Source organism: Poecilia formosa, unplaced genomic scaffold (assembly GCF_000485575.1).
Source record: "Poecilia formosa unplaced genomic scaffold, Poecilia_formosa-5.1.2 Scaffold89, whole genome shotgun sequence".
NCBI classification, from domain to species: Eukaryota; Metazoa; Chordata; class Actinopteri; order Cyprinodontiformes; family Poeciliidae; genus Poecilia; species Poecilia formosa.
In genome coordinates, this window is record NW_006800028.1 from 230,530 (window position 1) to 495,025 (window position 264,496).

Here is a 264,496-nt window from a genome sequence, read left to right on the forward strand (position 1 = left end):
AAGTGTTGATTTTATTTTTGAACCCTTATTTATGTTGATTGTCTGAAAGACCTTAGACATGAATTGACCATACGGGGTTTGAACCGACGACCTCAGCATTACCAGCACGGTGCTCTAACCTGCTGAGCTAACTCACCTACCTTACAAACTGTTCAGTTTCCATGGATTTAAGAACTTACATGATCTTACCACAATGAAGATTTGATAAAGTGCTTATATTCTAATGTTTTTCAAAACAACATACATAATATTTTATTTTCCAGAGATTTTGTATTTTGAAGTGTTGATATTATTTTTGAACCATTTTTAATTTTCAAGTGTTGATTGTATTTCAGATATATTTTCTATTTTAATGTGTTAATTTTATTTTATTTGTAAGTATTGATTTTATTTTTTAGCCATTTAGCCAAGTCTCTGCAAAACCATTTGTCTCTGCTAATGACATTTTCAATGCAATTGTTTGATCCCAGGCTTAGTTTATGGACTGTAATGTGAAATTAGGCACAAGTATAAGTCTGGCAGTTTGTTCACCAAGTTACTGTGCTCTCTGAGAGGATCTGTAAGTATTTGACATTGTTCCATGCCCATTGTTGACATTAGTCTCTAAGAAAATGTGGATCATCTACCAGGAACACTGTGAAGAGCATGAGTTTCTGTAGTGTAGTGGTTATCACGTTGGCTTTACACGCAAAAGGTTTCTGGTTCAAAACCAGTCAGAAATGGCTTTTGTATGTTCTATTCATCACAGGTGTTTACTAAAGGTCAACAAGGGTTCTGTGGTGTCATGGTCTGTACTCTGAATCCAGGCATCTGAGTGCAAACCTCAGTTGAAATTTTCATGCCTTGCATCTCACATCATCAACTTTGGAACCTCAAACTGAAACAAAGCAGAGAAGTTCAGTTCCTGTAGTGTAGTGGTTATCATGTTTGCTTTACACGCAAAAGGTCTCTGGTTCAAAACCAGACCGAAAACAGGTTATGCATCTCTTGGGGTGCAGTGAGACAACAAGAGCCTTCCTCTTTTGTGATGGTTTGGAATCAAAGCTACTTTACTTCAATTACCAATTGGCAGTTCTATGGCGTACTGCTCAAGGCCCGCGGGCTACATGTGGCCCCCCAGCATTTTATAGGCCAATGATTGACTTAAAATAGGTTTTGAGCACGAATTGACTACAAACTACATTTCAACCAAAGGTTTGCAATGCGCTTCCTAACCAGACGCTCCAAAGCGTCCGGTCCATAACTCTTCAACACGCTGTCAGCTCCCGGTCAGAAAGACGCATTTAGTTCAGAGACCATGAGATGATATTCAGAAAGGATTTTAAAAATTGATTTCAGTTGCCTCTGAGACTAAATCTTTGCGTAAAGTCTATAATGTCTGCCCATGTGACTTGTTTCTATTATTTGTTTGCTTACCTTTAAACACTGATTTAAATATTGTAATTTTTAAACTGAGCAGTAATTTTACATCCATGGAAACTCAAATGTAATATTTAAAACGTAAATACATAAAATCAGTTATTTAACAATATGAGGTGGTGTTTAATTTATTTTTAACATTGTATTTTTATACATTTATACTAGGGGTGCCCAAGTCTAGTTTTCCAGAGCTACCATCTGCAACTTTAGATGCATTCCTTCTCTAACACACCTGGACCATTGACTCATTATAAGCCTCTACAGAACTGAATGAGGGAAGTCAACCTTTTGTCTGGGGTGTTTTAGCAGGGATGCCCTCCTGATTTGTACCGTCAATGAGGCCCGTTGAGGGGGGCCAATATGCTGAAGTGGCCCTCTGTGAAATTGAGTTTGACACCCCTCCAATAATCTATTACATTAATAACTGTGTCATAATTTATCCAACATGTGCAACTGTAAAAACGCTTAAAGAACTTATCTCACAACAGAGACTCTGTCTGCTCCTTTGGTTAACTTTTCCTTTTGTTCTTCATTGTTCTTGTGTTTTCTGATGACCCAGCCACAACGTAATGAGGTACCGTCTTTAATTCTGATGTGTTCATTTTTTCATAGAGCTGATCTGGTGTAGATTCATCTAATCCCCCCTTTTTTTTTGCACTTATAACTTTAAGTTAAGAGGAATCTTTTCAAAGCTAGTTTAAAACTAACAGAAATGTGTGGCTAATAGTGACTAATTAGCTTCCTAACACTACCCTTTTTCCATCCCAAACTAACATAACATTTACCCGAATGAGAAATGCAAATAGTTGCTTTGTTGTAACTCTGTAACGGCTTTCAGATGTTGTGAATCACACAGGCTTCTCTGTGTCTCTCTCAGGACCAAGCGCGTGCTCAGGCGGAGCTGCTGAGAAGGCAGGAGGAGCTGGAGAAGAAAGCTGCAGAGCTTGATCGCCGGGAGAGAGAGTTGCAGTCCCACGGAGTAACAGGAGGTCATTCAGATTTCTGTCACTCGTCCGCTTCCTTTTGTTTAAACCGGAACGTTTGCAATGGAGAGAGACAAAAGCTGCTGTTAATGTGTTTCTGCTATCCGTATTGTTTTGAAAGTATGTTGCTGTATACTGAATAAAAACCAGCTACAGCAAAAATTGTTTGTGTTGTAGGACTGCGATCATTCTGTTTTACATAAAAGCCCCATGACAAGTCTGCCTTGTAAATATTAGTCACATCTCTTGCATTAATTTTTTCTTTTACATTTTTAACAAGTGATTTGGTCTGACTCTTTCACTGTGAATTAGCATCCATATGCCACATGAAAATAAACAATATTTCATATGAAATATGATTAATTATCGAGACACTGTTTGTTTTGCTCATGCAGGCCGCAAGAACAACTGGCCTCCGCTACCAGAGAAGTTTCCCGTCGGTCCGTGTTTCTATCATGATATTGCTGTAGACATTCCCATTGAGTTCCAGAAGACCGTCAAGATCATGTACAACCTTTGGATGTGTAAGTCGACACGTCTCTTAACTCCTTTCTGATCGCTGTAAGTCTACTGTCCTGCTCTGTCACTAAGTTTGACCCGGAGCTGTTCGATGTGATGTACCAGTTCATGCAGGCACGCTCTTTGTGAACATGTTTGGCTGTCTGGCGTGGTTCATCGTGGATGCCACTCGCGGGGTGGATTTTGGCCTGTCCATGCTCTGGTTTCTGCTCTTCACCCCGTGCTCCTTCGTCTGCTGGTACAGACCGCTCTATGGGGCCTTCAGGTCAGCAAGAGGACAGATTATGCCGCCCGACTTTGGAGCAGTAGATGGCAAATCAATGACCGTTTTCTCCCAACTCTTATCTTCTCGTTTCAGGAGCGACAGCTCATTCCGCTTCTTCGTCTTCTTCTTTGTCTACATTTGTCAGTTTGGAGTCCATGTTCTACAGTCTATTGGCATCACCAGCTGGGGAACATGGTGAGTATCTCGTGCTGCCGCTGGATCCATCACTCTGTGATCGTTTGGTTCCTTAAAGCTGTCTCCGCTTTTCTTGTTTTGCCAGTGGCTGGATTGCAGCGTTAACTGGTCTGAACACCAGCATCCCAGTCGGTATCATCATGTTACTGATTGCGGCTCTGTTCACCGCGCTGTCCGTGGGCTCGCTCATAATGTTTAAAAAGGTAACAGATTGTTTGACACGTTGTTAAAAGGGAAACTTGTGTAAAAGTTATTGTTTGTAACATGTAAAATATCAGGATAGTGATGAAAAATATAAACCATTTTCATGTCATTTTACGTTATATATTTAATTCATTCTGTCATAAATCTCAATACTTCATGGAACAACTAAAATAATTCATTAATAAAAAGGAGCAGAAAGCATAAACTTATAAAAAGTTCCTAATTTATCCATAATGGGGATTGTATATGGCTTCCATCACTTAAAAATACTTCTTAAATGTACATCCTTACTTCCACCAGGTAAGACGAGTGACCCTACACATGCAACTGAGATTTTAAAAGCTTAAATTGAAAGTGATTTGAAATCTGTGGAGAAGAAACGAGGAATTTTAAACTGTTGTTGTCCAAAGTGTGGCCTGCAGCCGTCAGAATGATTTTGCGCAGCCCGTGACCACAATTCAAGAATACTGCAAATTGACCCACCTGCACAGTCAGTAGATGAAAAAGACCCTTTATTATTATTTAGATCAAAGTTTTTATTAATGTAAGGCTTTTAAAAAAAACACACACATAATCTAAATACTCTCAAAATGAAAAATCGTAGACACAACACACGTTTATCATCACCTTTGTTGCTCTCAGATTCATTTTATAACAGGCGGCACGACAAACATCTGATAATCGAGCTGAATCGAATTGTCCTTTCTGCCTTTTCCAGGTGCATGCGTTGTACCGAACCACTGGTGCCAGTTTTGAGAAGGCTCAGCAGGAGTTTGCGACTGGCGTCATGTCAAACAAGACGGTCCAGACCGCAGCCGCCAACGCTGCCGCCAACGCTGCGACCAACGCCGCCCGCGGCGCCTTCAAGCCTCATCCATAAGCGAAAACGCGTTCAAGGCCACACACACACGTTCTCACACATCTGACTAAACACACACAACAACAAGATGGAGATGCTCAACTCTGGTCCTGCTGCCTCTCAGATTCAACAGAGTATATTTATGAATGTTTCCCCTGCACATTTATCTCCTAAAGTGTGAAGTTAAATAACAGACGATTTACTAGAGTTGTTTATCTTCACCTAAAGCCTGACATCAGTGAAGACACTACAAAATTCACCCCATCTGCTTTACAGTCAGGTGACTGTCTCAAGGTGGGCTCTGTGTGCGTGTGTGTGGGGGGTGACGTCATCTTGCACACTTACCCACTTCTGTGCTCCCCTCATCCTGCTGTCCCCTGTGAGCTGATCCCAGACCAGGCAGAAGTCACATCTCTTGCATAGTTAGCGATGGCGATGACCTCCGAACAGCTTCCTGCCTGATGAATTCAGTGTAGAAGTTAAGAGTCTGTTTGCACATAGTTTAGTTTTTGTTTTTTGGTTGTTGTTGTTTTTTAATAACAGGACGTCGGTGCGATGCAGTGATACATTAATCGCTTTTCTTTCATCCTTTTTTTTTGTAACATTTAGGACTTAAAGGTACAGTTTACTCCGTCTCGTATCTGTGCTAAATGTAGCAAGATGATAACGTTCTCATTATGGAAAAATGGGTTCATATTCTTATAATAATTGAACAATCCCCCAGGTATACGTCTCATCTCTGTCCTGTTCTGTGTGCTCTTTTTCTTGGGCTGATTCAGCAGCTTAAGATTATCCAGCATGATAGCAACAAGCGTGCTTGGCACACACTTTAACTTCGTTGCCTTTTTTCAGGCTTCACATGTTGCTGGTTTGGAGGAGGGGGTGGCGAGTGACTCAAGTCCCGACTTTAACAGCCTGGTGTATTCAAAGTGGGGAGAAAACGTAACAAAAACCGATGTTCCCTTTCATTTATGAATGGCATTAACTCATTAGCACACTATGTGACTCCCTCTCAGTTGTTTTTGTAGCTGTTCTCACTTGTTGGAAAAACTAACGCTGCTATTAACCTCAGAGCCGCTTGATGTTGGGCTCTCGCTGTCCTGTTTCCTGTTCGAAAAGAAACAAAATACACACGTGGAGAGAACTGAAATGCCTTTTCTCTCAGGAGACTTTTTTTAATTATTATTTCTTGAGACTAACCTGCACATATGTTAAAAAGGAAAAAAAAAACCTTGAAACTGTGTACATGTACACTACATGGGCTAACAGCGGCTGTCATTTCAACTGGTTTTCCTCTGGCTGTAGGGAATTACTGGCTCCAGGAAATGTGTACCCAAAATAAATACCGAAGGAACCGGGGACTGAACTGGACGCACACTCAGTGCTATCACCAACACACGTTAATTTATTCACACTAAAGTTGTACAGACTACTGTCACTGAAGTGAAATATGGATGTGTTTGGGTTTTTTTCTTTTTTTGTTGTGCCGAAGCACTTCACGTAGTGAACATGATTGTCTGACGATGTGCATGATACATGAATGATAAAACTGCTGTGCTAAACATTAAATACTCCCAAAAGTAAATGTTAGAAAGTAAAGGATACTTCCTGAAATAATAAGCTTAAATCTTGGTGGTATTGCTTTTATTTGGAGTTGTTTGTTTTTTTATTTTAATACGTTACACATTTCTTGTTTTTACATCAACGTTAGTGAAAATCATGTTTGTATTTATTTTATTTAAGTTGTTTGCAATTTTGTCTGCGTGTGTTTTGGTTTTTTGTAATGACATGGTTAACGCGACGACTAGGCTGCAGAAAGCTCTGAAAACACGTGTGTGATTATGAGAGGGAGTGTAAATGACTTTGTATGGAAGAATTAAAATCCCTCAAGTGTTATTTTATGTCCTGAAAAGCTGTGAGAAACTACCAAATGTGCATAGAAATGTTTTTCCAAATCCTGCTTTGTGATGTGCACCCTTCAGTTTTACCTTAAGTTATTACACTACTCTGCTGCATACACCCACATGATGACCATGTATTTATACTTTTGAAGTCGTTCTACGAAGCCTTGCCACAGTGGGTAGATTTTTTTGATGTATTTGGCGAGCTGGTTCTGCTGTACAGAACTGTGTGTTTTTGAAGTCTGCTGACACAAAACAGTGTTTTCTGGCCTGTGGTAGTGTTATTCGACAGAATCAGAGGGGAAAAGGGACACCTGTATATTTTGTAAAGTTTAATCCTCATTATCGATCACGTGTAAAAAAGGAAAAAAAAAAACCCGTTAATGCACTCCTGTCTGGCTTTTGTCGCATGTGAAATAGTTTCAGTTTTGTATATTTATGGTATTAACATGAAATAAAATTTGAAAGAAGTCACGTTTTGATGTCATTTTAGTGTAATATGAGTTTAATAATGCACACAGACACACACACCTTGGATTTTATCTTCACTCATTAGTTAATCTTTTTTCCAAATCAATTGGTGTTTTCTGTCCCTCCTCGTTTTTGTCCTGTGGTTTATTCCTCAAGCTGCTTACAGATGTGAAAAGTTTGATTTAGTTTTGCTTGAAAATTAAGCGAAACTAAAATACTTGGTTGATTCTAAATCTGAATACTGATTACATGTCAAACTATAAAAGCAAACCTGACTTGAAATGTATTCAGTGAATGCACACTGATATTTGTATTAACGCTTTAATAAGAGAACAGAAGACGGACTGAGATCCTGATATAAAAACTGTCTGTGGTCTTGTAGTAACCATTTTCTGTCACTAGGTGTCCGTGTCTTCTCAGAAAAATATGAGTAGGAGACAAATCGGAGCTTACAAGCTTTCAATTTTTATTTTACAAAATAAACAAAATGTAGGAACAAATGATATCTTTTCATACACCACTCTGTTACGTCACACTTTCTGCTTTTCTTTTGTTAATGTAACAAAATAGAAACCATGAGAAACACTAGAGATCCTCTTTGAAGCAAGTTAATTTCACTTTTAATTTCATTCAGCCCAATCAGTCAGTAACATACTTTTATTGCACATCAGACACACATTGGATTTATAAAAGCACAGCAAAAGATTAATTACTAGAATTACAGTAAAATCTGGAGTGTGGAACAAATCTAAAAACACTTAAATGAAGTCTGCAGCTTTATGTAATGAGCTAAAGATTAAGTGCAAAATGCAGTAAAAGGTGCTATTTGATACAGGAGTACTCTGAAAATACCAAGACGTGAAAGAGGCATCCACTCCAAGCAAAGGAGACTGAAAGGTGACCAAAATGATGCATATATGTGTCAAAAGCTGAATCAACAGTAGCAAACATTTGGTGAGTGAAGCTTATTCTGCAGAAACTATCAGTTGCCATTCTGCTGAGAATTCATACATACAAATTAACATGTAAAACAAGTCAACATGTCAAATCCTCACAAATTAAACACACAGATCATTTGCCAGCTGTTGTTAAGTATCGTTTTCCTAATAATCTAAACCATGACTTCCTGCCAGAAGAGACTTGGGATCTCAGTTAAACATCCCTGTTTAAGAAAAATAAAGTGATTTTTTTAATAGCTAATAATAATCATAATCTGCTTGTGGTTTGTTATTTTATATGAACATCCATTACACTTGCCTTTAGAGTAACACAACCGTTCTTTAATTTTCTCCTTTTCCATTCTAGTGGTCTCTTGTAGGTAAGATTTTCTATAAAAAAAATTTAAAAGTATTTTTGTACAAAAAAAAAAGAGATCCGTTACCTCCTGCACTAGAAAACATTTAAAAATGTAACCTAAGAATATAGAAAAATATAAATTTCCCCACTTTTCACAGGCTGCTTTCCTTTTAACGCTCTTTTTATCTGGACCATCCAGAAAGGAAAACCCCTCAGGGAAGTCCTTGTCTTCCTTTCATTCATTTGTACAAGTGTGCACATCCTAAAAATTTGACCAAAGCCGATTTCCTGCTCTTCCTGGAGCTTCCTTGAGGCTCACAACAGGCAGATAAGGCTTTTCCCCTCCTCGATCTCCTCCTGAACCTTATCGCTGGAAGTGGCGATCTCGGCCTGCGCGGACAGGACAGAGCACAGGAAAGTCCCCAGCGTTCCTCCTATCGCTGTGTAGAACGCCCAGCCGAGGGAGCAACCCGCCGGCCTGAAGGCCGAGGCCTCCGAGCCGCAGAACGTCGACACCTTCTCTGACCCCCAGCCTGTGGGATACAGCATCAGCCCCACTATTAGCAGCAGACCTGTGGGGACAAAGCAGACAGTGAGATGACTGGCTTCGTTCATTCCTTAGATGACTGTCATGATTAAAAAAGTGCAGATTGGAACATGTTGCCTCAACTCTAGTTGCGATAGCATCTATTCCATGGCCGGCAAATGTTTGATTTGTGATAACAAAAACTAAGTTTAATCCCACCTTTCATTGCTGTGCAAATCTTTTACAGCACAGACGCATGTAGAAATTCATTTTTGCTTACAAAGAGGTGTGAAGAGATTCTAATATTAGACTTCCCCCCTCTGAGAAGTGCAGTGCAACTGGGTTGTGAAATCAAATATTACAGCTTGCAGAGTTACAGCAGCGAAACTTCCTGCCAGCTCGATGCACAGAGTGCAACAGAGAGGCTACATGGTCTCTGCTGAAAAGCCGCATTTATGACATTTAGCATCTCTGCTTCTTCAGTTTCTCTTTACAATCTTGAAACTTTGCACAGATGAATCCAGAACATACGAATCACTGAAAAGATTAAATGTTTGATATGTTTCTGATTCTGGTCAGTTGAGTGTGAGTCTTGCTATAATGACACATTATTGAACAAAACATTACTTCACACAAAAGTGATATAGAGATAAATGTTTTTATTTTCTATTTAAGTCAATCTGACTTTTTTATGATTATAGTGTTTTTTATTATTGTGTTATATTATTATATATTATATTATATTATAGTCATGCTTTGTTAAAAAAAATTACATTTTGGAATTTTATACTAAAACTATTCAGCACCTTAAAGTGATCAATTGATCAATTCTGGGCAAAGTCTGAAATCCGTGAACTGAATAATATCACAAGTAAACATTACAAAATGAAACCTGGCAGAGATTGTGGTTGTGTTGTTTCCATGACTCAAAAAACATTTTTATTATTCATAAGAAACTGTGTCTTTGCTTTGCAGAGGACTCCACTGGGAGTCAGAAATCAACAGAAATCAAAGTTAATAACAAAAATATATTTTTTCATATACTATTAATCTGCAAATAATCTGTTATTCAGTTGAAGCCATTTGAGTTTACGCTATATCTGATTGGTTTACCAGACATAAAGTTGGAAGTTACATTTTTTGGAAACCACTGTTCCAGTTGCTCATGAATAGTTAAAATGGAGGATTTCCTTGTGTGAATAATACCAGAACAGAAAATAAAACACACAACAACAGAAAAAAGAAACATTATTGGTCAAAAATGAAAAATAGGGTTTTGTTGTTGTATGCTTGGGTCAAGTATTTATATAATAAAAAATCTATATCTTCATAGAATACTGCAGTTGTGATCATCAATATATTATGTAGCAGTAGCAGGACAATTTTTGATTAGATTGTAGATCATGATTTTCATTTTTGTTTTAAAACTTCTCATTATACTGAAGTATTTTTTTTTTCTAACCAACATTTTCTATTTACATCTTACAATATGCTAAATTCATCCAGGGCACAGTTTGTGTGGAATATTTAGACAAACGGCTAAATTTAAAAGAACCAACACATCTTCTTTACCTCCAATGGCCTGGAGCAGCCCACAGATGTTGAATATGCTCTTCTTCTTGATGCTCTGAAAGCACAGCGTGAAGACGGAGATGCAGGCCACACACCCGAGCACCAGCATCCCGGCTGCCAGAAACAACATGGCGGCCTGCCAGAATTTACTGCCCACTTCCCCGAATGTCCCTGCGTAATTCCCGCAGCTGATCTCTCCCCCGATACGTTTGCAGCGGCTGTAGAGGCCGAGGGACTCCCTGTCATTCGCTTTTGTCTGTGTCACATCATTATCAGTCAGAAGGGGTTTCACCAGCCAATCAGGGCTCATGAAGGCGACCAGCTCCGCAAAGGCCACCACGATGCTGAGCAGGGTCCACAGCATGGAGCGGCACGTTACAATGACATGACACATGGCTTCAGCTCTGAGTCCAAAGCTGAAATGAGGTCTTTAGGTTTCCAAAGAAATCCTCTCCGTCTCCACAGAAAGTTAAGAGAAGTTCCTGGTTTAAATCCAGATGGACTGCAGATCTTATCCTCTCGGAGCAGATGTTGGTCCCCCCGGTCACTTCTCCTTTTCAGTGTGTTCCTCCTCTCTGAAGCGAGCCAACACGCTGGTCATCCCCAAAAGCAACAAAGCTCTGACGCAGCTTCCTTTAGTCGTGGCTCTGGAGAAAAAAGAAGCAGAGAAACATCAAAAGGTCACTCAGTTATTTTCCCGTTCACTATGAATCATCGAGTGTTTAATCATTGGTCCCCAGGACGTCCAGTTCGTCTCCCTGCTACCAGCTCAGACTCATCCTACTTCAGATTCTGTCAGCCAGCTGTGAGCGTAACATGAGCATCACTCCCAGATGGTTCACAGTCATAATGAATCACACACACACACACACACACACATAACGTCGGGAGATGGCAGAGTTTACACTATCATAATTTATTCTTAGACCTCAGTGAGCTGGATTTGAACTGAGAAACAACAGGAGCCTTGTGTGAGCAGCTGTCAGCACCAATCAGCGCAGAGCTCTGCAGCAACACGCCATCTGACTGCAACAGAAAAACAGGCCCGATCCATCCTGCAATGGCAGATGCAACGTAAGTAGAGCCGAGTGTTTAAGTTACATCTAATAAATGCTATAAATGATGAGTTTTGTTCACCTGAGTCTTCCTGTGTGACAACAGCTTGTGTTTATTTACAGATGAGTCACTGGATCACAGAAAGTACTTGTTCTGCTGCCGTTATGATTTAGCTGCTGTGGCCTCGCCACAGTCATCGTCCTGCGGGAGTCGAATAGTTTCTCTGATTTCACAGATTCGTCATGATGACATAAACATAAAAATGTTTAATGTCTGGTTTACAAACTGCCTGGTTGTCTTTGCCTAATTTCGCTGGTCGGGAGTCAGGAGACATCTCAGTAAATATCAATTCCTAAAGCTGCAGTTGGTCCGCATTGCTAAACTTATCTTATTTGCATATTATATTATGGGCATAATGCATATCACAAAAAAAACTGGAAAAGTTTTAGCAAGGTCTTATGCTTGCTAAAAGGATAAGGATGGTTGGTGAATTAAAACTTAGGCTTACTTTGTGAAAGATTGGTGTTTGTGCAGCATTGAGGGCTTCAGTTGTAGCCACACTAAATCCACAAACGATGTGCCTTTATAATGTTGATTTGCACCACAACCCAAGATGCCTTAGACAGTTGGGCACGTTATTGGTTCAGTATTTTGTTTTTTCTTCACACTGTCCTGTTAGCTGCAGTTTCTCCTAGGATAGCCTCCTTCCACAGCCCCACAGTGCATTTAAAAACCTAGGCTTTCTTCTACATAGGCCAATGTTCACACTAGACTGTTACAGCAAAGCATGTTTCTCTTTATTCTTTCTCTTTATATTATTCTCTCTGAGAATAATATAAAGGTCAGATGAACGTTTTCCGGCAACAAGGAAGTAATCTGGACTTCTGGAACAAAATTCTTTGAACAGATGAGTCTAAAACTGAATTATCAGAACAGAGGACATAAACCTAATGTCGCATTCAAGGAAAGGAACATCATAGTATGGCTTTCTGCAACGGGGACTAATTAGCTCGACATCGTAGAATCCACCTTGACGTTTGAGGAAAATATAAGATCTGAGACATGACAACATGACTCTTTCAAAGAGTCCAAAACTCTCCAAATAGAGAGGAATAATCTTATTAATGTCATTCTTATCCCTTACTTAATGTCTCATCCTTCTTTTGGTAAAAGTTTCAGCAGAAAAACTTTCACCAGAATTTAGAGATCTCTCTTTCTGCCTTGCCAGAGGTTTCAGATAACAACACCACAAGCAAAATTCCAGTTTAAGATGGTAAATCTCTCAACCGCGCTAGGAATGAACAGCGCTGCTTTATATTTCTTGATAAGCTCTGAGTCACTTGTAGAGAATCCGCCTCAGAAATTTCACGGGTCACAAAATGATAGTGTTATCGCTTGTATGTTGAAAAGGAGACTTGATGATTCATCTAAACACAGGACTGACTAGAAAGCAAAAATACAAAACAAACAACAAAACAAGCACAAATGAGGTCACAATGGCGAAGTCAGTCAGCATCAGAGATCCAGGTATGGAGCTTCAGGTGTGGTTGTGATTCACATCATCAGGATTCGGCTTTGTCCACAGTTTCTACGCTTTGTCTTAAGCTGAATATCACGGACTTCACGGCGCTTCACATTCAACTTGTTTTCCCACTCCTAATTAGAGATTATATGAAACCCCAGCTAAAATACACCGTCTAGTGTCTACATATAATTACCCAGCCAGCTTGGCGATAAACAGCGGGAGTACGTTTAAGCGAAGACCAGCTACAGCTACAGGATACGTGAGAAGCAGCTTCGTCAACGTACATCGTTTGTCATGACGGAAACAGCAGGAATAAACAGGAAGCAACCAGGAAGCATCAGTGTCTCCCCCTCTGAGGACGAATCGGCTCTTAAACCGATTCTGATCTAAACCGTCATTCCTCCAGTCAGCTCTCTACAGTCTACAGGAGGATTCAACAAGGCATACAGTTATAGTCCACAATAAAAAGCTGGAGTGACAGTATAATCGGGCATCCGAGCTGTGTTTATGTGGTTCGGAACAATTTCGGGAGTGCTCCTTACTGCTACTGTTTATTTTAGGCCTTTCCACGCTCTGTGGCTGTTCTAATTCTTGTCCGTTTCCCCTTTACAATACTGGTTTCACACAACAGCAAAAACACAGTCCAGGCTAGCAATGAGAAATCGGTAAATCGCTTTTTTTTTTCTTTGTGAACCTGAATTTCAATGGGATTATGAGTTTACCTTGTGCAGCTTGAGTTTTTAGTTTGCTGCTGATTATAGTTTATTCAAACAGAGCTCAGTGCTCTCTGTTAAGTCTACAGTGCCCACAAATTAGCGGCTCCTCCACTTCCAACTACACAGATGGAGCCATAAAATACATTTTTGGAAGGCAATTAGCAGGCTCCTTTGGTGTAGATATTACAGGAAATTGTCTCATTCGTATCCCATTGTGGCTCTCATTTAAAGAAAACATTCAAAGGTTAACGAAACCTTTAATCCACCTGAAAGGGGTGTTACAAAGAAATATGTGCAAAAGTTTATTTTGTGTTTTTGGAACGAGGATTGAGAACAAAGCCAGGCAGATTCATCTGAAACCTAAACTTGTTGTCACACTTTGTTATTCTGCTGGAGTTTATAAAAACACTTTTTTACTGAAGGAAATAAGGGCACCATCCTGTCCTGCATAACCTCAACACCCATGATAACTAAGTGAATTATTTTCATTCCAACACATCCCAAAGGTGTTTTATTGGAACAAGGTGTTCTTTGCACCTTTGTGTGGTTAGTAAGTGTATGTTACTATTTGGAAGAAGGGCATAAAACTTACAGTACCAGTAAATTTATTGTTTGTTTTTTTTCCTTCGCTTAATTCATTACAATTACAGACAATCTTTGAAGACACATTTCTGTCATTAAAGAACTGTAAGAAGGTCTCTTATTGTGAACTTGAATCAATAGTTTGTGGTTATTATGTGTCATGGGCATCAACCAAAATTTCCAGAGTTTCTTTGGCGATAGTCATGCAGGAACAGACACCTGCTCAAGCCATTTCTCCATTTTAGATGTCCATCTATTGACTCTGATTCAGCTCCAGCGGTCGAGACTTCTGGCATCTTCTGTCTCGCAGTATGAACAGATTTCAAGACTGTATCATATTGAACATGCTGCAGTGTGACACTTTCGAGTCCCTTGCGATTTTTGAAACGGCAGTATGTGCCGGGCTTGAGCCGCAGTAAATTTGGACGTGATTCATTTATTTTGAACATGTCCATTATCCTGATGCTGGAACCGTGTTTACTTAACGAGATGCAAATATTGTCATAAAAGCCATAAAACCACTTGAGGAACTGATCCATGTTAAAGCTTACTTAGCGTTGTGTACAAGTTGTTACAGAGTCGTATGAGTAATGTGCAGGAGTTTGTTTAAGTGCGCAGAAAAGGTCACGACATCCTGAGACGGATGAAAAATTTCCGCTTGTTTGCCGGCTGTTGAGAAAACTTCTGGAGAACATGCAGTTCACTGATGAAGGTTAGTTTCTCTTTGTGTTTACTGAAGAGGGATTTTACACTTCACAGTAAAACAGACTCTTGAAGTTATGATCCATTTCAAACACGCAGTTGTGGTTGCGTTCTGTGTCTGTATCCTCAAACTGCTTGATCTTTCTTACTGGATGTGCTGCTTGTGTTGTAGATATGTACCACCTCAAACAGTGACAGGTTCTGGCGTCTTGCATGCATTGAAATGATCCTCCATGATGCTGAGTTTGGCTGATGTTACAGGAGATGCACTTCCAGATAGAAGCTAGTTTTCCATCTGATATGGTCCTGCTGCCGTCAGACACCAAGTCTGCCACGCAGAATAATATCCAAGCAGCACAAGACTGAAAACAAACTCACACGGTTTTCTCAAAAGTCTTTTAGCAAGCGGAAATTAACAACACACACACACACACACACACACACACACACAACCCGATATACCGACAGCCAACCGTGTGGCCAGAAAGTCTGCGTTGCTGTAAAAATTCCTTCAGCTAAACCAAAACATCAGTTTCAGCAAAAGCCTGAGACAAAACAGAAAAGCCGAAGGCCTGTTTGTGTCTATCAGCCGGCTGTTAGCTTGAGGAAGCAGGTGAAGAGTTAATCAGGAGTAATTGGTGTGAGATATCAGAAACAGGGCTGATAGCATGCCAAGGTGCTGAGGTAATGATAGGAGGCCACTTATTATGGCGCTGAAAGCAAAGGACAACTTAAAGGCTGGTGGCTGAGGGGGATAAAGCACTGCAGAGTCAGACTGTTCAACGAAGGAGACATTCATGAGGAGCCGGAGAAAAACAACTCTATTCATGGACAAAAAATGTTTCCAGTTCACAGCGTCTGTTAGGACGCGGCGCCCTGCATCCGCTTGGACTCGTCCGCGCTCCTTCACTTTACAACAACAAACTTCAGTCTGTTTATTAGGATTTAAGGTTATTGAAGTAAGAAAACCATACTTGGTTTTAATGGGGTTTTTAAACAAATGCAAATTTAAATTTTGATAAGTTATCTATCTCAAAAGACTGGTCTAGGAGGTTTTGCATGTCTACATCTTACTAAGTAGATTCTAGGGCAAACTGGTTCTTTTAGTTGTAAAGGTTGCTGACCCTTTATTCATCCTAATTAAACATTCTGATGTTTGTGGTTGCTACTTCACAAAATAATGAAAATATTAAGAGATATGACTTCCTGTTAAAGGAATTGTACCTTTTTCATCCAGATCCATTTCCATTATATAGTCTACGGAGACTGTGTCCTGTATTTCCCTCTTCAAGCTGCAGGTCCTGAACCAGAAACCTCAAACCAAAGCAATCCGTTCCCTGAGCTGCTGCAGCTACGGTCTGGTCAAGCATCTGGACCAGCCTAAAGAAAAACCCCTCAGACCAAAACTAACATAAAAAATCTGTTCCTCCTTCTGCAACTCGAACGACATGTCGGGGGACAGTCAGCAAATCACAGGCCACTAATGAGGGCCTATCTTCATCATCTTTCCAAGAACCATAAAAACACCACATGACATAACACCAGTAGGACAGGATCAGACAGGACAGAGCGAGTTCCTCCCTTATGAAGGGATGCAAACAGCTGAGCTCCACATGAAGTGAGGGAAACTAAAGAAACAAAACTCAATCAGCGGCCACACTTTGGGAACACCTAAACTTCTAGTTAACATCTGAAGACAGGCTTCCTTCCCATGACCTCATCAGGACTCTGTTCTGACAGAGCAGGAACGTAAAACCCAGAAGAACAGAGAGACTCAAGTCCTGCAGAGTTGACTTGTACATTCATCACATCTCGTACAGCTCTGGGAAAAATTAAGAGACCACTTAAAGTGATCAGTTTCTCTCATCTTACTCTTTATAGATTATATGTTTGAGTAAAATGAACATTGTTCTTTTATTCTATGAAATAATGATAACATACCTCCGAAATTCCAAGCAAAAATTTAGTATTTATTTGCAGAGGAATAATCAAAATAATGAAAAAGATGCAGAGCTTTCAGACCTCAAATAATGCAAAGAAAACAAGTTCATATTCATTTAGGAACAATACTAATGTTTTAACTCAGGAAGAGTTCAGAAATCAATATTTGGTGGAATATAACCAGGAGGTTTTCAACGGGGTTCACTGCAGTGGGTTCTTCATTTGTATGTATGTTGTATGAAACAAAATACAGATAGAAATTACACCCAGGGCTAATAAACACCACACTTAATCATCTACCCTCAGGGAGCACCTACTTTTGGTTTTGCTGACTTTGAACCTAAGAACAAATGTAAGGGAAAGCGCAAACGAGTTACAGTAAAGCTGGAGAATAAACAAAACAACGAGTTATTGCTCGTTGGTCGTGCCATATGCAATGAAATTCAAGAAGACTCTCTGGCAAACCATAACCATGTGAGTCGCCTCTTTTGTTGCTTTTCATAAACATGAAATGAAAGAATTGCAACAGCAGAAGATTTTCCCATGAATGGGCTTCTAGCACATGCTGCTTCTCAGAACGTCGGCCTGCAAGTGATGAGCTTATTAAATACTTTTCCAGTGCTCCTGACATTAGTTAGATTTATTTTGCGTACCCTGATTTAAACTCTGTGAAACAGCTCAGGCTGTGAATAGCCAATAAACATTATTCCCAGACTGCTAAAGTAAAGTAATCTCAGCAGCTCTGACTCTCCTACGAATGAAGAGCCGTGTTTGTTTACCCAATCTGACGCCGCAAAGAACACCAAAACACGTAAGCAACTATAATGAGACGAATTCACAAACATAAACTGTGAAAGGTGCCATGTGTGCTAACCCATCCGACACAAGATTACATCCAAACGCACGACTTCCCCAGAGAACACTGTCGGCCAGCCTCATTTATGTGTTTATTTGTGTGCATGTGCCAGTAAATCGCTGTTCGTCTGCTGAGATCCTGGCCTTCTGCAACTGTTTACCCAGGATCCACGCCATCATTTCACATCCCAACCCTTCAGCTCCCACCCAAACTTTGTGTCAGTCCCACTATTTCCAAAACACCTTTGTAAGTTTTGAAACTTTTTTCTAAAAAAAGAAAAAGAAAAGTTAATACTTTCTGTTTATTTTTTATGAAATAAACTCTCTTATCCAAGAATCAACTTGATGCAGATGTTTCATCTGCCATAAATCTGGAGCCGAAGCTGCCAATAGGCACCGTTTAAACAAGTCGGCTAGGCAGACAAATCCCAACACACCGCTCATCGAGAAAAGGAAAAAATTAATTCTGAATTTTTGATCAATGCATTTTTTTTTTTTTTGCAAACTTACCTCCCAATGTCTCTTATTGGCCTTTTTGTCAGATTTTATTTTCAGTAATGTCCCCAGGAAGTCATGTGGAGGAGTTGTGCTGCTCACATATTAACCGGCCAACAACAAAGATTCACGTTTAACATGCATCCTCAGCCAGTTAATTGGTTTTTAGATGATGACACTAATCCAGAATCATTCTGTCACAGAGGTCAACGGTTGAGATTATGCTGACACTTTAAAAAGATTCAGCCAAAAATAACATCGCCAACAGAAACTTCCTTTTAACTCAGAAACTCTCAAATAACCAAACGTGTTTTGAACGTTTCCTTCTTTTCAAAACAATGACATCATGTGAGCTGTGGTATTTTTTCCCTAGATTCCTAAAGTCTTCATTGCTTCAAACAAGAGATAAGTTGTTGTGCGACATCCTAAACAGATTATCTGTATCAGATTCTGCAGAGCAGCGTATTTTTCAGATTAGACACACACATCATCAGCTAACTCTGTCATATTGAAGTCATAATAACTTTGCAGCTTCCACTTGACATGGATCCGAGTTGGGAAAACTTTGACCCCCTTTTTTTGATGAGTTGTTTCAAGATTGTATATATATATATATTTTTTTTTAATTACAGTGACTATAATCCAGAGCTTTAACTTAAATTTGGGATGTAGGTTCAAGAACATATTTTGAGCAAACTTCCACTGCTCCATCCCACCTCGCCTGCTCTCACTTTCCAGCCACACACTTCTCATAAAACGAAGACCTGCTGCTATGACACACTTCAGGAACATTTTCCCCTACCTATCTTATCTTTAAAGGTGTTTTGACTGCAAAGGAAAAATTACTACCAAGGAATCAGAGGAGCTTGAAAGACTCTCCTGAGCAAAAAGAACCACATACTTTAAAAATACAAGCCTCATTTTTAAGCATATTTTATTTTTTGACATAGGAAAAATATCCTACTTACATGTTTCTAGACCTCTTCTAATGTGTTAATGTCTGTTTGAAGCTGTTTCTAAACCCAGCTGCAGAACAATAGTTGAAGTAGTTTTTTTTTATTTTGTTGAACTTGTTCTGAGGTGCAGCCAAAGTGACGCACTTACAAGTTCCTGAAGCTCTTTTGTTGGAGTCTTGCTCTTCAATGCAGAACAAGCGGTTTACCAAAACCTCGCAATCATTCTCAAGGTAAAAATTAGGATTGATCAGTGGGCATACTTTAATATATTCATAGTCTTACAACATTGTTAAAAAGCTTTGCACATTTTTTCACTGTGTGGACTAGTCAGTCCCGGTTCTGCTCCTGTCAAAACTAATTTTGGGAAAAGCTCGACGTGTCAGGGCAGTCACTAAAGTAATCAACAACATGACTGCAACCTAAGACAAGTCCTGGAATCCACTGATGATGTATAGCTGTTAATGCACTTTTAAACGTAGCTTAACTATTTGATCATCTCTTTCATTAGAGGAAGGATGAAAATCTGTCATCATTTTTGCTGAAGTTTGCCCTTGTATAAACACTGCAGAGGTTTCTGGCTCTGTTTAAGCTTGTGAAGTAGTACCACTTCCCTCCTCAGCTAGCACAGTACGCACACAGCATGTTGGGTGGCTGCAGCGTAGCTGGACCTCCTCCCTGCACTTCAAGGACATGAGGTTGTGGTTGCAGAGAGAGGGGCTGCTGTGTTGAGGACAGATTAAGATGTAAAAACAGTCCAGTTGTTTTCCTGTGAACCTAGCGGCACGGTGATGAGACGTCTGACTGCTTCCACATGTTGAATCTAAACTAAGTGACAGCAGTCATCTGTACACACAGTTACCTCACTTTTAACCACTTTTTTTTTTTATTTCTCCTGCTAAATAGCAACGTCGTTCTCATTGAGGAAGGATGAAATGAAGCATAAAGACTTCAGTGAACCTTGTTCCTGGAAATGAAAGCATGATTTGAATGAAGATAAAGTCTGAGAGATGAGCTCTTCAACTCCAGTTTCATTCATAAAAATCCACAGGATTCCTCTGTGAGAGTTGAAATATTTCCTCGTTACATTGTTTTCTACTTACATGAATCCAGGACTCATTGCAGGCAAAAAGGAGTTCTAACGGTGCGGGTCCGTTTCCTGGAGGCGGCCCAGCTTTCTCAAACATTCATTCAGTGCCTCTCCTTTCTTCAGGACTGTTCTCTTTCCTTCTCATTTTCAAAAAGACATCCCACAGCTTTCTGACGTCGTTTTGTTACTCCCCTCCTTCCTCCTGTTACCTTCGCCCATCCCCCACCTCGTCCGACAGAGAAAAAGAAGAAGAAATGTTTCTGTGCAGCTGCAGATACGTATAGGGGTTTGAAAAAAGAACTAAAACATCAGAACTGAGCGTAAAATAGGGGTAAATTAAGTAAACTTTGCTTGCATTCAGCCGTCTTTAAGTCACAATTTGGATGGAGGAGATCAAACATGTAATAGCAGCAAGAGATTTGAATTTCTGTAAAGGAATTCCACTTCAAAATACTGATAGTCCTTTGAAAGAGCAAAAAAACAAACAAAAAAAATAGTGTTAGAATTTAGCAGAACAATTGTTTTACAATGGTTTCTAAAAAAAATTCAGACAAAATTCTTAAATAATTTCAGCTTGAAATCCTTATAACAGTGTAACATATTTTATTAACGTTATATTCATACACTTAAGGGATTCTCATCAAAACTGAGTTGTTGTTGTTGTTGGTAATGCGGCGATTTAAATGTATTTTTTCAACATCTTATGGCCTTATGGCTCACAAAAGATCTGGTGTTAAAAAGATCTGGTGAGAGTGCAATACCTCTTGCATATAAATAAATTTCTTCTAGTAATAAAGTAGTTAAGTATTTTTAAAGAATTACAGTTTTCAAACAGCATCTATTAATCTTAAATTAAATTTGTTTTGAGTATTATTACTTGAATATTTAATGTTATGATATTATTCTTGATTGTGGCTCTGATCCTTTTGTCGACACTCATGAAATCAGATGAAGATGAAGCCAAAAGTGAGAGATTATGATCATCTCTTGCTGGTGGAAAATATTTATTATGGTCACTAACTGGTGTCACTGTTGCTTAGCAACAACAAGGTCCTGGGTTTGTGTCCTGGCCTGTCGTCCTTCTGCATGAAGTTTGCATGTACAAAGTTGGCACAGACGATGACTGGATGAAGTCACATAACTACATTTTCTTTAACTACACCATACGTAGATTAAAGATAATTACTTCAAATGATTTTGTTTTTTTATTTTTTGTCATAGCAGGTACAAAACGTCCCCAAGGCAACAAAGAACAGGCGCATGGCTGGAATGTCATCCCCTGTGGTAGATTACCATCAATCCAGCTTTATGAGCTTTGGCAAAGGTGTGCTCTGTTCTTAGACTTCTTCTGCTTTCAATTTGCCATTCTGACCAGGGTGATAAATTTCACTGCGCACATGCTGTTTTATTTTTTTCCATAAAAACTTTAGAGCCATTTGTTGTTGAGCTGCAAACTCAGTTGTTTTTGATGTACTTTTAAGCCATAAAACACATGTAAGCACTTTCTTCTCCCTCCACTGGCACATTTGATGACTGTGATGTTATGAGTCTTTCTCCAGACACTCATTTGATTCCTCAGTTTATAGGTGAGACACTGATAGTCAGGAGGTTGAGTATAAAGAACCGAATCAGTGATAGCCATGACAAGGTGTGTTAAGAAGCTACATCACCTATGATGCAAAGGACATAATCTCACAAATAGTAAACGGAAAAACCAAGCCTGCTGATATATTGCAAGATAATTTTATTTTAGACATTTAAGATGTAATTAGGAATAAAACACGAAATATTCAAAGCGTTTTCCTGTTGACTGGCAACAGTCAACAGGAAAATGTTCAAATGTTTCCAAAAAAAGAAATTAAACTATCATCTGTAGGAGGCTGATCAAGTATCAATAACGTTTGAACTCGTTTTCAAATGTGGGATTAGAAAAGTATAATTTATTTCAAACATCTGTACCTTATTTCAGTTTAGTTTAGCTCAGTGCACTTCCAGATTAGTTTCTGCTACTCTGAAAAAACAAATGCAAGTTTCAGTGCTTCGCTCAGCTCCTTTAAGCTTTCTGTGCATTTCTCATTTTAATTATAATGCACTATTTCTTCTTTGCTCTCCCCGCATTTTGGTTTGTGTTTGCGACTTTGCCACTCAAACACAACCACACTGCCATTTGGCTGCATTCCTGCTGCACACTCTTTGCATTATTTAGCAAGCGCACAACCTACAAATAAAGCCCAATGGCTGCTCTTCCCAGTCTGTTCGCGCCAGCTCCCCGTTTCCGGTTAGAGTGGGAGTTGTTTTAAACGCAGACCAACGACCTCCACGCATTCTTCCAGGCTGAAACCAACACCTCCCGTCACTCAGATGATGCCTCAGTAGTGTGTTGCCTCTGTGGCACTGTATCATTTAGCTGGCCTCTTTTCCAGGACATCGTCTCTCCACGCCGCCGCTATCTCTGAGTGACTTGTTGGTGAGAACACTGTGGGAGAAAGCGCATTCTGTAAATAGTAAAGTGCGGTCATGGCAGCATTCTGAGACATGAAGATGCTCTCGGCTGCAGGGCAACTCCATGGGAAATGCAGACAGAGCTTGTGAGACACTGGGAGAGACAACTTGGTTTGATGGTTAGCGGCTGCAGGAGGAAGTCCCACTTTTCCTGGAGTGTGAGTTAATGCAATTAGATGTGTGTGTGTGTGTGTGTGTGTGTGTGTGTGTGTGTGTGTGTGTGTGTGTGTGTGGAAAGAAGGGCTGGTGCAATTTTTTTGTTTGTTTGTTTTTTTTGTACCTTGTAATTGTATTATTATAAAGCTTTTGAAAGGTTAAAGGTTCTGTCCAGTTCACAGAAGTGAAAGCTTGAGGTCTGCAGGTCTACTTCATGCCCAATGACTGCTGGAAACGGGTACCAACCCTGCTGCGACTCTGCAAAGATAAGCAGGTACAGTGGATGGATGTGTTTTGTCAAGGTCTTTAAACATTTTTCTTTGTACTTTGGCAGTTATTTTTATATATAAAGTTTCAAACAAGTTTCTTGATCTTGTACAGAGTTTTAAAAGAATCAGGTTTTGACCTGACACAAGACATGATGCATATCGATATCATATATCCTCTGCTTACTGTTAAGGTGGGGAACACAAATTGGGGCAGAGTCAAACTGGTAGCACTGTTACCATGCAGGACTTCGTCTTACCTGGGTGTTTAAATCACTCTGATTTGAAGTATATGTGGCCTTTGTGAAGGGAAAAAAATCCACTCCAAATTTGTTTGGGAACATTTCCAACCACTTCACAACTCTGTACTGAAATAGGGGTCAGAAATAAGGATGCAAAATAGGAACGACATAGAAGAATTTGATCTGAATCTGACTCATAAAGTCTCTCATGCGGAAACATAAACTTACATGTAATTTTGAAAAGTATTTAAACATTCTGACATCTTGAACAACCTCTGCTCTATGACTCAACCTACAGACATGAAGCATGACTTTAAACACTAGAAGTGTTCTCATAACATCATGTAAGGCTTTCAGACATGAGAGGCATCAGTAATGTCTCACTGCTGTTTGCTTTGCCAAAATATATACAACTTTTGGATGGAAGCAACTTCACGAGTCTTATTTGGAAAACTCACCCATGGTTGCTAACAAACAGAAGAAAAACTCATTCCCAGGAAAAAGAAAGAACATTAAGTCAGCAACACAGATTTTCATAATCGTGCTCCAAAAGTTCATAATGTTATTTAAGGTTAACGTTTATGCTTCTGATGCTGAAAACTGATTTACCATTTTTGGTCACTTTCAGTAAGAATTGGTCAAACAAAAGCTAAAACCTCTATTTCCAAGACAGTTTGACTTTGTTTCACTTTGGGGCAACTTTTTTTTTTCTCAAACATCCAACTACAAAATGGATTTAGATTCCTGCATGTAAAATGTTCAGATTTATTTTATTTCAATTTAAAAAAAATAAAAAATGTGGTACACTGCAAAAATATGAAATCTAACTTGTCCAGTTTCTAGTGCAACTATTTTAGGACACTTGAAATAAGACAAAACTAACAAGTAGATTTTCAGCAAGATACGGGAGCTTGTTTTAAGTTAAAAATGTCTTAATATTAATAAAAACTAAGTATTAATTCCTCTAGTTGATTATTTACTTAGACATTTTTCCATGTCATACGTGATTTTAGTTATCTTCACACCAGGTAGTTTGTCTTTTGATGTTGATTTTAAGCTTTATGATTTTTACAGGCGCACAAAAAAAAAAAAAAATCCACACCACCTTGGAAGAAAGCTCCTAACAGCATAAATGAGTCGGCCCTGTTTAACCTTTCATTTTCCTGCAGATATTCCTGTATACTTCAAGTGATGACAAGTCACGTGTCATGAATTGTGGTTTGTGGGAGGTGGTGAGGAATGAACGCAGAGACCCAGGTCGTGAAGGAAATGATGATTTTAATGATGAAAAGCTGTAAACAGTCCAACACAGGCAGCACTGCAGAGAGTTTAGCGCACAGCAGAGAGAGTTTAGCGCACGGCAGAGAGAGTTTAGCGCACGGCAGAGAGTTTAGCGCACAGCTAATTACCGGTAGCTAATTACCGGACGCTAACCAGGACTTAACAGTTCGACCGGAGAGCAGAATGTGAGACAACAACTGACTTCCGACGTAAACACGACGAGGATCCGACAAGAGACAAAGACAACAGGTGGGACTAAATACACCGGGAGGGAAATCAAAGAAACGAGACACAGCTGGGATCAAACAGGGAAGACAGAGACTCACAGGGGAACAGGCTAATGAACACAGAAAAACCTCAAAATAAATGCACAGAAACACAGATCATGACATCATGCCAGCTAAGCCTTTTGCTGAGCCACGCAGCTTAATGGTGAAGTTAAAGGGAGGGTTTAAAGCATGTTTTGGCAAAACGCAGATTAAGTGTATATTTTACATCAATGGTGTCCTTTCACTATAGAGGGATGAAAAGCTGCACGGTTGCTTTGTTACAATGAAAAGCAACTTTTAGATTGTTTAGGTGATGTTAAATATACAGTTAAATCTAGATATTTAACACACTATAAAAAGATTATTCCCTCTCAATGTCTAACATTAAGCCAAACTAAAGTTTTTTCTGCTTTAGGTCAGTTTCATAACCAAAATTGTTTTTATTTGGTGTAACAAACACAAACATTTTACAATATGTACTTTACAAAATGCTCATAGTGTGGCTCAAAATTACTCAAATACTTTCAAACACCGTCATATGCCATTTGGGCTAAATGGCAAAAAATAAACTTTTTGGTCTTTTTCACATTTTTTCTCACGCTATGACAAAAATTTTAATTACATCTTAAGATCATAAAATATAAAGCAATATCTTAAGCTTTATATTCAACAATTTACAGAGAACTCACCCATGAATGTAAATACAAAAGCATAACAGCAAACTTCTTAGAGCTTGACTGAGAAACCACAGAGCAATAATGAGAGAGAGAGGCAAAAGACTCAAGGTAAGTGTGGAATAAAGGTGAAGAACAACAGTTTGGCGTAAATCTGGCCTTTGTGGACAAAAAGTAAAAAGAAAGCACCTGTTGAAACTCAGTCATAATAAATCCTGTCTGCAGTTTGTCATAGGTCATGTGGGAGACACAGTAAACATGTAGAAGATGATGATCTTTTATTTTGAACCCTAATCCAAAACTCTCTGTGGGGAGAAACGATGAATCAGTGAAATATGGTGGTGGCAGCATGATGCTTTTCTTCAGCAGGGTCAGAGAAGCTTAACACTGACTTGAGGTTTTGCAAATACCCTGAACATATACAGCCAGAATTAAAATAAATTAGTCTCCATCAAATCATATTAAAGCTTGGCAGAGAGTTCAGACCTAAATCCAGTTAACAATCTTTGATTAGGCTTGATTATTGATTTTCTCAGATGTACTCTGTCCTAACGGACTGGGCATGAACTTCTAGGATTTTAGAAAGAAAAATATTTCAAATGTATATATTTTAATCCGCGTATGCAAAGCTGGGAGACATACCTCAAATGACTTGTAGGTTCCAGTAAGTAAAACACAGGAGTTTGAATACAAATACCGTATTCTTCGGACTATAAGCTGCTACTTTTTCCCCATGCTGTGAACCATGTGGCTTATATATGTACAGCTTATATATGTACGTTTCCAGTTTTTTTTTTTGTAGGTGCGGCTTATAGTAAGGTGCGCACTATAGTCCGGAAAGTACGGTACATACTGCACTTTGAAAAATTTTCTTCTTTCTATTTTAACTCTTTATCGGTTTTCTTCCACTTCACAATCATGCTGCACTGTCAAGTGATCCAAAGTGTAAAAAGGTTCAATTAATTAATTGACTTTTGCATTAAGGCTGCACAGTGGCGCAGTTGGTAGGGCTGTTGCCTTGCAGCAAGAAGGTTCTGGGTTCAATTCCCAGTCTTTCTGCATGGAGTTTGCATGTTCTCCCTGTGCATGAGTGGGTTTTCTCCAGTACTCCAGTTTCCTCCCACAGTCCAAAAACATGACTGTCAGGTTAATTGGCCTCTCCAAATTGCCCCTAGGTGCAATAAGGGACAAGGGTGTAAAGAAAATGTTTGGACTTTTGCATTATGTGCAAAAAGGAAATGCTTTCTGACATCTACACTTTTTTTTTTTTACATTTCTTATAATTTTTATGGTTTTAACAATGATATTTCTCTGAAGGCTGGAGATAAAGAAACATGTAAACAGCTAAAATCATCATTCACATTTATTAACAATGGTCAGGTCAATGATTTTACAATTTGACCAGGAGGACAGTGTTGATCCTCATCTTTGTATGAAAGTGTGTTGTGGGTCCCTCCTGTGTCCAAAGGTGGAATTGCACTTCAATATGTTCCACTTTTAATTTAATAGAAATATTTTCTAACAACATTGGGGAGATATGACACACGTCTGAATCGCTGCAGTAACTTCACCCTGTCACATAGTGTTTTTTTTTCAGTGATTTAACCTTATGTGTTACTATGAACCCTATACTGTTATCCATATATGTTACAATGTTAGATGGAGTTCTAAAACTTGAGCCACGATTGGACCAGAGAATGAGGTGGAGTTTCAGAGAGAGGAGCTGTGCCTCTGGAGACCATGAGGTGGTAGTCACAGCTCTGTAGGACTCAACACGTTTTCATTTTACTTCTTATGTGTTTTATTTCATTTCAGTCAAGAACATAAAAAATATGCAGGAAATAAATATGTCTAAGTGTTGGCTTATGTTATAATTGCAGTACCAAGATGTTGAATCATGTATCACACTGTAAAATGGAGATCAAAGTTGGCATTGCAACTTTTTTTTGTTTTGTTTTACCATTACAGTTATGTTGCCACCCCACCAGAGGAACATGAGATCAGTCCAACTCTTGATCAGTTCATGAGGAGTCAATAGTTAACCAAAATGATCTCTTCTGCAACTTGCAAACCGTCGGTTTTGTTCTCTGTTTTCTTCCAGCTTAATGCCACCCAAAGTGTTTGTTTTTCCTCCAGCTAGCTTCCCTCCCTTCTGTCTTTCTTCACATCACAAGCCCTCCACTTGTTACCCAATGTCAGGATTTACTCCCCCAAGTCAATCACCTGTTCCTCTCCTTTCCTGCCTCCCCTTCAGCCTTTGGCCACCGAAATTACGCAGACGGCCACAGTTCCAGTCTCAACCTGCAGCAGCTGGTCATAGCAACACGAGGAAAACGTAAGTCAGCACAGGCCGGCGCTGCAACAGCAGGAATAACTCAAAAAGAAATAGGATATAGAAGGCATGCACTCTGTAGATACATTTCTGAGAACAGAGCTGAAGATACCCTGTAATATACAACTTCTGTACAATTTGTAACATAGGATGAGGGGAAGAGGTGAAGGAGCTGAGGGGCAACGATGGGTTAATCAGTCCCATGAGGGGGGGAGAGAAAGCTCAGTCAATCTAAACTTTATCATATGTTGCATCAAGTCACTGGGACGTAATGTGGACAAGCTGTCCACATTGTTATACCTGGAGCTGGGGTCTCTTCCACCATGGAGGTAAATCTGCACCAAAGTAGCAACCTTTATGTAACCAGGATGTAAAAACTCCTTGAGATTAGAAATCGCTTTTAGTAGAGTGTCCTTGACACACACATGAACTATTTCTGCTCTTAAATACAAACACTAAGCCAGACAAACAGTCAATCAAAGGGAACTTGCTGAGGCTGGAGTTGGGAGAGTTTAGTGTTGTCTTTGTATGTAAAAATACTACAACTTTCTGTAAACACGACACTCCTTCGTGAATGAAGTGACAATATATTTACAGCAACTGGTTTATGGGCAGCGCCTTGCACAGGTGTTTACACATTTTATCATATTTAAGGACCCAAAATTCAAAGTATTTCATCAGGATTTTATGTCAGTCAGAATATAAATGTTCTTTATATTTTCAGAAATAGATTCTGAATTCAGTAGTGATCAGATAAAAGAAGCCTGAGCTTGAAATGAGAGTTGCTTTAAACTTTAATCTAAACCCCACATCTCTCTCCCGGACATGTCTGCTGTGTTCTTTGGTCACAGTGATGTCCCTTTTCTGGCAAATTAAAATAAAAAGGAACAGAAAAACATTTTCCTTCCATCTCCAAACAACAATAACTTTATTATTTATCTCAATATTCTCAAATTAGTCCCAGAATCTGTCCCTACATTGCAACACATTTCTGTCTGGCTGCACTTGTTCCACACTCCAACAAACTTTTGCATAAATCTTGCAATGAACTGGAGTTTAAAGGCAGTTTCCTGAACTTTGACTCTGTTGATAAACACAAGAAGAAGGCCTGACTGTAACGTTCCCCCTGAAACTGGATCAACCCAGAACTGCACACACTAAACCGCTCCGCCGAAGGTCATTGATCAGCCGTATCTCATAGTGTGAGTGTGTGTGTGTGTGTGTGTGTGTGTGTGTGTGTGTGTGTGTGTGTGCATATGTGTGGGTTTTGTGAGCTGTGTATAAAGCAAATATGACAGGCATGAAAGACAGTGGCAAAAAAAAATAAGGTGTTAATGGTTAATCTGGAGAGATGTAATAATCCACATGCAGCTGAGGTCTTCAATCTGAAATAAACCTAATCTGAGGTCGGAGGTTCTTCTAGCAACTACAAAAAAGCAGAATATTTTTATGCAATCATCTAAATGTTTAAAGTTTTTTAGGCATGTCTTTATTTTGACTGCAGTTGAAGTTTGCAGTCAAAAGACTGGCTGATTTCTGCATGAATTAAAATAAAAGTTAACTATCATCACTTAGCACTCCATTCAAAAAGTGTGTATGGAGACTTAAATCTTCAATATTGTTTGTTTTTTTGTTTGTTTTTTGTTTTGTTTTTTTTTTAGATTTAAAATCATAATAAGGAACAAGGCAACAAATTAAAATAAAATATTAATGCAAAGGAATGAAAACAATCAATTATTTCTACTTGGGAAATTGGAGGGGGAAACTGTAATACATAAAAAAAATAAAATAAAAACACAAAGAAAAACAGATTTATTCTTTTTGTTTTTCTTACCTTTTTTTGCTTTTCAGGGTTTTGCAGCACAGTGCACACACACACACACACACACACACACACTGCCAAACATTTCCAAAGGACTGCAGCTGAGAAGCAGCGCAACCCTGAAACAACACAGACTGTTCTTTCCCCGGGGAACACGGATGAAAGGAACCTGCTTTAATATTCTTGGGTTTTTTAAATAGATTACAAACATATATGCTGGAGATTTTACATGGAGCGACTTCATTCTCTTAGCTTTGTGTAAATGAGAATCATTAATGCAGGTGGTTGCATAATAAGGATTTCATGTTCTGTTAAGCAGAACCTGGAACATCCTTTTATCCCTTACACATGAACACAGAATCACTTTTTGGGTTTTCAAAGCTCAGCTGGACTCAGTGGAAATCCTAAACCAGCAATATTATTTTTCTGGACTGACCACTGCACAGGCTCACCTGTCTTTCTATCATAGATCCTTTCTCTGCTGCCTCAGTGAACTAATTCAACCTAAACCATCTCCATTGATCAGTGGGCTTGGCCGCGTTGCACAACGTTCAAACAGACATGTTTGAACGTAAATTTGACGTAAATTTAGCACCGGGCTGAAATCCTCCCATTCATCCTGCTGGTATATAAAAGAGGAGAGGAGCAGCTTCTGGTACTCATCAGGTCAGCTGAGGGGTTCGCTGTTACCAAGTGCTTTGTGCTGCGACCGAGACGGGACGAAGATGGCACCAACCAAGAAGGTAACACACACTCTGCAGAGATTTCCCTGATGCATCACACAGATTGAAAATGGGTTCATGTACAGAAACTGCTGGAGGTGGATTTTCATTCGTCTGTGCTGTTACTGGGAAGGTGTTCATGCAGCTTTTTTTTTTAAATATTGAACTGTGTCCATCTGTTTTGTTGAAAATGGCAAAAGAAAAAAACAGCCTTATCTTTGCACCTTTGTACCCCAGAGGCATATCTGGTTACATTTTTGCGATTGCACAATGATTTTTGATCAATTCTCAACCAATTCATGCAAAGCATCAATTTCTGTTCTTTCTGCTTTTGAAAGAACATATTTTATTCTGTCCTGAATAAAATATGTTTTTTTTAATGGTTTTTTTCATTGAGATGTAAGAAAGGAGACCAATGCATTTTTCTAAAGTATTAAACCCAGATTAAATAGATCTTTCTTCTCATGTAGGGCGTCCTGGAGCGTCTGAATGCCGGAGACATTGTCATCGGCGATGGAGGTTTTGTGTTTGCTCTGGAGAAACGGGGCTACGTCAAAGCTGGGCCTTGGACTCCCGAGGCTACTGTCACTCACCCCGAAGCTGGTATGACAGTCTTACATTTAATCCAAATTTAATCTCACATGTTCACATTAAGGTGACAGGACATGCTTTTTGTATCAGTGCGACAGCTGCACAGGGAGTTCCTCAGGGCAGGAGCCAACGTCATGCAGGCCTTCACCTTCTACGCCAGCGATGACAAACTGGAGAACAGGGGTCAGGCACTGAAAATCACGGTAGGTGTCCAAGGACAGCAACTCAATGCTCCAAATACATCTTTTCAGCAAGCAGTAAAGGTGATAATCTGTTTCCTTTTTTCCAGGGAGCACAAATCAACGAGGCTGCTTGTGACCTGGCAAGGGAAGTTGCCAACGAAGGGGACGCGCTGGTAGCTGGAGGCGTGTCCCAGACTCCGTCCTACCTGAGCTGCAAGAGCGAGACGGAAGTGAAAGCCATCTTTAAGAAACAGCTGGACGTGTTTGTCAAAAAGAATGTGGATTTCCTGATTGCCGAGGTGAATTCATGCAGCTCTTAACTCGATAGCGTCAAATCATTGATCGCCCTGGCTGTAGAAATGACTGCTTTTTTCAAAAACCTGCATGTTGATTGTTGTGCTTAATATATTCTGTATCAAAAGCAAAAAAAACAGGAAAAATCTAATTTTAGAACTGTTTGCAAAATTATAACCTGATGANGAGAGGGGCTTCCTCCCTGCTGCATCAGAGAAACATGGAATGTGGGGTGCTGGTCTGGAGATGCACACCAAACCCTGGGTCAGAGCCAGGTAAAAATTCTGCAAACATCAAAAGCTCTGCAATCCACCTCTTTGTTTTTTTTTTTGTTGATTATTTTGTGACAAAACAAAAAGTCATTTCTTTTGTGACCATCTTTAACAGATCCCGACGCGAATACTGGGAAAACATCCGACCTGCATCTGGTCGTCCCAAGTGCCCGTCATTATCCACGCCGGAGAGCTGGGGAGTGACCAAGGGCCACAGTGACCTGCTGCAGCACAAAGAGGCAACGAGCACCCAGGAAATGAAGCAAGTCCTGGAGAAGCAGAAGAAGGCCAAATCTTCTGCATGAGCATCATGCAGTGAATAAATAGAAATGCCTCTGTCTCTTACGTCAACTTGACAGAGTTTCTCTGTTTAGTCCAGAAGTTCATAGAAGCACTTGTAACAGCAACGCTCCAGTAGAGTAGTCTTAAAATGACCCCTAAAACAATAAAATCTGAGTTTGTCACGAAATCTGAGAGCTCTGGGTCTGTGTTTCAATGGGTGCTCACGGATCAGTGCAACAAATGCGAGTCGTTTATTACTTCTAACGTATTTCACACATTTACTGATTCAGAAATTGACTCAATAACTTTCTAATACAAACTGAATTTATATATAATAAACACACAGAAAAACTCAAATCCTCACAGTTACAAGAGAATAACTTAACTCAATGCATAATGGGTCAAAGTCCAGATTTAACTTAGAATTTAAAGACCTCCATCAAATCTGACTAAACTGGAACTATTTTGCAAAGTAAAACTGCAGAGTAGAGTTTTTAGACTCTAGTTATGTCAAACTGGCTCAGATACTAACTAAAAGACACTGATATAAACTAGTGGCAGGTGGTTCTGCAAAGAATTGCCTCAAAGATGGTGGTTACGAATATAATTATAAGATTTGTATTTTTGTCAGAATGCACTGCTTTGCTTATCACATTAAACCCCAATAAAAAACGTTTTTTTTTGGTTGAATTGGGCGGCCTTGCTTTTGTCAAAAGTTATTTTAAAAAAATCTAACAAACAGAAAACCACAAGCCAGCAGCAGAGAAGTGCACAGAAAACACGGAGAACCGTAATTAATCCGGACCAAACTAGACGCAGAAACGCATTCACATTGCTCTCATTCAGTTAAAAAGGGGAGGTGTTCAGTAACTTGTCTTTTACCAATCAGAGTGGCTCCTGCACAGACCCCTCCCCTGCTTCAGGGGGATTTAACGAGGCCCTCTGCAACTCTGGTGTCACTTCAGCTTCTCAAAGTCTGAGCAGTCAGGGGTCCACACAGCAGCTGGAGAATGGCACCAACAAAGAAGGTATGTGTGAAAAACAGGAATGCTTTCTGGGAAAGAACCCTGCTGTAGACTGAAGACGCAGAGTTTATTATTATTTTTGATTTAAGACTGATTAACCCAAACGACAGTTGGTATTTTACTAAGATGCTTCGTTTCAAGGAGGGTTTTATTTTTTCTTTTGCAACACGTGGGGGTCCGGATGGTTGTAGAGTCCTAATAAATCTTCTGCACAGCTGGCATACCAGGGTCACATTTCTCCAAAATGCCAACTGCTGCTGCAGAAATGAAATACCAGTGCAACTAATAAAAGTTTTATAAAGCCTTATAAACTTTATAAAGTTGCAGAGCTTCTGTCCTGGAAATGATTTATTTATTTATTTTTTTTTACTTTTTCTAAACAGTAGAATGGTTGGAATGAATATTTTTAAAGTGTCGAAAGCATTTGCTTTCTATTTTATTTTATTATTTTTTTAATTTAAGCCTGGCCTAAATTCTGTTCCTCATGAAGAGTCAATTTCTTGAGTCTGGTCTAGGAAGAGATAATCTTACATTAAACAGCAGGAATGACCAATGGCGAATCACTCCTGCGAGGAAGGGATAACATTAGACATTTTATTCGCTCTGCAGATTGCACTTCTTGACCTACTTGGATGCAGATTAATTTTGCAGAATCTAGATGTTGATAAAGTCTAACGTCCACGTCTCGATAAAAGCTTCTGGAGTCAGCGGGTACAAACTTATTTCACAAGCAGCTGTTTTCATGACTGATTGCGACTGTGACAAAGCGGAATGGATCAAAAGATTTCAGGACACAGGTTGTGCAACACATACTGGATTGTTGGAGATTAAAATCAGACGGTGTCCATAAAATTGTCCTGGAATGAGAACAGAAGTTATTTTTGGCTCCGCTGATTTATTTGCAGCCTGACTGATCCAATGTTTTACTGAAATCACTGAATTATTACAGGGTATCTTGGAGCGTCTTAATGCTGGGGAGATTGTGATCGGAGATGGAGGGTTCGTGTTTGCCCTGGAGAAGAGAGGATACGTCAAGGCTGGGCCCTGGACCCCTGAGGCTGCTGCAGAGCACCCAGAAGCTGGTGAGATTAAACTCTGCTAAAAAAAAAAAATATTATTGCTGCATCTTGAATTATAAACTCCGCACCAAATTAAGGTACTTTCTACAAAATGTTGAACTGTTACATTTTCTTCAGTTGGCATGCAGAACAGGAATCTGATCAGCTCTCCTGAAACAATGTGCAATTTCATTAAGACTTTTCAAACGTTGAAATTCTTAAAGTAAACGCTAAAGTTAAAAACTCAGTCAAGAAACACAAAGAAATCAAGAAGGCTCCTCAAATCAGTGGATTACTAAATCCTAACTAGGCACAATTGGGAGAACGCTCAACATTTTCTACAGTTTTATGAAATGGCATTAAAACAAATCCTTATATGCTTCCTGCATTTTTATTTTTCATTGCATCGTCTCTGGTTGACTTCCAGTGCGTCAGCTGCACAGGGAGTTTCTGCGGGCTGGAGCCAACGTCATGCAGACCTTCACCTTCTATGCCAGTGATGACAAGCTGGAGAACAGAGGCAACAAGCTCGCCCTCACTGTAAGGCAAAAGATTATAACTCTTTGTGACACTTTATGGATTTGCATTTCATTTTTTATTTTTTTTTTTTAAATTGCCCTACAGGGAGCTCAGATCAACGAGGCCGCCTGCGATCTGGCCCGGGAGGTCGCCAACGAGGGCGACGCTCTGGTGGCCGGAGGAGTGTCCCAGACTCCATCCTACCTGAGCTGTAAGAGCGACAAGGAGGTGAAGGCCATCTTCAAGAAACAACTGGATGTGTTCACTAAGAAGAACGTTGACTTCCTCATCGCTGAGGTAGAGATCAAGCTATTGAGGAGGCAAAATATTTCTTGAATGTGGAAGTAGCGTCTGCTGGATAGATGCTGACGACCATGCTCTGACTGAGAGCTTTGTGCTGCAGTACTTTGAGCATGTTGAAGAGGCCGTGTGGGCGGTGGAGGTCCTGAAGGGGTCGGGAAAGCCTGTGGCGGCCACTCTGTGCATCGGACCTGAGGGAGACATGCACGGCAACTCACCTGGAGAGTGTGCCGTCAAGCTCGTCAAAGCCGGTACGTAACGGAGTCTCTAACGAACCCCAGAATAATCGTTAAGTTTAAGTCTTAACACACATACACAGCTGGACTTAAAGCTTTAGGTCAATTAGGATTACCAAAATTATTTCACTTTACCAAGTGCCAGAATGATGAATGAGAGGATTTTAAATTGATTTTTTATTTTTGACATTTTGGAATAATGAAGTGTATATCTTAATTCATTTCATTGAATTAAACGATTTAGTAATCATTGATGATCTCATGCAGCAGAAAGAGGAAGTGAAAAATCTCACAAAATTGATAACACCACGAGACAATATTGAAGAAACGGATCAAAACACCAACCAGAAAATAAAACTTTAGCGGCAAATGGGTTTTCTAAACGGACACTTCCAAATTCATTTCAAAGTGGCTTAACAAAGCCATTGTTTTTGATTGGCCATACAAAAGCCCTGACCTCAGGCAGATAGAAAATTTGTGGTCAGAGCTGAGAAGGTGTGTTAAAAGCCAGACTCAGGAAAATCAGTTCTGTCAGGAAGAGTGGGTCAAAATTCTAGAAAACTAATGTGAGAAATGTGTTAAATTATGCCCAGAAGATCTGAGTAAAGCTATACAGTTGGAAGCAGCTCTATCAAATATTAAGGGGATGCATGCAAACTTTGACTTGGTTAGAACATTATTTAAAAAAATAACTCTCTCTCCCTTTTTTTTTCCTGGCATTTAGTAAGCAGAAATAATTTAAGCAATCCTAACTGACAGAAAATAGGAAAAGCATGGACAAATGTACAATATTTATTTGTCTGTTTTCAGCTGTATTAGAAGAGCAAAAGGTGTAAAACAAATGTGAAATTCAAGTAGTGTCAGAAATGTGGATCTGTTGTGGCTAAAGGTATAGCAGTAGGAACTTTGTTTTATTAAATGTGGGTTATAAACATATTAAGGACTTGAAGCATTTGGTAATAGCACAATATCTTGTGACCAGAATAAACTTTTAATGGCATTTCTACCTAAAAGTAATGGCAAGGTTTTAGTTCACAGCATCGTTGTGTACTAGAATAAGGGTTTTCCTCTAACTTCTGCATGCTGTCCAGGGGCCCAGATTGTGGGAGTCAACTGCCACTTTGACCCCCTGACCTGTGTGAAGACTGTCAAGTTGATGAAGGAGGGAGTGGAGAAGGCTGGGCTGAAGGCTCACTACATGGTGCAGCCGCTGGCGTTCCATACTCCCGACTGCAACTGTCAGGGATTCATCGATCTGCCTGAATTCCCCTTTGGTAACGACAACCTGCTTCCACATGGGAAAAAGTGGAGAAAAGCGACTGTTGTAATTTAGCGTCTTATGTTTTCCCGTCTGTGTTTTCTTGTTTCTTAGCCCTGGAGCCCAGAATCCTGACCCGCTGGGACATGCACCAGTACGCCAGGGAGGCCTACAATGCTGGCATCCGCTACATCGGAGGCTGCTGTGGCTACGAGCCTTATCACATCAGGGCTGTGTCAGAGGAGCTGGCCCCGGAGAGGGGCTTCCTCCCTGCTGCATCAGAGAAACATGGAATGTGGGGTGCTGGTCTGGAGATGCACACCAAACCCTGGGTCAGAGCCAGGTAAGGAGCAACCATCCGTCTTTTATTACCTTGGAAATGAACGCATTATGACTTCTAATCACCAGTGTGATCCAGCTAATCTCCTCACTGTCCTTCAGAGCCCGCCGTGATTACTGGCAGAACCTGAAGCCAGCCTCTGGCCGCCCCCTGTGTCCATCCATGTCGACCCCAGCCTCCTGGGGTGTTACCAGGGGCCATGCTGATCTCATGCAGCAAAAAGAGGCCACCTCCAAGGACCAACTCAAACAGCTGTTTGACAGGTCAAAGAACCACTGAGTGTTTCCCACCTGAAAGCAGATGCGAGTGAAGCAGCTGCACGAAGCAGCCAAGCACAATGTGGTGGACAGTTTTGTATAAATCAAGCAGCAATTTCTAACTTGAGACTGCTCTGCTCTGTACATCGATTTCTTGGAGAAATTTGGCCAGTGACTCAGGTTAGGAGTTGGCCACGTGTTGAAAAATGGACCTGTTTGTTTTACATTATCCTGGACCAGTTTGTCAAATGAAATAATATCTAATAAAACACAAATTGGTTACTTGTCTGTGTTGAATGAAGTTTTTGCTGTCTTACTACTTCCACCAGCTATACTAGAAAAAAGATTTGCATACTTCAGACTGTAAGCATTAAAAATATTAAAACTCTGTTTAAGTATGATCAGATTAAATGTATTCTTGCACTTTAGAAAGAGGAAACAAATTCATATGAATAAATATAATATTTTCCACCAGATAAATAATACTGTATTATTACAGGTTTTGGGTTGTTAAAGGTCTTACTAGATTTCAGTCCTCTGTAGTTCACATCTATCAGTCATACATTTTCAGATTAACTCCAAATCAACCTAAGCTTTCTGAAAAGAATTTTCTTAAATATGGAACAGCTAAAAATTAACACTTTTCCGCTGCTGAAAAAATAACATAACTCAAACTAGTCAACCCTCACACAAAAGTAACTTCAGTAAATATAACATTGAATGAGCTAATACATTGATGGAGAATAACTTTAGCTAATAAAGAAAATTATTTTAAATCAAGATTTTCACTTCCAGTTTGCCTGATATTAACATCTTATCTGGAATATTTTAATGTACTATAAGTAAAAATTAAAAAGAGTGAGGGGGAGAGAGATGTAGTTGGCGCACTAAACATGTACAAGTTCTTGAGTATTCATGCAGTGATGCATCTTGACCTATAAAGGATCTCTGATACGGTCCTTGTTACTGATAGGACAGGTTCGGCTGGTCGTATGACAACGTTATATTTTCTTCAAAGGTAGGTTGAAATGAAAGCTTCTCTTTTTTCTAACTTGTCTTAACGTTTAACATTATAAAAAGACTCAGTAATCTTTTTTTTTTCTTTTTTTTTAGTATAAATCTTAGCGGCCTTACTGAAGCTTGTCTGGTTTTACCTCATTCTGGATGTCGGTCTTGTATTCGTCTGGGATATTCTTCCATGATATGAAGGCTGCATTATTATGGGCTGGCTGTTTGACCAAGCAGGACAGCCCCTGACAACAACGGCTATCTAAACGGTACAAATGTAGCTAACGTTTATTCAATTTATTTGTTTAAAATTTGATCATTTCTGAACTGTGCTACGCAGCCGTCTCGCATCATTACCTCCTTAATCTTCATATTTTCTTTTCTTTGAACAAATGATAGACCACTCGTTTTAGTCTAGAAAGTACATGCTTTTTTTGTCAAGAACAACAGTGCCCTCTTGTGGTGGGTTTTTGTTGCTACAGGAGACGTTTTACACCCGGAAGTAAACCTTGAGGTCGTCATGGGGAGCAAAGTCAGCTCCAAAATGGCAGCTCCCACTGCTAGAGTAATTCAGGTAAAGTTGCTGAAGAAATTTGAGTCGTTCAACCTCTCGTTTGGTTTGTTGCAGTTTTAGTATATGGTCAAGTGGTCAAAAATAATTCGGGATGTTTTTGACTTATTTTAGTGAGGGCTATTGGCTGAAATACCTCTCGTACCCTTGTTGATGTCCTTGTTAAACCGAACAACTCGTAGTCGTGTCTTGTGTTTTGCTCTGCTGCAACAGTATATTTCCAGTAATTAAAATGTGTTTCAGGTCAACTGATAATTTAGTTGTTTTTTTTTTGCTATATTATGGCCTGTTACAAGTTAGATAGGATTGAATAGTTGCACCTCAACGCTTTGCAACAGTGGCGCCCCCAGAAAATGTGCATAGGGGTGACCAAATTTATCTTCCATTTGGTAACTCAGGTGGAGTTCAGCCTGCGGCTGTGTATTGCATGCTCCTTCACGCTTTTTTATTATTAAAATGACTATGCATACAACATATTTACCTCAGTTTGGAGAAACACAAAGGTTTTAGAAAACAGATATTTCATACTCTTATTTCAGTTATCTTTAATTTGCCTGTTGATATGTCTTAGCAAAAATATCCACGAAACCTATAAAGACTGATTCCATTTGCTCAGTTTGATTCAAGACAACCAAGTTAATTAGGACCTCGTTACTCTGTGTCTTTAAAGTGTATATTGATTAACTTGAGGTGGTTGCAGTTGTATAGTTTGGTAAATACAGACTATTTTTCTCACAAAACACCATGCTTTTTATTTTAAAGCATGGTGTGGAAGCCTGTCTTACATTATAACAAATGTTCCCTTGAGAAAATCTCAATGCATATTAATGACTGGAATGATTGATTCCTTATGAAATGACTCCTTATCTGTGTTTTGATGTTTTTGTACAATTGTATTAGAAATTTAATATTCTGTAGGCTAACCAGATATCCAAACTTCAGTTACAGATGTAACTGATCTTCAGTTACAGATCAATTACAGATGTATCCATTAAGCATTTCCTGGCTTATTTTGTTTGTTGTTGTTGCTTTTTCTTAGTGCCATAACACACACAAAAGGGGAAAAAGGGACGAAAATGATCATTATTTTAGTTTTTAAAACCAATTCATTTAATGATATACATCATTTGAATATATGCATCTAAATCAGCTGTGAAAACTCAAGAAATATCTTTATTTTCATTTTTAGCCATACAGGTGAGCTTGATACTAAAAGGCCTCAAAATGATTTTTTTAAAGCAATAAATGATTTGGGTTATTATGTGTGTCTTTGCTCAGGCTGTTCGGCCGCATGCTCCTTTGATCAAGTTCCCAAACAGACAGGACATACCAAGGCCTAATGGTAAGCCTGTTTATAAAAAATGTGTGAGATTTAAACAGAATCAACCGGCAGAGTATGTGCCAAAAGCTTATGTCTTTAGTGATTAAAACCAGTAAGAAATCAGATCTGGTTTATTTTAGCAGCATGAGTTTTTGTGGGAAGCTGGAGAAAACACTCCCAACTTTCCTGCAGTTGTTAAAATTTAGGATAGTTTTGCACGAGATTTTCTATTCATGCAGAGAATGAGAAAAGATAAGGACATTTATTTAACAAAAACTGAGTTCAGTATGTGGCTTTCTTTGAAAAAAGCTTCAGCACAGGGGCAGATGCAAACAAAACTCAGCCCTGCAGAAGATGTTCACCAACACCAGCTGTCATATGCGTACTTTAAGAACAGGTTTGTAACACTAAGGAATAGTTTTGGCTGTAAAGTTCAGACAAATGAAGGTGTAGTTGTAGTATTGATGTCAAAATGACATGGAACCAGCTCTAAAGTTGTTGGGAAGAGGCTTCCTTCCCTTCAGGCCACCCGTCCTTGACTTCAGGAGCTAAACTATTACAAGAGCAAAATCTATGGCAAATTGTTTAGCTCTTTGTTTAACTGCGCCTTATCTGATAAAAGGCTGATCCAGTTGTCACAATCTTGACCTTCGGCACACTCAACTTAAAAAAAAACCCAACAGAAATGTCTCCAGGCACACTTGTATTTGGTTCTGAGGAAATGTTTCCTGATAATTCTACGTGCTCCGATGTATTTAACTCAATGTAGTCATTTACTGGCAGCATTAAATGAAATGATTTCCTGCTGTACTCTGTCTTTCGCCCTTGTGTTTGTTCTAGTCCAAGAGGCATTGAAACTGCTAGGTCTTAACGTTCCACAACACAACGCCCCCAGTTCAGCCTCAACGTCGTCTAGACCTCAAGTACCTTTGACTCCCAGCCTGGGAACGCCGGACTCACTGGCCTCTGTTCAGCAGCTGCCCGCCAGGTACCGCAGGAGACCGTTAACTCTGGATGAAATGGACTACATCCAGGTGAGGGGCGCAGCCTACCATAGAAGTATGGCAAATTGCTTCTTTTTTTTCTTCTTCTCTTTTTAAACACTGAATTGTAATTTCTCTTTGCCTCAGCGTGGTGGACCGGAGTGATCCGAAACAATTCATTCTCTGCAGCCAAAGGAAGACGAGTCTTTTTATCTCATCAGCACAACCCCAATGCTGTGAGATTCATAGGATATATTGCATAAATCCTGTTGCAATGTACATAATGTTTATGTTAAACGATTACAATGTATTTTAAGTTCACACTAAAGGATAGTTTCATTGCAATGCACAAAAAAAAAAGCCATAATTATTTTTCTTCAATAAAATTGAACCATAACGGCAGTAGGGAACTGCCGTTATGGTTTTAAATGATCATTTAAATTTGATGGAGCTACACATGAACCGTAACTATCCTCAAATCCAAGTCAACAGAATAAAATGACATCTGGTTTTATTTTAAAGCAGGGAAAAAAAAAAAAGTGGTTATAAAAGTTCTTGAAACTGTTTTGTTGTGAACCACTGGATTAAACTGATTATGATGATTTGGTTTGTTGTGACAATTTCTTTTTAAACAACACGGGCATCCGAGAAATATACGAAGCATTAGTTGAAAGAAGAGGCCATTGCTGCTGATCAGATGAACAACATTTAATTTGCTCCTCGGGTATTTTATTGTTGATACCGTTGCTGGCATGCTTTAAATGTTAAAAACATTCACAACACTAATATTCCTATGTCAGTGCTTAACACTGGCCACCATTAATGTTCTCCAAAATAGAGTCCAGTGAGTTGCTCATTACCCAGATGAATGTTGGCACAATGTAGTACAGACATGACAGGTGAGAAGACGCTCCGCCTACGGTCTCCGCTTTATTTTCTGCCAGAGCTGCACGATTTCACCTCGAAGTGACACTCAGCCAGACAGATCAGAGGAAATTATTCTGCATTCACAAAACAATACCAGCTCCTAAACGCATGAACTAAGAGTAATTCATGGATTTACAAAAATAACTTTGAATGTTCAAAACCCTAATATCAAATACTACCAATGGACTTGATTAACAAAGTGCAGTATATCCATTAAACACAGCAACAACAAAACGCTCAGTCACAAATGGCCACAACACTAGAAGAAACACAGGAATGCGCGGGTTAATCATCATTTTCAGATATTCGTCCTACGTGTGTTGCTCTTGATATAAGCAGCGCTCCCCCTTCTCATCCCCCCTTTTTCCCATAAACTGGAACCTTTTTTGTGCAAACGTGAGACTCGACACTGCACTCATCACGAAAGCGATCTGTGCTGCGGACGAAATCGTTCGTCAATCGTTCTGCTCTTCTATTTCCTCAAAAGCCGGGAGGAAGTCGGCGATGGTGTCCACCACGTAGTCAGGCACGTAGCTGTGGTTGGTGGTCAGGTCACTGCTCCTGTATTCCTGGGCCTCCTCGATCTGAGACACGCCGGTGAGGGTGAGCATGGTGTCCAGGCCGCAGTTGGACCCGAACAGCATATCGGTCTCCAGTCGGTCCCCGACCATCAGGCACTGGGCGGGATCTATGCCGCTGAACTGGCTGGAGATGCACTCGAACATGAAGCGGCTCGGCTTGCCGATCACAGTCGCTTTACGGCCCGACGCCACTTCCAGGGCTGCAGTGAGGGAACCAGAACCTACAGGGAGCAAAACATCGAAAGCAGAAAGAGGCTCCAAGTGTTACCACACAGATTTACACAAGTGTTCATATCACTGATGTTAAATGTGTGTTATGCATTTGTATTACATCTAAAAAAAAAAGAATTGACATATAAAGTCAAGTAATTCATAAAATTAATCCGTGTGTAATTTAAATAATCCGCATGGGAATAAATGTCAGATACAATTGTACTTTTGACTCTCAAGCAAAACACTGATAGAAAATTAACGCTGCACGTCAACGGGAATGCACTATTCCTAAGGTGGCAGCATGATGCTGTGGTCATCCGGTCTGACTGAGATTTACGGCTATTGGGTAAAAAAAATGCATGCGTGTGTAAGCCTGTCACATTAAGCAATAAATCAGTCACATGATAAATTAAAATGAGTGCCATAATTTCCATTTGGACAGCAGTCGTCAAAGAGGGAGTTTGGACTATGTTTTTGTAAATACTGGGCAATCTTGGGAGAAAAACTTTTAAAAGCTGCAAAAGACTTTAGGTTGGGACTGAGCTTCACCTTCCAGCAGCATGATGACCCTAAACAAACAGCCAGGATCTCAATGGAAAGGTAAAGAATGAAGCATCTGCATGTGAAGGAATGCCACAGTCAATGTCCAGACCTAAAACTAAAGGAGAATTTGCAATAAGATGATGGTCAAAGGTCACTCTCCTGACCCTAAATATTCAAACCAGGCAGTCTATAATGCTGTTAGAACAGTTAAATCAGAATCAGCCTAGCTGTTTCCAAACCAAAGGTGAGTTTTAATGGTGATTATCTGACATTATGTAGTCAGTTCAAGTTCTATTCACACATTCATATTCTATTCTGCATTCACCGAGACAGAAACATCATCTTCACAAGGATGTCATTTCTGTTCGACTGCACACTAAAACGAGACTTCGATGATCAGGTGTTTAGACGGCTAGAAAAGCAATGAACAGAGAAGAGCAACAATAACATTTGTAGTATTTGAAACAAAAGCTGGGATGAATTACAGCAAAGATTCACCAAAGCTTTAGGTTTTTAGGTTTGAACAGAGCTCAAGAATATTATATTAGACATAAGAGGGGAAAACTGTCTGCTTGAATGAGCTGATTGTAACTAGGTCAAGCTTCATTACGGGAAGCATCATCATCATCATCATACCTGGCAGGATCCGTCCACCTGACAGCGGGTGCCACGGGTCGTTGTCGGTGGCCAGGAACAGACACTCAGGGTCCCGCAGGTAGCACGAAGCTTTGGCCAGTTTCAGAAAAGTCAGTTTGTCGTCGTGTCCCACCAGAACCGCTTTCACGTCCGGAGCCAGGGCGCAGTTGTAGATGGTGGCGTCCGGGTCGTCGTCCTCCTCCACGCAGGGGATCCCCGCCTCCAGCAGCTCCAAGCGGAGCCCCTCGCAGCCGATGACGAACACCTGGCCGCGGACCTTCACGACGTCCCTCAGGTAGAGGGCCGAGCAGTAGGAGGAGCTGAAGATCTGGTCCAGCATCACGTCGGTGAAGCCCAGCCGCGTGAACTTGTTCACGTAATTCTCCCGGGGCCTGGTGGAGTTGTTGGTGACGAACACCACGTTTTTCCCGCGGCGGATCAGAGCGTTCACCACCTTGGCCGCTCCCGTGATCGCATTCTCTCCGTGCCAGATGACCCCGTCGCAGTCGAAGAGGAAGAAGTCCTTCGCTTCGAGCAGAACCCTGATTTGCGCACCGCGAATTTTCTGGCAGCCTTTGAAGGCAAAGGCGCCTGCCATTCCGGCGTTTTCCTCCGTCTCTTCCGTCTTTTACCGGCTAGTGGTGCCCCATGTCAGAGGCTGCGACATAACGTGACGGGAAACGACGAGCTTTTGCGGGACGACAACAAATCAGCGTCAGGAAATCACATTGCAGCAGAGACCTTGATGCTGTTGCACAAACCCGACATAGAGGAGCCACATAAACATTGACGTCCAGCCACGCTCTCTTGTCCAGATCGACCAATCAAAACGCAGCAGTGCAGCCAATCACAGTTGAATGTGTCAGAAGGCTAAATCCTTGGGAAATAAAATTGCGCCCTCATGGCTTAATATGAATGATATAAAAAAAAAAAACAATAATGACAATAAATAAAGAGTAAAAAAATTCAAAATGTAATATGCTCTTTAAACTTCACATATTAAATTACACGACTGGATACTTAAGTTCCGACAGTAGGATGTGACATTAATTATGGTAATTATGACAGTTATGCTAAATTTTATAGAGACAAGTGAATAAAAACGACAATATAACAGCAACAATGCAAATAAAAATGAATAAAAGAAATACTACTTAAAACTAACAGCAGCATACCTAACTAGCAACATTTTCCTCATTTTATTCCTCATCCTTTTGTTTTTAGTGAATATTATTGACACAGGATATCATATGCATAACAATAGGAGCTAAAAAGTTAAAGCCGCTCTTCTAAGGTATACGATTAATGAATTAACTGACACGAACTTGTATTTTTATTTGGCCACTAGATGGGGTTGTAACCGACCACCATCAGAGCACAGAGGTAAGAGCTGGTGCCAGTGAAAATAATTTATCTATTTTTGTCATTAGGCTGGACAGTGTATTTTTTTATTTTTTTATTTATTTTTTTTACATTATTTCCATAAATATTAACATCCCACAGAATATGTAAATCATCTTTTTACAAAGGCTTTATGCTTTTCTCTATTTTAACACCAAAAAGATTAAATAAAATGTTGGTTACAAGAAACTTTCCATTAGATCTTTATGAAAGTTTTAGCTGGACTGAGGCCCAAAATGGCTCTGTGGATGGTAAAGGCTGCGTACCACCGCTATAGCCCAACACTAGCTTTTATTATATTATATATGCTTCAAATACGACTGCCTACAGTGTGCAGTGAGTCAGCTATTGTGATTATATCATTTCTAACTTTATTTAGAACACATATTTGCAAAAAATAAAAAAAATAAAAAAATCCAACCAATGAAAATGACTATCTGCTTTTCTGTTGCACAAAATGACCGTTAAAAATGAGACACTAGATGAAATGAGTAAAACCAGGTCGACAACCAAAGCAGTAGACAACCATCTATCCTACCATTAATTTGTTTTTCCCTCCCTCCCTTTCTTAATCTGTCCATCCAGATTAAAGTTGGTTAAAAAGACCTGAGAACACTGGAAAATGCAGTCTGGAAAGATGCAAAATGGAATACTGACATTGAAAAATATGTAGAAATATATGTGGTAAAACATATGCAGACTTCTGGATTGCCTAAATAACTTCTGTTGCTCTGGTTTTTGCGCTTTGAGAGTTTCCCTCCACCCAACATTTGTTCTGTCCTACTTTGACTCCTTCTCCCCGTCTGTTTGGGATTGGGTGCGAGACAGCGGAAGACTCACTGGAACCATCAAGTCCCAGACAAACGAAACACAGGACAGGAGTGAAGGAGTGGACAGCTGAGTGGACAGAGACAAGTGGTCCTAATTGGTCATTATTTGCCCACTAATCTATATTTTCTTCACTGCTAAACCCCAATGTAGATGTGAGTCTTGCCCCTGAGGGCAGGAACAGAGGAGGGGGGGGGGAATCCTCAGAGCCTGATTAATCATGACTCAAGTTCTGTGCTTTTGTGTCTTGTGGAGATGGAGACTTTGGGGGAAACCAGCAAATGAGGGAGTGAGGTCAAAGTTGAGTCTTGCAGGTGGTGCTGTTGGTTTGGAGCCAGCAGACCGTGACGGTTCTTTCTCACGCAACATCATCCATACAGACTTCAAGAATTCAAGCGTCCATTATTACTCCCAGAAAACTTTGTTTAAAATAACAGATTAAAACCAAAAAAAACAGGAAAGCAAAAATATTTACCAACCTAAACATGAGTTTTTGCTGCTTAGAAATACTATCAGCTGCCCCTGCATGTGGTGCCGTCAGGTCAGAGCGACACGGCTCAGCACTGCCACACAAAACACATCTGGCAGACTTGATGACACTCAAAACATTGCTAAGAACTAATGTAGGACTTCTAAAGTTTACTTTTATAGTTAAAATAAATGTAGAATGAATAAAGGGCACAGGAAATGGAACAATACAGCTTTTAAGTTAAAGACGAGAAACAATTGGTGCAGCAACTATGGTTTATTAAGCATAATCTGAGCAACATGAACAGAGGAAGGTGTTTTTACTAAAATAGAACAGAGATGTGGAACCAAAGTGTTCAGGACAACAACTTTGACACCTCTATTGTTCTTTTTTGTGTTTTTTCTTGTTGTTTTTGTTCCTGCACAAAACCCAGCCGAGAATTAGAGGTGCAAGGAATCCCAAACAGAGGAGAACCATCAAATCTAACATGTATCTCTGGTACCATGGCTGTGTTAGTGAAGCTGGCCTTAGGTGAGCGCCACCCCAGCTGTTCACAATGTGCTCCACCCACTGTTACAAAGTTACACAAGTTACAAAGTTTAAAAGTAATGAAAAGTTCTTGATTATTCTGACCTTTGGGAAATTGAAATAATTCTTGTAATCAACTGACCCAAAACAGGAAAAGTTTGGTTCAATTTAATATTAAATATTGAGATGAAATATTTAATATTAAAACCAATATCTGGCTTAAACTGCATGCTTTAACACTTTGATTACAATACATGATTAAGTAATAGAAACAAGTGAATTACAGAGTCTGCATGCCAGGATGAAGGAACATGGGTTAAAAGCATCACAGATGGCAACATCATAACGCTCCCACTGGAGGAAATGTATTACCTTTTCCTCCTCCAACAGCATTTCACACTGGAAGGACAGATGAGCCATTAAGTTTAGAAAGTCATTAAAGTTCTCCCTGAAAGACAGAGACAAAAACAAAGCATTTCTATAAACGAGCTAAAAAGGTCCAGAAGTCTAGAGCTGCATAAATCCTCAGAATCATTACAAGATACCTTTCAAGTAAAAACTGTGTCGCTCCAGAAACCAGTCGTTATATTCTTTTATGTACTTTTCTCCTAATGACCATGTGCTTCTCTTGTAACTATCTACACGAGCAGCGTAGGAAAAGTCTGCAGGGAACCGAAATATGGATTTATTGATCATGAAATTATTACTTAAATCTACTGGGGATTTTTTCTGTATGTCTAAATGTAAATACCTGTGATAACTGGGTTACCAAGTTGCAAGAACATGCGAACCTCCTGACCTTGCTGATGCAAGGTATGAGGAATTTCATCCAACAACAAGAAGTGACTTCCTCCTACAGGGCAGAAAATAAAAAAATGTGCATCTAATATTTTTACAAGCTACCTTGACAAATTATGTCAGTGCGATATCAAAAGATTGCCAACAAGCGATATAAAATTGTTTAAAGAGAACTTAAGTTGTACTCACCAATCAGACAGACCGTCAGGATGTTGGCAGAGTGAAGCAGAGGAAGAGCCAGAAGAAAGATCGTCCAAAAAGCAATCCCCATGCTGTTATTAGCAGCATGTGATGGTCTGGAGCGCAAGTCTTTTTGTCAAACTCCAAAATAAATCAATGAAAACAGCTCAAACGGAAAACAAAAGAGGCTAAGCTAAAAAATAATAAATTGCACCTGTTAAACTTGTAATCCGTATTTCTTTTCATAGAATGAATGAATCCAAGATGGGGGTTTTACTTGCAGAAACATGGAAAAAGTCCAACTCTGAGTAACTTTTATTTTCCCCAAGAAATTTTCAAGAACTCCTCTGTGTGTACTTGTCCCATGCGAGTTGCTCCGTATTGTTGAAAACCAGACAATGAGAAGACCAGGGAGAAACAGAGACAAGGGCAGGAAAGAGGTAATGGGTGTAGCGAAAGGGGGGGAGAAGGGTTCCCAAAGCCCTCATTGTATGACTATTAGAAATTTTGCAAAAAATTATTTTTTTTTCCTCTACCTTTTATGTCAGTCAGGTCTTTCAGAGCAAATAGTTTTCACTATCAGAAACAGATTATGAGTCAACACAAAATATGTTTATTAAGAGAACCAGGAGAAATCCACATCAACTTGTGGAAAATTAAAGAGGCATGTTTCCTGCCAGACAATATGAAATAGGTTAAAACCTCTTACAAACACATCCTGCATTGATGCAAAGTCATTGACATATTTGTCATGATGCAAGTTTAAAGGAGGACCCAAGTGCAGAGAGCTGGAGGAAATACTTTCTTTAAAAAAAAAAATGAATTTACAAAACTGAACTGAGAACCAGTGGGCAACTAGAGATATGGCTGAAAGGCAAGAAGGTGCAACAGAAAGAAGCAGATTAATGGGGGAACCAGTGGAGAGCAATGAGTCTGGAAGGTAAATATACAGAGGAGGGAGTCATTAGGGAAACTTGCTGCAGCTGGGAAGGCGGCGGGGATGAGGTAAATAACCAGCAGCTGGAGAAGTGGAGTGAACAGGAGACTGAGGGAAATAAGGATGACACAAGAGGGAAAAGGAAATCCTAACAAGATAAATCCTATGCCTAAAATAAGAATGAAAAATAAATGAAAATAAAATAACTTTCTACAAAAATCAAAAACCAAAGAAATCTGTAAGGGATCGCATAATTTCACACAGCTCTGTTTTCAGCAGCACAGAGCGGCGTTGCTGCTTTTGCAGGCATGTAAATGTAATGAACACATTAAAGAAGAGGACAAAAAAAATGAAAATGGAACCAGAGACAAGCCGTTAAAGTTATAGTGAATGTTTAAACAAACACAGTGACTTGCTGATGTTTTTTGTTCGACAGATAAATGCACAAAGCTAAATAAATGTTAGAAAATACATTAAACCTCAAGCATGCAGTTTTTTTCTCAGTTGATTTAGACACAGAACTGGATCATCACTGGAGTTTAGAAGACTTTTTCAAATAGACACAAAATACCTTCAAAAAGCCTACAAACATATTCTTTACTACCTTCTTAAAAAACCTACAAAGTCCTTCTCCTTGGGAGTAAACCATAAACAAATAGGTAAATGTCCTTTTTCTAAACCAATAAGAAGTTCTGCAGAATGAACTCTGTTAGGAGTTGAATGTGCTTTGGCCGGTCGTAGCCAGAGAAGCTTGGCATGCAGGTTATCCTGGACAATGCTCTCATTGTAAGCACAAAGGATGCTGCTTCTGTTAGGCAGGCCATTAGAAAAACAAGTCGCTCAGAAGAACTGCAGGAGTGCGTGACGGAGAGAAAGGGCAAGCTAAGGAGGTCATTCCTGCCGTCACTGAGGTGATTGCCGTTTCAAACATGACGTAATCCCAAATTTCAGTTCAGTTTAAACCACTTCAGTCAGCGAAGGTATGGTTGCATTTTCTGTTTATTTAACAACAAAGTAAAGATTAAACAAAAACGGCTCGAATTCCCTTTCATCGTGATGGGACAGTAGTATTCAGAATATTCTGAAGGAAAAACATAAAGTTAATGCATTAGTATTTGGTATTATTTGCATATATGGTGTCTAGAAATAAGAAGATAAATGAGCATACTGAAAAATTTGCAAAAACTTACAATGAGCTGGAAGTTTGTTGAAGTCTCCATCAGCATTTGGGTGTATGGATGCTTACAAATAACAGAGAATGGGACCGACTCATTGCATTCGTATCCCATCTCAGTGTACACATTCTCAAGATTCTTAACAGACGGCAGAGACAAAAAGACTAATTAGCAGGTCAGGAAACTTCAGTAATAAAAATAAAGACAATTCCTAGTGACCATTTTTGCATTGAAAACTTGCCAAAATGGACAGTAAAAGTAATCAGTATCTTCTCAATGTGTCTGATTCTAACCAAAAATCCAAGCCTGTTGGATAAGCATTTTACAGGATGTGGGAATAGAATTGGAGTATTCCTTAAATTTAACCTTTTACCTCTGGTTTTGTTACACAGAATTCAAGAAATTATTGTTGAAGTCAGCCTGAAGAGACTCTGATATTATCATGCTGCAGGGCAAAGCATTTTTATGTTTCAGATTGATGACAAACCTACTAAAGCAGCCTGGCTCAAAAGACCTGCCTGCTTCATTAACAATTCATTCTCTCTCCGTTGTTGCCTTCTAAATTAGGATTAGGCTAAATTTTGTACGTTAATTTTACAACCACAATATTTATATTTAGTTATTAAATCCAATCTGGTGTTATGTGTGTTGTGAAAGTCTTCTGAAGAACTTTGGTTAAGTGAAGCTTGAATTGAACTGGAGATGCTAAACGAGGTCTACCGTTGCTCTCTGGGTAATTCGTCATTATTACAGATGTGACATGAATTGTGATCAAAATTCACATAACAGTGGAACACAGTTTCTTCCAAAACCTAAATATTAGTAATTTGCTATATTGAAATTCCTGAATACCTGTCTGTGTTGTTCGTAAGTCATGCTCCCTGCAGGAAGGGCGATGCCCCCCATCTTGGTGAGTTTGTGGCAGGCGACATTAAGCAGAGCAGAAATGGGAACTTCCTCGTCCTTAAAAAAACTGCAAGACGAAAACAGAGCATCCTCCTCTTTGTAGTCTTCGGTGAACCTGAAGGTTGTGGGCTCTACGGTTTCTTCCGTGCCCGGCAGAGACTGTATTAAGAAACATTTATGTCGATTTAAGAAACGTGCGCGTCTCTGTAATTATTTTTGGCTTATATAAAATAATCTAACAAATGCAGAAATATAGCACAACGGCACATCTGGGTTTGATTTGACTCACTTTGCTTTTCATATACTCACATTTACGAGAAGGCTCAGTAGAGGCTGCTGGAGATGTTTCCCCAACACTACACTAAGTGCTCTGATAAAACCCTGTTTGGGGATTGGGCTGGCTGCAAAGTACTGCAGCATGGACAGATAATCCAGCAGAGGAGGAGAGAAGGAATGGTCTGCAAACATCTGGAAAAAGAACTACAACAGAAACAAATTGATACTCGTATCAATTAATAATTATTTCAGTCTTTCGCAGGTGTGTTAATTTGAAATGTAAACGTAAGACAAAACAAAAGTTCCACCATCCTTGTGTAATCGCCAATAGTAGATTATTAAAAACTGCAAAGGTTTAATTATTTAAATGTATCCGTACCCCTAGAACATTTTCACATTTTCATTGAGACTGGATGGAGAACACCTGTGAAAAATCAACACTGATAATGATGCTGCCGCCATCATGGCCACATTTCTACTATAGATTATGTTTGGCTAAAAGGTTTTATTCCGGTTTCATCTGACCGGCACACCTTTTTCCACGTTTTCTGTGTGCTCCGACATGGAGTCTGATGTAAGCAGCACATTTTTTGGCTTTTATTCAACAAACATTTACAAACATTTACCAATCTTTTATAAATGAAGTAAGATTACACACAGGTGAAATACATCTACTAATTGAGGAACTTCTGAGGGAAATTAGCTGTACTGGATTTTTCGTGACACACTTTTGATATTGTTCATTTGAAATTAGAATCACGCATTTTGTTTTTATCCCTTTCACAGTTATATGTTGGTCTGTCACGTAAAATTCAGCTGAAAAGACATTTAGGTTTATGGTGTGGACAAATCAAATTTCTTTTTAGATTAGAAATAAAGAAGTTGAACTCTGGCCTGTTACCTTCTGCAGGTTGCGTGAACGGTCGTAGGGGAGAGGCTCTAAAGGGTCCTCAGGGACCTTCTGGACGCTCTGACCAGAAAACCACAACTTTATCTGTCCAGAAGGAAAACGAAAAGCTGATCAACCAATCTATGAAACTCATTTCTGTGACAGCTTCTATTTACACATTAAAGGTTTATTTTTCTCACAAACAAACAGAACAGGGTTGGACATGTTATAAATCACACACACAAACACACACACGCACACGCGCGCGCACGCACACACACACACACACACACACACACACACACATACACACACACACATCAAATTAGTGTGAAATCTGCATTCTGGACAGATCCTAACCTGTAGGTACTGTTCCTCGCTTATATATCCAGTGTCATCAATATCTGTTTCCTTATATTGTTTCAGCAAATACAGCAGCTGTGACAGAGAGGGAAGCGGCCACGGCAGAGTAGCGCTGAGCAGAAAGCGCCGCCAGTCGATCAGCTCACATTCATCAGTTAGCAAAAAATTGATCTCTAACAGCTGAAAGCAAGAGACAGGACATGGCAGTTATTGCTCATTCAAAAATAAAAAATAAAACATTACGCTGTACTCACTGTTACACTTAAAAACTACCAAAAATAAAACATTACAAATGAGCAGAGATCAGAAACAGAAAATTCAAGGAGAAAGACCACCTCTGCTCTGGTCACTGAGAGCCTTGAACCTGCTGAATACCTGCATTTCAATCATATCTGTCCAGGCCTCAGGCACGATGCTCCTGCCTGAGCTGTTAGAGACCAAATCTTGGAAAAAATAAAAGAAGTCAGAGCTGGACATAAAGCCTAAAAGACAGAAAGAAGGGAAAAGGAATTATGGGTCGATGAGTGGGAAGAATAATAAACTTAGTAACAGTCCAATTAGTCTCTGGTGTACACATGAACCTGATGGAGCCATGTTGAACAGATGATTGAAGAGTGATTCCAACTGAGCAACCGTCAGTATGGACCGATTTGGTCTCTCCACAGGAGGTGGACGCGGGGGGAGAACCACACCCGGAACCAACAGACAATCTCCGTTCAAATAGAAGTCACGGTCTTCCTAAAATACAGAACAAAAAAAAAAAAAAACGCTCTCAGATTTTACAATAACAGCACCCGAGCGTACTAAAAAGATTCAATGAAAGGCTTTACAAACCATCACCAGCTCGTACTGCAGCTTACTGGAAGCCTCTATGTGGTGGCGAACCACTTCTCCAAGCTGGTCAATACTGGAAACAGAAAAATTAAAACATTCTGTGCACAATACATGTTTAAAACACCGTGTGGCATTTAAGACCCCTAAATATTTTTCACATTTTATTACAACCACAATACTCATCTTAATGGGACTTTATGGAATAGACAAACACAAAGTAGTGAATTGTGGTGTGCATTTATGCTCACTCGGAATTGCTGCAGGTCTTTTGGGTCTATCTCTACCTGCTGCTCTGAAGAGGTCGAGCATTACATCTTTTGCCCGTCCTCCACTGCACGATAGTTAAGGCTGAGTCAGATTGGATGGAGACCATCTCTGAACATCAATTTTCAAATCATGCCATATATACCGCATCTTACTGTATCTAGGTCAGGACTCTGACTGGACCTTGTCTGAGTCAGGTTTTATCTATATCTACAGCGTGCCAACACGGTTTGATCAACAAACAATCCAGTTTCTATGAAGATACATGTTCAACATAAACAGATTTAACCAAAATTATTTTCTAAATGTCCATGAACTAGTGACAGACATTTGTTAAGCATAGTTGGGCATTATGAGTTACATCAAACAGCTAAAAAAAACCCCAAAAAACTACAGTTTCTCTAACAGGTCAAATACAGAAGTTCAAACCCTCTTTACACTGTTTAAGAATACAAATATGTTTCAGTACAACCAAAAATATTCAAATTAGGTTTACAGTACTGACTGTAATCTACTGTGCTACTGAAGTTTGTGGTTGTAATGTAACAAAATAGGGAGAATTTTAAGAGATACGAATGCATTAGTAAATCACACGATGTGTAGGGCTGTTGTACACACACATATGATCAAACCACACCAAACATAAGGGGAACAGATGTTTATGTAATCATACCACTCCATTTCCGACAGATAGAATGATTCAAACTGCTTCTCCATTTTGTTAAAAGTCTCATGCACTTTGTTTTCCAGGGAGTTGACCATCGCCAGGCCGCGGTCTTTCACCAGCTCAAGACGAACCTTGATTGAATTTTCTACAAAACACACAGAAACAGGACGAATACCCAGCTAAACACTGACTAACAGAGTACTAAATACAATGTTATCTTGGTGCATAAAAGTAGCTGCATACAGGAACAGACGTTAACGCAACCCACTGCATGATAATATAAACACTTGGCTATATGTTGGTGGGACAGATAGTGTAGATGTACATACCCTCATGAGTCACAGCAGCTGTAAATTCTTTATATATTTTCTCTCTCATTTCTTGTTCTTGAGTTTTTTCTGGAGGTTTTGGGGGTGGAATCTCCACTACTGGTGGAGGTAATGCTATGGAAAGCAAAAGATTATAAAGAAGGGCTGATTAAAAAAAAAAAATAAAAAAAATAGACAATTACAGCGCATATATGTCCTAAAGGTTGTTAAGTATCATGCCTGCTTGCTTTTTTTGTGACTGCTTTTCCTTTTTAGAACTTTTTGGACTTGTCTTCTTTGACACGGTCTCTTTTTCTTCTGCGACCTCTTCCGGCACTTCTGCCTCTCTCTGCTGGAATTCTACTGACACCTACACAATTGAAAGACCAGCAAGAGCCACTACAGCAAAAAGGTAGGTAATGTAATAATACTCCTCAAGCTAACAAAAAACAACATTACCATGTCCTTGATAGTTTGAATAGCTTGAAGAGCCTCTTCATAGTCTCTTAAAAGTTTCCCCCGAAATAACTTGAAGAAACAACAAAAAGAATCAGTAGCTGCTGTGCTTATGGATCAGAATAAAGTACAACACTAAAAGTGACATTTACATTCTCTATCAGCTTAGAGGAAGACTTCGTGGGGTCAGGGGGTCTAATAAAAGTAGAGAACAATCAGGTGTACATAACGTTTAATAATTTATCACAAGTGTTTAGGTGAGCATCAACAGGCTTTTCAGAGGACAACTTATGTTCTTCTACTTACAGTTTTTTATCGCTCGCCTGGTCCTTCACACCAGTGCTCACTGGCTCCATACTAACAAAACACATTTTTAAGCAACTTTCATTAGCCTTTAGTAACTTTCCATCACATTTACCGACTTGTGTTCATTTCAATAACTAGACTAATATCAATGCAGTACAAAAGTATCGATACTCTTTAAATGTTTTTTTAGACTTTGTGTTGTGACAGCTTCAATATTCAATGCATTTTAAAGAGATTTTATGGGACAGATCAGGACAAAAACACATATAATAATGAGTTGAAGCCTTTGAACAGAGAGTGTCTGTAAAAAGCTATTTTGGTCTCACCACAGATTTTCAATAACATTTTGGTCTAAGGATTTGTGATATGGAATGAAACTCATATCTGTTGTGATGGGTGGCAGTAACAACATATATCACCATATGTTTTTGGTATAAAACGTACAATAGGAATGAAAAGAATCTCAATCGGAAGAAATTAAACAATCACATTTTGTCTGTAAATACGTTCTACCCAGAACTTCTAAGTTTTAGCAGTTTTAAGCCTCACCTCTTATAAATATAAATGTGTATTTATGGAATTTGTGTGTGCTGTTTGCAAATGTTTTGTTTTATGCTGCCTCCTGTTATTGCCAGGTCTCCCTTAAAATAAGATTCTTAATCTAAATGATAATGACTACCAGGGTAAATCAAGGTTAAATAAATAATAGATATATCTCTATCGAGAAACATAATTTACTTCATAATTATACATTACTTAGTGCTGGTCAATGACATGACATCCTAATAAAATCCAGTGAAGTTTCTGGTTATAACTTGGAAAATTTGGAAAAGCTCCAGAGGAATGGATGCTGTTTTACTGTATTAATAAGGTTCTTACGTGTTGTCCTGATCTTCAGCTCCAGTTTCTTTCAGCAGTGTGATAGTGAAATCTTTGGGAGATATCCTAAGTGGTATTTGTCTGTTCATGCCCCAGTAGTAGACCTCCAGGGTACAGAGTGTTTCACGGAAACGGTTCATTTCTGTCTGTAGGACACAACCAAGGAAATGCTGGGATTTCAGCGTTTCTGTAACATCAAACCATAAGCTGAACAGGTTTAGCAAGTTACCTGTATTATCATAGAGTAGTGGTTGATGAGCAACGCTGATTGCTCCTCCAGCCATCCATCATACATGAAAGCCGACCTCTCCTGCTTGTCTTCTTCTTTACGCTTGTCGGTAATGTCCCACAGGCGTTCCTGCAGCTCCTGAATATACATCGGATCCATTCAGTTTGTTATTTTTATCCTTTTTTTAAATGACGGGCACATAATCTGTTTGTTCCTTTTGCATCACAGTACAGCATATTCTAATGTAGTCTTACATCCAGCCTCAGATGAAGCTCCGCTTTGGTCTCCTCGTCTTCTCTCATGTCGTCTGGTACGCTGTTGAAGACCTTCTGCCACTGAGAAACTAACTCCTGCTTCAAGTCAGGGCAAGTCAGAAAGTGGTTGTATCTTTCTCTGAAGAAGTGTCACAGTTTTACAATACAATTAGAGAAATTTACATTAACTGCAAAATGCTTTGGAGAAAAACTCACCCATAAACACTTTCAAAGCCCTTTCCTGTGCACCCACATTAGAACACATAACATTTATGCCTATTCTGACATGAAACAACCAGGAGATCGTGTTTTAAAAGTGCAAAACAAATCTAGAAACTGAAGAATTAGAACTGAAATGATTATCGTGTTAATCATGATGAATTGATTATTGCAAAAATCGTCAACTAATTTAGCAATTAATTCGTAGTTAACTGGTGCCTAGTCTTGAAAAAGGGCCATATTCTGAAAGAACATATTCAGCGCAGTGTATAAGCCAAAACTGTAGTGAAATACTATATATAGTTATGCATTTGAATTATTTATTTATTTGCATTTATTAATGTATTTTTTAAATACTGGCTTAGAAGAAAAATCTGCAGAATGTGTCCGTTTGTTATCCAAATAATCAATTAATCATCAGAATAATCAGCAGATTAATTAATAACTAAAACTAAAATCATTAGTTGCATCTCTAAAAGGAATAAAACTATTCTACAAGCTGTTGCTGGCTGAACTTGGATCCAGATGTGTTTGGTTTAACTGAACAATCGATTCTTATTAGCTTGGAAAATGGAAAATTTCACACAAAGGGCAGTAGGTGCTTCGAGTTGAAACCTAGAAACCAAAAGGCTGAACGTGATACCTGATTTTGAAGAGGTGGCGATCAATAAGAGTGAGCTGTAAACGCAGCTGCTGCATTACATGCTTTATGCCGTTTACATAAGACTGACAGACATCTTTCCAGTGTGAACACAGGTACTCAGGTACTTGCTGGAGAAACATAATAAGGGGAAAATATGAACTAAATCAACAGCAGTGAAGGAGGATAGTAATAGCAAAACAGGTAAAAGATGAATATCAGTTATAATACATATAGGAGACTAGAAGTCTATCAAAGAAGTCAATAAAATACCCAGAAGTTTGTGGCTGTAACCAGACAAAAAGTCTGTAAAGAGCTTTGCAAGGTACTACAGATGTTACAAGGTGGCTAAAATGAATCCATTTTCTGTAATATATGCAGTAGACACAACTAAATGTTGAAGAGAATAAACAGTTTTGCAGGTATTCAAAAACCCCATAAGCAAATAAAGCATGTAAATAAAAACAGCATATCTTACTGGAGACAAAGGCTCATTTACGTAGAGCGGATTTAATGCGAATGATCCTGGCGGTTGGGTGCTGTCGTTGAGTCCGTCAATAGACCCAGTGGACGATAACACAGTGTCAGAAAACCCTTTTCATCACACAGAAATGTACAAGTTAACTTTAAAACAAGGTATGATTCAAAAGCAGCTGATCAATTCATGTCTTAATGAATGGTTTTAGATCAAGAGTACAATCTGACTTGTGTCTTTTCCCCTCCTGAGGCTGGAGAGGGACCTTGTAGAACCCCTTCTCTCTATGCTTCTTGTGCTGTCCGACATATCTTCACCAAGATCAACGGCGACTAATGAGGGAATTAAGTGCAACAACTGAATTAGTATTGTATTTATGCTTGACAAGTATAAATTCACTTTAAAATAACTGTATAAGGCGTGATTAAAGAACAGCTGATCAAATCATGTCTTAATACTTTTAGATCAAGAGCAAAAACTCATTTGAATCTCTTCCCCTCTTTCTATCCATATTCACACTAAATAAAATCCTTGTGGAGTTCCCCAGGGTTATATACTGGGTACTCTCCTCTTCAATATCAACATAATTTTATCCTTTGAAATTTTGCAGAATAAAAATGTTAATCATGCTGATGAAACACAACTATATATTAGCCTACTACCAGAAGACTCTAGTCTAGTTTAAAAATAATATCCTCTTTGCTGATGCCTACTCTTAAACCAATTTTTATTTATTTTTTTTTATCTTACTGATTTGATGTGTTGTACTACATTTTTGTTTTTATATTAGCATTTTGAATTGATTTTGGCTGATAGGTGCTATATATAAATAAAGCTGCCTTGCCTTGCTTTGCCTTAAAGATGGAGCTGGATCTCCTTCTTGGTAGGTAATCTAACACACCATCTTCAGCAGAATGAAACCCAGCACCTAATAAGGGGACCAATCACAAGATTTGAGTAAATATTGTATTCCTGCACATTGTGACAAACACAAATTAACTTTAAAATAACTGCATGAGGTGATCAAATCATGTCTTAAGAAAGAAATCTCACTGGAGTCTCTTCCCCGCCTCATGGCTCTAGAACTCCTTCTTGTTTCCAGACCTTTTGGGATTTCCTCTTCAGCCGGAGCTACTGAGGGAATTAATTGCAAGGTTTCAGTAAATGCTACGTATATGTGCGGCTCAGTAAAACATGATGACAAATTCATATACAAATGTCTCTGTACTTAAGCAGTGAAAACCTTATCAGTGTTTAAAAGCAAGGAGGTTTCTTTGAATTATAGTATTCTAATTGTTTAATTATTTGGAATAACTGACAAATTACCTTACTTTAACAGCTAAACATCAAAATGGCAAAAAAAAAAAAGTCACCTTCTTCTTGCTCTTTCATAACCTCACACAGGGCAGACTCCACTTTGCTATAAAGTTCCCCCTCGTCCACATCAGCGTTGACATTAATCAAAATGTTTTGCTTCTCACCATACCACTTCTCTAGCTCTGGCCAGGTTTCCTGAAAAGCTGCAATCCTTCCATAAAAAAAATACAAAATAAAATCAAGTTCAAACCTTGAGATTACAGTCATGCAGGACAAAAAATTCAATCCAGCGGTATTCCTGCCTGATCACGTTGTGCTACCTGAACAAAACATTGTACTACCTGTGTGTAATGTGTGGAGACCACCTGATGGTGGCTGCTGGCTGGGAGGGTGCGGCGGCGGCAGCAGCAGCATCTTTAGATATTTTGGGACGAAAATGACCACATGAGCACCAAAGAACATTTAGCTTGTTCTTGTTCATAACACAGAGCAAAATGCCCCAGTCACAGCATTATACCTTTATCAGAGGATGCCCTTCTAATCACACACTCATCAGATATATCCAGCAGAAGAGCCACGTCCAGCACAGGCAGAGTAGGTGTTGGTGGTTTGAGGAGCTCTGGATTAGGAACAAGTTCAAATGTGTTGACTTCAGTGCTCTGTTCTTCTTCCACAAACCCACCCAAAGCTTTCTCCAGCAATTGGGCTTGAGTGATGTTACTTGGAAAGCCATCCAGGATCCAACCTGTCTGAGCTGGAACCTGACTGATAGGAAGAAATCAGTAGTTTTAGTGTTTGTTGTTAATCTACGTCAATAGAAACCAACCATTTAGTTCAGTACAACAAATGACCAATTGATAAAATATGGTACAATTAAATCAACTGAACTTGTACAGTCATTTTCCAGTCATACTGATCGCTCAAAGTGCTTTATACTAGAGCCACTTTCATCCATATATATATATATGCAGATCGGTGCCTCACCCAGACGCACATGTGACAAGAGAAACCTGGAACTGAAAACCTGTCAATTGCAAGACAACTACCCACTGAACCACAGTCAACCTACTTAGGACAGCTGACCTGCCTAAACCATGCAAAACAGTATTCGTCATCATTACCTGATTGCTTCAACTAAAATGTCCACTATCAGCTCATTTGGAATGGCATTTCCTTTCCTCAGCTCCCTTTCTACTGACGCTGCAATCGAGGCCATCTGCATAAACACATAACAGAAAGTGAAAATAGACATGTTTCATTACAAACAGATGTTAGGTCTGGAATAATTATGCCTAAAATGTATTCATTTGAATATTATGATTCTCAAAGTCTCTTTGTTATGTTACTAGTTAAAAAAAAAAAAAAAATCTCGGTAATACCAGTGAGTTCAATGTAATGTGTGATGCATAAAGGAATACAAAATTAAGACAGTGTACTAAAATTTCATTATGAGCACCCCTGAACACTCACTTTGTTAACACATTCTCTTTTTTCTTCTAGTTTGCTAGAATCTGAGGAAGGAAGAAAGAAAGAAAGAAAGATTTGATTTTAACAACACATTTATTTTTCAATAAAAAATACATTTTAGTATGGTTTACTTCAACATTCACGCAAACATTGAATTGAAAACTAGCTTTCTATCAACCACAGAGCACACGACATTTTTAAAGCACCACAAAGATAAAAATTCAGTTAAGTTATTCAACATTGAAAAAAAAACATGCACTCTGCCTTTACTCAGTTTTTTACCATCAGAATAAGCATCCTGTCGACTTTTCCCCCCAAAATACAATTTAATTTATTTCTTCTGTTAATATAAATGGAAAATGTTGCCTGTCCAACAGGAAAATTCAATAAATTGCACCTACTGGCTTTCTTTTTTGTATAACCTGCACCAAATATGAAAGCCACCTCAGACCAATAAACACCACATTTTTAAAAAACATCTTCCAACAACAACAAAAAAAAACAATAGTGAAAGTCATGTACATTCAAGAAACATGTGAAAAGTAGTTTCTATTTCTTCACAAAAAGGACATAATTCTTTTGTATCTTTTCTAAATTTAGAGACAAAAGTGTTAACACTCACACCACCGTGAAATATCGTCCAGTGAAAGTCGGCCGCCCTCTTTACTCAAAGGCAAAGAAAGAGAGAAAGAGACAAACAAAGCAAAATAAAGGTAAATAAGCAGCTTCAGTAAAAATAATACCAATTTTACTTAGTCCCAGGGAAAAGCATTTTTATACATCTTCAACTTTTTTTATATGAAGGAGAACGTGAATAGTAAATAGTAAATAGTAAAACTAGTAAATAGTAAAACTGAACTTCCTTCCACTTCACAATTATGCTCTACTTGATAGTGGTCTATCACATAAATGCCAATGAGATGCACTAAATTTGACTCTGCAGCATGCCAAAATTGTGAAAATGTTCCAGGGGTATGAATAGTTTTGCAAGAGACTATGCAGAAAAAAAACAGCTTCAATAAACACCTGACGGAACTGGTGTGGGGGATTTAGAAAACGGCTCGCTCTCCTTCTCCTCCTGCTGATCTGCAGCCTATATAGTTGGGTAAAAAAAAAAACAACAACAAAAACATCTGCTTTAAACTTTGAACTAAGATCGACAACTAAGATTAAATGGTAAATCAGTTGCAGGTTAAAAAGCCTTGAGACAGAAATTCCAGCACTATAATTTACCTTCTCTCCTTCTCTAACAGACCTCAGCGCCTCTTCAACCAGTGTGTCAGGCGACAACACAGTGACGCCATGCGCTGTGCAGGAAACATTAACTTTATATATTTCAACAGTTTTAGCAAAGCAGAAATTACAAGGGCTAAACACTTTTAATGTGTGGACTTTAAAATACATTATTTTATATCTATATATATATCTATATATATAATTTTATACCTTCAGCAATCTTGGCCATACATTTGCTCTTGCATTGGCAAACCTTGCCCTGGATGCAGGACTTGATAGAAAATAGAGGAGTGGTCGTGGCCGGTTCCACAACGGTTGGATGAGCAATATTTTTAATTCGATGGATAGCATATGCGAGAATGTCGTTGGAGCTCGGTGGTAACTTTGTTTCTTCTATATCCTTTGACCACATCCACACACCAACCATATTCTTAAAAATAAAACAGAATAAAAAAATTAAAAAAAAACAGCCATGAGTTATCTTCGGCAAAGCACACCGGCTGAATTTAAAAGTAGTGAAGTAAAGGTTCATACTCACAGTGTATTCATCATAATCCAGGTTGTTGAGTACCTCTTCTTTCTTAACCTCCGAGGGGCTTAATGCTGCCAAGAATCCAATCTCTGGCTCAATGTCTTCCTGTGGCTCGTAGAAGGGAACACCCTGAATGAACAGTTCCTTCCACTCTTTATACTTCTTCTCTGGAACAAGACTGGAAATGACGGCATGAAAAATGTCAAGAAGCAAATGTAGACTTTCAGTTGTGGATACAATTAGACCACAGATCTGAAAAATGGCTTCAGGGTCACACATCACTGTACAATATCAAAACAGAATTTAAGTGTTTCATAAATAGATTTATTGATTAAACAGTTTAAAAATATATATTTTAAGTTAAATATTAACACAAAGTACCTAGAAGGATAATTGTTGAGCTGGCCGCTATGAGACTCTCATACAATAATCAGCTATTATGGGATTTAGATCAAAATTCTAAACAAATTATAAAATGACCAAATTCCCCTTATTGCAAATGTTATTTTAACTGCTAATAAAATAATAATTGCAGTCATAAGCATGTTAGCGCTTATGAATAGATCTCTTTTTTTGATACATTGGCTGAATCCAAATACAAAATAAACCTCCTACGTTTAGCAGCAATTTTTGGCCTGACAAGCTCATTGAACAGAATATTATTGCATTTTGCTGCTCCAGAAGTATTTCCAAAAAGCTGAATTAGACTTTTTTGTAAACGGGGGAAAAGTTGAGTAAAGCTTTTTTCGGCCTGCGGACCGATAGTGTGCAGCAACAGATGCATTACTCGAACAGACTCTTGTTAATTTTCCAAACATGCTGTATTTTATTAAATGAACAAACACCATAATGGCATCACTACGAATCATGCTGAAGTCAATAAGAATATCTGTAGGATTTGAACTTTTACTTACTCAGTTGCATCTTTCAGATCATTAAGTTGCGAAAGCAGAAACATGTATTCAACTTAGGGTCCTTTTCACAAAAAAGCAATTTTGTTTTGTCTATCATCAGACTGAGAGATCAACTTGAAAATAAGTATCCTACTGACAGCTAGGGGTGCACTGATGCATCGGCCCCGATTTTCTTAATTTTGGGAGATTGGTGATCGCCCGATACTTAAATATGAAGCCAATCTTATCTAATAATCTAAAACTCAGCCACCATCCTCTACTGCTCTGCTGTGAGAGGGTTGACTGACAGCCCGGCCCACCAGGATATGTCTGCATATTCACAGTTAACAATAGTTACTCCACTGTTGCCAACTCAGCAACAACAAAATTGGTATTGGCCAAAATCGGAATCGGAAAGTTAGGTTTTTTTAAAGATCGTTGATCTCCGGTCAGCCATAAAACTGCAATTAGTGCACGCCTACTGACAATACTCTGCTTCTTCCATATTTCTAAAAGCGAGGATGTCACGTACTTCTCTGTGATATGGCGATATTCTCCGGCTGTGATTGCCATGTCCACCATCTGTCCCAAAATCTCTGAGCAAATGCCGTAGTGCTTCAAGTGTTTTTCGAGAGCACGCTCTGCAGCTACCATCTTGCAAAATTCAATCTCCTTTTCGATCTCTTCTGCTCGAGCCAATTTGGCATGCTCAGCCAGAACCTGCACCAGGTCCAGGCAAAAGCAAGGATTTAGTAGAGATAGTATGGCAAAAATCTTTATGTTGCTGTTGGAACTAATTAAGACAATAATGAATTCTTACCTAAATATTGTAATCTGTCAACGCCATTCTTTACTTTAATAATTATTGCTTACCCACGCTTGTAAAAAATATCTATCTTACCAGATTCTTTTGTTCATAACACCAAACAACACAACCACACTTTAACTCAAAGCAACCAAAACCATACCTTTCCTTGAAATCCCTATGGAAACACTGCATAAACACAAAATCTCACTTATTTTTTGTTGGGTTTTGAGTGCAAATATCTTTGTACGCTTGAAATAACACAAAGCTAACTTACAAGTCACTTTATTCTAAGCAAGCTACAGAAGCTTGTTTAAAGCTAATAATTTGCTAACATTGTTGACAAAGTACTAGTTCCACTGGCAGATTATTTCACTTATATTAACACATTTTTCCCATGTTATCAGGGAAATAGTCTGCCAGTGAAACTATAGTACTTTTTAATCTGTGGTCAAGAAGTCTTTATTTAAAGCAAGCCCATATATCTTGATGAAAACTTACTTTTAAGTTAGCTTTGTCTTTTTTCAAGTGCATACAGATATTTGCTCTAGAAACCAATACAAAAGCACTTGGAAAGATTTTGCTTTTGCAGTGATCACCCAAAGAATGACTGAATATGCTTCTCACCGCCTCCTTGTCCAGAGCTTCCCTAAAATCCTTTTCTCTCTGACGCCTGTACTGCTCCTCTCTGAACAGGCGATTCTCCAAAATCACCTCTTTCTGCCTCCGTATCTGCATCAGTTGTTCAGCCAAACGCTGCTCCTGCTGCGTCTGGCGAGTCAGACGACGCACCATTTGCTCTTCAAGCTGCGCCTCCTGAAACAGAGGTTTAAAACCATAGTACAGGACAACATGATTGAGGATATCTACTTTCCTCAAACAAATTGGCTGATATGCGAAATTCCTACGCCACAGAAACGGAGGCCACTGTGAGTATTTGTTCCTGTTGGGAATACATAACTTCACAAAGTTTTACCTGCTGAGATTCACGCGCTTTATACTGCTCCATCAGAAATCTGTCTACTCGTTTTTGTCTCTCCTCTCGAGCCACAGCGCTCTCCTTCAGCTGCTGCCGGATGCCCTGTATGTACTTGGTATTGGACTGTAATGCCACTTTATCTGGTTTATCTGCAGGGACTTCGGTCTCCTGTATGACGGCACTAAGGGAAGAGTCTACAGGGATGGATTGGTCACTGGGGCTGAAAATAATAAATATAAAAGATAAGTAGACAACTCTACAAACAGAACCATTTGAATAAAATAGTGTCAAATGAATGTAATATTGTTTTCATTAACTTTTCCACTTTCTCTTACCTTGACAAGGTCACATAACTAGATTTAGCAAGTTTGTGCTGTTTTTCCTCAAATATGGCTATTTCAGCCTGGACCATCTGCACAAGCAAAGCAGTTGGAAAAGCAGAACAATTATCCCAGAAACCTATTCTCAAAAACAACAATAACCGTCCTTTTGCAAAATGAAAAGATTCACATAAATGCTTGTATCTTGATCAAACCTGAACTTCTTTTTCTCTGAGCTGCTCCTGCTTCCTTTTTTTCCTGAGATCTGCATTTGAGTGCAGTGGCTTTAGCAGCTTCGTATTGGTCAGAATCAAGTCATCGAACTTCTGAAGACCACCCTGCAACTCACAAATTTCCTCACATATTGATGATTGCATTATCAGGGGTCTGAGGACCATGTGTATGTTTTCCACAAACCCAGGTATATTTAGGTTAAACTGAATAGAAGAGTACAAATTTTGTACTTTATTTTCCATATTTTTTTACCTTCTCGCTCTTTTCTAGTTTTCTCTCATCTTGGATTTTGGGTAGCTTCGTTTGTTGAAGAGGTGGGATCTCCTTAGACAAATCATCCGGTTGGTGGTCTTTACCTTCATTATCCTGAGTAATTTCCGGAAGACCCTGGTCTGCTTTGGCTGACACCGCCGGAGGACGTTGCTGTATAAAAGAAAAGATACTTTTTACATTTTTTGTCACAATATCAACTATCAATCTACTAATTTTGAATTCAAATGGAAAGGTAAAAGTCAGCTGAGTGCTGGTAAAGAGCATATTAACCACAGACACTAGCCTCTAACCTCTGGTACTGCAAAATACCTTACACATTTATTTAATGTTCTTACATTGGAGTGGATTTCAGACTCCCTTTTCTGCAGGGTGGGCAGCTTCACCACCCGGCTGATTCCTGCAGGCTTCTTCTCTTCTAGTGCGACGTAGAGCTGGTAAAGAAGGTTTGTGGCGACACCGTGCTTCTCCTTCATCAGATCTTGGGCTGTGCTCTTATTGAAGCTGACCCCCAGAAGCTTAAAACTTGGCTCAAGCCGAGAAAAGTTATTGGCTTTGGCGTTGGAGGAACTAAAATAAAAAAAATGTGATTTAATGATTGCTGAACACTTTAAATTTGTTGGCAAACAGTATGACGTTGAATTTGGTATTTGATTAGAAACCTTCAGTTCAGTACTGGGGCTAAGGTTTATTTCATTGCTTTTGAAGAATCTGGACTTCATTTTACCACCTACTTTAAAATCTAACATGGTCAAACTGGGGCTGAATGATTCTACATCAAGCTGTGTTGTGATTTCATGTGAGAGACCAACACAAAACAGCACAAAGTTGTGAAGTTACTCTTTTAAACAGCAATGTGTAAAGTTTAGTGTTCTTCTATGTTCCTCCCCTTTTACTTTGACATTCTTAAATAAAATCCAGTTCAACCAGAAGTTGCCTAATAAAGTAAATAAGAGCACACCTGTATATAATTTTATCCCAGTATAATTCCGGTTGCTCTATGAAGGCCTCAGAGGTTGAGTTAATGAATAAACAGCATCATTAAGACCAAGGAGCCCAACAGACAAGTCCGTGGTAAAGTAGTGGAGGCATTCACAGCAGGGTTAGGTTATAAAACAATCTCGTAAGTTTGACCATCTCACAAAGTACACTTTCATGCATCATCTTTGAACTGGAAAGAGTAGGACAGAGTATGGTATGGCAGCTGCACTGTTGCAGATAGGGAGAGGCTCCAGACAGGGCATAAAGGCAGCTCAGAGGGTTGTTGTCTCCCCCTCTTCCCTCTCTGATGGACATTTACACCTTCAGCTCCCCCACTAGAGCTAATAAGCATGTGAGTTGGCCTACCACATATAATTACAATTAAGTAAAGTTTACATTGAACTTTTGAAAGGTGCTATATAATCACTAGTTTCACAATATGGAACTTACTCGCTTTTCAGAAACATATGAAAATCCTCCTGCATCTGATATTTATGAAGTATCTCTCCGAATAGATAGCCATTTGAGAAATCCTTGGAAACGTTCCTGGCGTCTAAGAACAGTCAGCAATCATGGTGTCATAAACTTTGATAAATTATGAAGTTCAGAAAGTTCTGTGCTCAGATATTCACAATTCAAATCTAAGACATCAAAACCAAAGACACAGTTGTGCCATGTCTTTAAAACTTAAAACTTTTTTAAACAAAATGCTAAAAATGTACGAAGCACTTTCACCGCACAACTCCATTGAGGTATTTATTGCGTTAGCGTTAGCCTAATGAAGCTAGCTCTGGGAGGATTGTGTTAATTTACACTTACCTACGGTTTCAGAGAGCCTTAGTTCACGGTTCAGCCACGAGCACAAAATATCTGACATTGTCTCTGATGAATAAATATCACCTCATAAGGAACTAAATGAGAAGTGTCTCCTTTTTAGATAATATAATCGTTGCAAAATTCAACACCGAAGGAAACTTCAGTTTCACCTTGTTGCCATGGTGATATGTAAACAGCGTTACCAGGAGGTCTATGACGATGACGTTGATAAAATATATTGAAGAAATGCGGAAAAAGTTGAAGGGGAATTAATACTTTCGCAATGTAATGCATACGTAAATAACATTTTATTTTAAGAGTACTTTCATGTCACAAATCTAATTTCTAGCAGGTCCAGGTTTTGTGGGAAATTCTGTTCCCCTGTAAAAAAAAAAAAAATCTGTTCCCCCTGTGTCGGGAGCGCGCACTGCAGCCAAAGAGGTGGTCCTGTGCGAAAAGATTAAAAAATAAATTTTAGTAAATTATTGAAAATGTTCCCTGTTTTGACAAACAGAAATAAGACTGACTTGATCTAATCTGGTGAAATAGAAAATAAAACTAAAGTTGGGCCAATCTACAGGTACAGCTAAAGAAATTGAATATTGCAAAAATATTTGTCAATTTTAGAAAAAGAAAATCATATATTGTACAGATTAATTATACTCAAATTGAAATACTTCCAGCCTTTATTTCTTGTTATTTTGATGATATTGGTTCATTGAAACAGATAAAGTTAAGCGTTTACATAAAGCTTGACAGAAGAAGAAACAAAGGAATGCTCTGAAATTTCCAACCAGATGGCTGTGGACTTCAATAAACACAGTGGACCTGCACCAACTGGTCCCCAAATCTTCACTAAGTTTGAAACTTACACTGGACTTCACATGAAGTGAATTCTGTGCATCTCCACTCTTCCTCTATACTGTGGTACCTTGATTTCCAAATGAAAAGTAATTTTACCTTCATCTAAAAACCTACCACACTTTTTCCTCCCACCTAACTTTCAGTAAATAAGCTTAAACAACCAGATCTTTAGCAATAACCTTTTGTATTGACTGTCTTCTGGACGTTTGTCTCCTCAGCAGCCTACTGGTCCAGCCTGAAACCATTGGAGGCTCAGAGAAGCTTTGCAAATGTTTTGAGTTAATTAGCTAATCGAGGTGTGTCGCATACATATATTCATACACACATTCAGATTAACATTTTATACTCAAAACTAATGAGGGAAGTAGTAAACTCTCTGAAGAGTAAATTAACTCACCAAGCACAGAAATTAAATCAACACTGACAAAGTGGCAAGTGTTCAGACAAAAAGCAATTTATTGCATTTAAACAAGAATGATAGCGATCTGTGGTATTGATTCTTACATTTACACATTCACTCAGAAGCAACTTCTACACTAATCAGGCCCTTAATAAAATATTCTGCAATATGCTCTCTACATTTTACAGAAATCCAGGGGGGGGGGGACATTTGTTTAACAGATAACATTTAAGTCACGTTATCATGCAATGTGTTAGTCAGTGTTTTAAGCCAAAGATGACAAAAAGGTTAACAATTTTAAAGGTTCACAAAGCCACCGTTTTGTATTTACAGTTTGTGTAGCATGCATCAAGTTCACAAAACTATTGAGCTAATATTGAGATGTTAGACAGCAAGTGAACCCTGCATATCCGTTTCCCCAGAGATGGCAATTTCTAGCAAACAAAAAAAAAATATGATTGAAAGAAAAATGATATGCACACATCAAGGATGACTTGTCTGGTCACATCTACACCGATTAAAAATTAGTTTGTGATATGATAAAGAGAAAGTTCAGCTACACAGTATTAAGTTGGTTTACAATTTTTTTTTTTTTTAGAAAAACTTCACATTTTATTACATGAAAAAAAGATTTCAATTAATCTCCAATATATCTGATAACATTTTGTCATGACAAGGAAAGAAATCAGTTACTTCCATATAAACATTTTTTTTAAAAAGGTGCCATTTAAATAAAATTCTGTAACAATCAATAATGACACTTTGAAAGTAATCAGCCATCTTTGCACACTCATAACTTTTTAATCAGTTTTAATAGCTAAAGAAAAAGTTTGCAAGTGTCAAAAAAACTTTGTTGATTGCCCCTTACCAGTATCCCAACTTTAAAAACATCCTTTAATAGTGTTTCCATGTCACAGTCATTTTTGTTAAAGCTTGTTGGCTGGAGGCACTAAAGTAATTTACAACCGTCAGTCGAAAAAAAAAAAAAAACATTCTGACTTTAAAAAAAAAAGAGAAACAATAGGGAATCCAGAGAATTTAAGAAGTATTACCCAAAGGATAAACATTCCCTACAAATACTTTAGCAAAGCCTCACCAATAGTGCATTTTTACCAAATACAGACTCTCTTTAAAGGGCAAATATATTTTTGAGCCAGGAAACCTAAAATCCCAAAAGCTTAGAATACAAATCTTGATAGGCCTTCCAGTTGTTCTAAGCAGATAAGAACTTTTAAAAATGCACAACCTGAAACTGAAAGTCTTTAAAAAAACATGAAAACATGGAGGCACTTCCATATGTATGACAACAATGTTTTCATTGACGCCATCTTGAAGCCTGTCATGTAAACAGAAAAGATTTCCCTTGCAGATAACAATAATATTAATAAAAAAAACCAGCTATCTGAAATATCCTAACCATATCTGTGAACGGAAAAGAATGGTCATAATATTGTCTGTTAGTGGCAAACAATTTTTGGCCCAGGATTATTTAACAATTAAACATTTCAAATTTAAGTAAAACGTCAACACAAACCTGAGGGAAAAGACCCAACTTTTCTTGTAGCTACATGAGGGAAGTTTACAGCAAGATTATCAAGATAAAAGCAGATGTAGTTTGTGATGGACAGATTGTTTGCTAGGAAAAGAATTGCTTTTGCTAAGATTTTAGTTTGACGTTTTCTGCATCAGTACAAACACCTGCTAATAGCTGCAGATCAAACTAAAACAACACTTTCTCCAAATGTTTCCTCTTTATGTCTAACCAGAAAAAGTAAACCAAGCATTTTGTCGTTGTGTCTGAGCCAAATGAAGGATAATTGATTTAGTAATATTCAAATTCATGAACTCAAATTTGGACCTGCAAAGTTAGTGTCGATATTGTCTTGATTATTGGTTATTTATTATTATTGGTCACTTAAACTGATATACACATCTGAGTTAGTTTCCAAACTACAATCACTTTCAGTTGCCTTGTGTACACTGGCTTTCCATTCAGAAACTTTCAATTTCTGAAGATACAAATTATAGTTACCTGGAGCTACAAGTCAGAACAAAACTGAAAAGGCATGACTGGAAAATCTATATTTGCCCCTTAATTCAGACGTCATGTCCAAACAAAATTTTCCGACTGTTTAAATTTTGATAAACAAAAGAGTCCAACAACAATTTAGGCCCTCACGATATACACTGTAGTTTCCCCAACCATAAAAAAATAGAAAGTGGCTGTATGCATTTCAAAGAGAACGTAAAATGTAGTGTAGTTCACATAAAGAAAAAAAGTAAAATAATAAAATTTTCAACATTAACACTCCAGTAGGATTTATAACTCCATACAGTGCATTTTGGATCAGTTGTAAATTGCATACCTGCAGAACATTTTAAATACTTCGGGGTAAGGCAGTGAAAGGTGAAATGGTGCAAATTCTTGGAAGCATAACAGCTTTGAAGACAATTTATGCGTTGTACATGGAAATAATCATTTAATACCCATAATAATCTCAATAATGCTCAGCATAGCTGTAAAAGAAGACACTGGCCTGAAGTTAAATGTGTTCAACAAAATAAACTTCACTGGATATGGAAGACAAAACAAAAATTCTCAATAGTAACAGTTTGCTCAATAAATGACATAAATTTATAATATTCTAGCTTATTGTAGTGTATATCTGAAAGGTTCAACCCCCCACACGTCCAGACTGCATTAGAAAGCACCACTTCTTCATAAGTGCATCTTTCAGAACAGCAATTTAAAAAAAAAATCTATAAAAAAAAATGGAAGCTACTTTAGTACTATTTTTTTGTTTTGTTGTTAAAGTGACTTGACATTGTCTTTCAGTAACTCATCAGCAGAAAAGACGGCAGCTTTGCTTCTGTCAGACTGCCACAGGGCAGCAGTGGCTACAATGTAGTAGCTAGCCACCATCAGTGTGCAAATGTGTTGTGAATGTAGTGTGAAGCGTCTAGTAGTGTTAAGTTCCTCTGGACTTGATAAAGCGCTCTACAAGCCATTTAATATTTTTAATTTGTTCAGTTTTTAGAAATTTACTAAATGTCAAGCTAAAATAAGTCTGATGCATTGTGTTCAGAATAAACACCAGACTTTAATTTAAATGTATATATTGTAGAATATGCACAAATAGAACTCTAAACACTGCATTAACCCCATGTTTCTAGTGTTTAAGACTTCTATTTTTTTTTAGTGCTCTCAGGAAAACTTATTTTTGCTCCCAGTTTTTTATAGAGAACTCCAGATATTTACATAACAAAAACTAACCTGCAAATGCAAGATGATTGGCCATCACAGCATCTCGTACAAATAAGCTTTTAAAATCATTTAACAACTTTCAGGCTTTCCGGGGGGGCATTAACCGTCGTATGAGCAGAGACATGACTGCAAATCTGTAGATGTCTGTTGACAAAATACATTTTCTCATGTACATTTTAATGTATATCCCATTAAAAAGAAGAGGGAAAAATAACATGTATATTTGTTGATTTTTTGGTAAAGACACCTTGAACGGCATTTACTCAGTCAAGATGCAAGTTTTAACAACGCAGTGCTACAGTGAGAGAGGATTCTTCCTTGCATGTAGATATGAGACAATGGTGACAGAAAAGACGAGGGATTCACCCAACTAAGCCAAAATGAGATGATGTCACGGTTTTGCAGATGACAGCAGGTTGGTGAACCAGCTTGTTGCTGATGATGGTTGTTGTCTCTTTTCTTCGTGTCTTTCTCCATCAGGAAGGAGGAACTGAGTAGAAGCTACAGAGGTGGGTGATCCCAGCGAGGGGGCCGGGCTATTTTCATCTCCCTCAGTGGGAGAGTCTAAAAGCCAGGAGTTCTGGGGCTTGTAGCCTCCAGAACCAACATCATGAGGCTGCACAATGGGCTCAGGAGAAGCTAGGTTTCCACCCAGGGCTACTGAGTGCATCTGTGGGTGGTAACCCTGTCCTCTATCCCCGCTGCTTAAAGAGAGACCACTGTGTGGTTGGAAGCCCTCAGAGAATCCCTGAGACTCTGAAGGGAAGACCAAAGAAGAGTGGGATGTCTGGATACCTGTGTACGTCACATCAGTGTTGGCTGAATCTACAGAAGATGAGGAGGAAACTGAGGAGTCTGGAAACCGCGGCCTAATGGGGCGCTCATCCACCACCTGGTTGTAGTAACGCAACAGCTGCGGCTCATCCATGTCTACCGGCTCGTCTCCAATTCCCTCTCCATCATAATCCTCTTCCTCAGGAATGATAACGAGGGTGTCCTTACTAAAATCCCGCTCGGGTTTTTCTATGATGTGGACCATACTGTGGGGAAACGGCTTCACATCCAAAGGTCCCTGAAAGGCACAAATTAGAGACTACAGGGTAGTTTCGCCTGGATGATGATTGGTCATTTGTAGATGCGAGTGCAGAAGAGTTGGACTCCTTTAATAAGGTGGTACTGTACCTGTGTCCTGGACCAATCACCAGGCAGCTTGGGCTCAGGGATGTCCGGGTAGAATGCCATTTTTACCCTGAAACAATTAAACGTCACTTGTTACACTGTGTGACATTTATGGTCATAGATTTAACAGTGTAGAAAATATTAAGATACTAAGAAATGTAGATTTTCACAGTCAACACATTCTTTTCAAGAACACAAAGAACCATGAAAACATTCTTACCATCTTCTTTTCTTGTAGCAAAAACAACTAACAATGGTCAGTAGTAGAGTCACAATTCCCAAAGCAGCCAAAATCTCCAGAATCAGCCCATCCGCTGTTAGGAAAAAAACAAAACAAAAAATAAATAAATAAAACCACAAAAGTGGTCACAAAGAATAAAGATTTTCTGATGAGGGCACTGTTGGAAATATTATGTGTTATCATTCTTGTATGTGTATAGATTATTGATCTTACCATAGCAGTCTTATATTACTATAATTATTATGATTTTCATTTAGAAGTGTTGGCCTTTCACTGTCTGTGTTAAAACTTTTGACTGCTGTGTTGAAGACTCTCACACTGACAACAGCCCTCCGCCCTCAGGAGAAATCGCTCCCCAGGGAAAAGACGAGATGACCTTGTGTGTGTAGAACTAGCTGATAACTTGTCTCTTCTGTCTATCCCTCCCTTCTCTGAAAATAAAAGACGAGCTCTAACTGGAAGTTATCAGAACGCGCTGTGGGCAGCTCGCTGGAGCAGTCCGCTGCGTCTTGTCCTTTCATAAAAGCTTGGTAAAAACTCACATAAGTTGTCTGTGCTTCATTTTACGTAGGTTGTCGAAAAATACCTATAATTTTGGTGCCATGACCTGGATTCCTACATACTTTTCTGCTGGCAGGCAGAGAGGACGCACTGAAAACCTTGCATGGCCAGAGTCAACAAGACCTGGAAACAAAGACCTGGGAGGCAAAATTCTTCGCTGGGCCAGCGCCTATGTCCGACTTTGTCTGCTAACGGCAGATTGACGAGATCCGACCGGACGATACGAACCGACAGAAACGTAAGTGAGAAAAGTGCTATAATTAGAGGTTGGAGTCCTTGTCAAACAGCATTTTGACTAAAGTCCCAGAGGGTTAGAGTCCCAGTTGACAGAGTTTAACTAATGCCCTTGTTGACAGCATTTTGAATAAAGTTCTACAGAAGGAAAGGTTTCATCTCTTGATGAGGACACCCCATAAGTGAAGATCCTCGCATTGAGAGGAAATTCTTTATTGTTGCAGTTTTTTTGCTTTGTCATTGCTGCTTTGTTGGTTGTGTGTATGTGCATGCAAGTATGAGTGGTGCTTAATTCTCTGAAAGTAAAACTTTCTGTTCTCGGAACTCTTCAGGAGACACAAAGTGCTCATCTGATCAAAATACCAAGTCATATTAAGTTAAAAATCACATAGTACTAAAATTATGGGAAGATTGTGGTGTTTTTGTTCTTTTTTTCTCACCTAAAGAAACAAAGTAACTATCTAAGGGAAGATAGTGGGTGTTTTGTTTGTTTGTTTTTTTTGCATTTCTACACTTTCAAAGAAAGAAAACAGTTGAGAGATTTCTCACTGAAGTAAAAAACATGGGAACAACGTTTTGCATGCTCAAAAGGGAAATATGCCTTTCCTGAAGGAGGAGAAGCTGAAATATGGTAAAACTAAATAATAAACATTCTCCTCAGAGAACAATGTTTTAATGTATTGTGTCATAATTAGATTATAACATCAACTTGGTGAAATGATCCTTTGGCTGTAAACCTGGAGGGGTCAGCGGTCATAGTAAGGTACCGACCTGGACATTATCCAGCCTCATATCTCTCTTAGGCCTTGAGAGGAGGGCTGCCCGCTGTCTCCACACCTTTCAGCACTGAGATCAACAAATTTAGAGTAATCCATTGTTCTCTGGTGAGATGTGACTCAGACAACATAAACTTACATTCTACACTTTAAAATGTAATATTGTAAAGGATAAAAGAGACTACAGACTTTAACATGTTTCATGTCTATATGTGTTTGAATAAGGAAATGATTTATGACTTCTAAAATGTTGGGTAATAAGTGGCTAAAAACTATACGATCACAAGAAGGAAAAGAGATATAGAAAAATACTTATATAAAAACACAGAAAGACAAACAAACCCTAGCTTACTCCTATTTGCTCCTTCCCTTTTCCGCTGTCTGAACCTCGCTGCGGTCCGTCTGACCTCTGACCTCAACTCAGACCTGTCCTGCCGTGGATCAAATGACGCCCCTCCCTCCTCACCAGCCAATCACAGTGATAAAGAAACGGAAAAGTAGAAGGAAGATTTCTACCACCTGGGCACTGAAGGCACTGAAGTGTCCACTGATCCTAATTCCTTGACATCAGGGAACTTCATAGATCATGAAGTATTTGTCTGCATTTAACTCAAACATTCAATTTAGAATTTAATTCTTTAAAGAATCTACAGATTGATTGAAATTGGTTTTGTGTTTCTGTTATTGTCACTTTTCATGTTGGTATGAATGAATATTATTATGAGAACAGACAAACTGTACTCAAGAATTGAGTAACGGATAAGATTATTAACCATTTAATTTTAAAACTCACATTGTCAGCTCGTCTGAAATGCAAGGTTAAATGAAATTCTGATATTTTCAGCAACCCTAGTAGATGTAAATAGTTACTCAAAACTGATGATTGTAAATAAAAGCAACATCTTCTAGACTTCAGTAAAACCTGTAATCTAGATTTGATTGATTGATGATCATTAAATTCATAAAGAAATATTGAATTAGAGGTTTTGAGAGACCACTCCCATCGAGCCAGCTGACTGGGTCTACATTAAAGTCATCAAACGAAAGAACTGGGCCAGTCCACGGTGGGAAGGACCGTTCCAGGTGCTGATGACCACACCAACAGCTGTAAAGATTGCTGAAAAACCCAGCTGAATACATCTCAGTCACTACAAGCTACAGAGAGTGTTGGAGCACTAATTCAATGTAGCGGGGAAGAGCTACAAAGGGCTTCCAAACCAATAGGGTGGTTCGTCTCAACGCTCGTGAAGAAACCGACAGATCCCTCCCTTCAGTGAAGATCCCTTTAACAGGAACTGGTGGAACTATTTCTGACGCTCCACATGAGCTGGAGGAACTTAAACATTACGTGGAAAGTGGAACGCATGGATCACATCCTTTTGACTTTTTTTCTTGGCTCAGTTCTGGAAACTGGTGGAACCTACTGTTGAAATTTGGAACACCTATTCTGGGTGTTCTGATCCTTTTTTGCCCGTTTACAAGTTGCATTATTCCATGCCTTTGAGGCATGATGCAAAAGACATTCAACACCGCTGTGATCAGCAATCAGCTGGTGAGAACAACCTCTGACACACATGAGTTCAACTTGTTCGATATGGATGAAGACGCGCTGAAAAGTGGATTATATGACGATGTTCTGTAATCAGTAAACAGACTAAATAATTTGCTGAATGATTCCTACGCTGAGAATGTGAAAACAAGTGGTGTTAGTGATGATAAAAATAACTGCATTTGGTTTTCTGCTATTTCTTATATCTTTTATTTTTCTATTATACATTACATTTCTTTTATGGCATTTTTGTTTCTTGGACTAGGAAAAAAAAAAATATATATATATATATATATATATATATATATATATGTATATATGTATATATATATTGCATTCTTATTGTTCCTTTTCTTTTCTTTCCTTTTCTATTTTTTCTTAGATTTCAAATAGTTCACACGAGTAAAAATGATAAATTGGAGGGAATGTTGGAAATATTATGTGTTATCATTCTTAAATGTGTATAGATTATCGATCTTACCATAGCAGTCTTATATTACTATAGATTATTGTGATTTTCATTTAGAAGTGTTGGCCTCTCACTGTCTGTGTTAAAACTTTTGAAGACTCTCACACTGATAACAGTCCTCCGCCCTCAGGAGAAATCGCTCCCCAGGGAAAAGACGAGGTGACCTTGTGTGTGTAGAACTAGCTGGTAACTTGTCTCTTCTGTCTATCCCTCCCTTCTCTGAAAATAAAAGACGAGCTCTAACCGGAAGTTATCAGAATGCGTGGTGGGCAGCTCGCTGGAGCGGTCTGCTGCGTCTTCTCCTTTCATGAAAGCTTGGTAAAAACTCACATAAGCTGTCTGTGGTTCATTTTACGAAGGTTGTCGAAAAATACCTATCAGGCACACATTATACTTGGACTACACCAAAGCATATTTNTCCCTTTAACAGGAACTGGTGGAACTATTTCTGACGCTCCACATGAGCTGGAGGAACTTAAACATTACGTGGAAAGTGGAACGCATGGATCACATTCTTTTGACTTTTGCATTCTTATTGTTCCTTTTCTTTTCTTTCCTTTTCTACTCTTTTCTTAGATTTCAAATAGTTCACACATAAGTAAAAATGATAAATTGGAGGGAATGTTTGAAATATTATGTGTTATCATTCTTGCATGTGTATAGATTATTGATCTTACCATAGCAGTCTTATATTACTATAGATTATTGTGATTTTCATTTAGAAGTGTTGGCCTCTCACTGTCTGTGTTAAAACTTTTGACTGCTGTGTTGAAGACTCTCACAAACTTGCTGGTAACTTGTCTCTTCTGTCTATCCCTCCCTTCTCTGGAAATAAAAGACAAGCTCTAACCGGAAGTTATCAGGACGCGCGGTGGGCAGCTCGCTGGAGCGGTCCGCTGCGTCTTCTCCTTTCATGAAAGCTTGGTAAAAACTCACATAAGCTGTCTGTGGTTCACTTTACGAAGGTGGTCGAAAAATACCTATCGGACACACATTATACTTGGACTACACCAAAGCATATTTTCAGTAAAAAAAAAAACAAACATTTATATTTATACATGTTTATTTTATTTGAGCATACATTAACTCAATTTCATTCGGAATTCACATACCACATTGCTTCAGCCTGATGGTAGCAGTGCTGACAGTATCCTGGCCGGCGGATCCGTAAGCCTTGACAATGAATTCATAGGTGCTGGTAGGGAGATCCTTCACAGTGAACGTCCTTATTTTGGGGCTCAGATCAGCTACGAAAATGGTAGGTTGGAAAAGAAGCAGAAAAGAAAACGAATCATCAAAAAATTCTACTTTATTGAGTGAAATTACCATCTTCATGTACCATCTGATTTGTTTACTTAAATGGCAAAAATAACAAGAGAAAGAGAGAAAACATTTTTCCCCTTTATGAAACACTTTACTGTGGCAGTAAACAGGTAAACTTACCAAGTAGTGTGAAATTGGAGAAGTTATTGATGTAAACTTTGTAGCCTCGGAGAAAGCCTCCTCTGCCAGCCAGTGGAATCTCCTCCCAGCTGAGGACGACGTCACAGTACTGCTGATTGATCTCCAGATTGACAGAAGTAAACCGGGCTGCAGAGGTCACAGCAGACAGATGTAAATGAAACAGAACAGTACATAAAATCACCAAAGGAGATTTCATTTTCTGGATATTGCACAATCCTTACGCAGCTCCTGAATATATCCTTGCCAGCGCTGTATTAGTACTGGGGAAGTTGATGGGCACTCATAGAGGGAGAAGTTGTATCTCACACCTGGCTGGAATTTAACTGATGACCAAAAACATAAAAAGATATAAATTCAATATTATACATTGTGCAGCATATTATACAATAAAATCTGAAATATTTTACCCTAAATTTACAGTAAAAAAAAAAAAAAAAAATCCTAATAATGGCTTTTAAATTTGACCTGGAAGAGTCATTCATAAGCCTGAATACCGATAGAATCTTTAATGGAGACATGAGTGCTTCCAGCGTCCAGTCTGATCCAGTCCACAGTGCAGTCTGGCGTGCACACGGCCTCACACCACTCAACCAAATAACTGCATGTTCTGTTGTCATTGTGCTGCCAGCTCAAAGAGAAACCACTGCTGGTGTAAGTCGTCTGAGCCAAAGGAGCGGACTTGTCATCTGAAAATGAGAAGTAAAGCTTTCAGTAAAGCAGCAGACGTCTCTTCTTTTCCTGCATGTCTTTGTTTTCACGGCCCACAAAACACAGGCTTATTAAAACGCACAGGCATGTTTGGCGAAATAACCCACATATTCACCCCCTCTCCACACATACCTATTACACCTAACATTATGCTTGAAGGTTGAGACATCCCCTTCGCATTCTTTGCCTTTACTGTTGCAATGGCTTTCTTATCACCGGTGATTGAAGCCCAACCTGTGAGGTTCAAAGAATTATCTTTTGGAGATAAATTACTGGTTTGTTTTTCATTTTCTTCAAGGTTCCAGAGAGTAACTTGGTATCCAGTGAGCACACCGTGGCTCTGCCATTGCGTCAGAGGCTAAAAAAAAGAAACGAGAGCAAAATGAAGAAAGATTATTTTCATGTTGAAGTTTGAAAATAAGAAACTTCTGTATGTGAAAGAAGACTAATGTAGAGAGTTAGGGTAATACTTGTTACCTAAATGTAAATGCTGCATATTGTAATAAGAAAAAATGAAAGATTTTGAAGAAAAGGACTTCACCTTCCACATAACCCGTACAGTGTTGTCTCTGTTCATCCACATCCACACATCGGGGGCTTCAGGAGCTAAAAACAGAAGGGGAAAAAAAAAGGTAAATAATTACACTATTCCTGAAACTCAAATTTCTGCCAAAAACAAATGAATGGAACAGAACCCTTTATTAATAACAATAATGGTCTTTATGCCTTTATAAAGACCCTTAAATAAATACATAAACTACAATCAGATCAGGTGCCTTCCCTTACGATAACATTCATTCACAAACACCAATGAAAATTAAAACTCTTACCAGATGATCTGGTTGTGAAGTTAAATTCTTTGCTCCAGTTGCCCCACTTAAAGAAGTGATTCTGGGATGCACAGCGGACTCGAACCCTGTACTTGGTGTTGGGGTGGAGGTGAGGCAGGAAAACAGAACGGACACCCACACCTGAGACATTAAGCTACAGGAAATACAAAAAAATACGATTATCAAAACTATATTTTATTACTCAAGAAAAATAATTTAAATGAGGTTTTCTATTTATGAACTTAAGCTAGTTCAGAACTAGGCCTGTCACGATAACAAATTTTGCCGAGCGATTAATTGTCTAAAAAAATTTGTACAATAAACGATAATATTGTTCCAAGACCTTTTGACACCGATTTAAAATTATGAAGGGAATCCCAAACAGCTGACACGGCGCAACCCGAAGTCCAGCGGACATCGGAGATGATATGTGGAAACAACATAAATGTTTATTCAACATTTTGTGCAAAGAATATAGAAATGACAAGGAGAGGAGGTGGAGCCAAATTGCAACCGCAGTTGATAAACCCGGTAAATTTTCAGCTGTTCTGAGTTAAAGTGACATAAATAGGTTATAATGATTTTCATTCAGTCAGGACTTTACGCTGACTCTATGCATTGCAGGTAGATTCTAGTAAAGCATTGATTAATGCCTGATATTAAAATCAGTTAACTGGACTTGCAGCCATTATTTTGTGCCCATTGTTGGACACGGCACGATCGAACCCGATCGAACAGTTGTACCTAGGATTTCTGTCGACTAATGTGTCTCTCAGGTTTTGAAAATGGGCCGACAATCGGCCGACAACTCATGTAGTGTGCGCTGGACATTACACTAAGGAAATAGGAAGGGAGCGTCAGTGGAGAGCACTGGAGTTGAACCTTTTTTCATTCATTGTCATCAATAGAATGAAAAGAGGCAGGAAGAGACGACAAAGCTGATAATTACAATGAGGTAGATGGGTTTAATTTGTCGTGCGATCAATTGATTTATCGTTAATCGTGACAGGCCTACTCAGAACTCTACCACCTTGCCCAATCCCACTCAAGTGCACCAAGATAATATTAGCCATAAATATTTTTGTAATGAGCATTTCAGTGGAAAATCAATAGCTCAAATCGTAGTGATGCTTTGGCAGGAAAACATTAAACATTTCCAACTGCTTTGAACGATTTAGAGATAGAAGTAATGTTGGGCATCCACTTTATGAATGATGAGTATTTATTCAGATTTTGCAGAGGAAGGAAAGAATAAGTCATGTTAAAGTCAAGTTTATTTGTATAGCACATTTCAGCAAAAAGGCATTTCAAAGTGCTTTCATCATAAAAACATCATAGTCACCAAATATGGTGTCATACAAATGGCATCAAGCTGTTTGTGCTATAAGATTTAAAATTAATAAAGATCTGTTTGAGAATTTCTAGTGCACTACATAGGGTTTCCTTCCCACGTTTTTTCATTACAATAACTATTCCCTGATAAAGACTGAATACATGCAGAACATTCTTCCATGATAATGAAGCTGGCAGGATAATATTTTGATTTAAAAGTTTTAAAAATTTGTTGAGTTTCCCCTGTAAAGGGTCGTTCAGTTTTGTCCTGGTGCCTTTCTCAGGAGAAAATAAATAAATGAAGAACAAAATTATTGATGCAACTAAATGCAATTTAAAACGTAATATAGGAAATCTGGATGTATTTAAGGGTTTAAACCCTAAAAAATTATATTTTCAAGTTTTGGATTGTTAAAAAAAACAACAACAAAAAAACTTTTAGAAATAACTTACCAATATATTGCGGCTGGCTAGTCGCACCTGGCAGACAAGAGCCAGGGTGGAATAGCTATCGTATGGCCACTGCCACTGCACAGTGGCATTCCAGGCATGGGTAGTGCCAGCCAGCTTATCCGGTGCTACTGGCACCACTGCGGGCAACAGAGAAACAATACATGAGCTGATGAGTAGCAGAAGTTTTTATGAAAAATACAGATTCTGCGTCTTCACCAATCTTATTGCGGGAACTAGATCAACGGAAGTGTATACCAGACGTACTGGTGAAGAGTAAGGTCGAGTCACCTACCTCTGTGAAGAAGTTCAGCTGAGTAAGTCAGACTGTACTGGCCAAGGGGATTAACAGCCACCAGAGTCCAGTTACCGTCCCACTGAGGCAGCACACACTTGCTGACCTCACAGTCCCTACAGAGATAATGACACAACAACAACAGTATTTAATTAAAAGCAGATCAGACAAGTTTCCTATACATTTTTAAAAATCCGTTATCTCACCAGACTTTTAGAAATTTTTTGTGACATTCACGAAACAATTTATTTGGGATTTACGATTTTGGCATCTAAACTTGTACACCATTTCAAAATTCATAACACCTGGGCGGGATTCTCATTTTAGTTTGTTTGCAAATATTCATGAACAAAACAGCAGACAGAATGTTTTGTTCGACACATTTAAACCAAATGTTTTTTTTAAGATCCAGAGGTTCCAGTTTAAAACCCTGATCTGGTCCATGGGCCAAAAATGTAATGAAATAATCTTTTTTTTTTTGTTTTTTGTTTGTTGTTTTTTTGTTTGTTGTTGTTTTTTAAAGCATTGTGCATCTATCTACATAAGCAGCTCAAAAAGCAAAAATAAGCAAAGACTTATGAAGTGATGTGGTAGATCAAAAATAAAGGACATTTTGGCCAGCTTTCAAAAGATTTCTGCAGAATGTCTGGATGAGAGCCAACCCACCATTAGGCAGACATGGGGTAGTAAGTTGTTACTTAGCCTAAGTGCTTTATAGTTTTTATCTCCCTTTTTTTGTTATTTCTTTCTAGAGAAAAATATTTTTTGGAGAAGATTCAACTATTAACAGCTCAGAATTATTATCTCGGATGGTAAGCGACAGAATAAAAAACAAAGACACTGCCTGGAAATCATCATTAATGACTTCCTGACATATTGATGTATCAATCAGCATTAATGCCTTTTGCAAAAAAAAAAAAACTGATGCTAGAGCCTAAATTGTTTTGCTCTTTAAGCTCTTTTCGATGTTGATTCCATGAAGGCAATTACAGAAAAGACGACAGATGGTTTCTGTAATGTTTATTATTGTCACTTTTCTTGCCCCTGTGGAGTAGTAAGGGAGACGACACAGGAGCCAACTTGAATCCTCTCGTTCACTCAACTCCATCTTAGAACAACAGTGCAAAAAAGGTCCAAACACGCATATCTATAAACCTTAACATCCTGTAGTCTGGGTGTGAGCAGAGCCCTGTAGTGGTCCACCACACCCTCAAAATGAATACTACATATTGTGACAAAATAATAAATCTTCTCATATCCAACAGAACTGGATGACTAATATGATTTTCCCATCTTAGAAATGTAACCCTTAAAGTAAAAAAAAAAAATAAAAAAGTCCCGGGTTTTTTCTGTATGCGATTTTTATTTAGATTTGTAGATTGCTCAGTATATTTATTTATTATGTTCACGACTGGACTGTTTTTTGTTTTACTTTTTATTGTGTTCTCAGTGGCCTATTTTATTTCTTTTTATGCAAGTGCAGATAAGAAAACTTTCGAGCTAAAGAATGTCTCTCAACAGATTACATCAAATTAAAACCCTGAATTATGCCAAAAAATTATAACCATCTTCTTTCTGAGAGACAGGGAGCTGCAGAGCTCTTAATGGCCGCCATCTGTGAACTGATAAGTAATCTGTAAATTGATGTTTAATCTTTTCTAAGTCAGTACCTGGTAAATGTTCACCCATTTAAGTCCTTACTTGCTGACGTTAGACTTTATTGTTCTTCTATACATTTCAGACAAATGCTGATTTTCCATCTTGATTTTTTTAATCCATCTGTGCAAACACTCATTCTAAGAAAATAAAAATTGCTTCTTCTTTTAAGTACAATTTTTACCATAACTCTGTAGAGGAGTAAATATCTCATCCTTCAGATTGTTTGGTAGATTATGATCGATTGTGAGATTCACATATTTATGTTATTTAAGAATATTCTGCTATATAAAGGCTGAAGCGATGCTCTCCAAATTATTCTTGCCACGTTGTGCAGGAATTATGTTGAATTTTGCAACTGGTTAAGTTTCCATTTGGTAATGGTGAAAGTTTCGTCCTCTAAGTGTGTGCAGCTGTGCTATGCAGTAGTTTATGGCCAAATGGAAATCTTTTTGCAAGTATTTACTTTGCTAGGGTGACTACATACCTCTTATTTATGGAGTATTTGGTTTTTCTCTTGCCATACAGGTTGGTGTCTCGTCCTCTATCCCAGGAACACACAGCTGAGGTCAAGTCATGAGTTATGCACTCAAAGTTGGTGGGTAGAGGTGGATCTGGAAATGGGGACAGCATTAAAAACTGAGATGCTGTATTACAACCATCATAAGCATTATTATTATGCAAACATCATTAGAACTACTCCAAAGCTTTCTTATGAAAAACAAATCAAACAGACATATGAGACCATCACAAGAACTGGGGGCTCTATTAAAGGTGCATAAAAACAAATCCTTGGAATCAATTGTGTTTGTTGCAGTGACACATTCACTTTAAAAACTCTAAAAAGTAAATTTAGATTGGAAAATGGTGGTAGGCATTTCCAGATTTATGAAGATTAACACCGATCTACTTATATTGGATAGCATCATGGATGTGCGATATGGCATAAAATTCATATCCCAATATCTAGTTGGCAGTAACAAGCATTTCATTACATGTATTTGGTATGAAACTTGAAATGAGCATAAAAAGATCACATACTAATTTAGTGCAATGTATGTTTTTTTTTTTGTGGATGCTATTTGTATATGTTTGTAAACGTTTTGTTTTATGCTGCTGCCCATTATTACCAGGTCTCCCTTAAAATGAGATTCTTAATGTCTGTGTCAAATCCTGCTTTTTCTTCGGCTGCATTGATTGGCATTGTTGGTATTAAAGCACATACTTTGTTCTAAGGTTGTAAAACAAATTAACTGCATTTCCTCCCTTTGCAATAACTGTCGCACCACACATTTGCAGATTACGTTTATCTGTTCCTGGTCTGACTGTTCAACCCTCTCACGGTCTTAAAAGACGGGGTCACACAGACCCGGCCTGTGCTTTTACAAGTTTTTAATTTGCATGTGATTTCAGGAACTGACAGGCTGACGGGAACAACTCCACCTCCACCCAGCCGATGGTGACGCCGCTGCGCTCTTCCTGAGTGTCGCGCCAGAACCATGGGAGGTTAAAACCAAACCAGGTCTAACACACTACGGTATAAATTTAGGATCCAGTTCCCATCATGCTCAAAGCTTTCAAATAATCCCACTTTCCAACTATTTATGCAATAAGTTAAATTATTCATCAACCATTCATCCACACATCTTACATCCGACAAAGACGACCGATCCTGCCAGTTTGTCCAGGTCCTTGAAAAGGCAAATAACATTCGTCCCAGTTCTTCCAGATAAGTTCTGGTTAACAGCGGTGGTGGCATAACTTCGTCGACTCAAACGTTTCACGTTCATTTTTGTCGAGCCGTAGAGAAGTTCTCTAAACTCCTTTCCCTCCTCCACAATACAACAGAAGGTTGTGTTGGCCCCTACAGGCACGACTCTGTCTTGAGGATACATCTGATGACCACTGTTGCTCGGGAGATCCCTTCCTGCAAAGCAAAAGAGATGAAGAAATGACAACAACGGATTAGGACAAAAGACAGGATTGAGTTGTTGCCAAATTTATGGTAAAACTAAACAACCAGATAAGAAAGCAGTCCAAAGGTTCTCCAATAAGGAATTATATTTGAGAAAAATACATTTCCAACTGACCTTCCAGGATCTGAGGTTCACTCCATTCACTTTTTGTTATTCCATCTCTTGAGCGGATTTTGACTGATAAAGATGTGCACTCCAGAGGTTCAACTGAAGTCCAGGTCCATTGGTGCCGACCGCCATCCTGGTTCACTACTGCTGGGACTGTGTTCTACAGAAACACAGAGAAAGCAGAGTGAATAAGACAACATCCTGGAAATGGTGTGAGATTCCAGGCGAATGTTGCAGCTCAAGCAGAAATTTAAGCAAACTTTGAAATATTGCTCATGCGTTCTAAAAAGATTTTCCATTTAAACCCTTCCTATTTTTCTAAACTGAAAATTTCAGGATATTTTCCTGTAGCTTGTACACAAGTTGAGACAGTTACACACAAATATAATTAAACGTTTAGATTTTATACTCAACAATGACAAAGTTAGGTTCTAATTCATCAATGAAAAGAAAATAAGCTTTGTGCATTTTATTTTGCCTTTTTTTTTTGTCAAGTTCCATTACATCTAGACTTCTTGACTCTAAGTCTACATATAATCGATTACGTTTAAGTTTAAAAAAAAAAAAAGGTTTTGGTTTATGAATTTGAAGAAAGAAATATCCTTACATAAAAGACAGTTTCGTTGAATTCGGTTCTCAAAATGATGAGGTCAAAGGTCGTGGCCTCTCCTCCAAACCAGGAAATAGTTAGTTGTTGAGTGGAAAAGTTGGCCGAAAGCCTCACTTGCTGTGGTACAGTTAGGACTAGGAAGGAAAATAAAACAAAACATAATTAAAACAAGTATTTCCTTTTTTTTTTTGTTTTTGTTTTGTTTTTGTTTTTTGTGAAGAAAGACTCATTAACAAGAACTTCGAAGCTGGCGGCGATTGGTATTGCACATACCAATTTTAGCTTGAGTGTTTAGAGCCGAGATGCCAAGCAGAACAAAGGCGACCCAGACCGAGCCACAGTTGGGCTTTGAGGTGGGGATGTTGAGTAAGCGCGGCATAATTGTCCACCGTCTGTTTATGTTGATGTGATGTCTTCTGCACTATGGTGACAACAAGCTAAACATCCTCAGAGGGAAGGGCGAGATGGCGGCGATCTGTAGGAGAGGAAAACAGCAGAGACATCAGTGTTAATGCAATCCTGAGATAAAGAAAATGTTACCCAAAGAATGCATAATTATGAAAAGATGGTGAGAAAGTTATTTTTTTAGATTTTTTTTTTTTTAATCTGAAAAAAGTGCTGTGTTGTTTTTAATTACAGCCAAGACATGTGGGCTCTATTTGCAAACTAGTTGTTTTTTCTCAGGGTGTCTGAGTAAAAGGAGCAGAATACAAATGCATGCCACACTGATCAGATCTTAATTTGCAAAAATATTTTAATATCGTGTGTTCGTTCCCTTTCACTGCATAGATTTGCATTTCTTTGCATTGGCGTATTGCGATAACGGTCAAAAACATAAACTCTAGTTTTCTGTTTGCAAACAGGATAAACATGAAAAGTATTTAAAAAAAAGAAAGACAAATAAATACTTTTGCCAGCCACTGCTGAAGTCATCATAATTTAAAACGTAAAGTGGTGGAAGAGGCAGAGTTAATGGCTTTAAAAAGCAAAAGCAGTACTCGGGTAACCTGATTAAAATGAATATATACACAAAAAGCATCACTTCTGTTCCTAAGAAATGTTCTTGCACATACAGGTTACACAGGTTTGTTTCCTCTTAGGTTTAATTTAAGGAGTAGGCTGCAGTCTATTCAACCGCTTTCCATTCCTTACGAAGCTCCGTCTCTATGCACGCCAAACCCCCACGCTGGTCTGCCAGGAAAAGGCTTAAATCAGACATGGGGAAAAAAAAAAAAAAAGAAAAGAAAAAAAAACACACTGACAGTTGACGGAGAAAATGATGAAACACACAAGCCTAAGAACACCATTTAAAATGCTTAAATGTTTCAAAAATTCAATGGAATGAGTTATTAAAAACAAAATTTGTTTAAAGTGAGTGCTGCAATGCATGAATACAAGACTAATGGACTTCCTTTCTTTGTTCTTGCAGTCTTTTGACCGATGGGAAGCTATTCGCTTACCAACTGTACATGTTGAGACATTTGCACTTTGATGTTTACTGAGAAATCACCTGCAAAGCCAACCTCATCCAGTAAGTTTCCTGTCCGGTCAACATGTGAGAAGCTTCAGGAACGTCCTGACGGCCATGAACGCCTCTAGAGGAAAATTTGAGCTCATGTCTGTCGTAAGAGCGGCGCTCGTGATCACCTTTTCTGCTTCATGAATGTTTCATTCCTAGCACAAACACTGATAAAGGTCTTTATTCTGAAAGTTTTCTGCAATTCTTTGGGGTCCGAGAATGATTTGGATTTGGTTGTTTTTATTTTTTTACAAAGATGAACAACAGATTCTTTGATAGATGTAGCCATTTTGAATCCAACTGAATTAATTGAATTTATCCGTATTATGCCTCCCTAACCTTTATCTGATTTTTAATCAAAGTCAAATAGGAATTCACTAGGATAAAACTACATAGTATTTGCCAGATTACTGTTCTGTGACAGACAGGTGATATTTATTTTTATATTATTTCTTCGTCTTTAGATCACTGTAATGTACTTTTTACCTGTGATGCAGATTCCACATGGTAAAAACTTATTCAGCAAGACTCCTGACTGGACCCAACAGACAAACACACGTCTCCTATGTCACTATGTCGGTTGAGGATTATTTTTAGGTTTCATCTTAAAGCCATCTTGTTATTATATCCGACTTTGCTAAAGATTTAATTATCTTTTGTTCCCCAACCTCAAACAGTATTTCAATCCAGGACTGCCCTGTGTTTGGCTCAATTCTTCAAGAAACTAAAATAAGCATCATCACAGAATAATGCTGCCACCACCATGCTTTAAATGTCATTTTACCAGAGACTACCTAATTGTGGGATTCACTTCTTTTCCCATTGTTTTAAAGAGAGATGCTCTTTAAAACTAAGCTGAGAACTTTGTAAATCAAATTTTAATTAAAATAATGAACATTTAAATAAGATTTAAATTATTTTTAAAATATTTTTTTAAATTATATTCAACTTCCATAAATTTATCTTAGCTTATTTTTAAAATTATTTTTTATTGAATTGTTCATATTTTGAAGTGCTTTTCATATGTAAATAATGACCTAACCTAGATTAAAACGAAGAGCAGATCAGTCCCTCTCATCTTTAAAATGCTTTCAGTTATTTTTTAAAAATCTAAATTGTTTCAAATAAATGTTATATTATTTTACCAAAAACTCTTCTGCATAGTTTGCCTCCATGCTCTTGAGAATGAGCAAACGTTTGTGCCAAACTGATAAGACCTTCATTTGCAAAATAATTTTAATACCGTCTGTCCGTTTCCTTTTACTGTCTAGATTTGCATTTCTTTGCATTGGCGCATTGTGATAACGGCCAAAAAAAATAAACTTTAATTTTCTGTTTGCACGTGAAAAGTGTAAAAAAAAAAAAAAAAGGTAAATAAATACTTTTGCCAGGCACTGTTGAATTAAAACTGTCATCATTTAAAACAGCTGTCCTTAGTGACATAAATTGATTACATTTTTCACTAACAAAACATTTGCAATCACAAACAACTTTTGACAACAGAAGAATCATGAAAACTCGTTAGAGGTTGGAGGCAATGCAATAGTGTTATAATGCATAATTCCCAACAACACAACCAATGATCCCAGCTGTACAGCATCTCCCCTTTAGTTTGTGCAGAAATGCGTTTTTATTTTGGTTCACTGAGCGTCCTGGTCGACCTCCACAATGTAGTCAAAACAGAAAACCGACTGAAAAGCTTCCATCTGAAGGCCTTGGTGCACATCTGTGATCACACTGAGGAAGCAGCATCAGTCATGGCCTAGATGGAACGCGTGCTCTGGGATTTCACTCTGGTAAACTGAGAGCTTGCAATACGAGAAAGCACTGAAATTGTGCTGGTAACACAATCTGCAGAGAGGCATGCCGTAAACTGGGAGCTTGAAATAAAATTGAAAACAGGCATGTAAAGCCATCATTCTCATCACAGCGGGTCCCAGATGATTTCCCAGGGAGCCCCACCTTCTGGCACTAACAGAAAAGCTGCCCATTAACTTTTAACCCCATCTTCCTTAGGCCAGAACCTACAGAGATGAATGCGCAGAAGACAAAGGAAAGATTTGCTAATTAATTCACGAGTAATACATTCACCAGATACTTTTAGGTACATCTGCAAAATAGTTTGTAACCACAAACAGCCAATTAGTCAATCACATGACAATAATTTATGGTTGCTGGCGCCAAATGGGCGCCAGCAATCATTCATCTGGGTATTTTTGAAACTGCTGAACTGTTGGGATTTTCTCAAACTGCCAAACTGGTTTGAAAGACGGATAGCTCAAATATCCACTTGTTCCAACCAGTCTGTGTAGATCATCATCTCTGAACACACAACAGCAACATGCTCAAAAAAACTACGCAAGAGATGGTTGGAAAAATGTTGCCTGAGCCATGAGTATGGGGATCTGCAGCAACATTCAGTTGGTTAGATCAGAATTAGGTGGAATCACAATGAAAACAAAAATCCTGCTTTGTATCAACGGCTCAGGCTGCCAGTTGTGAGGTCATGGTATCGGAGATAATATATTTTCTTACACAGTTTTTGGCCCCTTAAGGCAGGCTGAGTGTAACTACAGCATTTCAGCCACTTGAGCATTGTTGCTGGCAATGTACTTCTTTTTATGACCACAGTGTACCCATGTTGGGATTAATGCTTCCAGAATGATAATCCAAAACTCAAACCATCTAAGATTTGTGTCTTAAACTTAACAGTAAGTGTGCTGTGCTGCAGAGGCCCCACAGTCACCAGATCATAATCCAATAAAGCACCTCGAGGATTTAGTGAAACATGAGAATCTTATCACTGATCTGTGACCAGCAAATCTGCTGCAGTCGAACGATGTCATCAGATCTCTGCAGGATGATTCCAACACCGTCATGAATCTGAGGCCGTTATGAAGGCAAAACCAGGGCCAACATAGTGCTAGCAAAGTACCCTTCAAATTTAAACCGTCTTCGTCTTTTAAGCTTCTGCACAATAATTTCAGAAAACAAAAGTTCATTCAAACTGAACTACTGGATGCCTTCTGTGACAGAAATGTGGAGCCCACGTGAATCATCTGAAGTCAGGCCATGTTCTTTTCTTTAGTTTAAATGCTGCTTGCTACTTTGTCTCAGCACAAAGAGTCCTCTAAAGTCCTGAAAGTAGAGCGTTTCCCAGTATTGAAAGATACATTTCACAGCATGGATGGAGGGACAGGAATTCAGTTTTCGACAACAACAGCCCTGTTCTGGCACCTCACTGCAAAGCGAAAGCTACATTGTCTCAGCTTGCCCAGTGCAGCAGCTGATAAAACGATAAAAATGATAATAATAATAAATTATAAATGTTTAGCGTTTGCAGCAGCAAAATGTTAAGAGATTACATTTATTCAGGGGAGAACAAGTATTTCAAAAGCAGAATTTCTCTCAACTGTAAGTTGTTAGAGTAAACAATCAACAAATATTTAACAAGTTAATAACATTAAGATAAAAAAAAAACTGCAGCCCAGTTTGAAATACAATTTCTTTCAGAAAGGAGTATGATATAAAATTGAAACATGTAAACGCTGAGAGGCACAAAAACATCTAGAAGCAGAAGCTGCTTAAGAGGACCAAAAAAAAAAAAAAAAAGGTACATGCCAACTCTATCAGTTAGAAACTCTTTGGAACAAACAGATTGTACTCGGCAGCACAACACAACCTTCTGTGGGAACGGCCCATGGACATATTTGTTTGTAGGGTTCTTTGTTTCCCTTTTATTGGCAGTTTGGTTTTCTCCTCAGACAAGCTGTGGCAGGCCTCACCATTTCTGCACAACGTAAAAGACGACCAAGCCCGTTACAGTAATAACAGTACAACCTGAACACTCCTCCCACAGACGGAGCCTGTTTTACTGAAATTAGTGAATCAAGTCTGGACAAACGCATCGTTAAAACTGTCTTCTTCAATACATGAGGTATTTAAATGGTTCATTGCTGGGTGACAGAATGGAACCCCCTGAAATTATGATTGCAGCAGTGATAAGCTTAGTCTTATTCTTGTTTAAAGGACAAAGTCAGTAGGATTCATTTCTCAATGCAAAAATAATAGTTGCTGTGGGTAGCAAAGGTAGAGCCTGGAGATCTGAGTGTAAAAGCTGGCAGGCTAAATCCTTCATCTACTACATCTTTAAATAAATAAATAAATAAGCTTTAAGCATATTTCTTGTTTATGTGTTATTTGAAATTAAATTTAAAAAGAAAATGAATAAAAAAAAAAAAACAATTTTAGTATTTGGGGGGGAAATCTGAAAACCCTGATCAGTGTGTCTTTACTTTTGGATTAATGAAATGATCACTGGCTGTTTTTAGGATGACATTTTCTTCAGACAGCTCATAAAATTTAACACTGCAAAGCTTAACTGTAATTCTCTCTACATCTCTCTGTGTGTTGGCTTCCAGGCCGATTGAAAACTCGTCTCCTAGTGAATCACATCTGTTGCTGCATGAGGTCTGCGATAGGCTCCACTTCCAACAAACCCTGAACTCCTGTAACAATGTTTTCCCCCTTAAATGATTTTCCAGCAGCTAAATGTGTGTCACGTCTTTAAGTACAGCTACTTTCCAGGGATTCATTCACTATAGATCAATTTAAAAAACAACCTAACCAGGTGTTTATAATCTAAAAGCTGAGCCAGGAGACACTGAAGAGTCTCGTTGCAGCAGTTATTTATGCAACTCAAGAGAACAGCTAACCAGATTATCTTAATCTGATTTCTTCATTTCAACATACTTGGCAACAGAAAATCTTTTTATTTTAATTCAGCTTTATGCTTCTGAGTTATTCCACACTTTGTTTAATATCTAGAGATTTCTGGAAGTTTCGCCCCACCCTAAAAAAAACAACATTTCTTTCTGCAGAAATTCAGAAGCAAGGCTCAGCATAAACAGAGCTGTTTGCAAAGCTGGGCCAAAACCCCAAAAAAAAAAACACCCCACAGGCCGCGCACAAAGTCACACTTGTGTTTCAGTTTGTCTGCATCCCAAAAATGGTTTCATTTTCAACTTTGGTACCAACCTGAAAAACTTCAAATCCCACAATACATATTCTACATATAGCCTCTACCTCCAGAGGAATGAAAAAAAAAAAAAGGGAGAAGCGGTAAAGAGGGGGGAAAAAAAAAAAAAGCAGATTCTGGGAAGTCTCATTTAGAAACTGATAGCTCCACACAAATCAATAACTCTCCATTGGTTAACGGTCCCTGTTCCCGCAGCAATAATATATGTGACCGCAAAATACTGAAACCACAGAGATAATATTATTTAAAAACCAAACAAAATATCAGTGTCCGGATTAATCCTATTTAGAAAGATCAGAATACTTTAAAAACAGAAAAAAAAGAAAGAAAGCAGCACTGTTACCCCTGATGTTACCCATCTGTAAAATACAGAGCAGGTGTAGTTCTCCATAAGAAAAGCTTCCTTTAAATGTAAAGTGGAGGACGGATCAAGAAAGTGATCCATTTTATGAAATAACTTCAGCAAAAGTTGGTAACCTTGAACTAAATCACTGGCTGAATCTGTAAAGAAGGGCAAACACTCTTCAGAAATTGATTGAGAACACAAATATGAAGATATAGTTTCAGGTTTATGTAAAGGTAAACATTTGCAATGAGTGCAAATACTTTGGAACCACACAGTGAGCTCAGCTGTTCACCTATCAACTAAATCACATTATGATTTTAATGCCACTTGAAATTCTATGTACATTTTAAGTAAAATTTTGAGTAACACTGTTTGGCAAGCTGTAACCACCGCATTAGTGCTTCATTTAAGGCTCAGCAAGACTTAATAAGCTCCCGATTAATATCTAGCTAACTTATTAATCACTCTGTTGCACAAGTATAAATCCAAGAGAATTAACAAGGACAAAAGTTAATATTGCAAAAGAGTAAAATGACAAAACTGACTGTAGTTCAGCCACTGTTTACTCTGACTGACACGATGGGTGGCCCTCCTTTAGTTTCCACTCCACAGCTGCTTGTCTTTTATGGATGGAAATATTTAACTGTCACATTTTTCTGTCACGCGAGTATCGGAAAGGGTTGCAGCTGACATCCAGTTTCAAAACTGCAGTTATTTCATAGAATGATTTTAACAAGTTCAAATTTGAAGACCTTAGTATACCTTGATACTGGTAATGACAAGCATGCCTTTTTTTTTTAACTAAAAATAAAAGTGTCAAATGTATTTGAAACAAGCATAGTGATTAATGAAAATTACAATATGCAATCGCTCATATTTAATTTAATGTTTGGATGTTGCAGCAGCTAAAACATTGATATTAGTAATTAGTCGTCTGTTTATATACTCAGAAACCTATTTGACAGGTTTCATTTACCATCAGAATCTAGGGCTGGACGATACGGCTTAATACTTATGATATAGGCATTTCATATGAGTAATATTTGTTTTTGCTTCAACTAACTGAAATACTGCAAAACTCATGCCATGACTTTTCCCATCCATATCATTGTTTTCTATTTTTAAGCATCTACGAGACATGATGTGGAAATTACTCAACAGGTTGTTGTTAGGCAACCAAAGAGTAAGTGAGTTAGTAGAAGGTACTCACCTTCCATATATTAACTCTATGTTTGAGCAGCTAAAGCCTTTCGTCTGCCTACATTTCCTAGAATGCTGTTTGGTTCTGGATTGAAGTTCAGTGAATATTCTATCAGATACAGAATATATATGAACATATTTTGACTTTTTTTTTTTGTCCAGCCCTATCAAAACCACTCATTTCATCAACATTCACAATCTCTTATTTTCTTCAACCAAACACAGACAGGCTTCAAATCAGTTCTCCGCCTTCACTCGGGAACTCTGTCATTACACCGTCATACAAGAACCACTACAACCAAATAAGCGCACAGTGACTCTAGTGTACTATAAGAGAGGGAGTATAACACAGACTGAAAGTCACTGCTGCTTAAGCTTGACCCTGTAAAGAAGCGAGAAGAAGACGGGAGGCTGTTTTTCACTGAGAGAATCAGTGAAAAACAAGGAGAGCGTCCATGTGAAATGCCGGCGCCCTGACCTCAGTGGAAAAAGGACATTCAGTCTTCTGTGTGTAGCTTTTGGAGCTGAACCAAACAGCGTTTCCTTCCTTCCTACGCTCAAATTCCCTGTACTCATTTATGAAGGCAAATCTTCGGAAGCAACAGGAAACGCAAAAAAACCTCACAAAAGTAATAGACAATTTATTTTATAATCTAGGCAGCACAAACTTGGTATGGTACGGTGACTGGTTGAAACAAAACAGAAAAACAACAAAAAAGAAGAAAGAAGGAATAAGGCAGATTGGACTAGGTTGAATATTACTGTACAGTAAGTAGGGAGTGTATTTTTATGTAGTGACTAATACTGTGACTTTATTTGCAGGGGCAGGTACTAAGAAAAGACAACCTGATACCTCTTGTACAAACATGTTCTGTCTCAAAACATGTTTTTTTTTAATTATCACTAAAATAAATATGTGATCTGTAAATGATGTTGTAATAGAAAGTGATACAACACCCCAGAGGGTACTTAACTGTTCACTGTATAAGAAGCATTTTAAGATGGTTGCAGCTGGTAAAGTGTATATTTAAATGACCAGAAACATTTCTTAATTAAATTGGGTTTATCTAAAAATGAAACGAAAAGAAAACTACAAATATTGACAAGCTTAGGAGCAGAATAATTTATTTTAGGTTAAAAAAAAAAGTTAGAGTCCTATGGATTCTATTTTATTTTTTTATGTTCATTTATATAAAGTCTTCTCTCAATATTTTACAATTTAAATTCCATTTTATGAGGTAACTGTATTTGTTTTGGACAAATTATACTCAGCCTAAATAGCTGTTTACATTCAGCCCAGACATATTTCCAGACACTAACTCTTTTAATAACGTAACATGTATTTAGGCACTATATGCTAAGCCAATTAACAATTTAAAATATGGGAAATGTTAATTTTAGACAGTCCAACAGTTTTCTTCATTTTTCAGAAAAGAGATAAAACCCAAACAGAATACTGTATCCAATTTCAGTCCACAATTTGTTTGTAAAACTGTTGGCATGTCAATGCAGATTTTGACTGATTCTGATTTAAAAGGACATGAGAACAGTATATTTTGCAGTCTTCTAACCCTGCATGGTTAAGATGAAATCTTAAGATCTGAGTCAATGTCACGCCACGTGTGTGAGATAACTGGGTTTACTTATGTTTTAAGTCAAAATTATAACAATATTTTGATTTCAATGCATGCAAATTCATTTTCAATTCGTTACCTCTCCATTATTCCTCTGCTTTTGTTTTTAAACACCTCATTGATTCTGAGAATTGAAAATAGTCTTCATTTTGTAACAGGGTCCACTTTGAAACGGGTTGCAACACCGTTTGGTAGTATTTACGCAAGATCTGTTTACTGATGGGAATTTTGAGTTTCTGACCCGACAGTTCCTGGTAAGGGAAGATATTATGTTTGATAAACAGCTCAACGTAATGTGTGGACAATTTTTCAGATGATTATGTAAATGGCAAGTGTATCAGAGACGGACAAGAAGCTGAGTGCAAAAAGCTGGTGGAAAATCTTGAGTTTGAAGAAAACAAAGAAGATTATAGATTTAAAAGGAAACAGTCTTATTTTAAACCATATTTCTATCATGAGAGGAAAAAGTGGAGGAGTACAAATATCTCAGTCAGTGTTCACACGAACAGACGTAACTGGAGACTCAAAAGGCAAGTTGTCAAGAAGAAGAGACAGAGCAGACTGTATTTCTTGAGGAAGCTTAGATCCCTCAGTGTTTGCAGATTCTACATATATTCTGTAAGTGTTTTGAGGAAAATGTAATAAATTTTGCCATCATCGTTTGGGTTAACAGCTTCAGAGTCAGGGATTTAAAGAGACTCAACAACCTGATACCAAAGGCTGGTTCTGTTCTAGAGACGACTATGAGACATCCGGAGATCTTAGCGCAAGCAAGGATTCTTCATGAAATCAATACAATTATTGTCAACTCTGAGCATCCTCTTCAAGAGATTGTTATAAAACAGTGTCTTCAGTAAAAGGCTTCTCCTCTACCGCTGTAATACAGACTGCTACAGGAGATCCTTCCTGTCCACAGCCAATAGCATCAACAACAACATAAAGAAACTTGGATAATATAAAGTTACATTTAATTTCCCACTGGGATCAAAAACGTATATATTTCTTTAATTATTCAACCACGCAACATTTTCATTATAACTGTGAAGAAAATGTTATATTAAAGCTGTTCTGTCCCATTCCAGTCCGTCAGTCGCCTTACAGTCGTCCCACCGAGGAGTCCCAGCAACAGATAAAAATAAATAAAAGGCTTTAAAATATTACACATCTTACTCTGTGCCCCGTTAATGTCATTATGTGAACTATTTCAATTATTAAAATTATACCATTTATAAATAAATGGGGTTTTCTTACGGCAGATAAGTGTGAAGTACATCATCCCAGGACGCTTTTACTAGCATTAGCAGCAGGAGAGCGTGACATAACCAGCGAACAAGAAAACAACAAACACCGAGTCTACATATTGAATGTAAATTACCTACTATTATAAATGTCAATTTTAACACTCACAGACTGAGTAAAGAACCGATTTGAACTGAATTTAAAGTGACTTCAAAGGTAATCCTTCACGCAAACGAAGGCCAATGATATGTTTGGAAAACACTGCCGCTGCTAGCCAGAGCATCGGGGCCACGCCACTGACCACAAAGTCCGTACGGTTTAGCTAACCTGTTACGTTAAATTTGGTAGAAAATAAAAATTAATAACATCATAATTACCTTTGAGTTGGAAGGAAATCAGTGACAAAGCCCTTTGGAGGATATATTTAGTACTTCGAGCTTCTTATAGACGCTGTGTTTCTTCCCTCGCGATTCGCCTATTCGGTTCGACTATTCCCAATGCCTGTCCAGACAGTGGGCTGCTGGTATTTCTGGAAAACAGCGGAGCACCGGAATTATTGACGTCCACACCGGCCAATCAGCTTTGAGGAAGACGTTTTTCTGCCCTCCCCCTCTACACCGCCCACTCATAGGGAGAAGAGGCAGCACTACGTCACGATAAAAGATCGGGGGCTTTCATAGGGTGGGCTAGAAGGGATTTTAACCATAGACATAAAATAAGATCTCTTATATATCTTATAGTATGTCTATGATTTTAACCTTATCGGTCATCAATCAACTTTATTTGTATAGCAGATTTCAGGAACAAGGCAGTTCAAAGATCTTCACAGGATGAAAAACAATACAAAGTCAAAAGTCACTTTACCGTCCACAAAGATTACATTTTGATGAGTGCAATTATCAAAAATCATCAATACACATCAAATATGTCAGTCAATGTTTCATTTATTATGGTTAAAAACCAACTCTGAACAAGTGGGTTTTTAGTGCTTTCAAGAAAATCAGGGTTTCAGCTGTTTTGCCGTTTTCTGGAAGTTTGTTCTAGATTTTTGGTGCGTGGAAGCTGCATGCTGCTTCTCCATGTTTGGTTCTGGTTCTGTGGATGCAGAGAAGACCAGAACCAGAAGACCTAAATGGTATTTTGGTTCTTCTCAGCAATTGTGAAATTCCTTTGGGAGAACTAAAACAATGGGTGGGCAACAAAATTTTTGTCTAAGTGCCTCACCCCACAGATGAAATGAGAGACTGAAATGCATTAATAGAATACAAAATTTATGTTTGCAGATTTGGAATACAACTACCAGACATAATTCAAATTTATAGCAGAAAGACAAACAGAAAGTCGAGAGACAAGCCAAAGCCTTGACCTTATTGGTCAGAACTGTTCACACAAAGTTAATGGAACTGAACTCGCACGTTTCCATTTGCCTAATGGCTCCTGGAATTGATGTTGAAAGTTTTCTCACATGAATAATTAGAGTTATTATATTTACAAACTTGTAATCTTCATCTGTATTTCAATACAGTATTACTGTACTGTATTGAAAAATACAGTAAAATCCAAGTAAAATATAGTTTTTACTTTTCAACAAAAAAAAAACTGCATGACATGAATTCATAAATCACTTTATCTGCAGCCTTATAGTTAAACTTGAACAAGAAAAAAAACTTGTAGCCATTAGTGTAATTATGTTGTGGGCTTTTAAAAAAAGATATTTGAATGGACAAACTGTTAAAACTAGCTTTTCTTTTCCAAGAATATATAATAAGCAATTTCTCAGTTCTTTATCATATTTGATCCACGTTTTAAAAGCCATTTCATTATCCAGTTTCAGGCAAACACTTCAGCTTTTCTGAATCGTCTGAGCTTCATCTGCGTCGATAGGTGGCAGCACCTGCTGAATGGAGATTTTCATATAGAAGAAGAAGAGGAAGTGGGCGCTGACGGAGCAACAGCGCCACTTTTGAGCTCGTCATTAACCGTTATAAACACACCGTAAAGATGGTAAAGAAACCAGCCTAAACACAACCCTAGAGTTATGTCTTTTCGATAGAGTCTCCAGACATACAAATAAGGTATATTTAATTTTTTATTAGTACTTTATATGACTTACAAATGCATGAAATTCAGGAGTTTTATGGACTTGTCAACAGTAGAGACGGTTGCTAGGAGCTCAGTTTAGCTAACCGATGGCAGAATTGAAGTTTTCTTTACAGACTTTTAAAATGTTGCAAAACCCGAAAAGAATATACATTTTTTAACTTGACAAAAGGAAACATTGTCGATTATCTTCAAGTTAAACTCTCTGTCCATTTATCTTTAGTTAATTTAAATGAAGTCTTTAAATTCTGAATTTGTCTTTAAAAGGTTAGCATTTTGGTGTCGGTTCATATATTAATACCGATCATGGCAGTTTTCCTTCGGCAAATAATCTGAAAGATTAATTTAAATGTTAACTGCAATACCTCAAAAACTTTGCAATTAGCACAAGTGCTTTAACTCCCTTCTCTAACTTTACAAACGCATAACCTAAACCGAATTGAATAACTTAATTTTTCCATGTTGAAAGATACAATGAGATTTAAGCTTCATGCCAACAGAAACATAAATTACTGACACAACAATTTCAAACTCACACACATAAACGTATAGTACATGCAGATTATCAGTTAAAAAATACTGCAGCAAATATAAAAATAAACTGGAACCTAAATATATTTCCTTACAATCATTTGATACTAGAACAAAAATAGTGGAAATGATTAAAGGTATTAGCTCTTATTTTCATTCGCAGTTCTTTGTCAATGTCAATTCAACCTAAAATTTAAAATCAGCATGCAGGACTTTTTGAATTTAAGATATTTTCTAACATCAAACTAGGAAAGTAGAGCACATCATCTCAGTGGCTCCACTATTCAGAGAATAGACTAATAGAAATACTTTTGTTCATTTATAAATCACAGAACGAATGTTGTGTTACACTTTTATTACATATAGCACTTTCAACGGCCTTGTTGCTGAAAGGTGCTACATAAATAAACTTAATAATATATCACACTAAAATGGTAAACAATAAACAGAGGACACCATCTTTCTTGTCCTATACTGTTCCGTACAGCTCTGTATTCAGTACTTTTTACTATTAACCTATAGTCTATTGAGAGTAATTAATGTTGCATAGTAAATGTCCCACAGTGCACCTAGTTGAACATATATTTTAATAAAAACACAACCAGACCCAATGAGATCATGAAGTCACTTATGCTTTTTGGTTTTATTTCTAAATTATTTTTTACAAATGTTGCGTCTTTTTCCTGATTTTATATGTTTATTTTTTTTTTCTGACTTTTTAGAAAGAGGTGTTTTTGATTTGGTTCAGGAAAATGTTTCCTGCATATTCTTACAATGACTGTTAAATGAATCATAAATTGGTTTGAATCGAGGTAGAAAGTGTTTGCTACTCTTTAAAGTCACGGCTGTTCACACATATGCTCTTTTCCAGACTACAATAAAAAAAAATCTCATGTCTTTTTAAACCTTTATTTATTTTGTTTTCTAGGTCAAAAATGGTTCAAAACAGTGCTCAGATTCGACGGCAGGGTCCTCATGACTTCCTGGCATACTATGAGTTTTTATGTGCAAAGCAGGACTCAGTTCCTCTCAATGCTGTAAAGATAAACTTAGACAAAGGAATGCTGGACTTTAACGGAGACAAGCTGAAATTAGTGGACTGGCCGCCTATCCTCGAGTCTATATCCATCAACAAGCACCTGCGTCACATTGCAATAAGCAGCACATTTCAGGGAGGTCTAGCTTTTGCAGATTCAGGTAAGAAATGTCAATGACTTTAAAGCAATGAATATTGTATCTTAAATGTTTCACTTATTTAGTTCAATCGCTAATTATTTCAGATATAAGTTACGGTAAGTATGGCAGCAGGAGGAAGATCCCGCCCATTTGCTCCAAGGACATGACATTTAAACTGTGTAAGGCTCTGAGAGAGTGTCTCACTGTCTCTCCCTGCCTCAAGACTCTGCATCTTCACGGACTTCCTTTGAGAGAGAGGGACCTTATCACTTTAACAAAGGTAAGCACAGCCTGCAACAGCAATTTAATCGTCCTTTAATTCACTTGTTGATATTGGTACAATACTGGAAATTTGTTTGCATCAACAACAAGAAGACAGTTTTCCTCCTTTGGCTCTGACCAGTGGTCGGCAACTTTTGCTTCAGTTAATTAAAAGGGTCAAAACTACAAATTATTACAGTTTTTTTTAAGTTCACTAATGCTCCAACCAGAAACATGTGCTTTAGTTCACTTTATGGAGTTTAGTAAAAGTTCCAACATTTACATCATATGATTTAGAAATGAAGATAAACTTCCAAATTACTACCTTTGTCAGAGATCCTGCAGCAGATTTCTGCAAAAAAGAAAAATCTTTATCTGCTTAAAAAAAACATTTAGAAAAAAAGTTAAACACCTGTTTCATGTAAGAGTAGAAATATTAAGTTTTTCTTGTCTGTGGTTCCAGGGTTTGGCAGAAAGCTCTTCCGTGGAAAACGTTTCTCTGGCTAACTGTCCCATCTCTGATAACGGCTTAGAAAGTATGTCCTGTATATTCTTACCTGTAGCACAAAGACATGTTTTTCTTTCAATTTATTCTATATATGAATATGTTGTATCTCGTTTCAGTCATTTGCCAAAGTGTGAAATATTCTACAAGCATTAGATTGGTGGATTTCACTGGGTGCAATCTAACCTGGATAGGAGCGGAGCACATGGCCAATATCATCAAGGTGTAAAATCTGACTTTCTAGCTGCTTTAATTGTAGTAAATTAGCATTTTAGCTAAGTTAAATGTAGCCACATATTATTGTAGATCCAGAACCCATGTGAGAAATATCTGTACTGAAAAAAGGACGTTGTATTTGTTTTAGCACCAGGCGATGCAGAGACACAGCGCTGCGTGGGCAGAGTCCCTGAGGTATCGACTGCCTCAGTTCGATGTAATGAGCGGCCTCCGTCGCATCACTTTAAACGGAAACTCTTTGATCGGGGATCGCGGTGCTGCTGCTCTAGCACATGAGCTGACCGAGGACCTGTGGGTTAAAGGTTAGTTGGGATATGTTGGTTACAGAAGAAGAAAAACGCACTACTTGAAGTTTGTTTTTAGTTCCTGTTTATTGGATTTTGCTGAAAGGTTTTTGGTTTTTGTCCCTTGAACAGCGGTGGATCTACAGAAGTGTGGTCTGTCCAATGAAGGAGCTCGTCGTTTGTTAGAAGCTCTGAAAACGAATTCCTCTCTGTGTGTGTTGGATATCCGCAATAACCCTTTAGTTGGTAAGACTGTCCATAATTACAAGTCCTGCAAAAATCTTCATATCCATCGTTCACTTAAATGTACAACCTTCATTGTAATTTATTTAGATTTTATTTAAAATAATGTATTAAGAAATATGTCGTGGAATGAAGATACCTTTGTATTTAGCCGACAGGGTTTGAGTAGAAATCAACGTCCTAAACTTTTAAAGACTTCACGACGCATTGTTTTGCCCTTCACATGTAGATGCAGAAATGTTCTGATTTAAAAACAACTGAGCATGCTCCCAACTTCTTTTCCTTTACAGACAAAGTTTTAATTAAAACTGTGATCGAGAAAGTACTAATGATCGCTAAGGGACAATCATCCGAGGTAACACTTTGTGGTATTAGCATCACAGTGTTTTAAAGTACGAATTATTATTTTAAGTTGATAATGTATTTTCTCCTGTTGTACTGCAGTACTGCTGGATAAAACCAACTAGCACAGAGTCACAAAAAGCGTCTGGGCCAAAAAGAGGAGTCATACCCGTTACAGTAAGACGAAGATCAACATACAGGAAAGGTATATGTGTACGCACGTTTAGAAAAATCTGGTTGTGTTCACCGAGGAACAATACATGCTTGTGGGAACAGGCAAACACCAGCATGATATCTTGTACTTTAAGTGGTTGAAGTTATCAACTCATAAAGGTCTGTTTTTAGGTTTTTATCGATCTGTCATGTTAAATAAAAGAAATAGTTCTGTTTTGTCAGCGCTGTTACCCACAAAGACTGTTTCATTATTCTTAAAAGCTTCCTGAGCTGAGTTCAGTTTCTTATTGGTCAGTTTTGTTTCCCCTGTTGGAAGGTGTAAAATTACACTTGAAGATGATTTTCTGCTTCATGACCTTTCCTATATGTAATTACCAGCTTCTTGGTTCATTCCTGTGATTAAGTTAATTGGTAAAATTATCCACTGATAAAAACCCATTTGGTTCCTGATGACAAATATAGATGACCTCTTTGGTATTTTCACATTTACCATCCACAAAATAGTTTTATGAGGGATTTGTGCTTTTTTGTGCATTTGGTTACATAAATAAATTAAGGCATTAAACCCTTCTTTTGTTCTTTTGCTCCTGCTTCTCTTAAAGGAACCTCTGGAGGTCAGAGTTCAGCTGTTGCTCAGCCCAAGAAGCTCTCTTCTCGCTCCAGTATGATTCCATGGCGTGCTGCTGCACGAGCTGGACGCCAAAGGTGCGGCGATGTGAGGAAATCTGTTTTTTTTTTTGTTTTTTGTTTTTTGTTTGCACGGTTTTTGGTTTTAGATCTAGTGGAAATTTTGAACAGCAGAATAAATCCTACAATAAGTTTTAAAGATTAAATGGATACTTTAATTTGCCTTTGATGCTTTTCTTTCAGAGGTCTTCCTCCTGGTGTTACCGTCTTAAACCAGAGCTTTGAGGTGAGGTTCCCTTTGATTATGCACATTTAAAAAAATTGGTCAAACTCCTTTCAGTAATCCAGTGTTGAGGATTACATCTGGTCTGTTGATCCACTGTAAAACATGCTTTATGTTTGCTTCTATAGGGTGCGGCGGCGGTCGAAGTCACTGTGGAGTCTGACTCAGAGGGCGAGGACAGTGAAAGTGAAGAAGTGGTGGTGGAAGTGGGGCAGACGTCGTCTTCTCTTGGAGCCACGGACAGAATAACTGGACAACAGTACGATCGCATTCAGGTCAGCAATCATAGCTGTTTAGAGAAGTAAAAGAATCTGGGGCTTTGTTGTTTTATTCCACGTGATTTTGGAACCTATTTGTCTTACTGAGAGTCTCTGCAGGTTGACTGTGTTTGTATGTTTGCCCTGCAGATGGAGCTAAAGGAGTGCCGTCTGAGTTTGGCAGCGGAGCGCAGGGCTCGACTAAGAGCAGAGTCCAGGCTCAAGGAGGTAGTTGGATCTTTAAATCAAGACTTCAGTTTCTTCTGTTTTGACTTTATTTTCAATAATGTTTTGGTTTAAAAATGCTTCACAATCTTTGAAATGCAGAATTTTCTTGCGTTACCAGTTTTCCTCAAAGATGCAGACATCTTTCATTTCTTCCCAGTGCGAGTTGGAGAAGGGCTACCTTCGTGATGCCAACCGTTCGCTGTCTGAAGCTCTAGGAGCTCCTGGCTCTGGATCAGCACTTCGGACTTTCAGCTCTCTTGAAGACGAGTCAGTCCTGGAGAGCATCGAGAACTCATTCAACAAGTTCCACGCCTTCCTGGATCTCCTCAAGGATGCAGGGTGGGTTTTTCTTTGAACCACACCAGATTATGTGGGAGTTCTAAAAAAAATTCAAAAAGTCTTTATGTGTAGGACACCTTTCACGCACAGCAAAACAAACAATGTTAACACACAAACAGAAGAAGGTTAGCATGAAAATACAGATGTGTGTCGTTACCAGAGGTGATGATTGTTTGAAGAAGTTGTGATGGTAAAGAAGCTCTAGAGATAACAGATTCTAAAATCCTGACGGACTGATAAAAAATCACCAGAAAGAGACAATCTGCACTTTATTCAGCTTGTTTAAAAGTCAGTCCATCATGAAGAGCAAAACAAATGTACAATATATACAATTATTTAAATTAATCATTAAGATAAGCTGAAAGAGCGCTGCAACAACAGATAGGACTGACCTACAAGGCTTTATTAATCTTCAGCTTACTTTTACAAACATCATTGGTCTCTGATGCTGTCTGGTAGCAGGCTGATCCAGTTTAATGGCCATAATGTAGAACACACTGATTTATGTTTCTTACTATGACGAATTATCAAACTATCATTAATAAAGTAAAATCATGTGCAAATTTGTGGGATTCAGACCATTAATGGCTTTGAAAATCTAAAACACTTTAAAGTCAGTTCTAACACACAGCTGTCCAGTAGAGTGGTCTTTCAGATTTTTATTAGCTTTGTTTTACATGGAACAGAAAGCAAAGTATTAAAGTATTGCAGTATTTGTATTTTTTAACTTCCTGGTTTTAAAACATCTGTTGAAATCTTCAGCATCTGCGGATCTCTTTCCTTATGTTCAGCCTTGGTCAGCTGGCATCAATGGCCGGGATCAACACCTCCGATTTCCAGCCTCTTGGAAAACCTCAGCTGTCCTCTACAGTGGGACCACAGCAGGAAGCTGCCGCCTCAACGACCGCAGGCCAGTTCAGGGACGTTCAAGCACAGTCTCATAGCGCTTCTTTGGTGAGGATCTGGGAACAGCATGTTTTCATCTGCAGTAATAGCTACTGGGTGGTGCTTGTCTTAAAACTGTTGCATGTTATTTTAAAATGAGTCACATTCCTTTTCTATTAGAAACGGGTGAAAAACACTGCAAGAACCTTCGTGCTGTTTAATTACCATGCTGTAATTATGTTTGCAACATGTTAAAATTGTACATAATGTTCTGTTAAAATGCTTTTTAAGTATGCATCCTGGAATGTTTTTATTTATGGACTTAAATTCCCCAAACCATTTAGGTTCACCATTCCTGCCAACTGTGTGTGTTTTCACGCCGTGCGATCCAAAACTGGGCTGATTCTGAGAGTGTACCTCCTACTACAGGAGTGTTGCTGCCCCAGAGTCCAGTTTGAAATTAAAAACCAGAAAAATCAGACAATAAAATGTCAATATCACATCATTTTGCATCAGTTAAAAGCTGATGTGATTTTAACAAATGTGATTTTTTACGCTTCAATACATGGCCAAATTACTTTGATCATATTGACAGATTCATATTCAACTTTATACATTAAAATGTAATGCTAGTTATCAAATGATGCTGTCACTCTTTACTGCCTGTTTGCAAACAGGTATGTAAGGAAGCTCAGCCAACAGCATAGCTGGTTAGTTCTGCAGCAGGGTGAATGCCCGTCTGTGAGAAGACAGAGCAGACAAACAAAAAACACAGAAGATTCCATGTCAAAGAAAAAGCATGAGGTTCATAAACACACAGAGAGAACATAAAGTTATTGGAAGCAGAAACTCTGCAGAGTGCTTCATCCAGGAAATGGAAACACTTTCATAAAGTAGAAAAAAAATAAAACAAAGTTAATGGCAGCAAAATCCGCTGATAAACCATAATTGGATTGGATGTGGACTATTAACATTAGGGGCTTTACATATAAAAAGGAGAATTGTATGATAAGGAATTGATGCTTAGTTTATAACTTGACCTATAAATTATATATTGACAAATTACACATAAGTTGACTAAATCATTATATATATATCATTATATAAATAGAATCTAATTAGAATGTATGTAATTGAATTTAAACCTGTTTATATTTTTGGATGCGTTTAATCTTATTTCTGTTTATAAATTGGATCTGTTGTGAAGTTCCTTAGGATGAATCTTGTTGTGAACTGTTCCCAGTTAAAACAATTTGCACGGATCTGAATTCTTACATGCTGCGGTTTTGTTACCATGGTGATATTGTCATTAAGTTTAAACTGTCATTGCTTGTTTTATTTCAGGCAGGTAGAGTGACACCTTTTCCTCCTGGTGCAGCAGCCTTCTTTCCCACTTGTCAGCCTCCTTCCTTGCATAAAGACAGATTAGTGGATGTGACCTTTAATCACACTGGATTAGACGCAGCAGCCCCGGCGCTGCCTGGAGAGGAGGAGCCGCATCAATATTTTCGGCCTGCTACGCAGCCCGACTCCGGCTCTGAGCACAGCCAGAAGTCCTTTGACCATTTTCCGTTTGGTAAAACCTTCCAGTCTCAACCAAGCAGGCAGGAGATGGAGGCCAGCTCCAACAGAAGCAGCAGTTACCACGGAAACAGCATAAGCAACAACTCCATGTACAGTGGAGAGTCTCAGATCAACAGCACCCACGGAGGCTTCCCTGAGAGTGTCAGCGAGATTATGAGTGACAAGGGAGAGTCTCTGGGGTCAGTGAGCAGTGGGAATAGGAGGCTGATGTTTGGTCAGCCGGGGTCAGAGGGGTCGGAGAGAGGAGCTTACTCTCTGAATCAAATCGGATCTCTTGGAGGTCAGTCAGTTGATAAGTTCTTGTGATGTTACATGGAAATGTAATAATCCTACTTTGTCAGACTTTTCTGTAACTTGTCTGTTTTGTACTGGTTGAAACATTAGTACGGAAACTGGTGGCCTTTTCAATTTTTTTGTAAGACAATATCAGGAGTGTTGCTTTTTTTAAGAGACTGACGTGAACCAGAGAAGCAGTGGCTCTTTCTTTTTAGCGTACGATTAGAAATATTTAGCAAAGTAAGAGTAGATCCCTGGGCTTCCGAATCAACACCACCTCAGTATAGTGTTCGTATCTGTGCTGTTCCAGTAATCTAATAAAATGCTTGCCTGCTTTATTTTCTCTGTTGGCCTAATTATTTTCTCTTCTTGAAATTAAATAATTTAGTTGTATGTGTTTAAAATATCTGTTTAGTCATTGTGATATGCATCTTATGTTGTACAATTTAATAAAAAATTTTGGTTAAAATATTTGGTTTTGTGTTTTTGAAGTTATTGTAAACCTCAAAAACTTTTCCATAAGAGGTTTTCCTTTTATGTGACCAATACTGTAAGTCATTCAGAAACTAAATATTAAAATATTGATGCTGCTAGTTTTTTCCATCTAAAAAGATTAAGTTTTACATTTTGTGTCGGTATCATGAGGACACATCCACCGTGGCTCTTTAAAACGCTCAAAAATGTCCAAATTTCCTTGTCAAATATCTGGCATTTCAGAGAAAAAGTTAAATGACCACAGCACAGATGTTGTTGGGTAGAGTTGACCGTAGTGTTCTTTTGGACCGAGCATGATTCATTACTGTGACCGCACAACACGAGTAGAGTCCAGAAAAAAGTAATCCCTACACAAGAAAGAAAGATCACAAACAGCTGTGCTAACCAGCTTTGTCCTCCAACTTCTGTCCTCAAGGTAGATTGTTTGGGTCTTTATGGATCTGATTAGCGCAGGATGGTGGTGCAGTTGTTGCCTTGCAGTTGTAATTCTGCAAAGTTTTGACTTTGATAGTTGAATAAAACTTCAGGGCACACTTTTCTAGATGTGTGCCCTAGAAAAGTGTGGCTAACATCATTTCTCTGTTAGCCTCACAGTTATGTATTACTTCATGTTGGTGTAATAAATAAAATCACAACAAAATAAAGTTCTTTTTTGTAATGTGATAAAACAGGAGAATGTGTAAAAGAAATGAATAATAAATTACACCCACAGCAAAACAGACTTCTCATTTGTCATTGTTTCAAAAAGTTTTTCTCTCTTACAAATAAAAAAAAATATTGTTTGTATCATATTTGCAAATAAACTATACAGTTTTTTTTTTTTTTCAAATCACAGACAATATGCAGCCAACATTGTTAAATGTATTAGCTGACCTTAAATTCTTGGTTGTTTATGCAACTTTTATGCAACTTGATCTAAAAGCAGATTGTGGTGCAGAGTTGAAACTTGTTCTGTGGCTCTTTCATTTTTAAGGTAAAAACTGGTTGTTTTTTCGTAACTGTGAGCTAAGACCAGTTGTTCACACATGAATATAAATCAATTATGAGGAAAATGAGAAATTTAGGTTTAACCACATTTTGATCATTGACCTTCCCTGATTCGTCTTTATATTTCGAAGGTTAAAAGCTACAGCTTCCATATTTTTAAAGAAAAACAATACACTTCAGAATTTTAGATGAATTCTGCATGATTGCAAAACTGTGGTCTGTAAACTTTAAATCTTGTTCTGATCCTAGGTTATGTTTCTCGCAAATAAAGTATGTCATATTGGATTTCAGATGAAAACGTGAAAAAAAATTATATATATATAAAACCCTATTATAAACGTTGACTGAGTGAAAATGCAACATTAAGGACACAAGTACTGGCATTATTTTGTTTATCCAGTTTTGCTTGAAGGTGAGAGTTTATTGAGTTTAATTAAAATGCAAAAGTGCACTGCCAAGACTTTTATTATGTACAATAAAAAAAAAAGAAAACATGCAGCTTTTGAACAATTTGCTGTATGGATGACAGTTCCACTATCAATGTACTGAGGCCACTTTGATAAAGCAAATTATCAAAGCTCTTCCGCTTCTTATGACCTTATATAGGGTTCTGCAACACTGGCTCATTGTTACTATCAGCACAACTGTCTACTTTGCACTTTTAGTCTCTGCATCGTCGGGGCTAAATCACGAGTTACAGTAGGAAAACAATAAAATAATCATGTTTTATAGTATCTACCTTAACTACCCCCACAGAGGGAGACTCTCTATGCAGCTTTAGGCAGCAATAACACGACTAAGATGGAAAGGAAATTTCCACCAAAAACAACAGTAACAACAAGGCAGATGCGTTTCAACATATAACGTCACACCAAATATTTAAACAAACCTTTGTCGCTACTAAACTTTGTTTAGGGACCAGCAATGATATCTATCAAGGTCAGCATGTTGCAGTTATTCTGCAATGGGTTTTTTCCATGCATAGAAGAAGTAAATAAGCCACAGAGAACCGGATCAAAAATCAAACTCTAAGAATGTTTTCATCTGAATCTCAGAGACCTCAAATAAAAAACAAAAGTGCAATCATGAAAACAAGCATTTTCCTTGTGACTGTTCAGGTGAAATAATGAAAAGGCTGCTTTAGATCTACCAAGCCATTTAAACATTTTTGAAATCTGGATTTTTTTTGTGACAGATAAACCCAGAGTAGAGCATAATTTGCACACTAGCCCTAATGCTTGGGAAACTGATCTCACAAGCTTTCTAAGCATCTTCATGTGTGGAGTATCACTGAGCTATGAAGCTGTCTGTGTTCTCAAAGTGTGAATTGTTTGATGAAATATGCAAACCTGTCTTCATTGAAAAGAAAAAAAAAAAAGGTTCCCCACCTCAGCGGTTTGAATTTTTTATTTTTTTTTTCCAGTTTAATCTGTGATCCTGTGATTGGTTTATTTTTAAACTGCACAGGTCTTCTTGAAACAGCGTAATGCTTCTTCAGGCATATACAGAAGTCTAATAGTAGAAAATAATACTGAGATTTGGCTTCTTAAAGACGTCTAATTAATTGTCATCGATGTGCACTGTGGTGTTTAATGCTATAGGCTATTGTTCATTGTGACCGTTAAACAGAACAGGTCTGTCCTGCATCAGAAATGCAAAGTCATTCAGTAAAACTGTTAGAACTTGACACCGTGCTGAGCCACTGGCAAGGGCTGGCAGTTTCCCTCGACTCCTGTTCTTCGTCCATAAAGTACGAAGTAAATACCTGATGCATAAAAAGTTTGTCCATTTTTGGGAACATTATAGCTGTAAGGATTATGTTGAGGGGGGAATAAAGTGGATAACTCTCCAGAATTAAAAGGTATGTAGTCTTAATAATCAGTACTTATTTGTGTGGTGGTTTGGAAAATTTATTTTTATGCTGGATTTTACACTTAATAGGAAAAATTTAAATACGAATCACAACAGAGAAATATGCCCCACGTGTCTTAAGAGTTTAAGGTAGTACTCCTAAATTATGCAACAGCCATCTGGACCTGAGCCCGCCATGGCTGGCTGAATGAGAAAGCAAAAAGAAAATTTCTGCTTTGTAATGATGACTTTTATGAAACTCTACTGAAGTTTACCAGTTGAGGGTAAATGACACCAGGGAAATCTGCTTTACCAAACATTTAAAGGGGCAGTAATATAGCCACATAAAATCAGTTCATGTGATATTGTTAAAATATATTCACAGTTTATCTTCATGTGCATCTCCCATAATGAATAAATATTAAAAAAAATATATATATATATTTTGTTTTCAATTAAGGATTTTGCTATAGTAATAAAATATTATTTATTTAATAGCTTAAGGATATTTTCCTTAATCTTCACTTGAAATAAGATAAATAGTAAAATTATAATGATTGTATTGCCCCATTTGTTGGTGTAACATTATTATTAAGGGATGCATGTATTTGTTTAGTTCAAACTGAATTTTAAATACACTATACCTGACTTTAATTTAGACTGTGCTTTTACTGTTTAAGTTCAGTTTGCATTAATTCTGTCAACTAAATCCCCACAATATTGGAAAATGCTTTTCCCCCCTATTTCTAAGAATTCAGCATAGGAAGTAGGCATTTCTCTAACAGCAACATAAAATGTATTCAGGAATCAACGCCATAATTGTTGGAAACATTTTCTGGCATCTTGTGTGACTTCTGTAACTAAAACGGAAGTGTTTGGTCATAATGATCATAATTATTAAGAGGTAAGCCTGGTAGCTGGAGAGCACTAAATATGAAGTACAGTAGTTACAGGTGCACTCAGTAAATAGATCATGATGAATAGACCTTGATGGATATTTAACAACTTCTCAAGACATCAAACAAGAAGTTAAAACATCTTCCAATTGGACAATAATTAATAGTAATATATACCACTGAATCAGAAAGAAATTGCTTCAGGATAACAAAGTCAATGTTTTGGAGAAAGCATCATAGAAACCTGAGCTCTCAGAGTAATTTATGAACAAACTGACTTTATTACATTAAATCTGTCAGGAGAAATGTGCCAAAATACCAGAAAAGAAAGATTCAGAGGCATACCCGAAACTCCTGTCACACATACGCTTCACATGATACAGTTAAAAGCCAATTTTGTCAAATACTATCAAAATGTAAGTAAGATTCTGAATTTGAAGAAAGAAAAATAAAACACGTCTTTCGCATTTAGCAAATAGAAATAATTGTGGTAATCCCGACTGACGTAAAACAAAACTTTTAATCCTTTCTGATGTCAAGCGGTGAGAAAAAGAGTCATCTGTCTTCAACTTGTAAGCAAATATCTGGTATCAACTGCATCTGCAAAATATTAAAGGTTGATTTTATACCAGCAGCTCAGCATATTTTTGCCAATGGTGACTCGTCACCGACCAATGTCGCCACTTTACTGTTGTTTTATTGATGTATTAATCTTTTGAAAAGCCGCACGTGGTCAGTAAATCAACTAGTTAAACATCAAATTGTGTCGTCAGATGAAGATAAGGGTCCTGTGGATAAGACTGCATTCAGTCTGGCTCCTAGACATGCCGGAGCAATCAAGACTGTCACTTAAGAGTTGCATAACTCTGGCTGTAGTCCATGCCATGGTTGACCTGGTACAAAGAAAGATCTGGGAAAAATCTCCTCTTGGTGATGTTGTGAAATGTTGCAGAAATAACATTTACGTTTAACCAAATATTTGATTTTTGCTTGACTTTCTATAAGGTTATAAACAAACTGACAGTAAGAGAAAAGGCACAAAGAGATGCTGCACAGTAGAGTAATAAAAGAAAAAAAAAAGTTCCAATAGCACATTGATCTACAGGTCATGTCAAAAGTTCATTATTTTTATTTTTAGGCTCATATCTAAATAGTTTTTTTTCAGGTCACACTGACTACATGAAAGACATTTTTTTTTTATGAATTTGAAAAAGAATTTGGCTCACATCGCTGAATTTTTGTAATATGGTGGAGAGGTTTGAAAACTCCAATGACTGAAGCATTGTTGTCTCCTCTCCGACAGCAGCGATCAGATGGTGTCAAGTTTCGCTGTCTTTGGGGATTCCTGAAACAGCAGACAGGTATGAGGTGACAAAACAAACCAAGGCTTCTGTGGCTGCGGAAGCAAAAACTCAGGTGTGGGAGGAACGCGGTGATGCTGCTGTTATAGCAAGCCATAAATGCCACAAATCACACGATGGTGCTCAGTGATGTGTGACGGCATTCAATGATCTGAATAAATGGCCAAATTTTCCCAGTTTGATATCTTACAAAACATTGTAAAAAAGCAGCATTTTGCCATACTTTATGCCAGCCTACGTCATGTATCATAATTTTTTTTTTTTTTTTTTTGCCGGAATTTTTAAACAGATACGTGGTAAAAGTGGTGATTTGTGGCACTAACTGGTTCCCATAATTTACAGGTTCAGAACCGGTCAAAGCCTCTCCCATGGAGAGGCAGTTTAATTTTCCTCCGTAGGGTGACTGGACTAAACCTTAGATATGTTGAGAAGCTCCATCATCCAGGGGAAGAATATTTCAGCAGCTTGAATATAGTTATTCAAAGTGAGATGGTTCATGTGTCTCCTGGCAACTCCCTCTGGAGGAACTTGACATTCAAACTTTACCATGATCCCAAACACACATCAAATATAAAACAAGCTGAGACTAAGCTTCTAGAAAGGCTTTCAAAATCTTGACTGCAACCATAGTGAAATGATCAAGGACTTTAATTTAATTGTGCCACAAAAAAGAAGTCAAATATCCACCCAGAAATGAGCTAAAAGTTTTCTTAACCACAGAAACTGCATTGGGTTGAGGTGCAACCAAACAGTGAAGTGGCAGTCATTCCAATAAAATGCTACTAAATATAAAGGATAAAGACATTTTTGGATCATACAGAATGCAGTCTGGAAAAACACTCACTGACAGAACTAATGTAACTAGATAGAACTAACACAGTGACACAGATACATGGAAAAAACAAATCTGTGCACGTAGGCACTTCTTGGTAGCATTTTATCTTTGTAATTCAGTTGCTAATGCATTCACAGTATGACACAGTCACCTTATACTCTGACCACTGTGATCGTAACTGTCTGCAGACGCTGATGTCCGTTATACAGTTCAAATAGTTATCTAAGCAGTCCCATGCCAACTCTTTATTAGTCAAGGTAACGGTCGATCAATAATTCCCCTCAAGCTAAACTAGATTGATGAGGGTGTTCAAAAGTTTGTATGCCAAAGTTAGAGCTATACACGTCATCTGTTCATAAACTGCTATATTAGAGTTCACAGTTAGTCTTGTTAGCATAAGCATTTTGAGAAAAGTGTTTAATATTTAATGGTGGTGCCGTCTTTGTTTGTGCTTGCAGAACAACATGTTCTTGTCGTTTAGCAGTTTGATACACAACTTAATGCTTAAAAATAAAGACAGGCTGGAGATGTGGGAAAATGAGTGTTTATTCTTCTACAGTGATGGAAGTAAGCAGTAGCCAGCGCTGTGAAAGATTACACACTACAGAAATACAGGAAAAATAAAAATCCTGAGTTTTTAGATAAACGTTTTACCTTCTAATAATACAAAATAATAGTTTCTCCACGTTGGCATGAACACATTTAAAAGCTTGCCGATTTAAAAACTCTTTCAGAGTACGGGATACTCTGCAAATAAATTACAAGCATCACATGTTTAAAAACAACAAAACTCTAAAGCTTTACATTTCTTACTCCCAACGCAAACAGAACAAACTTTTTGCAGGTAAACTGTGCAGGTCACAATCCTCAACTTTCTGCAGATTTAAGACAATTTCGAGTGGCATGAATCAGCAGTGAGCACAGCTATAAAAGAGTGATTGAGAACGAAGCTGTTCATTACACAACAGATGCTTTTTTTGCCCCTTTTTGAAAACAAAGGAGAATTTCTAAAACAGCAATATTTCCTCTTTTTAAAAACACTGAAGAGCAAATGTCTGAGTCAACTTTACAAAAGTGTGGTTATACAGGTAGTGGACAGACAGGAATGTTGTTATTGTAGGAAAAAAGGCTCTCTTCAGGCCAAGCAAACAAAAGGCAGATTCAATCCACGTCCAAGCCTATTCATGCATTCGTCCTGTGCTCATCAGTATTTGCCAAGTTCACACTGGGCAGCGATAAAGCATTTCCAATTAGCGGATTGTCCATTTTGAACCGGTCCACTCCTGATTTTCGAATGGGAAGCATGGTCATTTGTGGGTCCACCTTTCTCTGGTTTTTCCTTTGAATTAATTTCATGCAGTTGTCATTCTAAATGAAAACGTCTTCATCTGCCGGAGGCCCTTTACGTGACGTTTAGTTGTTCTCTTGTGAAATTGTGGTCTAAGGAAAAGAGAGAAAAAGAGAAGTGAATGCATTAGTCCTGTAAAAATAGTTATTGCCCCTTACAGTTCACTTGCTGTACATGTTTCCGGTCAAACTAATTTTAATCAAAATTAATCTGACTAAATAAAAAAAAGCTGTTTATATATATATATATATATATGGTTTGGCTGTGGGTAGAGAAACTGAACTAAACTTTTCAAAAAATGTGTTTCAGAACAATTAGTGATTTAACAAGGGGAGCAATTACTGTTCTAAATAAATACAATCATTTGAAAATTGTTTGTTGCATTTACTCGTCTACCTCTGTCTAATATAAGAATTGTTTGATGATCTGAAACATTTAATTGTGCCAAAAAAAAAAATAAATAAATAAATAAAAGAAAGAAAAAAGAAAAAAGAAGCAAAATCAGAAGAGATCTGTGTGAGGGGGAATTATTTTTTAGCATATTGTCCAATTAATAATAATAATAATAATAAAAAAATCTCAGACACAGCTGCTGTTCAGAGCATCGGGTGTATGTTAGGTTAAGTTCATTGTGTGCTCACGCTCATTTACTTATCTTATCTGTCCTGTTTTGTGTTGCAATCTACTGAACCAACTTGAAAGTTTTATGGTCAAGGTATGCTTATACAACGTGCAGATTACAGATAAGGCCAATGTCAAAGGCAGCGTGGCCAAAAAACAAGCAGACAACCTTCTAGAATTTAATATTTTCATGATTTGACTGTATAATCCAACTCCCAAATTAGGAATAAACACTTCTTGAAGTTCAAGTTAAATTCATTTGAGCTTCTCTGTAAAATCATGAGACAAAATGGAAATGCTTTATGTTTGGTATGTGCAGCAAAAGTAAGTGGAAACGTGTCAGAAGTTTGGTCACATTAATTAAAAGGAATGCTGTTTAAAGTTCTTATGGGCTGCATCTAATGAGTGGAGCAAGAAACCATAAAAACATCCCATTTCCCTCTTTGTGAGGGAAGGAAAGTCTGGGTTCAGCTAAAAGTCTGTACTTTTCTAGTCTGATGCTTTTTTTCTTTAAAACATCCTCTCAGTCTGTCAGGCAAAAACTTATCACCAAATGATCATGTTTGTTTTCTCGCAGAAATAAACCTAAAACCATCACCAGTCACATCAGTCTTGTTTCAGTTGATAAAAAAAATAATAATAATAATAAAAAAAATCAACAAAAGCCCACCCAACTTTTATGGGGTTTGAGTTGAATAATTTATTCCTAAAAGCTTCACTTTTTTTGGCTTTAACCTTTCAGTCTAAAATACATACATTCTGGAAAAAATAAAAAATAAAAAATTACAAGTTTGAAAAAAATGCCTGCTTTTTCAATTGTTTTGCTTAATATTCGATACATTAGACATTTGCATTCATGTAGTTACATTAAGATACGTACTTTATGTTCATTAATTATTTTTAGAGGATGCAAAAATACATTTAGAAACAGGTTCCAATTTAAGAAAGAGGATGTCTCAAAAAATACTATTATGAGAAATTAAACATCCAGCTTTGTCAATGTTTAATTAATTTTTATAGATGCATTAAATCATTTACTTCAAATCAGATTCAGACAAGCTACTCACATAGGGAGTCCTTTCTCCGTACTTGCTCCAGAAGGTCATCTTGACGGTGTTCTTGTGGCCCGTTCGCTGGTCAAAGGTCTGGCAGGTCTCGAACGGAGGACTGTACAGGTGCAAACTCGCGGCGCACTCTGTGTGACTGACGTTTTCTACACGATGCAGACCAATGGAGTCTGAAACACACACGGACATGTTTAGAGACGGCGTCTCTGGAGAGGTGCGAGTCCGACACCAAACATCACACTCAGGCTCCATTTGCTGCACGGCGTGGACTTGGAGCAGAGAACTAAATGGTGTTCATTGTGCAGACACAACTAACTGAGAAGTAGCCTTAGACCTATTTAGCATCACACTAACCGGTGTGCAACTGTTGAAGCTGAAATGCCGTGTTGTGCATGGCAATGTCTGCTTTACTGAGATATTCTGCATCTCTCACATGAGAGTCAAAGTAGGACATGATTGGTCAATAGGACATAACTATGCTGTAAGTCAACGCAAAAGCAATAGAATGTTGAAAGGTGAAAGGCTTGCAGTACGGGCCAAAAAAAAAAAAAAGAACCAGTTTTCTTTCTTACCGTTGATGTAAGCGACCTTGTTCTCCTGGAGGATCCTCTGAGATTTCTGCACCATGTCTCCATGTGATTTGCGGTCCGGCCAGTCGAACAGCGTTTCCTTCAGCTGTCCCTGGAGCAGCTTCAGGAAGCAGTGAGAGTCTGTGTGGTCGTGGATACTACTGCAAAGTGTCAAAGAGCACACAAGCCTTCGGCATCAGGATGTGCAAGCGCTGACCTTTCAGAGACATGTCAAGTTTTCTGCCTATTGAATACCTGCAGAGAGATTTAATCTGAAAATAAATGCATGGTCTTCAGCGTTTGTGACAAGACCTCATCACAACCTCTTGTGCAAAATTATATGCATGTTATATAATGTTTGAATTTGCTCACGAGGCGACCAATGTCACCAATAGTAGATGGAACACTGAAATATCTGATCTGCAGTATTTAAACAAATAAGAATCATGCCATGATGATGAATTAAAACTGGTATAAATGCACCTAAGAAAAGATAGAAAAACAACTTTTGTGATTTATATAAATTCACCTGCCATGTCCTTCACCCCAACAGAGAATCATGAGATTGAATTTCCCATTACCCTCATCAACCAAGTTCCTTGTGTACCTGCAGAAAACAACAGAGACTCACTGGATTAGAACAGAGAAAATCAACTTTGGTGTTAGCTTGACAGAAAAAAAAATAGTTTCAAGAAAGTCGCTGTTTGAACATGAGATTTTGATGACAAAAACTAGTTTCAAAAATAGATATTGTAAAGTGACCAGTGTTTGTATTATTATAATTATAATAATAATTATCATTTCTTTATCTTTTTTAACATAAAATATTTAATGACTTAAGTATTAAGCATTAGGATTTACCAATTTAACAATTTGCATGGCAGAATATTTAAGTACAGAGTTTACTTCGGACATTTCAAACAATAAAAATATCTCAAGATCTAAATGCCAGCCTTATTTTCAAAATTAATTTGATGTCTAATGTGTAAAAAAACAAACAAACATACAACAAAAAATAATAATGAGACTAAAACTACGAGTAATATTAATTTCCGGTAGACAGATGCTTAAAATATAATTTTTGCGTCATCAAAACCTAAAAACTAATTGCCCTTTGAAGGTATTGCTTTTATTTGTCTCATAAAAATGCCACATTTAACCCCCCAGCTTGTAAAAAGCCAGCGTGCGTCATTTGTGTGCTTTTCCAGTGGAAACATCGTGTTACTCCATTTTTGCGCACATTCGTCCGTTCCACGCACCTCCGTCGCGCGTGTCGCGGCAACAGTGAGCGGGTGTGCGCCTTTCCTGTGTGTTGATTGGATCAACCCCTACCCCTCCCCCCCTCACATCGAGTCCAAACGAACCCAAACACTATCTGCAGGATAATCTTCAGTTTTTCTCTCTGGAAGAGCAGCGTTCTTTATTTTTACAGGACTATATTCATTGTACCAAGGACTGAGCGCCTCATTCTCTTGAAAACTGCTCGTGTATGTTTGGAAATAAATCTAAATCCGAATAAATTATGCAAATAGGTTCTTTTTTTATTTAAATAAGGTGCTGAAAGCTGTCGCGCTGGATGGAGACAACAAGTAGTTCCTTTCATTCAAAGTTTTCTTCATTTACAGAGAACAAACTTTAACAGCGTTTACTTGGCCTAACTTAAAAGCACGTTTCCTTTTTTTGTCTATATAAAATAAAAGCTGAATTAAATATACTTCTGACATAAATAAAACGAAGCGTAAAAATGCAACTCTACAAATGAATCCCTGTTCATATGCAGAATCTTTTTTTTTTTTTTTCCATTACCTGTATTGGTCAAACTTTGCATACTTCGTCCATTCGTGAGGCTTGCTCTCGTACGATTCCATGATATTTTGAACCTCCTCCACATTGATTGTGTCACTCTCGAAGATCTTGTGCAGAATTGCGATCAGCTCGTCCAGAGTTTCGGGCTTCACCACCTCGGTTTGCTCCATGTCTGCACAGGAGGGTTTTTAATTTCTTTTTCTCTGCTTGTTTCACGTCGGATGAAAACTTCTGATTTATCTGCTCTGTCGGGAAGTTTTATAGGCTGGCGCAGCAATTTGGGGACGCGCCGGTGATGGACTGTACCACTGTGGAAGAGAAGGTGAACGCCCATAGCTTATTAAATGAAACTCTCCATTAGTGCACGTCAGAGTATTTTGAAAATAACCAGGTGCACCTTTCTTTGAAATCCCTTATCCCAAAAAATAAGCTTTGCTTTTTTTTTTTAAACCAATCTAATACTTTTTCCTCACGTTGCCAGCTTGAGCTAATCCATGAGTCCAATTCCACCACGTTGTCACAAACACACCCTCCACCCCGCTTTTATCTCTCTCTCTTGCTCTCTTGCTCTCAGCCAGGCATTCCTCCAACAATAGGCTTTGCACCCTGTGTTTGTGCAGCCTCTCATCACACAGTCAACAAACTCACTGTCCAAGGTGTTTTCAGAGAACAGACTCACAAACAAGAGGGGGAGGAAGAGATAAACGTGGGAAAAAAAGGCTGAGAAGTAACAAACTGGGTTTTACATGATATTCTCTACAGAATGAGGCTTGAGGTTTTTCACCTTCCAGCCACAGATTTGAATTTATGTTATTGTGATTTTATGTGAAACATGGTGGTGGTGGCGTCATGCTGCGGGGACACTTTTTCTGTATAAGGGACAGCTCAGCTGGTTAATTGAAGGGAAATACTGAAGAATTGGAGGCTGCATAAGAGTTTGGACCGGGCGGAGGCTCACATACCAAAACAACCCTAAAATGTCCCAAACAGAGGGATTTTGGAAAGGTTTAAATCTGACAGCATGCTCTTTTATTACAATGGCACAGTCAAAGTCAAGACTGCTTGTAGTGCGTCAAAATGTAAAAAAAAAAAAAAAAAATAAAATCTCAGTGGGTGTAAAATATGCTGGAAATTACTAATTATTTTCTCATGATGGGGAAAGAAAAGAAAAATCAAATTATTCAAAAAGCCTGAGTGAATCATTTGGATACATTTGGTTATGGGTTGACTTCTCACACATTTCACAAAAAGCATCAAGTCACAGATATTTTCTGCATCCGTATTCCTCCACAGCTCAACCGTCTCCTTCGTGTTTTAACTTGTCCAGCTGTGTTCACATTGTCCCGCAAGTAGTTTTTTTCCATCATGTCTGGCATGCTGTTGGAGCTGCCTGAGCTTATGCAACTTCATCATAAACTTTCTCTACAGGTGGAATCATCTCTTTCCCTCTCCTGCCAAAAATAAAGAAAAAAACAAGAATAAAACAAAGCGTGTAATTATGGTCGATGTGTGGTGAAGACAAAGTGTACTCTGTTTGCTTTCTGCATATTGCTGTGCACTCGCTCCCAAGAAATGCAGAATATCACATCAATGCTGATTCGAAAGCAATTTCAGTTTTTAGTCCAAACCCTATTCAAACAGTTCACTCACATATTTTTTTATTTTTAAATAATTCTTGAATGGCAGCGGGTGGATTCAGGTGAGCTGTGATGCTGCAGCAGGAAAACACGCCTATTATTTTCAGTCATCTGACATGTGGCACTGTGTCAGAGGAAAAATCCTCCCTGGCACAGGATGAAGTCAGGCCTCCATGTTTACAGGCAGCATGAAATGTGGAGAACTTTCTTTGAGTGGGGGCTTGAGCCAAGTTTCAGGAACAGCTGCCACATCATCAGTCCCAGATGTTGCGCAGCTCCCCCCACTGGTTGTAGCGCATGAGGGGCCGTAGAGCCTGCAGCGAGAACTACCTGCACCTATAAAGTCATGTCAATGATTTGTAGGTGGCTCAAATGAAATTGTTCAACTGGTTTTGGGTCTACTACAGATAAATCCTCAGTAAGCTTTCAAAGGATCAGGCTCCACTTCAGTAAGAGGTTTTCAACTCTTCACAAAAACAAATTTTTGTTAATTCTTTGAGGTTGTGCTAATATTTACAGGAAATATCCCCTCTATTTTTTTTTTAATATAGAACAGTTTAAACATTTGAGGCATTTGCGTAAAATCTCCTCTTTTAAAAGTTCTGCAACTATCATCTCACAAATGCTAACGAAGTTAATCCGTTTAGATTTACTTAAAGACAATTTACAGGGCTTACATTCATGCTACAAAAATAAATAATAAATGTTTGAATGGAAGCTCCAAAACAAAAAAAAAAACAGCATTCAGTAACAATAGTATCTTCAGTTAAGACAATAGGTAATACCAGTTTCCATTTGTAGCAAACAGGCTTGTGCTGATTATGTGAACTCCCATATTTTCAAAAAATAAATAAATAAATAAATATCCCAACTGACCTGAAAGAATTTCCATTTTAACTCTTACGGCCATGTGTAAATTCACCTGTGTAAATTCTGGATCGTATCCATATACTGCAGGTCTTTTTGTCTTATATTGCCTTTGTGGAGACACCATGTGTGCATCAACTCAAAATAAGTTCTTCCAATTACCCCTGAGCTCCAGCTGAAGTTGTTAAGCTTTTGCCCTCACCCAGTTTTATTGTTATTTATTTGGGGTTTGCTCAACATTGTTTTGTTATGTGTATTGCATTAATCTAAGTTACATGGTTTTCAGAAAATCTGGAGATTTGTAAAGAAACTACTCATCTCACTTCATAAAGAGTTAAACAAATTACTCTCTAGCTATATGTTGCTATTTTTTCCAAGCACATTCAGAAGGGAAATCTTTTTAATAAAATATATATAACATTTTAAGAACTCCATACTCTTTCTCCCTTTGCTTTGCTATTTTCTGGTTTCTTCTCTGCCGGTGCACTGATTGCTGATCCTCATCATCTGGAGGGTCCTAAACAGCTCTCCGATCGGCACCCGTCTCCACTGCATGTTTATGTTGACCACAGCAGGCGAGCAATTTGTCCTTAACTAGATGATGCTTCATGGATCCATCTACTCAACTCGAGATGATCCATCTAGTCCTTACGCCTGACTGCCACATGACATATTTTGCACATTTGTTTGAGCTTAGAAAGTAATGAAAATGAGCAATACAAGGAGACAAAAAGTATTAGGCTTAGAAAATTCTTTATGCAGCAGATAAACTGTATTAAAAAGTTAGGGCATTCAGAAACTAAACAAAAATGTGCAACCTTAAATTGATCATATACTAAAAGGCAACGTTTCAGTTAACAGCTCTTTGGGAATTCACCCAACTGGTGTTAAAATAAAATACCATTTCCCCCTAACTGTGTTAACTTTAGCGTTTTACTTCAAATGAATCAACCTGAAATGGAAGCATGGATGCATGGGTTTTAATGTCCTAACTGTATAATAGGCTCTCAATATTTAATCTATACGTTTTAAAATGTTTTCTAAAAGGTCCCTTTTGATTTGACCATAAAATAATAATACAAATAATGAAATAAATACTTTTTAAATATATATAAAAAACAAACAAATACACGTATCAGAGTTTATGATTCAGGTTTATATTTTCTTATTGAAAATCAGCTCAACTAATGAGTGTTTACAGTTTGTGTTCCGCTACGCCCCCGTGTGGATAATTCTGGCGTCACGCACCCGACAAGGAAATTGAACTAAAAAAAGAAAACAAGAGTTTTAATCCATCGCGGCTTCCGTAGCAAGAAGAGGCGGATGACTGCTTCTCTTGACGTGGAATATTTCCGCGCAGGGACGATGGAGAAGTAGCAGCACGGTGAAGCTGAAAACCATCAGATCCAGACGGGATTTTAAGCCCTGAAACCCAGTCAGGTCCGGCTTGTTCCGGATCCGACAGAACCCAGTCCAGTAGAGGCTGAAGCCGCCGCGCTCTCCGCCTCCCCCCTTCAGCTACAATCATGATTAAAGCCATTCTAATATTCAACAACCACGGCAAACCGAGGCTTTCTAAATTCTACGAACATTATGTGAGTAAAAACAGGCTCTTTCAGCCACTTTTGGCGTTTATTTCCACTTTCCGCCGCGAGCTAATTATGAAAAAAAGCCAATTAATAATTAAAAACGTGGCACTTTCTAATGAAATCAGTGGTCTGGACACATTTCTGCCACTGCTGAAAGCTTCCTGTCTGATAGGAAGCATGTGTGTTTATTGTTTTGTTTTAGTTATATAGACGTCTACTCCACGATGCCCTTTAAAGAAAATACTGAATAATTAAAGATGTGCAATCCAAAACGAGGCTCTCTCATTCAGCCTGAGGAGAGAAGGTTGCTCCCAGTTTTCATGTGAACATCCAGCTGTGTGGCTGATGTGAGTTCAGTGTTTGTGTCACATGACTGTAATGACGCCCTTGTGAGTAACTCGTGTTGAACTCTGGCCTTTATTTCCTCTGAGGGCTTTGGTACGTACCTGCTCTGTTGGTACAACTAAAATATAAAATGGTCAGCTTATGTAATAGTCTTTGCAGAGCAGGCAGTGCTGACTTCTCTTAATTGGATTTGTACATCACATCAGTGGCGGTTCTTGATAGCAAGGTGCCCTGTGTGACCCCTAATAGCCCATTCAACAAAAATCAGCAACTTTGATCATACACTTTCAAGTTTATTATTATTATTATTATTATTATTATTATTATTATTATGTGTTTCTAATGTGTTTTTAAAACACCTCTGGAAAAGAGGTGTATATATTAACAGCCCACTGCACTGAGCCCGGTTATTCCACCAAATATTGATTTCTGAGTTAAAACATTAGTATTGTTGTTTCTAAATGAACTTGTTTTCTGAAAGGTCTGAATTTATTTATTTATTTTTTGTTATTTTGACCATTTCTCATATTATACAAATAAATTCTGCTTGGAACTTTGGAGACATGTTGTCAGTAGTTCATAGAATAAAAGAACAATGTTGATTTTACGCATACCTATAAAAAGTAAAATCAGAGAAAACTTATCATTTTAACAGCTGTATGTTCATATTGGTCTGTTTGATGTTAAATATGTTTAACTTTTTTTTTGTCATTTATTTTTGTCTTTTGCTCCAAAAAACTTCCAGAGATGCTTAAGATTCAGAATATGTTTAACTTTTTTTGTCATTTATTTTTGTCTTTTGCTCCAAAAAACTTCCAGAGATGCTTAAGATTCAGAATATGTTTAACTAAGCCCAATCTTTTTATTACTTTATTATGTATACAATGTGTTACTCACATTTTCAAATATTGTGTATGTTGGTCTTTTCAGTGTTGGTCATGAAAAATTTGTTTTGTTTTACATATAAGCCTTTTACTGCAAAGTAAACATCCAGACCTGGCTCAGATTAATTTTCCATAATTCCAAAATCATCACAAGAATAACATTGCAAATAATAAAAATAGCTCTTATGACTTGCTGAAAAAAGCCAATTAGAAATCAAAGATCTTGAATTTTGGAGACATGTCCATGTCCAGTCCCTGATGTTTGTCTGCAGGGAGAAGGAAAACTGCAGACACACAACTGCAAAAAAAAAAAATAATAAAATAAAAGTATATATATATATATCAGCAGCTTTGCAAAACACAAATTGACTCTGACCTCTGTTTTCTGCTTTTGACCAAACTATTGACAGCCTTGTTTAAAAATAAAATAAGGCGTCCTATTAATTCTCCACCTCATATTTAACCTGTTTATTGAGGGAGACTTCGATTGGTACACATTTGAGGAGGATCAGTTGCGACTGATTGGATTACAAGAAGGCTGTGTAGACACCATCTGTTATTCTGCAAGCCAAGGTGTTGGCTTACCGTCTGCAGGAGGTTTTATTTCACACACTGTGTGGGCTGCTGTGAGCCGAGAGAACTATCTTTATTATCTGTAAAAGGGAGGGGCTGAGGTTGCTGCTGTGGCTGAAATGAGTTGATGGAAAAGTCATGAATGATGCGTGTTTGTTGAATGGCAGAGGATACAGAGACTGCAAATAAACAGGCCACATTCATACTGGGGGTTTAGTATAAATATAGATGATTTTGCTTCACACTGTGTGTGATAGTCTTTTCAAATGACGAGCAAATGTCTGTTTGAACATGAAAGTAAAGCGACTTTATTTAAAATATATCTTTGCTTACTGTTTGGCTACATAGTCTAGTAATTATTTCTAAACAACATAAGGGTATAAAGCACTTTATTAGAATGCACTCTAGCAATTAAAGGTCCATTAGAGTCCACTGCATTTCTAAAGAGCTCTAATTACATTTCCTCCTGCATTAACGTCTTATTCCTTGCTGCATTTTTTTATTTTTTATGGAGCAAAATCCACACAGTGCCTTCCACTGTTATTGGCTCCCACGGTAAATACCTAAAAATGAGTTATTTCGATTTGTTCTCCTCCAGGCCGTCTTGGATGCAGTTCTCCCACCGTGACCTTTGACGATTTTCTTTTCCTCGCTTATTGCTCTCCTAGGAATGGGTCTGTGTGTCGCATCATGTTTATATCCCAGGGAAACAGGAAGTCCTAAATGAAAGTTATTTAACCTGGATCAACTTATAAAATTATAAATCTATAAATTACAAAAGGCTTGAACTGTGTTTTTCTGTTAAGGCTGCTAGTAACTGCAGAAAGTGTGATTTTTATTTTAAGCTGTTGTTACTTTCCATGTTTATTTGGGGCATCTGAATAAACATACTCAAATTAAAAACTTGTATTTCTTTAACATTTCCCATGCAAGATTTATTTTAGATGCCCTTTGTTATGTTAAACACGAAGGGAGCAGAATGTTTCACTTTGAATCGGAGGTTTATAAATCACTGAACATCATGATGAAAAATTTAGAAGCTTGTCATTTTCAGCCTCTCACTGCTGCTCTTGTTTGGATCATTAAACTGTAAGTACGGTTAAAGCAGCTGGTCCCATGCTGCGGGTCACATGACCAGTTTTTTGCCCCCAGCACGCTGGATATTCGCCGTCTCCTTTCTCCTTGAACTCACCGATCCGTTTTGGGCCCCCCAGAAAGTTATTTACTCCCTTTGGTAACGCTGCCTCACTGTAGGAGCTTTAGAGGGGTTTTCACCCCCCTTTTTGCTGTAGGACTTTCAGTAAAACAATGTTTAGTCACAAATCTGTGTAACTTCAAACGCCTTAAAAATATGTTGTTTTACGCAACATTTTCTCCCCTGGAGAACATGTGACATAACTCTGACATGGTTCAAACCCTCTTCCTTGTGACCTCTGTGTACTATTGGCATGTTTAATCACTTTTTGCTGATTTAGGAGTATTTAAATGAAATGTTTGAGGACTTATTTGTCCAACAGCTCTGCCTTTCAACATGTTGTTTATCACCTCTTTATTAGAAATGCACCTATCAGTCGGAAAGAGTTCAGAATCGGATGATTTAAAAAAAAAATCTGATCAGATCAACAGTTGGGGAACAAAAATCTTCATTCATTAATTTCCCCAGAAGTAAAAACTCCCACCATTTTCAGTCCATAAATGCATCGAACACTATTATATGATTTATTGGCTTTTTCTCAGCTCAGTAAAAAAAATCAAGCAAAGGTTAGGAACATAACTTTATCAATTAATCTACAGCGTATGTTTTCATCTGTGTTCCATTAAAAAAAAAAAAAGACCAGAAATTATTATTCTTTGTTGAACGTCTCTCCTTATTCTCTGTGCAGAATGAAGACACAGAGCAACAGATCATCAGGGAAACTTTCCACTTGGTCTCAAAAAGAGACGAAAACGTCTGCAATTTCCTAGAAGGCGGATTGTAAGTAATGACCTACACGTGACTGAAACCATTTGCAACGAGTCTCTCAATGCTACGACATCCATCTGCACATCAGGTCTCTTGCAAGAGTAATTCATTGTTCAGTAACGAGTGGCTGCAGAGTGTTTGTACGCATTTCCTCTCTTGACGTCCTGCTGCTCATTTGATTGAAAAGTGTGAAACAATAAAGTGAAGCACTTCACTGCAAAATGTTTAACTGGACATAATAACAGATTTGTAAAAGCATTCCAAAAGTGTCTGTATCAGCAGCCAGTTGAGTTATTGCGCAGGTTTTGTAAGGGTTGCAACATTTCCCGTGGCAACAGAAATGCAGCAACAGATTTTTTTTTTAAATTTATCAAACCCTTCATCAGACTCACTGCTTCTCATATCTTCTGTTTTTAGAGTATATGGTTTCCTATCTGTACCTTTTATAGCAGAAAACATCCTGTTGCTTTTCACCTTCTGTTTTGTCTGTCATAGCATGTTTGTTTCTGCAGGTTTTATTGGGTCAAGCTCAGGCCAAAGTGCATGTCCTAATAATGTTTAACCTATTGGCGTTGATGTCAAGAAGACCAAAAGGAGTCGAGATTAATTTCTGGAAATGTGTTTTCATAAAGTTTTAAAAAACTATTGATGGAAATAGTTTTAGTCAATCAGTACTACCTGGATCTAATTAGTTATTGTGTGTTTTAATGCTTAAACAATGTAGCTGCTGATCCCAGTTTTTACCAATCCAGGCTTGGATTGTTGTTGGCCAGGAAAACATGATCAGTGCAACTCAATTTTCTACTTTATTTACTTTTTGTTCTTTGCATTTCAGGTTGATTGGAGGATCGGACTACAAGCTGATCTACAGACACTACGCCACGTTGTACTTCGTGTTTTGTGTCGACTCATCAGAGAGTGAATTAGGAATTTTAGACTTGATCCAGGTAAAACCCTACAGATTTGACGCCATTAGTTACTGTTTGTTGGTTTGCTTCTAGAGTGTTTCTTAGCTTGTTTTTACGTTAATTTCAGGTTTTCGTGGAAACGCTGGACAAATGCTTTGAGAATGTCTGTGAGCTTGACTTAATTTTTCATGTAGACAAGGTAGGAGTTTGTCATTCCTTTATGTAATGTTTATGATTCTGTTTGTTCAAGCCTCATCATGATTATTTATGGTGCTGCTGTAATAATGTTAGTGATTATGGCCCGATTTATCGTGCCATGCTTGTCTGATGAACAATCACATATTGGAACATGTTACACAACATCTGATGGTTTTATTACAACCAACTTCCTAAAAACAACCTAAAACCAGAACATACTGCTGATTAGATGTGATGTAATGAGTTCACTGGTTGATTACACAGTTAGATTAGCTATTTTTATATAATATATGGTATTTCATGTTATTAACAATTTAAAGATAATTAAAGGCTTTGTGTGCTTTATTAGAGCCAGAAAACACAAAGCCTTGCAAAAATATACATCTTTTATGTGTAAAAGAAAAGAGTGTATGACGGTTTTCCAATTTTTTTTGACAAATCCCAAATAGACTTTGGTCATAAGAACTTGCTTATGTCACTAAATGGGCTGTAAGAAGTCATGTAGGGGTCAGCTGAATGAAGGCCACTTTTTATTTGTTTCTCTTGAAATGAAGCGAACTGAAAACGTACCAAACTGTGATTTTTGTCTATTGTTACAACCCTAGAAAGGATACTTTTGACTTCACGTATTGTAGTTACACTTGGTCTCTTAAGGTAAACTGGATATCTTAAAGAAACAACAGTTCAGCATAAAACCTTAGTGCAGCTGATGTTTAATTATTGAAAGCACATACTTTGGATGCACTAGAACCATTCATCTTCACATTAAGTGATATTTTAGTATTGTACTGTTTTGAAACATTGGATGTCCTTTAATAGGCCTATGTGAATCTTTGTGTTACCTGATTTGACTGACTGGATTCTGGGTTTTTCTTGAATATTTTGCAAACTTTAGGGATTTTAAACACTGGCTAGAATATGCGAAGATGTTCTTTTTGCTTGAACTACAGGTTGAACAAAACACACCCAAGTCTAAGCCTTTACTGTCAAGTCAGAGTTATCTTCCTTTCACAGTCTAAATAGGACTGTAAAGCTAACAAGATCTGACTGGATCAGAGAGGAACCTGGTGCAGGATGCCCTTCTTTAACAATAAGAACTGTTCCTTTTAACAGATTCACTTAAGAAGAAATCACATTGATTGAAGTAAAAAAATATATCAGATTGTGCAAATTCAGGGTTTTCGTTAGTCTACACACCTGAGCTCTGTGATGTACTGACGGAAGAACAAAAGAAACACACAGCCTTTGTTGTCCACCATTACATGCTGCTACAAACACAGAGCTGCTTGCATCAGGACTTACCCTCTGTTTGACTCCCAGCTGCTGCCGTCTTCAGTGTGCCGCAGCCAAACTGCATAATAAGGACGCAGCCGATGCATTTCAGATATATTTAACCTCTGCATGTACGTCGCCGTCTGCTCAAACGATGTTTGTATTCTTTGTTGTAGAAAAGCAGCAACGGGCTACATTACAGATGAGTCACAAAACATGTTTGATTCAAGAAATTTGCAACAACCATCACACAGGCGTCACAGCAAGTTCTGTTTGCTTCTCTTGTGTCAAATTACCAGGTGCTTTCAGGACATGGTGAATATTTTGTTGCTGATCTTTCAGAATATACTTTCACGATGCCAGATTTGTTTGCGGGAGAGTGAAGTGCATTAGCTCTCTTTCAACCAGCTGACCAGCAGTATGCAGCCACAGATGGGGGCTTTCTCTAGTATTTTTACTAAAGACTTCAGTTTACTGTGATAGGGAAACCAAATTGGGAACTTTTGACTGGTTTTTATACCAGTAATCGACCCAGGCATCGAACAGAGAGATGCCGTTGGCTCACCAGTCCATTTCCAGGAGCAGATCTTCCTTTGTTTGAGCTTTGGGAATTGATGTGTTTACTGTAACTCTGTGAATGTGTCTGTACATCTTTTATTTTATTTTATTATTTCTCAGATTTTTAGATTGTACGGCATTACAGTGGCCTGGACAGAGGTAAGCAGTTTGTATTTGTTTTAATATTGAAGTTGCTCTGGATCTCTCCTGCTTCAGGTCCACCACATTCTGGCGGAGATGGTGATGGGCGGGATGGTCCTGGAGACCAACATGAACGAAATCATCACGCAGGTGGACGCCCAGAACAAGATGGAGAAATCTGAGGTGAGCGCGTCCCTACCTGCCTGCTGGCTGACTTGCCTCTGCCTCCACGCCTCTCTGGGGCGTTGTGTACAGTATGCAGGCATGTGTGTATGCTGCACCCTGCATGCTTCCTCTCCAGTGACTTTCTGTGGATGCTCCCGACCTTTTCCAGAGTGTTTGTGCTCTCTTCAGCCTTCTCCTTCCGCTTCACTGCTTCTCAATGTTGATCGGGGTGAGACATGGTCTGTACCTTAAAACACACATTATTAAAGACATTCATGCGTCTGCTGCTTTTGCACTAAGAGTACCACTATCCAGTGAATCTGCAGAATCTGTCGCAGGTAAATCTCATGTCATTCAAGTTTGGTCTACAGTATCAGGCCTGTTATTTCAGGAAAATGTCAGTTTTTAGATGCTCTTTGTGTAAAAATGTCCTGTTGCATCATATCTCTAATCGAGTGTCCCTGCTTAGAGCCTTGTTAAAGTGCATTGTTTTTTTCAGCTTCGGCCAGTAAATAATCCTTTGCTTGGTGGAAAAATTAAACGAAACAGCCAGAGACAATTCGGTCAGATTGTTATCTTTTCATTTGGTTTGCAGGATTTATTAAATGTCTAAAAGGTTAATTGCACTAAACACAACTAAGAAAAAGTTCTCATTTTAGTTGACAAAGATAAAGAATGCTGGATGGCTGCTTTTTGTGTATTAATCAAATTTCTTAATTTAGTCTATTTTTATTACATTAATATGAGTTTCATTGTATGCTTTTAACCTGACAGATAATTTTTTTTGTTTGACAGTTTGTAAGCAGTCTTTTACTGTTCTGACATCGAGAGCTGCTCTGTCTTTTCCTTTTTTGGACCTATCGTAGACCACAGAGGTTTTCATGCGCTGATGCTAATTCAATCTGACTCTGTTCATTTAAAGGTCAGCGTCTGGCAAACAAGGATGAAAGCTAAATACCACAGCTCTATTTTGTTTTCATTAAGATCTAAGTAAAAATAACTGGACCAAGGTTAATATTTCTTCTGATTCCGGATGTGGTGTACTATAGGTCCTATCACTATCTGTGGAAAAAAAAAAAAAACTGTAATTACTTTAATCTGCTTTAACATTCCTCATTCCTCTTTTTCCTGACCCTGTCCAGTTCTTTCCATTCTTCTCTCTCTTTACAGACCTTTATCTTTCAGTCTACCAGGCAGGACAGGTAGACACAGGTACTGCTAAATTTACAACCAAACACTGTAACCTTAACTGAACTTTTTACGTCCCCTTTGACCTTCTCCACATGGCCCTTCATCTAACTGTAAACTGACGTCACTAACATGCAGTAGGAATCTTTCACGACAGACCCAGAAATGCCTCAATTTAATCTCTACAACTAAGAACAAAGCACTTTGACAGCAGGGTAGAGTCAAAATGCTCCAGTCTTGTACCTTTACACTCCCAGAAAGGCGTCATTTAAACCAGTGTTGCTCCATCCTGGTCCTTAGGACTTAATGTCCTGCATGTTCAGGTGTTTCTCTGCTGCTGGAATCAGTGGCAGCTTCAGTGGGATCAAAACTAAGACATCTCTATAGCTTTCAGACTAAGGTTGAGGTTACAAGTAGGCCTGTCACATTAATCAAAAAAATCAATTAATCACATGATGAATTAAAACAAACTCAGTGATTTCCCATTTACCTGATTTGTCGTTTATCTCTTTTTTTTCTCTCTTTCTACCAAAAACTGGATGATAGAGATCTTCAGTTTGGTGGTTTGATCTCAACTAAATTTCCCTTTTTGAAGGAAAATTTTGTTTACAAAGACTTCAAAATTAATTTTATGTGTCCTTCTGTTTATTTATTTTGGATATTTAAAATGTCTTCCAGTTCCAGTGTTAAACCTTCATTAGAATTTAAAGTTTACTGATCTTTGAGAATGTGTTCTTGCATTATTATTTTGTCATTACCATTACATTACTTAAAAAATGGTCTCAAAACAACAATACTGGGGTGCTGTGGTGGCGCAGGGGTTAAGCACAACCCACATATGGAGGCCTTAGTCCTCGACGCGGCTGTCAGAGGTTCGATTCCCGGCCTTTTCCGCATGTGTTCCCCCTTCTCTCGTTACCCACCTTCCTGTCAATTCACTATCAAATAAAGGCCACTAGAGCCAATATAAACCTTTAAAAAACAAACAGTATTATCGTTTATCGTGATAACGTCTGGAACAATTTATCATACAGCAAAATTTGTTATCTTGACCAAATAGAATAGAAAAGAAATGTCCTTTTATTGTCCCACATTGGGAACATCCAGTTGTAAACAGCAGCAAATTTAATTCTGCACATTCAAACCGAGGTAATAAATATCAAAATATTGCTAATTCTCTGCTGTAAGGCCAAATTTACTGCATACAAAAGTAACACGGTACAGTTATTAAGTACAACCAACTCAGATCAAAAGAAACTAAGTAGGGTAAATACTTAGTTTAGCACATGTAGCACACATTTTTCAACGGTAGATGATAGGAAACATTGTTGCAGCAGTTTTACAGACAATATTGCATGCTGCTAAATTCTTCTAAAGCCTCAAACTTTTTGCACAGAATCAGATTACTGTTATCTTTTTCAAGAGAGGTGGTTTTTCAAACAAATTCCTGCAAGACAATGATAGTGATTTCTGAATCCTCTGCCCTGAATCAGCATTCCTCTCGTTTAGCGACCTGGCCGTCTTCCCGTCTAACACCAGTGTCCTTGATTCCTGGCACAGGAAGGAATCCCCATTAGACAAAAAGCCTATTGAAACAACCTCGTGGAAGGAGGACATGAATTTATCTACATACCAGACGTGCTTTTCCTTCACCCTGTGATATTTTTTTAAGCTTGTTTTGAGTGTCTTTCTCAGATAATAAATGTACAGGACTGCTGATCAGTTTGGTTATTTGTGGGTCTGTCGAGTAAAGATTTATTTTGGAGTTCTCTAACTACAGTGGTTCTCAAGCGTCTTTTTATGCCATAGAAGAAAAAGGGAGACTTCTTCCTCTGTAAATGTTTAGATTTTCCAGAAAACCTTTTTGGAGGCTCAATTTGCCTTGTCGAGCTTCCTGTTGAGATTCACTGTGTTAGAGTGTAGCGCCTCCTTTACCCTGAGAGTAGTTTATCTCTATTAGACTAACAACCTTCCCATAATAGATGTAATAAGTGTTTACACGGCTCTTTGTTCAAATAATGTTTCTAGACAGAAAATTGGTAGCTGTACGTACAACTCAGTAAAATAGAATATCACTCTTTGATTGAATTACTAAAGTAAATAAATCCTCCAGTGATATTCTAATTTACTGAGATGTTACTATATATGTGTACGTGGCACAACATTAATATCTCTACTCACAGAAATGTATTCACACAGAAAAATGCTAGCTACAGTCATATCTAGAGGTACAGTATTCCCTGCATTATTAATGGCTAAAACTTTGACGCCCACATTCTGTAGTTGCGAGGTTATCCGAGCATCATTTATCTTCAAACCCAGATCCATTTTTCTGCTTCACATAATTCTCTCCCTGCATTTTTACCCCCACCGGCCCACAGTCGTCCAGTGGGCTCACTTTCCAAGCAAATGCCGCCTTTTTGTCCATTTGATGAATGTTCAGTGCTGCTCAGTACATCAGAGTCAGTGAATGAGTAGTTTAGTTCAGTATGTCCTCACAGTTGACTCCTAATTGGCTCTGGTTGTGATGTCCATCATTCTAGAAATAGAAAATGCATGTGCATATAAAGCTCTAAAGGCATCTGGATGTATGTTTTGCATATGTTGTCCGTCTCAGTGCTTTTGCATTTTGTCAGCAGATGATTGTTGTTCGTTCAGCTGTGTTTTCTGTCCTGTGTCTTCTTGTGTTCAGCTGTTATCTCTATTGATGTTTTTTGCTCCACTGGTTTGTTTCTTATCAACCCTCCTTGTGTGTGTTTGTGTGTGTACATGTGTTTTGGTTTGCGCAGGCTGGCATCGCAGGAGCACCGGCTCGCGCAGTGTCAGCGGTGAAGAACATGAACCTCCCGGAAATGCCCAAAAACATCAACATCGGCGACATAAGCATAAAAGTGCCAAATTTACCTTCCTTCAAATAGCGGCAGCAAGATCCATGAACCTTGAGGTGTCAGCCGATGTTTACCGCGATGCGATCTGTTTACCAAAACTTCAGAATACTAACTTTTATCAGTCTGGAAGGTTCTGTGTGATTTCACACTCCATGTTGTGATGTTGTCTCCTTGGGTTCATTGTTGAGCAACATATTAAAATGTTTTGGGGTTCTTTTCTGTTTGAAGGACAAAAGAGAAGTATTTATCAGATTTACATTCCTTCTGTTTCACTGCAGGTTGGCTTGTAGCATTCAGCACCTCCATTACAGATCTGTGGCGTTTTGTTACTGAAAAGAAATGAGAAACCAACACAAGTGTTTGCTTTAAAGAGGAAGGATGATGGATTTTTTTTCGGGGGGCAGATACATTCAAATGAAGAATAAGAAATATTTCCAAATCAGCCGCAGTGTTTGGATATAAAATACAGAACGATAGTAAATTAGGGAGTCTAAGGAATTTAGACATGCATAAATGCTGATTTTGTTTTTTTTCTTTTTCTGATTGGTTTGTGGACCATTTAAAAAGATTTGTCATGTTTTATGGAATGATTATGTTAATTTTTGCTGTGTATGATTTTACTTTGCTTCTTTTTCAACAATAAACAGGCAAAACTCAACTTCTGTTTTGATGATCTTTTTTGGTATTAGTATCTATTTTACACAAAAAGTGTACACTATTGTTGCATTTTCTAATGCAACAATATAACTTTTTTCTAACTTTTAAAATAGGAATAATAATCATAAAATAAAACATAAATTTTTAGTTTGTAAAAGAGAAGAAAGAAGTTAATAGTTAAATCATACGCCCATTTGATTTGTGCTGTATATGCACCATGTTTTTTCCTTTATGGTTGCTTTTTCATCTACTTTATGTCCAGTCTCTTTACCTGACTGTTACAGAATATGGTGTGTGTTCCCTTAGAAACTGGAAATGTAAAAATAGCAACAGTAGAATTATTGTATTGTATGGTAAGAAATGCAAGAAAGAGCTGAATCAGGACTGCAGATAAGCTTCATTTGATTATCTACTGTATGTCAAGTTTTCAACTAACTTGTCAGATGTTTACATAAAGAATGGTTTCTATTTGTTTAAAACAAAATGAGAGAAAGTCTATATGAAATATTTATCCAGTCTACATCAATTCTGTCTGGAGCAATGAACCAAAATTCCAGCAAACTATTACGAGAAACATTTGAAAGAAAACCCTAAATGTTTAACCCAAGTCATACAGCTCAAAGGTAAAGATAACAAATCCTGAGGAAATAACTTATGATTTTAAAGACATTGATAAATAAATCTCTGTGATATTTTCTCTATTGTAACTATTGTGGCATATAGCATTTAAAATAAGTTTGATAAAGCTAACTGACCTAAAATGAGAAATTTGGCCTAAATTAACTTCAAATTTGATTGTGTTATTCGGTGTATGTAAACTTCTGGTTTTATCTGTAAATAGAATTCTATCAAAATCCATATTATGGATTATTCTGACGACGTACCGGCTAAACAATCTCAAACTATAACTAAAACCTGTTTTGGTAATTGCACGAATTAATATGTACAGGCGCAGATGCCAAATCCGTTTGCGTTTAAACCACTGATGTAAACTCTGCTCACACAATTTGTCCCTCGCGCATTCCGTAGAACTACTACTCTCACGTGATCCGTCTTGTGACAACCGGAAGCAGGAACAATAACATCAGCGTGAGGATGTTGCTACAGCTGTGATAGTTTTACCCTTTATTTGGAGAAATTAACGCAAACATGACTTCCACCATAAAGGAAACGCAAAGGTACTCTCGGTTCTGTTCTTTTAGACGCAGATTAATTTTAGTGGCACAAAATTAGCATGTAGCATCTTAACGGGCCTTTGTTTATGCCGTAGTTTTAACTTGACTTTAAATCCATGAATATATTGTCAAGTAAACATTTGCGTTACTTATTTGTGCTACCATGAGCATGTATTGTTTATCGACTTGATGCGTCTGTTCTGAAGCCAACCTGAACTGCTATTTTTTTGTTTGTTGTTAAGAAAGGCTTTCGAATTTATACACCCCACAAAGTTCAGTTTTAAATTTTATATTCTCACATTCTCACAATTTGACAGATGAGTTGTTGCTTTACCAAAACACAAATGTAAGGTGGGCTTTTTGGTTAATTCATAAAGTAATAGTGTGGAGTAATGGATGTAGAGTGTAAGTTTCTCAGAATTAGCCAAAATTTGCTCTCGAATCAATAAATTATATGAAAGCAACTTTTCTTTTTTTCCAACCAGACCACAGTGAAATTCAAAAACCTATTGCTGGAAGTGTATTTATTTCTTTAGCCCCAGTTATGTGTGTTTTTTAGGCAGTGTTAATATCTAAAAATCAAGGCAGCCAATGGAGGATATCACACCCTAATTATTTTGTATTTTATTCACAGTATTTCTTTTCAGATTTTCTTTTGAATGACAACTTGCATGAGCTTGAAAAACCTAAATAGAGATGATTCAACTTAAAGTAAAAACTCTTTCTGCTTCTGTGCTTTCAGATAAGTTGTGTTGTATGACATTTACGGTCTTCATTATGTTTAGAGTTTATGCTTAGTCTCAGTCATAAATATTGTGTTATTGTGGTCAAAGTGGGATGAATACCCCATCAATGCATGATGTTTCTATTGTTTCACATCACCTGGGAAAAATGTTGGAGTATTGTTATTAATTAGTCAATAAAGAACTTGCAGTCTTGGTGATCTGATCATCATCAACACCTTAAAATCCTTTTTTTTAAAACAGCATTAAAGAAGCGGTGAATTTCATCAACACGATTGATGTGAACAAGTTCTCCAGGCTTCTCTCTCGCATCATACAAAAGCTTCATGTGAAGGTACAAACACTACATGTTGCCATGTGAGCCAATCACAAGAGCACAAAGCTGTAACATCAAAGCTGGTGACTGTAGAGCAGTAGGCAGAGTTTAAACACTGTTTGACTTGAATCATTTTACATGGTTACCAATGTTTTCTTCCAAACAGGAAAAATAAGTTTCAAATGCTAAAGGAAGACCATACTATTTGTTTTATTATACTGTGTAATGCTACAGACTTAATGTAATAACATTAAGTTATTAATGTTAATTAATAACCCTAACCCTTTTGCAGAAAATTCACTTTTTTGAAATGTTTTTTATTTTTTTATATTATTTTTTTATGATTTTTATGTGCTTCTCCTTGCTAGAACAGGACTGTCTTATCTCTCTGTGATTTGTTTTATTTTTGTTGCATTTTGTCAATTTACTTTTAAACTTTCAGGTAAAGTTGAACTTAATTCAACTTTGATCTTTGATTTCTTCAAGTCTCCTTACAAAATTGTTGAATGCTAACGCTGAGATATTGTTGTCAGAGAGAAGAAAGTTTGTCAGATCTGTTCCACCTGTCAAATTAGTAAATATTAATGAGAATTTTAAAAATGGTCACTGCCATTGCTGTTTTTTCCTCTACAGGGGGAACGGACATTCAGTGAGGAAGAAGAGCAAAAGCTGCAGGCTGCTCTGACCTTGGACAAACATGCTCTTAACTTGGTCCTGGAGACGACTGCCTTTATTCTGGAGCAGGTGGGAGGAGGACATCCTGAGAGACTAGATCAGAGTTTAATTGAGTTTTTATTGAAATTATAAAACAAATTTAACAGTTTTTTTTAATATCTTGTGCTTCTAATTTTGATAAAAGATCTCAAACAGAAAGAAAAACATTCTGCAAAGCAGATTTATTGGTCTATTTTTACTTGCTCAGATTTTCTTATGTACTTAATGATACCATCACATAGACTCATTCTGATCAGCCACATGCATGCAAAATTTAAAGGAGTAATATGTTGGAAAATGCACACTTAGAATAGAAGAGATTTCCAGAAAAGAGTGTTTTCTTAAATTTGGATAATGTTCAGAGCTTGTTTTTTCCAGCAGGGGTCACCGTTGTGTTGCAAATGTATTGTTAAGTTATATTGATTTTATTTATACTCTAGTTGTGATTATACACCCTCCACACTAATAGACATTTGTAAAGAAGTTTTAAACTGGCTTTTAGGCTGCTGCTCTTAGCTGCGGTTCTCTAACTAGATTTTCTTTCTTGTTTTTTTTTTTTGTATATTTCTCTTCTTTTAAATCTTACTCACAAAGTGAGTAAGAGTAAGATGGGAGACCAAAGAAAAATTGTTTCCCATCAAACCTTGTGTGTCACACTTCCATCAGTTTTAGTTTTTTATTATTTCTCTTACTGGAGATATAGACAAGTTTAGTCAAACGGCTTCTCTCTTTAAGCAATTTTCTGGCTTTGGATGGACCTGAAAGCTAAAATTTTTTTTATTTGAATTGCACCTTCATTTGAATTGTTCCATTTTGAAGGGGGTGAGTGGTTGATAAAAATCTGCCCCTTAGTGTCATGTAATACTTGTACCGGAGAAAGTCATGGATTACTAATTTAATTAAAAGATAAAACTATAAAAATGCTTTCATTGTTTCCACTATACATTTTTCCTAACATGGGAGCTGCATCCTGACTAATTCAATCTGCTCAAAATACAGGTTGTGCTGAAGTATGTGACTATGATAAGAGATATAATTACTTTCTTGACTGTTTTTGTTTTTTGTTGTTGTTTTTTTACACATTTTTACCAGTATTGGAACTAAAAGGGCACATTTAAAAATTTAATTTAACATTGCTCCAACTTAATTTGATTTATTTTATTGTATTTTGCTTTGTTTTAATTTAAATTGGTGTATTTAAATTTACGTCATTCTATTAAATGAATTATTTAATTGTTTTTTAAATGACTTCTTTCTGCCTTCTCGTAGGCAGTGTATCACAGCATAAAGCCGGCCTCTCTGCAGCAGCAGCTGGAGGAGATCCATCTGAGCTCCGATAAGGCTGAGGTGTTTTCTCAGGCCTGGGCCTCTGCTGGACCGGAGCTGGTGGAGAAACTGAAGCGCAGCACCTTTGCTCCTAAGAAGGTACAGATACAAGGTGCAAGATTTATTTTTTTTTTCTCAGGTATTTTTGTAGACAGGCTGACAAATGTTTCTCGCCAGCCTCTAAGAGTGCAAAAACATGAAAAAAAGTGCAAAGAAAATGACATGAGTACAACTTTGTCACATCTTAAAAACCTGTTGTAAGCTTTAACAGCAACACAGGAGTCTCAGTGGTGCAGACGTTCTGCTACTGACTGAATTCTTTGCCACTGTTTGTTTCAAATCTGGCACAAGTTGTAACACTGAAACTTTAGGCTTCTTTCTCTCTGCTCCTTCATCAAAGTGTGACACTTCAAATGGCCTTTCCCTTCCAGAGACAAGATCTAACACAGAGGAAATAAACAGCATGTCGACATTAGGCTGGAGTTGGTGTTGCTGTCACGCTTTCAGATGTCTCACCTGCCTCTGTCTCATAAGTCATCTCTACCTCCTCCGTGAATTAGTAAGTCGCAGGCGGTGACAGCGACCAATTCTCTGGAGGCCATCTGCTGCTGCTGTGACTTTGAGCAATAATTTACGTATGCATCAACCACACAGTGCAGCTGACAAGTGTATGTTTCCTCTCATGCACTTAAAAAAAAAAAAAAATCTAAAGTAGGTTCTTGTCTTAAATAATTTGATAATGATTATTATCACCAGCATTTTGTATTGATCAATGATGGTTTGTGATGGATTGATTTTCTACAAATTGGCCATCAGGTTGACGATTAAACAATAAGGTGTATAAATTGTTTATTTTAAACCTGTATATTTCCTTTTAAAGACAAAGTTTTGTCACCTTGCCTCTGAGGACATCTTGGTCATAAACTAAAACATTTCACTTTCAACTAAAGGGCGTTTTAGGTTATTTTTTCTCCCCACTCTTAGAATATTTTTCGACAAAATTTGAAAATTATACTCAGATTAATGAGTGGATTTGGGAGGTTCAGCTCATAATTTAAATGCATTTGTGTCACAGTCCATAAATCAAAGCATAACAAAAATGCACACAACCATGAGCAGTCGCTTAAATGTGGAAATCTAGCTTTAGGACCTGAACTAGTGTCAATAAATGCAACCCTACATGTCCAGGTTTGTCACCTGTTTTCCTTATTCAGTGCACATTAATACTGAAAGTCATCTTAGGGTCTTTAACTGAAAAAGTAAACTAAATCAGCTTTTAGTGCTTTTTTCATTTTGCTGCTAAACTCCTGGAAGAGCCAGACTTAATAATAATACAAAAAAAAAGTCATTGAGGTATCTGATGTGAGAACAGGATTGGAAATTTTACTATCAGTCAGAAAAATCCCATTTGAAATGTGTTTTGTCAAATATAGCAGCTCCATGCAGTAAGGCAGAGCTGGCTAGATTGTCCAAATCAGCTTATGTGTTTATCTCCACTTTAATTTTGTATGTCTCTAAGTGGATTTATTTCCATACACTGAAATAAAAATGGCCACCATAATGACATCGTGATGCGCCAGTCGTGAATAATGTGGCTGCTCTGGCTCACAGCTGTCCTCTGATCCTGTGGAAGGAGCCCAACTCAATAAGTCACTCACAGTTTATTATTATGGCCTCCGTCTGAATCGTAAAACACTTCGATGTCCTGCCTTGACTCGGTGCTGCTATTCTATCATGCTGCATCAGCTGACTGATGAGCCACCTCTGTGTAAATCAACCAAACCAGAGCAGAGAGAGGCTGGGAATGCAAAGAGAAGGGTTTTTTTTAATTCCTACTTTTAACAGACTAGCTGAAAAAAAAAAAAGATCCATTGCCAAAGTTTTAACCTGAAGGTGGTGGAAAATGTTTCTGATTAACGATATTAGCCATCTGTAATAACTGCTGCTGACAACCATAGCCATGTATAGGGATGGGCCAGTTATCAGGATCAGGGTACAAATGTTTTAAAAAGCCTTCATTTTCTCATTTTAAAGACTTTACTGTGGTTTAAAGTCTTTATAACAAAATGCTGGCTTGATTGGGGCTTTTTCTGTCTCTATTCTGCATATAGTGCCTCTCCAATGTTCACATCCCCCTGTTATAATGCCAGGTTTCTTGTAATGCAAGAAACCTCCAAATTATTTCAACACCTTTTGCTACATTTGTGATATTTATCCTGTACAAATTAACCTAAGAATAAATATGTTGGAGTGAAAAAGTACAGTTAAAAAGTTTAAAAGCTCTGATGTGCACAAACTCAAGGTAGAAGTCTTAACAGTTTGTGTCCAGCATATGTGTGTTCTGCAGAGATGATATTTGTCCTTTCCCCGACCCCAGACCTGTTGAAGTTCTGGGAAGGTCACCCCTGACCTTCCCAGACCTGGGAAGGTCACCCCTGACGATCCTTTCTGCTGACCTCTGTTGTTTGTTGCGGTCTGGACCTGTCCCGTTTTATGAAGGAGACAGACAACCCTTAGCAGAATGACCATAAACAGGATTTATGTCACATAAGTAGAAAAAGGAATTACAGGAAATGTTTTATCTGTCCACATTTAATTGTCTCGAGTATTTATTAAACTGAAGTGTGAGAGTTATATGCTCAAATTATAAACTGGCATCATTTATATTTTTAAGCTGGACTATGTCAGCTGGCAGCTGAACCTGCAGATGGCCCAGTCCAGCCAGGCTCGTATGAAGTCTCCCAGTGCCGTCCTGCAGCTGGGGCTCCGAAATGAAGACTCTGAGGTATGAACTCCTAAAAACATGACCCACACGACCTCTCTTTTGTTCCTGTGCTTTGCTTATACTTGCATACATCTACTGTAAACCAAAACAACCAAAACTGTCAGTGTGAAGTGCTTGTCAGACTGGTGTCCTTCATGAATGCCAAACAAAAATCATCTCCAGTCTGTCTGTTCTCTCTGCTAATTGATGATAATCCCAGAGCTGCCTGTCTTGACTTAAAGAGAGTCTGACATCTGGCTCCAGAGTAAGTGTGGTGTAAAGAGCAGAGATCAGGGAGCTTGTTATCTGAAACCTTCAGGGTGTTTTTGTTCTCTTGAGAGATTCACTTTGTAGCTTAAAACGGACAGTACGTAATATTTACTGTGCATGTCTGTCTTATGAACTCCTTTACAAATATTTTGTTCTCGCTCATTTGTTTTTAATGCTCTGAATGTCTTTAATTCATGTATCTAAGCAATACTAGGGGCTGTCATTTTAGAAAACATGCAAATATGACGTCATGCAAAGACATTTTATTTTTTATCCTGTTTCTGTTTATTTTTTCTCATTGTGTTTTTAATTGGTAAGAGATTTTGTTTCTCCTTCACATTTGTCTGTGGTTCTTTCTGGGAGGTAAAAAAAAGGGAACTCAAGTATTGTTGGCACATTTAATTGGAATCTTTTGTTTACACTTGATGCTTTGATTGTCCTATAACGTCAAGCACTTGTCATGGCGCTGTTAATACTCCAATAAACAGCTGAATTGTGTTCTGAAGTCTGTGGAGGACCATTGTTTGATGTCATGGATGCTGAAATCCTTCGTTAGCTTTAGCCTCGACTGGGTTGGTGTTTATCCTCTTAGCCTGGATGCTGTTGTTCCAGTTGAATAGTTAAGTGTTTTTCCTGCTCGCTTCTTTGGATTCTTTGCCCCAAGACGATGCTGGCTTAGCCTAAACTTGTAATAAGGCGTGACATATTCAAATTTTTTGCCATGTTTAATTGGAGCCTCAAGGTGAAAAATGGGATAAGGATACTGTTTATGTTTATCTCTATGAAAGAAAGAGTTTTTAAATAGACATTTTGAACTAGATTCTTCTGTTTTTCTCTAGGCTTTCAAATGAAACATTAATTTATTTAAATCCATTTACTTTTTTTTATTCTTGGTGGAGAAGTCTGGGTGGGCTAAAAACAAGCCCTGCCAAAAGTTAAAGGAGAAAACTTCAGAGATGCGCTTCCGTTACATGCCTGCAGGGGGCACTGTTGTTTCACAGGTTTAAAAGCAATGACATCTGAGACGGATAGGACTCCTCTGACTGAGATGATGCAAATTAATTTTTTTTTTATTTTTATTTTTTACACCTTTTAAAAAATCTGACTTCTTCTTCTTGGTGTTTTCTGAGTCAAACATCTTTTTAACTCTTGTTAAAAATTTCTCTTTGCAACTTGTGGTTCGGGAAGGCGTTTGCAACAACTGAGAGGTTTAGCTCCAACTGTGATTACCACACACAGGTTAAACACCCTGGCTGCTGCTAATTGTCTAAAAGAGAGGGGGAGCTGCTAATTGGAGAACACAGAAAATTAAAAGGTGATGAGTAAAGATGTGACGAGACATGTAAGTGAAAGAGGATGTGAAAACAAGTTGGAAAAAAGAAAGAGGTTATGAAATCGTGAAGATGAAGAGAAGGAAGGAGCGAAAGGCAAGACTGGTACTCTGGATTTTATTGATTGCTGTGGAAGCTAAGTGGAGAGTTAGACACTCCTGCATCTAACCAGCCTCCTACTTTATTAGAACTCTCCCTGAAGAGCAGAGGAGGAGGAGAACTGCCAGAGCATCTCATATCTCTTTCCTCCAATCAATTTGTGCTATTCAACGCATCACGAGTGGGGTGCATAAGGTGTTAGAAAGAATACAGAAACTAAAAGGACTTTACAGTCCAGGATAATCCCCTCTACCTTTAAAATACAGTGCTTTGCAAAACCTTTTCCTCTGTTTTTACAATTAAATCTGAAAAATGTGGTGTGCACTTCCACTATTCCCACTTCACTATGATACCTCTAAATAAAATCTAGTTGTCTAATTTGTATAGTCTACCTGTGTGTAATTTAGTCTCAGTTTAAATTCAGCTGTTCTATGAAGGCCTTTAAGTTTTGTTAGAAAACATCAGAAATAAAAAGAAATCCCGAGCTTTAAAAATCTAACAGAGCATTCGGGGCAAAAATAAAAAAGGGGAAGAAAAATAATTGGTGGATGAAACGAGTGGCACAGCAGCAAATTCCCCGACATGGCCATCCACCAAAGACAATATTATCTATTCTCACTAAAATGCAGAACAAAATTATAACAGTAACTCTGGTGGAACTTCAGTAACTTACAGCTCAGGTGGAAGAATCTGAGGACAGGAAAACATTTAGTTGTGCACACTACCATCTTCCAGTCTTTATGGAACAGTTGCAAAGCCATTGTTGTATAAAATATTTAAGATAACATTGGAAGCAAAGATGGGGAACTCAACAAACACATGAGTAAGGTTATTTCGTCAGATGACTGTGGAATTGGTCATGAAAAACTCTGTGTATGTGAGGGAACTCTAATTGTGACACAGCCCTGAATACGTCATCTCCACTGTGAACTATGGTGGTGGCAACATCATGCCACAGGGAAGCTTTTCTTAGCTGGTCAGATTGATTGAACTCGGTACAGGACAACACTGAAAGAAAACCAGTTTGAGGAAGTAATGATTTCAGACGGGGGAGGAGATTTGTCCTTCTGCAGGAGCAGGATGAACATACAGCCAGAGCTGTATGAAATAGTTTAACTCGCTGCATAGTCATGTGCCAGGATGACCCAGTCAAAGTCCAGGCCTGAATCTAATTAAGAATATGAGGTCACAAATGTACTAACGGATAAAAACACACACCTTTTCTTCTCATCATCCATAGTTAAATCAGACCAAACTTCCCTTGTTGTAGGTCAGTCAGATTGACTAAAACTATTTATATTTTCTAAATGCCACAAAAATTAGAGAAGGAATATATCAGATTTAGTTAGGAAGGTCTTCAAAATCTCAACTTTGCATACAGATTGACCACTGTTTTGTTAAGCAATGACGGAAAGTCCAGGTGATGATGTCATGGCTTTGGAACCTTCTGATTGGTTAACTGACACATTTGAGTTAATCGGAGGTTCACCTGCATGTGTATTTTAAGGCCACATCTTAAAAACACTCTTTTATTGTATGACACAATGATGCACTTCATAAAAAAGATGGTATCAGAAGGGAAGAATGTTATGTGCAGTCATGAAGTGGTTTAGGGATACTTCAGTAAATTCTTTGGCGTGGCCATCACAAAGCCCTGATTTCAGTCCTTTAGAGAAGTTGAAGGCAGGTCTGAAAAGGTGTGTGAGCGCGGGACAACCTACAAACTGGACTCGGTCACACCGGATCTGTCAGGCAGAACGGACCAGAACTCCAGCAAACTGCTCTGAGAAACCTGTGGAAGGGAACTCAAAACGTCTGATCCAAATCATAAAGCTTAAAGGCAGCACTAATAAATACCGAGGAAATCTGCTAGTGTTTTGGTAGAAACATTGTGCCTGTTAGCATGTAGCAGTGATTTTGGTGAGGGGTAATAAAACAAAGGTGGATGTATGTTTTTAAACTTCTGGCTTCAGCTGTAGTGCAACCACCATCAGAGCAGCCCATCCATACAAACGGCTTTGTTCTTAAAGTAGAAAGATGTGAAGCAACTGTGGCGTCTCCGTTTCTTAAACGATGCATTTCAGATCATCTGCACATGTCCTCACAATCACAATCTTAGTGTTTTAAGAATGAGGTAGTTTAAATATTCTCATAAAGAGTGATGGAAATATCAATCCATACAGGTGGGATGTAAAACCCTGACTTTTTTTAATCCAGTGTCCTTGATGAAGAGTGTGATGTGAGCAGTGGAGGTATAGAATCCAGGGGAGGGTGAAAGGAAGGGTAAAATAACAAAGGAAGATGATGGATTGATAACACCAAGATCACAGTGGGGGAAAAAGATGAATTTGAAGCAAGTGAGAATTTGTTAAAATCTATCCTCCAGTTCCCCTTCGGGTACATGAAGCGCTTATGGTAATACCAGATGTCTACATGGAAAGCCTCAGGGAGTTTGATTTTTTTAGCTGTTAATGAAATGCAGTTTCCTTTTCATCAGTGTGAAGCAACAAACATGATTTTGTTGTTTTATCTGTTACAGCAGAGTGTTGTTGGATTTCAGTCCCGACTGCAGAAACCTTGATTTTATTGTTTTTCTTCACAAACACCTGGTTGTTGAAGTTTCTCATTCTGAGATCTGTTGTCAGTTTAGATTTGTTTTTACGTGGCGGATGCTGTGCTTCAAAACACACTGCTGAAACCGCCGGTGGTTCATGAGATTTAGGAGAGTCGGCTGCTCGAACTCAGAGGCCGAGGTCGCAAGCACCTTGTCTTGTTGGATTGGAAGATGGATCAATGGACTGGGGCCTTGTCTGAAGTAATGCAAGCGCAAAAAGTTAAATGGCTTGATTTACTAGATAATCTGCAACTTAACTTAGTCATAAAATCTGGATCATCCTCAAAAGTACAAGATGACGAAGGTGAGAGGAGCTCAGAGTAAAGTTGCACCTCCATTGAAAGGAGTTGGCTAAGGTGGTTGGGACGTCTGATCAGGATGCTGCTTGTGTGCCTTTGTTTAGAGGTTCCCCAAGCATCTCCCACTGTGGGAAGACCTGAAGGTAGAAATGCTGTCTGACTTGGGCGTGTCTGGGAATCCAAAACTAACTGGAGATGTCTGGGTTTCCCTCATACATGTTTTACTTCTGCGACTTGACTTTGGATCAGTAAAAGAAGATTGATGGGATCTTAGTTGTTTCTTCCTGTAAAATTTCCACCAAATATAAGTGCAACAAACAACTTAACAAAATGGCTCGAAAGACCAGCAGTTCCAGCAATATAAGCATCTTTGGAACAAGAACTGAAATGCAATTAATTGACTTGTATTAATGGACAAACAAATTATGTTATGTAAAAATACATATTTATTATTTTCATCGTAGAAAATTTTATCTTTTTTTTTTTGAGTGGGTAAGTAGTTATCCTCCAAACTTCTCTCTCCATCTGCTTTCTTAAGCATCTGATTTTAATGCAATGCGAGCAACATGCATACTTTTGAAGCATGAGGTCAAGACCTTTTGGTAGATGTGAAAAAAAAAAGAATCTCACCAAATCTTGTGAAATAAAAAGAAAACAAAACAAAAGCCATATATTTTTTTATTTTTATAATATACCCATCTTCTATGACCTCGACCTAGAGTTTGGAATAAACTCTCTTCACATCAGAACTTACTCATCCTCATATTTGGTACTTTTTGAAACTCACTTTTTTAAACATCTACTGTTCCAGCCATCCGTTTTCTAAACCTGTGTAGTCTAGCAAGTGCATTGTGCCATTTTAATACCTTTAGAACAATAGTTTTGTGACAAATTTAATTGTATGTAGCATAGGAGATTTAGCCTCAGCCTGTCTCCACATTATGAAAAAATGCTAACAGGTCACTCACAAATCCATATATCTCATAACCTATTGAGGACAATTATTCTTTTTATTCCCCAGAGGGTTGAAGACATAAATCTATCAAGTGTTTTGCATCAGCTTTTGCTTTGGTGAGTTTAAAAGTTTAAAATCAGTCACTGGGGTTGTAACATCTTCTCCTTTATCTTTTGGTTTTAAAGTGAACTTCTTATCAACCCCTCCCCCCCTGCAGTGCTGACATTTATACCACAGACTGTTCACCTACAAAGTAACCACAGCAGATTTCAATATTTATTTATTTTGAAACATGCAAGGCCACAAAGGCACATTGAACTAATGAGCTAATATAGTTTCTACATGCTGGCAGAGACCTCAAGGGATTTTTTTTGTTAATAACTTCAGACAGGCTTGATGGTGGTTGATAACACAGAACTCCCTCGTTCAAAACTCAATTTGAAGACAAATCCTGGGTTTCTTTCCCTACTGACTTTCTTCATTAATCTGGTGGCACATTTAATCAATACTTGTTTTTTTTGTTTTTTTTGGTTTAATGGAGTAAACACTCGGTTCACATAGCACTCTCCAAACTGAATGGCAGCCTAGACAAAAACATGTAAAACTCCTTGAATTAAGTTGTGTTTTGAAGTAGCACACCAGAAAAACAAAGCAAACATTTAATTTGGATACATGTGCTCATCAAAATGTGAAAGACAAAAGAACTAGACGTGCAAGTCAGGGAAATATGTGTAGCTTTTTATCAGTACAGCTAGTAGAAAACAGGCAACTTGTCAATATTGTCAGCTGAACTGTAATTAAATAGTTGAGAAAAAAGGAACTGGAATAAACAAGCCTGTTCTACCATCACAAACATAAAAATGTGTGGTTTAATAAATGATAGATGGCAAACACAATCATCTCTGGCTCTTCATGCCGGAGATGCTTCCAACACACGACTGCCTATAAATAGTGTTTATATATTCAACAATGTATATTTATATATTTAGAACAACAAAAAGCCACAAACATATTACTGATGCAACTAAATACTTAAATATGAGGGTCCTTAATGGGTCTTTTTAATCCAGAACTGAAGGCCAAATGAACTTGAAAAATTGTTCAGAAAATTAGCCTCCTGAAATCCCCATGGTCCCTACAACTAAATACAGAAAACTTGGTGATAAGGGTGCTTACGAAATGACCCTGGACTCTGGATTATCTAGAGATTGTTCAAAGAGGAATGACCAAAACTCTGTCTCTCTGCATGCTCCAACCTTGTGCAATGTTACTGGTTATTTTGTGCTGTAAAATTGACAAGCGTATAATGCAACCTATCTTAAGATCCTGGGTGTTGAGGGATAAACCCTGAAAAGAAAGAAAAAAGAAACCTTGACATGAGGGAAAAGTAAAACTTTCACAACGGCAACCAAGAATCCATCAGGGAAAAATCCGGTAGATGTTGTCTGTACTCAGAATAAATGTTTAGGATAATATGATCCTGCAGAATGTCTGAAAACTTCCAGGTGTTGTGAAACAGATAGGACTTACACTAAGCCACATCATCTCCACTCCAGGATGATGAGCTCGAGTAGAAAACAGATGACACAAATCCACAGGGCTCAAAACCCAGGAACACCGTCGTCTCCTGCGTGTAGGAATGAGGAAGGAGCAGACATGCTGAAACACACATCGGGATCTTTTGTCAGGCTCTGCTGCACAAGCAGAAAGTAGAGGGTCAAATAACAATAGTAATTTATAAATCTGTCTTCATTTTAGACAGACTTACGTCTGCTCCACCTCATGTCTATGATAAAATGTTTTTACTGCCTATTGGACAACAAGAAGACATTTGGGTCCATATTGATGTCAAAAATATTTTCTCTATGAATGTATTTTTCAGATTTATATAACACATAATTGATTAGTAATGTAGGTATTTTGGGTTTTCAGTAGCTATAAACAATTGTCTTTAAAATTAACAGGGAAAAAAAAATCGAAATATATCCCTGTGTGTAATGAATCTATGAATCATGAGTTCCACTTTTTGAGCTGAATTACTTAAATAAACAAACTTTTTGGAGACTCTTCTAATTCCTTGAGATTTATCCTAAACCTATTTCATGCAGTTCTGTGATAAATGTCTTTGTAGAACCTTGGTGGGTGGATAAAGTAGTTTCTCTGTTCCCTCTCTGCCCTGTTGCGATGCTGCAATAGTTCAGTAAGCTTTCAGAAAGATTTTGACTTTAAGGGCAGCACCTGCAGCACTCTTTTCTGATTTCTCAATAGCTGAGTACCTGTTAGCATCACAGAAGCTGAGAGGTAAATTGTTCTCATTCAAACGTAAGTGTGTCTATGTTTTCAGGAGGACCATTTTTCTGTCAGATCTGTTAAGAGTTGCATCAACGTAGTGTTGCGCTGTTCCACCTTAGTTCAAGCACTCATGGACTTGGTCTGTTTAGTCATCCTAACATCGAAAATGAATGGTGCCCCCCCCTGGATTGGCCGACTAGCAATGTGCTTGGGTATTTCAGCTTCCCAAGATGCAGTTTCTTTTGAATATTTTAGAATTAATCTACAAAACAATCTGTGAATTTTTTCCGCAAATAATTAGGAGTCACGTTTCAAAGAAAAACCTGTGATAGGTGAATCTATAAATACCGAACCGTGAATAGATGGAGGTTTCTTGATTATCTCTGCTATCAAAGAGAAATAATTTCGGCTATTCTATCTTACCTTGACCCATAATAGTTTAATTTAATATGTTGTGAACATAAAATGCTCATGTCCATTTTTAGGCGGTGTATCTAAACGTCCAGTTTCAACGGAATGACATCATCTCGAGTTTTCTTCTTCTCTACTCCAAATTATAACACAGATTGTGTTGCAGAAACCTACTTGTTTTTTTTTTTGTTATCAAAGCATCAAGCCTGAAAGACTTTGTTTCTTTTCTTCTGATACTATTTTTCCCTGATTGTTGCTTACACCATGAGTGCTGTAGTCATGGAAGAACGGAAGCCCTTTGTTCAGAAGCAAACAACAAGCCAAAGTCTCACACTTGACGCACAGTTTGAGCCCCCCGAGTGAAGCCTGTGACTTTACTTATTAACGCTGCGTGACGAGGAGTGCAATTAAGCCTCGCCTGTTTTAACTTTGTACGAGGAGGTGCTGTGATCAGAGCCTTCCCAAACATCCCTCCTTGCCTCACGTGTCTCTGTCAAACTAGCACAACTTTGATCGCAACTCTAAGCCGTTCACTCTCCTGACGAGTTACGTAAAGCACCGTTCCTGCCTCCCACACGCTGCCGGCGCGCGCACCGCGCCAAAACGAACGCCGCCGGATCCAACCGTCTTTCCCTTCACCGTCTCGGGGATTACATGACCCAATCGATATATTGGAGAGGCTCAGATGTAAATAGCGCCGAGTTCAGATCGGTCTCTCCGAGCCACCCACCAGCCTGGAAGCACAAAAGCAGCTTTGTGTTGGCCTCTACTTGTCTTGCTCTACATGTCCCAGGATGCTTTGTTGCTTTGTCTGCACATCTTTTTAAGGAGTCTCTCTCCATCTCTCTCTGTCTCTTTATCCAGCTCTCCCTCGGCCTTCTACTTTCCCACTGGTGATTTGTTTTGTTTTGGTTTTTTTTTTTGCCTCCTGTGGGATTTGGGATCCCATTCATGGAGCGCACATTGTTCGGTTCTTATCCATTCCAGCGGATGGGCCCCGGCAGGCAGAATGGGTGACTGTGGGCGCCCTCCTCTCTCTCTCCACCACCCCACTCTGTGCTTCTTGCCATACCATGATGTCATGGCTCTTATCCCCTCCAGGGGTACCCATTGATTTTTCTCTCGCCATTACACACTCCCTATATCTCCCCTTTCCACCTCTTCTACACCCCACCCCCCACCAACCCTCAATCCTGCACTCCTTTTTATCCCCAGCCAGTCACTTTCTCAAATTCTTTAGCCTCTCAATAGGCGCCTGGGGGATTTGGGGATGTTTGGATGTTGTTTAGCACACCCACAGCACATGCTTGACACCCAGATAGGAGAGCCATCAACGTCGCCAACTGCAACTCGCTGTTCAATCTTGTCTGTTTAACGTATCCCCGACTTTTTTTATTTTTATATTTCCCTCTCTTGTGATCGGCTTGTCTTTTTTTTTTCTGATTCACGCCATTTGTGAAGTAATCATTAATCTCTCTCCCTCTGCCTCGGCCTGTTCATACTGACGTTGTCATTTTGCCTGGGTTTTACAGTAAAAGGAAAAATAATTTCAGTCGTTTTTTTGTGTTGCCATTTATTTTAGAGAGGCTGCTCTGCCTCTTGGCTGAACTGCGCCGGGATGAGAAATCTATTTCAGTTTAAACAAGAGGCGCTGATTACACAAGTGCAGAGCCAAATCACATCCATTCAGAGCAGCAAAAGTTTTCTGACAGCCATGAACGGGGTGAAAAGGCTCGTTTTTTTTCTTTTTTTTTTTTCTTTTTCAAATGCCCAATTTGGTAATAATCTAGACATATTATCACATCATGAAGCAGGGTGTTGTATTAATCTCACAGTTTCTCTTTTCTTTGGTTGCTTCCAACTTATCTTTGTTCACCTTCATTCTACTATGAAGAGATATAAAAGAAATACGAGCATACAAGCTACAGGCCTCTTTGCTGCCTGAAATAATGACCTTAATGGGTAGGTTGGAGCTCTGCAGTGTTGCCATCTGACAGTCAGTGTTACAGCAGAGAGAGCTTCCTGTGCCTGTATCAACAAATTGTCGCCAATGTCAATCTGGACGACCAGACTGTACTAATTCTAGTATTTAACTGTAGTGTTGAAAGGAAAAACGTTGCCTTTTAAAATAGTCTCAGGGTTCATAGCTGAGTGTTTACCTGAAGTGTAAGTGCAGAGGGTACATACAAAATACAGGCAATAAGAAGTCTACACCAAACAAAGTAGCTACATGAAAAATATCAGAGCATTTTCACCTTCAATTTGACCCTATACTCTGTAAAGCTCAATGGAAAAACAAGCTACATTTGTTTTCAAGGGAAAAAACATCTAAAACTATTTGGTTGTAGAAATGTGCAGGGAAAAGGAAGGCAGAGTAAATAAAAATATATATATGTTTAGTAAAGAAACTGTAAAGTCCAGAAGCCAAAAAATCCCAAAACCAAAAACAATTAGCGGGAAACTGAGATGACTCCAAAATCCAGAAGCATAAACAACGACAGCAGACAGTGGAGCCGATAATGGACAACAGGATGAACCAAGCAGCGAGTAAAAGAACCAAAGGGGAATATCTTCTGAGGAGAGACGATGAGTGGAACAAGAGACGGATGGAGACTAATTAACCAGAGTGAGAGTAGCGGAGAGAGGAAACTAGAAAACAGAAACATGGAGGAATCTAATTGAATGAAAGGAAGAACAGAAAGTAAACACACAGTGATCAGAAACTGGAGAACAGTGCACAAACAGAGCATTACCCAACATGAGAGACTCGAAACACAGATACAGGAGAGACAGGAAGTAAAGGAGAAAGTCTTATACATATGTTAAATCATGAAACAAAGAAGCAATGTGTTACAAATGAGGAAGGGTTTGTTTTGTATTAAGCAAAGAGACAAACTCATCTAAAGTCGAAATACAAGATGACAAACTAATAGAAAAAATAACTCAAGGAATAGTTTAGTATGTAGGCTTCAAAGTCCCTTGTGTTTCAGGATGAGCTGAATTAGCAAACAGAAAAACATCATTTTCCCTCAGTCCTAATCTTTTTGTCTCTCTCAAACGTACATTTTCAGCCCCCTCGCTGTCCCTCCTTGTACATGGGAGAGACAGAGTCTACATACCAAAAGGGGCAAAGGGGGCTGCCTCGGTAATCGCCCAGCTCTGTCACAGAAAGGAAGAAATCTTCCTGTCCAGTTGAGACTAGTCCCCATTTCTGTAACAGCCTTGACAAACCTCCTGCCCTCTGCAGTACATTAAAAAGGCCTGCTGTTCCAAAATGTTGACCTTGGCTGTGGAGGTTAAGTGAGTCCTGCTCCTTCTTTCCTTCTTTTGGCTCACCGAGGATAGTTAGTTTACCTCCTAAGATGACTGCTGCATTTTTATATTTAATCCACACCCCACACACTTACAAGATTAAAATTTGACACCTCTTTTTTTTTATTTTTTAAACTTTCTGTTTCTGTCCCAGTGCCATGTTGTTGTAAGCAGATTTGGAGGTGACTGCAAAGTTTTAAAGAAGAAACTTACATTTTGACTTGAAAAACACTGACAAGTGCCAGAAACAAAAGTAGGAATATCTAAACTTAGACTTTCACTACCCAAACATTTCAAAGATCCTTTGATGGAACAACTTCTTTCTCCCTGCCCTGTTGGATACATTACAGAGTTTGGCAACAGAGACTGGTAAATGACATGGCAGTCTCTGTTTCTCCATAACAGGGAACAATTGGCTGCCACCAACATAATCGTCTTGTCATGGCTCACTAGCAGCTCGTGTTTCTTAGCTTGTTTGTGTTGGCACTTCAGTTGAGGGTGTCTTAGTTTTTCTTGGTCTTCTGCATCAATCTCTCAGATCTGAAGGGTCCTAGAGGAGAGTCTCTCCTGGTTACAGTGACAAGCTGAGATTGAATTTATTGGACGGGTAAAAATAATTTATATGTTGGGCATTTCTTGGGTTATGTGGTAAAACAGTCCCATTTTTTGTTTTATCCTTTTGGCTTTAAAATGTTTCATTTCTTGAAATCACAAATGTAGAAAATGAAGATGAGTAACCGTGAGACTGATTTGTTGCATATTTATTTTGGAAGCGAATAAAACTCAAGAATTTGTGTGGTGTTCGTTTATTTTTTCAGCCCAAACACTTTACACAAAATGGTCTACAGAGTCATGGTGTTTGACTGCTCAGCAGGAACTATCTGCTGCAACATGCTTAATGTCTGTTTCAGTTTTGCTACTTTAATTATTTTTGCTAATGCATTTTTATTTTAATTACCTATGTTATCCTTTTTAAAATTAGAGTAGACGTACATTATGACTGGATTTTTTTTTTTACCCTTTCAGTCAAAACGACAGAGAGCAAAACATCTAGTGTAACTGCTGCCTACGATGTGCAGGAATCTTACGTTGATTATTCTGTACATACCAAAAGGACGCCTGTTAAAATTCACTGCACACGTAAGAAAGCACTTAAGAACTCATGTGTGTCAAATAAAAAAAAAAAAAGCTTCACTTTATTTTAGGTAATTTTTTCTCTTATTTTGTGATCCCTGGCCAGAAGATCGCCACTGATAAAAATGATGTAAAAAAAAACCTGGTAATCTCTTTGCAAGTGAGCAAACTTTAAAAAGTGAACACATACTTGTAAAACATTCTCATAATCATCAAGCCTTGAGTTTGTTTTTTTTTTTTTTTTACTTATTGACTGAAAATGGATGGAAACCTCCTTTCTGGTACAGTACATCTTTACAATGTTTAAGATGCCACCTTTTTCAGCCAAGACATATTGTTTAAGACAATAGTAATAACATCTAAAATATCTCAGCCTTAAACCTTCTCTGTGTTGAGATTTTTTGGGATGTTGCCATAAAAGGAGTTTTAGGAGGTGAAAGACTTGCGTGGAGGCAGGTAGTGAGTGGATAAGTTGTCCATAGAGGCTGACGTTTCTCCAGCCAATGATAAACTGCCAGCAGTCATTCCAGTTCAGGGATCAGCAGTTTGTAGGTGCCTAAAGTGATTTGTCTTCTTTTCAATGTTTGCAGCATCCATCTAAGCAGTGTGGGAGGTGAGAATACAACGGTGAAAGCACCAGGCTCTATTTCCAGACGTGTAATCTTTTTTCCCTGGTTAGGTGCCATTCAGATACAATATGCCATACATGTTGCTTTGAATCATCCAATCCATGATTTTATTGTTAGTTTAGGTTTTCCTGCTTTGGTCTTTTTTAATATTATTGTCTCTTTACTTCCTCTCCTGGTTGCTTTCTTTTTTCTTTATCATTTTCTCAAAAGCTCATGCTTACAGGATAAATATTTTATATCAATAAATTCCTTCGTTCAACAAATAAACAGCAAGATTCTCTGCAGGCATTTATTCCTACAGGGAGGTAAAAAGCCTATATTATATAAGAAGAATCAATTATACTTTATGGTTTTTCAGAAGTTTGTAGTTACTGCGTTTAACTGGTGTATGTGTGTGTGTGTGTGTGTGTGTGCACGCCCCATTTGTATTCTCGCTGCTCTGCAAATTTACAGAACATTACTTTCACTGTTACACTCTGAGCCGTTTCCTTTATCTCCAACGTTCTGTTGCACATCCTCCCATTGTTTTCACTCAACAGAATGAATGAGCTGAGCAGCGCTGTGCGCACTTTGAGCTATTTCTGGCTGCTCGAAAGGATGAGTCACAGAAACATATGAATAGATAAGGAACGATCCTTTCACAATTTGCAAATATGCCCCTTCTTCCATTCCCCTGTTTTCATCCCCGCATCTCCTCCCGTCACTCCTCTAACTTTTCTCTTTATTTAAATATTTTTTCTTTCTGCGTTCTCCCACCATTGTTTTTTGACATCCTGATAAACACAAAACCATGTGTCTCACTGATTTGTCTGCATGATGATTGCAACAAGCATTACTTTGACATCAACAGTTTGTAAACACACAAAAAACAGTCCCATCCATCTCATGCTATTTTCGTCACGTTGCGTGTTAATTACAGCACATTCGTGTCCCTGCAGTAGTGAAGTTGTTAAATCTGAGACTCATGGGAGTAAGTGTCAGGTAAGCCTGATGGTCCAGAGACTCAACAGAGGTGGAAGTGCGCCCCAGCAGTATATGAAGTCTAATTATCTGTGTAATGCTTCTGACAATGACACATGGTGTTAATGTTACAAGCAGCCCGCTGCTTTCTCTAGAAAAGGGCGACTTAGGTCTATAGTGAAAAATCAAGTTTGATTCAGGTATTTTTCAAAGCTGGATAAGTGTTGAACAAACTAGTCCATAAAAAAAACAAACAAAAAAAAACACTTCAATGGATTCCTACGTATTTGTGGCTCAGGATTTGAGGAAAAGCTTACAAATGTTCTTTAGAGCTAACACCTGGAATTATTCCTGGAAAATTTACCTGTTCTGAAATTTTTTCGTAGGCTGTATCTAAAGTATTCAAAAGGAAAAGCAGCTTAGGAAATGGCACAATGCTACTTGACACACTATTGCCTAACATTTGCAAATCAGCCAATCGAGGAATGCCAATAATTTCCCTTTTTATTGCAGATTTACTGTACCTCCACGAGCGGCGATAGAGAAGACTGCAGATGTTATCTTCTGTAGTAGTGCTAAGACGGTTTCTGTATGCAGACCTTCTTACTTTGCATATTAAGGTACATTTTGTGTTTGAAATATTAAAATAGACAGTTGTGTCGTGTATTTCAGCTATTCACAGGCTGGACCAGGGGTCAACTGCACTCTTGATTGTTGTTGGAGTTGAGAATATGTTGCCAGTGTCTTGTTGTTATGCTGCATAATCAGCATAACAACTGATTCATAGCTTTTTGTTTTCTGTGTCTTTGTGAACTCTCACTCTTAAACTCTTTATTTTAACTGAGCATAAAATATTCAGCAGTTTCCTGCAGTGACATGATCCAATGGACCCTGTTCGGAATATTATGAGAAGAAAACCATTTTTTGACAGGTTCTGTTTTCCGTCAACTGAATAGCAATTATACAGTGGCTAACCGCTGCTAAAATGTCAGGAATCTCATTTCCGCCGCTTGTATCTGGGACCTCGTTCTTTTAGTCATGACCCAAACTTCATGACAGTAGGTGGGTGAGATTCGGCACATAGAGGACCAACGTCACCGCTTTTGAGGAGCTGAACTCATCCCAGCCGCCTCACTCTCTGCTGCAAACCTCCCCTATGCATTCTGTAGGTGCCAGAACAGCCACATCATTAGCAAAGACAAAATCCGCTGATCCCCAAACCAGACTTCCTCCGGTCCTTGGCTGCCCCTACAAATCCTGTCCATATAAGTTATAAACTTGATTGGTGACGAAGGGCAGCCCAGTTGAAGTTCAACATGTGCCAGGAAAAGGTTCAACTTTGAAGCAAAACAATCTAATTATACAGAAATATCAGTCAGGAAAAGGCTACATATGTCTTCCAAAGCCTTGTGGGAGAATATATCACGAGTGCAGCATGTTAACAGAGGTGACCAAAATATTGCTAATCTTAAATGGCAATGATGGCAAAGACGGTGTACTAAGATGCAAAATATTACTTTTAGTCAATGTCATGACAACATCTACACAAAATGTAACAAAAAATTGTTTCAACACGGCATTTTTAAAAAATTTTATTCGATTGCAAGTGTCTTTATTCCCCATTCTTTTGTCTGAAAACATATTTTGCACGACACTTTGCTGCACACAAATTAGCGTTGACTTTGACTTCTTGGCGGCGCAGCAGGAAAACAACCCTCAACACACAACAGGTATAAATGTTTCATCTTTCTCCCTGACAATGATTGGAGCTGGAGTTTCTAAATATTGCATGATTGTCCTCCTTGTGAGCACGGGCTGATTGTAGGTGTGTGTCTCAACAAACTAAATGTGGGACAGAGTTAAAAGAGCCTTTGTTTCTGCACAGACAGAGGAATGAGTCATATGCAAACCTGTTTACAAGTCTGCTTGTCTGTTTCTTGATAATGTGGGTCAGAGAAAATCCATCAGGGCATTGAGGAAGAGAAACAGAAGGAAGAACAGAATCCCATTGTCCACACGCATTCTTCTCGATATCACAGCCTGAAATGTCTCAATACGTTCCTGTCCAAGGTATAATGTAAATACTTTTTCTTTGAAGCATTGCAGCCTTGCCAGCACCCCTGTAGCATGTCAGATTGAAACCACTGCTCTTTGTCTTGAGCTTTCGCTATGAATTATACATGCAGCAGAATGCTCTCTGTTTTTAGGCTTGGCAAACACTTGGACTTTGAAGCATAGGGCGACATATGACAATAATTCTTATAGGAACCACCGCTACCTCAAATTTGGATGAAAACGTGTATGAAGCCACCCCTGAATAATAGAGAAATACCAGGAAAAGCCTTCACTTAGGCCTCTGTCAAACCTGTGAAACGAGTTTCTTTTTGTAGATAATATTCTGACAGCTTTTCCATCACCCACTCTGCTCCAGATACATACAGATACACGTTTTCTTTAGTTGCGTCGACTGCTGCTGTCAGATCAAAACTCAGTGCAACCACACACACACAAGTTTTTGTTACAGACACTCGTCTCAGAACAAGAACACCAGCATACTGTACTTCCATGATAATCACCATCTTCACAGTTACATCAGCCCTCAGGGAAAAGCCTGCGCTGCCTTTCTTGTTGTGTTCTTCAGTCTTTTCAGAGCTCAACTATAGAAAAACCTCTTACACAATCTCAGCAGGCTCTTTCTCGTAAACTAGGACATGATTCATGTTTCTGCATCTGCCGGGATGTTGGTGTGTGTATATGTGTGTATTGTCTTTCTACTGCTGCTGTGTCAATAATATTTGTGGGTGGATTGATGTTTGCCTGAAATTTGGCTAAAAAGAAGAAGATAACTGCAGAGGTTTCCTACCAAGAGACGGAAGCATTGAAATAACAAGAAAACAAACACTGATGAAAAATCAAAGCTTACTTTGATCTGTACCAGTTTGTACGTACGTAAGTAATTGTCTTTACTTGCCCTTCCTTAACTCACCTTTTCCATCAATACCAGCATGACACTCATAAATGGAGAACCTTAAGGTTGTGGTTTTGATGGACTCAACTGAACCTGCATGTCTTATTTTGCTTTAAAGAAATGTGTTGCTGGTCCAACCATAATTCAGAAACATAACATTTTGCCTAAGGATGTGCAAACAACCTTATTTTACTGCATTAAATAAAAACAAACATTTTCTTCACATAGATTTGCTTTAAATTTTTTAAGCAGAATTAATTGCTCAGAATATATATATATATATAAAGTTTGAAAGTCTTTATATATATAGACTGGCTTGAATTTATTTGTTGAATTTTAATAAGGATGTGTTCACTTTTGGGATCCACTGTTAAACATAAAAAAAACTACAATCTAATGACATTGATCTGACTTCAACTGATGTGGAGCTGCTTCTTCTTCTTAAAAAAAAAATTCTAATTATGCATGCAAGTGTGATGAATTTGTTTAAAAATGCACCCAGGTGACTTTTCTGCAAATACAGATAGATGTTTCCTCCAAAAAGTGTCAAAGCAAGAAGATGTGCAATTTTTTAATGGAGGCTTTGGGGCCATAAAATAAAACATTGATACGATGCTGAACAGATGTCATTGCTACTAGCTTTTCAAGTTTTACTCTTTGTTTTTTTTTTTTTGTTTTTTTTATTTAATGTGCGACTTTTGGTTTAACAGCAGCATTTCTTGGAGCATGATGAATAACCGTTTTTCAATTAGGTGCTGTCCTTTTTAATATCTTTGCAGACTGATTAATGGTAAGTGTTTCTTCCAGTGGCAACATTCATACACTTTAGGCCATTAGCCGACCCTGATCTGTTGCCTCACCGCAACTGTTTTCCTAAATAACATAGGAGCGTAAGGAGAATAGAGGAGAAGGCACTTTACTTATCATCTCCCTGTCAGATCTTTATAACTGCAGTGCTCAGTTACACTGCTATCATTAGAGGCAAGCTTTATTGTTTGGATCACCAGGGAGGAAGATAAAGAGCTTCTCCATAAATTCACATAACTGTTTTTTTATCTATGCAAAGGAAAAGAATACAGATAAAGATGGATGCTTTGTTCAAATTAAAAACCGAGTAGTCATGTTGACTGTCGCGTTGGCATTATAACAGGATGGAGCCTCAGTCATTGTCTGGTACTGCTAAACGTGTGTGGGTGGAAGTAGGTGGTGCAAGCTTCTGCTACGGTTTGAGTTGGTTTGGATGGAGCCAGTTTACAGATTGGAGAGGCAACAAAGAACACAAAAACAAAAAAGATAAAAAGCCTCTTAAGATTTAAGCTGATACGTTTGCAGTAATCAAAGCCTGCACCCATGAAACCAAGCCAAGTTCCCCTGAGCCACAGCCTTCATGCTAAGGTTAGGCAGATAGGTGCAGATTAGCTCGGGGACAATGAACGGAAATGTTTGTCCAAAATAAAGCAACAGAGATGAGATATCGCAGGAGATATACGCAGAGAATAAAGGAAAAGCTGTTGTTTGTTGTGATTTCATTTGGTTATCGGTTTTAGTTTACATACTAATGGGACGTAGCTACGACAGGGGCAGGAGGCAGGCTGTTTAGTTCTGTGAGAACTTATTAAAGTTCAGCCTCTTTGAAGAAAGCCTCTTACAGAAACATTGCTCGCTTTTTCTTTTCCTTTTTTTTTTCTTAAACCGAGCATCAAATTCCTCTTTAAACCTTTAATGTGTCTTTCAAAGGTTTGAGTCATGGATTGTCAGTTCTTTGTTGAAGTTGGAGTAACATCTCCTTGGGTTAAATAGCAACTCTGATCAGACGTATGAGCCATTTCTGTTTTGCGGGCAGCTCTGTGTCTCAGAGAACTTGCATCAGGGTTTGTGCCTCTGCACTGTCAGAATAACAGCAGGGACAGGCGAGGGTATGAAGTCTTTGAACACATGTAGTCACAAAAAAAAAAAAAAATCTCTCCATCTCTTCTGAAATGCAAACACACACTGCCTGTCCTTCCTTCACCTTTCTAAATACTTTCAGACGCAGTCAGCAGTCTGCTTTGGTCATATATTCTCTTTGCTTTGTGAGGCTGTGCTGGGAGACTCGAGGTGCTTTCTCAGGTATTTTTTTTTTTGGAAAGAAAGAATTGGTGTGTTTCTTAAAGGGCATCCTCAAACTAAATATATAGATATACATTTCTGTACATTTCAGAGTGCATTTCAGAGGATTTCTTGTACGGTATAAATAATACAGCGTGCTGAATTTGAAATAAGGAAAAAAAAAAAGAAAACATTCAGACTGACAGCTTCACCCTTGATGGTTTAGTCCTTTAAACACTAAAAACCAATTAGGTGGGTCAGGGGCCTGGGGACGCTGGCAGAACAGACTCCAACGCCACCGTTCTGTCATCAGCAGCTTCAGTCAAACAGCATGGAGAAAATAACACACTCTTTAATTCTCTCAAACTCCCACATGAAAGGGATTTATGCAGACGTTCAGGAACAAAAACGGCACAGAAGAGTTTAGTTCTCATCGAGGATCTAAAGCTGTGTTTCCTGTCTGCTGTCAAGGTATTTGTAAGAACGCTTTTGAAATGCAAGAAAATGGAAATGGAAATTAAGTGATTTACGTAAATGTCTCAAAGGCTGAGAAAAACACCCAAGAATGGACTGATTTAGTCCTATTTTCCTTTATTGTGTCTGCTTCTTTAGGCAAAACTAATATGTTTATCCCTTTTCCAGCAGCTCAGCTGAGTGAGATTTAATGTCGGGTTTCTAATTTAGCAGTTCAACAGATATGTCTTTTCTTCCTCGCCTACTGCAAAACAGTAGCATATTGTACTTCATTCAGCTTTTGTGTAGTGAAATTAAAATTCTAAGAAAGCTCATAAAGGTGATTTCTTAAAATCTTGGCTACTTATTTTAGTCAGCGGAGTCAGAAGTGACTCTGTTTATTTAAAATCTATTTTATCCTTGAAAAAGTTTGAATAGTTTATCCAGCTTTTAAACTCTTAACGCGATATCACTTATCAGATTTCTCAGTTTCAATTACATTCTGAACTTTTTAGAGGGCGGATGACGGTTTTCCATCCTGAAAGCGTCAACTTACCTGTAGGGGGAGGTTCCTCTCAGCATCATGTGGCCAGATTTTCACTAAGAGCCTGGTTTTTGACGAAGACCAGGATAGGATTATATATCAGAAGAATGACGAGCATTCTTGAAGAATTGAGTGAGAGCAGATCAGTTGGTTGTAATGCTCGCACCACCACCACCTCCCCACTTTACACCTACTCACCGTTTCAACTCCTCCGAGTAAAAACAGCAGGTCTGCTTCTAGAAGTCTTCTCAGGCCCAGCTTGAAGTCTTTTGACAAAAGATTTTCAGGTTCATGCAATAGAAAGTTGATACTTATTTCTGCTGAGCTACAGATTATTGGCTTGTCGACCTTTTTCCATCTCCTTTTGGTGCTTCCTTTAAATATTATTGATTGTGATGCACACCATTTACTCAGCATTAAGCTCTAACAACTTTACATTTTGTTTTCAGAATAAGATCTAATATCTGTATGTTTTCCATTGGAACAGCTGGAGTAACTTATTCTTTTATTACTTCACAGTAGTTTAACTTCTGTTAATAGGTTCATATTATTTTCTGTCGAGACAAAGCCACTGAACCAACAAGAATCTGAGCCACCAAGATAGCTTTGATGTTTCTCTGTTTCCTCGAACTGTGACGGTTTGACCATTCAGCCGGCCAAATCGGCCAACCCCATCAAGGTGCTCGGCTTTGCCCTTTTCAATAATTCATCCCCAAATTTGCAGGGAAGAGTTGGATGTTGCTCTAATAGTTTGCCAAACAGGAGAGCGCTCTCTCTAATTGGAGTGACATGAAGTCCCCACCGGTCTGCACTAAATGTCATTAGAGTAGCAGCCAAATACCAAGTGCTGTTAAAGGCAAAGCCGCTAGATTGAAAGTGGCAGAGTAAACTGTGGCTGACCTGACAGGGAAGAATATGATTAATGCAACACTCACTGCATAGACACACTCCATAAATGCCAGTCATTCACGCATTGCTTAGTCAAACAAACACTGATTAGCCAAAACAGTACAACCACCAGTGGCAGGTAGAGTGAGTAAAAGGCATTACTCACTCTCCCTGAATGAGTTATACTTCATAAAAGTATTGAATATTAACCTTTTTTCAGAATTTCACATTACAACCAAAATTTGGTGTTTGTTTTGTTGAGATTTTATTTGATCGACCAAACACAAAATAGCCCATAGTACCCTTTGTAGAAACATCTTTTGTTTTAATTAGAGCTGCAGCTGATTAAGGCTATGTCTCTACTATTGTTGTACATGTAGAGATAATTTTTTTTCAGTCATATAAAGTTAATCGGACTGGAGGAAGAACGTCTTGAATATCAGTTTTCTAGTTTTGTCATAGAGCCTCTGTCAAATCTTCTTCCAGGATTTGGGAAAAAATCAGCTTCAGTTTTACGCTGCCACCTCACTGTGGTCAGATTAGTGTTGGCTTTCCTCCATTTGGACGTTGGCCAAAAAGATACATTTTGGTTTTAGCTGAACAGTGGAATTACTTCCACATGCTTGCTCTGCCCCTTGCAACAAACCTTCTGTTGGATCCCTAATAGCTTTCTTTTTAAATATGGCAATCTTCTTGTTACGAGTCTAAAAGCCAAAATTGTGAAGTGCACAGCTTCACAGTTCTCCCACCCATTCTGCAAGTCTCTGCTGCTCATCCAGTGTTACTACTGTTACTGCTTCTCTGATCAATGCTCTTCTTTCCCTGGATGATTTCAGGTGAAAGGTCATCTATCGACAGATTGACAAAACACTTTACATTTCTGAATGATGAGTTAAACATCATTTAGTGAGATTTTTAACACTATGATTTTTTTATTTCTAATCTAATTTTGCTTTCAACTTTATCCCTGCTCTGTCTGCAGTGTTACTTGGTCTTCATCATGCTGTTTGTTCACCCGTGTTCTCTAACAATCCCCAGAGAAATTTATAAAACAGTAATATTCATGCTGAGAGTATTTTAAACAGATGGACTCTGTTTTCTGATTAGGAGGCTTCTGAAGTCAACAGGTTTTATGTATTGGTATCAGTAACAAAGGAGCTGAATACAAATATATGGCAAACTTTTCAAATGTTTTATGTAAAAAAAATAAAAAAACAACACATTTGTATAACATGTATCTGTTTAATTTGACTTCACAATTATGTGACTTTGTGTTACAATAATTTACTGGACATTTGATTGGTTTTATATTTGCCATCAATGTAAACAATATTTCCCCCATCACATAATAACAGTATTTAGAGTTACTCTCTTCAAAGACAACAGCTGGTCTTTCAAAAACAGCTTAGAAATTGTTTGAAGAGGAGGATGAAGAGCAGTAGATATTCACCTTGCCTCCGAAGTCCCCAGAAACCAGCCTGAAGCCATCTGGGATCAGAGATCTCAACCCACAATTCACAGGGGCTGAAGGATTCAATGCTAATATCCAATTAACAGACACTCCCAGATGTTTTTTTGTCCATGTTCTGACTGAATGGAGTTGCTTTGGTGGCAGAAGAAGGTCCTAAGCAAAATTACTCTAATTAGTTGAGCTGTGTGCAGGCAGACTATAGGAAGTGAGCATGCACAATTTTCTTTGTTCTATTTTCACCTTCTCATTAGCTTGATTTTTTTTCTCTGTTTTTATACTGCTTTTTTTTGTAGATACACATGCAAATACAAAAATCACACAAATTCAAATGAACTAAGGATTCCGACTCTTTGCTGCCTCTTCTCTCTTCACCTCTAACTAATTCAGTACTTTAAAAGTCCCTGCTATTCTCTTGGAGCTAATTAGAGATAATACCAACACACATGTAAATGATGCACACACATGCATGCCGACAATCTCCACCCGTAGTGGAGACGTGTGATTACAAAGTCTAATTCTCATATTGTTTTACATTATTTATGAAGCAGTGTTGTTGGTAACCCACTGACCTTCCTCTAATGATGGCTCTCACAAACCCCAAGAAGGCAAAGGCATATACTCTGTTGGACAACCATTACATTCAACCAGATTTCACTTTCCCACATCTTCATATTTCTTGAAACTGACAAGTAATCCAATATTTACTATGGTCCCAACTAAACCTATTATTTTAGCCATTTGATGTGGATAAAATAACTTGAACACATGAATATATTTCTTCTATAAATACTTTTCCTCATTGGGCTATTGCAAAACAAAGATGTAGGTAAAAACCCAAGTTGTGCACCTAAACAACACAAATAATTCCTAATTTATGTGTGATAAAGTAGAATGAAACAGAATGTGGATTAAAAAAAACGTGTTTGCTCAATGGTCCCCCATTGACAAGGTATTATACAGGAAGCATGTCATAATGGGTTAAAGACCCTCACAACCTTATTGTTGTAAAACATGCTTGGTTCAAAATGTTTCTAATCAAAGGCAAAATGGGCCACAATCAGCTGCCACTCACAAGATGTCTGTCAGAGGAACTGAAGAATAATTAGAAGAGTTGTGAAAACAAATCAGTGAGATTCAGACCTCAAACTGGCACAAAAACAACATGTAGCACACTCAACAACACTGATCTGCATCCACAGGCCCTGCACAAAACTCCACTGCTGAAGAAGAAAATATATTGAAGCTTTTTACAGGTTTGCTGCGTCATGTGTTAGCAAGCCAATGAAGTACTGGGGGAATGAAACCAAACTTGAACACTCTGAATGTCCGTGCACACACCATGTTTGGAGGATGAATAGCACTAGACATTACCCAAAAATCACAATACAAACAGTGAAGTTCAGGGTGGAAACATTATAATGAAGGGCTTTTTTTCACCTGGAGCTGATGGGAATGAAACAAGGGTGTATTTTTCAGCAAGACAAAGATCCCAAACATACAGGGAAAGCAAACCTCCAGTTGGTCTAAGACAAATCAGCTAGAAAGGCTCAGTCAGTCACCCAACGTGAATCCAAGATTAGAGAGCTCAGAGAATAACCCTGCAAGTTTGAATCACACCTGAGCAGTGGATCTAATGTTTTGCTTTACCTACAATAAATGTTAAGGTGGCATTACAAAAAGAGTATTTTTCTCAAGTATGTAAGAAAATGTTATTCCACCATATATCACATACCATAACTCATGAACTGATTTTGTTCAGATGCCTTTTTGTGTTTAGGTTGCCTCTTGACATCTGGTGCAGAGTTGGTCCATAGACCCATTACAATTACATTTGATAAAAATGTTAATGTGTTCAATACTCACTTTATTCTCTGTATGCCAGGCCATTGAGTGTTTTGCCCCCTGAAGTGAGTCAAATCTTACACTATAATTGCATGAACAATTTATGACCCCACAAAGTGAGTAGGACAAAGCACCCTCACAGTTGAAAATCCATAATTCCCTCCTGCAATCTGAATATATTCTCACACTTCAAGCAACCTTTTAAAAGCCTCCAAGTGGCTGCCAGCTGAGACTTGGTTGTGGTTCAGCAGCTTGAAGGTTGCATTCATTTTCGGCTGAATAAAGTGTTTTTGAGAGCCAAATAAAAGTGATGCAGGGTGAAAGACAACCTAGTTATTGTTTTAAAAGGAGTGATGGCTCCTGGCGATGCTTTAGAGTTTGTTGCATAAACATTGTGCGTGCGATGTGAATGGTGAAGAACTGGCTTTTGTGACATTTGACAGTGCAAATGAGGCAGCCAGGGTCTGCCTATGATGTATTAATACCAGCTTGATTCTTTGCAAATGGCTTTCAGGTAATTGCCAAGCAAAAATATTAATTGCAGTATGACATTTCTCCCCAGAAATCTGTGCTTTTTCCCCACTCTCATGTTCACAACATTTGTCGCTGTGCTGTCGACCAGCGAGCATAATGCAAAGGTTGACAGCTTGTCAGATAGGTCAGAACATACCAGTGGTTGTGGGTGTAGAGAAATAATCCTCATTGTTTTAAGACTAGTTCAAATGTCAGGAAACACTTGTTTATGTAGGCGTATTCAGCCTTAATGTCTTGCAGGCTTAGAGGTCTTATGAAATATATATGTTCGTGCAGGCACACAGAAAGTAATATTCTAACAAGCACACATATTTGTGCAAAGCCATACTTTCAAACTATTTTAAGTAAGAGTATTCTGTAGGTTATTTTCCATCTCGATGTCTTGCACATGTCAAGAACGCGGGTGTGCAAACAAAACTGCTGGGAATTTACATCATGTACAATGCTGAGGTGAAAATACACAAAAAAAAACAAAGTTGAACAGAGGCAGTGTCAATGCTTCAACGCTGGTAAGGTGTTATTTTTCTGTCTTGGGTGCATCTTGTCGCACACTCTAGCTTGATCACACTCTGGAAAATGGAAAATACTATAGGAGTCAAAAAAAAATTATAATTTAAAGGTGATGCATTTTATCCCATTTAAGTGTTGAATATATGATCAATATACAACCAGCCATTTTGAGCATTTACATTTAGCTTATGTTGCGAAAGTCTGTAAAAGTGTTCCAGTTGAAAAGCCCTGAAATAAAAGCACATAAGTGGATGAAAGTATTTTAGGTTTCCTATGTCATCATTGATAATTAGAATGGAAATGGACCTGATTTGCTATCGTTTTAGGTTTATGTTGTTACATTGTTTTAAATGACCTTTAACGGTTTACCAGATAAATAAATATGTGGTGATTATGTAGAGGCTCTTAAAATATTGTGATTTCTTTTTTATTAATTTTTGTTAGTTATTGTGGGATCGTTTGTGTTAAGTTTTGGCCAACATTGTGTGCACAAACAAGAAATCTGACTTTGGGTTTTAAGATCTCTCAGCTTGCAGATATAAAGTATAATAAATATATAAACTGTAGAGAAAAGAAATGAGGAGAAAGAAGCAGGCATGGATTTGCAGTCAATTCTTTATTAGAAAAGAGAGGAGTTGTTGTGACATTGACTGTAAGGTGGAGGAAAGTGATCAACATTAGATGAAGCGATGTCGAGGATTGTGATGGAAATCCACCATGATCTCCACAGTCTTGAGTGGGTTCAATGCGAGTTCGCTCAGACTGAACCGGTGGACCAGCCACTGCTGCCATCACTGTCCTGGATCAGACCAGTTTCAGTGGTGTCCTTTGCAAACTAAAGGAGTTTTGCTGAGGTGCAGTTATTTGTGTTCAGAGAGAAGCAGAGTGGGGAGAGAACAGACTCTTTGGTTGGTGCTGGTTCTGATGGTTCTTGTGTGGAAGAACCCCAGTTCCACCTGCTGCTGTCAGTGTGACAGGTGGAGGCCGACACTTTGATTCTGGCATTTGTCCCCGTTTGGTCAAAGTGGTTGAGGTTGTGAACCAAGTTTATTCATTTCCAAGTTTACTGCATCAACGTCTCCTCGAGCGGGTTGGATGGGGTTCCAGCAGGGCCGCTGTGATGTCCTTCAAATGCTTCCCCGCCAGAGTCTCAAAGGATTTCATGACCGCAGGCAGCAGGTCTGTAGTTATTTAAATTTAGGATGCCTTTCTTGTTGAAAGGCTCTCACGTTGCTGCTTAGAATTCAGGAAAGGGTTCACAGCTTGTTGCTTAAAGACAAATAGTACATGGAAATGTTTGGTTTTCTTCCTGTATCCAGAGAGTTTCTTCTCTGGAGGTGCAGTAATATTCTCAAAAAAAAAAAAAAGAGCTTTGCACATGGTGAATGTTTCCACTGTTTAGCTCGATAGAAGTTCTGCTTCCTTCTAGTGCACATTCCTTCTAATTATTATGGAAACAGTAGGTCATTTCCAAAGAAGCAGTCCTGCAGGGGGAGGTGTAATATATCCAACTGACTGTAATAAACTTACCTACTGAGACCTGCATGTCTGTGCCTCTCTAGAAGCCCCGGTGCTAAAAAACTCCTAATTGCATTTTGTAATTTAATAAAAGCGTCTCTCCCTCTCTCCCTTCACCTCCCTCACAGCTTGGCTCAAGATGTTTTCATTAAGCACATAAGTAATTCCAGTGGGCTTATATGTGACTGGCTTGACAGTTAAAAACAACAGGTGCGGTTTGCGTTGCCAGCCTAATACTCACACCTGCACAGTCTGACAGAACAATGGACAATGAATGAAACCAGTCTGCATGTTTCTTCATGCCTCGTGCTCTCTGGGTCTCTGACGCTCCGTTTCCTTGTTTTGTCTTTCTCTAGATCTTATGTAAATCTGAACTGCACGAATGTTTTTCAAAATTTCTATTTTTTTAATCACATGACTCATCAAATATTCTAGGCTAACCGCTCTGCAATAACAAACACATTCTTTATGCGTCGGAGGGTTCTTGCTGACAAACAAGACACTGGGCTGACTGGAATGAGAAATGGGAGACTCATTTACGGGTCTCCAAAATGTATCATTAATTCTTCATGTTTGGTAAAAACGATGTTGATTTTTATGCAGGGCTTTTTTTTTTTGTCTGACTGGATAAAGTTTAGTTAGTTGTGCATCTTATCTAAATATTGTGTCGGCATGATGTAGATTTAACCTGTCTCTGTTTACTGGTCTTACTCTTGTCAGAAGTTCTTTCACAATTATGACCATTAAGCACATTTTGCTGTTTGCCAAAGTCCTGACTGCAGACTTTTGTTGAGACGCAGTAAACCAGCGGTAAATGAGCTCGCTTGGGTTTGCATGTCAGTCTCATTGTGACTGCCGGGGAGCAGATAGCAGAGAGAACGGTTGAGAGTAGCTTCTTCTCAGCCTCGCCCGGAGACCTGGAAAACCTCGATAAGACACTCAGGTTGTGAAGGCTTTAAAAAGACACACTGGGGTGGAGTGTTAAATGAACAGATTGTGGAGAAGAAGAGGAAGACAAGAAGGTGAAGAGGGAGGGATGCCGGAGGAGAGATGGCGAGGATGCAAAGATTCATTTTAGAAGTTATTTTTTTCCCCCTGCCATTATGTTTTTAAAAAATCCTGACAATCCTTTTAGTCACAGCAGAGATTGGAGAAGTCCTCACAGTTACCGTCCTCCCCGAACACGCACCCANCACACACACACACACACACACACACACACACACACACACACACACACCGCCTGTTTATGACTTGATCTTTTCTTGCCAGTGGTCTGAAACTTCATTAATTCTGTCTGAAGGCAGGGCTAAGCATTACTGGCAAATATGGTTCTCTTACGGTTTAAAACCTGGGTGTCAGCTTCCAAATAAGGTTTTCCGTTTGATGAAATGCATTTAATTAGCAATGAAGACACGGCTATCAGTTTAAAAGTACTTCACTGTACGCCTGGAGATGAAAAGGATTTTGCATTTTTAACAAAGCAGTTGACTTGAGAAGATTTGATTTTGCTTCTTTCCCAAACTTTGCTCCGTGAGTTTTATTTAGCATAAAGTATTTTTGATCTAAAGTAGTTTTGTCAGGGCTGCATCTCAGCTGTGAGGCCCTTTGGTGTGAAGATGGAGACCCAGAGGATTCAAAGTGTTTAGTATGCAGTTCTGTTGTGCTTTGAAAAAATAATGAACTTTTGCTACAGTTCAAAGACAAATTAAAATTAATTTTTTAATGAGTTTGCATATTAACTCAATAATTAACTAAAAGTAGTGCGCAATTTAAAAATTGCTAAAAGGCTACTTATTTTTTTCTTTACACAAAAATCTGAAATGTTTGCCCTTCATGTGCATTCCATCAATTNGAAATGTTTGCCCTTCATGTGCATTCCATCAATTGTTTTTAGAACCACTTTTTTGTGCAGTTAAAGCAGCAAATCTTTTTAGGATACATCTCTACCAGCTTCTGAATTTCTAGATATTTTGTCATTTTTTTTGTTCTGTTAGTTATGAATCTCTACAGCTCCTCTAGAGTTACCCCTCGGCTGCACATCTGATTGATTTGCTCCTTACTCGTCCTGTAATTTAAGGTAGACAGCCATGTTTAGATTATAGTAATGCCATACCCATGTTTTCATATATTGAACATTGCTCTTTGAAGATAGTTTTATGTGCGAAATCTGCTTTAACATCTCCTCAGTCTTATTTCTGAACTACCTACTGTCATATTTGGTTTAATTTGAAACATCATCAGAAAACACAATCCTGTACCTTCATTAATGTTCTTTAACAAACTTCTGAGGCCTTCATAGAGCAGCTGAAATAATGCTGCTCACAAATAATTAACTCACAAACAGATGGACTCTGTTTAGGAATTGGATCCTTTCTGAAGGCGATTTTACGGTGTAGGGCTGTGTAATAATATAAATTTTGCGATATATATTGATATTTTCTTTCCTAGAAAAAAATCGATATTCATCCGCAAGTATCGTAACGTCCAACTGTCACCTTGCTCACTTACTGCTTTCTTTGCTGGGAGAGTGATTCCTTCAGATGTTGAGTATCAAGGTTAAAAAGGTATCAAACTATTCAGAGCAGGGTACTTGGTGCACTTTATTTACTTTACAAATGCATGTAAGCTACAGTTTGTACTGTTTCAAATAAAAGAAACATGTTTTCTCACCACTTCTTTGATTCATTTTGTCCAGCTGTCGAATTTAAGTCTGTGTCCATGTCCAACCAGAGCCAGGTATTGTGTAGTTGGTGCTTTTAATCAGTTTTCAGTTAAATTAATTCAATCCAACTCTATAACAGTCACAAAATGTCACCAAAATCACTCTGTCCCTCTAAAATCTTTCAGAAAATCGCAAAAGTGTATTGAATTGTATCATTTGCTGAATATCGCAATATATATCGCATCGTGAGCAGAATATCATGTGTCGTATCGTGAGATTATTGTATCACTACAACCCTATTAGGGTGTCACACAGTTCTCACAATTATGCACTGTTGTGTTGGTTTAAAGTTTGTGGAAGTGTGATAAAATGTGAAAAATTTCAATATTTTTTTTTCCCTATTTTTTGCAGGCACTGTAGGCATGCAACTTTTACAAGCATGTGGATAAAAGGGGCTGTAGCTGGAGTGAAGGGTTAGTGTTTTCGTGATGTGCAAGAGCCTGAGAAGGGTTTCAGGTTAGAAAAACATGGGTTGATAGATGAAGGAGCAGGGACTGGGGGTGAGGCGGTAAACCAGTTGACAATAAAGAAGAGACACATGAGGTGTGTTTTGATTTGGTTGTGAAAGACTTGAGATGGTGGTGGAATTCACATGGAACCTGACGCTTCCTTTCCATCTTCTTATCTCTCTTTTTTTCTCCTCACTAAGGCTTTGTTTACTTTTCATGCTCCAGTTATAAAACACAAGTGGAGTTTTCTTCTACGAGTGAACAAAGCAAGGTTACTGAGTTGGAAGAAGTTAGCTCTGCAGAAGATTGGAAAGGGTCAAGTCAGGAGAATAACATTTTACCTTTGTGCAAAACCTCTGATACTCTGTGTTTCTGAGCTGTAAGAGTTTTCATGCAATTTAAGGCTGTAGCTATCCAATATTTTATTATGCACCTGCAGGTCATTTCATCTTTTTTTTAATCACTCCTCTTGCTTAACATCCACAGTCAACATAGCAAAAATATTTGTTTGTCAGAAACACTTGATGGCATTTTCTTTTCAGTCACCCTTGTCGTGAGTAACTTGCTCTTTACCTTACGATATACAACAAAAACATTAAAAGTAAAACTCCTATTTTTCTGGTCTGACGTTTGATAATGTAAAGCTTTTTGTCTATTGTCTTTTGGAAATGCTTTAAACGTTTGATCCTTTTATAATAGCGTTATGATTGCTTGAGTTTTCTTAATTTGCTCTTAGAGATTGCTAAAAATCCGAGTGGCAAAACATTTAGAGCAAATGTTGCAACTATGATGCACCTTATTACAGATCCTAGTGTGATTTTTTTTAAGTTTTTTTAAAGTGATTTGTTGTTTCGTTATGAAATATTGATTGTACTCTTGGTTAGGAGAGTGTCATTATTTATCATTATGTCATTTATGGAAGAACACCCCAAAACCATTTCATCCAAGTCACACAAATTAAAGTTTAATTCTATTTTACACTACAGTTATATTTGTATATTTTAAATTAAAAAAAAGTTTAAAATAAATATCCAATTTATTTTCATTATTCTGGCAAAACAAAATCTCCCCCCAATCTTCCAGTAGCCCCAATCCAATAACTTCCCTTGTTAAAAAGATTTTGTGTGCAGGATTATTATATAATCTGTGCTTAAATTTAACCAAGTAGGTTTCCTATTAAGAAACCAAAACAAAGCAAATTGGCAAAACAAAAACAAAGAGTCATTACTAATCTGAAAGATGTAAAATCAAATGGAAATTCCCTGAATCACCTCCAGAAAATGTCTATCTTCTGGCTCTGTAGAATGTTTAATGCAGTCTCTGTGATTAAACTCATCATTCCATCATCAGATGGCACACTTTTTGTGGATCTTTATATTTCTAATGTGCCATCTGTCTGCATCATTCTCTGAGATTCAGCTCATCACTGCCTCATCTCACACTTCTTCTGTACAAGCAATCGTGAAATTGTACAGATCAAATCATACAAAACAATTTTTTTGAGCATTTAAGTAAATACATTTTGCTTCCCTTTTACTTGTCATGCAGACCTGCCTCCCTGTCACTACTTAGCATCCAAGGAGTTTTAGTAAAACAACAATCCTTCATCCTGCAGGTGGTAAAACTCACGCAGAACTTTCTCCATGTGACCATAACCCAAGTCACTTCAATTAGTAGTTTATCAAATTACTTTGATTGCATCCGAGTAGTCAAACCCACGTAAACAGCTAACATCTCGAGAGTCGTATTCTGTAACTGTGTTGACATCATCAGGTTTTAAAGCCCTCAAAAGAGACCCCAATAGTTTTTTGTTGACTCTTTTACGATCGCGCAGCTGAGACCACTGACATAAGAGTTTACTGTCTGTAGCCAAAATGCTCATTTGTTCCTTTGATTTTGCACAACCAAGTCGGTGTGATTTCTTGTTTTCACCTCAGCCACCAGCGCATGACTGACTGTGACACCTAAGACGTACCACAAAAGGTGATTGTTTCACTTGTGAATGAGGCTCACACCACAGACCGAGCTCATTATGCTGCAGTTCGCCATTCTCGCTGCTAGCTGCGGTTCTGAATGCATGCTCCATTTATTATTTAATTCAGTGAGTCTGCAGCAATATAATGTTGGTGGTTTAGAGAGGCTTTGGGTAAGTCATTAAATTGAGTGAAAGCTGAAAATGAGTCGTGCTGCTTAATGATGCTGGTGAGAGTTACTACCGTCTCTCCCAGGTTTTAGCTGATGAATTTAGATTCATGATCCAGATCTTGTTTGAGGTTTCAGCGAATTAAACCAGAATTGATTAAAGATGCAGTGCATGGCTTGAAAGTAATTAAACCCGCAAGCAAAATCTGAAATTCTGAGTTAAAATAATCCTCATAATTATGAAATCAGGTCAAATTCAAGTTTTATGCCAAAACTTTGCAAATTCTACTGATCCTGAGGTAAAATTGATTTGTTTAACACTTGTTTAAGCTGGTGATATATGCAAACATTTGTATTCAAACTGCTTTGGAGTTGGTGTAAAAGCACTGTTGCCTCTTGCAGGATAAAATATCAAAATAAGCAGACAAAGGAAGAAAGAATGCATGAAACATAATGCAAAAAAGTCTGAAGTAACTAAAAAACTATAAAAAGCAAATCTTTAGATTTGTAAAGTATTAAATTAAGTTGAGGATCTTTTAAAATTAAATTCTTAAAGCTGTAAACAACATAACAAAACAGAGCAGCTCCACAAGACCACGGCTGGCATTTAGAAAAACCCGTCAAAGGTTTACAAATATTCTCAAATTTGTCTTCTGGTCCTCTGATTATATAGATCAGTCTTCCTGAACCACAGCAGCATCAATATATTTCTTGAAAGGGCTTCCATTTCCTTCTAGCTCAGGGCTGTTGTTGTCCAAAGTCAATTAAATCAGAATGTTTTGAGTTGACCACAGAGTCCTCAGGATACATGTCTAACATCGATATCATTTGCACTGCAAAGCCGTCTCACTTGCACTTAAGAACGATTCCTCTTTCTTATTATTAAGAATCTGGAATGTCAGCGGGACTAGCGGTTCAATATACCCTCTCGGGCTTCTTTATTAAGTACAACTTTCTAGTACTGACTCAGGCCTTCATGGCTTTGATTCAGCAACAGATGCATTCCTCAGATTTTGGTCAGATGCCAGCTGCACATCTCTGATGGGTGTCTCCTGTTCCTCCGCATCCTTAAGGTGCTTTATTGGACTGAAATCTTGGAGGTCACTGGAATCCAGGAAACTCACTTATTCAACAAACCAGTTTGAGATGATTGGAGCTTTGTGACATGGACAATTATCCTGCAAGACACGGACATTAGAGGATGTGCGTGCTGTGATCTCAAACAATACTCACACAGGCTTTTGCATTTAAACAATGTTTGTGCCTTGACTGTGGGTTCATTAACAGTTTTTTCTCCAGAACTTAATGTTTTCTTTTTTTTTAATCTAGTCTGTTTACTATGTCTGCAGGTTTGCTGTGCCAAGTCGTTTATGTAGATTATGTCCCCTGACAATGAGCTCCACTTCCAGGAGTGTCACTGTGATCTCTGGGTCCAGATATCCACAGTGGAGAACAGAACGTGGTGAAATTAGACCGGCACAGCATTAATCTCTGATTGCTTCATTGTGGGTGTGGTGTAAAACCCACCGACTGCCATTATAAACTCTGCGGAAATGTGTTGGTAGATTGGATTTTAAATGAACTGCGCTAGTTCATAATTAAAGCAGACAAGATGAGTCTCATAGAAAAATTCTGCTTTAATTTAAACTTAATTTCAACTTCAAATTGAATAATCAACATTCTCGGGCAGCTTTATTTGTTGTAATCTAAATGCTGAAAATATTTAAGCTTTGCAAGTTAAAAGATCTTAAAAAGGCTTCAATGAGACCATTTCTCTCCCCGTCTCAGTAGAGGCGCTGAAACCAGAAGTTAGTTGTTTTTCTGACTGCAACCTGCAGGCCTGTTCCTTCCTACTTTGTTCAGAAGAATCAAGAAATCTCTCTCATCTCTCAAGAAATCTGAAAATAAGTCCAGATGCCTTAGCAGTGCCTGGGTCGTTTTCTTAGATTCTGACTCACTTTTTTCTGACTTGGTTCTTGAAAAGGTTTCTGGACAAGTTAAAGGTTCCTCTGGCAAAATACATCACACCACCAGCAGCAGAAGCAAACTAAATTGTGATAAATGGCAGGATGTTCAGCTTTTAAAGTAAGACAATGTAAATGTTTTAAAGTTACTGTCAATTTATGGTTATATCTCATCCTAATTGATAAAGGAAGCTGGACTGCCTTGTTACTCACGTCCCCTCTAATCATACCCAGTAAAGCTACAGTATTGTACAACATATGCACCACTTTTCTTTCGTGTCACGCTTGAGACATCAGGTAAGGTTAGAAAGGATAGAAAACCTCTGAGACGCCAGAGGTTTTCCATAGTAGAATGACTCTCCTGTAGGGTTAATGTGTCTTTTGTTCACAGAGTCTTTGACATGTTCTTTCCTATATGGAATGGAGAACATCTCATTAGGCTAAAACACATTCTTTAGCTTGATTGCCTTCTGGCCGAAGTCGGCTCATACTGTGGAGGTAATGATAACTCTTCCAACCTTTAGATAATCGGCTTTCCCCCCCGAGAGTCCATTAAAAAGAAAGACAAGGTGTTGGCAGCATGGAGTTAGACAGAGGGGACAAATGGCAAAGCGTCACATCATTATATATGTCGAGGTGGGAAATTTCTGGTAATTATTGAATAAAAGCTGGTTGACAAGGAAGAGCGAGAACAAGTGATTTACACCCATCGTTTCTTCTGCTACTTAGAAGCAAGCGACCAAATTCAACTTTTTCTATTTGCTAAAGTATTGTGGACATTTTTCTTTAAGTTAAAAACTATGCTAACGTTCAGTCCTGTCTTTTCCCAATTGGCCACATTGTCAGTTTTACGTGGCAAACATTCAGATATTCATGGTTGTTTTCCCTAAAAAGGAAACATTTTACCAGGAGTCAGATATGTTGTGAGAATTATTAACATTTGGACTGAAGTCTACAAGTTTGTTTTAATTTAGTTTAAAAACGGGCCCAGAAGCTGTCTCTACCATGGTGTGGTCAGCCAGTTTTTCCAGTTAAATTAACATCAGCAGACCTTCACAAATTACCGTTAAATAACTTTCAGAAATAATTTTTGGTTCGTTAAAGCATTAGAACCTTAGACCAGTTTTTTTACCTCCCAAAAAACATCTTTATTTTTTAAAAACCACGAGAGGAATTCATTAACATATAAGAGTTTGCACACGACACCTTAAAGTGTTCTTTTCAAGATGTCCTTACAAATTACAAAGGTTTTTATTTTTTACTCACCTTGACTTCACACTTTGGGACTTCATTAAAATATTTGAACTTTTGCTCAGAAACACCTTATCGACCAATTAAAGAATTGAAATTTGCAATTAATTTTGTCATTTCCATTTTGTATAGAACAATTATTTTTGTGCATAGATTTTAAAAAAGTGAATATTTATTTTCTGCATTTTTATTTGAAAACTAAGATCTCTAAAAACAACAATATTATGTACTTTGCCAAAGCTCCCTATTCTGCATTGAGCAAGCATTGTACTTTGGACTCTGGTGTCCTTCTACATCTCGACTCACTGTGCGGTTCAATACCTTTAACAGCTTGTCCAATGTTAGGATTAGATTTAAACCACTAATAAGAAACTAGACTCTGGGACAATTTATACTAGGAAAGAAATGGGCAGCTAATGTAGCTAATATTAACAAAGGTAATCGTTAGCGCCAGTGGACCCGGACTGAAGCTGACAACTTTAGCAGAAATAAGCTGCGTTTCCATTGCAAATGTGTGTACAACTTTGTCAGTATTCGAAAAAACCCACAATCTAACAACTTCCATTTAATACGAAACACAATTTAATGTGACTTTCGCATTAAAATCACATGTGAATATCTTTGTTCATGCGATAAGTCATTAAAAAACACATTCTGCCATCCGGAATGTTATTGATCATGTGACTCATAATGGAAAACGTGCTTCCATTACAGTTTTGTGTAATAAACCAAAAAAAAACAAAAAAAAAAACACCTTGTTCTGGCTTCAAAACAATTTTAAATGCGACTTTTTTTTTAATTGCCATGTTTCCATTAGGCAAATTAGCTATATAGTCAATGGAAATGCAGCTGTAGTAAAAAGCCTTAAAAACCAACCCCGCTGACTCCAGTAGGTCACCAAATGAATAAAAAAGCAAAATCCCTGGACACTGAGCAGGGCTGCTGCTGAATACATTCGCTTGGTCAAGATTGTTCATAATCCTCACCACATGTTTGTTTGGACCATTAAAAAATATATATATATATATATCGACCACGTTTCTTTCATGTCAAAGTTTCAAATTTTGACTTCTAATTTTAATGTTGGTTTTGTGTGTGTTTGTATCGGTTTAGCCCTTATTAATACCATGAAGTTATTGTCGCGCTGTAATTGGTTTGACTTTTCTGATCGATATGAGGCAGAACGCAACGGCTGACATTTTTGTATCCTGACATCCCTGGAACTTTCTCAGGCAGATGCCTATCTGGTCAGTGGGATTTCAAATGCTTTATTGAGTAGGAGAACATCAATAAGTGGCAGGGAACAGTCATAGCAGGGACTCAGACAAAGATAAAAGTCACACGGTCTTCCATATTCAATGTCCCTTTAAATAAAATTTCATACCGATATCATTTTTTTCTGAATGGAGTCCATCTTTATAGCACTTATCTCCATCTTTGGTCTTTGCCTGCCTTTCAGACTGTGAAATGGAGAGCAGTAATTTCCTCTGCTTCTCTGTATGTTAATGAAGCGCTAATCTGTTTCTGAGCGAGAGCCTTAATGAGGGCGACGTGCTCCTCTCCCTCACAGCCGACTTGCTTCTATTAGGCTGCCATTATGGAAATGGCTCGGTACGGTGTGCCGTCCTGGGAGTGGACTCAAATGTATGCCTTATTTCCACTTTTGAAGCTTTCTTCTCCCTCCTTAAGAAGGCTCGGTGTTCCTCTGAGGGAGCGAGCTGCAGATAAACAAACATGGTAATGACGAGCACGGGGAGAGGCTCCGCTCACTTTGAGGTCTGGCCTTTTTCAGATGCTGGATGCTTAATAGGCCACTGAGGAGGGATCGTTGGAGATGGAGAGCTCGGTGTGAGCCAAATATCAGACTTCTCTCTTAGCTATACCCCCAAACCAGCTGCTTTATCGTTAATCAACATCATTGTGTTTATGGAGTCTTTTTTTTTTTTTTTACCCCCCTCTGGTGAATTTCCTGCTCATAATCCCTGGCCAAGTTAAAAATGAACACTCAAAACCTGAATTATGGGAGATTATTAACGTTATTTTCCACTAGATTATTGCATTCCATCAATTATGTCACATCCCCCCTTTATCCTAAACGCCTGCCGATGAGGATAATACTCCGCTGGATTTAAAGAAACACCCAAACCAGATTAAAAGTAGGAATAAGACGCTGCTTGAAGCTGAACGTGTTTCAAAGACCTGTATCAAAGGATATTATAGCTTTATTCATTTAGGATGTATCTAGGCCAGCCCAACCTGTGCCACTCCCACAGACCACATATGAAGGGTGGTGTGGTGGGAGACTGTGAAATGGATTAACGTCTCTCCTTTACTTTAATCAAAAATGTAAATTTTCAGCTTTTGTCTTTGTCCTCCTTTCCCCCATTTAAGCTCCAATCTCTTTACTCTCCTTAAAAACCTCCTACGTGTTTCGTCTTTGTCTTCTTCTCCTATATTTGGAGTGTTTTACATCCAGCTTGTCGCTTTTGAGGCTTTTTGTTGAGCAACCGTTAAAAAGCATGTCGGTTGGAGATTGGCTCTTATCTGCACCAAGCAAAGACTTTCACCTTATGCTGAAAGATGAGAATGAAATCATGTTAAGCTGGTGTTAAGCTGACATTTATATCTAAGGTGGATTCTTGTAAATGCAAAGCTTTTTGAGGAAGCTAAACCACATCAATGAGGACAATACATCTGTGGATACGTTAGCAGTGAACGTACTTTTTTTTTTAATAGTTGAGGGAGTGAACTGAAGTTAAATAACACATAAGTGGGACATAACAACGTCGCAGTTATGTTTATTTATTATCTTGCTGTGTTCCTCAGATTACACAAATTCACCACAGGGGCTTAACACTGAGGATTTCTTTTCAGGTGATGAAAAGATGTCATAAACCTTCTGTCATTTTATGCCTCTAAAGGTGGGCTCAAGTTTAAAAATCTGTCAGAGCTTTTTTCTAGCTAAGCACATCAATCAAATAGACGTGTGTTGGTTGGTTTGATGCAAGAAATATTTTCTGTTCCTCATCCTACATGAAGAGATTTAATCTGAAACTCTTAAAGCCTCCTTCATGTGTTTCCTCTGTACAGCTGTCACTCAAGTGTCTTGAAGTAGGCCTCAAACGGTGAATTTTAAAATGATGTTTTCGTGTCAGAGCACCCCATTAAAACGCTCCGCATAGTAACCCTGACATATATAAAGTCATTTGGGATGCTTTATTGATGTGAAACATTGAGATGCCTCGCTCTGTGTTTTAAAAATGAATCAAGTGCCCCAGATTCGTCTGTTTAAAAATTTACAGACTGTTTTGTTTATGCCGTGGTATTTGTCAGTTCATCTTGCTACTGTCGGCAGAGCTTTGGACGACGTCGGCATATAAGTCGCTCTGGATTGGAAGTTTCATCAGTCAAAAAATACGTCATGAAGAGAAATAATAAAAAAACATATATATGTAGCTCTGAACTTCAAGTCGCATTTATTTAGAAATGATCAAACGTGAGGGGGGACGTTGAAAATGATATGATCCGGTAACATGTTGTATTAAGATGCATGCTTTTTAACTCAAAAAAAATTTGTCAACCATGTCTGCTGGAAGTCTGCTGGCAGTTTCTGACACACTGATGTCTGCGCTCTAAATTAGTTTGGTTCACAGCAGCTCCACTTCGCTGGCGGAGAGAAGCGGAGACGCATGTAGTGTAAATCCAGGATGATGGAGAGGTGATTTGTTGCATGAAGCAAAGAAGGCCCGCCTGCAAAGCCATTTTTATTCAGTTTTATTTGGTGACTTCAAGGCTGTGAAGACGCAACTCATGCCTCTCCCAGCTTACTTTCAGCCTGCGATTTACTTTCTTCATTGTTGCAGACGGTAATGTTTAATCCTTGATTGAGTATAAATTAATATCTAACACAACAGTCAATAAATGCATCATGAAGAAGAAAAAAAAGTATATAAGCCAGGCCCAACCAAAATATAAAAAAGTGTGATTTATATTCAAGAAAACACGGTAAATTGCACCAATTTACATTAAACTCACTCCAGTCACTTTATAGGAAGAACAGGTCAATTTCATATGAAGTTACATATAATTCGGTCAGTTCATCTAAAGCAGAATACATTCAGCTACAGTTCATCAATTGATAAACGGCTACCTGTCAAAGGAAGGCCAGTTAATTAAATTTAGTCTTTGACTTTGCAGCAATCTCCCATAGGCAAGCATGCAGTGATAGCGGAGCGGACCAACTCAATTTTAAGTGGAAGAAACCTCCAACAGAACCAAGCTCAGCAAGAGCCTGGGGCACTTTCTAGGAGAAAAACCAATACAAAGAGAAGAGTTACTGGCAGTAGTATCTACGCCCATTTAGGAAAAAGACAGCTAAATACAGAAGTGGTAGGTCTGGATTACCTTAGATGGAGAAAACAAAATCCAACAGTGCAGTTAGTGCAAGCAGTATTTATTTGAGCCGCTGCATCTGGGAAAGACACAAATACGGAGCACCGAGGCAGGCATACTTTAAAGACAAAGAAAGATAATATGTAACGCTAATGAGAGCAACAACTCTTTCATTGAATTCATTTAGGAAAGAACATGACTAAACACAGATTCACTGAGTTAGGAGCACTTTGGTAAATAAACAATAAACCAGATTAAGGAGAGAAATTGCTCCAACACTGGCTCTGACAATAGAGAAGAAGCAGAAAAATTAATGGCAGCAATAATTGCAAATATTAATAAATAAATGGGAAAAAAAACATAAGCAAGGAAAAGTTTTTAGTAAGTTCTCACTCAGCCTGGGGCTTTAGCACGCAACTGTAGTGACAGCTCAGGAAAATCTAATCCACACTAACGATGAGCTTCATCAAACAGGAAAGTTTTAAGCCTCCTCATAAAATTAGGGAAAAAATACACAAGTCAGCCAATGTGAACTAATGTCAGATAATTAGGGAAAACCTGCAAAGGTTCAAAGCCTAAATGATTAATCTGTGTCATAAGTTTTTTGACGACAGAAGTACTTATTTATATGAGCCAGTGAAAAACATTCCCATCAACAAGCCAAGCTCTTACCCCTGACTTATTAGCTTAGATTTAAATGTTCATAGACCACAAGGAAATGAGCAACCACAGCATATAGCAGCTTGCAAATTAACTGGAAAGCTGATCTGATGCACGCTCTTTTACTCAACACTGACCACAGTATTAAGAAAGGAGGATTGTGGAGCTGCCATATTTCTCCAGAGAATGGAGGAAAAGGACTCCCCTGTGGTTGAATGTAAGAAGTTAAGAGGAGAGGGATTCAGATGGGAAGAAGGGGGATTTAAGACATTTGTCACACAAAGAGGGAAGGCACCGCACATGGGTTTAACCCCGCAAAATATGCCTGTGTGCATCCTTGTATTTGCGCTGTGTTTTTAATTAAAGCCACGGCTGCGAAGCGTCGAGAGGCCTGACTGAAGGATGCGGTAGTGATGCGGTTGTCCCAGTCATCCTCAGTTGGCTCGCAGAGCAGCGCAGATGTCATGGCGCTGCCTCTGAAGCAAGCCGAGTGTGCACCCCCTGCAAAATGCAAAACAGATTTATCTCAGACTTTACAGCCGAGTATGACGGCGCTGAACATGTTTACCGACTCCAGCGAAAACCCAGAGCCTCATCACTTGTTTATGAATGTCAGCTTGTGTTTGTTTTAGCGTCAACTCCACATTGCACTTTTATACCCACAAGTTACAGCTTTGGCTCACGTAGAGAAATTTTAATTGAATTCAGGGATGGCCGTTCCCTTCAGTGAAGTCACAAAACACACACACACACACACACACACACACACACACACACACACGTCTCTGTAAGTTTGTGTTAATCTTCCACGGCAAGATTTTTCAAATGGTCAACCTGGGGTTAGCTGGCAGCGTTGGTGTTCAAACATTAATTAACGTAAGAAAAATTTATTCTGCGATGCTTCAGCAGTTGGAACTATTTGTAAGTATTGCTTTATAAATGAGGGCTGTTACAGTTGAGCCTCTGACAGTGACAGCCGCATTTTGTCACTCAACAAACAAAAAAACGTATATTTTATAGCAACTTATTGTGAAAAACAAGCAACTAGGCATTACTTTTAAACACGCAAACAAAATGCATTTGAGATGAGAAAATGTTGAAAAACTTCAAAGATTGTGAATACGTTTGCAGTGCACTGTTAATGCTCTCTGAAATATCTAAACAACACAGCAGTTAGTATTTAACTGAACTGCTGTGAAGTTAATATATTTTATCGTCTCTCTGCTGTTTCCCTTCCAGCACAGCTCTGCAGATCTTGAAAAAAAAAAATAAAAATGCCCATGTTTAAGATTACTGCCATGCTTGATGAAATAAAAGGCCCTGAAATATTTTATTAGGGGCACTAAGTGGCAATAAAATGTTTATTTCTGTTGCATATCAAGTTTGTCATGTCCTTGATTTTATAGCCCAACCACTAAAATGCCTCAATGAAAGAAAACGTATTTAAGTGGAACCATTAAAGTTGTCAAACAGTGTACATACTGGACAAACCGTTAAAATATGTTTTATTCTTGCAATGAGTTTACCATGGTCAGAAGTTAATCTTTTAAGGCTTACAGAAATAGCTCTTCAGATAATTGGCGGCTGAGAGAGGAAGTTACAGAGAATAACCAGAAAGCTAATCTGTCAATTGGTTTATTCTTCTTCACCGTGGGCCACAGAGGGACAAAGCTTTGGCTCTTCAGGCCTCTGCTTCACCGAAACAGGACTGTACTGATGTGTGAATACATGTGTGTGTTGAGGCATGTCTGCATGGAGCCTGTTTGTATATCAGTGTCCATGCTTCAGTGTGTTCCTGTCATTCTGCTTCAGTGAGTCGCCCACTGGGTGCAGACAATCCCAGCCTTTGTGTTTACGTCCTGCGCGGCTCTGCACTGCACTGAATGCACTTTGGGGAGTCAGGCGTGTGAAAATCCCACCCTTGCCCACCTAGAGGCTTTCTGCTCCGTTCATCTGTCTGTGGACATTGTAAGAAAGCGACGCTTGCGTGTGTGTGTTTGAGTTTTGGTGTGTGTCTCAGCGTTGGACGCCACAGAGAGTTTCTTTATTAGTTTTTATTGCATTAATGGCCGAACCCAACAACTTGACAGATGACCCCAAGCAGAGGCTCCTCTCTCTCCCCCTCAGATTCAGAGTTGTTGCTTTTTGTCTCTTGCTCTTTTCTTTACCTTCTTTCATCAGGCTTTGATGTGAAAATGTCTTCATATTTTTCTCATCGCCAACAATTTGACATGTCACAGCCTGAGATGAGCAGATGTAATGAATAACATGAATATTCGCCTCATCAAACACAGCCAGCTCTTTTCTACTGATCTTTGTTGCTCTCTAATGATGTAGAACAGGCAGATTAAACGGTTCTGTAGAAATAATAAACACATTTATCCCTTGTTTGTATGTAGTACTGAAGCATATTGATTGTTTTTGTGTGTATGATTATGTCATTCTGCTTGTTTGTACCAGTTAACCTTTGAATTTAAAGCTGATAACTTCGAACAATCTAAACCTTTAGTGTATGCTTCCTATTGCAGGCATATTTGTAGCTGTGTATTTTCTTGATATTGTGAAATATTTCCATTAATGCCACTGGTAAGCCTTAGACAATATCAAAGGGGTCATAATGTTGTGTGCAGCTTGCAGCTTCCTTCTGTTTCTCCCAGCTCGCCTGCTCAGTGAACCAGTCCTCTTGTTGTTAATTAGTTAGCTGCTGTTAATTGATTAAGTGGGCTGTGTAAACATCTGTCCAGTTTTCTTTATGTTGTAATGTTGTTCAGCCTTACATGTCTTGTGTATCTGTGGATTCCAACAGGACTTGAACACTCTGTTGTATGAATGAGGCATATTGTTTGCATCCTCTCAACTCATTCACCTCCCTGGCTTAAAAAAGACAAATTTGTCTGATCATCAACCCCTGATTCGTTGTTCAGTATTCCTGGATTCACCTTTCCAGATCTTTCTGTGCAACATGTCTGTTCATAGATGTTCTCCAAAGCAACAGGTTTGAAAGAAACTGCAGCTTGGGGATCTGAAATACCTGTAGACGTAATGCTATTTGTCATGCTAATGGTTGGTGTTTGCACTGCAGCGAATGCAGGAACTGCATTTATTTCCCTTGGTGCCAATTGGCTGAATCCCCAAGAGCAGAAATGAGGACGACTATAGGTGTTAGCTTTAATGATGAGATGTTTTCCATTGTGCATATTATGCATATAGAACTGTTAAAAATAGTTGGTTATAACTTCAACTATTCCCTGGTGGTTGTGGTCCCCAACTGGGGTCTTCTGTAGTCATAGAATACAAATTAACCCGACAGTTTGTAAGCTTAAAGCAGACTCACTAAGGAGATAGCCCAACTAATTAACCAGCTGTTATCTGCTTATTACACTGTTACTGTAAAAGGCCAGAACAGCAAAGAAACAAACTAGATTTCTACAAAAATCCACTCTGTTCTATGTTTTTGCTTGAAAAAAATCTAAATGTCATAGATAATAACTCAATATTGTATTTTATCAACAGGAGTTTTTTTTTTCTTTTTGCTTTTGTTTTTCCAGAATAAAGATAATTTCCCATAAAAATAACCTTTTCAGTCTAAAGAGCCAGGTTACTACAAATAAGGGAGCAGTTTTTGAGTTCCTTAAGCTACTTTTTTGACAGCTATAAGTGAAATCTTGTAACTGGAAGTAATGGGAACTTCATCCAAATCCCAGCAGCTTCTTTGGACATTTCTCTACCTTCACCCATCCAGTGACTAAATGCTATAGTTACTGCTGATTAGCCTTTGTCTGCCAGATACTACATACCATTCAGACACTCTTGACTTACATGAAGACATTAGTATTCCCAGATGTGAAGCATGTTTATAAAAGACTAAACATAGATAAAGAAACCGACTGGAATAATGTTTGTTCTAGATTTTATATCCGACCCTAAAACAGGATTTTTTTTTTTTGTCCATTAGCATCTTCCTGTTTTTTCAGCCTGCTCCCTGTGATTGAGATGGATTCCTCAGATGGCGCTCGTCTTCATCATCAACAAACCCCTCATGTTTATGCCATTGCTGCACCATAGCATGCAAAGACTCGAGAGACGGGATGTGGGAACAGTATGTTCAGGGTGGAAGCCTAGTCATGTCCCATTGTGTCCAACCGCAACACAGGATGTGGCTGATTCTAGTTTGGTTTTACAATACATGTAGTCAAGAAAATAATGAGCCACACACACATTTTAACTAGAGAGACAGGACACAGATGACCTCATGCAAAACCAAAAGGCAAAATATCAGCCGTCCTATTCGGTCCACCGCTGAGGATGTTATTTGTTTAGCCACAGGGGCGTCCTCCTGCTGCTTGGGGTAAATGTCAAGCTTTGCGATTACAGAATGAGAGTTTGCTGCACAATTCGACAGTGTGGGGTCCCCACAAAGCCTTAATGACATGAATAAAAGTGCTGGATGTTTATTCCACAAGTTGTTGATGTCTTTTATTCATTGTCTTCTCCTTTTTTGACGGCATCCATTTAGCACTGCAGGCAGTGTTCCAATTTGTTTCCTTTTTCAGAGGCTGAAACTCTTGTGAGAATTACTTAAATCCTCCCTCCTCTCTCTCTCTCTCTCTCGCAGTGTTCCAATTTGTTTCCTTTTTCAGAGGCTGAAACTCTTGTGAGAATTACTTAAATCCTCCCTCCTCTCTCTCTCTTTTTTTTTCTTTGCTGTGCGTCTCTCCACCTGTCTGCCGTCTCGATTTTTGGCGTTTGTGTTTGCGGCCTCGCCTCTCGTGGCGTGCAGACGCGTGCCTTGTTCTGCCTCTAATTGGTTCTCTGTATTCATGAGGGGATGCAGAGAGAAGCAGAGGAAAGGGCGAGGAGCAGAAAGCCGACTCTTAATAAACGTCAGTCCACAGCCGAGACGCGGGTGGACAGCTCACTGATGGGCTGCTTATAACAAGCCATCAGTTAATGCAAAAGGGGAGATGGGAGTTGAGAGGATGCTGCAGAGACGCAGAAAAAGAGAAGGGATGGTGGAGGGACAGAGACCGGACCAGGTCTGAACGAGGACCTGCGATGAAGAGCCTGCAGCCTGAGGGAAGTAGTTGTGAAAAGATGCGTGCAGCAGGAGGGGTCCCACACAAGCTGAGTTCAAGTGAGGTTGTGATGTCGGTGTAGCCTTATTGTTTGTGTTGCTGCATCTGAACCCCTGCATGGGAGAAGCACTGATTTTTAGCTGTTTATTCTGGTGTGTTGTCACATATCCATCCCGTCAGGCCATGAAAGCTCCTCCTCCTCCTCCTCCTCCTCCTCCTCTTCCTCTTCCTCTCCTTTGCTCCTGTCTCCACACAAAAACAAAACACAAGCTGCAGATTGTTTATTGTTTTGCCCACCTTGTTTTTGCTTTTGATTGTTGTCAACGTCCCCGCTGTCTCCCCTGATGAAGCAGCGTGCGATCCACTCCTCTCCGTTTCTGCTTCCTCCCCGTTGTTCTCCGAGTTCACATCGAACCAAAGCTTCATTAGAGGAGCATTTGAGAAGAAAGGGGATGAATCAGACCCGCTGATGGAATATTCCGGGCCGGCGGATGCCGGGTGTCGTCTCAGAGCTGCTGAAATTGATCCGTCTGAGTGACACGCATGGTGTGCTCCTAATGTTTCAGACTGATGCAAAAGGGATTTTTCTCTCATCCTCACTTGTAGGTCGTAAAGACCGCTTCTTTTTTTTGGTTTCTTTGGACCCGTTTTTTTGCACACTTGTCTCCATATGCTCGTTTCTGTCTTAAACACCAGAGCTGATTGACAGCTTCTTGTGTTTGGGTTTGACAGCCTTTATTTGCTGCAGACAGCGGGCTTTGACTGAATGGCTGACGTTTTGAGGTTTCATGTCTGTCACTGTGCGATGGCTGCAAGGCGGCGTTGTGGAGTGGATACCAGACACACGGTGCAACCCATCACCCCCCTAATGTCACCAACCCATTCAGTGTCCACGCACAATGATTATTTAGGTTTTTGTATGGTTCTGCTCTAATAGGGTCATGGGAAGATTAAACATGGATAAACATGGAAGCGCTCATTCATTTGCGTTGTTGTTTTGTTCTGTTTCAACATCAGACAAGTAGAGTATGGGACAGTTATAGTTCAAACGAAATACTCACAGTGGAAACTTATTCTGACCTTTTATTCTCCTCTTTTCGGGGAAATAATCATTATGACCATTATTTTTGGTAAAAAAAAAAACTGGCTTTGGAAGGACTTTGCACTTACAGCAGCTTGTAAAGTATTCATTCATTTTTAATCTTTTCAAATTATATTTCAAAGTTTGAACTGCAAACCTTAATGTGTTTTATCAGGATTTTATGTGACAGACTAACAGAGAAGTGCATAATTATGAACCGGGAGGATGATGGTGCTCAGTTTTTAAAAGGTTTAACAAGTGAAAAATCTTGAAAGTGTGTCATGAATCTTCTCAGAGCAATAATAAGTCCACTTGTTATTTCTGTGGAGGCCTCAGAAGGTTGTTAGATGACATTAGTGAACCAAAAGCATCATGAAGATCAAGGAACAACACTAATGGGTTAGGAGAAGTTTTAAGCAGGTGAGATTAAGTATAAAACAGTATCCCGAGCTTTGAACGTCTCGCATAGTGCCGTTTAATCCATTGACTGAAAATGGAAACAGAAAAAACCTGTCAAGACAAAGAGAGCAAAGAAGACAAGGGTGATTCTGGGGGAGCTGCACATGACCTGAGCTCAGGAGAGGGAGTGCATTAACATGACAACTAATAGATTTTATATTTCAAATGTATTTATTAAAAACAGGGACAGTGCATATAGACAAATGCAAAGTATCTGTAAATATGCCAGATTATAGCTGAGGGCTAGTTTCCAGCTGCTTGTCCCTCGGCTGGAAACACACATGGATAAGACTACCTGGGACAAAGTCCCTCTGAAAATACATACAAAAAATGATGTGAAAAAATAAAACATAAGATGAAACACAACCGACACAGACAATGACAGAAGCAGTTGAATTCATATTTCTAGTTCAAAACAAACACACTTTATCACCTCAAACCCACCATGAAATCCGGCGGCGTTTTTCTACCAGGACAGGGAAGTTGGGTTTCACTGGATGATTGATGAAAACTCGTTGAAAGCAACAAAAGACTTAAGACTTGAATGAAAGACAACAAGTTGAAACACACATCTAAAATAATGAAATGGTATAGATCAAAGTGTGGCTTAATCAAAACCCAGACCTAAATTTGACAGTAACACCTTAATCTTCACTTCAGTTCGCAGACATTCTCCATCCTTTATGACTGCGTGGGAGTTATTTTAAAAGAAATCTGGACAAATATTAGATTTTTAGATGTACAAAGCGACCCTGCAAGTATCAGCAGGCGTAGATGATGAATGGATGCATTACTTAAGCTGTAGTAGCATAATTTCACAAAGTTTAAAGCACCATTAAATAATTTACTCAGCACCAGATTTCTAATTAAAAATCTACAGAAGTTACATTTTCTCCACCGCTTGGAGATGGTACAATCTGGGAAAAGTCACTTTCTTGTTGTTGGAGGCTTTTAGACACAAGGTGACAAATGCATCTCTGCTCTCTAAGACCCAGTTTCTCTCATGGCTTTTACTAAGCCGCAACAATTTGTTGCTGAATCGAGAAAATTGCCTCTACAGCTCAGGGACTTTGCACTTACTTTGCTGAACATCGACTGAATTGACCCTGCCAGACATAAAAGCTAGGATGGATAAAAAAGAAATGCTGACAGAAGTTTGACTTTGCTCTGAAACCTGTTGAAGTCAGTCATTTCTTAGGGAAAAAAAAGGTTCCTATCCTGGTAGATGTTTTAAAACAAGGTGTCTTCTTGTGTGTGATTAATATGTTTAGTTTTGCTCTACATTGGGGAGAAAGTCCTGTTTAATATTTTAAAATGTTCTCTGTTTCACTCTGATCTCTTCAGTCTACTCCCTGAATGTGTCTGGGAGGCATTAGAAACTCACCAACACTAGCCTGGAAAACTGCTTAAGTGGGTGGAAAACACTCTGGGAACTGAGAAAACAATCCAAATTCAAACTCTGTTCAGCCCTTCTGGAGCTTAAAACCCTCTCGCAAAACATTGATCAGGGTTTTCAAGCAGCACAATACAGCAGAGACGTAATACAACTGAATATTAGTTGTAGCTTTTAAATCAACAGTTTGCAACAACGCTAAAACATTTTGAGGTTTTTGCGTAGCAGGTTAAAGATTCAAAAATGATTGGTGGTTGAGATTAATACTTTAATAAAAGAAAAGTAAGATTAACCGTTACCTTCAAGGCAAAATCATTCGAAACAATATGTAAACTATTTAATGAAACCAACATTTGCTTCTGTGGTGAAACATTGCGTCTTTATGAGGGGAATCCTTTTAAGTCGTATTGAAATTACTCAATATTTTATGCAGTAACGCATTTTGACACAGAAGAGTTAGACTCTGAGCTTCTTTAAACTATATTACTAATAATAGTGTTGAGAAAAAACCTGCTCCAAAGTCAGCATGAAATTTAAAAGAAGTGCAGAAAAAACACAATGTTTCCACATGATGGTGAAACACGGATTTGATGCTCAAGTGGGCGAAACGTCCCTGGAAAAGTTGACACAAGCCAAATTAGTCTTGCAGATTGTGGCAAATACACGCAGCCAGCAGATGCAAATGAGCCGCACCTGTTCTCGCATGAAGTTGCAGTCGCCTTCGCTTCAGCTGCAAAACGCAGCGAGCGAAGAAGTGATCAAAAGTACCCTGAAAAGAACAAAACGTTCCTCTGGAGGTTTAGCGGCAGCAGTCGACCGTTTCACGGAGGCAGCATGTTTCCATTCCTGACTGAATAATGTTGATGTTTTAATGCACTGCAGCTGAACAGATGATGTAATGTTTCACACCATTAACTGATTCACCCGAAAATAAAAAGCATTGACTAATCTTTAAAAATATCAGATTGTAAACTTTACGTGTTGTCAATAAAGATGCACTGTCTAATTTGTTATTTGTAATCACAATAAAAGGCACTTTTGCTTCAGTGACCTTGGATTAAATCCTGTTTTTCCTAATTGAAACATTTAATGAGGTTTCTGTGCAGGGCGAGAGTTTAATTTCCTCAATGCACCGCTGGCTGTGATTTACATAAACATTTAAAAATGGGTCAATTTCCTTCTGAATGTAGCAAAGAGTCAATTTCACTCTTACAGATTGCTTCTTATCTTGCTCTTTTATACGCAAACATTTTAGATCATTAAACAAATTTAAATATCAAACTACAATAACCTGATAGACATGTATTACTCCTGATCTTTATGAAAAGCTGAATTTTACAGTCCTGTCCTGATTATTGTCAAACTTGTGAAATTAAAAAAATAAAAAGAATCACTTGAAAAGAACCAGTCTTGACAACATGAAATACACCAAAAGGCAACACATCATGTCTTGATCAAAAGAAACAGAGAGCAAATCACATCATGAGTTTGGAAAACTTGTTTTCAGTTCTTTAGGGCTCCAGTGAACCACAGTGAGAGTCTTTATCCACAAATGGAGAAATCGTTGGTTAGTGGTGAATCTTTCTGGGAGTAGCCGTTCTACCAGAATAACTCAAGAGCTTATTAACGATGTATCTAAATAAAGGTTTTGGAGTGGCCTAGTCAAAGTCCTGATTCAGATGATGTGGCATGACCTTGAACAGGCCTTTGCTATATGAAAATGCAATTTTACACTGAGCCATAATCCCTCCAGAGCAATAAAGATTTGGATTATTAAAAGCACTTGATCATGGTTGTTTCTCCCAAGGAGAGTGAAAGATATGATATTAAAATTTGATTTATGATCTTAAATGTTTAAGATAATACATTTCAAGCCTTGGAATACCTTAGTTTAACACATAGATCTAATAAAGAAGTTGATTTTTCCTTGTGTGTCTTTTAAGAAATGGAAAAGATGTGCAAACTTTAATTTGTTCTTTTGCAGCATTTGCAGTGAACTTTTCTAAATTTGTCCTTATGTGATGCACAATAGAGTTTCTTCGGGCTTGTTAAAAACCGTCTTCCATTCATAAGTGACCACTTACTCCCAAATTATTCACAGTATGAATTGAGAAAATCTAATTTAAACACAAACATCCTGTGCTGTCTGTGTAAGCCTGTAATTACCCGTCTGCTAACTGGCTGCAGGAACACCTCGCCGCACACCTGAGTTTGATGAATGCCGTGACTAATAGAGGATGACATGTTGAAATTTTTGAGGGTCAGTAGTCAGCCTATTGCAATTACCTTATTATGCCAGCCCCTCCTTGTTCGATAAATGTAGTTAGAGAACAGATTAGATTCGTAATATATTAAATTTTGTTAGATTAGTGTCCCATAATGAGTAGAGGGCTGTTATTAAACACACTGTGATGCTTGAGCCCGTTTGTCATGTGTACATGTCTCTAGTTTCTCTGAGTTCTTCCTCTAACTAAGCAAACTTACAAGCGGAAAGGAAACATAAGAGTAAACATCTCACCTGTAACTCTAAAGCAAACACCAGAGATCCGAATCGAAACATGTGAAAACATTGTTTTTATAGCGCGCCAGCTTCTGTTTGTCTCCTCCAGTGACTGACAGCTTTGCAGCGAGGCAAATGTGTTCAACTGCAGATGCATGTTGAAGCACAACAGCAGCTTTACTACACGGTCAGGAAATGTCTAAAATTAAATTTCAGCGTTGTTTTGTTTTGTTTTGTTTTTTTCAGATCTGAATATGTACACATTTTTGTATCTCTAGAAATTTTTCCCGATCATTTTTTTGTAAAAGTTGTCCGCCCTTCACTCGTTTCCCTTTCTTCCATCTTTCTTTCACTCTCTTCCTTCCACACTCCCTCCCTCCCTTTGTTGGCTCCTTCTTTCCTCCTTCCTTTGTCTCTCCCTCCTTTCCTCCTTTCCTTCCTTGCCTCATTGTTTCCTAAGCCTCCCTTTCATTTCCCCTCCCTCGCTTCCCCTCCAGAGCTATTTCATAACATTTCACACAGTTGCAACTTTCTGGAAAAAACTCTACCCTGTGCCCTTCATGCCTTCCTGGCCAAAGACAAACATGTCCCCGTTCTGTGACTCCCATTGATCATCCCTTCAGTTAGACTCCAGAATGAGGCGGTGACAGCCGGCGAAGTTTCTGAGGAGGCTGGCATGGCACGGGGAGAGGAGAGAGGACAGGCAGGGACAGGTTGGCAGACAGCTGAGTTTTAGAAGCTAACTGACAGGCAGGAGGGCACAAAGTAGTTGTTGTTGTTAGATGACTGAACGCAGAACGACAGAAAAGTAGTCAAGCATGCAGACACGTTGTTATCATTCATCAGGTTTTTGTGTACCCATGGCAACAAAACAATGTAATAAAAACAATTGCAGTTAGCTTTGATTGATGACTGTCTGGAGCCCGAGGGAGGCAAAGTAAATACAAAGAAGTGTGTGTCTGTGTGCCAATTACAGTAAGAGAACCAGAAAAGGGAAGGGAGCGCTTGCGTGCGTGCGTGTGTGTGTGTACGCGCGAGTGCGTGCCTTGATGCTGAGAGTCTCAGGAATAAAGATTTGCCAAACTCCAGCAGCCATACCCTCCTGCGTCCTCTACCTCTTTTTTCTTGTTTTTTTATTTGTGTCAGACGAAGGTTGAAGTCCAGGTAATGAGTCCAGTTGGACAAGCTGTTACAGATTTTAAAGTCACAGAGGAAACGTGCCAAAACATGTCATGTATGTTATTTTCTGTCGTTCAGGAGAATTTCAGCTTGTGATGGAGTTGTTTTTGTCTTGGATCATGTTTCTATGCTCTTCAGGAGTCACATTTAAATGACAGATTATTGAATGTAAATGCTGACACTTGTAAACGGTGCTGCTGTCTTGCCAGGTCCCTCTTGACAAAGAGATTGCAGATCGGGTTAAATAAATGTTATTATTATTGATGCCGTTTTGTTGGTTTTACGTTGCCGTGTTTGTTTAGAAGAACTGCTGCGAGGATGAAATACAAAAACACGCTGGGTACATATTAGGAAACAACTGAACAGGTGTACCTAATAAAGTGGTCAGTTATGTGAAGCATACAGTACAATAAAATATGTTTTCTTTTACTCTGGGAACTAAAAAAAGTCCAAACTCTGTTTTTCACATATTTAGCCTTAAATCAGCACTACAAGGTTTTACTGATTCACAGAATTAAAATAAAATGTAAAAAAGAGAGCTTTTTGTATGAAAAACACATGCACAGTAAAAAAAAAACATTCAAACTCCTGCCATATTTGCAATTGATAGGCAAGGCTACATAAACAATAGCCCTTATATTTTGACTGGCCAGACCTGCTCCTTGGTGGGAAAAAAAAAATAAAAATAACTTTCCTTATATTATTACTCACACTGCTCTGTTTTTCAAGGTGTAAAAATATTGAGATGTTGAATCAAGTGTTAAGCCTCATAGGCAAAGGTGTTTCCCCAAAGGGAGCCGGCCCAGCCTCCACTGCAGGGTTCTGTTTTTCTTTCCTACCTGTAATGGTTTTGATACAGCTCAGTGCTCCAGCAAACACATGCTGGCAGAGTCAGCAGGGTAAGTATTTTGTGAGGGTAATCATGTAGCATAAATCTACTTCATGCCCTCAGGTTGCTCCATGTTCAGAAACGCTGCTGTGCATTAAACAAGACTGTGGCTACATTTCCTAAACTTTGACTGCTGTACAGCATGAAAGACTGAAAGGTTTCTAAGTCAAAGCATCGGTGAGCTAAACAAGTATTTAATGCAACAATTGTCAAAATCATTGACAATTGTTGTCATATCATACTGTAGTCTTCCTGAATCCTGAAGGTACAATTAGGAATCCAGTCTAAAATGTGACTGGACGAAATAGCTGTAAAACATTTTATATGAGTGTTTCATAACCAGTCGATACTGATAATTATTGATTTTCTTTTGTTGTTGTTGTTCTTCTTTCAGTCTACGCTGCTTTTTTTCAAGCACTTATGTTTCAGTGGTGAAAACTGAAACTGCAGCTGCGCAAGTTACTCCACAGGTCATTGCTAGGTAACCAAAGATTGAGTGAGTTGCTAGGTAACCAAAGAGTAAGTGAGTTGGTTGATGAAGTGAACCCATGTGTCTCTATGTCTCCCTGTGACCTGCCCATGTGTACTCTGGCTCTCGCCTAATGACTGCTGGAGGAAGCCACCAGCCAACACGAAATGCTGCAAGGAGCCAATGGAAGGATGGAGAAATTCAAAAATTAAAGTTTGAAACCTTATGAAAGGTTTCAAACTTTCATAAGTTTGAAACCTTCTGGTTGGGGCATTTCTGTGCCCCAACCAGAAATGTTCATAAAGGCTGTAGATCCAAGGAAGAAGTTAAACCTGATTTATAGTCTCCCTAGGTTTTTTATATATATTTATTTTAGAGTTGAACGTGACACCTGGCACACACGTCTTCTCCAAGTTCTCCATAGTTTAATATTCTTCCTCTCCTCAACTTTTCCTTTCATTTTTTTCTCTGTCATTGAGTAACTTTGCTTTGTCCTCTTTCACTTTTCCTCTCATCTTTCCTGCTCCTTCTTTGTGTTTTGTCAGTCTTGTCCTTGTCATCCTTCAGTCCCTAATCTTTTCTCCAGTCCCACTGCGATTTTGTACTTGTTTCAGACTGATATGAGAAATTCAGTTTCTTTAAAGTGCTTTGCCATGAGACATCACAGCTTTGACAAATGTTTTCAATCCAAGCTATGCTTTATTGTGCTGAGTCAAATAACTGATGAGGAGCATCTTTGTGCTTCCTCTCAGTCCCTTCACACCATTTCCTTGTGGTAAATAACTGTCTCTGTAGTACATTTCACACCATGGCCTTATGAAAAGTGACAACAATAGGGACTCGATGGCATAAAAGCAGCACTGTGAACTCTTTTGGTCACAATCTCCTTCCATTCTGTTCCCAAGAACTAAACCACTGAGCTTCAGTAGCTAAATATTTAGATATAGAGAAAAATAATAATAAAAAAATGGTAAATTGTCACATAGTTGTATATACTTATTCTAAAAATTCTTTTGGTTGTGTGGCTCTGATTTCTGGATAAATTCACAATGTTACTTTATTGATCCTTATGGGTGAAATCCAGGCTAATAATTGATATATAATAAATAACCTTTAACCCCTGATTAAACTAAAATCATCGTGAGCGACTGCGTGCATGTTGATATTATTACATTTTCTACTGCTTCCAATCATTTTTGTTAAGGTGTGTATACATAGATGAGACATAAATTGGCGCAGTTGCAAATTAATCCACGGTTAAAAAAAATTGTTGGGCTAAGGGATCCCAGCTGCCCACGAATAGCTAAAATCCATGAATACTTTTAAATCTCTTAGAAATGCTTACTTACCTTAAAAAAAACAAACAAACAAAAAAAACCTAATATGCATTAACAAACACATTTGAAGATGGAAAAATTAGCAAAAACTGACCTGCAAAAAGGTGGCGATCATCTGCACATACTTTGATCACCAACTTTTACCAATGAAAAAACATCAAAACTGCTAAAGTATGAAATTGTGCAGGGATGAAATAACCGACACTCAGTAGAAAAAGCCAACTTCATCTAAATGTCTCACAGGAGTCTAATAATTATCTAGTGAAGTTGTCCAAGGAACAGAATCACAAAGATCTTTGGACTTTACTTATACTTTGCAGTGACACATACGTCTACCATCTTCATATCCAATGAATTAGAACATTTTTTAAAAGTTCATTTGTTTCTTTAACTTAATTAACTAAGGGAAACACATTATACAGATGATTTCTACATTTTAAAGGTTTTCTTTCTGTTTATTGTAATTATTTTTGACTCACATCTCAGTGACCCATGTGAGATTAGAATACTACATCAGACCAATAAAAAAAGGCATTTAAATGCAGAAATATAGACTTAATAAAAAGTATTTTTAATACCCGCTTTATTGTCAAAAGTTGATTTCAAGCTGAGGAATGAGCCTCAGCACAACATTAGGTTACACCCTGGACATTCAGGCAGTCACATTGCCAACACCGAGAAACATTTTAACAATCTATTAGGCGGTTGAAGCATTCGGGCAAAGAGAATACAGAGCTGTCATAAGGAAATCCCTTCTACAAAACAAGTAATCTCCCAAGGATCAGAGATGCCTCCTAATATAACAACAATAATTATTCATTCACTTGTTGCACCAAGTGACGGTCTAACGGCGTCAGTGTTTGGACAGATCATCTGCCGTCATGTCAGGCAAACCTCTCGGTGAATCCTCCCAGAATGATAAAACTGTTCATCACATAATTATTGTTGTAGCTGACAGAAACATTTACATTTAGCTGAATTCATCACGTTGGCTGTCTCACTGTGAGATTACACTGACTAACATAATGACAGAGAACAAAGTCTGGGAAAAAGTTAAATGCACGACACGAGGTGGGTGTCGTGTTGAATTGCTTTCTAGATATGTTGGTCCTTCCTGGGAACAGCAGCATTTTTAAAAGCTGTCAGGTGTCTGCTGGAAAATGAAATGTAAATATTTACTTAGTTCCCCGTTGCGGCATTTGTCTGAGTTATGGACGCTACTTGCTTTCTTTTATCAGTTTATTTTCCCTTTGTTTGTCTCATGTTGTTCATTTAGTTTGTAATGTCTTTTGTTTTTTGAATTTGCTAAATTACATTCAGGCATGTTTACAGTTTCTCACTAAAATAATTGAGATTTCATGTGACAGACAAACTCAAAAAACCCTGAACATCAGGAGTCTGATGGGCTGTTGCTCAATCTCATTGAGAGTTAGATCGAGAGCGTCTGTGAGCGGCAATTTTTTATCTTTTCCTCCACAGATTGGTTTTAGATCTGGACTTTGACTGGGCCATTCTAACACTGGAAATTATTTAAACTGTTTCAATTTTTTTTTTCCTGCTTAAACATGAAAGTTGTTCCTTGTCTTGGGTCACATTACCCAAACTCCCCTGTATTTGTGCCCTGAATTCACCTTAATCGTGTACCTGCTGAATAAATGGCCTCCCCACAGCATGATGCTGCTACCGTCATATTTTGCTGGTACATCTGAAGCGCAGCCAAACTGGTGGCGTGACCTTTTATGTTTTATCCACATTTTCCTGTTGAGCTGCTAAACTTATTTTTTTCCTTCCACTCTGTTGTTTTTTTGTTATTAATAATATTTTTAAGCGGTTATGAGGCACAGTGGCGAAGCCTGTGCCTCATCCAGTCTGTGCTGTTACACAAGTTACTCAACAACTTGTTGCTAGGTAACCAAGGAGCAAGTTAGTCTATGCCACCAACCCCTTACTTAGCTGGCCGTGAGAATGAATACATTCCCCAGAATGCTGTGCGGTTCTGGATTGGAGTTTGGTGAAGTTATGGAACTTTCTGATGTATTTTCTATTGATATTGATCACAAGTCTGTTGCGAAACATATTGATTATGTTATGCAAAGTTTGTTATTGATTTATTGCCCATATGTATATCAGAGTAAAGATATTGAGCACGTGCTCTTCACAAATAAAGCACCAGTTTTTGATGGTTTGTTGCACAAAAGCCTCTCAAAATAAATTGAAGTTTCTGGTTCAAATGTAGCAAAAAATGCAAAACCTCAAAGGGAGTGCATGAAAAAAGACGGACTTTTAAGAATATTTCACCATCTCCATAAAATAATCATTGTTTATGATATTTGAGACCTTCCACTGAGACGTATGTACATGCATGAGTGTATTTACATGTTAATGTCAGTTTTATGACGGACGATGAGGATGATGCATCCTATCCCCACTAGTGTTAGCCTAGATCTGTCAGAGGCTTGTGGGTTACTGCCTGGTGAAATCCCAACCCTCAGGAACAACTTGACGGGCCCGACGCAATCATACATGCACGCGCAGACACACAAACATACATGAACACACTTTCGGTCTCAGCCACGAGATAACAGACAGGAGCTGTGATCCAGTCTGGCTTTTTTGTTTTTCGCTTCCTTGTTATTTAGTTTTGATCGACACATTTCTCAAGCAAACTGCACCTCCATTGGCCCCTGACTCACCCCTGTCAGACTGCGATAAAGACACTTCTGTTTGGCTGAAGCCTGTTTATTCCTCATTTATTTATTTCGTTCATCAGGGCCGGCGGTGGTTCTGAGGCCCAGGCCTTCCAGGAGCCCGTAACCAAAATAAACGATTATGCAGCGCCTGCTTTTTTTTTTTTTTTTCCATCGTCCTGATTGTGCTCGCCGCCGTGGAGATCAATAACTGGAGACTGATGCGAGAGGTGATTAGTGCTGCTGGAAGCACCGGCTCTTCATCCTTCGGATAATTTAACGGCGTTCACAATTTTCACTTCATATCAAATAACTTGAACACGGCAATCTTGTTTCCTCCGCAGCATTATTTATCACCTTAAGAAATGAGACGCTGCATTGCAAATTACTCGTTTAGCTATATTAACACTTCAATATATTACTTTGTTTCCTGCTGGGCAGGATTTTAGCAGCGCTCCCTCCGTCGGAGCTGAATTCAAGCTTGCCCTAGATTTAGCTTCGTGCTGCAGAGTGAGGGCTTCGGCAGGAGATAACGGCTCTCCTTGCTCTCCTTTATGATCTTTTAATGTTGCTTCTAATTAATATCTCTGTCGTTAATTTGCTGTGACACATACCCTCTCCACCCACCCAACCAGCCAGCCAGTTAGCTCAAAGCCCCCCAAGCCTCCTTTAATCTCTAAGCACCAAACCCCTGGGAGGGGATCTGGAGATGAGTGTACAATCAGCCGGCTCACATGTGGTTTGAAACATTTCTTTCTCTTTAAACTTGTATATTCGTCTTTTAGTTATTCACTCAGTTGTACTAAAAGCACAGAGTGCACGAGGCTTCCCCTCTCATTCTGTGCCACCCTAAAATTTTGTTTCGCATGCAGCCATTTTTCTGAACGTCGAGTGCAGCAGATAAAGTATTTCGCCATTACACCTGCTCACGGGGGTGGCTTATTGTCCTGTCGTTGTATCTGATGGACTGATTATGATGATGATAATAGCAGTCCAGAGATGGCTGGTGGCTGTCTGCGGAGCCTCGCTTTCCTTTATATTTTAGAAGGCGTGCATTGTTCTCAGAATGAAAAGAGGAAAAACGGGGGAATGAGAGGAACCCGGCTATAAACACATAATGAGGGTCTGGCTTTTGATTTTAGTGTCTAGTTCTGGAGTTGAAACAACTTCTGAAGGTCCTTTTCTTAATTTGGATTCTTTTCACTCATTTTTCAGTCCTTGTGTTTGAATGTTGCAGTGTGGGCTCCAGTTTGTGCTTAAGAAGTGGAAGATAAGGGATGAGGAACAAAAACAGATGAGACTGACCTCAAAAACGCTCTTCAACAGATAAACGATATTTAAAAGACCAGTTTGTAAGAAATAGCAAAGACCTAATACAGGACCTGGACAATACATTAGTTGGGCCTCTATGCCAATTTTTAGATTTTATATCACATTGAGAATTAACTTTTTGGAGCCAAAATACTATTTTATGTGAAATAAATAGAAGCATCTTGTAACTGGGTTGTCTTGAAACAGTCCTACATATTCCATTCAAAACTCCCCCGCCCCCCAAAGTCACATGTTAATGTGAAAACACAATACTGATTAATCTCTTGAGTTTAGAAGGATTTTTACATGTTAAAGGATTTATAGATCTTTATGCTTCAGAGCCACTTTGTGATCAACTCACAAAAAAGAAGCGCACAACTTATGGATGTTGTGTGCCTGAGTTCCTAGCAGCTCACTTGCTGAGAAATGTGCAAAAATGCCGTGTCGATGTGAAAGTTACCCACCGTGAGGCTAAAACTCATGAATACATGTGCAGAAATCACCAAGAGTTGGAGGAAATTCTACAGATTATGAAAAATATTACAGTGCAGATGTGACTCTGGCATTGTGGTAGGAAGGCCAGTACTACATAAATTATATAAAGCCAATAAAGGAAAATGTAATATTTTATGGAATCTCTAGTCTGCAGCAGAGTAAATGTTCTGTTTAATGTAAGAAATATGAATTGTACTAATTTTTGCCTCTATAAAAAGTGACGTATTAGAATATAAAGCTGAAAATTTGGCTAAAAGAAATGCCTCATTGCTTTAATAGTGAGCCAGCAGAACTGGAGGTTAACGGACAGCCACTCTACCTTTAGTGTATTTTTAGATCTCCTGATGGATAACATTTGGAGTCGGTGCATGTTGTCCAGGCCGTAGCAATAATTAATGAATGTTTTATTGAAATCACAAGAAGCCACTGCAGCGGATCTAAGTCTTCGCTCTTTCATATCTGCTCTCCGTTTCTCATTTGCTCCAACTTTGTTTCTTATTTGTCGGGCTCGTCCTCATTATTCCGTGTTTTTCTTTTTGTTCGCAGGTTCAGGAAAACATCTTTGTTGAGTTCAACCACCAGCAGCTTCTTGAGTTCTATGACAAGGTCTGTTTGTTTTGTTTCGAGTATGAGTGTGTGATATCGGTGTTCATGCTGGATATCTTCCCGATTGATTAGACGCTTGGTTTGACAACATCCATCGCCTCCCCGTCCGCTTCTGACTTTCATATATTTCTGTGTTTCTCTTTGTTTTTGTTAGTGAATTTCTCTTCCACATTTTTATGAAAGTTTACTATTTTTTTCCCCCCCTGAAAACTCAAAATCTTCCTCTGCTTTCTTTCAGCTTGAAATCGTCCAAGGACAGCTGGACTCCCTGACTTGATGCCCGGTGCAGAGCCACGCCCACACAAACAACATGTTATTAGTGTTGATGCTGACCGCTGGCTGGGCCAGCTGTCAGAGGCCAAGCAATTCCAGGTCTGCTCTGATTTATTAGAGAAAAATATGTCAAACATAAGAGAACAAACTTTTGTGTTGAAGTTTATTCCTATTCTAGTCTCTGCTCATTACTGAGAGCTCAGTGTTTTTTTTTTTTTTTTTTGCTATGTTTGGAAATTGAATTGTACTTAATCAGTTTTACTTCTTTTTTTTTCTACTGCATGTAGGGACTTGATGCTCAGTTGTTCTAAACATTTCCTACAATGAGATCCCTCATGAGTAAAAGTGCCATTACTCAGTTGTCTTAACATTTGTATTAATAAAGTTGTTTCACTTTCAAGAGTGAGCTTCATTTGTTGCTGTTGTATTAAACTGTGAATTGGACATGAAGCCTACCCAGGCTGTTGTTTTTGTTCAGTGAAGGCTCATTATTCCTCATTAGGACCAACCTGGATGCTGCTCCAACAGATGGGAGGTGTGTGATGCACAGCAGACCTCCAGCTCATTTGTGCACGTGTCTGTGCGCTGATCGGTGCGCCGATAAATCCTCGTTCTCGGGCCTTCCCCAGTCTGTGGATGTGATAAGTCCTTCATGTTTTCCACTTTAGATTCAAGCTTTAGAGGTCATCTGATTCCTTTCTGGAGATTAAACAGTTTAAAAGATCTTTTCAAAACATCTTCGCTGATTTTCATCAAGTTGAACTTTTTATCTTTTTTTTAATGTCACCGGATTTTGTATTTAAGACGTTTTTCTAAAGTAATCTCTAGTAAAAGAAAGCTTATGTTTTGTTGTTTTTCCATGGCCCATGTTCTTTGTAAATGACATTTTCTTCTTTAAATGCATTTGGGATTTCTAAGCATTCTAGATTAAATCTGGAATTTAACTATCCATCCATTTTCTTCACACCCTTCTCCCTCAGTGGGGTCGGGAGGTGCTGGTGCCCAGCTAATGTTCTGGGCGAGAAGCGGGGTCACCTTGGACAGGTCGCCAGTCTGTCGCAGGGCAACACAGAGACACACAACCATGCACACACACTCTCACACCTAGGGGCAATTTGGAGAGGCCAATTAACCTGACAGACTGTGGGAGGAAACCGGAGTACCCGGAGAAAACCCACACATGCACAGGGAGAACATGCAAACTCCATGCAGAAAGACCGGGGCCGGGAATCAAACCCAGAACCTTCTTGCTGCAAGGCAGCAGCTCTACCAACTGCGCCACTGTGCAGCCCAAATCTAACTATAAGATAAATATATATTTTCCATATTGTTCCTTCTGTTGTGTAAAACTTTTGTACACATGTCCATAAATCATCAATCAAACTTGTATGATGGATGGAGAAACTCCTTCTCTTGGTCCATTGAACCTCCATCTGTTTATTCATCTGTCCATTCTAAACTTGGTTTCTCTTTTATTCCACTATCCATCTGTTTTTCACTCCACTTTTCTTTGCTCTTCTAATCTGTCCATCCATCCATACCTTTATCGATCTCTCTTTTCACCTTTTTATCCATCTGTCTATCCATCTCCCCAAATATCTGTAAATTCATCCATCCATCCATCCTTTCATTTCCACATATTTATTTCCAAAACTCAAAAATAGTCTTATTTATTTTTTCTTTTCCTTTTTGCTTGCCTTCAAATGAAAGCCAGAGGTCTGTATTCATATAATCCCTTTAAGTGCAAAAGTCAGTGATCCAGCAGCAGAGGAGGAGGAAAACTGAACTTCGCTTCAGCTGCCGGGAGCATAAACTGTTTGCCGTTGCTGTTTTGTGATCATAATCTGTGTATATTTTTCCGCTTGGCTCCTATAGTCCACTGTGTCTGCAACATCCCACAGATATGATTCCTGACAGCTCTCGATTCTGGAAAACCATGATGAATGCAACGTAGGTACAGCAAGTTTAAAACAAGCAGTTACGTTTTTAACATGAGATTTTAAAAACCTGGCTGATATTCCTTTTAAACTCTACATATGATATCCTTCTCTTCAGGTTATTTCAAAGCAACACCTCACCTCAGAGTGTGTGCTCTCAGCTGAGACATATATTTGCTATATAATTTCTCTTATGGCCTATTTTACTTGCACGTCTCTTCGTTCTCCAGTAGCTCTGGTAATCTCTCCCAGCTGACCTGAGAAACTGAATATTTTAATGTTTTAAAGCAACAGTTGGCAATCAGGTCCAGATAAAATCGGTTAGATCATGTTATGCATACTTTTCTGCTTTGAATTGTGTTTGTGCTGTGAAATGTGGAGTTTTTCACTCAAGGTTATCATAACATCTTTGGTTTACATTTGGCTGAGTGGTTCATAGGCCAGAGTTAAGCTTTTTAACAAGTAAAACAAAAAATGGCTCGGGAAAGAAAAAGAGTGGAAAAAACTGATGATGCCTAAAGAAAAACTTCAGAAACTCTGAAGAACTATGGATGGATTTGTTAGCTACTGCAGGAATACTAATCTATACTTCATATTACCCTACTGCAGCAGGAGAAAAAAAACCAACCATGCCTTCCCCTCACCTTTGAAACCCTGCCGTCTGTCCTGGAACACCTCTGTCCTCATTTTTCTTTTCTCTTTTGACAATCTTTCCCACCATGTGATAACGCCTGGAGCAAGAGACAGCGCCGTGTTCCACAGCATGAGGAACAGATGGCGAGGCCGAGCAGGGATGGATTCTCTGAAGGAAAAAAAGGCTTTCACACTAAGACTCACACACTGAGATCCAGCAGACCCCGGCACACAGAGTCCCAGCCACAGGGATAGCAGTGTGTTTCTGAGCTTGTACACCGAATTGCGTCTCTGCATGTATGTGTCAAAGCTGTTGGCACACTCTGATATTTGTGCTGAGACAATATCAGCTCCCCTGTATACCAAACAAACATACTTGCTGCTTACGGTTTAGCATATAGGTAGTCTGTTGTTTCCCTTGCTTTAATGTATCTAACATACTTAGTTCTGCTGTAATCCTGATGGACTGGCAAAGCTGCACCATAGATTACAAACCCTGATAGCGCTGGGCTCTTGGATCAAACTTGAGAAAGAGGAGTTATTTTTTTCTGACTCGTCCAGGTTGCTGGTGCATAGAAACTTTTCAAAAGTAAGACGTATTGAAGATTGTAGCCGTTATTAAGCCAGGCTGGAACCCAAGCTTGGAAAAACATGGGAGGATATCTGTGGCAACATGGGAAAATGTAACCCCCTTTGATCCTGCTGTTCATGCCAGAAAATAGAAGTGAAATCCTTGTAAAGCCGAGGGACAGAGTGGCTCGCAGGTCCTTCAAGGTCTCTGATTGCATCTCTGTGAGGAACAGTTAAAGTGAGAATCAGAATATTCCTCTGATAATGATTCCTTTTTAGGAAAGGAAAAAAAAACCAACCCTGTTGCATAAGGTCAGATTTCTTCTGAATTTCAAGTTTTGCAGTCATGTTCAGTTTGCCAGGTAAACGCCAAGTTTTGCGTGTGAAATCACTGGACAAATTTACATCAACCGTTCTTGCAACATATGAGCTGAGATTTCATTGAAGTGAACACATCTAAGGCTGCAAGAGCAAACAGGCTAACGAGTTAGACTGTGTTAGACTCTTTTTTTTATTTTTTATTTTTCCCCCATTCAGAATGGCCATAACTCCTCGTGGTCTAGATTCAACAAGCTGTGAGAAAGAGACCTCTGAGATTTTGCCACCACTGCGTGTCAATATACCTTTTGACATGCAGTGGTGGCACAACACGACGACGCCCTGGGCCAGGCTCTGCTTCTGCTGCCCTCCTCCAACAGGTTAAAACTCATGAAATTATGTGAGTTTGTGTTGCAGGGAGGGACAAAATGCATAACAGTCCTACAGAGAAAACAAGCCAGTCTCCCTCTTCTTATCACCAAACGTACTCTGGATTAACTACACGTCCATAAAAGCAAGAAAACATGTTTAGGAGGATGTAACTAATTGCTTGTACACAGAATTTCTCTTTAACACTGAAGGATGTATTCATGCAAATTCCTGCTGAAATTGACTTGCAGGACCTGGCGGTGTATTTTTTTATGATTTTCTAAATGCCGGGTTAGTTGTATCCCCAGTTTCCTTTTCTGCACCCGGTGTGATTTTCTGCTGCTGGTTCAGTGTGCTGAGCTCTTTGGTTGTAATGACTGGTCACTGCTGCACGCCCCTGACATCTGACATTAACAAGGCTTTCACACAAATACTCGAGGTTAACGTCCTTCCGTCTTCTTTCCCCAGGTTTCAGCTCGGAAGATTGTGTAATATTGTGCAATCTTTGAACTGTGAACGTTTCAATCTTTTTATCCCTCCTTTTATTTTCATCGCTGCGGCTGGCCTCAGAACCGAAGCACGGAGATTTGTGTGTGAATGTGCTTCAGGAGCTGCCTGTAGATGGGATCTTCATAAGTTACGCCAACAACCTCACTGTCTACATGGTTTTATTTTTGACAAAAGGCATCATCTCTATTGTTTTGAAGGTTTGTTTACTCAGATGTAAACAAAGTCTGGTAAAATAACAGGAGTCCTACTGGTGGTCCTCTCTACCTGATGCAGGTCAGGATGTCAGGTTAAGCACCGCTTACTCTGCAGCCCATTTTTCTTTTCCTCCTGAAGAGTTTGTGCAGAAACAACCAGCTGATTGGTCCATAAATAAAGTGTTTCATCTTGTGTGTGCAGAGGATGAATGGAAATAGGTGACGACCCGCGACTGTTCCATAACATCCTGTTGTTCAGGTGAGGTGGGGCTGGAAACACCTGGGCCCAGTGTTCACTCTACAAAAACACAGCTGCTCTTGTTGGCCCCACGCAGCAGGCAGCCCTGGGGTCGCTTTGATTTTTAATTTTAATTTGGGCTTGATTTAAGTTGGCCTTATTCCTGTTTTCTGCTTTACAACTCTTGAACTTTCAAGCCTGCGTAAAATTTCAATCCCTTTTGATGATTTATTATAGTCAATACTGAATTGTCCTCTAATAATAGGAAACAATGCCTGTTGGAGTAGCTGTGACTTTATTTGTTCTTTTCCTGACGAGTCCTGATCATTTGCAAGAATGGCCCAGTCAAAGTCCAGATATAAATCAAGTCACTATTTTATCTCAGTGTAAAATGACAAAATTTAAATATCGCTTTTGTAGTTGAATCAATAATTTTTGATAAAATTTTAGCTGTTCAAAAGAACTCCTTTGGGATTTGGAGATGGTGTGTTCAGGGCGATGCATTACTAAGTTTTCCTTCATATGTAACTTTTTGTATTCAGGCCACAAAAATTCAACTTTGGTCTCTTTGAAGCACCTTTTCTATTTACTACTTTATTTTTTATTTACGGGTAGAAGAGCAAAGCAGTTTCAGAAATTGGTGGGTCGTATTTCTTACATTTGTGTCTTTTTCCTCTGCTCCTCTGCTTCCTCAAAATTTTAGTTTAACAAACATTTTTGATATTGTAATGCTTCTGTGTTGCTAATTAATATTTCCTGATTTGATTTTTGTCATTTGGGTATTTTATTGAGGCAAGACCAAGCAAGCACAAGTGTTAAGTTCATGGTGCAAAATCATCTCAGCCAGTTTTTCAGCTGTTTGTTACTCAAGAAAATGTAATATTTTATTGAGCTGACACCTATAAAACAGCCCCTCCTGAGGCCATAATGGATTTGAAATATTTTCACACTGCTTCAGCCATAAGCAACTTCACCAGCGAACAGCTGGTAGCAGCAGTTTTTCCTGATTCAGTGTGACTCTGAGGTGCTTACAAAATGTCCCAGTCGTTTATTTTTCTAGTCTTTGGGACATCAGTCCATCAGCACCGTTTCTGTTACCTATCAACAGCAACTCCTTATGCTTTGAAACTCCCCACATCTTTGTTTCAGACTCAAAGTGAAAAACATTTGTTGCGATTCTGCTCTCTGACGTGCATAAAAAATAAATAAATAAAAACGTCAATGGCCTCATTAGCAGAACTATTCTGGTCCTGTACTTTGCTTTTGCTGAAAGAAGTTTTAGTGAGAACAAAATGAAGCCTTCTCATGAATGATCTTATCATTTATGGTGTTAATGAGGTGAGGCTCAGTGCCTCATTTCCTCCACATGTTTGGACCTGGAAGTATTTCTGCTCTTTACTTCATCGGTTCTGAGGATTCTGCTTCAGCAGGTCTGAGTTTTGTTGAAATGTAAGGAATAGGTTCTGTCGGGCCGGCAGAAAGACCTGACTGAGGGATTAGGACGTTTTCCTTGATGGTCGTTGTAGAAAATTATTATTTATGTCAACCAGGAAGAGAGAAGTCTGTATTACACAGCTCTGCAGTAAAACAGGATTTTATTAATGTAAAAAAAAAAATAAAATAAAAAAAAACACGCAGAATGATTACAAAGGTGACTTAACCACCTTATATGAGCATTTTGCACAATTAGCACAAGTGGGATGGTTGGGTATTTTTGTTATAAGCATGTTTTATTCAAAACAAAATACATTGTTTGCGGACTTGAAACATGTTCTTCAATGGGAAATTCTTTTTTTTTTTTTTTTTTTTTTTTTTAAGAAAATGATCTCAACACAGTAAATGGTTTGCATATATTGCATTAAAAAACCTGGGTAAAATGACTACAGCTAACATTTTCTAATCACCTTTACATCTGAAGTCATTGCTCAACTCTAGCATTTTTGTCCAATGTTATAAAAGTCCCAAAGTGGATGATCTAAAGATCTCCATGCTGTGTTGGAGCTGCTGGTTGCAGATCCCTGGTACAAGCTGAATCATCAGCGCTGGCCTTCAAACAAAGAGCTACACAGAGAAAGCAAAGGTTTTATTTAGCAGCAAATGTGTTCAAGAGACGCCTTTTATCTCAACACATCCAGCATCGGCTTTCTATTAGGCTTTGATCAGTCACGTTTGTCTTGACATAATTTTTCCATTCCTACAAGAGGAACATCAGACAAGAGAAAAGGAGTTTTAACAAGTACAACATCAATGAGTGTCTGTTTTATCCCAGAAAGTACGGCTGAATCCTGAAGAAATAAAACTCCTAAACCAGGCGAGATCTCAGAAGAACTGAAAATGCTCCTCTGCTCATGTCTGTGCCTTATGTCGCCCATACAATCTTCTGTTAGAGGCTCTTTAAAATGGGAAATACAAGAGAACATGGCATTAAATTAAGAGAGTCTTTCATAAATTCGTAAATAAGGAAATTGCTTCAGCAAACAGAAATGCTTCCAAATCTAATGTTACTAATCTACCAGATTAAAGGGATTAATTCAGTAGATAACAACCATAAAGAAAAGCTTAATTTACATGATACCTAAACTAGTGATTAACGCCCGCAGCGCCTTGCAGCCATGCTAATGACGCTGACATCTTGCTGCTTTATCAGGACCCGTCCTCTCTGCTGCTTTTAATATGCAGGTTCTGTTCATATTCCCCTTGAAATTTGCACTTCACTCACCTCTGTTGCTTTGTTAACTGTGGAGCTGTTAACTCTGGCTTCTCAGTGTCACTTCCTCTCACTGGGAATCCCCACTATGCACACTTTACGCACCTTTGTCTCCACACTGCATACAAAAGCTGTGCTCAAGTAGGTAAGATTCGCGGATTTTAGTTGCCTTCAACTTACAAACTTTGAGAAAAAGAAGAAAATACGGTGTAACATTGTTTTAAGGGTTTGTCCTAATTGGCACATCTAACTGGCCTGTTGGTGCTAATGTGAAGAAAATAGTTCATCAGGAGAAAAGTTTTATAGGATTTACTTAGGACAATCTAGAGGTTGTCCAAAATGAAGATGGACGAGGAACTGCCCAGAAAGAATAAGCGTTACTCTTAAATATTTTATCAATCTGTGGTTGAACTTACCTTTTTCAATCTCCTTTCTATTATGGAGAGTCTCAAAGCCACCCAGTCTCCTCCTGAAATCTCTCTGACTTGTCGAACCCAAGGCTTTCTAAGTCAGCCTCATTTTTGTGAAGCTGCTTCTCACCGACAGCGTGAAACTTTTCACAAAATAAACTGGATGTTTCTCTGCTTCTGGCTGTGGAATTGAAACGGTCACACACGATTCTGCTGGCGTTCTGTCTGCGCCGACTTTTCATTTCCAGCAGAGGAGCCACATCACAGATTCGCCACTGCTCTGTATTTGTTTTCCATCTAAAATTATTATTCTGCCTTGAGTCCTAATAAGCCACCTGTGGTCAGTCTCTGTGCAAACAAATCCTCTGCAAATCATCAGTTTCTGCTGCTGTTCTAAATACAAATTCTTTCAATTATGCTCCTTTTTGTTTCAACTCTTTCCATGTAATTATTTTTATGTCGTGTGTCTTGCCCGACTCAGACGCTAAAACAAGATGCTCTCCCTGCACGCTTATGTGGAAGTTGCTGACTTTCTTGGAACCGATGCTCCCATTTTGTTAAATTAAACTGGGACACTGAGGTTTTCTCTGAAAATCATCATCTCTTCTTCCAGCGTTATTATCCCGGAGACACTCTCCTACAAATTTTCGAGCCCACTATCTGCTCTGCCAAGCCCTGAGCCCCACTTGACCCAGTAGTTTCCAGTTCCTGCACAGATAAAGACCCTTTAACCTCGGCCCTCCTTAAGCTCTTTTTCTCCTCTGTATCCTGAAAACCAAAATATTCCTCTGGGCAGAGGTTCTTACGGAGTGACTCCTTCTGCCGCTGTCCTCATTAGCCGCTCTGTTCCTGACTCTAAACTTTCAGCCGTTAAAAACACACGACACTAAGCTTCTCTGACATACACAGTTATGTCTTTTTATGAGCATTGTTTTATCTGTTTAAGATCTGCCAGCTTTGCAAACCTATTTCTCTGAATTGTTGAACATGTCACCAGACTAAGTCATCATCTCCATTAGTGGATGTCTGCCTAATTTCCTGTGACATTTCGCTTTGTGCTGCTGTCATGTCTAAAATTAGTCCACGTCTTTATTTCTGTGGGCCTCAGGAGCTTCTTCATGTTCACGTTAGCGGTAGCAGGAAAGTTAAGACAAATGCTCAACAACTGAGTCATCGATAATAACATAAAATCACCACGGTAATCAAATAGTAAAAAAAACCCTGTAAAACATGAACTCAGCATGCCGAAAGATATGTTTTTCTCCAGGGAAGGAGAAGCTTTAGCTGTTTAACTTTAATTGAAATACTCTATGTTTCTGCTTCACTTGTTCCATGATTTATTTTTGAAGACGTTGGATTTGGAAGCTTTCACATTTTGAATTCCAGGATTTTTGCTAACTTACTTTCTGTTATTTTGTTATTTTCATTCATTTCTGTACTGCTGACAGTAAAATAAAATCTCTTTGTTCTGGTAATATTCCCACCATTTTAGACTTTTTTATGGTGATCTATAAGTATTTTCCGTACATTGGTTTTGAAATTAAGGAAATCCTGGTTTAACTCTTGTACTGTCTTGATTCTCCCATTTTTGTGGATCTATGTTACTTTGCAGTAAATCACTCTGATTTCTTGTCCAGCTGCTTAGCAATCAAAAGCTATGACCTTTGCTGCTCCTCTCACAAAGGCTGTTTGATCGCTTATTGAAGGAAAATCTTACTCCATCACAATTTTATTTAATTATGTATTTTTAAAATGCAAGAAAAGAGAAATTACTGCTACTCATCCTACAGACATAAAGGCTCTTTACAAACTGGATCGCTTCCATTTCTATTGTTGATGACCAAATTACATCCAAATGATGCTGCTCCTTTTTACTTTGTAATTTGTCAGTCTGAACTCATAGTAGCTGGACTCAAATGTAGATACTCTTTTTTTGTTGTTTTTGTCAAATTCGTGGCTAAGCAAATTTCCTCTTGCATTTTTATCAGCTTAAATTGTGCTTGTGTAATCATTTTTCAATTTTCAGCAACATAAGCACTTCTTTAATCAGGGTCTTCTGTTGTCAGCTGTGCAAATGAATTTACAGATTTCCACTAAATCTTCAGTTTATGAAACTATGTGCACAGATTTGCAAATGGACATTGTTCTGTTAGGGAAACAATAGATCCTTGTTTGGGTTCAATGATTTTTCACTCCTTAGGTTTCTGACTGAAGTGAAAAAACATTAATACCTTTAGAAAAACAATTTAAAGGCTTTGTATCCCTTTACAAGAAGAAGCATTGACTAATTTTAATTGAGTTATAGAAGTTAATGCTTAGAAACCACCTATAAAGTTCGTATGAGAATCTCTTGGCAGGACAAATAAAACCTTCTTGATAGTGAATAAATGGTTCAGTTTTGGACAAACACAACTGCTTTGTCCATTCTTTTCACTGACCCGTTTTTTTATTATTATTATTATTTTTAAAGATTCTTTGACTTTCTCAACTCTCAGCTTTTATTTTGTTAAAATGTTCATCAAAACAACTCTGATCTTATTTTACGTCTGCCTTCAAATGTCAAGGTAACAGTTCTTTTCGTGCCCTTTGGTGAGGACAGGGAACCAGTAGAGGGTGCTTTCTGAGAAGCAGTCCAAAGTGATTAAAAGTGTACGAACTACGATATATTTACGCAGCCGGCTGTGGCTGAGATGTGGGGAGACGCTTCTGCTAACTTCTTACTAGAAAGCATAACAAATGCTTCTTTGTTCAAAGGTAATTCCTCTGCTCTGCACATTTTTTAAAGTCGATGCATTATTATCGCTCTGAAACCCAAGTCTCTCTCCTCCTCCTCCTTGCTTTTCCAACTCTTAACTTTTGCAAACACTTCCAGCTGTGAACATTATGTCTTCCTCCTACTGTCATTTTTCTCTTCCGCTCTGCCACCGCTCTGCTTATCTGGCTGCTCGGTTGGCGTTATGTATGGGCTCCCTCATTCAGCTTGTGCATCTCTGGTCCACTGGCCTAGGTGACAACTCTGGGCTTGCGGCCTAGACTGGCTCAGTGGAATCTGGTTTCCATTATGGAGCCAATCGGGACCTGCCAGGCCTTACTCATGATTCACATCGTTTGCTTTCCCCTCGTTCCCCCAGCATTACTTTAGTGAGTCATCTTTTTCATCTCGCTGCCAGCCGTGAAGCTTAGCCAGATGGGCAGATTTTCCAATAAACAAGTTGCCATTTTGATCTTGCAATATGATTTTGTGGAGTCGTCCTTGGCGCAGGCAAAGAGCACCTGGTCCAAGAAAAAGGAAGCTTGCTCTGTGGCATAAAATGTGTTTATTTTTTCACAGATTTGTTTTGATGTATTATTCCGTTTATACCGTTGGAGGTTAGAGCCACATGTTTGGGGAGGCTGCTCCAGCCGGTGAAAAAGAAAGTTAAATTCCTGACGTTCGCTTTGCTTTAATGGAGATTTGTCTTTAGTTTAAGCTGAGAGTCTAAACTTTTATTTTTGCTGTAGCTTTGCATTTGGCAGAGCGCTCCTCGCTTACAAACTAAAGCATTAAAGCTTTCTGACTGACATCTCCAAAACATTATCAGCTCTCCTCCTTAACATGCGTTTCTAATATGACTGGAAACCTGAAAATAGATTACTGTAATCTTTTGTTGGCTGTTCAGAAACCACAAAACTTCAGAACTGTTCAAGGTTGTTTTACCATTGAAAGAGGTTTTCTGCTCTGCATGTAGTTAGAGTTGAAATGTGGGTTTTATTAGTTGTTATTTCAGGGGATAGGCCAATTTGTGGCAAAGTTATATACGGTCAGCACTTCCACTTCACAGCAAGAAGCTAAAATCCTGTTGAGAGAGAAGTTTGTGTATTCAGATGGATGGATGGACAGACAGACAAATGGACAATTAGCTTGACAGAAATTGGCTAATTTTTATGAATATTTTGAAAACGACCTTATATTTGGTTTTAAATTCAAACAACTTTTTCTTTGGCAGAAAGCAATAACTACATACGATTCCCAGTTGTCATGTTTTGGACACTGACACAGTATGACAAATTTTGTGTTTTATTAGTGTCATACAAAAAGAGTATTTGGCCAAGTACTACAAGCAGGAGTCCGCTGCTAATGCTAACACATCCTCAACTTATTTTTGATGAAACTGCTGTTGTGTATTGTACAAGCTATGTGTCATAAATCCAGACTGGGAGGTTGGATTACAATGAAAAAAAAAACCCTCACTCTTTACACTCATGTATTTGCGAACCTTTAGTTTTAACAGCTGGCCAACCAATGAATCCACTCATGTTTTATTGATAAACTTCTATTGCTGTCTAATTCAGCAAAAACAAACCCCCAGCTCAACACGCTGCTCTGCTTCGTTGCGCTTGTTAAGCTATGATTAGTCATTCACTGCCAGGGACGAGGGTTTTGGTAAAGGTCAGCTAATGGTAATTTTTATATTTATTAAATTCTTCAGGGGAAACTTGTGCCTTTATCTCCCACCAACACAATTACCAGCAGACTCTCGGTGGAGGTTTGCTTCTGTTCTGGTTCCACACAAACAGCTCCCGTCCTGAGCTGCAGTGCTGGCCGAAGACGTCTCCAGGCTCAGGCTGGCACCACCAAGACACGACAGCCCTGTCAGCTCCTGGTGCTCATTCTTCACTTGTTCTGTCTGTTTTTCTCCCACTCGTTAGCCTCTGTCCTCACAATCCTCATCTTGCCTCGTCTTGCCCTCTCCATCCACATGTGTGACATCATCTCTGTTTTTCTCTCTTGGCCATCTCTCTCTTTGTTTTCTGCAGCTGTAGTGGACATTGTGGCTGCTCTGCTTTCCTTTGCTCTTTGACGATTTTATCTTTTTTTTTTGTATCTGGTATAATTTGGGATTCTGTGGGTAATGACAGAAGTCATTGACTCTCTGTGCCACTCCGGAAAATTATGGCAGTAATTTCATCCCCTCTGCCATTTTTACAATTGTTTTTAATGAGTAAAAAATATATGCTATATCTATCACTTTGAATTAGGCGATTCATCACATCACAACACCGATTCATGGTTTCCACTTACACCGGTTCAAAGGTTTTTCCCTCTTAATCACTATAGGATGAACTGAATCAGAACAAGTACTTGATCACTGTCGAGGACTGATTGTAGTTTTTACAAAGACACTGCCACTGCTGAAATAAATACCAGAAATAAACATCCAGTTTACTAAACACTTAGAAACCTAACAAAGGTGAATGACTAACTAGAGAAGCACTGAAAAATTAAGCCGATTTGGTCAACTCTCAACCTGACTGTTGCCGACTTGTGGCTATGACTTCATGTTTTTTTTTTTTTTTTTTTTTTTGCTAAAACGCTCACTGCAGCTAAGCGCTAACAAGTATCACATAACACTTCTCTGTGTAAAAGTTATAGGCTATTTCAATAAGCCAATAAATCAATTAAAGATAACATAATGCATTAAGAAAAGAACTCAAGAAAGAGCTCTCAAAAATGCTATTTGTAAGACACAACGATAGAAACGCACACAACAGCGCCATCTAATAACAGTGTAATGTGGTTAAGCAACGCCGAATAAGGCGACTAAAAGTTACTTGAGCATTGTTTTTAGCACAAACTATGCATATAGTTATTAAAACAGAATCCCAACATCTGAAATCTAAAGTCTGAGAAAATATTTGGTGGAATGAGACATTTTGACATGGGGAAAAACGAAATAAACACGTGTCACTGTTGCTTATTTTTCTTTCTGCTTTACCTGTCAGGTAACTATGCAGCATTTAGACCGGACGGGACGAGGCGTTAAGAAAAATACATTTCATTTAGAGGTTGAAAAACGAGATTTTAGAATGAAGTGGCTGCAAAGAGTGACACAGAGAGAGGTCAACACGTCTGAATACATAAATTAAAAAAAAAAACTTCTGTAAAACATATAAGTATTTAGTTGTTTTTTTTACCCAACACAGCTATAGAAATTTTGTAGTGTAGAGCTGCTGCTCTACCTCCTCCAAGACATTGTAAAATAAATTGCATCTCTATTCCTGTAGCAGGATAAATAGTAGTTTACCCTGAATTGGTAGCTGTATAGTTACTGTTTCTTTCTTTCAATAATCAAAAATTATAAAAATTCTAATCCATTGTGTCAAATATTGCCACTTCATCAAACAAAACCTGTTTAATCCAATTAAATAGTTGCAAATCTCTATTTAATTTGATGGGTTTTTTTTATTCTATTCTGTTTTTTAACATTTGAATTGTATTTTGCCAATAGTTTAAACCTAAAGTTAGGAGAGGCACAAAATCTACAAAAATGTGGATGTTTAAAAAAATGTTTTAAAAAGAGACGTGGCGTTCATTCTTTAAGGCTCCCACAACAGACAGCAGGAGAAAGTAGGAAACAAGCACAGAAAGGTTACTGTTGAAGATTTCAAACTTTCTGTCAGTGAAGTTGCTTTTCTTTTTTTGTGTGTGTTTTGTTTTTTTGGAAATGTCAGCATCCACTTTGAAATCTCAGAGTTAAGGTAAGCTTCCTATGTTCTGTAGAAAATACACACAGACTGCTGCTAGCAGTCAATAATACTAAAGTTGCTAATGATGCTTCCCTGTTTTCTGCTGTCTGATATTCTGATGATGTTTTAATGCTTTCTGAACTGGTTGTTGTTGAAGCGGAGAATTTGTTTTTACCTGATAAATTAAAGGTTAAATAAATAAATAAATGACAACAAAAGTGCAACCTCCCTAATCATTCTGTCTCAAATTTACCTTAGTATCACCAGGTTAATTTTCTGAACTTATACAACCTCACAACTAAAAACTTTCTCCAGGTATGATGTAACCCGTTAACATGTTTGTGGGCCCTTATGGACCTGGCCTTCAATTTGGGTTCACAAAATGTTACTCGTATCAGAAAATCCTTTCCTGATGTGCTTTCTATTCACATCTTTGTCTGCCCTCAAATGTGTGTTAGCAAAATTAACTCAAGATCCACAACACATTTGGGACCCATATGGGTCCCGCTTTTAGCGACAGGTTGAATACCAACAGACATGGTTCCATTTTGTAACTTTGGTGCAACTTTGGATCCCATAGTTAGAAAAATGGGCCCAAAGAGTAAACGTTTATAGATTAAGATGCTAGTGTGATATCTTCAAAAACAAATTTCCGCTATGAACATCTCCATTGTGGCATACTTGAACTTTTTAAGTTTTGTTTGTCGCTAGACGTATGTCGTCATTTATTATTCTTGCCTTTGGTGCTGGGATGTTTTCTGTTGCTGTTTTGATCGCTGTGGCAGGCGAAGCATGCAGTCGCCCTGCCCGCTCATGAACTAGGTACGGTGGTATAACTGATGTGTCTGCGGGTCTAAAGCAGCTTTGTGTGCGTTTCATAAACAGTTTCAGCTCAGACAGAGTTTCGTCACACCGCTACACCTGGCAGGTTCTCATATTACCATCCTGAGATATCCGTGTCTTATTTTCTCTGTTTTAAGTGTCTGTCATCGCTTCTCATTCGCCGTGTTTCCTCTTTCTTGCCCACTTGCTGCACCTGTCCCTCTCTGCCTTCATGTTAGCCTGCTTCCTCTCTGTAGTGTTTGCATCCTGTCACGCTCATCTCCACTGTGAGTCACAAACCCCAACTGCTTCACATTGGTTTGGAGCTTTCAGTGTTATTCTCTTCCTCAGCCTAATGTGTTTGTTATTATCCCATAGCTTTCCTTTAGAACTGGTAATTAGAGTACAATCTGACAAAATAAACAACACCACGAGGTTGTTAAGTTATTTGGCTGAGTGCTATGCTTGTGATGAGTTTCGTTCGTGGCCCAGAAGGAGCATCAAGATTCAAGCTCGATTAAAACATCAACCTTTCCTGTGATGCTGATTCTTTTTTCTTTTCATTGATCGTCTGTAAAATCATATTTCTATCTTTATTAACCAAATTTTCAGTTAAGGTATTAATGTGAATTTTGGATCAAAGGAAGCAGCTTCCAAAGAAAAGTAATGTTTTATTAGCAATAAATGAAGTAAAATGAGGTAGATAGCTCAGTATTCATTATTCATTGTATGCAGTTTTAGTAGATTACAATATTGTTCATACTCTGACTGAATTTTATCTGTAATTTTGCACAATTAATATCCTCCGGGAAGGGTCGCGTCACACCTTGCACCAACTTTAAAGACCAGAACATTCTCCACTAGAGTAAGGACTTTTGTTCTTTTACTAGACAGGACATTTAATGCTTCTTCGCTGCAGAACTCTTGGGAACTCAGCAGCATTTCCATAAAATAACTGTCGCATAGCATGCAAGAATAAAAGGTTTTGTCCTGAAGATGTGTCAAGCAGAACTCTCAAACCACGACTGAAAGAAGAGAGTGACATAATTTTGTTTTTTTGCATCCCTCTGAAAGATGATAAGCGTCTCTGGTCTTGTGGAATATTTATAGGCTTTAATTATGGCTTTTCTCATAATTGGTCAGATAGTTGGCGAACTAATCTTTAAAAATCTTACTACATTTGTTGAGTTTCACATGAGAATGAGTCGGCCAGAAGAGAATGACTGAACACGCTTACATTAAATTCACTCAAAAACGAAGTCATCCAAGCAGAGAAATCAAAACTAAAATGTCTTCAATACTGATGGTGATCACATTATTTTGCGTTGAGAATGTTTCATTACATTTCTGCCATTTCAGCCAAAACCAAATGTTTTAAATGATGCTGCTCTCCTACTGCTGCTGTTAGGTTTGATGTGCAGCGCCATTCATCCCCAAACAGGGTTTGTGCATTGACCTCTAAAGAGTTACTGTTCTCCCAGTATTTAAAATATTATTACTTTATTCTACACTTTAAGTGCCCCTTCATCTGCTAATTTGCTAATTTAAGGTCTTTCTGAAGTTCTCTCTAAATTGTTCTCGACGTCTAGACAGCATTTCTGATTTTTCTTTGACGCCTCTGTAAGTCATTTCAGTTTGAAACCTTGCGAGGAGCTGGTCATGAACAGTTTAGGGTAAAAATTGTTCTTTTTTCTTCTAGATTGTGGCCCCAAATGCACTCAGAGGAGCATTCAGAAGCTAATAAATCCACCTGTACTGAAGCAATCATTTGAATGCTTTCCACCATTCAAATGACTCCTCAGGAGTGAGAAACATGTTTCATAGGTCATCACTGTGGGCTAAATCAGCTGTAATGAATTTGTATTGATTGGGGAAACAATTCACTTTTATACATGAGTTCAATTCTTCTTCCCTGTCATTCCCCTTCATTACACATCTGTTCATTTAGTTTCTTTTTGATTTTAATTTATTTGTGTTTTTGTGCATCACTTGGGCTGTTAGCAACGTCTGGTCTGGTATTTTAAGTCCCGGCAAGAATATCATTTATTTACTGTGAAGAGTGTTGATGTGCTTGAAGCTAATTTTCCCTCCTGCTTGTTCCTTTCAAAATTAAATTCACGTACTAAGGAAGGATGTTGTGAAGAAATAAATGCCGCACGTCTCACTTGCTTTTCCTTGCTGTCCTCTTATATTAGTTATGAAAACCGACCACAACATGCAACGGAGGCGCGGCACACAAACCACGCCAACATCTGTCAGATGCATCTTCTCAGAAAAACATTTAGTCAGTCAGCAGACTCTGTTCACAAACGTAATGTATATTCATGCAATACTATATTTTGAGCGATGTCATGCAAGTCTCGTCTCATCATTTCCCTGCTAGATTATTCTGATATACTTGATTATAAAATTAGTTATTACAAGGCGATTTGTTTTTCCTTTTTATAGCTCGTCGGAAAAAAACAAACAAAACAAAAGATTTTATTGTTAATCATAGGTCTTGTTTGGATGCTAATTATAACTATTTAGGTTTTTAATTCAAAATGTTAAGAAAAGTTTTGCCTGTAAATGTAATTTAAACCCAGAACTCTTAGCAGTCGCTCTTATACCACATGGTTACATCTTAAAACTCTTTTAATTAGGTATGTTTTTCTGCAGAGTTCTAAAAAAAATTATTTAGTGAAGGAAAGTTGTTTGTGGTGTGAAATGTGTTTCAGAGAAAGTTCATTTAAGTGCGCTGCATTACCAGCTGAAATCTACAGTATGCATGATTACCCTTTTCATGCCTTGCAGGCCTTTGCTCTTGCAGCATTTATTAACTTTGCTGCACTTTCTGATGCGACGAAGAAATAAAATGAGAAAGCAGGAAAATCAGAAGCTGGTTTATTTTTTGCAGGGATTCCTCTCCGCTCAGGTCATGTTTGGTTAGTATTTGTGCTTGTTAATGTTTGCATCTCACCTTGCATATCAAACCACTCTGCACATAAAAGCAGGAAGCAGATTTGCTAAAACCGAGATGTCTCCCTTTTAGGTGCATTTCCTCACACCTAACAATCCAGCCGAGCCAGAATTTTCACCAGAATTTTCCTCAATTCTCATCTAATCAATTGTACTTTAAACCAGTTTTTCTGTGCTGCAGGAGCGAAACGAAGGGATGGAGTTAGAGAGTGGGAAGATATGAGAGGAGGAAGATAAAACGAGGGAAAGTAGGCCAGAGAGATGGCTGACTGGTACATCCTCCTTGGTAGTTCACAGCCGGGCTCACGTTGAACCTGATCTGCTTCCCGGTTCACTGAACACGATGTGTTACAAACCAATTCGGCACAGGTACTCCGAAGTTACGGCTGAAAGTTCAAGTTTTCTGGCAAATTGTTACTTATTAACCATCTCAGAAGTCTGATTTGATCATAAAAATCATTCGTTTCATTTTTAGTTATCGTGAAACAGAAACAAAATGGAGTTTTTCTGCCTTCTGTAAACAGTCTGGGGTAATTAAAACCAATAAAGCCAGAACAAATCAGTATGTGCTTTGTGTAATAATTATTTCATAAAAAGAAAAAGTAAATTATTCATAATCTACAAGGCAATTTTTCAGAGAATAAAGCAACAAACACACATCCGACCTTGTTCAGAAGTTCACCACAGGGAATAAGGAATTCAGAAAACAGAAAAACTGAATAAAGTTATGGAGAGTTTTGTTTAGTCTCTGAAATACTTTAAAACACAAACTCCTTCCTAAAGTCAGCTATAAAGCCAAAACGACCAGGAAGCATTTAAATCTTTAACTTAATCCTCTCTTACAATTTTTCGGCTGACGGCAGATAACCTGACCTCTGAGTTGAGGTAACATATGCGAGGTTGCTGCTGTAAACAAACTCAGGAATCTATTTATTACTTTCTGTCAGTTCAGATTTGCCTTTTTGCTGAGCAACGGTGCAGCTCTGCAACAATTACTTGGGGAAAGCAAAGATACAAGCAAAAGTTAAGCAGGGTTGATTCCAGGACATGCGCATTAATCAGAGTGATTTCTTCTGATAGGTTTTATTTATTCATGTCAGCCTCCTTTTTCTCTTGGATGCATTTGTTAATCTGAAGGTACCTTGCAGTGAAATATTTTTTGTGTAAAATCCTTTTGACTGTGACAGTCTTCCTTAATAATGTAATAAGCATATTTTTTTTTTCATTTCCACGAGGAATGGATTACCACTGTGTTTTGAACGTAGGGATGTTGTTGTATTGTGCAAAGGTCCAAATCTGGACATGTTCCCTTCACCAACTGGAGAACAAAATCTTGGCCTCCTCTTTTGCTTGAATCTCCAACTTAAGGTTTTGAGAATCACAATATTTATCCACGCATCAATGTTTAGACATTGATGCATTTAAAAAGAGGTTCACTTTTTAAAAATGAACCTCTTCAGCATAATCACAGTTTTCACTCTTGGAAATACATTAACAAAGAAAAACATGTTCAACACTAATTCATAACACATTTAAGGAAAAGGGATAGATTTTAATTAACATTCCTGGACAGAAAAAAATAAAAGTTTAACAGCTAAATGACACTTAAATTAAATAGTTGAACTATTTATGGTTCTTGGATGTACTAACTCAACGAAGTTAGTTGGATTTAAATATTTTTTTTGAATACTGAATATTTTCACCACAGCTATTTAATTTTTCTGTCTTGTGCTGACTAAAACATTAGACACAACAGACATTATCTGTACATTTACATGTGCAAGGCATCTACAAAATGAGCAGTTCATAGTTCTACACAATAAACTCAGTAAGTGTTAACGTACATGCTGGTATTTGCACATTGTTACTCATTCTGAATAACATGACTGCTGACAGATCTCAGCTGTTAGGTTGAAAAACTTAATAACGCAACTAATAAACACACCAGCATCTTCTGGGCATCACACACGGCGAATGAGAAAAGCTAGCATGTGATGAATCAACATGCTGAGTTACATTTTAATCAAAAATGTTCAGAGAGGACTGAGTATTAATTTAGAGCAGATCATTTTCCTACAAAGTAACTCTTAGTGAAATGTTGAATGGTTAATTTGCAATAATTTAGAAAGTGCAGTATTGGTAATGGGCTTCAGTTTGCTGCTTTTTGTTTCTATTTGAGTATTTCCACAAACTACACTACGTATGGTGAAGATTTCTTACTAAATATAATAATCTGCATGTATTTCATAATTAAAACAAGGGAGATCCTGTAAGGTTATGTGAGAAAACAGTAAAATAAAATAGTGAGAACACGAGAATGTTTTTGCAATAACATAAAACACAGGTAAGTAGAAAAAGGCTTAAAAAAACTGGAACAGGACAAGAAGTATTTCTCGTTTTTATGCTGATATAGACTTTATTTTAGTGAGGAATGAGACCTTTACTCAAACTAACGGATGTTTCACGTGTGTAAAATAGGACTGGATCACCAGTGTAGGATGGAGCTGAGCTATTTTTAGATTTAAATACAGAAAGACGGATGTTAAAATCAATTCTTCGACTTGCTGGAGGCCAGAGAAGAAAAAGGTAAGTATAAGTGATGTGCTTAAGCCTGTTGGTGCTGCTATTCTGGCAATTGGGTTCTGAATAAACTGACACTTAGAGCTGCAGATATGAAAGAATATGTATAGGAAAAAAAGTTGATAGGAAAAAAAGTTGATATCCTGAAATGAACAATCAGTTATTCTTTTTCAGAAGAAATCCCAGTCTGTTGTATTGCCAACACAGAGAAACCCAAAACGAAACGACACCCTCACTCACTTGTAAGAATTGTTTTTATGTTTTTCAGTTTCTGGTTTCTGCAAAGCTTTCGTCTGTTCCAGCACTCCTGTTTCTCCTTAAGAACTGTGATATAAAAAAATATTTATATATATATATAAGGACAACATTTAAAATGTTGTTTCTAGCCTTCAACCATTAAAAGCAGAGGCAAAGTGAAACCTGATTAAGATAGAGAAGTGCTGTAACAGATAAAACATTACACTTTTAAACGTATAGATTTCCATGATCTGGATGTTTTATCGGTCGTGTGCGTTTATCCTGAAAAACCTCCACTTGAGCCCTGACATTTCCAAGATGCTGCTAACGCTTCCAGATGCAGCACGGAGGTCCTGGAGGGCCGGTGTCCTGCAACATTTATTTGTGTTCTGGTTCAGCACATCTGAATCAAACTGATGAATTACCTCCTGATTCAAATTCTCCAGCGTCCTGCCAATACTTGGCTCGGGTGTGTTGAAGCAGAGACACATCTAAAAGTTGCAGAACATCAGCCCTCGAAGTCTGGAGTTAAAGACCTCAAGAATAAAACTTTTTTTTAATTTTATTTTATATTTCCCCCTGCTTCCTCTGAACCTTTACCCGATGTGTCCAAAAGTGTTTCCTCTTTCTGTCATTAATGGTGACCTTTATGCCCTTCAACAGTGGTATTTTAATGTGTCATAGCAGAATATGGAGAACTGGAATAAGAGGAAAATTCTTTGTTGTGCTCACAATCGCAGATGTGCTGTAATAAGAGGACTTACCTTCCGCTGCCAGCATAGTGGCTCGAAGGCTTTTAAGAGAACACGTCACCGTGAGAAACGGAAAGTTTAAAAGCTTGTGAGGCATTAAAAATATGTTATTTCAGGCTTCCATTATTATGTGCTTACTTATATACGTCTGATGAAAAGTACATGCTGTGGATTTCTTAAAAATGCATTACTTTGAGATTGAACGTCTTTATACTTTTACGAAAGCATTAAAGTTACTGGCTTGATGTTGCAGTGAAATGTAAAACTTACTTTTAAGTACAGTTGAAACCAGATTTTTACATTGACTGTGCAAAAAAATAAATAAAATAAAAAAAAATCCCCTTCTTTCTCACTTTCTAACTTTAAATCAGACTAAAATTTCCAGTTTGGTCAGTTGGGATTGTGAAAAGTATTTATTTTTGCATAATGCCAAAAAAAATGAGAAAGTCATACTGATATTATTTTTATCTTCTATTATATTCTGACGTGTACATACATTTATTAAGTATTTAAGCTACTTTTAAACTGCATGACTTAGATCAAACATTTTGAGCGTCTTTCTATGAGCTTTTCGCTTAAGCTGCCATTTAAACTCTGCCCAGTAATGTTATTTGAGGCTGAATTGAATGTTTTGTGATGGATACTTATTGTCTTTTGACCTCTTAGTAACTTTGCTTAGTCCTTGTTGATTTCAAACACCCATTTGTTGGTTAATATTTGCACGTAAGTAGTTTCCTGTGGAGTGTTTTAGATTTAGGAATGTTGAGCACTTTGTGGAAAGAGACCGCCAATAAGTCTTGTTAATTTACGTTGATATAAGAAATGTATATGGTGGAAGGTATCAAGGCTCAAGGTTGGGTGAAGTCACAAATCCTTGGTGTTAAAAATGACTTCCAAGTCTGGAGTGATTCCATCAGGTCGAGTCTAAAATCAATAAATTTGTGACTTGAGTCAGATGACTTGAGTTCACACCTGAGAGCAGCAACACCAGGGGTGGGATTCAAGAGCAGGCAAGTCCTTTAGATTAGATAAGAGTTTAGGAATGTGCATGAAATGTCTGAGAAAACTCTGGTTTAATGAGAGTAAACAACCCATCTGACTCAAGAAGGCTTCGTTCTTTAACCCCATTGTGTTGGTTCTGATGCTCAATGACAAAAAATCGTAAATGCATTCCCTCTTTGACTTTTGCTACCATCTTAAAGTAGAGATCAGACTAAAAATTAGATAGTAAAGCTCCTTTTTCTTAGATTCCTGGAGACTGATAAAATCTTGAGAAATGTAAGATCATAATTAAGTTTAGATTAAATTTTAAACATCCATTGTGTGTCTAGTCTGTTACTGTAGAGTGAAATTAGTGTTGCAGAGTGTTGTGAAAAGCTTTTATCTTTGTAAAGATTAATTTTGTTTTGTCACAATGAAATGTTTCAGATCATCAAACCCATTTTTTAATTGGAAAAGATAATCTGAGTTAAAGAAAAAAAATCAGATTTCAAATAATGATTACATTCATAAAGGAAAAAAAACAATTATCTTAATCGTCCTATGTAAAAATGTAATTTCCTTATCAGACCCAAGAATGGGTTGGGTCACCTTTCGTTTTGACGGATGTCAGAAAGTGTTTATAATAACTAGCAGTGAGTATTTTTGACCTACTCTTCTTTGCTGAATTGTTTTCATTCGGTTTAAGGCCACACCTCTGCATCTGCAGAGGGTTGGTTTGGCGATCCTTTCCAGTTTTTCTCCATTTCTGGTAAACGGCTCTTATTGTGGTTTTACTGATATCCAAGGACTTAGAAATGGCTTTGCAATAGAAGTCAAAGACTTTTTTTCAACATCTGTTATTCAATTATTTTGTCCTTTATGCTGACATGAAGGATGTCAATTTCAAAACAAAAGGTGTAGTTAATTAGTTTATTCATGTTTTAAGAAGTGAGATGATTATTTCAGCTTGTTGTTCCTTGATAAAACCATCATTTTCAAAACTACTTTTTGCATTTACACAAGTTATAAATCTATGATATGAAATCAGTTTGATCTGAAATATTTAAAAGTGACAAAACTTAGTAGTTCATTATCACACAGCTATATCTTACACAGCTTAGACTTTAAATTCATTTAGATTTCAGTGTGTGAATTAAACAGTGTTAAAGCTTGCACACCTGCAGTTCTGACTTGCCTAATTCAAAAGCTGCAACACACCTTGAAACCCAACCAAAAGAAGACAAAGCACAGCGTTTCACTGGTGGGACGTTTTTAATCCATACGACTGCTGTTTTCCCGCCGGTCGCTCCACATGCATGTAAACCTACAGCACAAGGGTGGACTCCTCTGAGCACGCTGCCCCCATCACGTCCGCATTATTACACAGCAGCTAATCCTGTTTTCCAAATCCCAGCACCTTGGACTCCATGGAGAAAATCCTATTGCTGTTGCACATTTCTCTATGTGACTCGGCATACAGGAATCCACTGCCCTCGAGACTTCCTTTGTCTCCTTCCAGCCGAAGTCAGCCACTTAAATCCCCGCACCGCCTTCATAATCAGAAATGTCTCAAGTTTATAATTGAATGCATTGTTGTGCAGAGTATCTCAAGCAGGCACAAAAACCTACAGGCACATGGGACACCCTCCATTTTTCTCTGTCTGTTGTGCTGCTCTAACTAAGTTAGTGGTTTATTTATTGCTGCGTTTGTTTATTGATAAAGTTAAAGCCCCATTGCGACAAAGAAAGAGAGGAAGATGGATTCACTCATGCGCGCATGCCTCCCTGCAGTGCACAAGTAAAAGGATTGTCCATCTGTCCAAATATCCAGCGTCTGACAGACACCTGCAGCAAGATGATACTTTCTTTATCGTGTGCAGAGCAGTAACCACCAGAAAGGTTTAAGTTGTGTCCATGCTTTTTTTTTTTTTTTTTGAGCTGAGAGATTTGTGATGAATATCCACTGCTTTCAGGTTAACTGAATACCTGTAAGTGCTTTAGTGGCATCATGGGATTTCAGTGCGGCTGCATGTTTTTGGATGTCTGCTGGCACCATCTGTCCCTCAGTGTGTGTGAGCTTCGGGTTGTTGAGGTTTTCATTCTGCATCTGTTAGTGAAGATATGTCAGTGGAGCTATTAGAGTAAAGAGGTGTGTGTTGGTCACACACCTCTTTATGTCCTGTGACTGGCAAAAAAGAAAAACCTCCTGCACGGCAACCCACCTTGCCATGTTTCATCCACAAACTTCAAGCTGTTTTCATGTGTCAGACTAACATAAAGTACTTATACTCATTCTAATAGATGCGGTGGTATTTAAAATCGCAAGCTCTAGTTGTTATATTAGTTCTACTTTACCGCAGAGAGATGAATATGAGTGGATATTGTAGGACAAATGCTGAGTTAGACGGAAAAGGGTTTGCATGTCTCTAGGTGAAATAAATACTTCATCCTCCATGAAAGCATGACTAAGCACAGCAGTGAGACGTGTTTTAGCTGCACCAGGTTGTTCCACATCTCAGGATGAATTTCTAAATCACTCCACTTGCAAAAGCTTTTTGCTAATCCCTGTGTTTTCTTGGCTGCTGCTCAGCAGTTCAAAGCTTCAGCTCCCCCTACAGCAGGGGTGTCCAAAGTACAATTCAGGGGCAATTAGTAGCTTATGCAATAATTTTGCTTCTGCTCTTTGTGGTGGAGAGGCTGGATTTGAAGAAATGTGGACTGGTGTGCTTTACACTCTTAATAGGAATAGACCAGGAGCGTCAACTGATCTAAAGCTCTGCGATGCCGTCTTCATTTTGTAGCTTAAAGAGTAAACTCTTCATTCATGTGTCTTGTGCATATCTGTGTTTCCTATCACCTTTCTGGCATTGAGCTAATATTTTCCTACCCCATGAGGAAACTAGAGTGTGGGTGGTTTTAGCAAACAAACGACACGTTAGCATTGTCACATAAAATCTCTCCAGCATGTAACAACGTCTGGTTATAATGTTGCAAAACATGAAAAGATTTAAGGAGTGTGAACGTTTTCCCAAAGCACTGTGGGGCCGAGGCCCAATGCTTCTGCACAATAAAGTGGGAAAACATTTTATTTAGTTAAAATGTTTTAATTACCTTACAGGGGACAAAGTAACACCTTCATGCCCAGTTTGATCTCATTGCTCCCTTTAAGTCCCCTGTCAGAGTTGCTTTAACAGTAAACCAAAAATACAAGCACCAATTTCCTGCTACCTTCAGCTACATGTAATTACTGCTGAACATTTTCATATGATAGGAACAAATTGTACCAGCGTGTCCACGTCAGTTTCTAATAAGTGCTGATCACTCCGGCTAGAAAGAGTAGCCGCAGTCTTAATTTGATGTGGAGGTAATTGAAAGTCCAATTAGTGGGATTTTATCTCTTCCACATTTCCTGGATTCCAGGGAAACTCAATGATTGGTCATCAGATGCTCTTTTAACAGGACCTTTAAAACTAAATTTTACATAAAACTTGTGTATGAGATGGTCTTAAGAGAAGAGAGCATAAGATAGGATCCCAGATGAGAGCAAACCTTTATCCAACCCTGTGAAAGGTGGTGTGAGTAAAAGCCTTTTCCACTCTACCCTTAATAAACCAACTTCTGAAATATTAATCAGTTGTGTGTTTGGCTTTACTGGTGGTAAACTGATGAAGATAAATTACAGCTTGAAGTAAATCGCATTAGGCAGATTTAGCATCTCTATCAATGCAACACTTGCTGTTGTCAGCTATAATCGAGTCATCTTTTGACTCGCGTTTTGGCGGCAATGGATTTATCGCATGTGAAAGGATCATCCTGTGGTTTACGGCGCCGCGGCTGCATTTGTGTCTTCATCGAATTTGAGGTGTTTTACCCCATTCATCAGTTCTACCTCGCTTCCGTCCTCTTTGCATACTTGTCACAACATTTAGATGATTATAAACTACGTGAGAAATGGTGAAAGCTGCTCAGTACTTTGTTGTTAATGAGCTTTTCTCTCAGAGGTAAACAGAAGCGAGCCTCTGTCTGCATGCGTGTGTGTGTGTGTGTGTGTGTGTGTAATTGAATATTTCAGACAGAGCTGTTTGTTCTCTCAGACTTGGCAGATGTGTGGCGTGTAAGTAATACGGTGATGAGAAGCACTTCGCAACATGCATGATTACCACCCATTCACCCGGTGTGAACTGCTGTAATCGTGCGATCCATTGAATCGTGAGCAGCAGCCGTGTGTGAATCTGAGAGACAAACAGATGCTCAGCACATGAACACCAAAAGTTATCATCAGATGAAAAATGGTAAAGAGATGGCTTTTATTTAGAAGCTGCGTCAGAAAAGAGTAATGGTATTTGAGGTAGATGGACTGGAAACACTTACAGAAACCATCGAAATTCGCATCTCCACTCAGAATCAGCTGATGCTGGTTCCCATCACAGAGAAGTCTGCTGAGGAACAAAAAGACTTCCTGAACTCTAATCTTTGGCTGCCGACCCTGAACCGTGTTGCTCCTTCGTGGCGTTGAGCCAAGAGGTTAAGCGAAAGCTTCAAAACGGTTTCTTCCACTTCCTTCCTCTGCTTTACCACAGCAAACAGCTGCAGGAATTTACACCCCGTGTAACATAGAAATCCATAAAAATCCTCTTTACATGTTAGACTCGGAACTAAACCGGTAGATTATTTGTTAACTTGGTAAAACATAAATATGTCAGAGCTGTGCTAAAGTTTTGAGTCATCGGTTATTTTTTAAATTAATTGCGAGTATTTCCTGCAGTGCCAGGACTCTCCTGGATTTCTATCTTTCTACAATCTACGGCTTGTTGTTGCTGGAAGTCGCGTTTTTTCCCAATTTTATCTGAATACTTTAAGCAGAAATAATATCTTTCTCATTTAGATAATAAAATAACATAATAATCCCTTTGACTTTTTTTTTTTTTTATTAAAATAGAAATTGGGGCTTTGGTGCCTACTGTGATTTTTAACTATTTTTCCTTTAACTATAAAACATAAAAAAGGAAAAATTGTTCCATACAGTGTTTGATATATGTTTTGAAAATGTTTAATTTAACAGAAAATAAAGCAATTTACAAGATTATCCACTCATCATGTAAGGTCTCTTATTTTTATGCTTTTTTCAGCTTATTTAAAAAATGGATGTTTCCATTTATTTTTAATTTACTGCTGGCACAGCTGGTTTTCCCCACTTTGGGACAATTAAGGGTTTTTCCTGTTCAATTCAGTTTAAGATCTGAACAAAACCCCTCATGTCTCTGTAAACAAGCCATTTTCAAATTGTTTGTGGCTGAGTTGACTCACTGTGAGAAACAGTTAAAACCAGATGTTTACATGAATTGTATAACAGGACAGACTGACATTTGTCTTACTGTCTTAGAGATTTAATCAGACAAAACTTTTCCAGTTTGGGGTCAGATCAGACTACCAGAATCATTTCTGTTTGCTAAATCCCACAAAGATGAGATAGAGTGTCATGTCTGATTTCAAGTTAGATCCAAATAGAGAACAAAGATGGGAGAGAAGGTGATGTTAAGATTGCAAACACTGAGAATCAATGAGTTCATGAGGTGAAGCAGAGATGGAAAAGAAAAGATCCAGTTTGAGAAAAGAACATCATGAGGATGCCAACCCTGACACTGAAGCTGCTCTTCCAAATGGACAATAACGCCAAATAAAGTTACAAAGTGGTCTAAAGGCCAATGTCAGTGTTTTGGAGTGGCTGTCATAAAGCCCTGATCTCAGAGAAAATGTTTGGATAGAGCTAAAAAGCAAGCCGGCCTACAAACCCGACTCAGGAGCATCACTTCGGACCGTGGGGTCAAACCAGTGTGAGAAGCTTGTGGTAGGATCCCTAAAATGTTTGACGCAGCCCTTGCAGTTTAAATGCAGCAAAGCTAAGAGAAAATGTCTGACTATGAAGAAAATAATGGAAAATCCTGTCTCTCATTATCCTAGCAGTTAGCATATGTTTTCCTTACCCAGTGTATGTGAATATCTGGCTCCTAGCATCAGATTTAGTCTTCAGTGAAGTGAAAGATCAGTCAGTATCCACATCTGTGTAAGTGTGTGCCCACTGCCAGATCTGAAAAACTGCAGCAAAAGTATTCTGGAAATGTACATGTTTTCATTTTAGTTCTGATTTTGTTCAGAATGTTTTCAAAAATATCAAGAAGCCTGTTTGTGTTTGTGTCAAAAGTGCGATTCAGGGTTGTGTAACTGGCACAGCTGAACACCATTTGCAAGACCAAATTACCCATAAACAGCCAGAATAGCTGCAGGACTGGCCTAATGAAACAACAGAATGCAACAGCAGAGAAGGGAAAAAATATTTTACATTTTAGATACGAGTCCCATCTGAGGGAGACAAACATTTAGAAAGCTACTAAAAGTCCACATTGCTCTAATCTTTACTGTCTTTCACATCAATCTGTAACAGCCTGACTTTAAAAACTCCTGCAGACCTCCAGGGTTCTGTGTTTCTGGATACTTTGGGTGTGACGTCTCTCTTATCTCCTTCCCGTCACTCTTCTCTGACCTAAACCAGTGATGTCTCAGGACTGTTTTTCTTGTGACATGAAATCTATTCCCTGGATACTTTTACTGTAAAAAGCATCAAAACGGTAAAGTCAAACAGAAGTCATAATCCCATGTTTTATTCATTGCAACTTTGCAATTGTTTTCCCTTCCATTCTTGCTGTTTTCTGAGAGCATCACGTGAAGCATTTCATGCCAGTCACTTCTTTGTCCTGCACCATCTGCTGGTTCAGGGTGAGTGGAGGATGATCAGAAAGTCCAGCTGGAGCAGCAGCTTCTTCTGGGGCTTGAGGGCTGCCTGTGGGCCACCCAGACCACAGGGGGTCTCCAGACGGCTACCCGAGGCTGTCACAGAGCCCAAAACACACTCACAGGTCATCACCTAGAGCAGGAGATCCCAGGTTCAGTCCTCATGATCTACTGTCCTGCAGATTTTAGATCCTGTGTTTGAACTGACCAGAGAATCTTTAAAAAATCCAGCTTGAGGTTTAAACTTTACTATGAGGTGACTATCCGGTGTTATGAAATGTGTTCAGTAAGATTAAACATCTGATTTGAAATTTTTACATTTTGTTTCGCCCCTCATACTAACTCTATGACATAAAGAGCCCTATAAAATCTGCTTGATTTGTCTCTATTTTTCTAAGATGTAACCACAGTTGTATAAATCTAGGATCTCCAACCCTTTTCCTCGAGATCTACTGGACCAGGGTCGCATCTAAAACCAGCAGGACAGCAGATCTGGAAAACTACGGATGGAGAAATGTCCTCATGTTATGAAACAAAACATTATTTAACAAAATAGAAAATTTCACATGGATGTGATTATGGATTATTAAAAAAAAACATGGAAGAAACAGTTACTGATATTAGTTTTATGTGTTAAGTTAGCATTTGTTTAACAGTGAGCATCATTGTAAATGTAAACAAAACCCCACTAAGGGACAAGGGTGTAAAGAAAATGGATGGACGGACGGACGGACGGACGGACGGACGGACGGACGGACGGACGGACGGATGGATAGTTTAAAGAAAAAAAAAACAATTGTAGCACAATTGCTACTTATATTTTTAATGTTGTAATCTATGATCAGTGAAATTCTTTTCGCTTTCAGTCCTGTTTCGACCTGTCTGTATTTATTATTCACCTTCAGCCTGATAGTTTCCTCCCTTTCACAGATGTTTTCTATCACTTGATTCTCCTCTGGCTTCATTCTCCCTCAGCTGTTCCCACTTTCTCTTTCTTCCTAACTGGTTTCACTCATTTTTGTTCTTGGATTTATGCCCTCTGCCATGTCTGTTTCTTGCCTGAATTCAACCACTAGTTACCTTGTGATTTCCCCATGTAAGTTTTCCTTTCGGTTTGTTATTAAAGAATCTTCTCTTCACCAAGAGCCTCTGGCTTTGTCTGCACTTGGCTCCCAACTTAACCGCGTCATGGCACAAACAACTCTAAGGAATGTCAGAAGCAGGAATTGGGCACACAGTTCTGAATTCATGTAGCTATAAACGTGTGCAAACAATCCCGATATTATTTTGTTAAATGTCCTCAGAGGGAGTTGAAGACAAATGGCACGATTTCTATATTCTGTACACATATGACTTCCAAGCATAGGTCACATATTTTCAAAGTTGTGCTGATGGGAGCCATTCCAGAAGCTTAATGTTAGCCTGAAGATCACCGGATCCCAACTTAACAGCAGGAAGGCACAAGCAACTTGAACCCTCTGATGCGCGAGTGACTGACTATACAGTCTTCCCTGACTGGGTCCTTTTTGACCCGGGTTCCAATCAATGTGTTTTTATGCTACTTCTGTCATTTTCATTCAAAATAATGTCTTGTATAATACGTTCTACTGTGTTTTATTTCACACAAGAATTATTTCATGTTTGAAATATTTTCATTTTTCACTTTTTTAAACATGTTTAGAACAGTTTGTAGAACATTTTTAAAACAAAATGACAGCAGCAATTTTACAACAACAATGATGAAATGTCAATAATGGACAATGTTAACATCCATTATGTGTGTGTGGGCATGGGGGAGGGGGGAGGGCTGTTTCTTGAAACTAGCTAGCTAACCAACCAGAACCCCTCACCAGAGAGGCGTCCAGGAGGCATCCTGACCAGATGCTGAGTCACCTCAACCTGCTCCTCTCGACATGAAGGAGCAGCGGCTCTACTCTGAGTCTCTCCTGGATATCTGACCTTCTCACCCTATCTAACTTTATTGTGGATCTTTATTATTTGTGTGTCTGTCTATGTGCGTGTCTGACACCCTGGATGAGAAAACCAAGAGAGAGAGTGTGTTGAATGACATGCAAAACCTGATGATCAATGTGTTCAAAGTTCTTTCTTTTATCATCTCAATAAATAAAACAAAAATTCATAGCTATAGAAATGAATGCATAAATGGGTCGGGGAGAATGTCCTGCCCCAAGTGGAGGAGTTCAAGTATCTCAGGATCTTGTTCACCAATGAGGGAAAAATGGAGCGAGAGATCGACAGGCAGATCGGTGCAGCGTCTGCAGTGAAGCAGGCGCTGCACCGATCTGTCGTGGTGAAGAGAGAGCTGAGCCAAAAACCAAAGCTCCTGATTAAGTGGTTGATCTAAATTCCTACCCTCGTCTATGGTCACGACCATGGGTCATGTCCGAAAGAACGAGGTCACGGATACAAGCGGCCAAAATTAGTTTTCCCTGTAGGGTGTCTGGGCTCTCCTATAGAGTTAGTTGGTTAGATAACTAGTACTAGCTAACTTTGAAGAAGGGTAATATGTTGATTTGTGACCATCACGCTGTCAAAGCACTCATGATTGACACACACAAACACATTTGTGAGGTAAAAAATAAAGATAATACTTATCTGCAAGAGTTCTTGCTGTGTAAAATAATATTATTCAGGGGTGACACTTAGGTCTCAGTGTGTTTGGTTCACAAAAAAATGTGTTCCTGACAGTCACAGTTGGTAAGAGAAAGATTCCCATTAAATTCCAAAGGGAATGAATGGGGGTCATTTTGGACCCACTCACGGAAGAATGGGGTAGTGACATAAGACATGCTAGTTCTTAAAATGTATAAAAGGTAAATAAAAAAAAATGTAATTGCATGATATCAGTAACATGTTTCTTGAGGAACACCTGGAATATGAAGTGATGAAAACTTTTCATTACAAAGATGTTGCAAAAAGATGACCTCGCAGGGTCAAAGAGGACCCACTTACGCATCAGAGGGGTTTATGATTTTTGAAAACGGGAATTTATTAACATTTGTGTCAAGCTTTCTATCACCTGACCCAAATGATCAAATCAAAAGAAATTAGTCAGGATGTTTCAAGAATAACCCCGAAACCACAAACCTGAAGCTGTTGGAACACCAGCTACTTTCTCCACAGTGAAGCCAGTTTTATATCAGCATTGACTGAGAATAAACTCATTCCAGTTTAACTGGATAGGAAAATTTTATCTTCAGACAAGAGAAAGTTTCACTTTTTAGCCACAGTGAGAAGAAGCATATATTGAAAAGTCAATACAAGTCGTTCTAACCTAGTTAAACTGAACCAAGTGTCAAGTCTGGTGGTGCTAGCATCGTGTTAAGACTTGGATTATACTCCAGCTATAGCTGGTGGTCATTATCCTTCAGTTTAATTGCAAAAGATGGTCTCTGAGATTTTCTCCTGCCTTTATTTAGAGAACTTCCTGAGATTTTAAATATCATTCATTTGAATGGAAGCAGATGTAAAAGGCTTCCTTCTCAGTAAAATGCTGGAGTAATTTTATGATTGTTCTGGGTGATAAAAAGTGCTCAGTTTCTGTGAAACACAACAATAAATCATGTAAAGATTAATTTAATACAAAATCTACCTACAGCATGAGAGTCATGTTTGATATATAGACTTGCCACATGTAAATTGATGATGTGTGATGAGACGTTGCTGCCTGTAATGTATATCAGGGTGAAGAATTACAGGTAAGCCTTATCTAATGTGAATGTGTATTCAGGTGTGCTGGGTTTCTCTATAAATTAGCTTTTCCCTCACCATGAATCTATTTTCTCCAGTTGTGTGTGTCTGCCTCCTCCTGACTGTCTCACCTGGCCAGGAAAACGTTCAACATCTGGACAGGGACCCAGGTACACCGTGATAAAACCTCTGAAGACATCGTGAACACAGGGTGTGTTTCTGTTGCTGGTGTTTTTCAGTGAGTTCATCTCGATGGTGAGGGTTTTTTTTCTTTTTCTTTTTTTTTTTTAGAAATATTCATAGATGCAGAGACACTAAAACAGACTAGAGGCTAAATAATAAATAGATAAATAAATAAAGGCACATTGCTTCTGTATGAGTGGTTTTCTGGTACTCCAACCCGGTCACCTCCGGTGCTGTCAGCACATTAAATGGATGTGAGCCAGCAGGCGGGTAAATGGACGGACTAGATGAAAGGCAGAGGGGGGAAATGAAGAGGTGAAATGTAAGGAAGGAGAGTAGAAGGTGAGCAGGAGGCAGCCAAGAAAAGCTGCAGAAATTGGGAGGGATGAAGGGAGAGGAGGTGACCCCCGGGGAGCCTCATCTCCCACATCAATTATGGAAGAAACGTGTATGTCCCTGTCTTTGTGTGTCCGTGTGGTTGGGGGAGGTTTTGCAAGAGCAAAGAAACGCTTTAAGCTGGAAAACACTTTGTCCGATGGACAGGTCATGTCCATCTAGACCTCAAAGCGGAGACACAAATTTAATCCTATAATCCTTCTTCTCTGGCGCCTTATTGGACTAGTCATAGTTACAGCCCCGCGCTGCATTTACTGGCACCAGTGCAATTTGTGTATGCAATTTATATTTCAGTTTCTGTGTTAATCGGAGTGTGTGAGAAATTTAAATTGGTACCAACCTGTTTAAGATGATTTGAGCCTTGTGACCTGGTGGATGAACCTGCTGGAATTAGCTGCTAGAAGATGAGTTATTGTGGTCACAGTGAGGTTGACATGGTCAGCAGCCATACTCAGGGTTGTGGTTCAATAGCTGCTATATATTTTTCAAATCAGCTGGTGCAAAATAAAGATAGTTTTGCTTTTATTAATGTGTACTGGAACAAAATGAGATGTGATGAGATACAGGTGACAGGTGGCGCTGTAAACAATTGCCTGATAATGTCAAATAAATCTCCTTTTCATTCTGAATGTCAGTTTGAACTTCATCAAGTCAATCAAATTTAGTTGCTATCAAGTGATTGACTATTTGCGTTGATATGGATTTGACGTGGTGTACCTAATAAAGTGGCCAGTGAGTGTAAACGAGGCCGGCGCAGACATTGATTAAAAGTCTGTACATGAAGTTAGATCAAGTTTTATGATGCATTCAAGGTGTTTGCAAGAAAATCTGTCACTTTCATTGATATTCATTTGCTTTGAGTTGACCTGTCATTGGAAGTAGGCCTGAACAATCCATAAAAGCGGTCTGTGCACACAGGTAATAATTAAGCCCTGAATAGCAATGCAAAATAAAGCTTTTAAGACAAACATTTGAACTGTGGGTGAAACCAGACATTTGCGTCCATGTGTGGGCATCAAGCCAGTGTTTTTGTGCATTTCCATCCATCTGCACCTTTTTCCGAAGAGCTGTCAACAACTCCCACCGCCCTCACAGCTTCCAGGCGGCACGCCCTGAACGGAGGTCAATGCAAAATGTCAAGTGTGACGGATTCTCCCCTTCAAAGGATCCACGACCCCTGACCTCCTGTCTAAAAAGGTCGAGTCGGGATGGAACACAGAATAACATTTAAAGCCCGTCCCGAGCCGACGTGAATGCCTCTCATTACAGAACAATTGGTTTCTTGGTTCGATAATCTCAAATGGAGATCAGTACACACATTTGGGTAATTCATCAAATCTCCTCCTCTCATGAATATTAAGCAAGAATCAGATGGAGGCTGTCGCTCCATTCATATTCATGCAGTAAGATTGAGAAATACCGGCGAAGCTGGTCATTTGAATTTCAATAACATGTCAGACATTTTAGATTCAAGAATTATAAAACCACGATGAAATGGTTCCCTGTAAACTCATTTGACAGTTCATCCAGATCCCAGAGAATACATTTCCAGCCAGCTACGGAAACCATTGGTGACCTGCCACAAACCACAAGCTGATCCTTCACCTTTTCACCGCCCACTCTGAAATCATTCATTGGTTTCAGGATGATTAGTTTGAGTGTGTGTGTGTGTGTGCATAAGAGATAGAGAAGCTGATGTTGGTGTGTGTGATGGGTTCGGTCTGGTATACAGTATGTATTCCCATCTGGAGTGACAGGAAATCAATGTGGAAGTGCAGCTGTTTGTGCTCCAAACCTGGACACAGCTGAAGTGTAATCACCTCGCAGATGACCTTCAGGGCTTTGGAGAACATACCAACAATCCGCTCACTCACATGCACACACAGACCCCCATATGGACACAGCAGCTGGGACACATGCTACACACACATCTACCCAATATGAGGGTACAACTACCAAAAAATACATAAAAATGACTGAAACATTGTCTCTCTGTTGTCGTTATAGTGTGCATAATCTGCTTTTGAGGATTGATAGATGGAAAAAATGCATTACTTTAAAGAAGGAAAATGTAAAAATAAAATCTGATGGGCAGATCTAGAGATTTATGGATAACAACAAAAAATCCCATGAAAACTACTCTATTCATCACAAAAGGAAGTTGAGTGTTGTTGTAACTCATTAATTTAAAATTCTTCATAGCTATTGGAGATGAGTTTGTCTGCTGATGGTATTTAAATAAAACAGGTGATGGTGAACATCTGTTAACATACTTTATTCACAGATTCTTGATTGTTTTTTGGTCTGGACTTTCCCCAACAGATTCATGTGCTTTGAGCTAATTCATGTTCCTCTAGCTTCCCTGTGTATGTTTAGTGTTATTGTGCTTAGGTGAACCTCAACCCCAGTCTCAAGTCTCTTGCAGCCCAGAATTGCTCTTTATGTTTGCTCCCTTCATCATCCCATCAACTGACTCTCATCCCCACAGCATGATGATATCATCATGCTGTGGGGACATGATGGTCATCCTCACCACGGTGTGTTTAAGGAAATGTTTAGGGAGTTTTTTTTGTTTTTTTTTTAATGCATCCTTTGAACAGAGCTCCTTCTCCCACATGTTTTCTGCATCTCTGAACTTCACCTGGCACTTCTTATGGTTCTTTTTCAACAATGGCTTCTTGCCTGTCACACTTCCACAAAGGCTAGATCTGCAGAGTGCCTGGCTAGCATTCAACAATAGATCTTCTGACCTGAGGTGTGGATTTCTGCAGCTCATCCAGAGTCGCCACGGGCCTCTTTGCTGCTTCTCTGATTATTGCCCTTCTTGCTTGATTGACGGTTTAGGTGTGTGGACATATCTTGGTGTTTGCAGCTGTGCTAAGCTGTCTTTGAACGTCTCATCACCCATATTCCTGATCTGACTGGTGTGTCCTTCTGTTTACTCAAAACCTCTGAGACACATAACATGACATAAAATGGTCTTAAAATACATTGACAGTTGTGATTTGTTATGTGACAAAAATGCTTGAAAAGTTGCATGAATACATTTGGAAAGATATTTTGGCTGAAAGTAAACTGAACATGTCGTCGCCATGTCTTAAATTCTGCCTTTTCCTTAAATTTTGTGTCAAAAATCTGTAGGTCAACTACAGAAACATACTGCAACACGACTCTGCACTGCTCTGCACGACATTTAAGGACAGCACTGGTTGCCTAACCTAGAGGAATTTGACAAATTGCATCATTGAATAAATAAGTAAAGCCGCAGTCTAAACTGCCTTTCTCCATGGTTTTGCTTTTGATAATCACCCGAGGCACCTTGTCATTTTTTCTCAGCATATGAGGCAAATAAACTCGAGAAAACTCCATCCAGTTACATGGAAATGCCAAATACTGCGTGCGCACAATAACTTCAGTTTCCATGAGAAGATCTGAATAAAGGCTGAACAAAGAGTGACAAAAATCTTAACAAATTGATGAATCTATCAATGTTACATATCTGAGATGGGCTTTTGGCAGCAGAGCACAAAAGGTAAAGCAGCTCCTGAAAAAGCAAGTTTAGCTTATCAGAGCTGAAAAATTTAACAGCTGATGAAATTTGGATGTTCTCTACAAATAGTCAATGGAAACGCTTTACTGTAAGAGATGTAAGACTTTGTGTGTTTTTTTTAATTTAGATTTAGTCCCTTACAGAAGCATTCACATCCTTTTAAATGTTTAACATCATGTCCCATTACAGCCACAATCATCAGTGATTTTCTGTGGTGTGTGATAGATGGACATACATTCACATTCACAGGGGTATGGGAGCACAACCACCCCGAAATCCATAAATACTTAAATACATTATAGGTCAGCGGGGTGCCGTTCTGCAGTCACATATGTTGATCCAAGGCAAAATCTAACACAGGCAGGAAACCAGCAAACCTTGAACACCACTAGTTTGAATCCAAACATATTCATGAATGGCCCAGTCAAAGTCCAGACCTAAATCCAGTTGAGCAACTATGCCATGACACAAAAAATAAGATGCATGCCATGCGGTGTGATTGAGCTTGTGCTTATTTGAAAAAGTTTGTTTCGAGTTTAAGAACCAGTAGAGACGTATCCAAAATGCCAGCGTGACTCATGTGCCGCTTAAGACGAATACACACCACATTTTTTACATTTGTATTTGTAAATGTTTTTTTTTTGTTTGTTTGGGTTTTTTTTTTTTAGAAAACCTTAGATCCTATTGCCTTTTGTTACATAGTGACACAGGAGTTTGTGCATTTGAAATATTGTCATGTTTGAGAAACGTGAACTTGAAACATTCCGATGTTTCAAGTTCTTAGTGTGTTTAACGGTTTAAAGTGTGTCAATACTTTTTCAAGTAATTGCAACTGTAGCAAATCAGCTCAAATCAGCTCATATTACCAATTCACTGCTTTGTTTCACTGAAAACTTTGAACATTGTGCAGCCATGGCATCAAAGCCGGTTTGCTTACAATCACATTATGATGCATATTCATCTTTACTCTTAACGAGACAGTTTTTATGGCCTTACCGTTTAGAAAAAGCTTGGAAATATTTTGGGGTCTTTTGATTTGATTTAAGACACATGTTTTAGATTTTTTCACAGATCACATCTCATCCACTTGTTAGAAATAATAAAATCTCCCCCCTATGATTTAAAATCCAAACACAAACACATACAGAGGAAGCCCACATGCTGCCACCTCCCTCGAGAGATGACTGATCTCTGCAGTCCTCGGAGGAGAGTGCTCCGGACCTGCAGCTGGGACCTCGCTGATTATAGTCCACAGAGGCAGCAGGGGGCAGTCACGTGTTTGCCAGTGTGTGTGCGCGCTTGTCTTTGTGGGGATGTGTGCACTGAGGTCACAGAAATACTGCAGCTCCGTCCAATGGCTGCCACTCCAGTGACGTGCTGGTGGCCGAGGTGATGGGCAGGAGGAGGTTTGGGCTTTGGGGATGATGTTAGGGCGGAAGAACAAAGAGGAAGAAAGAACGGACAGAGATGCTGTTGAAGAATGAAGGGCATAGGAAAATGAAATATGCAAACAGATTCTTTCTGGGTTTCAGTACTTTCAGTTGGGGGTGTCTCCTGCATGAGACATTCATGCTGCTTTTATTTTTACACGGTAATATGTTTTGTTTTTTCGTCGTTTTATCATAATAAATGTGTTGATTTGTGGTCTGTGTCAGTGTGTTGTTGCCTGGCCACACCCATGCAGACCAGATGGCCCCTGCTCTACCTTCTCCTTGTCAGACATTATGTGATTATGGCTCCTGGTACACCACACAGTTAATATCAACCCTGAGTGCTACAGTCAGAAATAAATATAGAGGCGCAGCGTCATGCGCGCCCCGCCGCGGACCACACAACGTCAGCACGAGGTGGGATAAAGGTGAACCTGAGAGCATGAGACTCATGCTGCTTTTATATGTAGAGTATGATTCAGTACTTCCAGAAAAAGGAATCGACTGAATCTGCATTCACAATATTAGGCGTGTACGAACAAGGTGGAAGCAGAAGAATAATGCAAAAAAAAAAGAGCCTGTTGTCTTCCGGTAGCAGTCATCAGAGGAAAGAGGGAACAGAATCCGCTCAGATATCTTTGATTTGTGAGGCTTGCAGCAGCTGGCAGGCTGTTTATGCAGTGAAGGTCGTAACCTTGAGCAGTTTTCCTTTTACATTTTAAGTTTTCTCTTGCAAAGACCACACCCAAAAGTTAAGACAATTGTAGATGTTGCAGAAGAATGGCTTAAGCCAGACACAGTTTAAAGCCATTTCTCCAGATGCAGGAAAAGGTGGTGGGAATGAGGGAGATTTGGATAAAGCAGGTAATGATGCTAAGCTGATGACTCAAATAAGTAGGGATGATCTAGGAATGGAGTAAGCAGTAAAGGTTGTAGAAATTAGGGATGGATGAAGAGGAAGCTTATTGGTCAGGGAGATGGAGGGATGAGGGACCAAAGATTTCCTGATGGCGATAGTGATGCAGGAATGATGACATAAGGAATGAAGGGTAAAGAGGTAGGACTGAGAGAAGCGGACAATGCAAGAAGGACAATGCATGTCTACAGAGTGGATGTATCATTTGGCCGGAGTGTGGCCTGTACCCGACAGAGGACATGTGAAGAGGAAGCTTCACATGTTGCCAAGATTAGGGTGATGCCAAGGAGGCACTCCACCTTCCAAGACTTGGGTCATCATCACTTGAGGTCATCATAATGAATAATTCATCAAGATACCTGTCAAAAAATGCCAACAGTGACAAGTTTGGAGTTGATCATTGATCAGGCTATTTTCAATATGTTTTTGTTAACAAAACCTACATTTACAAAATACATTTTTTAACACTTCTTGTTATATTTTCTTATTTCTTGGTGGAATAAAATAGCTATACATCTAAATCTGCCAGGGATATGAATAACTTTTTTCTTAACTGTATGTATTAGAAAAGGATGAATGGTGGAGCTGAGAGTCTGTCCTAAACAGCAAAACTGTGAATAAACAGACTGCCTGCTCTCAAGGTCAACTCCTTTAAGTTTACTGAGACACCTTTTTACATTTTTTCCCCCACAAAGAACTGCCAGTCTAGATCCTAGAAACGCATCCCAAATGCTACAGCAGATGTACAGTGCTCTTGGGTTTTTCCAGCCTGTACAGTTTTTCGCTCAGGTCGTGTTTGGCGTTCCTTTCTCCCTCCGTCTTTTATCTTGAAGACAAAGGCAGCAACAGTCCCCCAACCTCTTCCTCAAAAAGTCTCAGGTGCTGAAGGTGCTTCAATTTGACGGACATTATGGCAGAAAGAAAAAAAAATCAATTTTGTTCAGACCGAGTGGAACTTCAAACTTGGCACAGCGCAGACAACAAATGGTGCTGAAATGGAAAATTGGGGAAAAGTCATATGAAATTGATATTCTGTACCTTGCGCTCTGACTTTGCTACATGCACCAGTAAAACTGATAAGTAAAACAATCAATAAAAACACTGACTGCAAAGAGTAAGTTAACAGTGAACAATCCATGCTGCTGATAAAATACCTAAAGTCACTTATTTTCCCCAATTGTTTGCATTAAATCTAGCAAATATGACAAAAATGAATTTGTTTCTGGTTTGCTTTTGCCAAGTCAGCCCTCGGATATGCTGTGTTTGTCCTGGACCAGTCTGTGGCAGGACGGCCGTCTCTGTGTGTGTGAGTGTGTGTGTGTACGCGTGCGTGTACGCGTGTGTGTTTGTATGAGGTGACCTTGACCAACCAGCAGAGAGACAGTCATGGATTTGTGCTGATAGATTGTTTACAGCTCTGACAGAGACAGACGGTAAACACACACATCTGTACACACATGACCAGTAGTGCTTTGATGTTTTAGTCCTGCATTTGAAATCAAGACGTAAGTGATTATTAACATTTATTTTATAGGCAGTGGTTAATAAAATTGATGTTTTGCGGTTTTTCTGCCTCCTAACTTTCATGCATCCCAGAGCAGGTTAATGACTGACTGCAGTAACTTGAATCCTCGGTTTTTCCTTTTGCATTTTCATCTGTTAGGATTTGAAGCCAACGGCTTATGTTTGCTTGAAGACAGAAGAACTGACGCCAAAGCCGATAATCTGTTTAAAAAGAAAGATAGGAAAATAAATACATTAGGTCCAACAGTGTGACAAGTTCTAAAGGCAAATGATGGGGCTTAGAAATATGCCCCTGACAGATTGACCATGAAAGAGGAGAAAAAAACACAGGTGAAGACAGAAACATCCTTTGAGAGATGAAGAATCGTGAAGGACACAGCTGGTGACATCACTTCCCGTCTTTGGAGTGCAGCTGTGAAAACATCACAAAAACCAGACATCAGGTGTACCAGTGGAGTCCTCTGTTGGATTAAAAGGCTTTTTCAGCATAGAGGCAGAAAGAAACGTGGTTGAATGTCCTCCTGGGGTAATGTAGGTGTTCTTTTAACACTACTAGTTAAATATTTTTTGCGAAGCCATAAAATACCACCGTGGAACATGTTGTTAATCACAGAACCATGTCATGGTCCATTTTCCCATTTTGGTTTTCTACTTAGTTGATAAATTGTTTTTTTTTTTTTTAATGAGGACAGATTTAAATCACACCACCTGAAGATGAGCTTTAACGTTCAAATGACTGGTGACATCACATAAGGCAAAAAGCAGCTGATGAAAATTACTTGAACACTAGGAAACACCCTAGTGTTTCACTGGGATAATTTTCCTGCAGAGCTTCTTCTTCTGCTATTTCCCCAGAAAATAAACACCAGATGTACTTGAAATGAGCCCAGTTCTACCAGTTATCCCCAAAATGCCTTGACTCGTAGTGTGGCTTCTACCATTAGCTTCATTCCAGAGGAATACAGTAGTGAAAAACCATCCCGTACAATAAATGCTGTATTCTGAGCTGCTCCGGTTCTGCTGCAGCAAAGAATGCTAACTCCATGATACTTCCACCTCTGTGCTTCAGTTGGTATGAGATCCTTTTCCTGGAATGATGGATTTAGTTGAATTAATGTATCCACTGATTTGTTTCCAAGTGATTTTATTTTAGATTTATTGAGGCATCCTGGTTGTTATCTATGTTATCACCGCTAAACTCTAATCTGGATTTTACTTCTTGCTTAAATAATGACATCACTAATGAAAGTTAAACTTCAATAATCTATTTCAGATTGTGCAGGCATTTACTTTCATATTCACATTTGCAAGATCCTGCTGTGGGTCCTGCAATGACATTTTAGGATATTTTTAAATCTTCATATTTTGTGTTCTGCCTGTAGGGTGAATTAGTCATCAGACGTTTTGAGACCATCAAAACGTTGAATGCAGTATCATCTGCATTGTTGCAATCAAAGCCCCAAAATGTCTTTCCATCCTCTGCCCAGTCCAAGCAATATGGACCAGACAGGAATCTGTTACATCTGCAACCATGATGTAAAAACAAAAAAAAATCCCTGATAAGTTGGTAAAAAAAATGGCTTTATTTGATTGAATCTCTGTAATACACTTCTCCTTAGACTTAAGGTTTTTGTAAGAAGCAGCATGTGGATTATTTGTAACATGCAGGTATGATATTTTTACACACTTGTTCCCGCACCTTTATCCCTAAATGTGTCCATTTTCTGTCTTTAAATCATCCTCCAAAAACATTTTATGACCTTTCGCTCTATACAGTAAAGTAAGGGCGGTCTGGTGGGCGCGTTTCATCATAACCTCAATCCGACAACGACTCTCCTTAAACTGTGTCAGAGCAAAAGATGTTACACAAGCATCCCTTCGTCCCACATACTGTACAATCTGCCTCACTCATGCTTTCTCTTCTACTACACAGAGCTGGTGAACTACTTGTCTCTTCCATTAGCTCTGACTCCATTCAGATGTGCTAAAGAGATCACTTCAGCACCAATACCAAATCAAGAGATTTTGATCTCTACCATAATGGCTATTTTTTCCCAACCGACTAAATGTAAGAGAAGAAAAGTAAAAGCACATTTTGCCTTGATTTACCTTTGGCTGCACTGCAAGAAAACTACTTTACAGCTGATTTCTTCTCCTCCCAGTGTTAAATGTGATAAAATACCAATAGACGATTCAGACAAGCCTTTTATGTTTTACCTCCAATACAGAAAATCAGAAATCTCGACAGAAAAATTTCTTCATGGAGTAAATTTAGACAATTCAGTCGTCTTGTTCCTTTCAAATGTCCTAAATACACTTTTCTTGTTGTGAAACCAAAAACTTCTGATTCAAACATAAAAACAGTGTTTCTTTCCCTTGAAATTCTGACTGACCCCTTTCACTGTCAGGAATAACTCAGCGGTGACGGAGCATTCCTGCGATGTTGTGTTGTCAGTTTCGTGTTCTTGTTTCTGAAGCAAAAGCTGCTGAAAGAACGGTGCGATCGCACTCACTGTGCAACATGTTTGTTCTGCTTTCTGTGTCAAACAAGCCCCGACAGTCTGGAGCATCAGCAGCAATCAGCACAGCGCTGCGTGTTTCCAGTTAAAGTCCTGGATCAATGAACACCAAGTGGAATGGATGAGTGCATAAACTGTCAGGGTGAAAATGACATGTTATCTCTTTCAATCGTGAGTCTGTCATTTGTCATTTTGTGTTGTTTTACTTAATTACAGTCTCCAGATGTAAGTTGCTGGTTCTGAAACTGATGGTTGATTTGACAGCAGAACCCGTTATGATGCCATTGAGTAAGAATTTCTCAACATCACCATTATCGATAATAGCTAATAAAGTCAACGGCCTTGATTTAAATTAATCTGTTATTGATTGGATCGCAAACATCCATCACCAGCACAGTCATTCATCAATCTATCCATCCATCTTATATGAGTTTTTGTACCAAAAAAAAAAATCTACTGCAGAAATAATTTAATTTCTATTTTAGGTTTGGAAATAAATTAAAACATTGCAATTCTACAAAAGAATTGCAGAAAAAAAAAATACTACTTAGAGATGTTAATATGTGTGGAAAAGTATAGTTTCCAACGTAATAATGATTAAAAAAAGATTTTAAATATCGCTGATACTTTTAGTGCCGTTCTGTTATAAAAGGCTGATGCAAATATTCAATGAAAAGAAAATATGAAATGGTAAATCTTAAAACCTATATTAACTATTACATAAATGTTTGAAAACATTGAGTGGTTCTCATTTTACCTAAATTTACTTTCAGGAGTAATTTTACTACACTGTACTTGTATTTGAGCTGTGTTATGACTTATTGCTACTCAAACCTTTACTTGAGTCACATTTCTAGATACTCTACCCACTAAATAAATGAAAAACAAGGTTGTTTTATCCAGAATGCACGATAAAGTGAGACTCCTTGTTCACAAGTTTTCTTGTCCCGATGTTTTCCATCTGCTGAACCTTTTGGTGCCATTTGGAAATCAAGTGAACATGCAGTAAACAGTCGACATTGTCACTGGGAGTACTTTACCCTGTTCCAACAACACAACAATGGTTCAACAATGATGTAAAAACAACCTCCGTCCATGTCCAACTCAGTGCATAGACCTACATCCTACAGCTGAAGAGAAGAAAGCTTAGAAAGGGATCTAGGAGGAAACCAGATGTGAGAGAGGACTAAGTGCTCTCCTGTTGGCAAAAGCAGCTGAAACAACAGTTCTGTCAATAACGTTTTATTAAAAGACTATTTTTTTATTGCAGATGCATCGTCCCACTTGCAGAATATATATAAAAAAAACACAAATTTAATGTTGGTTTAAAATTTGTATTTATGTTTCTGCAGTGAAGGATTAATAAATGTAACATTTTTTTTTAAACATCTTTACTAGGAGGTCAATAAATGTTGCATGGACATTAAGGGGAATATTGCATTTGACTTATATCTCAAATTTCAACTTTTCGACTTTTATTTTAAACAACTTCATTTACTAGTGGTAATATTTTTTTTAGTGGAAATCACATCGGGAGCCAAACTCTGTTCACTGACCCCCTTTTATACCTCCTCTGTGACAGGGCACTTTGGGAAAGGCGTGAAAGATAAATAATCTTGAATCTTCATTAATCTCTATTGCTGATGACACATCCATTAATTTTCAATGCTCTTGCTCTTCTGAAAGCCTCTTTCAGAAGTTTTGTGATGCAACACCGCAGAAGAGAGAAGCATTTGCTAAATAAATACATACGATGAAAAGCTTTGAGCATGAAGAGAAATGACAGAACTAAAATAAACCCTGGTCAAAGCGTAAAACGAGCTGATGAAACTCAAATGTTGCAGTGTGGGATTTTCACAGGATGGGAGGAGAAACAAGATGACAAACTCTGTTCCCTCATTCGGTGTGTTAGCAAATTAACAGGAATGTGAAAGATTTCACACATGCAGTGGATTCCTTCGCTCCTGTCCTGGCCTTCAGGGGATGGGAAGCAAGTGAGACTTTCAGCAGAACACTCTCCTGACCTCCTCCTTGTTTTGATCACGGCCACACTTAGGGATGTTATTTCATAAAATGAAACTTATTAATGCTAATATACACAAAAAATAGATGTAGCTAAATTAGCAAATAAACAGGATTGTCATCTTGAAATCAAACTGTCAGTCAGAGATTATTTTTTTTCTTCTTTTTTGTCATAAAATTGTATTTCTTTTACAATTTGTTTGCATGTGGAATAATCCGATATTTTCCTTGTTTTCTTTGAGTGACTCTTCAGTTCATTTTGGGATATTGTTCATGGCACTCTTGACAGATTCAGCCGACATCTTCACAAGCTCTTTTGGCTTTGTTTTGGAGTTTAGACATACATCTCTCTGATGCACGAAAACCTGTCAGCATTCTCATTATGTTTGTACTTGTACATAATTGTTTGATCAGATAAAAACGGCACCTTCAGGCGTTTAGACATTGAACCTAAGGGTGAACAGGAGAGCCACAGTTGTCTTTCATATATCTTGTCTGATTTCTGCTCATTTTCCAACATGTCTTACCAGCCAGCAGTCCACAGGTGTCACAAATATCTTTGTCCTTTAGTTTCCAAATTATTATATACTTTAGTCCACTTTAGCAGACAGGAAAAACTGTAATGATTGTGAAAACTCTAACATGTCTAAAGGTGTGATTGTGTGCATGCACATATCTGAGTATCCCATGTTGAACAGCTGATCTGTCCAGCATATGCAAGCCTTTCTCACTCTGCTGGAGAGAAAATGTGAATAGATGGTTAAAGGAGGTCGGTGTTTGGTTGACCTTAAGCTTGACTCTGTATGTACATGAGGTCAATAAATCAATGACATTGATAATTTGTTTATATTTGCACATAAACTCCCCCCTATTTGTTTTCAGCATATTACAAATGCATGCATGTTTGAGGAATGTGCAGACCAGCCCCACAGCAGGGATAATTATTGGTCCACCTGCTATATATATGTGTGTGTTTGTCTGAATATAAAAATAGATGTGCATCTGCAATCGATATCTTCCTCTGCATGAGAGGTTTCAGAGACATACCTGAAGGGAGGAGAGTGAAGCCACAAGCTGGTTTGGTCTCAGATTCATCTAAATGTCACCATGTTTTGTCTTTAAATGACATTCATGCAAAATTAATCAAACAGAAGTGCTGCACCTACAGGGTTGAGAGTCGCGATTCATGTTTTTAACTCAAAATGATTTGTGTTCAAAGGTTCTTTAAATGTGAATAAGATGGAGAATCTGTTGAATGAGGTAAAGATTAGGGTGAAGGCAAGGAGTCCTTTCCAACCCCAAAAACTTGGCGCTCATAAGAATAGGTTGAAATGTGAGGCTACGACTCAAAAGATAGATTTCTGAGATCATTCAGATTACTTCAATCTTTAAATGTCGTGTTTACCACCAACATGCGTCATAGCAACGCAGTTTACATCGAGCAGATACGTCAGTCTACCTAGATACGTTTATTTGGTCCTACAGAAAGAAAACCTACATACAAAGTCATGCATCAATTGCCACATCCTGTTTCCGTTTATGTCATTGTTGTGGCTCTCTGGATGACATCCCCCAATAGAATCAGACCACTCGTACATACTTTTTCAACCTCTTTAATTTCCAGAAGCATATTCCTGTCACCCTCGCCCCCTGTCTTTTTATGTGCCAAGTCCCCATGCTAATACACATTACACTATTTGTTTCACACAACAAAATAAGCGCATATCTTTTCAAAGTTGTCACAGCTTTGAACTTCTTGAGAATCCAAGCGACATCAGCAGGAACGGACCGAAGCAAAAATAACTGGATGTAGCAGCGTAGCCGTTATTTCCTTCCTTACAGCTGCTGCATTTAGAAACCAGGTCACAGATTGCAGCGGCATGAACTTGACTGGCATCTTCTCTCCTTACTTTTTTTTTTTTTTTCTTTTGGCCACTGAAAGTAAGTTTCTCCACGCATAAACAGTTTCATAGGATTACCCTTTTCACTTCTGGCAAAACCAGCCAGTTAGAACCTTGTGCGGTGTAACTGGGTGCATGTGCGCTTGTGAGTTTTAGTTTTCTCTCCTTCCGGCGTCCCCTGTTTTTTTTTAAATTTCTTTTCTGGGTAATCTCTCTTTTTATGGCTGGTATGCTCCCAGTCTCTGTGAATACGAGACATGTGTGCGACATCCAATGCTGCATATGGCCGGTGGATGAGGAGCAGGCTTCTCTCCCAATTCCCTGAGCTTCCTTCCAACATCACCCACAGGCTTTGTTTTCATCCCCATCCACAGCCATCTCCTAAGCCCCCATGCATCCTGTGCTCTGTGTGTGTGTGTGTGTGAGTGTGTGTGTGCAGGGTCACAAGGATGAGTGCACAGTGCACCCTGAAGACTTTTCTGCTCCAAATTTACACCGCCTTGCCCTTATTCCCACTGCCAATTTCTCCCCTGCATGCTCGTCAGTGTGTGCAGTGCAGGGCTTATGACGGCAGAACAAGGCTTGGCTCTTTTCCCCGCTCACTCTGCCATCAGAACTCCCAGAGGTATGCTCCTCTTACTGCTTCCTCACAGCCCAAGGCTTTTTTTTTTCTCTCAAAGCACAAGAGACAGTTCCTTTCACCCTTGTTTCTGTAAATCCTTACTTCGAATCTTCTGCTGGATTTTTTGGAGACCTCTGAGAAGTTTGAGCTGCATCTTGAACTTGTTCTGGTATGCTAGGTATAATAAGGTCATGGGCTGTTACTCCCATGTTAGTGTTCATGATGCTTGCCATGACGTCAGGGAGGCTTTGTTTCTTTCTCTCTTTTTTCTTTATGAGCCATCCACTCATAAGACCCATTAGGAAAAGTTTTATTGCATTCCAGGTCAAAGTTTCTAAAATTAATTTAGGCTTGCTTCTAAAGGGATGCTGATCTTTTGCAGATAAAGATGCATAAATTTAAATGCTGAGTCATTTATTACACAGTGATTGGCAGCGCTATTCAGCATGCTTTATTATACTTGGTGAAGCCGGGAAATATAAATTAAGTCAGTGTTGTAATATCTTCCAGTTCCACATGTGCCTTCTGTCTCTGAGGCTGCCAGACTTTGTGACACACAAGCTGCAAGCAGCATGGAGGCCTGTTTTATTGCTTACTCTTCTCCATGCTTCACAACCAAACCCACTAAATGCCTTATAGGTACATTAAGCACTCGTGAAGTGTTTGAGATTGTTAACTTTAGTTTATGGAGGCTCCTTTGTAAACCTCTTCTTTTTGTTTGTTTGTTTTTTAAATGACAAAGAAGCAACATCTGTCTTTAAAACTTCTGCACACATCCAGATTTGCGAAATCAGATCAAAACACCGTTGGGTTTGTGACATAGTGGAACGATCTCTAACAAAGTGATTCTGTACAAATACCCGACTGTGTCTGATTATATTCATACAAAACAAATACAGTTAATGTGCTGACTTGGGTTCAGGTGAAATTCCTTGCCACGTTCAATCTATTCTGTTCTATAAATGGTTTTATTTTAACCCATTTAAGATAAAATGGGTTTATTTTAAAGACCCCAAACCCCCGTTTTGGGTCATATCCTTATTCATGACACATTTTCATCCCGTTCTATAACTCCTCTTCATCCCTCTCATCCTCTTATTTTCTCTTGACTCGTTCCTCTTCCAGGTCCTTTTAATCACTCTTATCCCTCAAATTCACATTCACAGCCCCTCTTCATCCCTCTCATAACCTCATTTCTGTTTGTAATCATACTTATCCTCCTCATCCCTCTGTGTCATGCAGTCATCCCACTCATTTGCCTCATCGGTCTGTTGAACCCCTGCTTCCATATATTTCTTCCTCCTGTCCATCACACTCCTCCTTATCATCCCACTCACTTTCTCTTCCCTCTCTTGACACATTTACACCTTTCATTTCTATTCATATCTATTCGTCCCACATATATGCTTCATCCCTCTTCAACCCACTCATCCTCCTCATAGCCTTTTAAAATCCACATTTATCCCTGTCATCCTATTTAGGATCATCTTTATCCCACTCATCCACCTCATTCCTGAATTTCCAAAGTGAGAAGTAATTAGGTCTTTTGCCTTTTCCTTTTCTCTTGCAGGATTATATTTGCCCCTCTGATCCTCCCTCTTTATAACGTCTTTCCATCCCTCACATCCTTTGTCTCTCTTTCGCCCATCCTTTCATCCCACTCATCCCCACCATACTTGGTTAAAACCCTTTCCATCACCCTGTTACATTTGTTTCCTCTACATGTTTCCAATGTTTACTAACCAGTAAAGTCTGGCAATATATTTCATTGAGACCTTTGAGAGTGTGTGTATTTCTACAGTCTCTGAATTAGCTCATATAATATCCCTTGTATATTTTTAGCTGTTGGACAAAAATACACTCATTCTTACTCAAAGCCCCGAATTTCCTCAATGCCTATTGCATACAACATGAGTTTCCTCATTTGGCATGACCCCCATCAAACATAATCGCATGGCGTTGACCATCATGAATCTAACAAGTACTTATGCGATGACGCATTAATGAGAGGCCAACCAACATGGCGAAAAGCCATTAAGGGGCCTATTGACTCCCATTAATGGCTCATAGAGGACCATAGTAATACCCAGGGGACACATCATTCAGGAACGTGATAACGTGTCTGTGTCTGTGAGAGACAGACGGAGCATAAATGCGCATGGCTGTCTGCCTTCCTGTCTATTTTGACTTCATTTAACTCTCTGCAGGCTTTTTGAAATTTGACAGATAATTATCCCCTCCACTGGCTGATCGCTCTGTCCTATTGTGTCTGTTTCTTTTGTGTCTGAGTCACTGGAGCGACCATATTTTGACAGAAACATGCATGAAAAAAACGCCAGTATGTTAAGAGTCATTAAGAGCAGTGGTGGATGCAGACAGTATCAGCAACGGGGATAATGATTGCTGGATGTGACGGCGTGGATTAGCTCGCAGATAAACTTGTTGTGACCACAGATTGAGGGGCACTCAAAACGAGCACTGCCAAGTCCAAAGCCAGCCAGGTGGATTAGAGTTATGAGGGACGGGTGCGGGTGGGGGCTTAATGGCTGAATGAACGACTAGATGGTTGAAGTAAAAGGCTGGCTGGGAGGCTGAAAGCCTGGCTGACCAACATTTCTGTTGCTGCTGCTGCTGCTGTCAAGGGAAAGTGCCATTAAGCTTTAGGGCTGGCAGGTCATAATACCAGATCATGAGCGATGTTTGATTGATTTCTGCTGATTTACACAACAAGGATTTGCAGCACTTACAGCAATTACAGCTTAAAAAAAATACATATTTACTTGATGCATTGTGTATCGGTGTCTATGAAGCACATGGAAATGTATTTTATATTCAAGAATGTTGAATAACAAGAAATATTCCATCATGCTGGATAAAATAGACACGAAAATGGTCAAAACACAAGGAAGTATATAAATGTAAAAATAATTCAAACTTGGTTAGATTGGATGGAAAGTGTCTGCAAACATATTTTTTTAATTCTTGCTACAGATTCTCAAACAACCAAAAACCTCCTGTATGTTAGTTTCATCCTTTTACATGCATTCCTGTTTGTCTTATTTGAAAACCTTTTGACCTCTTGAGTCGCGACCTTTGGAACACCCTCTGGCTGTTTCTGTAGAAGATACTCTTCTTCACCGTAGTTACCTGCAGGTTCGGTTGTGCTCCTAACGTGTTGAAATAGACTCTTATCTGAATCTTGATCTCTGATTCATCACTTGCCCTGATGGGAGCTACACAATGCAGTATTGTAAAGTCCGACGGGCCTCGTTATCTGAACCACACCGTGGTTATCTGATCGCCATGCTGGCTGATTGTAACTTATGACTCCGCTCTGCAGTGTCAGAAACTAGTGATGAACAACTCGCTAAGCTTACAGGTTATGACAATACAGCGCCAATGATGTGCTAACATGAGAAACTAGAGAAGGTAATCTGAAACGGGAAACAATCTGGCTGCTGTACGGGATGTGGTTTTTGGGTTGTTTTTTTTTTACTTTAATGTCATTCTAACCAAAGAGAAAAATGTAAACGTGCCTCCTGGCATGTTTTATTAGTCTTTAAATCACGGAGATGAGAGGAATTTATTTAAAATTTTGTGCACAGTTCTCTTCTCAATATTTAAATAGACTAAACTCTTGAAGTTATTTCTAGATTGTTCTCAGGTATCTTGGTATTTGCACATTATTTTGTAACATCATCACCCCACAGAAAAAAATGTGTCCAATGAAGTACAGCATTTGCAATAGTGCCCTAACTTTACTTTACTTCTTAGAAGTAAAGTGCAAGTAAATAAATAAATAAATAAATAGGTGCAATTTATTTATTAAAGACAGCTTTCTAATATTTGGACTTTTATGCTCTTATTTTGTTTTCTGCAAAGTTTTTGTTGCATCAGTCCTATGCACCTCACATCGCTCACTAGATCAATTTCTTTATACTTGCATTTTGCTATTTTACGTATTTTGCTTGAATGTTTGAGCAACAGTTGGAGACAGATCATTTATCAATATTTATAATCTCACTGGAAAATAATAAAACCAATTGAACTTCTTTAAATTATTTTATTTTATTATTACAATAACATAAATCATGATATAATTAACTCTTTACTAGATGATTATTGCCATATAATAAGAACAGTTCCTGTAAAATAAATGCAGCTGAAGCATTTTCAAATGTTTTATTATATAAGTTGCATCAGGAAACATTTGTCTGATAATTTGTCATTTGCTTTCTGACACAGAGGAACATTTATCTCAGTCCCTCATAAAAATGGGAAAGACAAGAAAACACGATATTCAAGTTAGGCTGATGTTAGATGATCTTCAGTATTCAGTCAGAGGAATAATAAAAATGTTTAAAATTAGAAAAACAGTGAGAAGGAAGCTTGAATGAGGAGCCATGTTCATCTTTTCTCCATAAAAGTGAGAAACATGGAGGGGTGAAAGGTTATATTAACAATGAACCCACTGGACCATTAGAAGTGAAATGTGTGCAGCTTTTCCATGTGGGTTATCCCATCAAGCTTTTTTTTTGGGTCTAGAAATAATAACTATTTGAGGAATAAAAGAGAGTAAACATCATTCGCTGTGTTGTCATGTCACTGCATGCCGTTCTGACAACACAAAACCACCAGTGGGGACATATTTTTGAAATGTAATTATAGCTTTTGATTGCCTGTGTGGACTAATGGCCCATGAGGCGGTGGTGGGTTGAAGGAGAGTCTCTGGAGCAGACCACAACACAAAGGTCCTGTTAGCATACAGTGCCAATGTGTAATCATTTAAAAAGTGATTTCAGCATTGTCACCACCACTGTAAACATCTTAGCTCACTGCCATGGCGACTAATGGGACTTGTTGGGATTGGTCCATTCACTGACTGGTGAAAAAGTCAATGCATGTCCTTCCATTGCCTGCGGTGCTGGTATTCGGTCTTCCTCCCAAGTTAAATGTTGCTTTAATTTGCTTCAAGCTAATGAAAACAAAGCAACTGTGTGTAATTTATCCATATAATGTGTTTCACTTTGTGAACTGAGTTACTGAGATAGATTAACTTTTTAATAATATGCAAATTTATTGAATGGGTCTGTAATAACGGCCTTCAGCTTATCTATATTAGTCTCAGGTTGCTTTTATCATCTTAGCACTGTCCCAGGGGTTCAGCGGTATCGGTGTCTTTAGCAGTGTGAGCGGGTTCCAAGTCCTGCTGGAGAAATCAGTTTCTCCATAAAACTTGTCAGCAAAAGGAAGCATGAAGGGCTCTGAAACCTCCTTGTAGACAGTTGCAGATGCCACGGCTTGTCAAATCATCAGTATCTGTGGAAACTTCCCACTGGATCTCAGGCAGCTTGGATTCAGACACTCTATTCTTCCTCCACACTCTGGGATCTACAAAATGATCAACAAAAGAAATACAACAATAAAGCCCAGTTTGTTGAGACGTTTGTGTGTTTGTGTGTTGAAGATTTGATTCACCTCATCAATCTCTCCAAAACTCTTAAACATGCTTTGGTTCTCAATCTCTCTTTAAGGCTGTAGGCATTTTTGTTACTTGTTCTATTTTTGTCCCGCCACACTTTTTCCCTCCAGTAAACTTTCCATTAATATGCTTGAATACAGCACTCTGAATATCTAGCTTTTTACCAATGACCTTTAATAATGACTGTCTGTATTGAATAATCTTACATAAGATTTGGCATGCCATAACTTTTGTCTTTTAGTAATTACTTTCTATATATTATTTTCTGGGTTTTCATACGTTTTAAATGGAGATAAAAGCTTAAAATACATTAGAGTGTGTGTAATGAAAACATTTTTAATTGAGTTACTGAAATAAATGAACTTTTCAATGATATTTTAATTCCCTAAGATGCATCTGTAGATTCAAAAAGCTTTAATCCACAAACCCGCTTTGTGTCTCAAGTTTAAGGAATGCTTCCTCATACTCATGAGATTTTCACAGGGAGAGAAGAGCTGAAGGTCACAAAGTGAAATGTTTTTCTTACAATTATTCTCTAACGAGTTCAGATCCTGTATGAAGCAAGATTTTTATTTTCATGTCGCACAAAAGGTAAACGTTAGACAGCCTCCGGCAAAGAAGCAAGCGAGACAGCAAGGACAAATCAAGTTTTCATGACAAGAATTTTATTTCCTTTTTTTTTCATTACATTTTGCATTAAATTAAAGAGGTTTTTTTTTTCTTTACAACATACATTAAGCTGTGAATCAGATGTTAAGGAAGTGGAGAGAGAGTAGGGCAAAAAACTTTGTGACGTCACAATATCTTACAAGCTTACAAAGTTCAAAAGTTTGAAAAGTCGATAAGAGTTGATTTGCATCTAACAGCAGTGAATTATAACAAGGGTGAAAGACAAAAAAGGCACACACTAAAGAACCTCACTGTCCACAGCGGCCGTCAGTCAGTCCTAATCCAGCCTGTCGAAAACTCCTGCGGTCCTGCTGACGTCGAAATGCTCGACGCTCAAAGTAAACGCCCAGATATGTTCACGTGTCCACACGAGACGGTGGATGTTTAAACCTTCTCACCCAGACACGGGGTGTTGTTCTCCATCTGTGTGGACGTGATGATTCATGAATCAAAACGTTTACGAACAAGTTGTCAGTTTCATTCCAGGAAAACATATTTGAAACATTGGCAAAAAGGGATGGACTTGTGTGAAGGATGAAACCTTGTTATTTTGGACTACTTATGCCCGTTGAATGGCAGCGCTGATGGCATATGAAAGGCTTCAAAATAAATTCATCTTTCTTTGTGGTAACATAACCTCACCCTGTAATTACAGAAACATCCAAACTTTTAAATTGAGCGCAATTATTTAGCAGCGGGGAGAAAAAAAAAAAAAAAAAAAAAACACTTTTAAGAGTGAATTGTTTGTAACAAAATCACCAGTGGCATAATTATTGGAATTTATTTTAAGTTGATTAATATGATTTCACAAATATTTCCACTTTCTGCCAGGAGAGCAATTATTTAAAACGTTTAAAACAACTTGACTAGAGATAGACTAGAAGAGGATCCATATTTATCTTGCCATCATTTCTGGGAGCAGAGTATTGTGGGTCACTAAAACAACTTTTAAATGTTACGTAGATGTTTGGAAATGCCAGAAAAAAAGGCAAAATGTGGAATGTGCTGAAGTCCATTGGGATAAGAACTAGAACCCTGTACTTTAGTCATTTCAGTCTAGGCGAGTTTGACATAAAACAACAAATGAGTGCAAAAAAGCCCCTCATGCCCACTGTTAGGATGTGTAATGCTGTGGGCTGGTTATATCTAAAAACTGGTTAGTGTACTGGCAGAATATTCCTGGATGTGTCAAGCTGGATCATTTTGTGACAGTAGAAAGAGGAATGGTCAGAGATCTGTCTCTGTTTTTGATCCAAACTTCTTAAATTGTGTAGAAGACCTTTTGGTTAAAAAAAAACAAAAAAAAAAGTGGTTGTCTTAGCACTGGTGATTTGTATATATATATATATATATATATATATATATTTTTTTTTTTTTTTTTTTTAATTGAACAGATTTTTCGCAAATGTAGAAGTTGAATTTTTCAGGACTTTGCAGAGCGAGGTTATGCTTTTACAAACGCCACATATTTTATTGTACGGTTATATTTTACACAAGTTTTGAAACAAAGGTGGCAAAAAATTTCTCAATTGCTTGTTTTGTTGCTATTTGTAATTTTCTTTGTTTCATCAAAACATGTCTATCTTTTAAATGAGATCTTGGATCTCAATGAGACACCCTGTATAAATAAAAGTTACAAATAACAAAAAATAAACAAACATAACCGACTATATTTCCTGGAAAAACTGTTCAACATGTTTTAATAGAGAACCGTTGAGCTGACTCCTGCTTTGAAGATATTTTCAGCCAAATCCTGTAAGCATATAGACAACACATGAAAACCAGAAACCCATTCTCAGATCCTACATCACCCTCTTAGTTTAGCTGTGGATAGAGACATTGTTGGCTTTCCTCCATTGAGACATGGAAAAAAAAAAAAGCTTCTGGACATGAAGAAAACTTTGACCTATCTACACATACAACAATAGAAGAGTGCTCCACTGATTTAAGTGTTTTGGTGAGGGGTGATCGAAGGAAACATAAGAGGTCATATAAGTCAAACTCTCAGGCCTTAATAATAAGAGTCAGTGAAGCAAAATAATTTTAAAAAAAGCAACACTAGTATTTTTTCAAATAGTTTTCTTACAAAAAAACGGGGTTAAATAGAGAAACTTCTTCACTACTGTTTTAAAATCCCAGCTTTCTTCACAGGAACCAGCCTGTTTATGCAACTGCCTAAGAAATGAATGCTTATAAGAAGCAGTGAGCTTCTGTAGCTCACTGGGGGCCTATTGTATCTCATACTAATAGCTCGCTACGGTGCTGTTGTTGCAGTATTATTGCAATGCACCGGAAAGCTACCTCGCCCTTCTCAACTCGTAGCAAATCTTAACTGTTCTGGTCATCACACCAAACAACAAAAATGAATAAAAACCAACATCAGGAACGTTTAGCTTGTATAAAAAAAGAAAAAAAGAAGAAAAAGAATTGCAGACAATGCCAACACAACATGAACGGCGGCGGCTCAAAGCGCGTTAATGGCACAGTCAGAAATGAACCACAAAGATGATTGAGTGAGTGTGTGTGCAGAAAGAGTAAAAAAAGAAGAAAGTGATCGCTCCTTCCTCTCCTCCGTCTGACCTGTTAACTGTGTTAATGTCTAAGGGACCAGAATTACAACAATAACACCTACATTCTTTAACTGCATTTTTATCAAACAAGGGAAATATCATGACGTAAGAAAATAAAAACAAAAAAGGAATACAACAAGGACACAAAGTTAACAACTATTAAAGAAAAACATTGTCACTACTTTAGGGTGTAAGGCACAAATTTACATGTGGAAAAATAAGCAGACGATAAAAAGTTTTTCTTTTGTTTTTTTTTTTCTTCTTTTTCTTATTGTTTCCATTTTTTTCTCCGCCTGCTCGTCCACGTGGCGCCGCGCTGGACCGGCGTCGCTCTGTCGCAACGTTTAGCTTAGTTTTGAGCACTGATTCCTGCACTGTTGCTGCGCCTCTTCCTTTTATGTGTAACATGCAACAGTGAGTTAATCAGGACGAATGTTTTGGACTCAGACGAAAAAAAAACCACAGTGCTGATTGGAGGGGAGGGTCGAGGGTTTGCTTGGTGGAGGAGTGAAAGGGGGAGATTTTGGAGATCTTTTTTTTCATCTTGATTGGTTGAAAACAATGGAAACTCTGGTCTGAAAAGGTAAAAGTCTGTTCTGGCACAGTTTAAATAAATATCTCCACCTCGTTGTCTTCGTCGTATCTCGAGCTGCAGTGAGACCTTTTTTTAAAGTCTACAAGAAAAGTTCTACTGGCTCCAGTTTAATGACTTTAAATATTTTTTTTTTCCTCACTTGATTAATTATTATTAAAAGACCTCTTCGTTGTCTCCTCTCTCTGTCCAAGCCTAGAAAGTCAGTTTGTTCTTTTAAAGCACTTAATAAAAATAAATACAACAGGCTATTAGTATTAACAGTCACGTATTGTTCAGTACAGTAGGAGATTCTTCTGGCCGGGCCTCAGCAGAACCCACCCAGGTCTTGATTGCTGTAACACTGAGACTCTCTTCACAGTTTCCAACAGGACTCAGTCTGAATCCAGTCTCTCTGAGTGCTTCTGTACATTGATTATTCTCCGTCCCCTGACCCCTGTACGCTCACCGTCCATCGGCACGATAACGTATGATAAGTCAAGTCCGGGTGGCTGAAGACTCTACAAACAGGGGAGCCACCATCTTGAATGCTACAGGGTGCCGATATGTGAAATACCAGGACAGGCTTCACTTCCTCTCTCAGGAGTACATCTTCCTCTTTGTGTTTACAGACAAACTGGGAGCTGATCTGAGCTCAACAACAGACAACATCCATTGGATATTTACATATTTATATAAAAACAAATTATTTAAAAACAAAATCTGTGAATTTCCACCAAAAACAAACAAATGCACTAAAAGGAGATGCAAGTTGTACAGTAGTCCCTGTTTCTTCTGTCTGAAAACACCTTTAGCTTCTGTCTGTTCAGTCTGGCTTAAATGGGTTATGAGCTGACTATGTGCCGGAGTCACTGGACTTTGCTTTTGTTGAGAGAGAGACTACGGAGGGTTTCGGGGGAACGTCGGGTTTGAGGTGTTTGCTGCCCGTTCGAGGCAGCGAGCCGTAAGTGATCATCCCAGGCTGCCGAGAGAGCGATATGCCCTGCGTTGTCATTTGTATGGAGTCCACCCTCTGGGGGGCGGGCGGCGGGGTCTCCACACGGAAGCTGTGATGTCTCGACAAATGGGAGGAGTTGGATGAGTTGGTGTTGTGCTTCTTCAGTGCTGAGGATCCAGAAGCAGAAGATGCTGATCCTTTCCGGAGGCCGTACACTGACGAGTGGACCTCCAGACGTTTGCCCATCTGTGGGACGGCAGGAGGGACGGTGAGGGATGCCTCTCGCTGGGGAACGCGAGGTGGAAGCATCCCGTCTGCATCCATCATGTGGCTCTTTCCTGGCTTGTACTCCAAGGTGGCCCCTTGGTCTTCCATGACGCCGTGGGCCATGCCCAGGTCGCTGTGATGGGGCTGCTCCACATACTCGTGCTGGTAGGACTGCTGCAGGTGAGGCGGAAGCTGATGCTGATGCTGCGGCAAAGGCAAAACGACAACGCTGGGGATGTGACCAGGTGAAGCCCTCAGGGGCAAGTCTGTGGAGATGACAGGAGACCCGATAGGCGGCATGTCCTTGGTACAAGCGTTGATGAGGTTCTGATTTCTTTCCCACTCACGGCTTCCACGGCTGGGCTTGCGACGCGGCTGCATCGGTGTGGATTCAGGCGTTGGCAGAGCAGCGAGGTCCAGGTGGTGCTGGTCGGCTTTTATCAGCATCTTGGCATTTGGCGTCAGTCGCCCATTGTGCATCAAAGGGGTGAGAATCGCCTCCGGGCGGCCATCTTTGGCCTGCGTCTCAAACAGACCGGTCAGCTTGGTCACGCTGTTCATCGACCCGCGGCGGGAGTGGAGATGCAGGCTGTCCTTCTCCTTGCGACCTGTCAGGTCCAGATCTCGCCGCCGGTGGTCACAGACGCAGTAGACGATGAGACCTGAGAAGATGGCGCCCATCGCAAAAGCCAAGATGACGGCTATGGCCAACAGGGTCACGGGAACCAGCTGGTCACGACCCTTCTGGTAGCTCTCACGGATCACACCTGCAGAGAGACACATTGACAAACAACAGTCACTCAAAAGGGCAAAGAAGGCTGACATTTTCAAACAAATAAAACCTAGAATTACAGATGATTTATATGTAATTTCAGAAGACGGTGGAAGATTAAAAGCTCCAATCATTTTATGGAAAATATGCAAATGAAGGAAGATTTATCCTATTATTAAAAAAAAAAAAACTACTTTTCATAATGACTGCAAATGGTAGCTTCAGGTGTGGAAATTCAATATTTCCCTAAGACACAATCTCAGAGTGAGGATGTTTTTCAGAGGTGATTAGGATTCCCATTTTAAATCCTCCTGGTAAAATGAGAATGATTCGAGAGCAGATAAAGGAGCGTGAAATACTCAAACCCCTTTTCTTTTCACGGCTGCAAATGTGAGACTTTTCATAAAGCTTGAATCCAATCTCACGAATCCTAGAGAATACATTGAAAAGCCTCTGATTAGGCAGTGAATCCAATGAGTTGCATCATTGGGGATTTGAATGATTCTCCAAGACTAAAATAGGAGATGCATGAAAATAGATAATTTAATAGAAGCAGCTGTGAGTTATTGTGACATTTGGAGAGTAGGATCAACATGTTTCAGGTTGTAAACCAGAATCAAAGATAACATTTGATTTCAGTACATACTGACAGGGGTCATGACATGAGCAATATGACTCTCCACCCAGGGCACCAAACTGGGGGCGCCACAAAAAAATCCCAAACATATAAAAATTGAAGTTTTCTATTGCTTATTTGATTTCTGCAGTGACTACGTACTTGTTATAGGACAGTTTGAGATTTGTTGAAGTATTACTCTACGGTTTACATATTTGCACCGATTTTTAACTCTAAAATATTTGTGAAAAAATTGTGTCTTTTCATAGAGCATATCTAAAATATCTGAAACAAAATGCAGTTTGAAAAGTTGAGGTATCTAGATGCAATGCTACTTCACTCAGTATTGACTGGCGTTTACAAAGCAGCCAATCCAGAAGCACCATTTACTTTCCTTAGCACTGATTGGCTGAAAACCCAAGAGCAGAGATTAGCTTCTGTGGTAGAGCCCAGACGATGCCCAATCTGCATATTAATGCATATTAAGGTATAACACGTTTATTACTATTAGTACAAACCGTGGAAACCATTTAAGCACTACTGCTTTCTTATATTCTTTGAGTCTCTTCTGTCCATCATTTGAACAATTAAAGTTTTTCCTCCAACTCTAAATATGGAGAGAAGCTATTTTCTTAATTCTGAAGATCAACACACATGTTTGTATTTTCTTTAAATGATTGTTTTCCTGTTTTTCACATTTTTAGGAGTGGCTAAGAGGAGTTTTACCCCTGAGTCATGTCATATTTTTACAACCAAGTTAAACTAAAAGACATCTGCTCAACTGAAAAATGTGTGCATAAAAAAGCCTCAATTTTAAGGCTTGGTGACTTCTTTGAATAAAATTATTTTTTAACATAACTTTTTATGAATAACTATACTAAAATTAAAAAAGTTGAACTTTCCAGAATTTTTCAGTGGAATTTTATTGTAATAAGATTTATTTTG

The 264,496-nt window shown here is 38.5% G+C and overlaps 12 protein-coding genes and 2 long non-coding RNA genes across 27 annotated transcripts in view; 8 read left to right on the forward strand and 6 right to left on the reverse strand.

Annotated features, from left to right (window-relative positions):
- The window catches only part of LOC103141746 (secretory carrier-associated membrane protein 1-like), an 11,462-nt gene extending 4,741 nt beyond the window's left edge, over positions 1–6,721 (forward strand). Inside the window, exons 3-9 of one of the 3 annotated variants that reach the window (XM_016674077.1) lie at positions 1,979–1,993; positions 2,297–2,408; positions 2,798–2,926; positions 3,027–3,186; positions 3,280–3,381; positions 3,467–3,584; positions 4,304–5,674. In XM_016674077.1, the coding sequence (XP_016529563.1) occupies positions 1,979–1,993; positions 2,297–2,408; positions 2,798–2,926; positions 3,027–3,186; positions 3,280–3,381; positions 3,467–3,584; positions 4,304–4,465 (798 nt within the window). In that variant the 3' untranslated portion in view covers positions 4,466–5,674. Of the gene's footprint in view, positions 1–1,978; positions 1,994–2,296; positions 2,409–2,797; positions 2,927–3,026; positions 3,187–3,279; positions 3,382–3,466; positions 3,585–4,303 lie in introns of all 3 variants that reach the window. The other 2 variants (XM_007557488.2, XM_007557489.2) reach the window with 2 other exon arrangements.
- Positions 6,722–7,258: 537 nt separating this feature from the next.
- Positions 7,259–20,274, reverse strand: LOC103141747 (lipoma HMGIC fusion partner-like 2 protein). Its single transcript, XM_007557490.2, has 3 exons — positions 20,139–20,274; positions 10,211–10,857; positions 7,259–8,684 (listed from the first exon to the last, which is right to left on the reverse strand). Exons 2-3 carry the CDS (start codon positions 10,602–10,604, stop codon positions 8,428–8,430), a joined length of 651 nt encoding a protein of 216 aa, XP_007557552.1. The 5' UTR covers positions 10,605–10,857; positions 20,139–20,274; the 3' UTR covers positions 7,259–8,427.
- Positions 20,275–30,304: 10,030 nt separating this feature from the next.
- On the forward strand, positions 30,305–37,291 carry LOC103141748 (betaine--homocysteine S-methyltransferase 1). Of its 2 annotated transcripts, none has more exons than XM_016674034.1 (8): positions 30,305–30,412; positions 30,862–30,994; positions 31,073–31,185; positions 31,272–31,463; positions 35,018–35,165; positions 36,242–36,424; positions 36,523–36,751; positions 36,850–37,291. In XM_016674034.1, exons 1-8 carry the CDS (start codon positions 30,395–30,397, stop codon positions 37,025–37,027), a joined length of 1,194 nt encoding a protein of 397 aa, XP_016529520.1. In that variant the 5' UTR covers positions 30,305–30,394; the 3' UTR covers positions 37,028–37,291. The 2 variants fall into 2 exon arrangements, with proteins under 2 accessions (XP_016529520.1, XP_007557553.1); XM_007557491.2 differs by lacking the exons at positions 30,305–30,412; positions 30,862–30,994; positions 31,073–31,185; positions 31,272–31,463 and adding exons at positions 32,956–33,040; positions 33,987–34,119; positions 34,523–34,635; positions 34,720–34,911.
- Positions 37,292–37,929: 638 nt separating this feature from the next.
- Positions 37,930–41,487, forward strand: kgd4 (alpha-ketoglutarate dehydrogenase subunit 4). 4 transcript variants are annotated; one of them, XM_016674080.1, is made up of 5 exons: positions 37,930–38,023; positions 38,131–38,587; positions 39,863–39,926; positions 40,746–40,939; positions 41,036–41,487. In XM_016674080.1, exons 2-5 carry the CDS (start codon positions 38,534–38,536, stop codon positions 41,051–41,053), a joined length of 330 nt encoding a protein of 109 aa, XP_016529566.1. In that variant the 5' UTR covers positions 37,930–38,023; positions 38,131–38,533; the 3' UTR covers positions 41,054–41,487. The 4 variants fall into 4 exon arrangements, with proteins under 4 accessions (XP_016529566.1, XP_016529565.1, XP_016529568.1 ...); XM_016674079.1 differs by having other exon boundaries at positions 37,967–38,023; positions 38,119–38,587; XM_016674082.1 differs by lacking the exon at positions 37,930–38,023 and having other exon boundaries at positions 38,048–38,290; positions 38,496–38,587.
- A 94-nt stretch (positions 41,488–41,581) lies between these two features.
- On the reverse strand, positions 41,582–44,627 carry pdxp (pyridoxal (pyridoxine, vitamin B6) phosphatase). Its single transcript, XM_007557493.2, has 2 exons — positions 43,789–44,627; positions 41,582–42,617 (listed from the first exon to the last, which is right to left on the reverse strand). The coding sequence occupies exons 1-2, from the start codon at positions 44,384–44,386 to the stop codon at positions 42,271–42,273; spliced, it is 945 nt and encodes a 314-aa protein (XP_007557555.1). The 5' UTR covers positions 44,387–44,627; the 3' UTR covers positions 41,582–42,270.
- Positions 44,628–46,748: 2,121 nt separating this feature from the next.
- spef2 (sperm flagellar 2) lies at positions 46,749–68,094 on the reverse strand. Its single transcript, XM_007557603.2, has 46 exons — positions 67,923–68,094; positions 67,554–67,656; positions 66,461–66,692; positions 66,105–66,275; positions 65,834–65,956; positions 65,634–65,710; positions 65,296–65,518; positions 64,947–65,135; positions 64,047–64,234; positions 62,628–62,799; positions 62,300–62,519; positions 62,087–62,160; positions 61,880–61,946; positions 61,476–61,514; positions 60,857–60,897; positions 60,508–60,602; positions 59,904–60,151; positions 59,728–59,800; positions 59,443–59,597; positions 59,123–59,203; positions 58,914–58,997; positions 58,300–58,401; positions 58,073–58,188; positions 57,598–57,725; positions 56,736–56,874; positions 56,482–56,619; positions 56,253–56,398; positions 55,374–55,424; positions 55,220–55,262; positions 55,071–55,139; positions 54,852–54,981; positions 54,633–54,746; positions 54,310–54,448; positions 53,373–53,445; positions 53,120–53,276; positions 52,914–53,020; positions 52,536–52,718; positions 52,188–52,280; positions 51,320–51,490; positions 50,957–51,169; positions 50,120–50,242; positions 48,821–50,010; positions 48,002–48,133; positions 47,766–47,867; positions 47,560–47,676; positions 46,749–47,462 (listed from the first exon to the last, which is right to left on the reverse strand). Exons 1-42 carry the CDS (start codon positions 67,978–67,980, stop codon positions 49,978–49,980), a joined length of 5,181 nt encoding a protein of 1,726 aa, XP_007557665.1. The 5' UTR covers positions 67,981–68,094; the 3' UTR covers positions 46,749–47,462; positions 47,560–47,676; positions 47,766–47,867; positions 48,002–48,133; positions 48,821–49,977.
- Positions 68,095–69,216: 1,122 nt separating this feature from the next.
- On the reverse strand, positions 69,217–98,383 carry lifra (LIF receptor subunit alpha a). 2 transcript variants are annotated; one of them, XM_007557498.2, is made up of 18 exons: positions 98,240–98,383; positions 87,160–87,361; positions 86,884–87,020; positions 86,283–86,436; positions 85,844–86,119; positions 84,680–84,806; positions 82,537–82,652; positions 82,248–82,381; positions 80,460–80,613; positions 80,171–80,235; positions 79,762–79,987; positions 79,416–79,607; positions 79,143–79,244; positions 78,901–79,047; positions 78,570–78,704; positions 73,848–73,941; positions 73,631–73,697; positions 69,217–73,520 (listed from the first exon to the last, which is right to left on the reverse strand). In XM_007557498.2, exons 2-18 carry the CDS (start codon positions 87,263–87,265, stop codon positions 72,840–72,842), a joined length of 2,913 nt encoding a protein of 970 aa, XP_007557560.1. In that variant the 5' UTR covers positions 87,266–87,361; positions 98,240–98,383; the 3' UTR covers positions 69,217–72,839. The 2 variants fall into 2 exon arrangements, with proteins under 2 accessions (XP_007557560.1, XP_016529560.1); XM_016674074.1 differs by having other exon boundaries at positions 82,245–82,381; positions 98,240–98,382.
- On the forward strand, positions 73,948–77,105 carry LOC107836821 (uncharacterized). Its single transcript, XR_001662784.1, has 2 exons — positions 73,948–74,667; positions 75,864–77,105. It is a non-coding gene; the product is annotated as an uncharacterized LOC107836821 (long non-coding RNA).
- Positions 98,384–99,784: 1,401 nt separating the features above from the next.
- Positions 99,785–108,532, forward strand: cep78 (centrosomal protein 78). Of its 3 annotated transcripts, none has more exons than XM_016674093.1 (17): positions 99,785–99,937; positions 101,216–101,305; positions 101,422–101,690; positions 101,774–101,949; positions 102,394–102,466; positions 102,555–102,658; positions 102,800–102,974; positions 103,089–103,202; positions 103,490–103,554; positions 103,644–103,746; positions 104,318–104,420; positions 104,586–104,628; positions 104,754–104,900; positions 105,033–105,110; positions 105,268–105,449; positions 106,241–106,403; positions 107,679–108,532. In XM_016674093.1, exons 3-17 carry the CDS (start codon positions 101,429–101,431, stop codon positions 108,222–108,224), a joined length of 2,334 nt encoding a protein of 777 aa, XP_016529579.1. In that variant the 5' UTR covers positions 99,785–99,937; positions 101,216–101,305; positions 101,422–101,428; the 3' UTR covers positions 108,225–108,532. The 3 variants fall into 3 exon arrangements, with proteins under 3 accessions (XP_016529579.1, XP_016529578.1, XP_016529577.1); XM_016674091.1 differs by having other exon boundaries at positions 99,786–99,937; positions 104,306–104,420; XM_016674092.1 differs by lacking the exon at positions 101,216–101,305 and having other exon boundaries at positions 104,306–104,420.
- A 6,615-nt stretch (positions 108,533–115,147) lies between these two features.
- cdo1 (cysteine dioxygenase, type I) lies at positions 115,148–120,312 on the reverse strand. Its single transcript, XM_007557502.2, has 5 exons — positions 120,031–120,312; positions 118,754–118,831; positions 118,228–118,385; positions 117,656–117,825; positions 115,148–116,059 (listed from the first exon to the last, which is right to left on the reverse strand). Exons 1-5 carry the CDS (start codon positions 120,198–120,200, stop codon positions 116,033–116,035), a joined length of 603 nt encoding a protein of 200 aa, XP_007557564.1. The 5' UTR covers positions 120,201–120,312; the 3' UTR covers positions 115,148–116,032.
- Positions 120,313–123,818: 3,506 nt separating this feature from the next.
- On the forward strand, positions 123,819–135,864 carry ap3s1 (adaptor related protein complex 3 subunit sigma 1). 2 transcript variants are annotated; one of them, XM_016674089.1, is made up of 7 exons: positions 123,819–124,129; positions 127,809–127,900; positions 128,724–128,835; positions 128,924–128,995; positions 131,041–131,148; positions 132,301–132,342; positions 135,108–135,183. In XM_016674089.1, exons 1-6 carry the CDS (start codon positions 124,061–124,063, stop codon positions 132,334–132,336), a joined length of 489 nt encoding a protein of 162 aa, XP_016529575.1. In that variant the 5' UTR covers positions 123,819–124,060; the 3' UTR covers positions 132,337–132,342; positions 135,108–135,183. The 2 variants fall into 2 exon arrangements, with proteins under 2 accessions (XP_016529575.1, XP_007557565.1); XM_007557503.2 differs by lacking the exon at positions 132,301–132,342 and having other exon boundaries at positions 123,821–124,129; positions 135,108–135,864.
- Positions 135,865–136,888: 1,024 nt separating this feature from the next.
- On the forward strand, positions 136,889–203,760 carry commd10 (COMM domain containing 10). The gene is made up of 7 exons (XM_007557504.2): positions 136,889–137,041; positions 138,025–138,115; positions 138,731–138,841; positions 140,081–140,236; positions 142,812–142,922; positions 203,028–203,087; positions 203,326–203,760. Exons 1-7 carry the CDS (start codon positions 137,013–137,015, stop codon positions 203,362–203,364), a joined length of 597 nt encoding a protein of 198 aa, XP_007557566.1. The 5' UTR covers positions 136,889–137,012; the 3' UTR covers positions 203,365–203,760.
- A 54,001-nt stretch (positions 203,761–257,761) lies between these two features.
- Positions 257,762–259,094, forward strand: LOC107836818 (uncharacterized). The gene is made up of 2 exons (XR_001662779.1): positions 257,762–258,725; positions 258,916–259,094. It is a non-coding gene; the product is annotated as an uncharacterized LOC107836818 (long non-coding RNA).
- An 87-nt stretch (positions 259,095–259,181) lies between these two features.
- Positions 259,182–264,496, reverse strand: part of sema6a (sema domain, transmembrane domain (TM), and cytoplasmic domain, (semaphorin) 6A) — a 71,500-nt gene continuing 66,185 nt past the window's right edge. For all 4 annotated transcript variants that reach the window (XM_016674054.1, XM_016674053.1, XM_016674052.1 and 1 more), the window contains one exon: positions 259,182–262,930. In XM_016674054.1, coding sequence (XP_016529540.1) covers positions 261,795–262,930 — 1,136 coding nt within the window. In that variant the 3' untranslated portion in view covers positions 259,182–261,794. The remainder of the gene's footprint in view (positions 262,931–264,496) is intronic.

Coding starts and splice junctions, on each gene's coding strand:
- LOC103141747 (XM_007557490.2), bottom strand. CDS start 10,604: ATGTGTCATGTCATTGTAACGTGCCGCTCCATGCTGTGGACCCTGCTC. Junction 8,685..10,210: donor GCTGCTCCAGGCCATTGGAG/GTAAAGAAGATG, acceptor TTGTCCCCACAG/GTCTGCTGCTAATAGTGGGG.
- cep78 (XM_016674092.1), top strand. CDS start 101,429: ATGGTTCAAAACAGTGCTCAGATTCGACGGCAGGGTCCTCATGACTTC. Junction 102,467..102,554: donor CTCTGATAACGGCTTAGAAA/GTATGTCCTGTA, acceptor ATCTCGTTTCAG/TCATTTGCCAAAGTGTGAAA. Junction 102,975..103,088: donor CGAGGACCTGTGGGTTAAAG/GTTAGTTGGGAT, acceptor TCCCTTGAACAG/CGGTGGATCTACAGAAGTGT.
- commd10 (XM_007557504.2), top strand. CDS start 137,013: ATGACTTCCACCATAAAGGAAACGCAAAG. Junction 138,842..140,080: donor CTGCCTTTATTCTGGAGCAG/GTGGGAGGAGGA, acceptor GCCTTCTCGTAG/GCAGTGTATCACAGCATAAA. Junction 203,088..203,325: donor TTCTTGAGTTCTATGACAAG/GTCTGTTTGTTT, acceptor GCTTTCTTTCAG/CTTGAAATCGTCCAAGGACA.
- lifra (XM_016674074.1), bottom strand. CDS start 87,265: ATGCCGCGCTTACTCAACATCCCCACCTCAAAGCCCAACTGTGGCTCG. Junction 86,437..86,883: donor TCAACGAAACTGTCTTTTAT/GTAAGGATATTT, acceptor GTGTTTCTGTAG/AACACAGTCCCAGCAGTAGT. Junction 78,705..78,900: donor CTCCAATTTCACACTACTTG/GTAAGTTTACCT, acceptor CCATTTTCGTAG/CTGATCTGAGCCCCAAAATA.
- LOC103141748 (XM_016674034.1), top strand. Junction 31,186..31,271: donor GTCAGGCACTGAAAATCACG/GTAGGTGTCCAA, acceptor CCTTTTTTCCAG/GGAGCACAAATCAACGAGGC. Junction 35,166..36,241: donor CGTCAAGCTCGTCAAAGCCG/GTACGTAACGGA, acceptor CATGCTGTCCAG/GGGCCCAGATTGTGGGAGTC.
- kgd4 (XM_016674080.1), top strand. CDS start 38,534: ATGGGGAGCAAAGTCAGCTCCAAAATGGCAGCTCCCACTGCTAGAGTA. Junction 38,588..39,862: donor CCACTGCTAGAGTAATTCAG/GTAAAGTTGCTG, acceptor GTCTTTGCTCAG/GCTGTTCGGCCGCATGCTCC. Junction 39,927..40,745: donor GGACATACCAAGGCCTAATG/GTAAGCCTGTTT, acceptor TGTTTGTTCTAG/TCCAAGAGGCATTGAAACTG.
- cdo1 (XM_007557502.2), bottom strand. CDS start 120,200: ATGGAGCAAACCGAGGTGGTGAAGCCCGAAACTCTGGACGAGCTGATC. Junction 118,832..120,030: donor GCAAAGTTTGACCAATACAG/GTAATGGAAAAA, acceptor TGTTTTCTGCAG/GTACACAAGGAACTTGGTTG. Junction 116,060..117,655: donor ACGGAGAAAGGACTCCCTAT/GTGAGTAGCTTG, acceptor TCTTTTCCTTAG/ACCACAATTTCACAAGAGAA.
- ap3s1 (XM_007557503.2), top strand. CDS start 124,061: ATGATTAAAGCCATTCTAATATTCAACAACCACGGCAAACCGAGGCTT. Junction 128,836..128,923: donor GAATTTTAGACTTGATCCAG/GTAAAACCCTAC, acceptor CGTTAATTTCAG/GTTTTCGTGGAAACGCTGGA. Junction 128,996..131,040: donor TAATTTTTCATGTAGACAAG/GTAGGAGTTTGT, acceptor CTCCTGCTTCAG/GTCCACCACATTCTGGCGGA.
- pdxp (XM_007557493.2), bottom strand. CDS start 44,386: ATGGCAGGCGCCTTTGCCTTCAAAGGCTGCCAGAAAATTCGCGGTGCG. Junction 42,618..43,788: donor AGGTGGACGGATCCTGCCAG/GTATGATGATGA, acceptor TGCTCCCTGTAG/GTTCTGGTTCCCTCACTGCA.
- spef2 (XM_007557603.2), bottom strand. CDS start 67,980: ATGTCAGATATTTTGTGCTCGTGGCTGAACCGTGAACTAAGGCTCTCT. Junction 67,657..67,922: donor AAGGCTCTCTGAAACCGTAG/GTAAGTGTAAAT, acceptor GACTGTTCTTAG/ACGCCAGGAACGTTTCCAAG. Junction 59,204..59,442: donor TATGAAAGAGCAAGAAGAAG/GTGACTTTTTTT, acceptor TAATTCCCTCAG/TAGCTCCGGCTGAAGAGGAA.